Raw genomic sequence first — 288,358 nt, 5'->3', positions numbered from 1 at the left:
CTATTTGTTTTGGGTCTTTTGATATGACACTTGAATATCTCAGTTATCTCTTACCACAAAATTTACACATCTTTTTTCTACAAGATATACAGTATATAGCATTCCAAGACAGAACACATTGACTCAGTTATATTTGAAATGTGTTGCAGCAGAGAAAAAAACATCATTTTAACTGTAGTAAAATAAAATTTCCTGATGCATATATTTTAATTATATGTGCTGTCAAACTTCACATCTAAATATCAGTGGGCTTTCCTTTCCTGCAATTAGTAATGAAATTCTATTTGACTTTTGAAAGAAAGCTTCTACTATTGAAGTCTCAGCCCTAGATTTCAAAGTAGCTTGAAAATATTTATCAAGATGTCAGCAATTTTTAATTGCTATTTATAAAATTTGTTTAAAAATTGAAGAATTGGTCTAACAAGCTGTGCCCTTTTTTATGACATTTTCTTTTCCTGCATGTAAGTAAAATATAGTAAAGATTGAGAGAATTCACCTAGCAAATGCCAGACTTAGCCAGTGTGACACATTGATTTCATCAGAAATCTGTTTGTTTTTGTCTAGTTACCCTTCTAGGTCTCTGTCACTTAGACACTCAGACACTCAGTCTTAGAAAACTGAAACACTGCATTCTGAACATTAGTAGTCTCCAGGTGGTTCTCTGATCCAGAGGAAAGGATTTTGAAGAAGAGAGAACTACTTTACAGTGTTACTGACATAGCAGAGACAGATTAAGGTGTTGCCTAATTTCTGGACTACACCAGACCTGGGTGACAGCCAAGTCACAAGATTCATCAGTCCCCAAAATCTAAATCCCAGAATATGCATTCTCTTTCTATGGATGAAAATCTTGGGAATGCAATAAAAGTAAACCTGGCCAAAATTCAGATATTTTGGAATCATCTTTGTGTAATAGAAGAATATTATGAAATTAATTCTAAATAATAGTAATAGCTGACACCTACTAGTTTAAGAGTATCAAGAGCAACATATTTATTAAAATCTTAGATTTTGAACACTTTTGAACACTTGAACAAATGAATGCTTATATGTTATTTCCTTTAATACATTTTAATAGTAAAATTTTATTAAAGTTATTCTTTTTAATCAGTTAGCCTTTGACCTAATGCAGAAATTTTAAGCCTGAATTTATAACTTCAATATATTATTGTTGTCTGGCAACTATACATTTTTACCTAATGGTATAATGAAACACAAAGAATGTGAAGATAATCCAGTTAATTAGTCTGAATAAATACATCGACGTGGGAAGAGGAACACATCTTAGAATACTTGTTTTTAGTATCTATATGTTTATCCGTTGTCCTTATTATCCAGCTGTTATTGCCTAGCCCACTGGGCAGTGTCAGTGTGATAAGAATGATTCAGTGTTTAGATGAAAACAGTAGAGGGGTTTTCTTAATAAAAAGGATGTGCAAGATCAGTATGACTGTTCTCCTGAGAAATATATCTCCTAAGAAAATTATGTTGCTTAGTATAATTTCAAATCCTTCACACATTTTCCATGCATTTCAACTATTGGGATATTCTCCTTTCAGTGTAAGAAAGGATGTCCTTGTAAAGCTTTATTGATGAAAATATGCCACCTTTCTTTGTCTTTCACCACAGGAAAGAATTATACTTTATGCCAATGTCTAAGGAAGTGGAAAAGAAGTTTCCATATGTTTCTAACTATAAATTGGTCTTCAATTTCTTTTCTTGAATATGAGCCATTTAAATGAATTCTATTTAGAATATCTTATTAGTTTTTCATTCTCATTGGTCTTGTTTTGAGTTTTCTTCAAAATAATAAAAAGTAGCCTGCTCTTAATTTGCTTTTTGCTTTTACCTCACACAGGACAAAGCCTTAAACTTCCATTAAATACTGATTTGACAGGAAAATGAATAGCGTTTTTTATCTCCATCTTTGGAAATTAAGTAATAAATTTATGGTGTATTTCAAGCTCTTCTGAAATGCAACCATAGGGCACAAAGATAAAAATCTGCTTACTAAGGAAAAAATATTAACAGACCATGAGGGAACAGCATATAACAAAAGAGATTAAAAATAGAATCTGGATCTCATTTCATATCCCCACATCACAAATCAATTTTAAGCTTATTCTATAGGTTCTGGGACATAACTGAAAAAAAAAGGAAAAAAACTTTTCTAATTTTTAACTCTTAACAGTAACTAAGGCCAAACTTTTGCCTTAGTGCATACATTTATGTGTCTATGTATGTATTTATTATTTGTTTAGCAATTCAGTTCCAAATCAGACTATTGAACTGGTCTATCACAATTTTTTTTTTGTCTTATAAACGTTCAACTTAATGTAAATAAGTGGAACTTTGGACAATGCAGTGTGAATCAGATCCTCTCTTAGATCTTCCTTGTTCTTTACAGGAATGCCCGGAATAACAACCCTCCAATATTTTATGCTGTTATTTTGCAATATGAAATGTTGATTGATTAAAAAAATGGAAATTGAACAAAATAAGTTTTAATAAAAGTATTTCCTTAAAATTTGAAAATCATAAAGAATTAACATGCTATATGCATTATTTACTTACATGCTTTAAGTAATATGACATAACTCTGGCTTTTGTTCAATAAGAAAATTAAGATTTCAGCAGAAATATTAATTAAACTAATCTTTTAATTAAACTAGTCTTTCCTGCTTGAATCTTGATATGGTTTGAAGAGAATGAATTTTACTTGAGAATTAAGATTTTTAAAAATTTCAAAATGAATAAATTGCTGCCTATTTTCTGTTGCTAGGAGGTGTTAAGCAAGAGAAGAAAATGAAAACGCAAGGGCAGAAGTAGCTGGGGAAGCTAGGTTAAACAGCATAAATATTTGGATGGTAGCATCTAGCCAAAGGATATGATCAAAACTGATTTTTCAGGGTGGGGCAGTAGTGTAGCATAGCAGCCACCTGCCACCTTCTGCAGCTGCAGTGCTAAGCTGATGGTTTGGCTGAATTCTTCCAGGAGAAGTTTATATCACATATGGTGTGCATTTTTAATTAGATCATGGTGTGCCGACATTATGGGAAAGGACAGAAAGCAAAGCATTTAAATAATGACAGCAATAAAAGCAATACTATTGTTTAATGCAGTAGAATTATTATAACCAAAATAATATAATCTTTGCATAAAACAGCTTTTTTTAATAATGTGAGTGCTATAAAACTAAAGCTCTTTTGCCAATAAAATGGCAGCTCAGCTACCAACATATGATATTCATTAATAATAAGTGAAAGTGGGTTTGGGCCAATTTAGTTACCACCATACTGTTAAAAGAGTTAACATTACATACTCTCTAGCCTTACATACTCTGCCAACTCTTGTCTTGTTAAAGGCTGGCCTGATTGGTGGAGAGGGTGGTATCTGTAGCAGAAAAACAGAATGCTATAAATCACATGACCTTGCAAGACAGATCCCTTACATCTCCTTTTTCCCCACAAATGTCAGTGAACAAAACTTTCAACAGCTAATGGAGAAAAAAAAAGTCTAAAAAAAAATCATTTATGGAAATTATTGAATTCTGCAGGCCAGAATGGGGCCAGGTGTCTCATGAATATATATTGAAATAAGTAAGAAGCTTGCACTTTGTGGATTTAAACCAGCAGATGAAAGAATGTCTGCTGAAGGAAGCACAAAGATACTTAATATCTTTTCTTATCAAAAGATGGATAATAAAGGAAAATGAAGTAGAATGTCTTAGCATAAAGGATGCTGTCAAACTTCCAGCTTAGAGCCATGCCCTAAGCACATCCTTGTCACTTACAGGACATATTCCTATTTTTCTCTCTTGACTTGTGATTCACAGAAGATAACTTTATCAGTAAGTAATGAGGTCTTCCAGTGAGTATAAGCAACAAAGTGCAAGAATGACTTGGTCTGTTATCTGCAAGCTCAGGTTTCTTGGGTGGAACTGATCCTAATTCCCTTTGGAGACATACCCTGCCTGCTTGCTGTCACTGGGAAGGAACAGGTCTGTGCATTTCTGGGGTGACTTATTTGAATGCTTTAGAAGTTTATTTTAGAAGAGGAAGCACAACACCCCTACAAGTGTCTACAATGACCAAGTCAACATTGTGTATTTTAAGTCCGCAAATCAAAAGATTGCCACAGACCTCCCTACTAAAACAGGTCCCTGATATTTTAGCTGTTAAAAAATCAGTATCATAAAGTTGTAAATGAACTTTTGCTTGAAGAATAGAACAATTTATAAGAACATGAAAGAAAATTGAGAACAAGTGTTTTTGTCCTTCTAAAATTATCTATTTAAATGTTTTCCATATTTTTTTTTTTTTTTTTTTTTGCTTTTGGTCAAGCTATGAAGAAGTAAGACAGAAGAAACTCCATGTCCTTTATGGGGGAAAAGCAGAAACAACAACTCCTGCTCTCTACAAAGAAGAGAGCAGGAGTTGTTGTTTTCTGTTTTCCCCCATAAAGGCAATGGAGTTTCTTTTGTATTATTTCTTTTGCCAAAAGCAAAAAAAAAAAAAAAAAAAAAGTATGGAAATTTAGGCTTTCTAAGCGCTCTATAATCCGTGTAAAACCTGCTTCTATGAAAAATACAATTGAAAAGTAGATTACCAATACATGATATGATGTGCGCTAACACTGCTGTGTAGAAGGATGAGTGGTTTCTCTTTGCGTCATGAAAGACTGTTGAAAAGCACGAGCTATCACTCCCCCTTCTTTAGTTTGGCTAGAAGAACGCATCTTCCAGGTGGGATTAAGGCTTGCTCATGGTATGCTGTGGGCGTTTGGTCAGCCTAAGCCTTGTGGGATCCCTTCAGGTTCTGGGCACCATTGCACTGGACATAATCTTGCTTAGCCATCATCCATCAAGGATCTGTGAGAGCTGCTCCTTTTCCCATGGCATCGTTGCATCTGAGCCCTTCCTGTGCCTCTTCCACAGACAGTCAGCAGCACGTTCTTGACTGGAGAGGACATCTGCCTTCTTTTTGCCACATCTTGCTGTCATGTGCCAGGGACATGTTCTCCATGACTCACAACCTTCCATGTCAAGTGGCTGCCCAGTAACTGCTTTCACTCGCATCAGCTAAGGTCCTAGCCAAGACATTGTGGACACAGGGCAGTTGGTCTCCCTCCTTCACTGCTCCTTGGGGCAAAGCCTTGATTCTTTATCTGGGTGTCCAGAGCTCTGTCAATTTTTTTTTGGTATTGACAGGGATGAACTGGAGTATCAGGGAGCTTACAGACATGGGCATCATTATAATGGGGCCTGAACTCCAGGAAGGCACTGTTTTTTAGACAGACAATCAAATAATTTTTTAGTCCATGTCACATCAATATGTTGTGCACCCCACTAGCTCCAGAACATTTTTTTGCAGTCATGACTGCATCGAAGCAATGTGGTCCATGGTGGTTCAGGGAAAAGATTCAAGTAGACACGGTCAAAACTATTTTACCTACTGTGAAAGGGAAGGTGTCTATCCCATATTACTCGCTCAGTTTATGGTGCTGATACTAACAATACCCCCTACTGTCTGCTCCAGAGTCTGAGAGTCTCTTTGAATCCTCTCTTCTCTTGAGCAAATCCTTGGGAACCTAATCCAAGCATCACCTCATCACTTTGGAGCTCCTTAGCAGGACTTTTTAATTTAAAAAAAAAAAAAAAAAGATTTGTGGTTAACCTCTCTATAGCCTTTCATGGGACTGTAGGACATACAGCTTGTCCACCTCCAAGGAAAACCTGAAAACATTTCATGCTCACACTCTGCTTGCTCCATTTCCTTGGCACTTATGTCCCACTCACACAGAAAATACAGAAAGTGCACAAGGGTGTTTTAAAAGCAGACAAGTGTGAGGAAGCCCAGCATGACAACTCACATGATGAGCTAATTCAGTGACGTACTGGAACAACACCTGGAAATCTTCAATGCAGTATCAGTCATGGGCATGTTCATGAAGTGGTTCACATGAACGTTCTGCTCATGATCCTGCCGTGAAAAAAGTATCTGGCACATCTGTACCACACACATATTCCTCTCTTTGCTTTTTGTTGATATTCTGGCTACGCATTTTTGTTTATTCCCTTCCTGGTCTGAGACTCTACTAAGTTTCAAGACATAATTTCAAAATCCTTCTGATCCCATCCAACTCCCAGCTAACTCCCTGCTCTTAAAGGAAGAGGAAGTGTTACTAGGGATTCTGCCAAATTTAGTTCATATTTCAAATCTCTTGCCCTGTCGTATGTCCATATCAGGGGAAAAGGCAAGAAGAGAAAACCAACAGCCTGTTTATTTATCCTTTGGTTCTTCCACTGACAAACTACTAATTGAGTTTTTTTTCCCCCAAAACTGAGTAATACATGAACTGAATTTGTACAGAACTAGCAACAGTTCTAGCAAAGGAATATTGATTCCCTTCTATTTCCTTTCCTTTCCTTTCCTTTCTTTTCCTTTCCTTTCCTTTCCTTTCCTTTCCTTTCCTTTCCTTTCCTTTCCTTTCCTTTCCTTTCCTTTCCTTTCCTTTCCTTTCCTTTCCTTTCCTTTCCTTTCCTTTCCTTTCCTTTCCTTTCCTTTCCTTTCCTTTCCTTTCCTTTTCTCTTTTTTCTTCTCTTCTTTTTTCTTCTCTTCTTTTTTCTTCTCTTCTCTTCTCTTCTCTTCTCTTCTCTTCTCTTCTCTTCTCTTCTCTTCTCTTCTCTTCTCTTCTCTTCTTTCTTTTTTCTTTTTCTTCTTCTTTTCTGGAAATCCGTAATTTAACATTTGTTCATAAATCTTTTCAAAGCTTTTTTTTAAAATTTATCAATCATTGTGACATTTAGTAAACTCATAAGTGTTCTACCCAAACTCTAAGAAATCAAGAACTAATATATTTCAATCAGAAAGGGAAAAGCTGTGAAAATCACTTTCTTATTCGTTTATTTATTATTCTCTTTACTATGTAACTTTACCTCAATGGGTCCCACCTTAGTGGAGGTGAAATCAGGATCTCTCCTTAAATTAAATAAATCTACCCCATGACTAGACTTTCTCCTTCCTTTCCCTTGGAATATACTTGCACACCAGACTAGCTTTCCTACTCCAAGGATTCTTTCCTAGTCACTTCTTGCTCCACTCAATTGTTTAGGCAATTTGACTGTTAACCTTTGGAGATACCAGATGCTTATAATTCTCTCAAAAATGTATTGGCAAGTATAATGTGTTATTGCCAATGCATACACTTCCCCTGAGATGCTAAGTTTTGTACTAACCTTCTGCTCTCACCTTCTCCAGTTTTATAGTATAGTTAAAGGGAGAAAATACTTCAGCCAAATGTTTAAGACTTGTCTTTAAAGCCAGTATCTTAAACCCATAATATGGCCTTTAAATATTTAAGTATGCTGAATACACATATACAAAGCTCATAATGACTTCAATAAAATTTTGAATTCTTGGAAACATTGATGATTTATCTGCATTTCAAAACCTAATTTCAGGTAACTACAGTAAAAAAAAAAGTCTATTTTCTGTGAGCAGAGTCAGCAAGACTAAGATATCTCCCAAAAGACTACTTAACATTTCTGCACTAGGAAAAGGTACAAATCATTTTGTAAAACAAGAACCACTGAGTTTTGGCTATCCATTTTATTAAATTCTATTTTAAAGTTACTGTAAGTCAGCCATTTCCCTCCCTAATTCTTCCCCTTTCCACCCAATAAGATATTTCCTTATGACATTCTTACTTTTTTTTTATCCTCTTTCCATATCTACATCTTCCCATTTGTGATACTACCTTGTTTAATTTATTTCTGTGTTCTCCATATTGTTTAAAAAGAGGAATGCATGCAACAACAGTTAAAGCAGAACTTTTGTATGATGAGGACATAGAAAAGTTTTGCTTTAATTGTTGCTGTGTTTTTTTCAATCTTTTGATCAGTTTGATACTCATTTGTTCTCATTTGTCATAATTTTTATTATTTATTACGCTCTTCACATTATTTTAGCCTTATTTTGAAATGAAGTTTCCATTCATAAAATATTTCTTGCTTCATAAGCCATCATTCCTCTCCTTATAATTTTTTTTTTTGTAGCTGGGTCATGAGTTACTGCTTATGCTCATAATACATACATTCAAAAACTGGCATTTGATTCACTGAGACTCTCCAGGGTTTCTACTCATTTAAAGTATCAGAATGTGAATGCAAGTTTCATATGCTTTCATACTAAAGAAGTGTTTTGAGTTACATTGCCTTCACCTAATTCATTTAAAATGTAGCCTTAAAGAAAGAAATATAGTGCAAAACCCATAAAGACAGAATAGAATCTCCACCTTCAAATCCAAGTGATCAAATTCTGTTCTCTCATTTTCATACTGATTAGCTGTCTTTTTTTAGTTCAATTAACATAATTATAAACAAATTTAAACAAAATTTATATTTAATAGAAGTCTATAATACATTCAGATTCAAGTGAAGTATAGTGAGGCAAATATTTACTTTAATGCCTATCAAAAGCTGCCATAAAATAACAAAAATATCAACTACAAACAAGATATTCACTTTAATATTTCCTTACAAATAACAGCCACATTGCATGAACTGTGTCCACACTCTTTATAGTCTGTTTCTCTGGGTTTTCTCTCTTTCTAAACTCTGATATTGTCAGACATCTGTGCTAGAATTTGAAATTTCATACAATTAAGAGACAGGAACAGACATTCATCTCTGTCCCAGATGTGGAAAAAAAAAAGTGGAAATATTTTAAGCAAAGAGAGGAAAGTCTAATATGTGACATTTTTCCAACACGAGACTTCATACATTAAAACGGTATAAAGTACTTTTCAGGCTCATTGAAAATTTCCTTTAGAAACAATTCCTTAATAAAACAGTTTGATATTTATTAGTCCATTTTATCTGATAGAGGATATGCTTTCCAAAACATTTGATTGAAATATTTGATTTGATTTCTAAAATATTTGGTTCTCAGACAGAAAATTTACTGCCTGAAATTGCTAAATGTGTTTTTAGTATGTCATTCTTAGACATAATTATATTCCTCCCTCTAACTACTTTTTAAACTTCTGAAGTATATAGCATTTTTTATCTCTACCAGATTTAGTTATCTTCAATTCTTTTAATGCTTAGCTTTTATTTTTCATCACTTTGAGGTCCATTACCATCATCAATCTCTTTGAAATCACTTGGCTCAGATAAACCACTGGCTACTTCATTTTATTTTTAAAATGTATTTTATTACCCTTAACTATCTCAATTTCAGTTAGGCACCAAAGAGCATTAGAATTGCACTGAGATCATAGATGAAGGTAATTACAGGAAAAATCTCTCTTTTTTTCTTTTCTTTTCTTTTATTTTTTTTTCTCAGAACAGATTGGTATTCTCCCAAGTCTAAAATACTTTTCATTTCACTGAGCAAACTGAAATAAAATCAAAATGTGGTGGTCCACACATGCTTTGTCTTTTAGGTTTTCAGTTATGAAAAAACAGCAAATAAACACCCAATTTTATAAAATATTCCTTAAACTTAAATTCATTTTCACACTACCTGAACAATATGTTTACTATAGCAGATCCTTTCTAATATTTCGCTTATTCAAAGTACTCAGTCATTTAAGATCTTTAATCAGAAATTGCACAACCAGTCAATTTTCAGAAGATGGAAAAGTAAGAATTTACTTTTAGCTGTTGAGTTTTCAAACATCTCCAAAAAAATAGTGAGGTCAAATCTACTCAATGCTGCACTGATCCCAGAGGAAAGCTAGTACAAAAGGGAATTATTATTTTCACACTGAGTGTAAAGTCATTTTAAGCTGGTATTCATGTGATAACCACAAATGAATACTCTTGCATGTGATAGACAAGTTCACATAAGCCTGATTGATGGGTGCCAGGTGCAAGCGTATCTCAGTAATATGGTGGGACCAAAGTGAGCATGATAGATTCACTAGAAAGTAGATAAATTGTGCTCCATCAGGAATTACACACTGTTGTCAGATTTTTAACCTGCTGTGGCAAAGGTGTCACATACAACATCTCTCAGATAAATCACAATCTCCTAGGGAAAGTAATTGTCCCTCTACTGACATTCAAGTAGATATCTTAAAAACTATACATAGAGAAAAAAACAGTGAGTATGTCAGGACAGGGTTTCTCCTGACTGAGTATAGCCATCCATAAGTTAGAGATCTAGAGATGTCCTGCTAACCCTTCGTTTGAGTATGACTTGCTTCAGTCAAGCAAAGCAAATCTCTCCTTCTACTGTGGCAGTTATTCTGTTCTAAAATGCATGTCTAAAATAGTCTCTCCAACACATATGCAGATGCAAGTGTCTAAAGTGAGATGAAATGTCATATGATTGATTATGAAATAGTTTAACTGCTGTATCTCCAAACGTATATATCAAATATTTATTAAAAAGGATTTGAATGTATCAATTTGAATGATGTATCATATCAACAGATATGATAATTGTAGGTCACATCTCTAGATGGAATGGCAGAGGTAATGCATGGTTAGGTTCAGATGGATATAGCTCTGAATAGTTTACCGGATATATATAAATCATTTATGAAAAACAACACATTTTGGCACCAGGAAAAAAACAGATTTCCAAAATATTTCCTGCTGCACTGGAACAAGCATTGTCTTTTATTTTTTCCCATAAATCAGAACATGAAGTCTAACTGAAAATCTGAACAAAAACCTTCCCTTCCCTTTCTTTCTCTTTCTTTCTTTTTTCTTTCCTTCCCTTCCCTTCCCTTCCACTTTTGCTATCTGATAAAAATTATATGCAATTAACAGTTTTGTAGGTAAATAGAGTAAATATTATACTGCAATAATGCATCTTTAAAAAGTAATGGAAAATGGTGTGTAGTTATGAAGATAAGAAATGCTTTGAAAGCAATTCCATTGACTTAATGGTAATTAAAAGATAATCTGAAGGAGCAGAGATTCAATTGGCTAAATATTTGTTGTGGGTAATGGATGGTATTGCTTGTGGAAATAAAATAATCAAATCACACTGCCTATCTTCATATAATTCTTCTACATCTTAGTAGTTATGTGTATGGATACATGGGAGATTTAAGAATAACTGCAATAGGACTATTAGGAAGCAGTATAAGCCAGACCACATGGAATGGCTGATCTTTAAGAAGTTTTATTCTTGTATTGGGTTCAGCAGACCATATAAGAAAGAGGAAATAGCTAGAACTTGAGTTGGACAAACATCAGAGAAATACGAAGTTTGGTTTTGATGAATAATTCAGATTTTTTTAAAAAAATCTGATTTATTCTGATGAATCATTAGGAGAAGGAATCTTATGAAAACAACAACTGCAGACAATTTTTCAATACTCTCTAATGTTTTAATAGTTATTAAAAATGTACTACTTTTATGTTTTAAGTACCATATAATTTTCAGTCTGCACCAACTACTTTCTGTCATCTCAAATAAATTACCTTACCAATCTGACTGATGTGTCTCAGTATAATCAAAGCTTCTTAGAACCAAGTTGTAGTTTAGTCTGAGATTTCTATTTTAAATCTCCAGTGTGCTTTTTGGTAAGACCTCTGACTCCAGAGACAAAAGCACAAAGGATTATAGGTGACAGTTAATCTGATAACGATTTCAGTTTCAGTATGACTGTATATTTAATACCAGTGCATCTTTAATGCAAAGCTATATTTATATATAATTTTACTTTCTGTAGTGACTTTATACATATGTATATATACACTAAATCTTTTGTTAAATAACATCCTTTGAATACAATATTTCCTCCCTCAAGCAAATTTAATGTCCACTGTACATACTGAAAAAGTTTGTAGGAGTATATTTATTTTGTTTCAAACTTTTTGATTTAAATTAACATTTCAATTAAACGATGGATTCATTGTCATATGCATTGTTTCATTTTTATTTTCAGCTTGCTTGTTTTGATTAACTCTCAGTTTCCTAAATGAAGTAATCTTGGATTTGACCCAAAGCTAACTGAAATCAATGTGAAACGTTTCATTTGCTTTGATGAATTTGGTCTGAACATTTATTTAGTGAATTTTGGAAAGAAAAATACAGTAGCATTTTTTAAATGAAATATCTTAATCTATTTTGCATTTTTATAAAAGGAAATCACAATTATTCAATTTGTCCAATGAAATGACTCACTACACAACATTATCATAACATTCTTTCACTGTTACTTAAATGTTATGACTGTAAAGCAAGTTCCCTGATGTAGGAATACAACACAAATATACTGCTCCAGTGAAATAGCATAATTCTTCTCATCTTATTAAGCTAAATATATTCTTATATTAAACACCATATGAGTATTAAATTTTGTTTGGGGGAATTGGATAATCATATCTTCACTCAACCAAATAACACAGTACTAATTAAATGTCCTCTATTTCATCAATCAACATACTGCATACAAGTGAATTAGTTTGCTATGTTTTTATATCTCCAAGGTCAAATGAAGCCAGTTTCATCCATTTTGCTTACTATTGTTCAGTGCAGTTCTGAACTTGTTGGACTATTTCCCCTGGGCAACATCTAACTTCAATTCAGGTCTTGTCACTACATGTGTAATTCTCTTAGACAAATGTCATGCACTAGGAGAATCTAACTGAAAGTAAAAAAGCCTCATGATAATTCATGAATGGGGAAACTAAGAGACAATGACTCATGATAGTGGAGAAGTGATCTTTGAGATGAGATGAATAAAGATAGCTCCTAATGACTGCATATCCCTAAAGAATCCTTGTCACTTTTTATTTTCTTTTTTTCATGAAAAAATGATATAACATCAAAATTCTGGACGCACTCAAATTTGTATAGTTATGTCTGATTAATTTCTTTCTTTTGGAGATATTAGATTTGAGGATTTAAATATTTCTACAAACAGCTACCAATAAAACATTAGCTTCATCTCGATATTCAAATCATCAGTTTCATTATTTAATCAAATTATATGAAATGATTTTATGTCAACATCAAAAGAAATAATAAAGTCTAAACAATTTAACACTCCCCTAAATAATCTCCAAAAATGAAAATACAGAAGGAAGCTACTGTTTAGGATGAATGTAAAAGGGAATACCCCCAGCTATTCAAATCCATATTTAAAGAATTATTAGTTGAACATTTTCAATCATTAACTCTTAAGATCAAGATAAAGATTGCTTTACCTGCTCTCTGCATAGGAATGTGTTCTTTTTGTGAGATAAGTGAGGGCAGAGACTGAGGCCAACAGCACTAAGACCTCAGGCACTCAATAATTTTTTGGTAAATAAGGGGGGAATAATTTACCTATAACTTCAATACTATTTAGGTTTTGTTAATATAGCAGTAATACCATGAAACCTGTGTCAATTTGAAGACTAAAGTATTTGGTGAAAAGATCTATATATATATATTTGCTATAAATATAAATAAAACTGCATTACATCAATAGAATATGGTTCCTTGGTTTATTGTGCGGTCATGCATATCATATGTAGTTAATAAATTAAATACTAGGTCTGATTATTTAAATATTTTTAAAAATCTTGAAGAATACCTCTTCAGGGCTCTCCTTCAAGATAACATTGAAATGTTTGGTTTTTACCCTGTAGGACATTGTGGAACATTGGACATTACTAATAAGAATAGCTAGCTTTCATTTTATTGTTTTCATTCTGTGAAGGGATAATTTTGGCTGATACTTTATCTGTGGCTGGTAATAGAGAAAAAAAACTGCTCAGACATATTAAGAATTTAAATTGGAAGCATCACAATTCATTGCTCAAGGTTTAACATGCTAAACAAAATAAAAGTTACCCATAAGTTAGTATCGTAGAACCATAGAATCATAGAATGCTTAGGTTGGAAGGGACCTCTAGAGGTCATCTAGTCCAACCCCCCTGCACACACAGGGTCACCTAGAGCACATGGCACAGGACTGCATCCAAGCGGGTTTTGAAGATCTCCAGAGAAGGAGACTCCACAAACTCTCTGGGCAGCCTGTTCCAGTGCTCTGTCACCCTCACTGTTAAAAAATTTTTCCATAAGTTCCTGTGGAACTTTTGGTGCTTCAGTTTGTGGCCATTACCTCTAGTTCTGTTGGTGGCCACCCCTGAAAAGAGGTCAGCACCATCCTCGCTGCCTCCCTTGAGGTACTTATAGACACCGATTAGATCCCCTCTCAGCCTTCTCTTCTCCAGGCTGAACAGGCCCAGCTCCCTCACCCTCTCCTCATAGGGCAGATGTTCCAGGCCCCTGATCATCCTTGTGGCCCTGCGCTGGACTCTCTCCAGCAGCTCCACATCCCTCTTGTCCTGTGGAGCCCAGAACTGGACACAATACTCCAGATGCGGCCTCACCAGGGCTGAGTAGAGGGGCAGGATCACCTCTCTCGACCTGCTGGAGACACTCTTCTTAATGCACCCCAGGATCCCATTGGCCTTCTTGGCCACGAGGGCACACTGCTGCCTCATGGACAACTTGTCATCCACCATGACACCCCGGTCCCTCTCCGTAGAGCTGCTCTCCAGAAGGTCAGTCCCCAGCCTGTACTGGTGTCTGCGGTTATTCCTCCCCAGGTGCAGGACCTTGCACTTGGCCTTGTTGAATTTCATGAGGTTTTTTACCGCCCAGTTGTCCAGACTGTCCAGGTCCCTCTGGATGGCAGCGCAGCCCCCTGAGGTATCGGCTAGTCCTCCCACTTTGGTATCATCAGCAAACTTGCTGAGGGAGCATCTGTACCTTCATCCAGGTCATTGATGAATAAATTGAACAGGACTGGACCAAGGACTGACCCCTGGGGGACTCTGCTAGCTACAGGCCTCCAACTAGACTCTGCGCCGCTGATCACCACCCTAAAACCTAGTAGGTTTCTACTCTTCATCTCTGAGGACAATCTTTCAGAAGGATCCCAGTTGTTACTGATAAGAGATCTGCCAGTCATTTTCAGACAAGCTGATCATGTGAATTCCCATCTTAGACACTCATCTTGTGAGAATTCAGATTGCTGCTCTATTTTAATCAGCGCTATTTAATTTCACCATTTCTGCTAGACTGACTACGGTCACAGATTGAACTGGAGTCTTACTATTAGCAATGGAAGTGGATTTGACCTGTAAGACACAGGCATAGCAGTCAGAGTTTTCCTTATTTAGGCAGAGTTTTCCTTTTTGAAGGTTCTGAAGTGTTTCAGTAATAACTGTATGACAGTGTTCTATATTCTATGCCAAACTGTCTGAAAAGCACAGCCATGGGTCCCTTAACAAGAAATAACATTTTATATAGTTATAAGGTAAATTTGTACTCATGGGGACTTTAAAATTCTTTATACTAGTATTTTTTTACTCTTATTTCAGCCACAAATCTTTCATTAATTGATTTTAGATGATGCATGACATTATTATTCCTCATATAGCATGGAAAAATGCCTCACTTTATCAATAAATATCTTACATAGCAGTTATCAGTCTATGAACTGAAGGTGACTAAAGTACTGTCCATGTATTATTTGAATACCACAGTTGTGCTGTCTAAACCTTCTACTTTATTATAGGAAATGAAGAAGTAGACATGAGTAATAGCTTTAGCAATGAAACAATAAAGAGCGAAAATCTGAGAATTTGAGGCTAATGTACAATGAAAAATCAGCACAGGTGAAAAAGCAAAATAGTCTAAAGCTTGGCACAGTTATTACTGAATGGAACAATAAAATGATGAAGAAATAAAGAGAACCTTTGCAAGAAGGGCTATTGATGTTTCTATAACAAACCATTAGCAGCACTTGAGATCAGACATGAAATATCATCTTGAATTTATTTTCCAATCCACTGAATTTTATTAAAAATACATTTTGCTTCAGGCCTCTATAAATGTATGTACCACAGAGAATGAAAGATTTTGTCCATTTTTTTATGCAATCTGTTTATAATATGCCTCTGTATACAATTTCTCATAAAGAAGACGGGCAGGCTGGAGGAAGGAATCATGTTGATGTTTTAGGTTTATAGACTGATAGATGGCAAAGAGCTAGATACGTGGTGCATTACCTTCCCCACTCCTTTATATCTGTTATTTTGTGATAGGAAGATTGAACGATTGTGAAAATGGATGACATCTAAAACAGGGAATTGAGAGTCAAAAGAGAAGAACCATATGAATGTAAAATATTAGAAGTCTACTAATTAGGCTTGAGAATACAGCCAGAGGAAGAAGAGTACTAAAGGGAGGCAAAATAATGATGATGTGGCATCTTTGAAAGACTGATGTGATCAACAAGTATAGAAAAAGAAGTGAATACTTGAAATCCTCTTCTCTTTGGTTCATAATTACAATAAAATTAGAGTGTCAGCAAGTTAATATATTTGATTTATTTGTAAAAATCATGTGCTTTCAAAAAACATGAAATTTACTTATCAATTTTTTTCAACAGTAATGTTATTAAATTCATAGTTTCAAAAGATTGAATCGTAGAATCATAGAATCACAGAATGCTTAAGGTTGGAAGGGACCTCTAGAGGTCATCTAGTCCAACCCCCCTGCACACACAGGGTCACCTAGAGCACGTGGCACAGGACTGCATCCAAGCGGGTTTTGAAGATCTCCAGAGAAGGAGACTCCACAGCCTCTCTGGGCAGCCTGTTCCAGTGCTCTGTCACCCTCATTGCTAAGAATTTTTTCCTTAAGTTCCTGTGGAACTTTTGATGCTTGAAAGGGCCATTGTGGTAATCCTTGTCTTCTATAATGTTGTCAAAGGACTTTTGTGTTAATGCTGTGATATTTAAATCAAGATTTCATAGACTGTATTAATGAAAGAATGAAAACTATAATGTAGCATGTATAATTTATGCATATACCTCTTGATTTGCCATTTGTCATCAGAATAAAAGATTTTCTTGAATTTTGATCTTCTGTATTTTACTTTTCTATTTATAATTAATTAATTAAACCAAATATTAATAAAATGGTTTGAGCACGGGCACAATTCTGTAAGCATGCCCGTAACTATATAAACCCATTAACATAGCATAATTCAATAAATAAATAACAACTGATATATTTGCTCACCATTGCCAATACTGACTTCTTATCTTTCAGAAAAGAAAATCCCTTTCAAATGTAATGTGACCTTCCACTAAGTATTAACAACATATTTTTTTTTCTTTTTTTCCCTTTGAATGACAGATATTTTTGTATCACAGTATAATGCACGCACAGCTACAGGTATGTCAGTCTTCCTCAGGCCCTTTCTCATGTTAGATGCTTTACTCATGGAATCTCATCCCCCATCTTTGGCAAATGAGTGACTTTTCTTGCATAATAAGAGACTGTCTTCCTGAACTCACGGGTAGCTTTGAAGCAGTGATGAATGCAACTTTGTCATATATTCTAAACCAAATACCAGTGGTCATAAACCGTTTAACATGCCATGATAAAATATGTTGCAAGAAAATAATAGAACATCTCATGCCAAAACATGATTGGATGATTTTTTGGTTTGTTTTTGTTATCATCTGTGAGCACACCGGACTTTTACAGTGGAAAGGAAAGCACATTCGATTTCTTCCTAAATGACAGTGTTTTTCAAATCCTATACAACATACACAGTTTAAGCATATATCTCACATATCTGAGGTTTCTGTTGCATTCAATACCTTATTTACATTGCTGCCACTTGATTCAGAGAGCTTCATGAATTACAGCTGATGGAGGCAGTCACATACCATTATTTTGCCTATGATAAAAAAGCATTTATATTTTCCCATTTTACTCCAGAAATGAACATTTTCATACAGTAAAAAATCCAAACACTGTAAAAGGTGGTATTTGAGCTGCATGGATTAAGCTGAAATATGTGGGCTTTTCATGCATAATTATAAGGCGGCATCTTGCCCAGACATATCCAAATACTGTAGCTATTTCACACAAGATCAGACAAGGCTGTTAAGTCACAGTTTATTTTTCTGTGAATCTATATCATCCCTTGGGTTGCTAAGGCTACAGTTAGTTTATTTTCACCTTTGAAGACAAAGCCTTCTGTTTCCAGGACATATTAAAATAGTTATTTTGCTGGAAAAAAGCTATTTAATTTTTATACATTGCTCATTCGATGTGGTTATCTACAGACACTGGAACTATTTCAGTCTGCATCCTAAACACTGGATAGGAGGCCAAAATTTCTTGAATTTTACAGCTTGCTCAGATTAACCTTATTCCAACTTTGCCCACTGAGAAAGTCACTTAATATTTCCTTTCCTCACAGAGTATTATGAAACCAACTAACAAGTAATAATGCTGTTTGTGTGTTTGTTAGTTTGATTGCTTATCTCCTTGTCTTTGCAAAAAAACTGACATTCTATGAACTAATCTATGATTTTAAACTGTGCTATCAGTGAGATAAAATTCTGCGGTTATGTCTAGTTAAAAGAACTAGTAGCATATTGTTAGAACATATTGTGCTAATTTTAAAATCCATCAGCCAACAAATCAACATGACAAATCTAAGAATCTCATAGCTCACATTTGAAGGACAAACTGCTACCTTTAAAGCTTCTATCTCAAAAATTTGCAAACTCTGTTTGTTTGTTTTGTTTTATTCTTCTTTCTATATATTTGTTGCAGATAGTTAGGGAACGGCGGCCGGAAGATATCGTGCTGTACGGAAAGATAGGGCCCCTAATAGCCAATAGTGTTTAGTCTATGGTGTAAGCAGACGGATGTGACGTTGTAAACCTAGCTATATAACACCTTGTTACCCATCAATAAACGCCATTTGCCGTCCACCACATTGGTGTCAACTAGCTGATGGCCCGAGTGGTTTGGGGGTGGTCGCAGTGCCGTCCCTGAACCAGGTCGCTGCAGCCGTTTGAACTGCAACAAGTGGTGCCGAAACCCGGGAACGTCATCGCCTGGATGAGCGAGCAGCGTGAGCAGCAGCCAGAGCAAGTGGACCACCCCGGCGAAGGGGACACTACTGAATCAACAAGCAGGATGGAAGCCCTCATAAAGGTCGTATCGCAATTACATAAGTACTGGGGGATTGATTGTAAGCCAAAAGATTTTACTCTTGCAGTTACAAGGCTTTTGAAAATTAAGGCTACAGACCAGCCGGTGGATATTCTCCACCCTGAACTGTGGGACAAATGTACTAAGGCATTAGCTGAGGAGACAATGTTCTCAGGTTGTGGGAAAAACCTTAAGGTTTGGGGAAAAGTTGTACAAGCCTTACAGAAAGCTATGAAAGAGCAGGAGACTTGGGTAGCAGTAAAAGACTGTTTATTGGCCACGTCCAAAGTGGGAATCGGGACAACTGCGCAGACTTTGGACCCCCCAGATGATGGCAATTCTGCTGAGCCTAAAGGTCAGCAAGAGGGTGAAACATCCCCTCCATCCCCGAACCCCACCCCGCTTACAGAAGAGCAGAAACAGCCGAAATCTGTTTGGAGCGAGCTAGCCGAGGAAGCTAGGAACATTGAAAAGAAGTCAGAGCATGGTGACCTCTGGGCCAGGCCACCACCCTATGCCCCTCAAAATGGCGCCGAGCCGCAGGGGGTAGGGTGGGGCGAGGGTGCCCCCGGCGCGAGTGAGGCACCGAGAACCAATGGGAGTGACCGGACACCTGAGGGAGGCCCGAGGGAGGGGCCTGGAGTGAGCCCGAGTGAGGGGCGGAGAGGAGGTCCGAGCGAGGGGCCTGGAGCGAGCCCGAGGGAGGGGCGGAGAAGAGGTCCGAGGGAGGGGCGGAGAACCGATCAGAGCGGACATTTCAAAAAACGCCGAAGCCCAACGAAAAAGTACCGGAGCCCGGAAGTGACCAGTCAGTCGAGTTCCGACTCCGGATCAGACACTAGTCAGGACGAGTGGCTCACAACCGATTCAAACTTAAGGAAGGAGAAAAATAAGGTAAACATCCGAATTAAAGAAAAACCGGCGGGAGCATTCATGATTAAGCATGTTGCAAAGGAAGAGCATCTGACCCCAATTCAGGTGGCTGTTACCTTCAAAATAAAACTAATGAAAATTGTGAGTTTCTGTTCACAGGACCGGATCATCGGACACCCCCGTAACCCGTACACCCCGGTGACAAGCATCCCGCCCGAGCCTGCGAGTTCCACGCTGACCGAATCCAGAAAACAACAAAACAGCCTCCGCAAGAGGGGGCCGCGATGCCTTTGCGTTATCTTAATTTTGCAGCTTGTCACTATAGGACAGGTAGAGTCACACCAGCCCTTTAAATGGGGTACTTGAACAGATCGAACAATCTCGAGCAATTAGTACAAAAATAACTACAGGGCCACCAGTTTTCAGTGCCATGCCTTGCCAACTAGCACCCATTGAACCCTGTTCCAAACGCAGCTGGTACAAAAATTTGTTCACCGGTTCACCATGGTTAACCACCCTGATATCCACCTTGATAGGGCCGATCACAATGATCATGATGATGCTAATCTTTGGACCCTGTATATTGAATAAGCTCATGCCGTTTGTCAAGAATCGGCTAGAGAAGGTTAACATCATGTTAGTAGAACACCAACAACTGCTTTAAGAATATATCCACTCAGTATTACCCCCAAGTTATCCCAAGGTACACCCTATTCCTACACCCTGGTATTACCTGTCATCCCCTATCTTCTACGCGCCTTCTTCTTTGTGCCTTATGTTTTATGTCAAGTTTATGATATGTAATTTTAAGATTGGTATAACTATAAGAATAGAATAAGATAGTAATAAGAATAAGATAGTTGTATTTTAGCTAGTTTTGTTATGCATAGGGAGGGGGGAAGTTGTTGCAGATAGTTAGGGAACGGCGGTCGGAAGATATCGTGCTGTACGGAAAGATAGGGCCCCTAATAGCCAATAGTGTTTAGTCTATGGTGTAAGCAGATGGATGTGACGTTGTAAACCTAGCTATATAACACCTTGTTACCCATCAATAAACGCCATTTGCCGTCCACCACATTGGTGTCAACTAGCTGATGGCCCGAGTGGCTTGGGGGTGGTCGCCGTGCCGTCCCTGAACCAGGTCGCTGCAGCCGTTTGAACTGCAACATATATTCCTTCCATGTTCTGCATCTTGGCTATTTGAAGCAGGGACCATCATTGTAAACACATTACGCTACCAGGTAGAAGTATGTGCATAACCACTTTACCAAAAGGAGGACAATTTAAATACCATAACTATGAATCTAGTGTGCAAGGTGGATCATGGCACTTCCCAGTTTTCTTGTTTGTGCCCCTTCCTCACCTCATAATTTGTCCATGCCCTCATTTTTCACATCTGCAGTTTCATAACAAAAGTAGTAAAAAATGAAGGTGTCTCATTTTCTGTTGCACTGCTCTACAAACTATCAAACTGTTCTTTATTCATTGTTCGTTTTTTTTTTTCTTTTTTTCCGTGTTTAAGACTCCCAGCTGTGTCTGCAGAAATTTTGAATCAAAATAAAGACTTTTACATTCATGTGTAGGTTGGGGAGCCTGCAAATATTCTGCTATTTTTTCTTCTTGTCATGTTTCAAAACATAGCATTCATTCTTGAAATAACCCTGTTCCACAGAGTTGTTATTTTTACCTTTAATATTATATTTTATAATATTTTAAAGTATGCGTTGCTCATGTGTAAGCACAATTTTCAGAAAAGCTGATTGCATTGTAGAACTCAGCAAAACTCTACATTCATCTCTGTAGAAGATCTGAAGAATAATGAAAGGATCTGAGCACATGTTTAATACTACATGGAAATACAGTCTGCATGGCTGATGCAGGAGTAAAACAACATTGCTGAGTTCTGGACTCACTGAAACATTGTAAAAAATGTATGTTTAGGGATTGAATGTTTGGGTCATCAGAGCCAAATAATCACATGGAGTATGGTTTTTGGCTCCTTAATTAATCTCATTGTGCAAATCAGAAACTCTGGGGGAGTAAAGAAGTTCAAAGGACCACTCAGACTGTGCATAAACTTGACACTAAAGGTACATATTTCTTTGATGAGGTAATGTGATGGTATTTGCCAAGCCCTTTATGTACCCTCCACCCATTTTCTAAGAACACACTAAAAGAGTTAGATTTTTTAAGAGTTAGATTACTTAATTCCTCACTAAGATCTACTTGTTAAAAGGGAACTTTGGAAGGAGTAGTATTCCAGGTAAAAAATACTGTTCTCTCTTTGGTTAGGAGAAAATTTTCATCTACATCTCTATTGGTGTCCACACCATAGACTAAGAAAAAACGGAACAGCTGCAGATGACCTGTAGATTGTTATTATTAGCAGGGAGTTTGAAAGCAGCTTTTTGTAAACTAGCTAGATTGTGACGTGTTTTGAAACAACCAAAAGATTTTCTGCATGAGCTGAGTATGAATAATTTCTAACATAAACAATGCCCAGAAGATCAAGTCAGAAAATTTTATTGATTAGCTTCTAAAGACCATAAGTACGCTTATATGTACACATATACTTTTCTGAAAGACATTTACTGACAGTGTTTTGACTGACAATTTACTGCAAGATTCTTTCTGATTTCTTTCCGAAAATATTTGCTGCTTCAAAAATGGATATGGAGCAGGAAAACAGACAGTTTTATACATATTAATATACAACAGGCTTAAATATACAGCTGTGTAGAAATCATTTAATCCCCAACTGTTTATTTTATGAAAAAAGGACAAAAACACCTGTTATAGAGCAAATCACCAATACAACACTTAAATCACCTACTCTAAGATTCTTAGAAGTTGAAATATAAACTATGACTCTTCTCCCTCTCCCCAAATTTTAAATGACTTTTTAGGAAGAAAAATGTTATTAGGGAAAAAACAAACTAACAAACAAACAAACAAGCAAAACCCCACACAGTTCAAAACTGAACCATACAAGTTTTATCTAAATTCTTAGCATAAAAGTTCAAAATGACCGCTGTTAGATTCCGGTTCACAGTCCATCATCATGCGAACAAAACTGCAATCCATGAGTGTACAGCTTTATATGCATAAGTTGATCTCTGTGCTTGAAGTGATTTCCCTCCCAAAGCACTTGTGTGTGCACAGGTGAGCTAGCTGACATTTACTACCTAAATCCTTGTAGATGTCTAAGAACAACCCTAAGTTTTTTTTTTTTTCCAAAGTATACCTGATTCCCTGGAATGATCAAATATTCTGCAAGGTGGAAACTGCAGTCTTTTTGAGGTAGGACTATAATCACACTACAAAGGCCAAAGTCTGTAAATTCAGAACATGTTCACATAGAGTAGTTCTACACACTGAGTAACTGAGTATTGATTTCAGGACAGTAGTGACACAAGGCAAAGACAAGTCAATTATATCAAATAATCACACGGAAGATTGCAAATAAATCATTGTAACTTACAAATTTTCAATAAGGCATTTTCTAGATGACTGTGGAAAAGTTTGTGGGAGTTTTAGGATTATGCAAGAGAGCTGCAGATCAGCAGATCATGCTAAACTGGAGAAGACTGTTTGAGGGTGAGTGTGAGTACCTTGGTCCCTCTCCCCAGTCAGGACTCCACATGCTCTCCCTAGCACATAACACGACAGTCATCATCCCTTGTTTAGGTGATGGTGCATCTGGTGTATTCCTGGTAAGTGGTCTAACGAGTCGGGATGACAGGCACATTAAGTACAAATATGACAAATATAATGGCTATTGTTTCCTGGAGAACAATCTCTGGCTCAGAGATAACCTGATGAAAACTCAAGATTCACTTCACAAAGTGGAAAGATATTCTTCAATGTAAGCCAGGAACTTGACCTGTATTGAGAATTGTTTATCTGAAAAACTTGTAATCAATTCATTTGCATAGTTTGTCTTCTCACTGCCCATAAGATTACTACGTTGATGGAAGTTGATAGAAGTTGATGGCTCAGGCACCTTATCCTCCCCTTCTGTCAATAAGATTTTTGCTTGCAAACAGCTGCATGGTTCAATGGAGTATCCTAATAAGCTTCTAGATGAACAATAGAAAACATACTTAGCATTTTTTTTCAATTGCTTTTTTTCCCACATCCTTAAAAATGAATGAATCTAACTGTTGCTAAATAGAATTTTCCTAACGTATATGAAATATCATATAATACTAAGATAACAATTAACATAGATTGTATCAATAACAGCAGTGATATTAAGTTGTTCTTTCTAAAATATCTCTGTAACTAATTAAAAGTTAAAAAACATTTAATTAAAACATTCCCCTTCTGTGGTAGAATGAGTACTGCAGAAGACTGCAAGGCATTTCTAGATGAGTATTAACTGTATAACTCCTAGGAAAATATAAAGTGTCCTAATATTTAATTGCTGTTGTATTACTTAATTCTGGAAATAGAATAGAAAATGTAGTTGAGAGATCTAAAGGAATTATGAGTAGAGACAAAAGAATCTGTTAAAGATATTTTTTCTTCTCTCAGATCCCCTGCGTGGGAGGAGGAAACTGGAGAGGGACTTTCCATACTGTGGAATTTAGCTGGGGGAATTTGTTTTGACTTTATTTTCTACTTAATCTCTTTTTTTTAATAGGAAATACTTCTGAGAGCCATTGAGAAACATATATTTTAATGAGCCATATTCAATTAATGGACCTGATTATATAAAAAAAGGAAGAGCCTCAGAAACTGTGCTGTAAATGTCCAATATTTTACAGCTCAAAAAAATCAACTAGCTTTTTTTATTTTATTTTTAATTGTTAGCATAACTATAAATACTTAACTCAAAACTCATAAAGTCCTGAGAAGAATATCTTTACTTGCATGCAAATGATCAGCAAAATTACTTCTTTAGTTATAGTTAAAATAATAAATCATAATACATGTGCTGAAAAAGCAGGCAGCTAATTTTTTGATTCTGCAATCAATATGATTTTTAAGATATTAATAAAGAAATGATTAAAATTCATCTTCAAAGGATATTAACTGAAAAGACCAACTAATTTACATCTGTGCAGTGACTCACATCACAGGGAATAAATGACTACAATCACAATATTAGAAAGCTTAAGAGTAGGAATGGAGTAACAGTAAAAGAAGATTTATCTTCTTATATATCATAATAAAATGTTCAAATACAAAAGATGATGTCTCTGATCTGGACATGATCTGGTCTTCATCTTTGTGGGTGCAGTTACTGCAGTAGAAATGTTCCATTTTTGAAATTCTGATACAGTAATTTTTGACAGTATTCCTTCTCATAGCGCCATTGGCAGGAAGCCTATGGGTAAGAAAGAAATTTCATCTATTTTCTCTCTGCTACTGCCTCACAGATGTTGTTTTAATTTGAGTTATTTCTTATGTGTGTAGTATTTCTGCTCTTTTTTTTTGCCTCTGTTTGGTAGGGTTAATTTATTGTGTATTATGTTGAAATATAAACTTTACTCAGAATACAGGGAGACTTATCTGCTTACATACCAATGGCTTGAGGCAACCATTGATGTTCATGCTGTGTTCTTTGGGGTACTGGCAGGTTACTGTAAATGGAAATGAACATTCACTAGTATCAAATTCCTGTGTGCTACTGCTAGCTCCATTTAACATATTGGCTCTTTTTTGAACCGTTCCTACAAGGTTGTCTTTTTTCAACAGTTATGCATTGCATTTAACTTTATTGTCCTCCACACTACACTGTCCCGGAAAACTTTTGCCTTTCAAACAATATATTGTTGCACACAAGTCTTGAGACATTCATATTTCATGCTGCAAAAATGACACCCCGATAAGCAGCTCTACAACCCTCATATTATTTCAGAAATTGTAAATGGGAAAAGCACACAAAAAATAAAAATGCCTTAGGGACGCAGGTTACCATATGGGTCCAGAGGAAAACAAGACCTCCTCTGCTTTGGGGAAGTAGAACTAAATAGTGTGAAGTAAAAGAATCTGTGGTTGGGAGGACTAAAGATGAGACCTTGACTGTTTTTATTATTATTATTATTTATTCAATGATGTGGACATTGTTACAGATCCTTAGTCATTATCTGATAGGATACCTTAACAGCAATTTAATATTCATCATGTGTATCTGTTTCTACTCACTATTGATTCTTTTCTATAGTTTCTTCCTATTGAAGAAAGTAGGAATGGACAAAAGATTTTCTGAATTCAGAAACAAAATTCAGAAACAAAAGAGTTTCTGAACTCAATTACTTTGGCACGTTCCTAAATTTTTGTGCTGTTGTTGTTATTATTTTCCAGTTTGATCACCAGAAGACTTAACTCAAAAATTCTGAATATGAGACAGCATTCAGCAGTGTTTTAGAGATGGATTTTGACAAACAACATTTTGTATCTATCTAGGTTGCATGCAAAATCCTCATTGTAAGAGAGTCCTTTGTTCCAAAATAAAGCCAAAAATTATTTTTCCCCACCGATAACAAACTGTAGTTTTGTTTCATCCTTTCCTACCATAGTGTTCCCATTCTTCCATCATATCTCCTGACCCCCTACTTCTTCATCCATCAGGGTTCCCACCACCTTCCCATAACTCACAAGGGTTGTGTTAGCATTTGATAGAGGCACCTTGTTGAGCTCCCAGAAGTCCAGTCCTGGTTCAGAGAGGATATTCTCACGAAGTCAAGACTATGGTACATAACCTTGGCACATGCTATTCCTCTTCATGGCCAAAAGTCCAAGCAGATGGTAGTGACAAGATACACAACTCATCAAAGCCATCATTGCATGCTGGGAAACACCAGTGACCCACTGTGCAGCTGCCTGTTGATTTAAGGGAATATCCTATCTTTTGTCAGGCTATCCATTATCAGATAAAAAACTAGGAAGACTAGAGTAAAATCCTGATGTAGATAGACAAGTCAGGCTATAATTCCACTATTTTAAGCTGTGATTTATGCAATAAGCTGTATGAGGGGGCAAAATATTGTATTTCCCATTTATATTGTGATATTAAATCGAAATGTGTCTATACTATTACTCTTTGCTGCTGCAGATTACATATGCACAATCTAACAAATCCAGTTTTCATTGCTAAGAAAACCAGACCTTTCATAATCACATGTTCCAAACCTCAGTTTCATTTTCTGTCTGCCTTCACGGAATATTGTGGCTTGATGTTAAGCATGGAAAGAAAATCTTAAAAACTGAACAATAATATTAAACTTACATGCCATAAAATCAAGCTCTCCTTTATTCAAAATCAGAATATATTTGGATACTATATTGTCTTCATCTAACTTTGTCTAGTTTCCCGTACACTATAAACAGTCCATATGTTTACAACTTAAATTATTTTTAAGAAAATGGGAAACAATAAAAAAATAGTTGTGTTCTTTCTCAAAAAGTACAGATATTATCAGCTAAAATTGTGCTATTGAATAGAAAAGAGGACACAGATAAAAGGAAAGTACCACGCCAAAATCAAATAATCAACAAATTGCTTTAACCATTTTAAGATAACCCTCTGAAGTTTATATGTGCATTTTCCCTTGATTGGTTCCCTCCACACACTCATATACAATGACTATCCTTAAACAGCTATGTATGGCATCTGGCTTTGTATTTCAAATATGTTTGTGATAGTAATGGCTATTTTCTTAAGGATTTTGGTATTCATATGCTAAAGCTAAAAATTGTTAGGTTACAGATCTTCAGCTGTAAATTATCATACTTTTCATTTAAGTCAGTAGAGTTAAAACAATTTAATTCATTATAGAATTCTCAAAAGTCCATAAGGAGTCATTATAGCAAATCTGGAGACTGAATTCAATCTCAAGTGTGTAATGAGAAAATTTAATCAACTTAACATATAAACCTCAAAACAAATTATTTTTAAAGAGTTCCATATTGATAAAGAAGAATTGAGCAGTCAAAAACTGGAGGAACAAAATGAACACAGCATATGCCAATCCACAGTAGAACAGATTTATTCTCTGTTTTCTTTTCAAATGTCAAAATGACATTAACAGCTCTGGAGGGGACAGAAAATTTTTGTTTAGGTTTTCAGTCATCAGCTCCTTCACTCTAAATTTTCCCATTTTGCTTGCAAAAATAAGAAATATCCTCTATCAGTCAGAACTAGGTTCCAGACTATAGAAGTGAAGTAGTTAAATCACTGTTGAGTAGTAGTCAATCAGATATAATATTAGAAAAACCCTACATCTTTACTTTTTATATTCTCCCTCAAATATATTTTACAAGATATTCTGTCTGTTGATAAAACTATTCTATCCAAGAGAGCAATCTAAGCCATATTTCTCTGAGTGTAGTTTTGATCTTTGTAAATGGAGTTTTGTAAATAAAACTGAAGCCATGTCATTCTTCAACAAGAAAAGTAAAAGAAAACAGTGGAGTTTTGCCTCGCAGTGAAAGCAAATGTTAAACTTGCCTGAGCTTAGACAGCATCTTTCATTAACTATTAAAAGAATAAACTTCTTATTTTTAGTAGTGTCACCTGAAAAAGGCACAATTAATGTGGCATTAAGATTGGGAGTATTACTGTCTTCTTCTGAGTGAGTTTTCGGTCAGGACATTTTTTTTTATCTGTAGATAAAGCATTGCTGTCTGGATTCAACAGTGGAAGATGTGTATCTGGTTATTCTAAAACATAATTCATCTACTATATCCCTTGTCAGCAATGGCAATCATATTGAGATTCAATTGGGAAAACTTTTTCTACAATAGAGAAGGGCGGTGAAATGCTGCAAGCTGGAAAGTTCTTTTTTTAGATTATTTCAGTATTTAGTAAGTTTTTCTTTTTTTGGTAGAATTGAAATTGTTTGAACTTCTATTTATATACAGATATAAATATTTGATCCTTTAGAAATCAACATTGTGTTAGGAAGGTGAATACTTGAGCACAGAACAAAACAAGTAAAAATCAGAATACATACCTAAACTTAAGCAGAAATTTTAATGACAGCATTGAATCTGTAAAGTTAGTACTTGGATGTTTAAAATTAAACAAATGCTTAAATTTAAGAGTAAGATCCAGCATTAAGAATTTTGATCTGGACTTCTTTCTTTGCACCAGATATGTTTTTTTTATTATTATATATTTTTTATATATATAAATATTTCTACAATCAAAAAGAACACTGGTCAATCCGAGATAAAAAACAAGTATTGTTTGCAGAAAGCACTCTCTTCATGATCTTTAAACCTGTGTCCATCACCAGGATTTAAGCAGTGTTAGAAGCATTTACTGAAATCTAGGAAGCAAATATTTTCTTTTTTTTTTTTATTTCCAAGTGCCAGGAAAATAAAATTCCCTTTGTTATTTACATATTTAATCGCTTAATTTAACACATATTCTGCTTTTTATGGCAGGATTAAATCCACTGGGGACACTATGAGATAGACATTCTAAAGCTATAGATTGTTTTGTGCGGAACTCTAAGACTAGTGATCAGCAATTCCGTTGTAGACTCTGATGGTAGCTTATTCAGAAAACTGCCATTTGTTTCAAAACTTTTTCATGTTACTAGATGAAAAATAAACAATATATAGTATTCCAACTATTTCGGAAACTAGATTTTGAGCACAGTTTGTTCATCCACAAACAACTTATGTCTGATAGCATGGCCACATTTTCCGTATGTGAATGCCATCCATCCCACAGAACTCATGTAATGCATTTCCCCTCTTCTTCCATATTCCATTTAATCTAATTTCAATGCAAATCAGTTGGGAGCAATCATATAATATTTGTTTGCTTAATTTTTGGTTTATTTTGTTGTTTATTTTGTTGTTGTTGTTTTTGTTCTTGAAATATATCCAAGATTTTAGAAATCGTATTTTGACAGGAATTACACTGTTGCAAGTCATATCGTCCTTAGCTGCTTATGGTGGGTGTTCTGTTGGCAGGAAGTCTGACCTACAATAATTTAAACGGCCTGTTCCAGTCACCCTGACATGTTATCCCTTAATCATTTAAAATTCTTTAGGTAAAAAGAAAAATGTCATGACAAAGCTGAGATCACTAAACTTAGCTGCATGGTAAGCAAAGGCAAACTTAAGCCTATTTTGCTAATGTTTTAATGAGCATCTTGTAAGAGGTTTTAAGCCTCCTCCAGAGGTAGAAAAAGATTGTTTCCGTCCTTTGTGATTTCCCATTTGATCTGACCACAGATGGAATTTAAAAGCTTGATTATACACTTCTCCCTGAACAGGAAGCACTATGTACCATGTGAAGTTGTTGTATTGCCTTGCTCAATTATTTATTGCAGTCATTGAAAAGATGCATGTTAACTTTACTTATATAATCATTTCCCTCTCCACAGAATAGTGCTGATAATTTTGTTACAGTTTTGCAGAATTCAAGTAATAGTAAGTTATTTTTCTGTACTGAAGTCTATTCCTGAGTCTTGATGCACTTCAAATAACACAGTATGTGACTTGAGAAGTCTGGAGAGAAGTTGAGAAGTTTTTATTCTAAAAAGGAATGAATTCAAAGTTCCAATTGGCTAATGAAAACAGGGTCTTTTCTTTTCCCACCTTACATTGCAATGTTCCAGATGGCAAAACAAATAGACTAACTAGTCGCATTAACAAGATCTCAGAAATAAGAATCTCAGAGAAAGTAAATTATTTGGGTATTATAGGAGTTCATATACACTGACATTTTGACATCAAAAGGACATCTACCTCTTTTGAATCTTCAAGTTAAAATAATCACAAACAAGATGAACTGATGTAGTGGAGGAAAGTGACACGTAATAGACTCCTCAACATAAAACCTGAGTATGACCACATTACAAACTAAGTAACTAATCCACACCAGTCAGTTATCAGACTCCAATCCACTGTAATTGCAAGACAGTATAAAAGAGATTTATATGTCAGTAGCCTGAAGGTCTAGGTTGTACTGAGTTGCAAGAGTTCATTAAAGGCACATTTCATACTCCTGTCAATCTGTCATTTGTTTCAGGTTATTGCAATAAGAAGAAGTTAACCCAAATGAATAAAAGCTCATGTAAGAAGATTTTTCTCATTTGTAGAGTTCATCAACCTGATGAGTTCTCATTTCATGAGGCATTAAGAGGGGGATAGAGAGGGAATATAAAACCGCCTGTGTGGATTCATCTGGCAGTGAGACCTAATCTCAGCACACCTTTACAGCCACAGACAGACTGGTTTTTGAGAAAATTTCAATCAAATTTAAGGTGATGGTCTTTCTGTAGAAATTTGCTCCCTGTTGCAGAATTCTGCTTAGACTCACTACTCAGACTGTCTGAAAGAGTCAAAAATTACCTTTAGCATTAGCTTCCCAGCAGCATCTTTGATTTCTTGTGGGTCTAACATTTTTTAAAAATATATATATTTTTGTAAGGAAAAGTAAGATCTATCATTTCATGAAAACTTCAATAAAAGCCTTAGAAAGGAAATCTTTGCCCAACATTACATTTTAGTCTTCATGAAATGTTTCTTTATATAAATCAATGTTCTTTTTTCCTAGTACAGGAAGCCAAAGGCTATATCCGCCAAGTTGAGGTCCTATCATCTATCATCTCATCCATTATTTTCAAAAATGTATATTAAAAGAGAAGCAGCAATTAGAAAGAATTGAGAAACGAGTGTTTTGTGCTTTGAAAGAATGTGATGAGTTTTTCTCTGGCAATAGTACAGATACCATAGTTTTACTTGAAGTCTCTGAATTTTACAGGTTTTAAACATGCAAAGATTCGATTCGAACAGAACTTGAATTCTGTCTGGAACATTAGCTTTAACTTACATTCTGATACATCCAGTATCAGACTTACCTAAGTCCTTTTTCGATCAATGAGTTTGAATGTGCTCCTTCATTATTATTAATTACATTGCTACAACTAGTGGAGTCTTTAACATATATGTTTTTAATCAAGTTGACATCATAATTATTTAGCCACATGGAAGGGCTTTTTTCATAGATGTGTCCCTTAAGCCCTCAATCCTTCTGTTACTTTTATCAAATGACTCCTAACTTATTCATATTTTTTCCACAGTATGTTATCTACAAGTAAATTCAATGTGGTATCATCAGAGCTGGAGAGAATGGATGGTGGCTGTCTGTTCTGAGAGAGAACTGGTTGTATCATACTAATCACACGATGATAATTGTATGATGAACTCTACAAACCAGATGTCTTTTTCAAATGCATGTTTTTAAGCTATAAATCAATCCTAACTTTGATTCTTAAGATATCAAACTGAGTTGTTGAGAAACTCAGTGGGGCTGTTGTTATCTTACTGGTTATAGATGGGGAGAAAATCTTGAGGTACAGAGGAGTCACAGAAAAAGTCACTGGGACATCATTTTGCCTGGGGTTTTCCTTTAGAGCAGTAGGTTCCTCTATATCTGCTTCACAAGGATCTCACTTTTCTCTGACACGAGAACACCCAGTTATGGCTGTGCATTTTTCATTCCTGGATCTCTACACACCTGGATCAAAAAGCATAGGGCCCAAAAAAAAAAAGGATCATCCTACCTGTGATGCCTGTCTGATGCTTTCCCACTTTCAGACAGAGGCAGCAGAGAAGCTCTCCCTACTTATCACATGCCCACCCTAACTTTGGAATAAGCATGATGAGCACTACAAGTAATTGAGCTACAAGAGCACAGAGCTTGCTGGGAGATGCCAAACCTGCCCAATAAGTTGGAGATGCTCTGATGGCAGGTCTACACTGAGTCATAAGCTATCTCAGTAACTTTGGGCAACTGTGATGTGGCTGTACTCTCACCTATAAGAGCCTCAAGGCAGCTTGACACTTTATAACTCTGCTTAAAATTTCAGCTACCTTGAATTGCTAGCAGGTTGAGGGAGGGGATCCTCCCCCTCAGCTCTGGTGAGGTCACACCTGGCGTGTTGTGTGCAGTTCAGGGTTCCCCAATACAAGAAGGAGATTGAGCTTCTAGAGAGGGTCCAGTGGACAGCCACGAAGATGATTAAGAGAGTGAAGCATCTATCTTATAAGAAACGACTAAGTGAGCTGGGCCTAGTCTGGAGAAAAGAAGGCTGAGAGGAGATTTGATTAACATGTTCAAGTACCTGAGGGGTGATTGTAGGGAGGATGGGGCCACGCTCTTCTCCGTGGTGGCCAGTGACAAGACAAGGGGTAACAGGTGCAAGTTGAAACACAGGAAGTTCCACCTCCATGAGAGGAAGAACTTATTTACTGGAAGAGTGACAGAGCCCTGGAACAGACTGCCCAGAGAGGTTGTGGAGTCTCCTTCTCTGGAGATCTTCCAAACCCGCCTGGACGCCACCCTGTGCCACGTGCTCTAGCTGTCCCTGCTGGAGCAAGGGGGTTGGACTAGATGATCTCTAGAGGTCCCTTCCAACCTTAAGCATTCTGTGATTCTGTAATTCTGTGAATGTTATAAGTTGCAGCAGTTTCAGTGAACCTCTTTTTAATGTGCTACAACTGCGTGAAAATCATGGCTTTGAAGAAGAAAATTTAAGAGGCTCTGAAGAACATTCAGATGAGTAGATGTTAGAGAAGTAAGAACAGGGCCATAGAAACTGTAATCACTTTCAGGATTTTGTGTTGTGGTTGTGTACAAGCTATGCTAGCTATGCTAGTATCTCTTGTTTCTTCATGTGGTAGTTAGATGTTAAAAAGAGATAGAGAACAAAGAAGCAGAGGATATTCTAGAAACACACACAAAAAAATGGACTGTAAGTCTAAAATATCACTAGTCTGGAGTCAAACCTCAATGTTCATTTATTTTCTGTTCATCAGATTTCTCTACCTTTATAGTGTGCTTCTGAAAGCATCACTGCCTAAAGTATTTAACTCTCTTTAAAGGTCACACAGTTGGGTGACCATCATATAAATAGTATCTGCAGAATAATATCTGAGATGAGTACACTCTGGTGACTTGTACATTTGTAGTCACTCTTCACCAGCAAAGCCAAAGTAAATCAAGATTTCACAAAACTGGAATATATATATATATATATATATATATGTATATATTTGAGACAAATATTGTCATTAAAAGCAGGAATTAAAATAATAGGACAAAATAAAGTTTTTTTAAAGACTTGAAGACATCTGTAAAATCAGGAAGTGTAAGAAACAGAGCCAGTGGACTCTATAGCCTGTAACTGATTTAGTCCAACAGTAGGAACAGGGAACATTAGCAGGGACAGACCTAACAACAAAGCTGGTATACAAAGGAGGAGAAGCAGCATAGTCGAGGTGTAAGGGTTACTGAGTTATAAAGTAGGAGAATGCTAGCAAGCTAGAAATGTATGATTGGAGAACTCAAAACTTCAGGCTTCTTCAGAAGTATTATACATGCCAGTGGAGGATAAAGGTTTGTATTTGAACATATGAGCTGTTTATGTCACTTTTGTTTAATAATTTTTCTGCTTACTTCAAAAGACCAGTCTCTAAAAGGCTGGACTAAGAATAGATTTATTTCTGTTTTTAGAAATATGTCTACTTAAAAATAGCAGTAACAATAATAGTAATAAAACTTTCAAATTGTCTCTTGGAAATGCATGCATAGGAATGTCTCTTTACCTCTCCAATAAAATTAGTCTAAGAAAACTGAAGGACAAGCTGATTTTACATCATGATAATAATTAGCTTTGAGAACAAACAAATTGATATAAAGCTGACAGCAAGCTATTATATACTCTTAGGAGGATGTATAATAGAAAGGAAAACTTAGAAAAAAAGCAGGAAAAATGTGGAGTTTATTTTCCTACAGGGAAAATATTCCCTGTTTCTAAAAAACAATCATTCTTCGAGAATATCACTTCCAATATGCTTTATCTGAGCATATTTTTATTTCATGCTAAATGAATAATGCAAAATAGAAATAGGAATATTCCCATCGGTTGTTGAAGATGATTACACATTTTCACCTTCTGAAAACTTTGAAGCTGTTAGTCTGTGCAGGTCACAACTCCACTCAAAACAGGGAAGGTTTGGAGGGTGTCTCATACCGATATTGCTGAGCTTTTGGTAAGTTAAACCCTTTCTGGCAATATCAAAAACATTTTATACTTTGTACATTTCCAGTCTTGCTAAAAACCAGTAGGTGTTGACTTACAGCCAAATCAAGATTATTATTATTATTATTATTATTATTATTATTATTATTATTATTTTATAGCACTTGTGACTAACCAGACAGGAGTGATACTAGTGTGCTCTGTGCCAAACTCCTACAACGTTCAGATAGACATGTTTTTTATTTCCTTGGGTTTCTGCTAAACTGACATGCATTCCACTCACCTGACGGAGGCCTCTCCAAATGAGTATCTCTTTAAAGGAGAGGAAAAAGCAATAAAATTAAGGTAGAAACATGAATTGTAAGTTCTTTGTAATTTATTGCAAGCAGTAAGTCATTAAAAAGTTAATAACCCTTAATTATATGGTATTTTGGTGATCTCCGCTCTAACATTATAGTAAAAAATGCAATTATATAATCTGTGTTCATAGGCTAAACATTCAAGTTTCAGTATTTTTAACATATTCTGTCCCCTTCTCTTCATCAGAACCCTCAGGCCAGTGAGATATCGTGAAAGAATGCTGGAGGAAGAATTAGTGTACCATGATGGAAAGACTTATCCACTTATCACCAGTATAAATATAAGTATAAAGGGCAAGTTTAGCTGTAAACATAAGGGATTAAACTACTTGATTGCATGTATATGAACATCTGATAATAAAGATTATATCCAAAGAACTGTGTTTGCATAATAAATAAAGTAAAATAGAGCAGAGAAATATTATGATTAGCAGTAATATTGTTTTTTTTTTTATTAATGGGTAGCTGAAGAACAAGAAAATGCCATAACCCTTGGAAATCTTGGGAAAAGAGAATTTTTCCTACTTTCCTTTCTTACATTTTTTTTGGACATTAAAAGTCCAACTGTATAACCCCTTGATGGCTTTCTGTGGTCTACCTTGGTGGGATCTGTTCTCATGGATAACAAGTCCAACCCTACCTTTGGATGCCACTGGTTACCCTGCACTTTTTTTGAATGTGGTTGCCGTTTTTTAACACAAAGACGCAGTAAGTTTTTCCTTTTTCCATAGGTAAGATGCAGAAAATCTAGCCTTGTGATATCTGACTGAGGCACATCTTCTCCTCTCCCTCACTGAGCAGTAACAGCTGGATACTCCCAGCACCATACAAGGACTGTGCTGTGTGTTGGCTGCCATTTCTTTGGCAGAGATTACCTGTTTCTCACCAAAAGCTAAGTAAATATCAACCATCAAAGAGCTGTAATCTTTATTTCTGAAGCACTGTCCAAGCTGAGTAAAACACACACACAATTTATGAACCATTTTTCTCCCCTATGTTCCAGGATTTCTCTAAAGAAGCAGTAACACTCTGAAAATCAATCTTTCCATTTTATCCTGCGGTCAACCTCAGAAAATTGGTTATTCTAAATGCTTTGATTCGTAAACACTCCCAGTAACCAAAAATAACAATATCTGGCTGAGGTTGGAATCTGCACATAAATATGTATGCTCACACACATATATGTACATACCACATACACCTCACTTACAGAGGTGATAGTCACATGACAGATGTCAGAGCCAAATTCCTGACCACCCTTTCCACTTCCATGTTATATTTCCTCTAATCTTATATTGTTACTAACCTTCATTATTTAAAAAATTTTGCTTGCCACAAGCTCTTTTTCCATGCTGACATTTTATCTTAAAATCATTACACCTGATCAGAATGAGATAAGTACCTTTTTTCAGCAAAATGTTTAGCAGTTTTAGGATATGAAGGGTTTTTTAATCAGTCACAGAATTTATTACAAAAATATTTTCCACATGGTCACCAGTTTGCCATGCTGTTTCAGATTTTAAAAAAAAAAGAGAGAAAGAAGGCTTTCACAGATTTTGGATGGGGACACAGAACCTCCTAGGCACCCCATTAAAGACTACCCCTGAGCACATGGTGCTACTTGGACATTGGCAGGGTTCACTGGCAGGACTGAAGTAAGTTTATTCATGAAAGTAAGATTTTCTAGGTAATTCTGCAACTTTAAAGGATATATTTGTCACTGTCTCTTAATTTAAAACCTGTGGAGCTTTAAGGTCAGATTTATTTTTATGGAAAATTAACACACTTCTGATATGAAAAAAAGATAATACGTTTCATAAAGTTATCTTTTAAAAATTAATGCTGCTCTGTGGAGCCACTTAGAATTTAGGACATTAGTATAATCTCTTTGGAGAAGGATTAGTAAGTATTAATAAGTGACACAGAAAAAAATGTTCAGGATGTATATAGGCTGCTGATCAATTCCTTCTCCACATTATGATATGAATGTAGGGAAAAAAGGCATAAATAATGAGAAATGTCTATCTTGTAACTATGTATTAATTGAAAGTTATTACACAAAGTGGAAAACATGTAATGCTGGTAAGTTTATTTTCCTTTAGAAGCATTTCACTAAAGAGTCAAATGATTCACCCAAACATTGTGTCTACGACTATTTTCAAGCTGTATGAGTTTGCACTAGCTGAAGATCTGATTCATCTTATTTGATTTCCTGTGAATTCTGGGACTCACTTTAAATTTTCAGCAATAGCACTACAGTAAAATAGCTTATTTATAGCAATCCCGTTGCATAGACTGTACAGTTTAAATTTTATTTTCTCTAAATAGAGTAAGCCTTATTGTGTAATAAGTTCTCACCCCAGATGGCAACAAAAATCAATTAACTTCACTGGAACAAGATGTGTACAGAACGTTAAGCTTGTATATATGTTCTTTGCAGAATGGGTCTAATTTTATTTTCATTAGATTATAGGGTTTGGTGGAGGAAGGAAAGTTGGGAGAAGTTTTTAAAACACATTTGTTTGCAGTTTTTATATTAGTAAGGCAGATAAGGCAATACTAAGAAAAGATATAAGCTCTCTTTTCAAGATAATTCAAGGATCTGCCAAAAAATAGAAAAAGAATATAAAAAGAACTGATTGAATAGTATTTTTTAAAAATATGATTTAATGTGTATTTGAGATAGTGCTTTTAAAGAACTTCCAGGAATTATCTATACCAAAGAATATGTCCTGCATTACAGAAAATTCTGCCTTCTTTTGAAAAAAAATCCTTCTTAAAACCCTTTTCGAGGGTTTTATGCTGAAGCAGTAAGATATATTTCTTAATGGAATGACAGATTTAAAATGTGAAAATAACTAAAATTTAAAAATTTGCTTTTCTTTATGTTGTTTGTGGAGTTTTTAACTGCTGATTTCCGATGTACCTCTAGAAGTCAAAGCTGAAAAGCTGCAGGCATGCTCATAAACAAAGATTTTAGCTGGACAAATTCAGTGTGAAAGGATGTCTTTTGCTATTGAATATATTGGAGCTGGCTTCCTTTTTCCATTTTCTGTGCTTAGGATATTTTCTCTTCTTATATCACTTATTTTCTTTCCTTTTCTCCAAATTCCTGTGAGGATGCACATAGGCCAGTTCATTAAATAATGTTCATTAAACATATAAAAGGACTTTTTTGGAACGTGTATATACTATTCCATGTGAAACTATTCAAAATGTGGTAGCCATACGATTACCAAAAAAAGGGTCTCTGTGCAGTCGCATGCTAAGCAATCGAGGCAAGATACGAGATTTGAGGTTTTAAAATTATTGCAAGGGACAACATGTTAGAAGAAATGGCAGTTGATTATTAAAGCCTTTAAGTGCTTTAATAAAAAAACAGCTTGTGCTGCTCAGATGCTTTCAGAGTGAAATTCAGAATGAGCTAGGAGAAACAGAAAACCCTATTCACTGGTACATTGTGAGTACACTTGGGAAAGAACAACACATCCCTCAAGCTCTGCTCTCTCCTTCAGAGTGGCAGAGAAATACCTTCATTGCCTTGGCAAATGTATCCCATATGTCAGTTTTGCAAGGTAGGGCTCTGCACTAATTCAAAGAAGGCATCAGATCTCATACTATAAAAGTAAAGTGAAAGGAAGAGTTGATAGCACAGACGAAAGTCCTTCCCACCACTCACAGAAGATTGAAGAGATACACTAAATTCCTATTCCTATCCCATGTTGATCCAAACTCGTATCTCCTACCTCTCCGAATGCTGGAAGGAAGGCATGTTTTCCAAGCACGGGAAAAAAAAATGCAGGTGTGGGAGGACATAAAGGCAGAAATATGCCTATGTAGCCTAATGTGTCTAGTTGTCTACTAACAAGGCAGTTGTACTTACTACATAATTACAGCATATTTGAACCATCCTGGGAGCAAGGACTGGGACTCGGGGCTATCCTAGAAGAATTACATTAACCCCTGTGCTGCAGTGATTGTTATGTCATGCAGAACCAACGGGCTGCAGCATTGTAACATGGCCTGTGTCATCCCAGGGTTTCTATGAACAACTCAGGCAGAAGCCCTCTTGAAATAACAACGAAAATACAGAATCTATATAAATCAGATGTGAATTCTTAAACTTCCTTAAATTCTGTGATTTGCTCCATTTTTTTCTCCAAAATTTTGGATGGGAACACTTAATAACAAAGTCTTTTAATTTCTCTGTGAAACTACAAAATTGTAAGTATTTTTCTTATGCATCACTCATTAAACTCATTAACTCATTAACATTAAAACTCATGTTTTATGAGTATTTTAGCAAAAAAATCCAAACTTTCTCTCTGGTTTCAAAGATTCAGACAAAAGTTGAGAGAGCCATTTTTATTGTTCTTGTACAATGATGAAGCAAAATGTATCCCAAAATACAACTTTAAATTACAGAAATACTTTCCACACTTGCTGTAATAAAAATACATAGTAATCCTGCAAGGGAAGTGGGGAAAGATTCTTTGAGTTACTGATTTGTACATCAAGTAGAGGTATGAGTAACTTTAAATTCTGTGTAAAGTGTCTGTAAAATGTGATATATTCTGCACTTCAAATGTTTTTATCTGACGTGATATCAGATTGTTTATGAAAATGAAGTTTAAAGGTCAGGTAGTGCTAAATGATGATTGGTCTTCCTCAGCAGCCTTTGTACAGAAAGGTAGCTAGCTTTGATCTCCCATTATTTACTCTCACTGACAGGATTTCTTCAGTTCCTTGAAGACAAAGCAGATTTCAGTTAAATTCGTGACAGGGGCCAAGGCTAAGTCTTAACCCCAGCTGGAAATTGAACTCCCAACCTCCCAGTAAGGATATCTTAGACACCGAGTCACTTGCTTAAGCGCTGTGTCATGTATAAAGTTGCATGCTGTTTTTCAGCAGGACTGGGTTTATCCACTCTTCACCTTTAGCTAGGACCCTGAGTCAAGCTCATAGAAACTGCAGCATCCAGCCCACCTGGAGCTGTCTTCACTTTTACAAGACACTTTCTTCCTCGACAGGTATATTGACCAATACATTTTAAGATGTTATTTTTTTTTGCAGAAGTTGACGGTTTTATTTGACAACACCCATCATCAGCTGCTCTTCATAAAAGTATCATGTTCCATTTGGTTTTCATCATTTGAAAAATAGAATCCTGCATATGTTTCCTTATTCCCTATTTGCTATTCTTCACTGATTTCCTGAATAGTTCATCTTAAAAAATAAATTTATATAATTCCCACCTTCTTCACTTCATGAGCCTTCTTGTCCAATTTATGGTCCTATTTTACACTCCCAATGCCAGCTATTTCTGCAACTCAACTATGGAGGTATTATTCTGCTTTTGCATGCTGCTCCCTAACAGCACAACGACTGATTATTTTGCAAAGGGCTAAAAATTAAGAGATGACAGACCACAGATCTGGGCACTTCTAAGTGGTGAGACAGGAGACTTTCGTGAATTCACAGATGACATTTCCCCGTGTTTCACTTCTGCTCTCAGCATTTTTTGTCCTAGCATTTTTCTTCCTATTTGTTTTGACTTTCTTTTATCTAACTTTTTGTGTCTAGAGTAGATAAGGTGAGATAGTTTGCTCAGGATGTCCTCCTCGGAAAGAGCATAGAGCTTTCCATTTCATTATGTTGCAGCATCCTTTAATCATCATCATCATGGCTAGGCTTTGTGAACGAAGATATGGGAAGGGCTCTACCCATGTTTGCTGCAAGCACGCTGATGGCTAAAAAGACTGATGCAGGAAAGGCAAGTCTGGTTGCAAAAGGCACAGTAAAAGGTCTCCTTAGGTAGTGCTGGTGAGGCACGGTTCTTTCTGCGTTGTCTTTTCTCTTCAAGATAGATTCTGCATGTGTTCTCAAAGGAAGCAGCGGCGTTATGGATGGTGCGTCTCCCTGTCTCCCGATTCAAGGACAGAGAGGACCATTGATGGTAGTCAATATGGCCAAAGCTGAGATATTGTTTCAGGGAGTCCTTGTATCTCCTCTTTGCAGCTCCTTTCTTGCAGCAGCCAGTGACAAGTTCACCATAGAGCACAGTCTTAGGGAGGCGGTGATCTTCCATCCTGGAGACGTGCTCTGCCCAGCACAGCTGCCTTCTCAGCAGCATGGCCTCAATATTGGTGACCTCTGCCTGTTCAAGGACAGCCACATTAGTCACATAATCAGTCCAGTGGAAGTTTAGGATTGTATGGAGGCAGCGCTGATGGAAGTGTTCGAGGAGTTGCAGGTGGTGGCGGTAGATGACCCATGATTCAGACCCATATGAAAGAGTAGACAGTACAATGGCTCTATAGACGCTAATCTTTGTACTTCTCTTCAGGTGTTCATTGCACCAGACTCTTTTATGAAGTTTTCCGAAAGCTCTGTATGCCTTTGCTAACCTGTTTCATTGTCAATCTTACCGTCCGAGGAAATTATGTTTCTTAGATAATTGAACTTTTGGACTGACTTAAGCTCTGATTTGCCTATGGTGATGTGCGGATGATGGAAGACTTCCTGAGGTGCAGGTTGGTAGAGAACTTCTGTCTTCTTCAAACTGACTTCCAGCCCAAAAAGCTCAACAGCCTCTGCAAAGCAGGATTGATGATGATGACGACTGAATTTGCACATCTCACCTTCTGCATCACAACCCTGAAGTTCCTAATCTTAATAGAATTTAAGCCTAAATAAAACCTTGATTTCTGGAGCCAATACTAAAATATCCTAATTTTAAGTCAGATTCATTAGTAGAATGGCACTATTTCTTGTCTTCATCCCTAGTCCTCTTAGGCATGATGTCCTTTTCTATACTACTTCTCTACTGATAAATTTGATCCCTTTTGGTCTCCTTTGACAGTACACACACACATCATGGAAACTTCTGCATAAACTTGTTCTGTGTTATTAAGCAATGCCAGTGTGAATGAATAAAATCTTGTTTCACCCAGGGATTTGGAGGATGAGGCTTTGGTCTGCCAAAGCCTTTGGTACTTGGTCTGCCTGCCATGTGCAGAATTTAGGTGTCTAATCTCATGAAAGACATTAATGAAGCACATTTCGCTCAACCCTATTCTAAAGCATAAGGGATTTATTTTAGGAAAAAAAAGAAAAAAAAGACAAATTGGAGATTGGGCACAGTTTTAAGGTGTTTTATTTCGAGCTGATTAATAACACCAGAAAGCTTGATTTTCATGTGGATATTGAAACTGGTTATCACTTAGTCATTAAAGTTTTCCTGTAAAAAGACACCAGCTGTCAAAGAGCAAAAAAATACTGATCTGTTTTTTAAAGAGAACTATTCATCCAAGTGTTGTGATTTTACAGTGTCTGAGGGCAGCAAAGAGTAAAATTCTTCTCCGTTCAACAGTAAGTCATGAGTGATGGGAAAAACCTCCAAGGATATACAAAAGATGTTGGTCAGACTGAGTAGGATCTTTATACCAACTCTGGCTTGGTTCAACTGGTAAAACAGAACACTGGCCAAGTCCCACAGATGTCCAAGGGCTGAGAAAGAACGCTTTTGATGCAGAGTCAACTCTTATGATTTTAATTTCTATTTATTTAGGAAATGTATTACAGACAGTCAGCTATGTAGAACACTTTCACAATACTGTATTTCATTAGAGCTATGTTGTGAAGCTGATGCAATCTGGGCATGAGCTAAAAAGACCATGAAAAAAAATAATTCAATCAATCAGGAGAGCAAAAAACAGACTGTGTTTATTCAGTGGTTTCTTAAAAGCACAAATAAACTATATTTTGGTTGGAAGTAGTGTGCAAATTTCACTTCATATAAAAAGATTTTGGGGGGTCATTTTAACCTTTACATGTCTGAAAACAGTATGAAATACATTTATTATTCCATCCACATGGAAAAATACAAATTCATATTTACAGGAGGTGAATCACAGTGAATTGCAGGAAATGCACTGAACATTTTCACATACTTAGAGTAGACACTTGAGTGTTTTAATATCAAAAACAGTTTTCAAGCTATTAAAATACATCTGGCAGACACCAAAAGATGACAAGGTTTTGTTTATATATACTGTGTGAATGACATTAAGTACTCATCAACACATGTAAAACCTACTCTATGAGTTGCAGATCAGGCCCAAAATAGCAGCTGTATGTAACTCTAGCGTTAGCACCATTCTACCGGGCTCTGGGACATCCTATAGGATTTTGCCAGACTAATAAACCTATTTCAAAAAGGCAGTGATCAGCACTTCAGAGTTTCTTTTTGCTGACAAAAATAAACGGCATCTGGTGAACATTCCTCTAGAAAATTCTATCAATGTACTATTTTCCCATGATAGGATAGAGCAGATGGTACTCACCTGACCGTCTGAGTTAGTCACTTCTGGACTACTTTATAACTTCATAACTGGAGAGAAATAAACAGTTGCAGGATGTTATTCATCTAAGTCTCCACACCACACCCGAAAATATTTTTTTCTTTAAAAAAAAGAAAATAGAAGAGGTCAGATGATGGTCAGATAAAATATTTACTAAAACTTCTTCCCAATGAAAATTTCTTTAGTGAGTAATTCAGAATTAAAGTCAGGGTTAATTGAAATAAATACCATGTTGTGTGTACAGCAATGTCATGTGCAAATTCATTGACTGATCAAGAATTATGATTTCCGAATGTCAGTTCTTCCGCAGAAGTTCCTGAAAAAGATTAAATTAACTTTGACAAAATCAGAACTGATCCTGGAGATGTAAGTCTCCTAGGTCTTTAGCCGCTACGGAAAAATGACTTTTATAGAATAATTCCATCTCCCGTGCTTTTGATAGGCTAAAGCAACTTTTATTTTATTTTTATTTTTTTCCTGAGAAGCAGATCTTTATTCCATTTGTTCTCAGTTTAGGATATTTCCTGACAAAGTAAATCAATGCAAATCTCTCACTGACCCATGATATAAGCTGTACTGTAAACCGAGATCCTGTAGCTGATCCTTTAGCAGAAAAATAATTTTACTTTGTACTAGTCCCAATTAAGAAAAATAGCTGCAAAGCCATTTGTATTACACTTAAATGTTTCCTTAATTATGTCTTCCCACTGGCCACAAGCAAACAGCAGTCATGGACATGTTGGTCTTCTCTCCTAAAGTGAGCAATTTAGTTGTTTGTATTGCCCGTAAGAGCTTTTCCCCTCGTCTTAAAAACAGATAAATTAAATAATAGTTACTTTGTAATGCTGGTTATGCAAAAGCATAAGAGAGTATGCTTCCTTCTTGAGAGGCTGGAAAGATGTAGGCTGTGGTGGTTATGACTACCTCATTAAATTTCACAGGCTGGAGCATATTAAAATGCCTTGGTAGCAACAGGCCTATTTCTACAGAAGAATCTGAAGACCATAACCTTGGTTGGAGTCCAAGTTCACTTATTTTTTTTTTTGTACAAGGATATAAGTTATAGGCAGATCAGGACAGAGTTCTTTAGCTAAGTGGTTTATTGTAACAACTTGATAGCAGAGTCATGTCAGAAATATTTGGAAAATGTAATATTAACCAATGGAGTTACTGGGAGATGAACTCATGAACTGTTTTTCTGTGGGCTGTTCAAGCATCACATTATGTTCAAGCATCAACAGAAAAAAAAAATGAAAGAAAAAAAAAACCACATCGTTTGAGAAACCTACTCTAGGGCTGGCATTAAGATCACTGGAGTATATGAGGACTTCTGTTTTTCTCACATTATATTTAGTATACAATGGGACTGGTAATAAATCTCATGTGCACTCTAACCTTGATCCAAAGTTTATTGATTTTGGAGGCAGGATTGCTGGTGTTTCATGGGTCTGTGTCTATGAATTCATAGGCATCATGGTCTGTGGATCAGGGCTTGTGTTAGGGAAAAAGACCCTCTCCTCAAGAGCTGTGGACAAGTTTTAAAGCATGAAGAGGGCAGGAAGGGAGTTCGGGAGCTCTGTAGGTCACCTGCTTGCCCAAAGCAGGGACAAGTCTGAAGTCGGAAGAGGCGGCTCAAGGCTGTGTCCATTTCAATCTTGAAAACCTCCAGGTCAGAGACAGTTCAGCCTCTCAAGAAAACATTTTGCACTCTTGTGCTGAGACCAAATCAACGTAGGTGGGATGCAGATAAAATGAGAAAGACCCCGTGTGTCTAAATTCAGTCCCTGGGGATCCATATGGTACTATGTAATTGTGGAATTTATTAAAGGACTCAGAAAAAAAAAATCCTTTGAGAAAAAAAAATCTCATTTGAGAAAATTGGAAAATTCATGTAATGATTAAATTATATACTGAATTATGACTATATCAGTTCAGATAAATCTCCTCTTGTCATTTGCAGCATATTTTCAATCATGGGGGCTAGCAGGAAACAATAACAAAAACATGTCATTTGCTGTCAAAATTCAAGAGTATTCCCATGGCTGCATATATATTGACTCATGTAGCAGTCTTCTCTGCAGGGCAACACATACGCAAGCAATAACGATTTTGCAGGGGAAAGATGCTGCATTGATTTATTACCACAGGTCAAAGAGCATGCATGCTAATGGAATGAGGGTCACAGGATTTGGTACCATGTCTGACCAAGATCTCTCCAAGAGCAGGATCTCTTATCTTCTTTGAGTGACTCTGATTCTTTATTCAGTCATTTTGAAGGCAGACTGCATTGCCTGCTGACTCTTCCTGTGGAGACACATAACATTCAAAAGGAGCTGAAACACCTCTTTCATGTCCCAGCACAACCACTGAAATTTAGGGGATCTCCGCTGTCTTTGCTCTGGCCAAGGCAGTTACTGTTAGTTGAGCAGCTGGTGAACGAAAGTTCTCAGCATCATTTATGCTGGCCCCACGAAGCCCTGGCTACCAGGCCCAGTAACCTGGCTGCCAAGTGAGCCAGACCTGCCTTGCTTCCCAATTCCTTTTCCTGGAGAGTTAAACCAGTGTGCAGGAAATGTGGGAAACCAAACTCTGGGCTAACATGACTGCAGATTGCTTTTGCAGTTCAAAGAGGAAAGAGTGAAGAGGAGAATCTATACTAAATCCTTTCTGTGATCCACAGAAAATACCCTGGAGCGCATCCTGTGGTCTCCAAATTATTCTGTCAGGGCAGTTCTTTTCTCTTTCTTTCTTGCCGTCAGTCAATAGTGAGATCAGACATATTAATTTCTGATAAGCAGCTTCAGAAATTGCAGCTAGATCTAGAAATTCTATATATTAGAGATTTGAGTTCAAGAGAAATATTTTGAGCATTATCATTACAAGGCAACCTGTAAAAGCAGAGAATACCTTTTCACATCCTTCTCTTTATTCCAACACAGCTATAATAGCAATATTTTCAGAAACTGTTATTATTAGAAGTACATTAAATTCTATGTTTATAAATAGCTAGAAAATAATAAAAATTTCATTATCATATGCTTTAAATAATAGTCCATTAAGATAAGGTTATAATTAGAAAATAATAATCAGAAAGATATGTAATGGTAGCTTTTTCATACACTGTTATAATGACTTCTCACTTGATGTCTTAATTTTACAATATAGTACATAATTACTTTATGCTCCTGGAAGCTTTTGAGATAGCATTGTAATATATCATTATATATATTCAGCTTCTTTAGATCTAAGGTGTTTTTCAGATTCCCCTTCCATGAAGGCAGTTTTCCTCTCTGAAAAATAAAGAGAAGTTCAGCTTTACATTTCGAACAAATTTTGCATATAAATGGATGAATTTTCTCAGCAGAACGAAATTGTTAGGAAATAAGTGACCTTCTTTTTCTGAAAAGACAACATGAACTTTCCAGATTTGTAATAGGTTAATTTAGGTAATATCTATAATAATTACTATTGATGTTGTTGCTACTCAAACTTGATGATGGCTGTGAGGTTAGATTAGACTAGTGCACTGTCCTTAAAAAAAAAAAAAAAAGTATCTAAATTCTTCTCAGGAATTGCTTCATATAATAAAATACTTGGAACCAATGCACAAGGTAAAGCTCTCCATCAAAGTGAAGATTTCTTGATGGCATAAAACAGCCCAGAATTTCATCCAGGATTCTTCTATTTCCTCGCACCAATATGTATTTTCTAATTGCATAGTTATTGCACACTCAAATACGACATTTTCATAGGTAAAACAGCAAGGCACATGCTTTCCATTAAAACACATCGTTTTAGAATTGCATGTAATGAACAAATTATCCTGTTGGCTGTGACATATTTTTCCACATTTTTGTGCTCTTCAAAGCAGTACACTGACATGTCAGTCAATTTTAATTAAATTAAAGTTAATGTTTAATCATTTTCAAACGAACTGCTGTATGACACATGCTTTTCAGACCTTGATGTTCCTGTTGAAAACCTGTTCTGAATAAGCCTAGAGAGAACTTCTATAATATTTCACTCATCACCATGGAATGCCACACAACAATTAGTCACAGCTCAAAAGATAGCAAGTACAAAGAGTGTGAAAGTCTCAGAAAACAAAAGTTCAGAGATGAATAAACAGTTAACATAGTGTCTCCTACTTAGAAATATTGAATTTGTCTGACCACAAAATAGATGAAACTGAAATACATAAAAACATTATTCACATTTTTGAGGATGTAAAATATTTGATTAAACATTTTCTATTTTTCTTCCCAAAGAGTGTTTGCAGAAGAAAAAGAAGAAAAAAATATTATTTAGATATGCTGCATGGATAGCTCCTTAGAACTATTAAAAAAAAAAAAAAGAGAGAGAGAAAAGAAAAGAAAGTTGGAAAAGATTTTGAGACATTGTCTGACATAACACTTTTCTTCATGGTAGAATAGTTTGCATGTACACCGTTCCTCCTATGATGATCACACTGACAACTCCCTAGGAATCACTTTATTATTTTAAAATTCAGATAGTCAAAGAATTATATAAGAGCTGCCTGCACTGTCACAGACTGCTTTAAGTTTGGGTTCACTGAAGACCCCTGCCTTCGACAAGCTTCAGGAATAGGCTTCAGGATGGACTGAGAAAATGAGATATTGAGCCTAATTATTCTAGCAAATATTTTCCAAATAGCACATGGATTGAAATGCATTTGCAAGAGAACATTCTGAAAAACACATTTGTGAAAATTTAGTTCCATTCTCAGACAATTCACAAGGAGATAAATTTTACCCAGTGTTGCTTGATATATGCATTGCTCATAGTGCTGCGCAGGCCTGGCATAACTTATGCTTTCAGTATTTCTAAGAGATATACCTAATTGTCAGGTCTCATTTTCTTGAGGAGTGGTTGTTGGCAGCCGAAGCACCAAATATAGCTTTATTAAATCTATTTTTAATGCAATTATACAATACAAAAATGAGACATCCATAAACAATCTGGTGAAGTCTTTTCTCTTCATGATGTTTCAATTAAAAATGGTGAGATAGAGCAATGATATCCATATCTTTGCAATGTTTCTTAGTAATTTTTAAAGCAACACTGTAGCAAAATACAGAAATATCCCCATGTTCACATTATGGAAAACATTATCAAATATTTTAAGATATGGAGCTTCCCTATGCCACTGGCCACGAAGATCAACACAGCTTCAAACTGTGCAGTGAACCTGTCATAATATACTATGTCAAAATCCAGGGAAGAGTCATCTCTGGAAAAAATGTTAATTGAAGTGTTCACAGAAAATATATAAAAAAATGCAACCAGTGGCAACTAATGAGTGGTTGCATATCACAAATTCCATAGATATTAATTGTAAGCTTTAGGTTAAATTGTGGCATATATTCCTTTTACAAGCTTCAGGTTGTAGATGTAGTTTATTCAAATTGGCGTCATTCTAATAGGGGTTATAATGTGCCACTTCTCAATGAAAACAGTCAAGACAAGTTTGTTAACTAGTTTAAATTGAATATTGTAAACAACGGGGGTTTTTTTAGGTTGAAAAGTAGTTTACTAATGTCAAAAAAAAAATCAAATTTGAGCTAGACTTCTCGCACATTTCCTGTACTAAAGCATAACGAGATAAGTCTCTTATAAACAATACATGTAAATTTGTTCTTATTCATATCCTACTACATTTCAATAGAAACATTTTTACAGGATGATTTCTAAATAGAAATAGCATTAAATTCTATTAATACACAAGGATTCTGAAGAAATTTAGTAAATTTTGATTCAGATATACTTTTTGACAAATATGAAGACTTACAGCAAAAAGATGAAATTCATTAATACAGAAAAACATAATTTCCTTGGCAATTATGAAAACAGTCTTTTCAATGCCTTCTGCAGAGGCAGTCATACCTCATACTGTGACTTTTCAAAGAAGCCAATATCTATGTGCACAAAGGAAACCCAAAAGATATAGCCTACTTGGAGACGGAAAAGTGATTTATCTGCTCCTTACCAAAGGTATGGATGGAAACTATTCAGTTAACAGCTAAAAGGAAAGCCTATTTAAAAATGGTTGCAGTAGACGGGAGTTACCACTAGTTCTGTGAATACTTCTGCACTGGAATCCCTGCTATTTAATTCTGAGTAAATTCAAAGAGTAAATGTGGCAAAAATGTATTTCTCTGAAAAATCGTATCCATAACCATAGTAAGGAATCATTATGTAAATATGTAGCAGTAATAATGCATAACTTTTCTGTGTGGCTTGGTACACATTAATATTGGGCATTACACATCTTTTTTTTTTTTTTCTTTTTTTTTTTTTTCTGTTGATCAGATGAGCTGTTAAACTGCCATCATTATTCACAACGATTTTCTCATTTATCTTGGCTCTCAGGAAAAATAAACCACCAAGATTGCATAGCACATAGCTGAATGCATAGGGATCACCTATAAGCTTCACAGTTAGTGAGCTGCTTAGGGACTGAGAGTTGATGCTAACAAACTACCATTGTTAATGCATTGCAACTCAAACTTATTTCTCATTTATTCTTATTGATCATCGTCTTTTTTTAATTTCACTTCTTAGTGATCTTTTGACTTATTTTCATTTCTGAATATTCATTTCTGCTCCAGAAAGGGTTTTTTTTCCTCTTTCTTTGCTTTTCACTATTTCTTTGCCTGAAAACAACCTGAATCGCAGTTTAAGAAATAAAAGCTTTGCAGAAACATGTGCCAAAATTCTCTAATTGACTCCAGTGTGCATTGCATCCTCAATTTCCTGACAAAATGGAAGGCCTGGCACTGCTGTAGGTGCAGAATGAGAATAGCAGAGCTAATAAAAAGAGCAATTATATTTGTTGTAGTTGGTCACTATTAAGGTCATAGTTCCAACAGCATTAGCAGTGGACACCAGTTTATAGATTTTTCTGTAGTGTTTGTCTCTCGGTATTACTTTAGTTTTACGAGAAAATACAATAAAAATCAAGCTAAGCAAAACATACTAGTAATCCACCTGGGTCTGGAAAAGTAAGTGCCTAGCAAGATATTAATCTTACAGAAGAACAAACTAATAACACCAACAGCAACAACAGAAGGCTCCAGAAAGTTGAAGCACTTAGTTTGACATTTTGGTTTTAATAATTATTCTTTAGCAGTATTTTTGTTTGGACTTCTGCGTGCATTTATTTTTCTTGCATCAATTCAGAGTCTTAAAATAAAGCTCCAGTTGCACAACTCTGGTAGAGATACCATTTTTTCCTACAAATTCTCTCATGATTTGTAATCTAGCAACTAGATATTTCCCACTTGTATTATTTATTTGTTGAATTTCTTCTTTTTTTCAGCTTTATTATTATATCTAGAAAAAGGTGATTTTCAAGATGGAAAACTTGGGCTTATGTTTTATCAATTTAGGAATTATTTTCTTGTTTATTCATCTCCTCCATTACTTTGGGTATTTTATTGAACTTAAAGCATATAAGCTTATGATTAGCTTTTTGCTTACTTTGAAGAAAATACTATTCTCAGACCCTCAGACAAAGTCCAGTAACTTCAATAGGTATCTTTACAGTGACATGAGTCATTTTTGGATCAGGTCCTCATTCAAAATTGGAAGGATCACACATAATTTATGTTATCTGGAAGTTACAGTATCAGTCCTCTAGTAAGCAAAGACCAGCTTAGGAACAGAGTGGCATTCTCAGTTCAAGGACTTCATGCGAGGCTTCCTTTCATTAGGGATACTTCAGACAATAAGCGTTTCTTATAAACTTTTTGGGCTACTATTTCTTGCGAATTCCTTGTCTCCAAGCCTATTTTACCCTTGACTTGGGTTGCATGCCAAGTTGCATTAGCATATCCTGGAATGGGCTTGAGTTACTACTTTTGAAGGCAACAAGATCAAAGTGTTCTGCATGAATTTTATGTTCCCCAACATCCAGAGCAGACAGGATGTGTTTGCACTACTCTTTGCAATTGCAATGGCTCACCTCACACCTTCAATAGAAGCAGAGTTGTGCAGCACATCTCTAAGGAACAATCACCTGACTCCTCAGCAAAGTCATCCAGCAAGCCATAAGTATAAGAAAAACGCAATTTAAAATGAAACATACATTTAAATTTTGATCTGCAAATGAAGGGAAACTCTTATCTGTAATTAGACCCTAAAAACTATTTTCGTGTGTCATCTATCATTTTAAATATTTATGACATTCCGAGAAATTAGAAGATCAGCATACTAAGTATAAATAAGCCAAACACAATAATTGTGAGACACTTGTTATCATCTCAAATTGCCCTCCCAGGTAATGATGACAGTGAAGACCAAATATACTTAAAATAGTTGTTTTAAAGCTTCAAATTAGGGTGCAATCAACTGGAGCTCAATCTAAACCGAATAAAATCCTTTCAGAAGGACAAATCCTTCTCTTCTGAGCTCTGTTCTGCTGCAAAAGCTCCAGTTCAGAGTCAGTGAGACATACTAGCACCCACATGCCTCTTCAACCTCCATCCATTTCTTCCCCATTACATGCCTTGCAAGTCCTCTTCTTTCTACAGACCTGCTACAACAAGAACCCTGTATGCTGTTGAGATGTTGACCAAACAACCACAGCAGCCACTGAGGTGAATATCAACTTAGTGTTTTCAAAGATTGCCCAATTCATGCTCCCTAAGTGTGTAACTGAAACAGCATGTATTTTCTGTCTCATCTTTGATCCTGCAGTGACAAATGCTTATTTCCTTCTAACACGCATGGCTGGATTAGGTGGTAAAAAAATAAAATAGCACAGGAATTTTCATTTCCTTCCCAAACCACACCAAGAGAAATTTTCTCTATATCAAAGCCTGTGTGGACTTTGTGATACAGTTTTAGAGCTGACCTGTTACTTTAAAGTATTCTATTTTAGAGCTGACCTGTTACTTTAAAGTATTCTATATGCCTTTGAACTTAGAGATTAATGTGACCCAGGATTTTTGCTTGAACGTTAGATGAGTTTCATCTACAGTAATGCTTCCAGAAAATAAACCTAAAGTTTGCTCAACAGTTCCTAATAATATGGCCTATTAAACTACTGAGTGCAAACATTTACACAAAGATCTTACAGATTACAGACAGGTTATTGACCGCTGCACCCAAAAGATTTTTCAGTTCAGTGTCTCAAAAAACAAGTTAAGAATCCAAAGAAGATCTGGCTTACACTTTTCCCAGATTCAACTGCATATGAACACTGTCACCTTGTGCAAATATACCAGAGAATATTAATATTAAACTTCTTGCTTAACTCATAAATATCATGAAGTGTAAGTGAAGTATAACGTAAACAGAGATTATGCTTCTGCTAGGATCTGGCCCAGGATAGAAGTTTAAAAACTCTGAAATACTCTCTCCCATCTTCCTTGAAATTTCAGGGAGACCCTTGAGAAGTTTCTGTAAGTCATTACACAATGTATGGTAAGAATGCTTTCTATAATTTCTTTTGAGCCTCAGACCATCTCTTATGAAATACTTGTGCATTACTTCATACAAATGAGCCCTGATTTCAATTATGGTTGCAAAGCACTGCTATAATTGCTAGTAATGGCATTGGGTAGAACATATACTTTATAGAGTTTCTATAGGTTTAGTTAATGGTGTACATTAAATATTTCTATGAGCTCCTTTCCATAACCACATAGGTAACAACTTCATAAATGAGTACCATATGACTCACTAAATCTTTTCAGTAATTGCTGTAATACAATACTGCAAACACTGTCTGTGTTTCCAGGTGAATCTTTGTGAGGAAATCCACTTGTCACTGGTAGGCAATTGGTGCTTGGAATGTGTGGGGGCCTTTGATGGGAAACATGAATCCCTTCCACTGTAGCAATACATATTTAGGACGATACATTGTACAGACTTAAGAGGACCTAGGATCTTAAGGCTTAAGCCCTCCAGAGCATTTAAAGTCTTAATCGAAATTAATCAAAGGCAGTTAGGTGCTTAAGCACATTTGAGAAACTGTGACTAAGTGTTAAGTTACTCCTGAGGACAGGAATTTCAGGGACTGTCAAAAAATAAATAAAAAAATAAAATATAAAATAAAATAAAATATAAAATAAAATAAACCCATAATTGTTATTGACTCCTTCATTAAAAGCTACTTTGCAAAAGCTTTTATAATATACCAATTTGTTTTTTAGAACCTTTGCCCTAAAAGCAAAAAAAAGTGTTTAATTCCCAATTCAGCCTGAAGATACTTAAATGTCTCACAATCCAGTTCCCAGCTTTTGGGTTTGTTATGCTTGTTTTTTTTTTTCGTTTGTTTGTTTGTTTTTCTGCATTAGGCATTGAATTAATTAAAAAAAATACAAAAGAAAAAATGTCAGCAGCCAACACCAGACTCAAGCAGCCTTATATCTGAGCTGAATACTGTGATTAAAAGAAAACTAATTCTTGGTGTCCAAACTCTGGCAGGAATGTTCTAACTAGTGGGATAACGTATCATGTCACCTCTTTCTTGCTGATCTTCCAGCAGCAAGTCCCTTGTGTTAGATATATCATGACAGATATTTACTGTAATTTGGTGAAAAACATGTGGGGTTTTTTTGTTTGTTTATTTGTTTGTTTTGTTTATCTGTGAGCTTCCATTTGTGGGGTCCTTGCGGTTTATCTTTTAAGTAAGTGTTTCAAAGGTTATTTTATTGAGAACAAGGTATAATATCACTGACACTGACCATGGTTTTACAAGTGACCAGACTGAGTTTTTCATGAGGGGCAGGCACTGCTGAGGCCAGGTTTGAGACTAGATCTGGCCAGATTTAGGCAAATGATGGGAAACCAGCTGTTGAAGTCAGCCAGCTCTGGTCATGTGCATGGTGCTGAGCTGCAGGCACAGAGGGAATTGTTCCCTCAGTTAGGAGTGGGATCTCTCATTAGGGAGTTAGTGAGAAAATTTTCTCTGGATCACACTTTTGGACGCAAGAGCCTAGCGCTGTTTTGGATTTGATCATAAACCACTAAGATTTTATTACTAGAGTTATTGTATTACACTGGGAGGTGCTTTCTGAGTGAGAAAATACTATATTTTTTCCCTTTCAGAATGCATGTATGATTGCCATTGTTCAGTCTGCTGTCTCCATGCTAACACAGCATCTTTTTTCTTTTGCTATTTGCTCCCATATGGTTTCTTGATTAACTTTTCTTCAAAACTTATGAATAACACTCTGCATGTTTGCTAAGTCTTTTACTAACAGCATTCTTTCTTCTTTTGCCAAAGCATACATACCCTAACAGGTCTGAAAGAAACAATTGATAGTATTAGCATGTGGTAGAAAATGTGATATGCTTGGTACACAATGCAAAAAGCAATAAAAAATTCTAGCTTGAATGCCGCCAGTGGTTAAGTAGACTGTTATGCTAGAAATCCTCAACCTTGATAAATATCAGAGTCTGATTTTTTTTTCCGTACAACATTGCTGTAAAATATCTTTAAAGTCAGACATAACATAAATGTAGCTAAAAGATATGTTAAACACATAAAACATAGCAATACTGTGAATAAATCTTCTTTTCTGGATTATGAAGTTTGTGTCACTTCGGATGCCTAATTTGAATGGAAATATATATGCTAATTTACATGTAATTAGCTTTTCTCTTTACATGCCAGACTGATACAACTTTGCCTATCAGTCATGGACAACCCTAAGTGAGAGCATGCTGACATATGATGCACTTTTTTTTCCTAAGTACATTTTCTTTTTTTGCAATGGAACTACTACCATCAAAGAATCAAGGACAGAAACAGTCACTGTTTTCCTGCTTTCCTTTGGTTCCATGTGACCTTGTACTTCTAGCATGTGTTGCCCTCTGTCCTTGTGGTCATTTATACTTAGGTAAAATGAATACCAGAAGCCACTAAATACAAATGAAAGACTTTCACATTTATTCTGGAATAGCTAGAAGGATACGAGACAGCAGAGAATCAGACCAAGATTCAGCTTCTTTTCAGCGGGCTTTATAAATTCAAATGAAGTATATTTTTTTGAATGATGAAAGGAAAGGTCATTAAAAGAGATTCAAAAGAGGGAAAAAGTGAGGAAAAGAACACTCTAAATTAAAAGTTCTGTTATGATGATCTGTCCTTCTCACTGTGAATCACATCTTTAGCATATGCCACTCAGAATAGCTCTGCTGACAGCAATGGAGCTATAAGATTTATATCAGTTTAGGATGTAGCCCAATATTTAAGAAGGGTATCTGCTCACAATTAGCCAAGAATTATTTTAGACAAACGAAACCAAACTCACACTATTTAAGTTTCCCCCGTAAAGCTCCTTTTTTTTTTTTCCGCCTATTAGCAGATGCCACATATTTCCTCTGCCAAAACTGATGTTATATTAGCAACAGAACATAGAATCATATATTTAAACTTGCTGTAAAAACATTACTCTAAGTAACTGCTGACCATTCCCAGAGGCAGGATACTGGATGCCATGGATCTCAGGTCCAGTAGGGCAAAGTTTCTATGTAGTTTTAGTTCCTTCATGTAAGTTCACAAGTATATCAAAGACTCTTAGCAATTAAAGCAAGCCTACAAAATGGAGCACAATGCTACAACTTGTCCAGTATATCTAGAATTCAGTTAAACCTCTTTTTGCCTTGGCTTTAAAAACACACCAAATAAAACTTCCATGCAAGAGGGAAAAAAGGAAGACACACAATTCAATCCAGTAATGAGATCAAGTAACAAGCACCTGGTTGTGACAGAGAAAAGGGCTGTCTCTTGTGATTTCTTCCTTTACAACAGAAAAATTCTGGGGCCTGTCTCAGGCACACTCTGACACCAGCCAATCTGAACATTAGCATGACTGTTAAAATAAAATCACAAGCCTCTTGTGTTTCCTCCTTTTCCAGACATAAAAAGGCGAGATTTGGCTCGTGCTTATATCAAATACTACTTTTAAATATTGCAGTTTGCTTTCTCTTCAGGGAAATCACCCGCTAGGGTCACTGGGCTAATCACAGCTCACTTTAAATCATTGGAAGTGGGGGAAAGGTAGGAGTGAGAGAGGGAAAACAGGCTGATATATTGTTAGTGACATTTCCCAGCTTTGTAACTTGCTTTCCTCGGAGAACTCTGTGTGCTTCCCAGCAGCTTAGAAGATGATGCCCAGTCCCTTGGGCTCCCATTTCCAAATAACTCTGAGCCAGAAACTTTCTGCAGAAGTTTTTGTAGTTCTCTTTGACTCTTCCCCTCTTGTTCATTTGTTCTTTTTTTCTTTCCTTTTTATTTCTTTTCTTCCTGTGTGGTGTCTCTGTCTGATTCATTAAAGCCTCTCCTCCCACCCTTTGGAAGCTGAAGCACAGTAACTTAAGTGATACTCTATCAATAACCACTCTGTCTGCTGCAGAAAAGATCTAGCTCATTTCTTCCCAGTTGACAGGAAGAGGAATGTACTCCAAGAGATTGCATCTGACTTGCCCTCTGAAGGAGATACTGCAAGAAGCTAAACTAAACGACACTGAACCAGAGAAAATAAAAGCATTGTTCAATGGAGACAACTTTTCCCTTCAGGATCTGGTGTTTGCACTGATACCAGGTATTAAAGCAGCCTTGCTTCAAGCTGTTCTGAATTCCTAAACAGCCTGGAGAAAAGTTCACTCTTTAAATACACGCATGGTCTTCCCATTATAACATTTTCAATCACAATTTTAACTTCTTTTGATAGACAAATGCTAATTACTGTCTTGGTCTAGAAATATGAATCTCTCTCGAGTGCAGTCCCTTTCAGCCCCATCTAAAATTATCTACATTATTGCACATGGCAGGCCTTGTCTCAGATTCCACTCTTTCCATAGTCTTATTTGATTTCACTGTTGCTTGGAGAAATAATCAACACTTATTTACTTCTATTTATTAGATCACACTATCAAAATGTGTCCCAAGGCTATGAATCAACAAGTCTCACAGCAGAAAACAGAGCATTTCACAAGCCAAAGCAGCAGAGAATAATTTTATTTTGAATTGTGAGCTTCCCCTATAACTTCAGCTGGATCTGAATATATAACCCTAATGTGCCCTTTGATGTTAACTGTTGTTATGAATGAATTACACCATAATGCATAAGGAATATGCAATATGATATATCCATTTAATGGCATTTCCCTCCATTTCTTAGCTTTTGCCATGATAGTTTACGGTAAAATTTACATTTTTTGATTGGTCATTTCTTTTTCATTGTTATAGTTTACTCATCTCATAAACTTTGAAATGTTAGAGATGAAGTTATTCTGAGTTTGTTTGTGTTGTTAAAAAACAAACAAACAAGCCAGCAAACAAAAATCTTCGCTCTAACACTGCCCAAAAAGAAGTGTTGGCAACTACTCACTTACTGAATGCCAATTTTGCATTATCTTCCTAAACAAAAACATAAAGCTTTTGATTTACCAAGATATATTATTTTATCCCCAGAATAATATTAGAAAATAATCTTCATTGTCTGTATAAATTACTTTGAATTATTTATATAAATTAAAAATTAATAAAATCTTTTTCCTTAGTGTTATGTTTATGATTTTCTCCATTCCATGCCATTTCATATCTAGCAGTCTTCAACACATGTTAATCCTTATGCTATATTTTCCTGCCCTGCTAATCAATGCAAATCATGTCTGTAAGCATTCTGGAAAAAAAAAAAAAAAAAACTTTCCAGTCAGTGGCCTTGATTTGCTGCTGAAGTGTCATCATTGTATCTACTATCACGAAGTCATGATTCACACACGGATGTGATTTGGCCATATAAAACGATATCTCTACGTAGTATCATGACCATGTCAATCTGTAGTTGTTATAACTTGGGCTAATTAGGACCAAATAATGTGCTAGTGTTAAGCCTTCAGTAAATATATGGGATAAAAACACTGCTACAACAAAATGAGTATTTGAGGTAATATTGGCTACAGTAGTCTGAAAACACATTCCAAATATTTTTTCTGTTTTTTTTTATGATTGAATTATTTTCTTCATAAAGTTTGTTCAGTATCATTGATCCTTTACTTTAACATATTCCATAAATGTAAACTGAACTTTTGTGAATAAAGGCAGCAAAGACAACTTTGTTGAAATGAAAGATATTTCAGGTCCTCGGTATTCATTCCAACAGCTTTCCTTAATTCTAGCCAGGTTTTTAGATTTTAAGTTATCATTTTAAATCCAAGGAACCTCTCTTTCTAGATTTTTCTCAACAATTTGAGCTTCAACAGCAATGCAATACATTGGCTTGCTGATCTTTCACCAAATATTTCAGAAAGATTTTAAGAGACAGTTATGTGATCTACAAATTGAGCTTGTTACTATGCTTCAGAACTCATTAAGGAAGAATCAGAAAATCTACGTCTTTCAGAATGGCAAGAAAAGTCACAGTATAAATGAACGCTCTTACTGCTTCAGCTGGCATAAATCAGTTTCTCAGTGGAAATCATGATGGAGTGCCTGCCTTAGTACTGATAAATATATTAGCAATGCCTAAGTTTCTTTTGCTTTTAAGCCACGCTGAGAAGTGCGTAGGTAAAAAGAAAGTACATAGCCAAAAGTAACTTCAGTATAATCCAGGATACTTACATTTGTCATATCCTTGAAAGTTTAATGATTTGGGAGTATCAGCCCCTGCTTGATAGGAAACACATCTCTAAGTATAGTCCCAATTGCTGTTTCAGTAACATCAATTTGACTAGTAGGTTTTCAGGTCATTGAGCTTATAAATACTGACATCTCAGAGTATTGCTGAGACAATATGTCACTTCAGTTCCAGAGAGCACTAGGAATATAATTGTCTCCATTTGAAATTGCTCATGTACTTCCCCAGTTCTGTCATACTACCTGTCCCAACAATCACTTCCAATTGGTTGACCTCACAGAGCAAGATCATTTCAGGAAAATGTCATGCACAAGTAACTGCTCTGTTTCACCTTCACACTTTTTTTCCTCACTTCTATGGTTGTAACTCAGTATTTCCAAAGTCAGCTAGAGATACACTTGTTAAAATATCTTCATCAGCCTGCAAGTGTTAACAATCAGCTAGATCCCAAGACAGAGTAATATTTCTTCCACATTTTCTAAAATCATTTAAAAATGTCAAAGCTCAAAAGTGAGGAATGAAATGGAATGAAAGGAATTAGGAAATCTTTTATTTTGAGTACAAGTCTTGAAATCTCTGTGGGTACCAATTGGTATCCATCAGTGCAATGGAAACTAAAACTACTATAATCCAAACTCCATTTCTAAATGCAACACATATTACTCTGTAGTAGAAGAACACCAGATCTCACGTCCCAGAAGGACTGTGCATGTGTTTTAGAAAGCCAGTCCCTCATGGATAGAAGAAATGGACATTCACATCACCTACTTTTAGGAAACTGACCAATAGGTCTAAATCAGTCATGTCAACCTTACCAATTTCCATACACAGTGAAAATGAGTAGGCTCTTAAAAATCTTAAAATTGGACAATGAACCAAACATTTTACACATTACATGATAATAAATCTTCTGGGCTTGATTCTGCAGTATCTGCATTTTCTTTGCCATTTGAAAGGACACTGACAGGTGATAAAACAGTCTGGAAGTAGCAGAGGAGCCCACAAAAGGGTTAATTGGCTACAGAATAACAGTATATATGTAATAACTGTTTTTTTAAAAGATTCCCTGGCTCCCCTTTGAGGCTCTTTCATGAAATAATAAATGTTTTTTTACAGGTGTACAAGAGAACAAATAGTAGAAATTAGAATATTGGATAAAAATGCTGTATCTTATTCCAAAGTACTCCTTTGGTGAAGAAAATCAGTGGATTAGGGAGTGTGGAGAGTCAATAAGGCTACAAGGTACACAGTGACGAAGAGCGGTTGCTGACTGTAATCTCTACATCTTTAACTGAAAAAGCTTCTATACATAGACTTTTGCAGTGCCTGACCATGGAAGAGTTAGCCATATTGTACACAGACATTCCTCACAGTCAGTATTTTTCTCTTGGGCTCATATATTTCTTTTAGGCTTTATTTCTACTACAGAGAAATACCTTGAGGACTTTCTTAGCTGCTGACAGGGACTGCACTGCTGGTCAAATTCTCCCTCAGATAAACCAAAATCCCATGTACTCTAGCACATATACTCTAAGAGGTTTGTAAGAAGAGTATGCAAGTGCATCCTGGGAGTTATCAGAAAATGGGTAAAGACCTGTTGGATGAAGTGATTCCAAAATCAAAACCCCCCTCATGTGCTTTAAGAGATGTAGAAACTATACTATATTGATACAGGAAGGAAAGGCGTGTAAATTCAGAGCCGGGCAGATTTAAGGAGATCTGAATTAGTGGAATGTGGAGATTATCTTTTTCAGATGGAATGAAAATCACTTGATGTTCTCGTTCACACACATGTAAAGATTGTGGATGGTTGGCAGAGGGTTAAAAATAATACAATTTCCTATAAGTAACTCTGGATGTTATGCTGAGTTAAGCTTCTGGAACTCTAAGGGCTGACAATGTGTTGCATATTCAAAATGCTCCTGGGAAGTTTCTGCACGCTCCCTTTTATGCCCTCTGTGAAATCTAAATTGACTGCTTGCACTATGCAACCCCTCACAACTTGAATATAGTGTACATTTACAACACTACATGGCTTCTTATCTAAATTCTACAAATATCTGTATTTTTCATTGCTCATTAAAAGACAACTTTGTTCCCTGACTTTCTGTGGGCAGTGTCTATTCTGCAAGTGTCAGGCAGGCATGTCAGACCCCAATGACCTTTACTTCCAAGCACAGTCAGCTAATGTACCTCCTTATCATTCTTCCAGAGTGCTTTTGTAAATGTTAAGACTAAAGGGTGTCAACAGCTAGCTGCTGGAAGATGCAGGTTGAAATTTTCATGTGCCTGCAAGACCTTCAACTCTTCTTTATTAAAGTAACCCCAAATCTTTTGCTTTTCTTCTATGCTTCCCTTTTAAGACTTTTTTTTTTCCCAGAGGGAAAGATGCAACATTTAAACAAAAAAAAAGCTCTCCTTACACCTACACAGAGTTCTCTACAACTGTCAGTGTTGGCAGACCAATTTTGGAAACACTGCTGTTTCTGAAGTAGCAATGTAAAGTATAAAGACAGCTGAGGGGGACGTACCAGAGGTGTATGATATCACAAATGCTAGGAGGAATGTAAGAAGTGACATGATTAACTATCATTTCTTACAGTAAAAAATTTCCCCAAATGATATGACAAAAGAACGAGTTTAAGATAGAACACAATTCTGAAATCAGTGACTTCACCGTCAAAAGCTACTGTGCAGCCTACAGTGTAAGTAGGTTCAAAAAGCAAAATTCAAAGGAAAGACTCATCAGTGGCATTCAGATATAGTAGGCAGGATGTCACCACTTCAGCTGCTGATAGCTGCAAGCTAGGTCATATATGGTCTGTTAAGCAGAATCAGCAATTCAGGTTTGTGAGCCACGAGGAGTTTTAGTTTGAAGTAGCTACACATACATTATTTTCTTTCCTTTCATATTTCACAACTGGCAAGTAGCTTATTCTTCATTTTATTCAGTCACTGGCCTGGGCACCGATCTCCGACTAAACAAGACAACTTTTGCCCTGAAAACTGCCGAATTACTATATAAAATAAGAATAAGTATATAAAATAAGAAATGTGCAGTGCAAAAGTGCAACCTGTAGCAGGCACTTACTACCCATTTCTGTGTAGGACTATCAAATAATAGACTGCCTTTAGTTTCTCCTGTTGTCAATCTATTTAAAGTAATTTAGATTTTCTCTGTTGTATGAAAAAAAAAATCACCTTATTTCCTCATTTGTTACCAAATCCAACTGATTTAAGAAGATGAATCATCTTACTTAGCTGGCTATTATATCTCCAATGATTTATTGTAAGGTTTTATGCTCTGCTCTCTCCCACATTTGTAAGTAAGCATATGTTGTTCTGAGTAGGATATTGAATGCTTCTATAGTATGGTATCACTTGTCAATCACAGCTATAGTAAGAAAAATATCTTATTTTCATAATCTTCTGCAAACCAAGGGTCCCTTTCTTTGTCGGCAGTATAGCAAGACCCAAAAAAAAAAAAAATAGAAAAAGGAATATATTTCAAGTGTTTCACTGAATAAGCCATTACCTTGAATAAGGCTTTTGTAATGCCAATGCACTGTGACTCATGTAATTCAGATCTGAGTCTAATATGATGTTTGAAAATGTACCCACTGGAGATGATTCCTAAACAGGGAGGCAGAGTAGTGATTATTAGATAGGACAAGACATGAGCTGAATTACTGAAATGTGCAATAAAGAGATCTCAGCCTCTACAATTTGCTTGTCAAAAATGAAGCTTTTAATCAATTTAATCAGTGTAACAATATATTAGCTCAGCAGCCTGCCGTCTCAGCATGTAATTTTAACTATAAAGAACATTCTACAAACACTATAAAGCCCCAAAGTGATCTTTAAAGAAGTCCCTAAAACATAAACAAGGTTTTTAATAGCCTGTGTCAGCAGGACTAGAACAACTCACAAAAAAATATAATGAAGAAGCTCTTTTTCCCAAAAAGGATTTTGCAGCACTTGCTAGATAATCTGAATACACTGCCATTTTTCTGTGGAGGCAAAATTTAACCTTGATTTGTCGTCTTCTCTCCAAAATCTCTCTAGTTTTCATGCCTCATGGAACTACTTATACTAATCTTCATTAGTTCTCTCAGGGTGCTGAAATCAGCCATCCCTAATTCCAACAATGTCTTGGCATACACACTAAAACACAAAGGAATGTTATACAACAGTATTAAGTGCAGTAAAGAATCTTAATCTCAAACTGCAGTGTTAGAATAAATTTTCACAGGAAAGTATCACTGTGTATTATTGATAAGTCAAAAGAGGTTGAAATTGTTTTTATTATTTTCTTGCCTTATAACATTTCTGTGACGAAATTACTGTAATTAAGTTTCCCTTGTGTTTTCAGTGTTCAAGTGACTTGCTGTGAAAATTGCCTCCCCAGGCCTCACACATGCACACAGGCCATGACATATTTGAAAGTGAAGAAAGCCAAACCACCATGCACATATACAAGAGGTGAAAAAATGGCATGTACAAACACATTTTTCTATATGACCATGGATGCTAGCTATGGTACTTTAATGCAGTACGGCCTTCAAAATGAGCTTCAGGTTCACATTATAAATACACACTTCTCCATGTGGAGGTGACTATGTAAACTATTTTCTGCTCCTCCACCCTTCAATGCACTATGAGGGCCAGCTCTACAATTCTGGGAAAGGATAAATGTAGCTTTGACCTTCTTTGCCTTCTTTCCGCTTTCATGAGGGAGCAGTGACTAGATTTCACATAGGGATGCAAGAGGGCTTTGAGAAACGCCTTTCCATCACACTGAGCATGCTTCAGAGCCTAAAGCAAACTGGTCCCTGAAGAAAACTATATGTAAACTTATTCTGTAAAAGAAGAAAATGAATTCTTCATCCTCAAAGGAATAGACAACATGTGCAAAAGGCCAACAGCTGTACCATTACTTGCGAATCTAAAAAGTCTGTCCAAATAGAGAAACAGATGTGAATTTGGAATAGGCTTAAGGACATATCTTCCTCAAACCACCAGTAACAGGGACAAAAAGGCAGGAGATTAAATCCCATGACTGCCATTTATGCTTATGTAAAACATAAGTTTTATGCAAAACATAAGTTTACCAACTACCAAATTAAAGGAGAAGCACTTTCCTCCCTGTGAGCGGGCCTGATCAGTAACAAGCTTCAACAAAAATCAGTTATTTTTATCTTCAGTAGAAATATTCACAAAGAAAAGTAAGTTGAAGGAAGTACATAGGATCAGATATCAAATCCAATGCAGAGGCCACTTCGAAATAGCAATTTGCATAGCAATATGGAACAACTGCTTTTCCTGTAAAGGTCAGTGAGATCCTGCATGTTCACCATTTCATATCTATTCTACAAATTGATAAATTGCTTGGAGAAAATTCAATTCTCATAATCAGTTTAACAAAATGGGATTTTCTGGAGTTCAGTGAAATCCTGCAGATTGCTGCTCATATGCAATCAACTATTAAGAAACAGTTTATATTTGATTTCTTAAGTCTTTCTCATCTAGTTATGAGTACATGACTACATATGAGAGCGTCTGCCAATGCTGGTGAAAACAGCCACAGTGCTAAGGTATCTATGCCATCACTTGGTATGTATGACATTTTCTGTAACTTGTGTTGTGAATATAGACACATATGTATGCATATATATGCATATATTGTGCATATGCATTTTGACGATACTATTTATGAGAACGCTAATGAAATAATTGTATCAATAATACAATAACTGCATCAATCTTACAGCTTAAAAGGCATAAACCATTTTGACACCAATTTAACCCCCTTTTTCCTTCCAAATGCTTCAGCAGTAATACTTGCAATGAGCTATTTATTTCTCCTGAAAATTGTTCATTATTGTAAGATATTAATGTTTACTTAACCTATATTCTTGTAAAAGAGAGCCAGGCTATCATGAACACATTTACAGGGCTTGAATGTAGATATTTCAGATTTTTTAATAAGTAAAGACACACAGAATCAATCTTTCACTTCAAGGAATTTGCATTGCACTACACTTGCTTTAGAACTTTACATTATAAAGTCATAAATACACAAATAAAGTTCTGCTAATAGCCAGTATTATATAATTGAAATGAGATAGTCAAATCCCAAAAGGTATTTCCTATTTATATATTGTACCAATTTGATTGACTGTAAATGATGTGTTAGTCCAATCAAAATTAATCCCATAGCATCAAAAATACATCTGGTAGGGAATTCTAACTTTCTAGGCACTGTAGTTCTTGTAAAATAATCATTTATATCTATCAACAGTTAATTATTTTAGACAGCTAATCAATTCAATTATTATCCAAATATTTCAAGTCCTTGGTTTGTTAAGTCTTCATGCACTGTAATGAAGAGTGTAGACACACAATATATTCTCTCTAGTGCAAAAGGTAGCTAAAGAAGTTGTACTCCCCTTCTCCCTGTTCCAGGGCTCATTACCATGCTAACTCTTTATTTGCCACTCTCTCAATTGATACTATTGCCTATAATGTTGCAGTATAAACCAGTTCCCTTAGATGACCGGCATTTAAAAAAAAAAATCATAGAATCACAGAATGCTTAAGGTTCGAAGGGACCTCTAGAGGTCATCTAGTCCAACCTCCCTGCACACAGGCTTACCTAGAGCACGTGACACAGGACTGCATCCAAGTGGGCCTTGAAGATCTCCAGAGAAGGAGACTCCACAACCTCTCTGGGCAGTCTGTTCCAGTGCTCTGTCACCCTCACTGCTAAGAAATTTTTCCATAAGTTCCTGTGGAACTTTTGGTGTTTCAGTTTGTGGCCATTACCTCTAGCTCTGTCAGTGGCCACCCCTGAAAAGAGGCCAGCACCATCCTCACTGCCTCCCTTGAGGCTCCCTTGAGCTCCCTCAGCCTCTTCTCATAGGGCAGATGTTCCAGGCCCCTGATCATCCTTGTGGCCCTGCGCTGGACTCTCTCCAGCAGCTCCACATCCCTCTTATGCTGTGGAGCCCAGAACTGGACACAATACTCCAGATGCGGCCTCACCAAGGCTGAGTAGAGGGGCAGGATCCCCTCCCTCGACCTGCTGGAGGCGCCCTTCTGCACCCCAGGATCCCATTGGCCTTCTTGGCTTTGAGGACACACTGCTGCCTCATGGTCAACTTGTCATCCACCATGATGCCCAGGTCCTTCTCTGCAGAGTTGCTCTCCAGAAGGTCAGTCCCCAGCCTGTACTGGTGTCTGGGGTTATTCCTCTCCAGGTGCAGAACCTTGCACTTGGCCTTGTTGAATTTCATGAGGTTTTTCACCGCCCATTTGTCCAGTCTGTCCAGGACCCTCTGGATGGCAGCGCAGCCCTCTGGGGTATCATCTACTCCTCCCAGTTTCGTATCATCAGCAAACTTGTTGAGCGAGCACTCCGTGCCTTCATCCAGGTCATTGATGAATAAATTGAACAGGACTGGACGGAAGACTGACCCCTGGAGGACACCGCTAGCCACAGGCCTCCAACTAGACTCAACACCGCTGATCACCACCCTCTGAGCTCTGCCATCCATCCAGTTCCTAATCCACCTCACTGTCCACTCATCTATCCCACACTTCCGGAGCTTGCCCAGGAGGATGTTGTGAGGGACGGTGTCAAAAGCCTTGGTGAAGTCAAGATGGATGACATCCACCGCTCTCCCCTCATCTATCCAGCTGGTCATTCCATCATAGAAGGCTCTCAGGTTAGTCAAGCAAGATTTGCCCTTGGTGAATCCATGCTGGCTACTCTTGAGCACCTTCTTGTCCTCCATGTGCCTGGAGGCAATGGCCAGTATGAGCCGTTCCATCACTTTTCCAGGGACGTAGGTGAGACTCACTGGCCTGTAGTTGCCTGGGTCCTCCTTCTTGCCTTTTTTGAAGACTGGCGTGACATTGGCCTTCTTCCAGTCCTCCAGCACCTCCCCCATTCTCCAGGATCTTTCAAAGATGATGGAGAGCGGCTTAGCTATGACCTCTGCCAGCTCAAGCAGCACTCTGGGGTGCATCCCATCAGGGCTCATGGATTTGTGGGTATCGAGTTTCCTTAGGTGCTCTCTGACCCAATCTTCCTCTACCCAGGGCAAGTCTTCCTCTCTCCGGGCTTCTTCTCTTGTCCCGAGGGCCTGGGGCTCTAAGGGCTGCCCTTGGGAAACACCGAAGCAAAGAAGGCATTCAGCAACTCTGCTTTTTCTGTGTTATTCGTAACCAGGGTGCCCATCCCATTCACCAACAGACCCACGTTTTCCCTGATCTTTCTTTTGCTGTTAATATATTTGAAGAACTTTTTTCTTGTTATTTTTAACATCCCTTGCCAGATTGCGTTCCAACCACGCCTTAGCTTTCGTTGTTGCATCTCTGCATTCCCTGACTACGTTCCTGTATTTCTCCCAGAGGGCGTGTACTTTTTTGCACATTCTGTATACTGCCGCCTTCTTCTTGAGCATTGCCACAAGCTTCTTGCTCATCCACACAGGTCTCCTGCCCCCTCTGCCTGACTTCTTACACACAGGGATGCACTGTTGCTGGGTGTGAAGGAAGTGCCGCTTGAAAACTAACCAGTTCTCTTGGTCCCCCCTTCCTTTTAGAGCTCTAGCCCATGGGATTCTTCCGAGGAGGTCTCTAAAGAGGCTAAAGTCGGCCCTCCTGACGTCCATGGTTGCAAGGCCCTGCCTCCTCCTTGTTGGATCCTGAACTCCACCAACTCATGGTCATAATATCATATATGACATGATATCATAAATAATCAAAAACATTTCAGTACTCCTGCTACAAATTAGCATAAGAAAGTAAGAACAGAGATGATGGTAATGGAGGGCAGGAAAGCGCAGTTTGAAGTGCATTTGAACTTCAACTGGGTTTGTCAACAAATAAACCTGTTCTGCCTTAAAATTTCACAAATATTGTTCTGCCTTAAAATTTCACAAATATTCTTGTCACAAGCTGAGCAAGTATAAGGAACAGCTTATCCTTCCTTGAAAGAAAGAGCTAAACAATATATTCCATAATAAATAAAGTGATAATATTTATAACTTTACAATTATTAAACATTATAAATTAGATTATTAGGAAATATGTTTATGAAGGAAAAGAAAATAAGTAACTAATTAGGAAAAAAAAGAATGGAGAGGTGGTAGAGTTTTTTTTTTCCCAGAATTTATGATTTTAGATTTTCAAATAAACATTCCTATATAGTCAAGTTTAGACAATCTCTAATGCTGAGATGTTTAACAATTCTTAGAATATGTCAGAGTCGTTGTTGGCATTGCAATTGAAAATTTGATCCTCTTAATATGGACCTTAACAAGATGTTTTTCTCCAGTTCCCTGCCTCAGTCAATCTACAGGATGGATGATCCATCACTACAGTTCACTAAATCACTCTGGCCCCATTGCCTGTACTGTTTAGAACAAGCTGCTGAGGAATGTTTGATTGTGTGCTTTTCCACAGTTTCTGAGTGCTTGACAAGATTTACTGAATTTATTCCAATATGACTTTCACAGTATGATAATATTTCCATTTTGCAAGTGGATAGCTCAAGCAATGAGAAATGAAAATCAAAAACATTGCATCATTTTGGGATGCGTCAATAGTGACGCCTCATAAAAACCTGTACTACAGCTTGATAGAGGAGCTCTTTAGTGGAACAGAAACACATTCATTCCCTTGGAACTGAATAACACATCTTTCAGCTGTGCTCTACCTTCACTTATTCACCTGTTTTATCATCTGGTACATGACCACCATTAATATATATTGAACAAATACAAATACTTTCGTGGAAGGTGAAGACAAGGAAATAATACAGAGGCTTCAGAAGAAAACTAGTAGATCACAGAATCACAGAATGGTTAAGACACATTCCTGGCCTGCTTGTCCTAAAATGTTCATAGCAATCCACAACAGCATTCTGGTCACGCAAGCCATGTCTCTGTAATTGCAATGAGATCATGCCCTCTGACCACTCACTGATCTCTAATTCTTCTTGCTTATTCCCCATGCCACGTGCATTGGTGTAGAGGCATAACTGAATCTGCAGATGTCCTAGGAGAGGTGTGAGAGGACCCTCCATAGTCATATCCCCAAAACACTTCCCTGACTGCACGGACCCGCTGTACGCGTCCTGGCTTGAGCTGCATTTTGTCCCTACTCTGTCTCTAAACTCCCCCCTTCCCTCATTCTTTTTATCTTAAAACCTTCTTGCCAGGCTGTCCAACCTGTTGGCAAAGACACACATGCCCCACTTACTGATGTAGATGTCTCTACATCAGTTGTCTATCCTCAAACAGATCCCAAGGGAGTAGATAGCAAAACTCTGTTGCCAACATCAGCATTGAAACTTAACCTGCAGACATAACTCATAAACAGCAGCATACCTTTTGTAAGAGAGCTGCCTGTCAGACCAGGCCTCATGGAGAGGTCTCAAGCACTCTCCATAGACTGAGGCCAGTAAAAATGCATCTGCTGTCAGAGGACCTGAGTCAAAGCCTCTGATACAGCTGATGCACTGACTCCAACAGCCATCGCAGAAGATGCTCTGCAGAACGTCATGACCATGTCTGAGGAAGCGTACTCTGCTAGGATTCAAAATGAAGGTGCCTTCTTGAGCTCCTCTGTGCCAACAGCTGTGTCTGTCTGCTGCCTCTGTTAGTTGCACTCTCAGATATCTCTGAAGACATAGGTTTTTACCTAATATTTTGGCAAGAAACGTTGGGATGTTTTTCTGCTTTGGGTTTAATTTTTATACCTCTGAAGTACTCATACGCTTTAAGGTGCTGCCACCTGTAGCCCTGATACAATGGAAACTATGGTATTTGAACCTCTCTTAAAATCTTTGGTTTTTTAACATGCAATTGATCTGACCTGATTTAAACACATCAGAGTTAGGTATTTGTGTTTGAATTATTATTTTAAGCTCACATTGCCTTAAGTGAAAATGACATAATTGGCAGAGCACAATTAATCTCATTGCAACACAACATTGAACATAGATCTGAAACACCATCTCTGACGTATAACTCTTCTGTTCAAGTTAAGTAAGAGAAATGTCCACTCTAGTTTTATTTTCATTAATAAGATAAGTTTCCCCACTACTTCATAGGAACACCATAAAGTACTAGGAATAAGACCCAGAGAGGGACTATGATTTGATTTGAGGGACCAAGTTGTGATGGGATCCAGAAACTCCTTTCTCAGATTACTGTGGTTTCAAAAACTAGTCGATTTCAAAACTGGCTAACTCCACAATCTGTATGTGAGATGATAGAGTGAGCACAAAGAATCAGAGGCCCCTATAGCACAGAGATTATTTTAAAACATTTTGGTGGTAGTAGTATCTCTTATACAAGAGTTGGTCTTCAGAAAGAGATGACATCTGAGTTCTGGTTGCAATAAGTCTAAGAAGCCTCAGACACACATGGCTCCTCCTCCAGATGAAGGATTTAATTACCAGGAGCTGGGTGTCAACCTGGTTAACCATCAACCAAGAACCCAGAGTTAGTAGGCCTGGGAAAGCATGGCCTGGCAGTGATCGTATCATTCGGCTGTCCAGACTCTGCCTCCTAAACCCACAAGGAATCTTTCTTTTTAACAATCCCAGTCATAAAATAAAAACAAAAAAACCTTGACAAGAGATACCTGAAAATGCAAGTCTCCTTGTCTAACTTTAAGCCTAAGCATGAAGATAGAAAGCTTGTAGAAGGCTTGGGTTCCTCTGGAGCCTCAGGGGTGACCATATCATTGTGAAACATATAATTGGGTTTAACATTTCCTATCAACTCTTATGGCTCTGTGCTCATTGTCTGTTTTCTTAGGCATTACCTATTTGAGGCACCTAACTCTGTCTTTATTATTTGTGGTGATTAGATGTTCAACCATGTTTATCTGCATCACTTTGCTAGGACCAGATGTGTAATTTTTTCATGTTATCTATTGGAAACATTTAATACTTCTCCCCTGATCTTTCATGAAATTTTCAGTGTTCTTTGAAGGAAATGTTCTAGAAATAGAATGCTACTACTTTTAAAGAAAAAAAACATCTTTGCAGCTCCACACTGTGAATATCCATACCTGCACTAGTAACCTTGAGTTCCTTGTACAGACAAGGGAGAAAATGAAGTAGATGTATGTTTTGTTTCTACTAACCTGTTTTAGACATCATTTCCTATTCCTCTTTATTGATCACAGAGAAATTATAGACAATAAGCTCAAATGTAGAAGTCAACAGGAGATTTTTACTGGACCTATGGTAAAATGAATATCGCCCACGCCTTCATATGTTCCCTATTTTCTTATTTTGTCCCACTATTTGAAACTATCTGAAAATACTTCTGAGCAACTTCCTGACTATAAATAGCAAAGTTGATTTGATATGAACAATGCAGGGGAAGCCAACAAATCTATTTTCACTTGCCCCTTGACTAGATTCAGCATTCTGATCTCCTAAGGATTTTAAAATTCATCCTGTTTAGCCAATTTCTGTGTCATTACCATATATGAGTCTTTAGAGATATATATGTCTTTTTATAGAGAGAATGATATAGATCAGGTATAAAATATCTTTCAACCAGTTTTAGAACTGCAGTTATAGCAAATCATTCTAAAAGTTATAGAACTAATGAAATTTAGCTTCCTACAGTTTAAAGAGAGATTTTTATTTTGTTGGAGGACTCTCCTTGATCCATTTTATAAAACTTGTAGGATGTTAACATCCCTAAGACTTTTATGCTTCCACATAAGTTGATCCTTGGTGAAGAAGCACAAACAAATATCAGTGAAACAGAAACATACATGTCCACAGTAACCATATGTGACCTAATTTCTAAACTTTACAGAACATTTTTGTTTGTGCATTTGTTTCTGAGTTTAAAAGTTAGAATTCTCCCTGCAGTTAACACATCTTGTAAAGGATAATACACTAAAATCTAATTAAGTAATCTGCAGATCAGGAATAGCAGCAAGTTGAGATCAGCAACATCAGCATGTCCTATCAATACATTCAATGACAATATATTGTGAATGCCAGTTAAATCACCTGCATACAACTTGGTAATGGATTTCAGTAACTTCCAAATTAATTCAGATTTAAGATGTTCTGACTTTTTCTTCTTCAATGGGCCTTGAAACACTCCCTACACCCTGAAACACTCATTATGAAATCACTATATCAGGAAGAATTTTGTATGTGTATGTCTGTGTGTGTTTATGTTGCTATGGGCTGTATCTCTGTCTTCTCACACTGCTTGTCAAAGAAGTTGGCTGAAATAATAGATTTTTTGGACTTGCAAAGAAGTAACAAATGAACTTTTGCAATTTTTTTCCCACTTCTGCTAAATAATTCAAATTAAACAGCTGACTACTGATACCAGTGATAAAGGGATTTTATAGCCATTCAGTCACACTCTGTGTTTTACAAAAAAAAAAAAAAAAAAAAAAAAAAAAAACTTTGTTACATAATATGCTTATTTTCTTAATACATTGGAAGAGGTTTTTCTTTAAAATAGGACAGAAAATCCTGTGTATAAGAAACTGTCAAGTTTTTAAGCAACTCCAGATTGCACTACATTGTAGCAGAAAATAAATCTACATTATGTTGATTTGCTAATTTACTTTTAAAAAACGCCACAATCTAATATAGTTGCAGATTTCATTATTAGTCAGTTCAGTGATTCAGCATATGAACCTTTTGTACATTCTAAGCATCCTTCCTGCTTGTTTTTGAAAGGATATTCATGGAGAAGCTAGTATAAGAGATATTATAAATTAAATAGAAGTATGGCAATAAATGCGCAAATGTTGCATTTTTTGGACATTAATGCTCTGGAAATATCAACTGCAGGCAGATGTTATGTGACTTATACATAAAGGGTATCATCACTATAGACAAAGACAAATCAACAAATTAAGCCTAAATTAAGCCAAACAGCAATATTTTAAAAACCTAAGAGCATCAGTTTTTCCTATGTACTTATTAATCCTTTCAAAAAATAGTATGGCTTTGGTTTCAATTCCCCATATGCACAACAAAGAGATTCTTAGTATTATATACAGAACAGCAAAATTAAGAAGGAAAGAAATGTTCCTTTTGTATTAAAACATGGTAACTGGCACATCTTTTGTACTGCTGTAGTTGCATGCTGTCCCTCCAACTTCTTATTTTACAACAAGACCCATTCTGTTGCAGAGAGATTGCTGTTCATCGTAGGATATTGAAACACCTGGTTTCTAAGGTCTTGCAAAGCATTATATTGACCTTTATGTGGTTTTATGATTTGATCAGAATGGCTTCATTTTCACTCATGGACTATGAATCTTCGGTTCATTTAGTTTATAACTCCTATAACTGAGTTATCCCAGTTCAAGATTTTGCTCATGTTTAATTTTTTCTTAGCATAACCTGTCAAAGTGGATTCTTGGTTAATAGCTTTTGTGAGCATACCATCTCTGTATATTTTAATGTAACAACAAAATGGAAGACTTTATGTTATGGGAAAAGAAAATCTTACAAGAACTAAAAAGAATTCTAGACTTCAGTGTATACTTTTATTACCAAAGTGCAAATGATGCTTTCTGAATGGCATTTCTACGAATCTTAATGAATTTTGAATTTTTCTATTAATTCTCTTTAATGTAAACTGACTGGACCTTAATTATTTCATCTTTGTTTCTATTTAGATTAGCCATAAAGTATAAGTTTTGTTTGTTTATTTGTTTGTTTTTAATCAGCATACACAGAAAATTTTAGGCCTTTACCTAACAAACTGTTATTAAATGTTAGTGTACTTATAGACATAATTTGGTAAGGAATGATTCCATAAATTTAAAGTCATATATTTGAAAAGCTCAGGTAACTTTTGTTACAAATCTCCATGAAATTCTTAACTGCAAGAAAAAACATTTATTTAAGATTTCTATCAGCATAAAACCCTTGCAGGACTAATAATGCATTCTTGGCAGAACAATAATGCAAAAAGCTTGAAAGAGCAAGTTTACCAACACATTTAAATTTAGTCAAACATAACAAAGAAGTATGTGACAGAAGTATAATAAAAGTATGAGAAATAAAATTACAAATTTGTCTCAAAAATTTGTAAAAGACTGAGGAAAAGGTAATGAGGATACATAATCCTATCCCTTTTGAGCATATGTACATGTGTCTGATGCCCAGGATGCAACATAGCAAAAGAAACATAAAAATACAGGTATAAGTGTATTCAAAGATAATAGGAGTCTTCCTACCCTGCATTATTTAGACTTCATCTTATGTTTATTAAATGGTTTGTTATATTACATTTGGGAAATAATAAATACAATCTTCAGCGTGCTTTCTGCTTTGAGGTGTTTATTTCCTCTCCAGCAGGATTGCAAACTAACAATTTATTATATCAAGCTAAAGTTGAACCACATTCATCTAGAACAAATACTGAAAGTTATTCCCAAATAATTAATCATCCACGCCATCGATATCACTATGACCAAGATTTAATATGATTCATAATGTTCTAACTGAAGTCTAGTCAATGTATCATGTAATAAGAATATATTTGTTTTCCCCATTTCTCAGTCAATGTAGCCTTAGTTCTGCAGGCAGAGGAATAAATTTAAGAAATTTTTTATTCTGCTTAAAACAGTATAAATCAAAAGGACCTTGATAAAATTAAATTATAATTACAACAACATGAGGTAGCTGCAAGACTACACAAAACTAGATACACAAGAGGGGCAAAGATTTAGCTTCTGCCTACCTATTGAAAACTGAAGACCTGAAGAGAAGTACATGCAGTGAGGTAGAGCTGCAGAGGATTCACAGTACCAAGCAGAGTAGGAAACAGCTAGAATCTTAAGCAGAACATATCAGTGCAAAATAGAATGTCTTTCCATGATGCAGTTTGCTCCTCTTGGATTCGGTAGCGGCATCTCTAGCTGCAATGCATATTTTTGGACATTTTCCTGTATTTTCCAACCCCTCTGCACACACAGGGTCACCTAGAGCATGGGGCACAGGATTGTATCCAAGAGGGTTTTGAAGATCTGCAGAGAAGGAGACTCCACAACCTCTCTGGGCAGCCTGTTCCAGTGCTCTGTCACCCTCACTGTTAAAAAAAATTTTCCTTAAGTTCCTGTGGAACTTTTGGTGTTTCAGTTTGTGGCCATTACCTCTAGCTCTGTCCGTGGCCACCACTGAAAAGAGGCCAGCACCATCCTCTTCACTCCTTCCCTTGAGGTATTTATATATACTGATCAGGTCCCCTTTCAGTCTTCTCTTCTCCAGGCTGAAGAGGCCCAGCTCCCTCAGCCTCTCCTCATAGGGCAGATGTTCCAGGCCCCTGATCATCCTTGTAGCCCTGCACTGGACTCTCTCCAGTAGATCCACATTCCTCTAGTGTCAAAAGTCACCCAAAACAGATTTTGTGGAGGAAAAAAATTGAAAATAAATTCTAGCTTCCCAACTTATCAAGCCAGTTTCCACAGTGGCATGCAGTAAATTTGCCTTAAAACAGCTCTGTAATTAATCATGACTTGGTTTTCACCTTGGGAAAAGGAGAATTCATTTAACTGTAGCTTGTCATTCTTTATTATGTTCTTTTTTTCCCAAGTGAAAATATATACACATTACCTAAAAAGTTTGTTCTGATGGTTTAAAGGTCAGAGCACAGCATAGAGATGAAGTAATTGTCATAAAAAGTGTAATATTTATGTTTTAATATAAGCATCTGTCTTTTGGTAATGTAGTTCATGTTGCTTTCCATTTGATGAAATGTAACATCAGTCTAGCATGCTTTTGAGCATAGATGCTCCAAGTGACTGTGCTGTTGAATACAATCAAAACTCCTACTGTTCAAGATTTATTTCACAAATATTTTTATTTGAGTCAAGTTCATGAAGAGTTTGTAGCAAGATGAATTTTAGAAATGCATGCAAACTCCTGAGCTGTACTTCCAAATTGTACACATTTTGTTTAAACTAGATCTGATTATCGCTAAAAGATATTTTGTTCTTCAGTGGAGCATAACTTATGAAAATAATAGTAATATCAGTGTCTTGAGGTCATTTGGCATACATTGAGCTTTTTCAGCTTCTTGAAAGTTGTATGCCTCATCCACTTGTGTACCAAACTTGCATCTATTATAATGTTTCAAAAAGCTTTAAGCATTTAACATACTACATAGAGATAGAAAGTTAATAAAGGTCAAAACTTACTAAAAGGTGCAAAATAGCTAAGTATGATGTAATTAGTGTAATGACATACAGTATTGTCTTCTCTGTGCATTTCACTAAGCAAGACTCTGTACTGATCAATCTTCCGGCCAACTATTTCAGTCTGTTTCAGAGACTCTGCACCACTTTTGTTCCTTCCAATAGGCTTCACAAATGTCCTCAAGTCTTAGAGCTGAATTCTCTGAGACTGTGTAAATCATTGGACGTTAATGATCATATGTTTTGTTAGAATGGAATTTCTTTCTTCAAGCATGATGGTAATGTTTTAGTTTTGCAATCAGATTATTATTAATAAACAATTGTGGCAATAATTATTTCTGCTTCTATGGTATTGTTCCTTATTGAAACCTGGCAAATATAATTTTTATGCCAGTCAGTAATAGCTTTAAACATGATGAATTTTATAACTGAATACCCATCTCTACATGTCATATGGGTGGATAAATCAGTATCAACATATATAACCCCAAATGTCTATAGCTAGCAGTCTTTTTTAATCTTTTGAGTCTTAACACACACAAGGGATGTGACTGAAAACAAGCAATTTTCATCTAAGCTCCTTTCCTTATTGTTCTTTGTGCTCAGAGTGTGCCCATTTGACCTGTAGGTCTTATTTTCTTAAAAGCACCTTTGATCCTCAGATGTTTAGCTTTCTCAAGTGGAATCCCAAGCTGGTGGCCATTGAGAAACCTGAAACAAAATCCCATCCATCAGTATGTATATATCTATATGGTGGATTAACATGCAAACTCCACACCTCAGGCTGATGTGACTGACAGAAGAAGGAGAAACCAAACCATTGGGGCTGTTTGAAAGAGGGACTTAAAAATTTCACTGTATGGTCCATGCATTACTCATTTGTACTTTGAGCTTTCAAAGCTTCAGTTTGGTGTGAAGATCCAGACACCAGACCAAAGAAGGCTTTGTTTATATTTTTGTATGTCTAAAATGGCATCTGTCTCTAAAGAAGCATGCAAAATTTGTCCCAGATGGGGTAAGCTCGTGCAACAAACACACTTTAAAAATATTTAAGGTTTCAGAAATTCAGTAATCTCTACCATACTCCCTTCACTTAAAGCCATATATTTCTGCAAATATGTCAGGAAGATGATATATTCTATCATCTATCATATGCTTAAGATTTAGGAAGTATAGCAAGTCTATCATTATAGATCCAATGCTGTGTCTTTCCCTATATATTTTGGAACTATGAAATCATCTCAGAATATAGAAGGAAAATATATTGTAGACAAGACTGAACCAGAATAGTCATGGCACAATAATAGATGAAGGAATTATTACAGTCTTTTAGTCATCAGGCTCTGAGTTTACTATATTCTCCTATGTCCAAACTACACGTATAGTCATTGTGACAAGGCCATTTATTTGGTTCTTAATCTTATTTTCAGAGCACTGAGCTATAGAAATCTGGAATTCTCCATCAGTGTGGTTAATAATGTTGCTGTAGACTCAGACCATCTGTAGAAGGATTAAAGTAAGAGGTGATAAACCTTTAGTATTAGAATCCATTGGGTACAGCCTGAAATTTGTTTCTCAGATGTTGCCTAACCTCGTTTTTTCAGATGTTCATTTATCACCTCAGAAGTTGTGAGATGTTCAACTGCATGTTACAGAACTTGGCAAGGGGTATCTGAACATAGATTTTATAGAGATCTTATATGAGCATGATCTTACCTATAAGCCATGCTTATATTTTCACATGTTTGAAAACATTCCACATGCCTGGCAAAATGAAAATGTTATTTTCCCCTCAAAATGGAACACTTGAACAAGAACAGTGAACAAGAACTCTCTTCAGGCAGGGAGATCTGAACTTATTGTCTTAGTTACTAGTAATTTCCTAAACTACTAGTTAATATGGTTGCTCCTCTCTTTTATGCACCAATATTGTGTTGTATATAGGAAAATACAGGAAAATGTCCAAAAATATGCATTGCAGCTAGAGATGCCACTACCGAATCCAAGAGGAGCAAACTACATCATGGAAAGACATTCTATTTTGCACTGATATGTTCTGCTTAAGATTCTAGCTGTTTCCTACTCTGCTTGGTACTGTGAATCCTCTGCAGCTCTACCTCACTGCATGTACTTCTCTTCAGGTCTTCAGTTTTCAATAGGTAGGCAGAAGCTAAATCTTTGCCCCTCTTGTGTATCTAGTTTTGTGTAGTCTTGCAGCTACCTCATGTTGTTGTAATTATAATTTAATTTTATCAAGGTCCTTTTGATTTATGCTGTTTTAAGCAGAATAAAAAATTTCTTAAATTTATTCCTCTGCCTGCAGAACTAAGGCTACATTGACTGAGAAATGGGGAAAACAAATATATTCTTATTACATGATACATTGACTAGATCAAAACACACAATGTGCCACGAGAGCACATTGCTGACTCATGGCTGACTTGCTGTCCACCAGGACTCCGAAATCCCTCTCCGCAGAGCTGCTGCTCAGCAGGTCAACCCCTAATCTCTATTGGTGCCTGGGGTTATTCCTCCCCAGGTGCAGAACCCTGCACTTGTCCTTGTTGAACCTCATACCCAACTCTCCAATCTGTCCAGGTCCCTCTGAATGGTAGCACAGCCCTCAGGACTGTCAGCCACTCCACCCAGTTTTGTATCATCCACAAACTTGCTGAGGATGCACTCTGTGCTCTCATTCAAGTCACTGATGAACAAGTTGAACAGCACTGGGCCCAGTACTGACCCTTGTGGGACACCACTGGCCACAGGCCTCCAACCAGACTCGGCCCCATTTATCAACACTCTCTTGGCTCTGCCATCCAGCCAGTCCTCCATCCACCTCACTGTCCACTCATCCAGTTCACACTTCCTGAGCTTTCCTACGGGAGACTGTGTCAAAAGCCTTGCTGAAGTCAAGGTAGACAACATCCACGGCTCTCTCATCGTCCATCCAGCCAATCACCTCATCGTAGAAGGCTACCAGGTTCGTCAAACATGACTTCCCCATGGTGAATCCATGCTGACTACTCATGATCACCTTCTTTTCCTTCACATACCTAAAGATGGTCTCTAGGATGAGCAGCTCATTAACCTTTCCAGGGACAGAGGTGAGGCTGATCGCCCTGTCATTTTCCAGGTCCTCCCTCTTGCCCTTTTTGAAGACTGGAGTGGCGTTGGATTTCCTTCAGTCCTCTGACACCTCCCCGCCTCTCCACGGCCTCTTGAAGATGATGAAGAGCAGCTAAGCAATAACCCCCGCCAGTTCCCTCAGCACTCTTGGGTGCATCCTATCTGGGCCTGTAGATTTATGAGTGTCCAGTTGGTCTTAATAATCCCTAACCCAATCCCCCTCGACCAAAGTCCTCCTTTCTCATGGTTTTCTCTATTGCCTCCGGGCTCTGTAGTTCATGGAGACTAGCCTTACCAGTAAAGACAGAAGCAAAGAAGGCATTTAGTAACTCTGCCTTCTCTGCATCCTCCATTACCAAGACATCCTACCCATTCAGCAGCAAACTAACATTTTCCCTAGTCTTCCTCTTACTGCTGATGTATTTATAGATGCCCTTCCTGTTGTCCCTGACATCTCTCACGAACTCTAATTCCAAATAGGCTTTGGCCTTCCTCATTGCATCCCTGCATTCTCTGACAATGTTCCTATACTCTTCCCATGTGGCCTGGTCCTTCTCCCACATTATGTATGTGCTCTTTTTCTCATTAAGTTTACCCAGCAGCTCCTTGCCCATCCACACAGGTCTCCTGTCCCCCTCGCTCAACTTCTTTCTTGTAGGAATGCACTGATCCTGAGCTTGGAGGAAGTAGTGTTTGAGTATTAGCCAACTCTCCTGGATCCCCTTTCCTTCTAGGACCCTGGCCCAGAGAATTCCTCCAAGGAGCTCCCTGAAGAGGTCAAAATTAGCTCTCTTAAAGTCCAGGGTTGCAATCCTACTTCTTGTCCTGTTTCCTCCTTGCAGGATCATGAATTCCAACATCTTGTGGTCACTGCAGCCAAGATTCCCCCCAGCTGTCACATTTCCCACTAGACTATCTCTGTTCATTAGCATCAGATCTAGCAGTGCCTCTCGCCTTGTTGGCTCATCAACCACCTGCATCAAGAAGTTATCTGCAATGTTCTGCAGGAACCTCCTGGACTGTCTGCTCCTAGCTATGTGATTATCCCAGCAGACATCAGGGTGGTTGAAGCCCCTCATCAGGACCAGTGCCTGGGATCATGAGGCTTCTTGCAGATGCCTTTAGAAGGCCTCATCCACTTCCTCTCCCTGGTCAGGAGGCCTATAGTAAACTCCCGTGACAGTGTTGCCCCTGTTAGCCTGCTCTTTAATCCTCACCCACAGGCTCTCGATTCGCACTTCATCCTCCCCTAGATACAGCTCCATACATTCCAGTTGCTCTCATATAAAGAGCAACTCCGCCACCTCGCCTTCCTGGCCTATCCTTCCTGAAAAGGCTAAAGCCATCCAAGTGTTCCAGTCATGAGAGCTGCCCCACCATGTCTCAGTAATTGAGATAAGATCATGGGTACCCGCTGCCAAGGCTTTGACTTAACCTAGTCCATTTTCATCATTACAGAGAAAGAATATGACCATTCAGTTAAAGCTTATGTAAAATATTGTTTAGCCTGTCTGTGATTGTTTATTGTCAATTGACATTGCCTCAGTCCAGGAAAGCTATTCTTCCTTAATATGATCATTAGATTCAGCAGTACTATTGAAAAATCACACATAAGTCCTAAGCATGGTTCTAGATCAAGACTTTCAGCAATATCTATATACAGTAGAATCTATAAATACAGTAGTAATTTATTCAGTAGTAACAGTAGAAATAATAATAATAAAAAAAAACAGAACACCGGCAGAAAGGACATATGAAATATTTTTGAAAAGACAGAGGTTAGAACCAAAAGAATATACAAATTTCATTTTTATGCTAGTTACTGTAGCTTGGACAGACCATTGCACTAGATGTGGTTACACTCTACAGATATTGATCTCTCCTTGCAATCTCTTTCTTTCTTCTGGAGCATCAATTGGATCCAGTGGGTATAGCTAGGCTAAAAGGCTGTCTAGATACCTCTGTACTGTAAAATATTAAAGGGCCAGAGACTGACGTCAGCACTGGAGCAGGTCACCCTTACTGCCTAGTTGCTAACATTTGTCTGACTGCTTTTTGCACTGCTCCAGCTAGCTCTCTGCATAGCGAATTTCTTCAAGAGGTGGTTAGTCCTAAACACTGTGAATCCAACCAGTTGGCAACACAGCCTTACAACAAAATATCAATCCTTTTGCTTTTATTTAGCAATATAGGTGGAACGTCAGCTTCTATGCTTGGGAAACAACTCAGAAAAATAAGTCTCCTTTCCTCTGTGCCTTGCTAAGGATCACATGCATATCCTTCTCCCTTCCCTTCTGCTCCAATCCTTACGGACTCTTTTTATAGATGGATTTCTCAGACTGTGCTTCTCCAGCTAAAATAGGTTGTCATTTCTCTGCCTCTGGCTTGATTCTTAAGAGTTCCTGAAAACTTGGAAAGCAAAAGAGCTCCTAGGCATCTTTATATTTTTTTAAGTCGTCTTTTCTCTCTTTCAAAGGACTACATAAGGATGATTTAAAATCAGATGTATTATAGCATCATTATGTTCAGAAGTTATTTCTGTTCTTTTGGTCTTATTCTTAACTATCTCCCACAGGTTTAAATCAGACTATGAGATCAGAAAATGTTTCAATTTGTTGAATGTTGTGTGTTGCACTCTGTAGTCCTACACAAGTCTTACTAAATTAATAATGAACAACTGAAACATAAAATCAATTTTCGTATTCCTGTAGTGATCTGAAGCACTCAAAACACAGCTAAATAACAAGAAGGAACATAATTAAAAAAAAAAAAAAAGTAATTCAGTTTCTGATGGCTGTCCTAAAGATATGCAACATCATTTCCTTCAAGGTATTTTCTATAATCATGTATTAGTTACTTCGATCTGTTCGCAGTTCCCAGATAACTTTTCTCCTTGTGCCTGACACTGAAAATGAAGCTGCTTTCTGCACTGATGCATAATGACTCTGTTTCTCTGAAGCTTGTGATCAGATTCTGCTGTACAGTTTTAGGTGTTTCTATTTCTTAGTATGCATGATGGAAACCTTCCTCTTGGTCTGATTGCAGTTGAAAATATAGTTTGAGCTGGGAAACCACTGAATATTACTAGAAATAGCTGCTACATTTCTAAGCACAAAACAATAATTGTCTAAGGAAAGAAATAAATAAAGGAAGAAAATAAAGAGCTTTTTAGTTCATGTATTAAGTAGCACCTTGCTAAACAATGACTTGAACTGCAAGGTAACATTAGAAATAAATTGATAATATCTCAGTAAATAGAGAAGTCTTCATTTAATTTAATTTAACTGTTTGGTTTGTATGCAGAATAAACTGCTCCTGATGCTTTGAAGAAGTGAATGAAATAGAGCTGAGACAAATGCTTGCCATCCAAAATGAGATCTTAAAAATCATGAGAGACCATTCTTGAAAATTTATTGGAAAATGATATGTATGCTTATAGTAGATAAATGAATTAGATTTCTCTAACATGGAGAGACTACTTCTATGCCCATAGCATGTGAATAATGACACTATTTGTATAAGATGACTTATACATTTGCAGAAGTAAATCAGTAATTAAGGATACAACACTGACTCTAAATACGTGTATCAGCTCTTGTCAGAGGCATCATTATATAATCTAGCTAATAATAATGGTCTTGGTATCCAAATGTAACAGGAACAAAATACAGCTCAAGGAATCACTAGATACAATATTCTCATTGCTATGAATTTGGCATGCTAAGAAACTAGTGTATATACAGTGACATACTTTTGAAATTGTGCATAAAGAATCCTAATAAAAGTTCATATTTCAGGGTCGTCTTTTCTGCCTAACTTGATGAATATGCAGAAACACCAATTTCAATCTTTGAGTTGGCATTAATCTGGCATTAAGTTCATTTGAACCATGAACAACCTAGTGAGTTCCAGAGGATCCTAGAACATGATGTCCAGTGTTATGCTTTAGTAGCTTTAACAGAATTTTCAGTGTTTCCAAGACTAAGCCAAAAAGGCATAAACACATTATACCTAACCATCTCAATCTATGCAAAAGTCTCTTCAGCTCACCTAGTCATGTATAAACTACAGCTCTTTCAAAGAACTAACTACTGAGAAAAAATTAAGGTCAGATATTGTAAAAAGACAGAAGTTTCCACAGAAAATTAAAGAAAAACTTCCAGGGAATGTAAATAGATACAGAAAAATCAAGCTACCCAAATTCAGCATGCAAAACAGTAATTATACTACTTCAAAGCAATCGATTTTATAATGTCTAGTATTCAGTCAAGATTGAAATAGAAATTATATGCAATTATCAACTTGGAACTTTACGAAAGCAACATTTGTAATAAACACATTTAAAATGTTCTTTAGGTAAATACTTTACTACCACTCAAGATAAAATTATTCACTGCAAGACAAAAGCCACCAAGAAGACTGAAGTCAGATCAGAAGTATTGCTATTTAGCCAAATCCAAGCCAATCCTTTTTTCAAAGTAATCAAGTCAACAAAATAATTTTGGTGATAACGGCAACTGCGGCTATATGTGAGCTTAGATTCAGTGATATAACCTCACTCAGTTTTGTCTGACAATCAAAACAATGTGAATATACAAGAGTGAAGCCAATTACTTAGAGCTTCTAGATGTTACAAAAGAATTGATGTCCAGAAATCAAGAATTCAGGTTCTTGCATGAACCTTTTCAGGCTTATAAATTCTTTTACTTGTGAATGTCAATCACACCATCATTGTGTCACACCATGACACACAATCTTTTTTACTGAAGTAAGCTGAACAAATTTCTTTTATGTATTCCTTACAAATTGACTTGATTCTTGAGTTGTGAGGAGAGACCAGAGCCCCATCTTTTTCCCTCCAGCTGTCATTGGCCCTGATGACTAAATGTTCAAAGCCGCCCTACAATGAGAAGAAACAGAAGATGAGGGCATGAGAACTGGGTAGAGGAAATGCAGTTTTACTTTGTGAAGAGCGAGCTGAAAATATGAGAAAACAGAATATGATTTTATGAATTCATTCAAGCAAGGCAGATATTTCATATATTGAACTCTCTTTTACACTAAATCTAAATAATAATTTATTGCACATACATATGAATTTACAGGACTACTGAAGAAGATACTTCTTAGGCATAGGAATGGAAACACCAAAATCACCATATAGTTCATACAGCCTGGGACTCCTTTTGTCTCTAATCATGCAAACAATATTTCCTTACAACATTTCTAGAAGGCATTCTTCTTCCTTTATTAGCACATTGCACTTTTGACATCTAACCTAAAGCTTGCCAAAGAAAGATCCCATCACACCCTTTTTGAATCATGAAACAAACATGAGAAAGATTTCCTTCCTAAGATTCTGCTATGCCTCATTCATCTTGTTATTGTTTTCACCCAATAAAGCTCATTTTTTCCCAAGCCCCCAAGGCAGTACAACAGTAACAGAATAATATTTGCTGAAAGCTCTCACAGAGACCTCCTACACAGCAGATCCTAGCTGGCTGGTGCAACCATGTGTCAGTACTTTTTAAAATATGTGTCTCAGCAGGTTTTACGTACATATGCATTTATAGTATATAAGCTTGCTGGGTTTGGGGGCTTACTTACTTTTATCACGGACCACCATATTGTTGATATCAGTCATAGCTTTTTCCTTTCTCTAATGGCTGCTGCTGGGAATTTGAGCATGTTGGAAATCCTATTGTGATTTGAGGTAAAATGTTCATAATAATAACAGCTGCTTCATATTATTATGAATCTACATGTCAAATAATAATGCAGTTAATTACATTACAAGGTTATCCTGGCAAATAATACACTATTTATCATACGTTAAATAGCCTGGATAGGCCTTAATTATGATTTTGTTTATCTTTCAATTCAGGTCTTATTTTCACAGAAAAACTACCGTTTTGCAGCAGTACTTTCTATGACTCAAAGTTCCTTGAAATGCTGGATGTATACATCCTTATCACCTATATAATATCCTATACTACCCTACACCTATAAGCATCACTTTATCACCTTATATTCATTATTCCAGAGACATATGAAACACAAGATGTTCTGACTTGCATTCAGACCAAGCACATTTACACTTAATTAGAAATATTTGGACTATTAGATAGAAGATATTTGTGGATAACTGTCTTATTTGCCCTAGCTTTTTCCCTAGAAGTAAAAAAGAAAATTACAGTACAGTCTGGAGGAATAATTTCCTGGACATATTGTCTCCCCTGAAGAAGGATGAGTTAGTGCAATATCTCCTTTGAGGACCAGCACAGATCCTTTTCCTGTGAATGTTTTTAATGAATGACTCCGAGGGACTTTTCTTCAGGATACAGATGGTAACACAGGGGTGCTAACAAATGGATGTTAGTGTTTTGGGTCCTAAATTGGTTTTGACTCATTTTTCACTGTGGTGAGAAAACACTTTTGTGCTATTCTTGCTTGTAAGACAAATAGATATAAAACCTGACTAAAATAGCAGGCCTGTGATCCCTTTTTTTTTTTTTTAATGTACTTTCTTTTTCTGCCTTAAAGAATTAGGTGATTGGCTCTGGTGGCCCAGTTATCACCTTCTGTTTGAGACAATAAACAGCTGATCTCAGAAATGGAAGCTGACCCTAATTATCAGGCTGTGCTACTTAGCTGACAAAGGTTCCTGTACCTAATAGGTGCCTTTGGCATCTATTTTCTAAAGTCTTTTCACTGTTCTTTTGCGAACTGCAACTTCTCCCTTCTCTTCACTCTCAGCACCTGCCAGACGTACTGGCTGCTCTCAAATACAATCTCTGGTCATGCAAAAGTATTTCCAGGCCTTCTTTAAGACCAGTAAGGAGGGAAATGCATACTACCATTAGTCTACCGGTATGAACCGGTTTAAGGCCCTACATGGGCCTTCTCAACTCCTGAAGAATACATTCGGGAGCTGGTTATCTGGAAACTTGTCTTTATCTAATATACTTGATCTTTTGATTGAGTGTGTATTCTGCCTATGAGTAAATTGGCTATTCTATACCAATGTATAAGCAAGTTGGTATAACCTGCAAAGATATTTCCTTATAATATCATGATAGAAATTGCCCTTGTAGAGCTTTGCGAGAGGCAGTGCATCTGGGCATATTTTTGATTAGCTTTGCATGCGCATTTAGTCAACTTCAATGTGACCCAGTAAACCAAAATTTTTCTGACAGCCTGTGGTGCTACAACATGGACCTTCATGTCATAAAATGTTAGAGGAGAGAGAGAGAGAGAGAGAGAGAGGACCAAACTCTGCCAAAAAAATAAAAAGGAAAAAGTATTAGAAATTACACATAGACCATTACAGTAGCTTTAGTAGTGGTCTTGTACTTAATCTGGAGGAGTTCTGAAGCTACTGAAATCTTATATGACTCACACCCCAGACTGAGGAGAGATTACTACCTTTTCTCCAGCTATTGATAAAGGCTGCTATGCTGCTGAAGACCTTAATTAGGTGAGTTTTGATGAGGGACACATGCATTGGAACTTTGCCCCTTGTCAAGGGTACACAGACTGAGACTAGTCATATTTGCATGACTGATGGGACATGATAAGTGTAGAGCTTATGACATTGACTGAATAAGCTGATTACAACATAGATACTGACAAGCAAGGTAAGAGGGAGTAAGACATAGACCTGGAGGTAAAAAGGACTTTACATGAATGTTAGGAGAACGTGACATGTTCTGCCAGATAAAGTCCAGTGTAGAAGTGTGTATATATGGCCTCTGCCTATGTTTAAAGTTGAAATTGAAGTGACCAGATCTCTCAGACATAGGTATGTCAAGTCGTTCCAAAGGACTGTACCTCTGAATAGCCAAGAGAAAAATAGTGTGGGAACTTAATATGTAGTCCTCAAACTGAGAGGGCTGAGGGCCTGTCCTCCTCTGGTTTCACTATGGTAGACCCTTTTGTTGGCCAGCTTGCACTGTTTCTCTTTCTTACTGCTAGTGGAGTATGGTGCTCACAGTTCAGCATGTCTAGGTTCCTGTTAAATCTTTTTGCCACAGTAGACTGTGTCAAAAAATGAACAATCTCCTTCTCCAAATATCAGGTTTGGAAAGATGACTGTGATTTATTACATGTCAAGGCTTTAATCAGAAAAAAAAGTGTGCTTAAATTTTCTTCAGCACCTTGCAGGTGTTACTTTTTGCTGTCTTTTCACATTGCTTTTTACACTTCATAGTGTCAGGAAAAGAAGCAAAAAGAGCAGATATACACCTAGTGTCTTTAAGGCAAAAAGGGCTGATGATAGCTATAATAAATAACCAAAGTTTGATACAGAAACAGGAGAGAGTGATATCACAAGTGAACCTTGCAGACCTGAAACTGCCTACATATCCTAGGCAGACCTAAAACTGCCTATTTCTTGGAAAAAAAAAAAAAGAGAACTACTTATTCAAGAGGACTGACAAATATAAAGGAAATAAATGAGAGCTTGCTGGCTGACTGCCCTGAGCACCTTCAATGGCAGTATGAAGGAAATCAGATAATTTGGAGCTTCATCTCCAGACCTCCCTCTGTCTTGACCACCTAATTTACGGGAGGTAAACCCAGGCTTTAGTCTAAAATCTCATAGGCAGTTCTGGAGAAGTTCACCCAAATGTAGCTCTGCACACTTCAGAATTAATCTGAAGGATGGGATAATCTGAATATACCTTGCTGTTACTTGCAGTGCTTTGCAATATCGCTCATTACTTTTCACAGGGGACCACAAAGCAATTTAGAAAGAAGCAGCTGTTGCATCCTGAGAGTAGAGAATAGAAGCTAAGTAAGAAACTGAGAACAACAAATCACAATCCCATTCCGAGAATCATAGTCTAGGACCTGATTCACCATAGTATGTGGCAGAGTATGCTTTATTTTATAAGAAACTTACCATTTCCTTTGTTTGCTGGTTTTGCATTTATTTACCAGAAAACTATTTTTTAAGTACTTAAATCTCCACCTGCAGAAAGTGTCATTAAAAAAGCATATAGTAACACTGATTACTTTTTAGTGTTGGAGTGTATAACTGCATCTTCATTTAAAATAAGAAGAAATCACATAGTATTCGTGTAATGTACTGAAATCCCCAAATGATACTCTTATTTATGAGGAAATTATAAACAGAAATTTTCGTAACACTTCAAGTGCTATGTAGCCCAGTGCAAATTAAAACATTTGAGACATGAAGAAAAATATCCATAAAACATTCTTCTGTATAGTGTAAGTGGTGATAGATTCAAATGGAGGAACAGTATGAGTCAAACATGCTAGATAGGCAACATGGAAGGATGTTCCCTAAGACAGAATATATATGATCTACAATTAAACATAAAATGAACATAAGCAGCATAATAACAATAATAACCAGAGCTTGGCAAGCTAACTTAAGAACTTTTGCTTGAAAATGTGTCCCACATGTCTAATTTTGAAATTGTGAACTTGATTTTACTGCTTTACCCTTCAATAGAATGAATTAATGTCCCAATTTTTAATGCAACCCTCCAAGCAATGCAGATGTACACTAAGTGTGCATTTGCTGCCTCATTTTAATGACAGAACAAAACCAAGATTCATTTTTGTCTCATGCTGTTTAACCATTATGCTTATATTCAAATTTTAAACTTATAGCAATGATTCTTCACTGTGTTTACCTGCCATATGAGCTCATATGCGACAGAGGATTTGAGGGCTAGATACAGAGAAGCAGATAAGAGTGGCCACCAAAGTAATCATTCATAGTCTCTGAAATTACTCAAATCTAAAAGCATCTAGATTCAAAATCTATCAAGAATAATAACAATGCTGAATAGGTAGATTAGAATCTTTTCCATTAGAAAAGGCAATAGAACTGTTTTCTCAAATGCTAAATTACTGCATTTACTGCTGTAAATGTAAATGCAGTAAAACAAACAAAAAATAACAGATCCTTCCTTTTGAAAACTCCTTGGAAGTTTCCAGAGACATGAGAGAATGTTCATTGCTATAAATTTAGAATGGAAGTTATATAAAGAAATAGTAGTTAAGAAACACTAAAGGTTGACGCCAGCTTAGGTGGCTCTTCGCTCAGAATGCTACCAGTTCTGAATCCCATTATGCAGCTCATGGCTCTCAGGCTTTAACAGGAGCTGATATCTGGGCAGATTTTTATCCTCTGTAACAGCTTTCCAGGTAGAGTAAGCAATCCTTCTGATTCTGAATTTGTTTCATAATCTAAAATGATTATTAGAAAAATGTTAACAAATAAGAATACAGAAGTCTGGATAAAATTCAACAGTATACAGTAGGCAATGTAATGAAAGTCTATGGCATTAGTTTTTCTAATACATAATTCCATCCTATTATTTTTTGTATTTTTTTAGAAACTTTCAGCAATTATTAGTGTTAGAGCACCAACAATCGTTGCTGAAAGCTAAAGGGTTCCTTCAGCAGTACCACAAGCCACATATGTCATTAACATTAATAAACACAAAGCTATTTCTATCCTGTTCTGTGTGTCATTTATACCTTACATAACATAAACTGACAAAAACTTGGTGTTTGCTGGAGATTATTTCTAGCAAAAGCAAAGCAGACTTTTATCCTGTACCTATACTGGTCTCTTTAAGACAGAAGTTCCTCAAATAAGGGGTGGTCTATTTCATAGGGTTTCCTGCATTTAGAAGAATCTATCTTTTCTCTTTCCATTTGAGAAGTTAAAAGCCAACACACAGGTGGCCAGGAAAGACTTGACTAACCTTTTCCAATTATGAACTAGCTGGGTCATTGGGAATGCCTGCTGGCATACATTACGTTATGCAGGGCAACTGTTTGATGGCGAATGCGACACTGTCCAAAGTCAATTTTCAAATACACATAGATTTGCAAGAGACTCAAAGTGTATGACAAAAACACTGTACCACTTTGCACCAGAACTATGTACTACTGGATCATGAATCATTGGGATATCTCTGGTCTAATACTAGACATTTGGAATCTCTGCATATTCTCAACAGGAACTAGAGAATAGCATTTTATACTTCTTCCAACAGCCCCCATGTGTTTTCAATAAGAACAACAGTCTGCAGGTGCAGTTATCTTTTGCAGTACATAAATTTTAAGGAGACTGAATTCTTTTTCTCCCCTAACAAAGACCTCTGAGACGTGCCTTGCAGTTTAGACCTTGCCATCAAGGCATCACCTCTGACCTTCAGTGCAACATGCAGCAGAAGAAAGCGAACTCCTTGGTCTGTACAGAACACCTGCCTCAAACATCTGCAAGCAGCAGTTCGGAATTTAATGAACTGGCCTATTCACAGCCCTATGATTACAATAGCTCTCCAAAGATTCTTAAGGAGGCCAACACTAAAAGCACTCAGGATCCTATGATTTATAATACAAAAATGTTGACTTGGCATGATAAAACATTGTGATCTGTTAAAAACACCAGCCTAGTTGACTGTTGCATGCTAATATTTTGTTTAGTGTTTTTCATTCTCCCATTTACTTGTACGATTTGCGATACCCAGTGGAGGGAATCCATTCTTTGAAGAGCTGGAGAGAAAAATACTAATTTAAGTTGCTGAAGGAAGACTGCCAAATCATTTTTGGTATGCTTTAATTTGAATATAGTTGATTAAAACAAACAAAAAAAAAGGGCACTCTTGAGTAATTCCCGTGCTGCAAAAGACCACTGAGACACACATAATCTAGACGTAAAGTAAGGGAGAAGGGTAGATTTGATACTGGTCTCAATCACTGATTTTGTGCTAACTTGGAACACAGAGGTGTTCTGTTCTTCTGTCTGTAAGATTATAATTTACCTGGTTAAAGAGTGTTTTGAAATTCTTGGATTAAAATCTTTTCCTTTTTTTTTTCCCCTTGGATTTTGCTCTGTCCAGTAAGGTCACCACATATGGATGCTCACGGAACCTAAACCAGTTGTTGCTTGTCTCAGACTTGCCAGGGACTCCACTGTGAGCCAGAAAGTAGTGCCTCGACCCACACTCCCTTTTTTTTTTCCCTTAAAAACAGTACACATTTTCATTCCTTTTTTATTGTTTCAGGACCATAGTCTTTGGTCTTACTGGGAAAATTCCTCTGATATCCTTGTGGGTTACAGCTTTCTACTGGGCTCTATATGAGTGCAGTAATCTTGCACATATTCTGAGCAGTATACTTCTTACTGAATATTTCTTACTTGAAGACATACTGAATCAGGGAAATACACTTCCAAGCATTAAACCCTACCCAGAATCAGACTCAGAGTGTCCTTGCTAAGGACACTTTAGAAGTTATAACACTTCTTCTGTTGCAAAACTTGTAAAACAATTTTCTGCAGTGTCTTCTCCCAATTTTCCTCAGTGCCTTAGTTATCTAGCGCATTCTCACTTATCTGGTCATTTCTGAGCTTATCTTTCCTCTTTGGTCACATTTTTTTTCTTGCTTCTTTCTACTGCAAGAAGTGTGCTTGATAGACATCCCTTTCACTACAGGAAGATGATAAACCTCTAAGATGCCTGGGATTAAAAATGAGGAGAGCTTGAACTCAAGCACACAAGCCTTTGCGCTTGGAAGTGGGTTCCCATAAGTATTCATGTACTAAAAATTTCAGAGTATAACTGCAAGATGCCTATTTCTGCTGACAATATATTTTCCTAAGCCTCTTAAAAATTGGGATTTATGTTGTCATACTCTCTAGTGACATCTAGTCCCATTATGTAGGGTAATGAGCAGAGCAGGGGCCAGTAGGCTTCAGCCAAAGACATTTACTGAGCCCAGGGTTCCAGTATTTATACACCCGTGTAAACAAACTATACCTCCGAGAGCATGCCCTGTCCATGAGAACTCCACCACCCAGATACAGCCCATCCCTGCGCGCGTCACCCCAGCTACCCAGTCCTGGAAAAGGTCAGTCCAGAGCCAACCAGCTCACTCTCCTCAAGGGGTTGCATCCCCAGCTGAGCTGCCCAGTGACCCCTCTGTGACCTTATCGCTCACAAATCCCTGTATCTCCCCATTTTCTGTTTGCTTGGCCTGTTCCAGGATGAGAGTGCATAGCACCATGGTCACACGATTCAGTCATAGTCCGATGAGTCCGCCATCATCAGAGGTTGGTATGATGTCTCCGATTCCGGACGATCTTCTTCCTCCTGACACTCCGCCTTTTGCAGTTGACCAAGAAGAGAAAAGAGCAGTGCCTTCAGCCCATGGAGGACTTCCTTACATGCCTTATTTTCATTCTTTTGCATCAGCTGTTCAAAGATCAAAGCACGTGGCCCCTCACCAGACACCTGCCTTTCCACTGCTGCCCAAGGAGCTTAACACAGGGCTCTCCCTTCTCCTGCTGTACCTTAGAAAAAGGTTCAGTGGCTTCCTGCTTTCCTCCAGGGACATTTGCTGCTGCCATAGCGGTGTTATACTGTCCTTCACCCATTAACATCACTGTTCCTACACCCTGCATTGTAGGGTTGTGGGCATTATGCAAGGCCTTCAGGTTTGCAGCCTCCCTCATCCCCTGCAAGATTACTGCCTGCTGCACTGGCATGTACAGCTGTCGCACTAACATCTTATAATCCTGGGGTACCAACCAATGCTCCTCACAATAACTGCACCAACAACACTAGCGCATAAGGTGCCTTTGGCCCATTATCCGCGAACACTTTCCATAGCTTTTTGACCATGCTATAACTGAGTGGACGAGGTTACGGTCCCCCTTGAATGTCATAAACTACCGGATACACTGAACCACCCACTGCCCCAGGTGCTTCTCCCAGGTTCCGGAGCGCCTCACGGTTCACCTTGTTCCACACACCTTCCACCCCTTGGTCCACTCCCCTCGCCTCGCCTGATCAAGCGGCACTCTGCGAGGTGTCCTTCAGTGGCACAGTGACGACCACTTAGCAGAGTCAGAGGGCAGCAGTGGTGGAAACGAGCCTCCTGAGACGTGTTGGTAGCAATCCTTGGGTTACAACGGAACTGCTTTAGGGGGCTGTGGTGGACATGTGCGAGCCAGATCAGTTGCCCTCGTCCCAGTGAGTCCTGCTGTTGTGTCCTCCCTAGTCACCCAGTCCCATAAGACAACCCCAAACCTGTCCCGAAACCCCGGGATTACAGTTTTCCAAACCGAATCACAATAGTACTAAATACCCTTCTTGGAGTTCCCTATCTTTACCCTGTCCGGTGGGGTATGCCACGATCTGTTGGCCACAATGCTTTAGCTGGTTCTTTAGTCATCTTCTTCAGATTCTTCCCCTATGCTGGATGCAACGTCAATTCCTCATTTCACCCTTCCCAGCTCACATACGCTGGGAGGCATAAACTGTTTTGATGTAAAGCTTTACCTTTCCCTGAAAACTCTTGAGTAATTAAGGCTTTGGCTGGTTCTTCTTCCTGTTGCTTGTACCTGCTCTGCTGACATGGATTCCCCCCATGGTTACTGACAGCATCGCTCCTCTAGAGCTTTCTTTGCATTGCTCCCCTAGAGCTTCTTCACGTGGCTCATCATCTTACTCCCCGTTACAGCTTCTCCCCATCTGTCTGTCTCTTCAGGTCTCTGTTCGGGCACCATTGGTAGGCTAATGAGCAGAGCAGGGACCAGTGGGCTTCAGCCAATGGCGTTTATTGAGCCCAGGGTTTCAGTATTTATACACCCGTGTAAACAAACTGTACCTCCTAGAGCATGCCCTGTCCACGAGGAATCCACCACCGAGATACAGACAATCCCCGCACATGTTTGCCCAGCTACCCAACCCTGGAAAAGGTCAGTCCAGAGCAAATCAACTCACTCTCCTCAAGGGGTCACAACCCCAGCTGAGCTGCCCAGCAACCCCTCTGTGACTTTATTGCTCACAGATCCCTACACCATTATTATCCCCAACCAGGAGATCTGATGGAGCATACTGAGGTTCCCTCTCTTTTTAGCTCGTGCATCTTCTAGATAATCTTAAAACACAGGTGAAAGGAGGCAGGCAGGAGACTGAAAAGACAGGTTCATTTAACATGATATGCTATTATAATATAGTCAGAGACCACCATATCTGGAAAGTGCTTGCAGGTGTCTCGACTCATTTAACTTTTAAACTAATTCACTTTGCTTTGAGTATTGAACAACCCTTTGCCATCACAGAAGGAGAAAAATCTATTAAGGAATATCTTCTGCACTTGTGAAACCTTCTACAGGATCTGTTCTTGATATGCCAGATAATCTTTTTTTTTTTTTTTGGCTCGTAAAATTTTCTTCTTATTGTTCTATTGTGAGAACTATTCTAACTTATTTAGGGTACCACCTTATTCTATGGAAAAGATTCAAGGATGTAGGGACTGAACCATTCAAAAAAAGACAGACTTCAAAGTTTTCAGCTAATTTTCTTCCAAGAGAGCTCTTTTCTAATGCTCCTCTTTCCCACCTCTGAGTAAGGTGCAACTTAATTTATATATGACAAAAAACCTACAAAAAAACAATAGCAAGACAATTCCTTCTCAGATAAATCTCAAGTATTAGAGGCATCTATGACAGCAAAGAATTAAGACTGTTGCAGGAAGCTCTCCTCATATGACAGTTGAAGTGTTGACTCCATTTGACTTTACTTTACAAAACAAGACAGTTAGGTGTTCTTTTGTATGTTTTAGAAGTTGATCATTTATTTTTCCTCTACTTTTTTTTTTTGTCTTCTTTAAAAAATAAGCAGATTAAAACACTATATATGCAGGATGAAAGGGCTGGTTTTCATGAGGTACCAGAAAAACGAATACTGTAAAATGTTAGTTTTTTAGGACTAATTTCAAAAATTTGATCTTTGTTACCTTGCAATTTCCTCAGTTCTTTTCAAAATACTCTACAAATATCAGTAGGAAGTAACTCCTGCAAACCGCATTGACAGGATACTACTGTAAAAAGCAATCAAAATTGAAAGACTATATCGAGAAAAGTGTATGAGGGGTTTAGCACACTGAGTTGTTTTGAAAGCTGTTGGCACTGTCCGGAGATTAGTCAGGCTTTGGCATCGATATTGTTATTATTTCAGTAGTGCATTTTCAGAGAGGTAATGAAATGGTATGGCATTAGTAGTTTGTAGAAAAGTTCTGAAGTTGATTTATTCATGTTGGGGATTGGTAGTTTATGTTAATGATAAGGCTAACATTTACCTCTGGTAAAGCAATGCTAGATATGCTTTATTCTGAACTATTAGCTGAAAATATGATTTTGAAAAGCAGGTAGTTTATTTGTGATCTTGGAGAAAAGATTAATCTTCTTTCCACAAAAACAAAACAAAACAAGCAAAAATATTTACTGTTATTTTATCAACTATGCTAAAGGGAGAATGGTACGGGAGGTACTCCTGAGAAGGCAAAAATACTTTTTTGATTTTTTTTTTCCCCAAGAGCATACACTGAGAACTGAAAATGATTAAGAATTTTCTTATTTCTGGCTTTTACCTTTTTAAGTCAAGCACAAATTAAACCATGATGCTCAAAGATACAGCTCTTCAGATTCAAGTAGGGACCATTTTAATCATTATAAATAAAGACAGAGCTCAGTCAAATACAATCACATATTAGAAGTACAATGAAAAACACTTTCCTTTGGGATAAGAAACCTTTATTCATATGTCTTACAAAGAAATGATTTCTAAGATACACACTGAAAGATGAAAACAAGTTTGTTTTTTTTTTCTACATGCGATATGTTGCCCTTGGGCAACCTAGAAACCTTGCTAATTTTTTAATATCTAAATCACTTTTCTAAATCACTTTGTGAGTGATTTAAATCTTAATCACTTTATAAACTTGTAGAAAATAAAGTGATTCTGAGCAATCAGACATCTTCTGCAGGCTGATCAGGCTATCAGCTTCTTTAATTTTTTAATTATATCAAAAGAAGTAAAATTATTTGAATTTTACTTATTATGAGGCTAAAAGTAAGCCTGAGACTTTTTTTTAAAAACAGAAAAAAATCTGTGACAGAATCTTTTTATCAGTGTATATTAAATGTCTTTTTAAAAGAATTGAAATATATGTAAAGCAACACACCATACAGATTTAAAACATAAGTAAAAAATACATTCTTTATGATTTTATATGAATTTCTCATTAATATGGTTATGTCCCACTGCAAATAAATATAGTGCTAAGAATCAAAGTAAAGATTAAATAAAGTAAATTACTCTGTCACCACCTAAATATTTTATGGATACTTTCCAGGTGACTAACATGCCTGACTTAAACAAAGCAAGTATGGACCATTTGGAACTACTTGGAAATCCTTTCATCATTTGCTTAAAAGAAATGTGTCCCAAACAGTTCAGCACATCATTCTCTGGAAACCATTTAACCAATTTATAAAAACAAGCCCACTGTTGGGAGTGTGGCCTGCATCTACCAGACATAATGATACTGCCTTGTGTTTTGTTCATTCTGGAAACAATCAGTCACACACGTGCCAGGAATATTAGTAACTACATGTTCAGAAAGCACCAAACACCAGATACACATGTATCTTATTGACAAGGTGGAGAGTATAAACCCACACCAGGAATCATCATATTGTGCTATTCACAAGATATTTTACTTCAGCTGTTGACAATTTCAGATCACTCACTTCTGATATTTAATGCATAATTGTTCAAAAATAATAGGGAGATAAAGTATATGAGTGAGGTAAATACGGCTGTGGTAGAATTAGAAGTGAAAGCTGCATTGCAAACAGAAGATAAATGAAGTGATGTGTAACAAAACTCTTAAAGCAACTGGAGATATCAAGCATACTTCACTAACAAAATACGTCCCAATTCTTATGAATTCAGTGTAACTTGCAGTTGTCATTAGAAAATAAAATTCACTCAGTCCAAAAGTATTTGTTACACATTATAGCCAGGGTGTCTCAGGAGCACAACCTATTTTCCTAAGACCATTCATGGGACTGTGTTGTACAATTTCAGGGAAGTTGACAAAATCAATTGCATATATATATTTTTTCTGAATAAATATTACTCATAGGCATTTGCCTATAGTAAAAGAAGTCAAAGGCCTATAGTAAAAAAGCCAAAAATGGGCTACTAATTCTGCCTTTTCCTGCTCGGTAAGCAGAACAAAATGGTGGATAGTACCTTACCAAAGAAAAAGCATAATGAAGGCTGCATGGTTTTATTAATAGCTTGCCAATAGTTTTCTTGTTCCTGTGGACTATGCACTTTGTTTTTATAATCCGTCCAGATTACCAAGAATTCCTCCCTTGCAGGAGCTGGAAGATGCTTTGCCTTCAAGGGTGACAGAAAACCACAAAGTTTATTGATAGCAATCCCTGTTCTCTTTTATACATCACAACATACATATAGGAAATATTTTCCAGTGCTGTGATGAGCAGTAGAGTCTTCCCTTTACTACTTTGATGGGAGAATGTGCCTTTAGTTCTGTGATTTAGTTTGATGTATATTGACAATAACTATGTGCAGGCCAATAGGTTGAACCTGTTGCAAAAAAAAATCAAGTCTGAAACAGATTTAGTAGGTGCATTAACCAGTAAAACATACTTTCACAGTGAATCAACACATCTGACCTGTTACGGACAGGGCACAGAAGTTATGATTTAGGGGCTTGCTGTTTCGAGATGAAACCATGAGGAGAGCTCAGGTCTGGTCTCATGGGGGGAAAGGATTAGCCCACGTGAGAAATGTTGAAGGAAGCAAGATTATGGCGCATGTGCTGCATAAGGAACCACATCTTAAGTAAGAGCAGGGGTCACTACTGGCCACCATGACCCAGCCAATCCCTTACTCTGAAAGGAAAGTAACCTCCTAGGAAATGCATCCTTTTTGCTGAAAACACATTAGTAGCTGTTGTTGCATTATGGTTCATCCCCGAAGCATTCCGCCCTCCATATTGAGAGCTGTCTGTATTCGTTCACTTGGTGACTATGCTGGGACACACAGCCCCATACCGTCTGGAGCCAAGGGACTGTGACCGGCTCATGACCACGTTGCCTAGGGACCTACACAGCACTTCTGTTGCTGCCTTCCTATATCATTATTACTTCTGTGTTTTTTTCTTATGGTGGCCGTAGTGGGTTTTTTTGGACATATTGGGAAGCAGGGTCTCTCTAATGGTGAACCAAAGGCACCACTCCTGGGGCGTGGGGGGCGGCAGGGGGGAGGGAGCAGCCTCTGTGCAGCGGTGGCACCGACAGAGCGAGAGGAAATGGCCACAAACTGAAACACCGAAAGTTCCACAGGAACTTAAGGAAAAACGTATTAGCAGTGAGGGTGACGGAGCACGGGAACAGGCTGCCCAGAGAGGCTGTGGAGTCTCCGTCTCTGGAGATCTCCAAGGGCTGCCTGGATGCAGCCCTGTGCCGGGTGCTCCGAGTGACCCTGCGTATGCAGGGGGGTTGGACTAGATGATCCCTGGAGGTCCCTTCCAACCTTAAGGATTCTATGATTCTATGATTTAGAGTTAAACACAACTCATCCAGTTTCCGATCCCGGAGCAGCCCCACAGCACGCGGAGCGCAGCAACCCAACCAGCCAATCAGCGAGGGGATCCCGCGTGAGGCCGCCCAATGAGCTGCCTGGTCACAGGCTGGCCATGTGGCTGCAGCTCCTCCGTCTCCTGCTCAGCTCCCCATCGGCCGAGGAGACACTGCCCGGCACCGGCCCCAGGCTGACTGCAGCACAAATGCAGTCAAGGATGCTGGCTGACAGTGCTGAGGACTGCCCGAGGCTGAGGGAGCTAAATAGTGCTGTTTAACAGAAGACAGGGTCAAATCTTTTCCACGCTGCCTCTGATGAGCAGTCCCAGGAGGAGTTATCTGGATCTGGGGCCGTGTCCTAGCCCTGGTTAACAGGAGCTGCCAAGCATGTGGCAGGGAGTGAACAAATAAACACAGCAATGTAGAGACAAAAATATGTCTTTCAGCTCAGTATGTCCTGTGCAAGAATTTATTAGGCTTTACCTACTTTTGCTTTACCTATAGTGGGTTTAGGCCTAAGTGAGAAAAGGAGGCAATGACACAGCACGAGGTCAACACATACACACAAAAAACACTGAATTCAGGCTCCTAGTTTTTGACTACTCGCTTTTTCAGCTTAAGTAGACTTTAATAAGTTTTGGGGATATGATGGAATACAAATTTCCAGTTTGCATGTATTATAGCATTTTTTTATGCATATATGGATTTATGTGTATATATATCTGGAAAATATACATTATGGCATAAAATGCAATCAGTGTCATTTATTCACTTCTTAACTGAATTTGGTGTATTGGTCACCAAAAACTGTGCATAACTAATTATACGTTTACTTTAAAGAGGCCTTAGATTTACTAATCTTGCCATTTGAAGGTCTTATACATAAGCCAAATTCTCTTCTCAGCAACAGTCATGATATCATATACAACAATAAATTAACTCTAGCCTAAACTGAAAAATTAACGTGAGGATCATGATTAAGCCTCAACCTAAAATGTAATATCATCTTTACTTTGTAATTACATAATAATTAATTTGCTTGAAAAAGAAAACAAAACACATAATCCAGGAGCACAATGAGTTGCTATTTTTTGTTATTTATTTATTATGTATATATACAATACCCTTATACTTTTATATGCATTTTCACATGCATATATACATACACGCACATGCACACATACACATGCACACTGGTTTTCCATAGAAGCAGGTTTTATTGATGAGCAAAAGTTATCAGGGAGAATCTTTGACCTGGGTCAAGCTGAGTAGGCAAAATTGAAAGGTCATGGAGGTCGAGCCCGATTCCAATTAACCCCACACCATGTGAATGGCGTTAAATATTTACTCTTGTAGCTGTTCCAGGAAGGATGAATTATATATATTAACATTAAGTCATTAGCCCTCAGTGTAATTGACAGTGTACATCTAAAATTTGTTACCTGTAAGATGGTAACTACTACTACTTGAAATACTTTTAATTACATAAATTTCAGTTTGTAAGTAGTAAAACAGGCAAAATAGTATCATTAGTCAGACGAATTCCCTTCTAGGCTTCAGAATGGGAGATAAGCATGCTACCATATTATTAAAGGAAGGAGCAAAACCCAAAAAGCACTGTAGTCAGTGAATGACAGGAAGCCAGGTGATGAGAAGAATATGGGTAATATTAAATATCATTAGCAGGCAATAACCTTGAAAGAAATACATGTTTTTGTTGTATGAATTATGTTATTCAATCTCGAACTTTAGCTAGGTTTATATAGTTAACCTGTCTGCCCTTCCATCATTCATTGGCATCTCAATTTTACTCAAAAGAGTAAAATTTGAGTAAGCAGGCAATAAATTGAATTTTACTGAAATAGGGCTCAAAAGATTTGTTTCATTTCTTGCTTTGCTGGTATCCATTGTTTAAGCAAATAGCATTTGCTTCCCATGTAAAAAGGGTAAAAAACAGACCAAGATTATTTTTCAAAGTATCAATTAAATTTACTGATGCGAGTGCAAAATGAGAACGGTGAAATGAGGTGTGTTTTGAAAGATTTGTCTCTTTTCAGTGATCATTTTACACTTTGGAGGACAAATTCTAGCTTGGTCTGATCAGAAAATTGCACCTCTGCTAGTAACCACCATTTAGGCCACAAGATATTTGTGCTGTCCTGGCTTCAATATTATGTCACATAAACTCAGAGCTACAGAATCACTGCTACAAAATGCAGTGGTCTGTATGTTTAGATGCACAAATGCAGGCTACAAGCAGACCACCTTTGTACTTTGCACTGAAACCTGTGTGTGGGTTTTCTCCCTGTGTTAAGATATCACAGCCCTTGAACACCTGTATCCAGCCTCTGCAGCTCTCTTCTTGTCTGAGGACCAAGCCAAACTGGAGGACCTCTCTGCTGGAAGCAGACCAGCCGTGATGTGAGAAACCAGTTACTTCCTTCTGCCACAAGTGAAAATACATGATGACTAGCCCTGCTTCTAAGCAAAGCTGGACATATGCTTCAAAAACCATGGTAAGAAAAAAAAAAAAAAAAGTTTACAGCAGGTGAGCTTGCAAACGAGGATGATTGGATGTGTGTAGCTGGCAGAATAATTTTAGTAGCTCTGTAAAGTTTTGGAGCAGTTCTGTCTCACTAAATAGAAGGAGTACTAACAAAGTAACCTACTGCCTCTTTGAAAAAGACAATCTAATTCTTCATCAATTTATTAAGATGACTGCCATTTTATTCACAGCGTCAGCATTTTCTAATAACTATGCCCACAGATAACATGTATAGGGATGTTCATAAGCGTGAGAGGCTACGCTTGCACTAAAGCAGGCTTTGGATCTTTGCAGTACAATATATGAGACTCACTGAAAGCCTCACTTATTTAAAGCACAATAATAATAAAAAAAAAAAAGTACTTGACTTAGCTTTCATTCAATATGTCCTTTATATGGAAACATCCAGCACACAAACAGAACTAAAGAAGAATTAATAAATAGTTCCAGAAAATATCTCAAAGTTATTCTAATTTTTCTTCTACCTTCCTCAACCTCAAGAAGGCTTTCTCATTGGAAATTTTAGGGAATATTTTTCACCTAAAAAGTCATTTTTCAGCATCTTTTTTTAGCTGAAAAGATTAGCTTATCTAAACAGAAACCTTTGCATTAAAAGCTTTGAATTTCTGTGTATCTAGGATGAAAAGGTTTATCAGAACAAGAATACAATTGCCAATAAGAGGAGGGGGAATACAAAAGACTATCTCACAGAGCAGACTTGCAGCTGGGTCTCCACCACTGGAGGAGTTTTTCTAACAGTAAAATATTACCTTTTATGGACTGGATGCCAACTTCTCCAAGACTGTGTTTATTCCCATGCAGGATGAAATATAGATATTCTCTGACCAATCCTTATTTAACATTTTTAGGTGAAGGGCATGATAAAGCAAAGGCAGAAGCAGTGGTGTTGTGTTTTCTGTGTGCTCTTCAGTTTGGGTCGCACTTCACTAGCTTCGCTGAAGAATTATCTTCTTCCCACAACTTAGAGAGAGGAGGGAGCTTATAACAGCCCTAGCCAATGTTTTATTGCAAAGCAGGATATGCAGCAGGATTATTGACCTCTTTTGACCCTTTGACCTATTTAAACTACATGTTTAAAAAAATACCATTTGCTGCAAACATTTTTCTCAATGAATGGAAGCCATTTCTTAACCTCTTGTTATTCGCTAGGCATAGTTCAGTCAGAAGCAGGGAGAAAATAAAACTTTTAAAAATAGCTGCTGGCATGAAGTTTGTGGCTTTGCTGTTGCAAAAGATGCTTACAACATCTTTTCCCTTTTCTTTTACTTTGCATCACAAAATAAATCTTCTTCCTGTGAGCATGAGAAAAGAACTAGAGACTCTTACTTCTCTGTTGAAGTCCTATCCATAAACTGCAATGAGAAAATGATTATGGTGTATGAATTGACTGCCCAGATTTAGATTGCCCTTTTATTTTAAAAGTGGTGCCTGTTTCATTATCATTTCTTCATCTATAGAGATGCAATCCCTTTTATCATCTGATGTCCCACTTTCCTGTTTTCAGTGTGGGCTTTAGTGACAGAAAGCATAGACTTTATGCCTGAACTGCAGCAATGAAAGACTGGAAGCACCTTATTAATTATCACAATAAAAGATTGGTATTTTTCTTGCACATAGTGTGTATTTTTATTTTAACTGAGACAGAATCAGCATTTCTGTGTACATTTAAACAACATAGTAAGTATGGAAAGATACAGCAAATTTCATTTAAAGGTGTTTGCCTTTTCTGCTAGGTGTGGATCACAGGGAAATGTTTATCCCTGTTCATTATACAAACACTGAGTTTTTCAGTGCTCAATTATAGTTATTTTTGGGCCTTGTTGAAAGCCCAAAAATCTGTACTCTATTGCTATAGCCATACTTGTCCTCAGAAAAAAATCTCTTTTTTTTCTTTTTTTTTTTCTTTTTTGTTATATCACAAATGAATACTCCATTTTGAAGTTAATCTGAGTTCATCAATGCATTTCCATTACAGGGGAACACATCTCACAGCACATAGAAGTGACAGAATATGGGTTGTGTTAGAAGGAGCATCCCTCCATTCCTGTTCCGCTGATTTTCCAAGCCCCTGACTTGGTGAATAAGAAATGGTAGTAAGTTTTCAAGCTATTAGGTTAATCACAAAAGTCATTAAGGACTTTTGGCTTTGTTCTAAGAGTAGTGCCAGCACACACCTCCGTCGCTTGTGAATTTCAAGGATCTCAGAAAACACATATTTTTGGTTTTCCTTACAGTGCTGATAACATCAGAACAACCCAGGATCTGTGCACAGCAATACAGTCAGCAGTTAGAGCTTTCTTATCTGTAGCAAATGATGTGCATGACACTCATAAAGTTTACTGTTTTACAAACGTGCAATAAAAATCCATCGCATATTTTAGTGTGAAACACAGACATGGTCTCAGGTGTTTTCGAGTTTTTATGTCAGTTTATCCACTCCTGCATAAAAAGTAAATGCTAATTACTCCCAAATGGAATTTGGGAGCCAAACTGCTATGTAACTGGAGGAATGGGGTGAAGAAAAGGATAAGATTCCCACCTTGGACTTCTGCAAGTTTTCCAGGCCAAGGAAAAAAGGGGGAAAGAATGTGTCTCAGATGTAAAACGGGATAGAAGACACTGTTATTTCTGCACAGTAATAACTGATAGGCCAAAACTGTCTCAGAACCAAAGATTTGTGCACCTGATTAGAAGGACTCAATCTATGAAAAATGTTTAAAAAGTATTCAACACTTCTGGAGACCAAACTGTTTGTAGTATCTTCAATTAATATACATTAAATCACTTGTTATCTCCCAAAGCTTGTTTTCCTTTCCAAAAAAGAAATAAATCATAGTTTTTCATCAATTAATTATAACACAATAGGCTCTGCTAATGTTTATTAGATGTTCAGTAATATCACAGAAACAGAATCACCGGAGTTGTTAGGCATCTCTGGTCCAACTGCCCCCGCTCAAGCAGTATGATCTATGCTAGAGCAACTATGATCTAGCTGGGTATTACGGAGTAATGTATGATGATGCCTATTCAAAAGCAGTGCAGGCCCAGTCCTTGGATTAAAATGAATACATAGAGGAGGGAGGAAAGACCTGAACCCCCAAGGAAGAAAGCATGTTTTTGAGAAGCTAAACTGATCAAAACTTTTAAGTGTAACAGGAGTTTTCCATAAGAGACTAACAAACCTGAAAAAAAACCTCTGGATGCACATATATAATGCTGTTCAGCTTTGCTACTAGAAGACAGGCAGTCAAGGGAGGCAACCTCAGTACTCATGAAGCAGAGGGCAGCAATTTCTCTTTGCTGATTAACATGAATAAATTAGTGCAGAAATTGTCTGTTGCTCTTTGAATCCAAACTTCACCTTTAGTGAAGTTCTAGTGGATATCTTCACTACTAATGCCTTTCTTTTGATACAAAGATATTTTCAGGAAATTTTTAAATGTATATTCGTATCACACAGACTCTGAAACTGAGTGTAGCCTTCAGATCTCATACTAAGATATAAGTAACTTTTCTGGTTTTACTGTGAATTGATTCGCTGTGTTTTGGTGCACATTCTCTTTGCATTGCTTTATTAGATATTAGATTAGATACTTTCTCTCCCTGCAACTCGGTAATATCAATAGCACCCTTGCTCATTTATTTCTACAGCAAATGGCCCTGAAGTTAAAAGACCATTGGAGGCCTTTTCCAAGCTCTATAGGATTCTATTTTTGATGGAACTGTATTGGGCAGCGTGGTCCTTGTAGTGATAGGAGTCCTAAAGAAATGTTTAGCTGCTTCCTCAAATAGGAACTCAGATCTCCAAAAAAGCTTCTACCAAATTCTTCATCTATTGTTTGAGTTTTCGTGTTCTTCATATTTGGCCATTCCACTTGTAGTCTTACAGAATTTTTATTTACTTCAGCCAGAAACCTAGTATTTTTTTCTTAGTAACATAAGTCAAAAACAGGAAGAATCAAAATAAAGCCATATCTTTAGAATCAAAACATTTATTCCAGAACCTTACTCTTTCTCTCTTCTCTTGCTGAATATATCAGCTAATGTAGAAATATAACCTTTTTATTAGCAAACTTGTGATCCTTCAGTGCCATTCAAACGGTTAAATCCTAACCTCTGTCTGGGCCTATTTTGCCAATTTGTGAAATGGAACTAGAAAACTACATTAGCCTCTCAACTGAGTATACAAAACTTGAGTGTTAGCCAGCACTTCCAGAGCAGAGGACTCTATGAATAACCTGAGAAATATTGAGGCAGAAAATATGTTTCATCCCAAATCACTCCAAAATCTTTGCTCGGACCATAAAATTCCTGGCTTCTACCACAAGCTGATGCAATTTAGAGGTGACTTCAAGGATACAGGGGAGAGCAATGATTGATTATTCCTTTCTTGTTCTCCTTTGCTTTTTACCTCTTCTTGGAATATTCAAAGTAACAAATTTCAATAGAAATTAAACTGCTCGGGAATTTATCCAGGTCCCCAATACAATTGGTCTGAAGCATCATCACATGTTAAATTCCCAGAAATAGTCATGTAGACCGTTCATATTTCTCCTGAAGTAGTAGCAGCAATTTTCATAAATGTTTCATTATATGATTAAAATATTAATCCATTATGAAATTAATGTTACTGCTCATCCTTTAGTAGTAACCTGTATAAGAGATTATAAAGTATAGTAATAACATTTAGGCATGCCTATCTAATTATGTTAGAGGAACATACTGAAATTCTGCTGTAGTCAACACAAGTTCATTGTCCTGGAATTTTTATCATTAAAAACCTTGTTTTGTGAGTGTTGGGAGTGATAGTCTTCCAAGACAGTATCTGCAGTTTTGGGACCATCTGTATCAAGTGTCACCCTTCTGAATACCAGTTTTGTAATAACAAGACTGACTCCTATCCTCATTAGTTTCACTTAATCACTGAATATACCCTTAACACTTAGATATGTGTACCATTTGCTTAGCTTTTGCCGAATATATATTTATCAATACAACTTTAACTAGACAAGGTTGTTTCGCACTTCTGAAGCTAATTTGACTCCTGAAGGTAAGCCTCCTATTAGCTGCAGGGAACATAGCATTTATATTGTCACATGTATTTTTAAGCAAATTCAGAAGACAATCTTTTGTCCACTGAAAGCATTCAGTATGCATGCTTAGAAAGCTTCAGGAGGTGGGGGAGAGGTAGTCTTATGTGCCTGGAAGCTTACCTTAGATAGGAGTAGTTTAAAGCATTCAAAGCATTTACATCAAAGCCCTAATTTTTTTGGCATTAAGACTGTGAAGGCAAGTTTGGCAGACACTACATCTTGCATTCAAAGTCAGAAGCAAATATATATATCTCCAGGCTTGTTCTGTTCATGTTTTCATTAATTACAAAGAATGTATTGCTTTAGGCTTACTTTATACTGCAGATAACAGAATCATTTCAGGAGAAGTAAGAATTCCTTAAATCACACACAGAATTATCTCAGATACAGACAGTGAAGAATTTCTGGTCCCGATTTTGCTATGGAAAAAAAAAAAAAGCTTCAGATTTCTCTCTATCTTTTACAAGAAAAAAGAAGAAAAGTTCCCTCACCAGTAGAAGAACAGAACTCATTTATGTTATCTGCAACTCTGATGGCAAAAATTCTCCAAACTGTTCTGAGATGGGTGAAAGAGTTATGGAAAAAGGGAGTTAAAAATGGATGTGGTATCAAGTAATAATTCAAGCAATGTTTTAGCAGGCTGTAGACTACAGTGACTTTGTGGATAATTAGAAAACTTTTATTTTTGAACCTGACATACCTGCAATGACCTGTGCTGCCCACATTAACAGTAGTAGACTGTCAGTCTCTGTTGGATCCTCAGCGATGTGTGAGAAAGGACAACAGAAAGACATTTGTTTTTATGGAGTTTGTTACATGTGGGACAAAGGAGTGGTAGAAAATAGCCCTGTTGAACCCTCAAGGTGAAAAGTGCTCTTCATTTCCTGCAGGACAAAAGGAAAAAAAAAAAAAAGGAAAATCAGGGATTTAGACAGCCTTACTTTCACATACGTCTTATTTATCATCACCAGCCACAGTTAGAATACATCCTAACCATACCAAACTGCAGTTTAAGTAGGAAGGTGATGTTTAAACACATGGAGGTGAGGAAAAGGGAGCACTCAACAAGGTCATCATGAGCAGAAAGGCCTGTATTTTTTTCAAGGTCCCAGGTGATTTTGGATTCAGTTGTGAAGAGTTCTGCAGAATAAAGCTGACTTTTCAGAAAAAGACTATTAGCCCTCGTAGAGCTGGAGAAGCTTAATTAAAACCTTTTCTTGTGCTTATCTTAGGTGAACAGACTCAAGTGCAAATTGTGCAGGCCCTCCAGCTGGGATGGGGTCGATATGCAGACACTCTAAAATGTCTGGAATACTAATGTAGTAATTAATACTGTAGCTAATATTACAATTTGCAAGCAAAGTCTGAGGTACTTTGAGTCATGTGGAAAGAGTCAATCAACTTAACCACCTTAATTAATTATATTCCCACAAAAGTGTAGACACTGAGCTAAGTATTTTTCCTCCAACTGGAATGAGAAGATCAGAGAGGGGAGGCAAATTCTTTGGTTTTGCCATAAGCATTAAATTACTACCGGGGTTCCTCAGATTCCAAGGCTCTGTCTCTCCTACTGAAAATTCACACACACAGCTGAGGAACACAAGAAGGATGAAAGCTGGTGCTTAGGGCAAAAGAGGAAAAGGTTTCTCTTTTGTAAAGCATGGAAGCTCATGCCACAGTTTTTAAGTACACAGGACCCTGTACTCTTTATCATCATCAACCACAGAATGTTACAACAGAAAAGAAGAAGCAACTCACTAAAACAGCATAAACATATGCTAGGGAAGTGAAGGCTGTATATCAGGAATGAGGGAAGTACATGTTTTGGGTTTATGGTAATTTTTCTGTAAATTCTTGGGAGGTCTAACTCTACTCTGGGAGACCTCTGGTTTTTCAGGATTGCTGAGCTTCTGAATGATCCTTCACACAAAAGAAGCCAGTGGTATGCACTGTAAAGTTGTGCTGAGTAGAAGTGAAGCTCTCTATAGGGATTGCTCACCATTTTTTTCCTGCTTTCTAGTAAAGCCACTGTTGAAATGTGTAAAGGAACTGGCAGATGGTTTTTTTAGTAGGTGGATGGATAAAAAAAGAAAAAATTAGAGAACCTTTTGTAAGTGCCTGCCTGAAAGAAAGCATCAGCAACACAGGGATTACAGCTGTGAAAGTTGTGAATTTGCTTCACCCATTCCTACTAATATGTGCATACTAATGGTGTAATTTGATTATTTCCTAAAGAGAGTCTTGGCTTGTGGGTTTAATAATCCATGTTTTGAAAAGCAAAGATTTTCTACAGTAGGGATTTAATTCTCTGCCTTTCTGGGTTGGATTTCCTTTTTTCCCCTTTCTTCTTATTACTTGGTTCTTTGCTCCCTTCTGTCTCCGCATCCTATTTACTCACTACTGTTCGAATCCCACAGCTCCCCATCACTTCGGTGCTGTTCTGCTCCCATCTTTCACCATGCTTTGTTTGCTATGAATGAGATGTGATCACAGGTAACACACCTGGTGTTCTCGTTTCATGATAGCATCAGAACACTACTTTCCCAGCAATGTGAGACCAACAGACAGAGCTTTTTGTTAGATTTTTCTTTCTCTTTTTGAGCATCTTTTTGAATATTTGACCTTAAGTGAAAAGCAGTCTTTTTTTTTTTTTCCTTTTGCCTTGCTGCTGTTTTGAACAAGCAAGGTTTAATTCATTTGAAGAAAAGAGCATAAGAGATCTATTATTTGTGCCCATCTTCATTATTTTGCTGCATCATCACAATATTACCACTTTTCCTAGTGCCATTAGACCATTTTCCTCAAGGCCAGAGTAGTAAAGATGTTTAATTTATCACCAAACTTTGGTGTTTATTTTACAGTTGCAGACATCTTGTGTTATGAGAGAAGACTTTCTGGTAGAAAAAGTGTATATCTCATAACCATCTCACATCATATCAGATTCTCAGGATCTAGTATGTTCATGTTCATTCTACCTTCACCTCAGTTCTATGAGTTGCTTTAGAGTTACTTCCTCTAGTTAATTTCTAACCATTGGAAGTTAACACTTTTTCCTTTTAATTTTATTGGCTCAGCATTACTTTGACATATCACATCACCATCCCCTTCAAACTGTTTACACTGTTAACAACGCCAGCTCTCTATTTATTGCCTTTTTCAGTCCTTTTCTTTGCTACTGTTACCATGTTTGCTGTTCCCATCTGCTTCCTGCACTTTTAGATCTCACTTAAAAATCTGTCTATTTTCACGCAGTTTGCAGACGCAAAGCTCTTTTTGTTGTTTGCTCGTAAGTTAAATTCCTATTGAAGAAAAAATATACCTGAAGTGATTGCTTTTTCTTAGCCATCATTTTGTAGGGTAGGAGGTGTAAATTAGTTTTCTGTAGGACTCACAATTTACATGATTCATGTATTAACTGAGCTAGAAAAATGTATTTAAGAGCAACAGCCAGCCATAAAAGTCAGTCGCTGTTCCTTATTTTGTTTGGAATAGGCTTTCATACTATTAACTGCAGAATTCCAGTTAGAAGTTAGTGCGGTAGCTTGGAACAAACATATAATGTTGAGATAACATGGAATGCTACTGCTATCTGTATACCGCCCCCCCAATCCAATCAAATAAAGCATAAAATAAAAACACATGCCAAATAAATCTTTATCATTATGGCAGATTTTATTCATGATTATTTGCACAGAACTCTGAAATAATATCTTTAGAATCTCAAATTGATTTAAACTAATTACTCTTGAATTTAAATTAATAAAATTAAGTACAGAAATTCATTCTGTTTGAAATGAGGCTTTTATAATGCTGAAATATCTTGGTAAATATGAATTTTGTTTATAATAACTTTATTAATAGAAATGAATATTTGTATATTGTATCTGGTAAATGTAACCTTTGTGGTATCTTTCATATGAAGAATATTTTCCCTGTTATTATTGGCAACATGTGATGATACTTGTAAACACACTTTGCACATATAAAAACTCAATACAAGGCCCCTTATCAACATATACATATATCTTTAAGTTTTAGACAGTGATGTTTTGATCATTTGATCTCAAACTCTACAGATTATTATTCTTTTTTAAGCTGAACTTCTATGTGTTCCCTTCTTGGGTCCAACCCAGAGACCAACGAGTTTATACTAAGAAGCAGTAAATTGGAAATAATCCAGATTTTCAAAATAATTTACACAAGAAGTTCATTATTCTGCACCATGTGTATCTTGTTTATGAAAAAAGTAGGGAAATTCTGAATTATTGTTTTTGTTCCAAAAATCTGTCATCAACTTTTGCTCTTTTTTTCTCTTTGAACTAGTAACTTTTCCGCACAGTCTAATGAAAAAGAGCTATTCTAGGACACTGAAAAAAATGGAATGAAAGAAGAACAAGAGGTAGTCAAAGGTTATAGTTTAATGAATCTTTATTAACCTCCTACGCATTTCTTCTCATTATGTTGATTTCAGTCTTCGAACAGATTTAAAAAATATATGCAGAGAAACTGCCTGCCGTGGAAAAATATGGTCTGTGAGGAATGTGGAGGTATGCCAATTCCTTGAGCATGGAAAGAGAAAAACATAAGAAGAACTAAGACGTCTTACCAATTAAGACCTTGTAATTCAGCAAGTCAGAACCAACTGCAAAATAGCCTTGCTAAGACAGAAATACTGTATAGCTGTACAATCCTAGAAATGTGTTATGAGAGTCAGTTCTTTTAAGAACTAACAAGAAAACAATCTTGCAATAAAATTAATTTGTGGCTGGAGACATTCACCAAGGAGAGTAAGGCCTGGGAGAGAAAGAGCTGCCTTTTTTGATTTGTTTGTTTGTTTGCTTTGGTGTGACTGCGTAATATAGACCAGTAGAAACTAAATAAGCTGTTATTAGAGTCACTACTGAACAAGGACATGGAGTATTATAAAAAAATTACCTTAAGTGGTAGGGTCAAATAGTCAAAATAGCTATGTTGATTTACAGTAGCCTGTCCTTTTACCTGCCCAGATTTACAGATCTGCCCTTTTATCTTCAAAAATTCCAGCTCAAGGAGCTTTGAAGCACATTAGGACTGGAGTAATACCCTTTCCCTCCAGACAGTTTCTCAATATAGGGACACAGTTAGAAGAAGTCAATTTATTAGTTGCATTTTTGATGCTACTGACTTACTAATTTGCTCTTGACCTGGAGGAATACCTGTCATGAACGACAGTGACTCTCTTAAGTAAGTAGCCTAATATTTCTCTTGTCTTTTTTATTATTATTATTTCTAATAAAAGTACAAAATCTTTCCTGACCAGATCTTGTCAGGAAGACTGTGCCTTTTTCACCTTTTGCAGTCAGTCCAGATATTTTAGATTTGCATTCCTCTTCTGCTGTACATAAACAGCTCTGTGCAAATCTCTTGAATAAAATACAATGCAATCTTAATAATGTTATTGTACATGGAAATGATTTTTGAGCACTATTGATAGAGTGAGTTAGTGCACACTGATTTCTCAGGCACCACAGTAACTCTGAGGACTAAACCTGCCTGCATTCCAGGTCTTGGACAGCCACAGAGAGCTACAAAAGTGACAGATGTTATGTGTGACATTATGCAAAAATTAAATCAGGACTCTAAGCTAAATTTTGAGGATTGGGCAAATGCCTGCTGAAGATCTGAATAAACTGTGTGGCCCTAACTTTCACTTTCTTGTTTCAAATAGAGCTGTGCCACACAGCAGGGCTCTCCCATATCCTCACATATGCCATGTTCTCCTATATCGTTATCTACTCAGAGAAAGCAAGTAAGGATTGCATGTTCACTTCATATACCTAAAACTTTGTCCACGTGTGTACTTCTTTTCATTTTTGAAAGCAAGCAACTGGATAGCAGCAGCTGTAAAACACTAGTTGTACTGTATCTGTAATAGTAGTATTGGAGAAGGGAAGCTGGAAGGGGACACAGCAGGAAGGAGAGAGGGAAAAAACAGAAAGACCTAAGTTGCATAATTGATCTTGCAATATAGATGGCTTTTAACTGTCCTAGCAACAACAAGATACAATAACCTCATTAGATTAATTAAATGTGGGAATTTCTGGGGTTTTTTGTTTGGTTGGTGGGGTTTTTTATCCAATAGAAGTCAGAAATTCTGCAGTGCTGAGTGAGTATTTTTCTTTTGGAATCCACTGCCTTTATTTCTACCCCAAAATACATAGAATTTTGAAAATAAAAATATTTAGCTGTGCATTATAGGATGATGGGTGAAGAACAAATTGCCTACCCAGAAGAATTTATAACTTAAATTGATAACCAGAGAAACCACTGTAATGTATATTTCACAAGTACAAAAATCAGGAAAGAAGAAAATTCAGTGATTTTGTGATTTGGCAAACGTTATACAGAAAATGGTGACAAATTGAACTCAGATGGAAGATCAAGGGAACTTCAGGCTTGTCATCCTGACCTTGGTATAAGGGAAGGTTATGGAGCATATCATGTTGAGGGCGACCACGCAGCCTGTGTGCGACAACCAGGGGATCAGGCCTAGCCAACATGGTTTCATGAAAGGCAGGTCCTGCATCACCAACCTGATCTCCTTCTATGACCAGGTGACTGGCCTGGTGGCTGAGAGTAAGGCTGTGGGCATGGTCTGCTTAAACTTCACTAAGGCCTTTGACACAGCCTCCCACTGCCTTCTCCTGGAGAAGCTGGCAGCTCACAGCTTGCTTAGACAGGTGTACTCGTTGCTGCATGGAGAACTGGCTGGATGGGCGCACCCAGAGAGTGGTTGTGAATGGAGTTAAATCCAGCTGATGACCAGTCATGAGTGGTATTCCCCAGGGGTCAGTGCTGGGGCCAGTCCTCTTTGATATCTTTATTGATGATCTGGATGAGGGGATTGAGCGCACCCTCATCAAATTTGCAGATGACACCAAGATGGGAGGAATTGTTGATCGACCTGAGGGTTGGAAATTTCTACAGAAGGATCTGGATAGGCTGGATCGATGGCCTGAGACCAACTGTATGAAGTTCAACAGGGCCAAGTGCTGCGTCCTGCACTTCGGTCACAACAACCCCATGCAGCGCTGCAGGCTTGGGGCAGAGTGGCTGGAGAGCTGCATGACAGAAAAGGATCTAGGCGTGTTGGTTGACAGCCAGCAGAACATGACCCAGCAGTGCGCCCAGATGGCCAAGAAGGTCAATGACCTCGTGGCTTGTATCAGGAACAGTGTAGCCAGCAGGACTAGGGAAGTGATCATTCCCCTGTACTCAGTACTGGTGAGGCCTCACCTCGAACACTGTGTTCAGTTTTGGGTCCATCACTACAAGAAAGACATTCAGGAGCTGGAGCATGTCCAAAGAAGGGCAGTGAAGCTGGTGAAGGGCCTGGAGCACAGACCTTATGAGGAGTGGCTGAGGGAGCTGGGATGATTTAGTCTGAAGGAGACTCAGGAGAGACCTTATTGCTCTCTACAACTACCTGAAAGGAGCTTGTATTGAGGTGGGGGTCAATCTTGCCTCCAGAATAACTACCCATAGCCAAGAAGAAATGGCCTCGTGTTGCACTAGTGTAAGTTAGACATTAGAAAGAATTTTTTACAAGGAAAGAATGGTGAAGCATTGGAACAAGCAGCCCGGGAAAGTGGGGGAGAAACTGTCCCTGGCAGTGTTCAGGAAACGTGTAGATGAGGGACATGGTTTATCAGGCAGGGTGTTGCAGGGTTTATGGTTATGGGTTTATGGTTGGACTCAATTATTGTAAAGATCTTTTCCAACTGTAATGATTCTATGATTCTATGGTACTATGATACTTTTATCTCCTAGTCTTTAGAAAGATATGAGCCTATCCTTATGACAGGAGAAGAGTCTACCAGCATTTCTATTTTCACATCTTCAGTACTGGACATAGGCTCAAGCTTCTCTGATTATAGGCACTTACGTCAGTACATCCTAAATGATAAGGCAGTCACTTGACTATTTTCTTTTCCATATATACTAAAAGATGTTAGGGCAAATATCATACACGGTGCTCACAGAAGTGATTTATGCAAAAATGGTCAGGCATGGAGAGGTATTTAATAATAGCAGAATCTTCTAGCCAACACTGGCCTTTACTCAAATGACAGTATTTCTAGATGATGAATAATTGCAGAAATATGCACAGAGCATATAAACTTTTGGGAATCTTTGACTTTTGTATTTTTGTCTATTTAGCCAATATTTATTCTCCCGCTACCATTTTTTATCTATTAAAATATATCAAACTGAAAGAAGTATTTCTTTTCAAAGCTTTCTTTTATTAGGCCAATTTCTGAGACTTTTTTGATCTAAAGCAAATGTTAATGTAAGACATTCTGCAGTGGCAGTTTTAGATCAGGATGGGATAAACATTTTAAGATATACCTGGTATCTTTCATCTGTCACTCATAAGTTTGCTTCAAAAGCAACAGTGAGACAGTGAGTATGTCCATCTTTGATGATATTCCTGGAAGAGTAAAGTACGACTCAGAGTTGGGTAAGAGCAACAGAACAGATTCTGAATGATTTGGTAATTACATAAAAATTTACTGTTTTTTTTTTTTGCCATAATTCCAAGGGAATCGCATGGCACAATAACATCATATGCATGCATTGAATGCTACTATTCATATCTCATGAATTAAAAACCTTCTTAAGCTACTGTTGAACTAATGGAGCACTATTCTGTATCAAGATAATTCCTGTTAAACTAACAGGAAAACATCCACGTTTATTGTCCATGTTAACAATCATTTTAATGGAGCATTTTCCTTAGAAATAACCAGTTAGATTACTTGCTTATGGCTATTTCTAAGAGGAAAATGTATCCAAAAGCATTCTAAAGTGGCAAATAATAGAAAAACGTTAATTGTTTTCTTCCTATGTGAATATACCAGAAAGTTTTGCCTGCCTGGAAAACTCAGCAGTTCAGGTGCTGCAGCTGTAGGAAGGAAGATATCCTGTAGGGTTTTCTTGATCCTGCTCTTCCAAGACTGTGAATATTTTCACAGAGTTTAGCAGTTCCTCTCTGATCCACATATCCAGCTGTCTTCCATAACTAATTTGAGGAAGTGGAGGTAGCGGAAAGACCAGGTGACATCTTCAGATTCTGGACCTCAGCAGCAGTCAAAAATCCACCAATTTAGACACAATTGATAAGACTGAATAAGTTAAGTTGTTGGATTTGTGGGCTGTATATCTTATTCTTCACATTTAACAAGAACTAATTAGTTGCTTTTCAATGAGATCCTTATCACAATTAAGATATCTCACTGGTCTGACGGTTTCCGTCCTTTGTTCAGTGGTCATTGAGCTCTACTAATTTTACTGATACATAGTGATTTTTTAAATGGGATTTGCAATTTTTTAATAGAATTACATCTGTCCATTCTTACATCTGTAGAGATGTAAGAATTATCCTAGACATAAGTTTTACATGTGTAAAAATGATCTTTAGAACTTATGCCAAATTGTCAAACAAGGCTTTAGTCCCTTACTGTTGCACATGTAGAACACTGATGCATTAATAATGCAGACAAAACCTAGTTTTAAAAAGCTGCCATACATATGGCAGATTCTTAAGATCTCGTTTCAGACTAGGAACACTTTTTACAGAGTACTTTATATTCACTGAATTCAAAGGAACTGCTCTTGCAAGTAATGTGATACCATTAGCTCATTTTAATTTAAACAGCAGCTCTCTTTTAGAAAAAGACTCTTTCTAAAAACAATTAGAAGCATTCCTCTTCTAGAAGTACAGTATTGTTTGAATTGTATACTACTACAAGTGTTTTCTGAAGCAGTATTATAGTGTATTCAGGGTTAGAACTTGAAGTTCTATATGAAACGAAAGCATAGATGATGGCTACTTTGTTTTAATTCTGATCCTAATAACAAGTAATATATAATTTTGGAAAGTTAAAGAGAATAATTGATTTTACTCCTTAAAGGAGGGAAGCTTTTATAGTTATCCTTCTCCAGTTTCTAAATATATTTGAATTATATATTTTCCAGTGCCAGTTCCAAAGTACATGGTACCATCATAAGGATGGCGTTTTGCAGAAAATACATTACATTATGGTCCAGTCCTGCCTGTGTTAAATTCAATGTACAGTTATCACCATTTTCAATGAAATTATTGTTATTCTTCTAAATTAAACGTATTCCTCTTTCCATCCTGCCATTTCCCTAGCAAGTCATTTGGGAACCAATGGGTATAACTTTCTTGTTCCTTGAAATACATGCTGCTATGGTGAAACCTGCTACACAAGCATTAATGAAAAGAACTGGGAAATCTCCTTCCAGGCTGTGTATTACACTGTGTTCACTTTCTCTTCTAAGGGAAGCTGACACAATGATTTGCTTGAGTACTGAACCAAGGAATGGCACTCTACTGCCGCAGAACATTAATTGCTTGTGTCCCTGGATGAATCTTCTGCTCTGTGACACCTTGGGCTATGTCAGATTCTTCTAAACTGTTTTGGGAGAGTTTTCTCAGGCTTGGCTATGAATATAACAAATTTACCCGCCTGATTTTTAAAGGTACTGTTGTAATTTAAATATATAATTCTCAGCGTAAGCTTCTTTGAACTCTAATATCCTGAAATAATTTAATAGATAAGAGTAGCACACAAACTTCAACTGTGAATCAGAACAGTTCAAATAACACTCTTCAAAGACACTAAGGCTTAACAGATATTAATACAGATACCTTTTCTTAAACTTTTAGATATGCAGTAGAATAATATAAATGTACTGTGGATAGGTCATAGAAAATGCATGTAATGACAGAAAATGTTTGCAATTTGTGCTGCTTTAAAATGGAAAACAAAAGTAAATAAAAGATGAAAGTATATAAAGTAAAAAATAGACATTATTAAATATATTAATAAAGCAAAAAAACTTTCTGTAATTTTCATAGCTCCAGGAATGCCAACGTACACGGACTCCATTGTGTCACTGGAGGAACAGTGACAGACTCTCAAACTAAATGAGGTAAAATTATCCCTATCCACTTCTCTACTTTCAAGCTAGTTCGCCTAGCTTTCTGCCCAAACCAAGACTTGTCTCATTTCTTTATTCTTCCTCTAATGTTTCGTTAAAAATAAGTGTTTACAGACATCTATTTCCATACTAACAAACAAAGCTGGCATGACATGTCTGTATGACTATTCATACTAGCTAAACTACCATTCACATTCTTCTCTTACAATCTTTGTAATAGGTATCTTAGTGCATTATAATATATACTATATATATATACTATAGTCAGGCCTAATAAGTTAAAATCAATTGATAAGCCTACTGTAGTAGTTTGTTACTGAAATTGCCTTCATCTCACAAAATGTTGTATTTGCTAATAACTCTGTAATTACTGTATACATCATGAATATATTAATGAAATGTGTATTGGGAAGGAATGACTACTGTATTAGAAGAATCCATCATATTTTAGGCTATATAGGCTGTAATAAAAGTAGAAATATGTGAGACTTAAATCTCTGTTTGCTGAGTTGCCTGATAATGTTTGTTTTATTCTTATTTCAGTTTTTGTTTTGCTACCTCTTTTTAAGGCTTGTAAAACATTTTACAGAGTGTTTGTAGGACGCTTCTTTTTCAAATGCAAGTAAAACAGGATATCTCCATAAATTTTAAACAATTAAAAGGAAATTAAAGTAACTTCTAAACCGTCAAAAGCTGTTCCAGATAACTAAGAGCCTTCAACTCTAATAAACATCTGATGCAATCTATGAATGATTTTTTTAAAACCTTATGCATCATGGCATTACAGGGCACTGTGGGAGATCGTCCACATCCCTTTTCTTTTGCATGACTTCTGTCACCCACACTTCAGCAACTAGCTAGGAGGAGAGATGGCTTTCTCTGGGGTATCATTCTTGCATCCCTGTAACTGGCAGCAATGTATGGCCTTGTGCCAAGACTTCCTGATGGCACGGCTTGGGGGTTTTCTGACCATCCACTCAGCTGTACTGCATCAACCCAGATATTCATCTCTCCCAACAACAGGGCTTTGTCCTTTAGGAATGAAGTAGGAACACGGTGTTCAGAGATTTAAGAGCTGGCTGGGACCTTCAAAACCATGCACAAACCCCAAAGCAAAATGAACTGTGCTTAAGACAGAAGTTTATTTAAATAGCTCTTAAACCCCATGAAATCTCTTCAGGCAAAATTTTCCAGTACCCTCAATAATATAAAATACTTTCCAAATACTTAAGTTTCAGTACATTAGTTATTCATCATCCTGTTTCTCTCTGCAGAACATGCCTAAATAGTTGGAAGTAAATATCACTTCTCTCATTTTTCTTTTCTCTAAATAACCATATTCCCCCAGTTCTGCATTATTTTATCATAGGCCATGTTGTCTAAACTCTGATCATTCTCTCAGTTTTTTTGATTTTTGCACAATATCTCCTTAATGTGAGGTTACTTCTCAGACCAGAACTCCAGCAGAAGCCTTACTAGTGTCAAGTAGAAGGAAAATACATTTCATTGTTGTATAATGGTCACATTCCTGCCTAAATAGCTCAGTATTATTTGCTTTTTTTTTTTTTTCCTTTTGTAACAATAAAAGGTTGTTGGCTCACAGACAGTTTCTCACCATCCAGTGCATTCTCATCTATTAGATGATGACATTGCTAAATGTTCCCTAACCTATATTGTCCAATAGATTATTATTGTTCTAGCAAAGTACATCTTGCTCATCCCTATTGCATACAATATTATTTTAATAAGTCATGCCCTTAAATTAAATTTACTATGAATTCTAATCTTTCCATAAAATGTACTTCCTTCATCTTGTCTGCAAATTTAATAAGAGTACTCCCTATTCCATCCTCCAAAATGGTGATGAAAACAGTACATAATTCTGGACAGAGCAGGAGTCCTTGAAGAAGATCAGTGGATTCATTCTTCAGTACTGATATTTCCCATTGGCAATTTTATCTTAAACATGCTTTTGCAATGAAGTTTGCATATACTGTAATAATTTAATCCAAACATCATTTTCCTAAGAGAAAGGATCCTAAGAGAAGGAGATGATATCAAAAGCCATGCTAAGACGAAAATATACAAAAATCTGCTGCTGTATTCTAAGGGACTGTTATGATGCCAGAGAAAGAAATTACAGAACTTCTGTGCAATTTGGCCTTGATAAATCCATGTTGGCCACTCCCCAACTCCCCATATTATCTATATTACCTTTTAAGTTCTTACAGGTGGATTGTTTTGCTTTTCTGGGTCTTCGTTTCATTTATCTTCTTAATTCTAATCAAGTCCTATTTGAATAAGGCCCTTTTTAATTATTTTTTACTAAATGTACTCTCTTCATACTTCTGCTCATCCACTTTTATCCCCAGCTTCATCCTTACTAAACTATCCACAGACACGATGCTTGCTTGTATATGGTGTCATTTAAGAATTTTCAAGTTATCCAAGTTGTAATTGCCCTTGGTATTGTTTCTTCAGAGTACTCCAGCATTTGGTTCCTTTAGCCTGTCCCTCTAGCAAATTTTGTCTCGTGAATCCACACGGGTGGTAACATCAGCATGTTCCAAAAATCTGGACTGTCTGGATGGGGTCTGCATCATCCTACCTTACCTTTTGTATAGATATCAGAATCCAAGTTTGTCCTTCAGAGATCTCTTTTTGTCAATAGAAATCAACAGACCTTTAAAAGGAATGGTTTCTCAGACCTCAGCACCTTGTCAATTAGTGCCTCTATTGACTAAAACAGCAGCCAGATCAGGGTTATTATGGTTCTCATCTCCAGGACTCTCACCAAGACAGTATCCATGTTCTTTTCACTTTTAATTCCTAGCAGTATCAAAAGGACTATGAAAACTTACAGGAAATTTATTCTTCTTTGTTATCTGGGTCTCACAGCACACGTAAGTATCACTGATGTTTAAGAATATTTTTCCTGCATCTTGGTCTCTTTCTTGCCTCTTCTGACCAAGACATAACCTTCAAAATTAACGCTGTATTCCACCCCACAAGCTTTTATGAAGTAAATGTCAGTTGAAGCAGAATGTTGTCCATATAGTAAAACATCCAGTTCTTGCCATAATTATCCAAGATGTGTGGTGGAGCAACCCACCATTCTTTTTTCTGTCGCTTTTCTGACCATATGGTAAATATCTCTATTTCTGCTGAAGTATAGTCTTTTGTCAAGAGCAGAATAGTTCATGCCTGGGTAATGGGTTTTGTGAACCTGTGTCAATAAATCAGTAAGTTTGTGTGAGACAGAGATGCAGTCCCTCCTAGTGCCATGGGGTTTAGGGAACATTATCGCATGGTCAAGGCAGCTGAAGGTCTGCTGGAAGCACCATCTGCTCACTCACGGATTTATCTCCATGTCACATCTGTCCCTGAGCCTTGACCTTTGATCAGTAGAATGGACAAAAATACCACCTGAGCTACTTACCCTTTCGCCTTCCCTCCATTTCCAGAGCCTTATGGTAGCTTCTAATTTGCATAAGCGCATTCCCAGCAGTATTATTAACATCTTCATTGAACATTAGCATGGGGTAGTTTTCAAGGGGTTGGATGAGCCTTAGCAACATTTCAATAACACCAGGATCCAGACCCCTGGGAGGAAGCATGTCTTCCAAAATGTCAAGTCATCAACAGATAGGTTCCACTGTCACTATTACCACTGTCATTAACAGACCTTATAGTCTTGTCAAAAAAACTGATGTTACTTGATGTTTCTCCTGCAACTTCATCCTTTAAATTTGCTAACTTCACGAGAATTTCATGTTCTTTTCCAACCCTTCTCCCTGCACACATCCTTACTGCCATTCTTGTAAAATTATAACTTTTCTATTTACAGAGAAAAGCTCAAAAACAGAAGTTGTGACTGGAAAGAAACCAGAATGTAAATTAAAATGAAACAAAACAAAACAAAGCACATTTCTTTTTAGACAAGCCTATGATTTTTCAAGCATATTCAAGTTTGGTAATTCCAGGGATCATTTTGCTAACCACAATTAAAAGCACAGTAGAATAAAAGAATACAAACTCATCCATCCTTAGGGCAAGTGGTTAAAGAGAAGATAAATGTCTTTAGCAATAAGCTTTTGCCTTAACTAAACCTTTGAGTGCATTCTTGAAATATTTCCTGAAACTATACTTTAGTAAACAGTGCATTTTTACAATGGAATTAATCAACTTTGTACACAGAGTGCAAAGAACTATCCAACAGACAGTCATACTTACGATACATTTTAAGGGATAACTAATATAACATCAAATTAACCTTTTGACATATAGATTAACTCCAATGAGGATTTATATTTCTCTTTATTTAAGTCTATAACAAGAATGGAGTCAGTGATAAGAATATTCTAGGGAAACACTTAGAAATTAATTTGAAAGTAAAAACATTTTATGGTGTAAATAGTATTGTCCGATATATAAACAAATTCTGTTCATGTTTATCAAAATTTACTGATATTTTGTCATTTTCAGATCCTTGATGGCAGAAAGTGACTCATTTGGAAGGAAAGTAAATAAGACGAGAGACGATCAATCAGCTGGAACTCAGCTTTTTAAAAGATATGTCACAGTTTTCTCCTTGCGATGGCAAGGAAGAAACAACAAGATCACCAAAATTTAGAGAAAGGAAACTTTCTGAAAAACTGAGAAGGACAAATCATTTGACATTAAATACAATGAGAAATGAGATAATATTCCTGGATCACCTATATAAAAATGAATGGTTATGTTACTCTTTTAAAAAAAAACAGAAGATTGATTCCAATTTAAAAGGTATATTCAGTCTAAACAGTCAAGTCTTTATCACAAAATACTCAGTACTCAAGAAAAGAAAAAAGGCTTTGAAAAGTTAGCATTGAAACAAGCGAAGCAGCTTTGAGACAGAAGACCATCTAACAGATGATCGTTTAGTAACCAGACTTAAAAAAAAAAAAAAAAAAGTACATTACAGCTAATAATTGAATTTCTTCTTAAATGAGTAATATGGGAGAGTGACTGTCCAGGTCAGGAAAAAAAAATCAAGATTTCCAATAAAGAAGAAGGATAATATTGGTTCACGAACAAGCAAAGGGAAAATCCCGTGAGAAACAAGAAAACCCATAAAAAGGCTTTTAGCGGGATGGATTTCCTTTGAAAGAAATGTGGTGGTTAGGGACAAAGCAGAACACAGGATGCAGGAGAATTGCTAAAAAAAAAAAAAAAAAAAAAAAAACCAAAAAACCCCAGAAATGTATATGCAATGTGTAAGTGAAAAGTCAGAAGTCTTGTTTGACAAAGAGAAGAAATAAGAGAGATCACCCAATCAACAGTAAGTGCTTCATATACCCTATCATCTATTTTGAAAGTCAAAAAGGAAAAACAAGCTGGATTAATCTCAAATCTTGCAGTACTACTAAATTTAAATTTAAAATGGATGTAAAGGTGACTGATTTGTAAAGAGATTTTACAACAGATGATTCTTGGTACCAGATGGAGCAGTTGTGAATAGTACTAAATGGCCCTGGGGACAGATAAGTTGCCTTGTCTAGTTCAAAATCTACCTTATCAACAAAAAGGAAGGGGCATGCACTTGACACATAGCGCATTAATAAGATTCCAATAAAATGCCTAGCTAAATCTAAGCAGGGAGCTTAAAAACAAGTGAAATGGATTTTTTTTTAAAAAAAGCAGGAGCAGCTGGACCTAAGTTTGGCTGTAATGGCCTCAAATCCACTTAGAATTTATTGAAAGAAGAGACCTTATTTTATGCATTTTGTTTAGGTGCTTTTGCAAGTGTTGCTCTTACGAAAGAAGGATCTACAGAACATAGCAAGTAAGAAAGTAGCATGCAGTATTAAACTGACAATGCAGTGTGTCCTAACAGTGCATATGCTAGTCATCACCTAGCTAAGCCACAAATACATTTAATAACATGTGTTAAGGATGTTAAGAACCAAATGCAGTATTCCAAGATGCACAGTCCCATCAGAATGCTACAATAAAAGACTCCCCAAAATTGCACAGGGTTTTTTGATTTCCATGACACATTGGAAATATTTCATTAATTGATGGGATAGACTTTGCAAAAATTTTCTCTCTTCAGTTAGTTCCTGACTGATATACCTGCTTCATTTTTGTGTTTTTCTAGTAGTTCTAAAAATGACCTTGTGATATACAAAAGAAAAATGAGGATTTTTGTCTCAGTTAATTAACACTTTTCCACTATTGAGCTCACTAAAATGCTTCCTGTATCCCTATATGTATTTCTTTTTAATAGCTTTTTCCCAACAGTGACTTATCGAATTATTCTTTTTCAACTTCATGGATCTGTTCATTTAAGGAGGAGCTAAGAATTCCGCTACCATGGGAAAGTTTTCTGAGAGAACGATACGGCGCTGGCTGCCAGAATCCAGAAGAAGCTTTCCTTGTTGATCTTTACAGCCTGCTGGCTCCAAGGCAGTAGCACAGCTACTAAACTGTTGGCAGGCTAACTATACCTGGGCCCACAGAGCAGCCAAGATGCACAGCAGAGAGATGTGCAGGGAGACCAGCATCCACATCTGGCCTCCTTTCATTTCTGGCGGACTATACTTGCCAATCTTTATTTATCCTTTATATAAGTCTTAAAGAAATTACTAAGATTTCTTCTCTTCTCTGTGGCTATGGGTTCACTTAAAGGGGGACACCTTGTTTATCTCTGAGTCATCAAGAATTAACTAATTAAGAATAGCTGTATTTACTCGATCTGTATTTCAATTACTTCCACATTTAAGATGATTGCATTTGTAACATGCTTAAGATGAAGCATTGTTACACGTGCTTCACAGTATCTGGAAATGGCTTTCTTTCAACTGGAATGCAGCAAGTCATACATTTAGACTTCTCTTTTGAATACAAAAACGACCTATTATTTCAGAAGTCTAAGCTTCAGAATATTTCAAAGTCACTGTTGCTAGAGCCTCACTTTAAGTTGCTAAAGGCCAGAGCAGCGCCTCCTTCAGCTGAAGCTAATTCGGCTCTGTAGGCAAAACTGGAAGCAGACAACTATGCAGAAAGGCTTTGGCCGCTCCCCAACTTCCCAGTGCTAGGGCTGTTGATAAATTGGCATAAAGCCTCTAGCTTACCTTCTCTTGTACACATATTGTCTCTTACTTTTAAAGTTTGGCTTTCACTATTCTCCTGTGTACAGCAGGATTCCGCAGAAAGAGAAAAACTTATGGTTGGGACCCTAAGCCTTGCCAGAAGGGGCAAATAAGACACTAAACTGTGATGTGTGAATGGTCTTGATTTACTCAGTGTACTTTTTCTATGATCTAACACATTCACCCTCCTTTCAGCAACACCATTAGAGAGAGTGATGAAACCCACACAGCTCTCCTCACTGTGCTAGATGATGTCTGTGGAGGTCCGTGTGAGATAGGGTAGTCTCCAAGCCATTTAATGTGAGAACCACAAAGCTCTGAGACCTGCAGAGCAGGGCATGTCAAGGGCATCTCAGTGTAAAACTACTTGAGTAGGTAACTCACTAGAACAAAAGGCAGAGCAGGGACAGCAGCAAACATGTTCACACAAGTGACAAAACGATGACAGCCGTTTTTATTATTTGACCTCAGGACTGTAGTCCCACACAGGTCCAAAGAGCATGTCTCAAAGCTTTGCTCAGACATACTTCATCTTGGAAGAACTGAGGAGCTCCATGCGCAATTGGTACCAACACTAGACACAAAACTGTTTCAGAACAGTGGCCAGTGTTAGACCAAGCTGGTGTCTCAGCTGAGTTTACACTGAGGTCCCAGAATTTTCTGCTTCTGCAGGTATCTAGGTTAATGGAACAAATCAAGGTATTTCTATGAGTAAGCCTTCCACAAGCCAAAACACGTCCATGTGGATTCAGAAGTTCTTAAAACCACAGAATCACAAAACAGCTGAGCTTAAAAGAGACTTTAAAAGACTATCTAGTCTACCCCTCTGCTCAGGTAAGGTCATCTAGAGGATGAAGTTTTGTGTGCCAGTCTTGTTTGCAGCAGATCTGCCCTTTCCCACTCTTTCCTAGTCTCCTCGCAACTATGCTAAATTCCCTTTCAAGTCCTAATTCATGTCCCATTTACAAGCTTGTAAACAACCAGTATGAATTCATCTAAAAATCTGGTTGAACAACTTCCCCATTTTTCAAGACTTGTAATGTATAGTGCAAGTTTCATTTTCTGTTAGCTTTGGATTTCCCAATATAAGAGCTTCATCCCAAATCTAGTAACTGAGAATTACAGAATCCATAAGCTTCTTGCTTTTCATTTTTTTTTGGTAAACTGACAGGCCGATCATGCAATCAAAATTATTCATCAAAATTGTGGCATTCATCCACATCTCATGTTTTGCAGATCAACTAAGATCATTTTGCTCTCCAGCTAGGTGCTGTAGTCTACTAATCTGAACATAAGTAGTTATTTTAGCAGCACTCACTAACACACAAATATGGCTGACACTCATGAGTTCAATGTGCTTCTACACGCTTTTTACTATTTGCTGTGGCTAGCAAGCCTATTCTTTAAATTGACAGTAAGCTTCCTATCCCCCAAAACTACAGGATATCCATAACAAACACAGTGAAATTCAGCAGCAGATATATCTTACAGCAAGAATAAAGTGACTTTACTGACAAGGGACACTTCATTAAAATTGGTTCTGAATACATGAATGTGTATTATTTTAATGGCTTTATTTTCTGTTATTGGAAAGGTAACACAAACCTAAATCTTCATAGCAATTGTCAGGATAGAAAAAAAATAAATATAATCTGAATAGTTTTGAAAGAACATGCATGAACATGCATAAAAGAACATGAAAGAACATGCAATAAAAAGAATGAACAGAGTGATTTTTCATAAAAGAAAATAACGTGAAGAAATTCAAACAAAACAATTGTGAGAAATTAATATAAATATACGGATCATTCACTAGGGATCATTATAGCTTTGAAGCTACCTGTATTACTGTGGTAACTGCAACTTGTGAAGTGGTTTAGCCAAATAAATAAAATCTCTCCATTTAGATCTTAGTTGTCTTTAGTATGATTCAATAAGCACTAGACAAAAAAAATAATGGCTATCCAAGGGGCTCTGCGAGAACTACCAGCACCCACCAACAGTTCTGTGCGATTTCTGTGTGTTTATGTGTGTGCATGCGTGTATTCCTCTGTCCTCTGAACTACAATCTAACTGATTTTGGCTTGTAGATATGGTCAATGAAAATCCAATATACTAATATTTTAAGCAAGGGTTGCAGTAAATCTCATGAAAGATTTAAAAGATGATTTTGAATATTTGTACGTAGCTTTTAAGGATGGAAACTAAATTCTTGCAAAGAAATAAATAAATAAGTCTCTGTGCCACCTATTACTCTTCTGTCCCCAGTCTTCCTTCTTCTGTCATTTAGGTAGAAAGTGAAGCCTAACACTCTGCATCTAGTAACTATGCAGTTACTAGATCAGGCAACGTTTCTAAATAAAATGTTTAAAGTATGAAGTGTGTTGGCTAATGCTTAATACCCAGTTTGACTCTTCAACCCAGAGTAAAACATTGACAATTTTTAACAGAATCCAAACATATTACTGAGCAACTTGTAAAAAGGACAAGTTAGCCCTGTTGAGTATGCAGATGTATTAGAATATATTTATATAAAAGAATATCTGTTGCTAACATATTCCCTAATTCTTCTGAAGAATGACGGCCTGATATTTCTAAAGTTGATCTGCTTTTGAGCAGAAAGAGCCCTTCTATATGAAGCTTACTATTACTACAAGAATAAATCACCATCATGGGGGAGGAATTGGGTACAGCAAGTACTCATAAATTCTTTAGATTCTGAACCACATGGCACTCTATAAATGCTTGTAACAGAGCTTATATTAAACATCACTTGTAATCTATGTTCCTACCAGCACCTTCACTAGAAGCAGAAAGGCTATCAAACATGATCTAGACGGGGATAGAGCAATTCGCTTATGTTAGACCACATCCCCTTCAGGTCAGCAGAGCTCTCTCCTTCAAAATTTACGTTCCCAGCGCTCTCCTGGCACTTTCTTTTCCCCTTACAGGTGCTGCACTGTCATTGGTGGGCAAACAGCCAGTGTTTGGGCTCAAGGCCTTCCTCCAGGAGGCTGGCATTTATCCAGGAGATGACAATACAGCACCTGTAAGAAGGCAACAGAAATATAGAGGGTTTTTGTACTGTAAAGAGCTTTCATTGCACGAAATGATTTTTTTCACTAACTGGAATCTTAGGATTCTTGAGTGCATTCCAATTTTAGATGCACATATACAAACTACAAAAAAAAGTCAAAATGATCAGTACTGTTCAATATTTAGCAATTTTGCTTTATTTCATATGATCCACATTATCCAGTCATTGCTTTCAATCCAATGTTGAATAGAACATTGATTTGAAGTTATGGAAGGAAAAAAATGAATGGATATTTTTAATTACATTGTATAGAACAATTAGTTTATTTACTATAACAAATTACCTATCAATGGTGTCATATCAGGCAAATTAAGGGTTCGCCCTACAATAATGGGACATTGCAAAAGCATTGTGAAGGAGGAAAAACAATTCCTCTATCCCCAAAATAAAAGTAGTGATATGAGAAAGTGAAAAGGGGAAATTTTGAAGTTTATGTAGTCATTCACATAAAAAAAACCTAAATGTTTATTAGGCAAGTTGAGGGTAAAAGACACACCCTTTCTGAAATATTTTTAAGAGATTTACTAAAAATCTTACTTCTCAGAATGACTGCACATCTACGACAACAAGAAAAAGTTGAATGCTTGCAATAAGGTAGGTATTTGTATTTATTAAAAATATGTGATATAAATCTTGGGATACTGGAGCATAAAATAGAAAGTCCTCCAAACCTGGTGTCTATATGGATTGTATATGGTGTGTCTACACGGGTGGCCAGCATGACTCCCAACTATGACAATCATCACTTGCAAGATCAGGCCACTGCCATAAACGTAGTAGCATTTTAATTATTAATAATTAATAGTTATTAATTATTAATAAGGATGAACAAGACTTACTATGAACTACTCTATTACACAGAGAAGGGAAGGCAACTGTTTGGGTCTCATTTTTCACTTGATTTTCAGCACAAAAAATAAAATTATATCTAAATTTAATTTAACATAAATGGTCTAATTTATATACAATGAGATGTAGATGTAGCCAAGGTTCTTGGCATGACACTGATTTGGCTTAGATGATGCTAAGTCTCCAAAGTATGAAAAATAAAAGTATAAATTCTGTATGCAGGAGATAATGTAGCAGGACTTCAATGTAGGATAGTTTATTATCTAAGCAGTATGTACAAATTCTAAACATGAAAATAATGAGTAACAGAAATCAGACTCTTTACATTTACATTTTTTTTACAAAATGTTTTTACAAGTGTATTTTTTTCTCTAAATAACAGACACATACAAGATCAATCTTTTTGTATTACATACATAAATAAATATTGACTTTAAATGATTGTTACAGGAACATACTTTCTACAGCCAAATTGGATAACAGATGAGCATTTCTGTTACCTCTACTACAATATAATTAAGTAAAAAGGAAAAATTTTACATACAGACCTCTTTAATTACTTTGTAAATTGTACCTCACTAATATATTCAGTAGAGGTAAAAGAGCCGTTACATTTCATGCCCACAACTGAACAATGAGTTTTGGCATGCAAAACCATACATAATCATCAACATCTGCAGGTATTCATTTACATTTTTTAAATAAAGGGTTCTTTAATTATTTAAAACTACATGCAACAGATTATTAGCATCATATTCCTGGTTACAATGCACAGAGTTGCATAACATTATGTTTAGTAACTGATGTTCACAGGTACCAATCAAAAGGGTAGGAATATACTTGGCACATAGTATATGAAAATGAATTAATAAATAAGTCAATAGCACAACTACATTTACATATACACAAGACGAAAATAAAAATTTCTATGCTGCTGTACACAGAATTTAGAATAGCCTGGGTCCCATACTTTGTTCTGTAAGGCCCTGAATTTAGGACAGCATTCAAGCAAATTCTGCAATACGTGCTTTATTAAAGACATCACTACAGCTCAGTATTAACTGTTTAAGGTGTATGTCCATCCCACTGACTTTTGTACACATACAAGCTTTTTTCTGCCTACCTTCCTGAATTAGGGCTTACTCATCTGAAACTCTGCCAAATCCATCTGGGAACATGGAGATGAAAGTATTATGGATTAAGTTACTCACCATTTAGGTCTGCACCCACTCTTGCTAATATCAATGGTAAAGTCCCATTCACGTTAGCAAAGAGCATTTCCTTGACTTTGTGTATGACCCTGCCGAACTTTAATCCACATCAACATTGCCACAGCACGTCTTCAAATCCTTCTAAAGGCATTTAAGTTGAGGATGCTCAGCAGCGCAGAAGTCAGACCTCTTATGTGTATTAGTTCATTGCCCACGTGCCATATTTTTGATAAATAAGCGAGATGATACACATAGTAGTATGGCAAAGGTTCTATCTTATTTAATTCCCCCTGCTGTATGAACAACTCGAAAACCGTCAAAACGGAAGTAGCAGGAAGAAAACATTCCCTTCTTAACAAATGTTCACTGTAGAAGAAAACAAAAATTTCAGTTGCATAAAGTAGATAGTAAAAATGGCATAATTCTGTAACTCTCCTTTAGGAAATAAAAATAAACAAAATGCATTTCATCCAGAAGTCACCTGACAAATCAATACACTAGTGTAAAGGTGCAGAGCATCTAAAAATATCCTAATATCTGTATTAAATCTGTATTAGACAACATCATTTGAGAAAATAAATCTTTTAACTATCAATCAAGTAGTGAATTACAACTCTATCGCTGAATTAAATGCTTAGTGGGATTTAGACTAGAAAATTAGGACAATAACCTGTGCAATTCAGTAAACAAGGCTTAATGAATTAGGCACTAAAAGCTTAAATATGCACTGCTAAATTCAAAGAATGATCCAAAATCACTCACATTTAGAAAATGAATATCCATGCATAGGCTTATAGGCATGGTTCTATTTTTGCCTTTGTATTTATTTATTTATGCTTTGGAGGGTCACTGAAATCTATACGTTGAAAGATGAGTTAATAAGCTGATTCAAAGAAGAAAAAAAAATAAATTTACATCTTAATCACCTTCTCAATATAATTCCACTCTATTAGCTTTTTTAAAAAATTATTTATTTTGATGGCCAGAATCTACTTTAATAAGTAAAAACCTCTATCTTGTTCAAAAATATATTACTACTTTTTAAAATTGAATGTTTCAAGAGACGAGCATTAGCAAACAGAGCAATTATTTTGACCCATTTCAGAAGAACATGACTTCCACTGAGCAATCAAAACTGGTACGATCACTCAGGGATGCTAACTTTCCATTTTTCGCCAACCGGGTTTGGCATCATTGTAATAAGGACCAGCATTCACATGCTATGCTTAGCACTGTCGCTCTGAATACAGCGTAATTTCATTAACATTAATCATGTCACTGTAGATTTTCTCCAGTATAACTCAAATAGACTCTGATTGAAAGGTTTAGACAAAAGTTTTCAAAGAAGCCTGAGGAAATTTCCTGTCCTGATCCCAGTGAATCATACTCTCAGTGAGCAAAAAGGAGATTTCTTTTATCCTTATTTATGCCCAGTGCAATCTAAATGTTTAAGAAGCATTGCACACCAGTCTGATTCAAATTACTATTTTTCCTTTGTAAAGACCTGCTGTGTACAAGAAACATTCACATCCAGGAAAAAAAAAAAAAATCTGAAACCTTTCCTTTCTGACAAAATTGAAAATAATCCTTTTGTGAAGAAGAGATCATCTGTGTATTTGTTAATTTATTTTGGAAAAGGAGGGATAACAGAGTAGTAGAAGAAGGAATTAAAAGCTCCATCACCCCTAATGTTTTTGAAATAACAGTTAAAGGGCCAAGCCATGCAGTCATACAAATTGTCTGGAAAAGTTCCTCGTCATTGGGTGCATATCGAAAAAGGACAGTAAGCAAAGTGGAAAGAGAATGGGAATTAAAAAAAAAAAGAAAAAAGAGTAACGCAGAAGATAGAACTGTAAAAAATAACTGGAATGAGCAAGTGCTCAGAAATTAGTTTAGTCCTCTGCAACCTCTGTGGTAGCAGTCCATATGCAGCAAAACCTATAAACTTCTTCAATATGGGCAAACCACATTTTAATATTTTCCATGTACTCTACAATGATAATCATAACTATGATCCTCAGTTTCAGGCACATATTTCTTGTCTCCTTACTTGCTTTTCTTCAAGTCAAATTTGCCATTGTAAGTCAGAAAATATAATTGAATTAAAATCCAATTCCTTCTCACTGAATATCTCAGGCAGATATGTGGCACCTGATGGTAGAAGGTACAAACGTGGCTACTTTGTCTTCTTTGTCTTCTTTGACTACTGATCACTTGAGATATATTAGTAGCATGATTATTTGGGGAGCAATGGAATCCGTGCCAAAGAATGCAGAAGCATTTTGAACATTTTAAACACTAGAAGTTGATTATGAGTACTTTTATGGACAATGTTTATTATCAGATATTTTCCACCTTCTTGAAAATAAATTCAAGAAGTTTCTGTTTACTGTCAAAGGATATCTCCCTGTGTGGCTAATTATACTAGACAGTTTATATTGCACAATAAGGCAATCTGCATTCCCTTATGGTTAAAAAGGGCACCCTTCTGCCTAAATTTGAAAAATGCATTAAAATAAACTATAAGCCAATGATTTCCAGATGCCAGAGTATTGTCACATAATTCTTTCTGTAAGCAGATTAGCATGGAGCCAATACATCTATCCTTCTGTTAAAAAGATCCATGGGGAAAAGAAGTATGTGATACACAGCCAAAGAAGCCAAAAAGTAGCTCTATAGCTACTTGAATAATACATGGGCCTCCGAATTTCTATTTCTTAAATGTTAACTTTAAGTATTTAGGTTTTCGGGGTTTTCTTCAAGATAATAATTAAAAATTTAGAAATAGGATTTCAAAAGTCATCCTTCCATTATCTATCAGTTAATTGATGTTAATTACCATTTGTTTCTTTACAATGGTACAACTATCATGTACACACTTCAACTATTAACTTTTTAAATGCAAGATCTCCAAGGTTCAGAAGAGACCACTGACAATGCATATGTATCCTTTGCGGTGATTCTGCAATTATTAAGTACTGACTAATTTATGGGTTTTATTACTGACACTCATTTTACTTATGTATTTCAGGCATACGTAGATTTTCTCTAATGGTAAAAAGCTACATAAATAAACTAAGGTTTAAACTTGGGAAATGAAAAGCTTTAAGTAAAAGTTATCAGTTTAAACACACTGATGTTCTGGTCTTCAGTGTTCACAAGTACGTATACATCACAGAACAACCTCTCAAATATTAACATTAAAGTCAGGAAGATAAGCTGTATACACTGCACCCTTTCAATCTACTTTAAACTCAGGAATACAAAAAAAGCATTACAATAAACACACTTGATTTTCTCACAAGTGTTGAGTTGGATGCAATCTTCAGCTTGTTGTATAGTGGTGGCATTGAAATGATACTTGCTGTATGTTTCATCCTGGTGTTGGTACCAATGCAATTTTTCATGGCTAAACTACATAGAAGTAGATAAAGATCCTACAGGATAGTAACTTCCACTGGAAAATTGGATTCATTGCTCCTACAGATGTTCGTTTTTCTAACTTTCATGTGGGAGCTCAGTTTTTTTCTCAGTCATTTGTGTAATCACTTGAAACAGTCTAATATTTCTCTGGGGGTGGCTTGTAATGATGTGGATGATGTTGCTTCAGACGAGGTCCTAAACAAAAAACAACAACAGAAAAAGGAAAATATACGTGCAAATTCCTTGAATGTGTGATGCCACTACACTTCAGATCTTACTAAAAAGATATCATAAGGCCTCCTATAGGCCTTCAGCTTGTAAGGGATCTACCTGTGCTGACAAATATGTGCATGTTTATTCCAGATACCTTTAGCACGATGGTTAAAGGACAAAGATTGTAGTAGATATGACTTTTGGACTAATTTGTTTTATTTTTGCTGGACTTCACAACAGTAAGCTATTCAGAACAGTAAGCTTTTCAGAAACTTTTATAATGCTAGAAATAGCCATTAAGAAGTTTGCTCTGATTAAATATTACCAGGCCTATAGTCATGCTGAACTGAATGCATCCAAGAAAGTCTAATCTTGGAAACTAAGCAATCCCAAGCCTAGATAGTACTGGCGACAGACTAGCTTTGAATCTCAAGGCATACAGGCATCAACCAAATTAATGTGATTGAAGAAATGATGTCAGACCACAAAAAAATTCCATGAGCCTCAAGTGTTGTTCATTGACAGATATGGAAAAGAATAGGTTGCCATATGTTAAGTGCATGGAATGCTACTAGAAACAGTGAAGATTCTAAGGGCATAGCAAACTATTTACACGGCAGAACTGAAGATTTATAATATCCCAGCCTGTGCCAAAATGGGTAGTACTTACTGTGGGGCAAAAATGGAGGAAGATCAGGTGTTCGAAATGATTTTATTGTAGCTGGTCCTTCACCACCAGTTGTCAGCACTTGAACTTCTAATCGGTATAGCATTGATGGCCGCAGATTGGGCACAGTCAGTACATAATGATCCTGAAAATAAATAAATGAATCAGATTAATTCTCATAACATAATTCTCTAAAAGTAAAACCTGGTCGCTCTAGCCAATTAACAGGTTAAACAGGTACTGCCACTCTCAGCACTCAGAAAGTATTTGATTTAAATTCTGTTTAAAAGATTTGGCATATGTGTTATTTGGTTGGGCAGGTTTATCTTCAGTTCGTTGGCTTTGAATATATGGATAAAAGGCTGGAGTCCAAGAACTGAAATACAGCTAGTTCTGAGTGCTCACCTATGTATTAAGTAGTTTTCCTAGATTATACTTTCTATCATTATGTTAAGATTTCATGCTTAAGAGATCCAAGTTCTTCCGTAGTGTTCTTAAAAATTGGTATGTTCATCATTGAAATAAATATTATTTTTAATTTCCTATTCATTCTTTTTAACACAAAAGTTCATTGAATAAACTTGTTTGCATTTTAGATCTGTTTGTATGTTCTACTGGTTGGTAAATTAATTCATGGCAATTCAGAGGCCTCCCTTGCTCCAGCTAATGAAAATAAATGTGGCTCCACTGGTTTCAGCAGATTTGTTCCAAGTTACACCATGAGGTTCTGCCCTTGTGTTCTGTTGTGGCACGATGCTGGGTTGCAGTCTAGGTCTTACTTTTCACTGCTTTATAGCCTGTGAGGTCACTTATACCTGCACAGAATAACTTCAGAGTAAGGTTTTAAATGCTCCCAAATGTGAGTATGTACAACTAAAGACTGAAGGGCATTGAGGAATCAAAGTCTTGATTCAGCTTATTCCAAGCTGAAAAGGACTTGACAAGCACCCAGCAGACTAGTCCCAGAAATCAACTGCTGGGTCAGTGACACTGAACAGTGCTGAACACCCAGCGTGTTCCTCCCACCAGGCAGACTGAGCCGGCCAGGAATTTGCATGGCAAATTCTTCTGGCAGGCACGACATAGCACACAGCAGGGGGACATAAGTAGAGTTGTGAGAATAACTGAAAATTTGGATTGACTGTCGGAGCAAAAGGTAAAGCAAGGGGGAGGGAAGGAGAGAAAAAGCAGGGGAAAAGTGTATTTTTACTGTCAAATAATTGCATATTCTAGGATGGAGGTGCTAATAATACACTTTGCTGAAGCTGTTTCACTTCATATAAAATACTTAGCGGGTAGGAGAGAGTAAGGAACGTGTGCATCACACTCATACACTCATAACTACTCTTACGCTCCTGGAGTTGGAATCTTTGTGTTTCAGCCCCTGCTTGTGTAAATATTAGATCCTTACCAATCAGAGACTACCAACAAGAACGTGTGAGTGATCCTCGCCATAAAATATCCTACATTCTGGTAGCAGTAACATTCCTCGGAGACGTAGGAGATGTTTCAAACCAAACCACAGTTTTATGCAAGTTAACCACTTGCCTTAAATAAACAGGTAGATAGACATATATTTGTGTAAATGAAATTTCCAGGCTTTTCAGTAGTAAAAACATAAAAAAGATATAAAAACTTGAAACAAAACACAATGCAAGGGAGTGTTCTGAATTAAATGCAATGTATATTTCAGACTAATTGGACCAAAAGCGTAAAAAAAGAAACAGAAATGCTGAATAAAACACATTCCTGCACCTAAAAGATGAAAACTGCAGTGAAAAGTAGTATCTAATTGTCTGTAACTTTATTATTTTGCTAAAGTGGCTGTTAACACACAGAGGTCTGTGAGTAACTAAATTAAGGTAATCCTGTCATGTGGATTGCTGAAGGGACCAAGGCTGTATCCACTATGGTCCTACCTGAGAACCTAACTAGTGGGGACTACCTTGGGTCTACACTACCTAGCACCACTATGCTCTGGACCAAACTAAATACCACGCTGCACAAAACACAAAGTACTGCACAGTAGTTGGCTTCATAGTTTTAAGAGTCCACAGCCTTGCTTCTCCCCTCCACAAGAGGTCTTGACACACAGAGGCCCCAGCTTCAGAGCAGTCTGCTTTCATGAATCAAGACAGAACTGAGAACCTTGTCTTGCATTCACAGAAGTCTTTTTGAACATAAGAAAACATCTTGTGCGTTCTTTGATGAACCAAATGTGAAAAGATTTGCAGCCAATTCTGCTCGAGACATAACTGCCTCGATACACTTCCCAGGAGTTAACCTGGGAAACTTCCAAACTTCCAAACTTCCAAAGTCCTTAGCAGACTTTGGGATCAGCTGCTTAAGCCCTTTGTTTGACTCTGGTGGATCTGGTTAACAGAGTGAATGAAGCACTTCTCACCTGCTTCTGCCAGAGGAAGAATTGAAATAGCAAAAGCCATCTTAAAGAAAATAGAAGAATTAAAATTATTCATTCTTACACTTTCGATTAACACTGAAATCTAGTCCTCTTTCAAATTATTTACCAGTGGGACAATGATGCACATTAGCAGAAGGAGGAGAAGGGAGTTTTATTCTTTTTAAAGCAAGGAATGATACAGAGGAAAGGAAAATTCCCTTAAAAGCAACCACGCTCTCAATGTGGACTCCAAACAATTATTAAAACTATAATAACCAGCAAGTGGAACAGGCTGATCACCAAAAGAATCTGCTTTTATACAGAACTGTAGTTAGCAAAAAATATCTGATGATCTTTTCATCCCTTCAGGCACTTCTCAGATATTGTTACTAATTTGACAATTGTGCACATTAAAATGTTTGATGTGTCATCCAGAAGAGTAGCTGTGCTTGAGATATATCTCAGATAAGGAGGAAAAATTAAAGCACTTCCTGCTTTAACTTGCCTGCAGATCCAGAGAGCACTGTATATGACATCTGAATCACCACTAAAAATTAAGAACAAGGTACATATGCACATGCTTTTAAAGCCCCTAGCAAGGTAAATTAACAGACAACTTACTGCTGGCAGTATCTGCGACTGCGAAATGATGCTGTTGGGTAAGCTGTTCTGTCGGCTTTCTGTGGTTACTTCTGCCCATGTAACTTGAAACCCTGTCATGGGCTGATGAAGGACTGCCTTGGATATCTTCCAGGAAAAATGACCAGTGATGTTACCTTCCTGAACAATGAAAGACGCAGATAGATTCTCGGGTTTGGCCAACACTTTGGGTAGAACTGGCACTATAAATTTGGAAAGCAAAAAGATAAGCTAAACTTTGAGAGAGAATGTTTTAAAATATTAGTGTAACTTCACATACCAAGGTCAGACAGAGTTCCTTTTCTTGTGCTTACCCACGATCCTGCCAGCTTTCTGCCATCTCATTTCTCAATGTTAACCAAATCCTATCTTATACCATTGGCATTTTGGGCCAAATTCAAATTTTATATCAACTTCTGTCAGCTAGAGGTGACAGAAAGGAAAGCCCAAGGCATCAGAATTGCCATGTAAAAGTATAAATACCTCATTTACAGACAACCATCCTGCTCTTTCTCTGCATTTCAGAATATGGGACCTTAAAAAAACCTTTAGTTTTGAACCATGAGAAAACTCACAGGATAGTGCAGAACTTCTTGATGTGGGTAAAAAGCAAAACTGATGTTATAAAAACACTAAGTGAAAGGGGCACATTAATTAGGATAAACGTATGCCCGAGTTTTCCTGAGTATTGCCAGAAGATGACTGTAATGCTGGAGAATGTCAGGAGTGGGGAGAGCAGCCAGTGGCAGTAGTTGGTAGAAGGACTTTTAAGATGACTCCCCAGAGAAGGGAAGTGTTGTGGCTGCTTGCGAGGGGCTCACAGTGAAGGGCCACCCTTGAGCTAAAGGGTGAGGTTTCCAGACTTGGCTAGGCAAAGCCAAGCTGACCTGACCTGGTGCTGGCAACAGCCCTGTTTGAGCGGGTGGGTGGACTGGATGACTCCAGAAGTTCTTTCCAGCCAATCTCCCTTTGATTCTGGGACTTGCTATAGCCTTTCATACTATACTTAACACTATGGCACTCCTGCCAAAGGTCAAAAAGCTGCTTTGTTTGCTTTTTTGAAAATAAAAGTAATCTAAACTAAATTAAACTTAGAAAGCTACTTGCCTCAACAGCAAAATGTTCACAAGATGGTCTAGGCCATCATAATTACGGTTACAATTATCATCCGTTAGTATAATGCATATAAGTGGGAAACTCTTCAAAAAATAAATTCCATGCAATAAATATGATGCTATGTTTACAAACAGTCCACTAGAATTATCACTTGACTAAACAACTGACTAAAAAGTAAGCAATATGCTAATCAAAATCCGTACTGCTCTGTATTTTAGTTGATTTTTCACCTAAATATTAGTTATCTTTTTATTTGTTCTGAATCTTTCATATTCCATTTTAGAGTTGCTTTTAGAGAGGTTTTCTAGTGAGCATAAATGCACTTGAACCTATCTGGCAAGTACTTCATATCATGCCTTACCTCCTTCAGCAGGACAATTAATGTGCTTATGGTTTTTCTCTTTAAATGTAGAGCAAGGTGGGGTAACAAAGAAAGCACTCTCAGCCTTAAAACGACCTTTAGATTTTGCAGGCAAAACAGTTACTTTGTATTTGCAAGAAAATGACAGGTCCTTCAGAATGATGTAGTTTTCCTAGAACAAGAAAAAGAGCACATGCTGTAAACAGATCTCTCTATTCCTCAACAAAACAAAACAAAACAAAAACCAACAATCAAACAAACAAAAAAGAAACAGAAAAATAATGCTGGCAGAAGATGAAAAGTTTTCTCAAAAAAAATCATTTTCTTGATATGTTTAACACATGCCAGCATAGCTTTTATTCAGAGAATGAAGCAAACACTGCTTATGTTATGATTATTTACAGCAGTCAAATATTAGGATGGTAGTTGAAATGTCCTTCAATTCTACACAGTTCCTTAGCCATGCTGCATCAAAGCAACTAACTTCTAACATTTTAACAGTCTCTCTGGCATGATGGCAGTGGGGGTAGCAATGTGAGGATGTAAATGCTAATCGAATTAAATAAATGTAAGAAAGCTGACTTAAGCTGCTGTAAATGACAGGCTTTGTCTATGTTCAACTTTAAAAGTGCATATGAAGTCCAGTATGGCATTATGAATCACTGTTTATTTTTCCTTCAGTACTTTAAGTACTTTGACCTTCTTACATGGCATGTTAGGGGAGAAAAACTCTACAGCTAAACTACAAAACATAATTCTCCAACTAAACTGAAGACAAAAAAAAAAGCCTAATTTTGAAAATCACTGCTTGAAAGCTTTAGCATAAATCAAATTCAAGGGAAAAATATAAGGTATTTTCTGGGAAAATGTCCTATAACACCTTACTTGTTATAGTTCCAAGTCTTTCACAGACTTTTAGACCTTTCTTTCTCACTAGAAGCAGTAATTTCCAGCTTTCCTCTGCATAAACCTCTTTTCTTTTTTGGAGGCCTATCCCAAATCAGCTTAATTTAAACTTCATCTGTGAGGATATTTTCAATGCGACATAAAGATTGGGTTGAGAATAGAACTGACTCCCTGTCTTCCACATGCTGGGTAAACACTGTAACAGGACAGACTTCCATTTAAAAGAATGACAAGACTATTTTCACTTTCTTTATAAGGAAAAAACAAACACACAAACAAACAAAAAACAGACCTACTCCATTCCTGTACAAATGATTGTATTTTAGTATTTGAATATGGTACCTGTATTGGACTAATCATTGCAAAATTGTTGAAAGGAAAGAAATGAACCATCCCCACAATGTATTTGGCCAGATGTATAATGAGTATTTCTTGACCCTTAGTGGAAATAAACTTATTGAATATTAACTTTTTTCTATCTTCAATGTGCATAAATTGAAGCATTGTTACTGATAATAATATTGTGTCACAATCATTTTTAATTCATCTCTGACATTTCCTTAGTTGACCCCCAAAGAGGTAAATCTAACAGCCTGCTGCAGAAGAAATATTTTGCTGTGATTTAATCAACTTTTAATACCATTAGCTCCACTGATTTGATCTGGTGTTACAGGTCAGGGTAAGAAAGAAAGGTGAATTATATTTTCTTTAGTTCTTTATACTTCACTAAATTGAATGTGATGTACCAGATGTATGTTGTTTGAAAATGTGTTACAGAACAGGATGGCACTGGCAACAAACTAAGTATGAAAAACTGCCATCGTAAAACATTTTGGGGCTAATTTAGGTATTTACATAGAACTTCGCTGCTTATACTGATGCTGTAATTACTGTTCTGTTTTCTGTCCTGCTTCCACACTTAATGTCTAATATTCTTCACTATTTTTGTCCTACTCTATTATTCTCCTTGAGATATGAAACTGACCTGGATGTCTAAAAGAAAATGTAGTTTATTGATTTCTATTATGGCTCAATATTTGTACTGTGCTACAATCTTAATTATGAATTAAACTTCATGTTCTACATATTATATAAATACATAGATACTTGGCTTTAAGTTGTTTGCTTACTCTTGTCTTCTGAACAACATCCAACGAGCAAAGATTTTAGCTTATTATGGGTCTTCTTTAAATAAAGATGCTAAATATCTCGTTTTTTAGCTTTTGCACAAAAGGAAAATGAAACACTCTTGCTTTTTCATGAAATATGGTATAAAACATACTCTACAATGTTACAGAAGCATCCTTTCTCTTGTTGCTCAGAAGCTATTCAGCAAAGGGCTCAGTGGAGACTTACGTAAGTCAGCTCAGTTACTTTCCCGAGTCCTTTGGTGTCATTGCGTGCACAGGACTCCAGTAACCAATGGACTTGATATTGATTCATGCTGGTATCTAAATGATATTTAAAAAAAAAAAAAAAAAGGAAAAGATATGTCATAATTATCGTTTATGCATTTGCCACTTTTCTGTTTTTCTTTTTAATATATAAATGAATATAAATAGAAGCAGTGTAAAGTATTCTAGAGTTGTCAGCTCCTCACTTGTTCCTCAGCATCTATTAATAAAAAGTAGAAAATATCATACATACAATAATTTAACACATCAACACAATGGAGATAACGTTAAAAATAAGAACAGTCATTTTCAGAAGTAAGTATCTAGTAACAAGCGTATTTTAAAAAATACCTCAGTGTTGCTGCTACTAAACATCCTGCAAATGATGGGAATGCCAATTGCCTGTGACTGTTCATATTTCCAGTGCATCACAATTATGCTGCTTGGCACTGCTTGGGAAACTGATGCCTGGAGATGTGTGAAAATGCTGACAAATCCCTGAGTTTTGTCCTTTCCGAATATATAATGAGACCTGTTCACTAGCTGTCCAAATAAAATCTAATCTTCCCTCTTCAGTGTAATACTAAAGGCTTGAGTTTGCTCCTGTTAAAATCAGAGGAAAAACTTATAATAGCATCAATGATATAAATTTTAAAGCAATTTCCAGCTCTTCATTTTTTGAGAGCTCTACATATGATTGCAGGGACAGGCATAATAATATGTAGCTGCTTTTCTTAATAATGATTGCATAAGGAAGCAAAGCAAAGGGCAATTAAGAATTATACTAAAGAAAAACTCATCAGGTAGTGCAAATATCTCCTGTCATTTTTTCTGGAGTTAGTTCTCCTCTATCTATAGGGTATGCAAAATTACATATCTGTTATTACTAATTAACTTGGTATGACATAGGTGCTTATGCCAAGTACATGATTGTGGGTTTCAGAAGAGAAAACAAATATCTTTGAAGCCTGAAGATTGATCTGCCTTTAAACTGCTATGAGCAATTTGGAGGCACAAGGCAGGGATTATAAATTAAAGAGAAAATAAGTAGTGTCTGAAATTCACTCAAATGGTATTCTGGTAAAAGGACTGATTAAATGGCTGCTTGAAAAGGATTTGTGTAGCAGCTGTCTTCATAACATTCACGCTAATTATTTGCATGACTTCTTTAGAAGCTCAGCATTTTTTCAGAAACAAATTTATAAAGAAATAACAAGCTGCCTCGTGATCATTCCCTCCCATTTAAAGATAAATACATGAATGTGCTTTCACTTGTACTTGCCACTTGATTGTTGGGCTTTCCCACCTGATGTGCCAGGAGCGGATGCACATTCACAGTGCCTTTCCAAATAGGTTTCATCTGATTTCAGCTGTTCCAGTTCACTCAGTTATTGCCTATCACCTGCTTGTGCCCCTCTCCTGGGACAAACACACAGGACATACAATCCATCACCTGGTTTCCTGGGACCTGGGAACTTTGTGCTGCTCTATTAATCATGCTATATTAGCCATGCACTGCCTGTACAAAATGACCACATGGCGAATCGCCTATTGATTGCATGTTATCTGGTGGTCAGCTACTTATATTTTTAAATCATATGTAAGATAGACTGCTGCTCCTTGTAAGGCTACTAATCGTGTATTTTCACTTCTCAGTCTGTAAACTAATCACTGCACCTTTGATTCACATTCAAGATTTACCACTATCCATACATCAAGAACTAGAGAAGACCTACATCTTGGGTATGTCGCTGAGCCACTATAACCTGAGCAACTAGTGAAAGATAAATACCAAGCATCCAAAATTTACAACAGTTCAGTATCCAGATATACAAATACAGAGTTTTATTAAGCCTCTCTACAGAAATATATTTGAATAGGTTGTCTCCTCTCTTTTTTTTTTTTTTTTTTTTTCTGTATGTCCTTCTCCTGGCAAAACAGAAGACTGTTTGGATATGGCTGCAGCTCCTTCTTTCTCTCTTATATGAGCTTTTCACCAGTATATCCAGATGCTGTTCTCATGTAGTTCCTTCCTTTCTATTTCTCTGCCATTAACAAACCTTCACTCATACTCATTCACAAACATCTTTCATTTCTAATAAGCTTTTCTATTTGAGTTAGAAAATCAAGAAAAGATCAAAAACAATTTTCCTCCTACTTTCCTCCTCCAACTCCTGTCAGTTAGAACTGAAATGGGATATGTTATAACTACAACATTGTATTTTTTTATTTAAACAAAATGAAAAAATAAATCTTTTATTTGATGGTCCTTGCATATGGTATTCCGATAATAACTAATACTGAAAAAAGGGGTTTTCTTTTTTATTTTGCCAGTGAATATGTAACTAAAGTTATTTCATCAGGTTTTTGCGTATATATATGCAAACATACATTAGCAATCAACTGAAATGTACTGTGACAGCAACAGTTAAATTTACTCAAGCTTTTCATTAGAATAGTTCTTATTTTAACTTCCCTAAACTTGAACTTTCAAGACTAAAAGTCTTGAACTTTCAAGAACTGACTTCGTCAGTTCTCAATTTCTCCTTTGTGATTACTGTTATCTAAAAGGTTTGAAGAGAAGCATACTAAATGCATTTTGTTAAAAAGAAGAAAAGAAAAAGATTTGAAAATAACAAAACCATTTTCCTTCTTAAAAATAATTATCAGGGTTCAAAGACTGAGTAATTTGGGTGGTAAAACTGAAATATGATTGGGAAGTAGCTCCTATTTGAAATAGAAATCTTTTCAATAATAGAATAAGGAAAAACATTTTTGATTTATTAGAGGCCTTGAAAACTTCAAGTGTATACGAATGCATGAAGTATGCATATTGAATAACAAGACTGGTTTAGAAATGTTCTTTTCTTCTCTTTTTCAAGCTATATGGAATAATCCAAATAGGCTTAAAAAAAGGAAGAAAAAATCATGAAGTTGCTTACTCTATAGAAAGCTCATGATTCTAGAGTTTTGTTTTTATGCAACAGTATACATCTGATTCTAGCCCAAGCAAAAAAGCTTATTCCAGACGTCCCTTCTCCAATATACACGGTTTCCTAGTGAGATGATGACTATAATTTTATTTTTTTCAACTCTCGATAACAAATTCATCAACAGGTACTAGACAACTGAATCAGGCTGCAGTCTAGTTAAACGACAGTGTTTATCACCAAAGAAAATGGTTCAGAATTAAGACCAGGTGATTTTAATACGCTGTAATCTACAGCAGTGCCAGTAAGCCACATCTTAAAAGTCAGCTGATTAGTTAATATTAACAGGAAGAGGCAATACCTAATGAGACTGATTTCTGCCAATTTTACCAGAAAGTTGTGCCCCTCTATAAAAAGCACATAACACTGAGAAGTAATCACCAGAGTCCTTTATTCCAGTTCCCTGATGTTTCAGGTATCATATTATAAAACACTTTTTGCAAGTGATCAAGCTCCAGCTTAACAGTTGGAAGTTCTTTTGATTTTTTGCTTATTAGAAAACTATTTTATAGCTTTTTTTCATTTTTTTTATTGTAGTTAGAAACCACACCAATTGACCCCGAAAAGACTGATATACCACGCACAAGCAGCAAACTTACTCTGATTCCCAGAACTGAAAATATAATTTCCATAGAAGTACTGAATTTGAAGGACATACTAAGTGCTAGCACTCATTACAGCAGCTCTAGGTCAACATTAGTCAACAGACTAGCCACTTAAGTAAGAACTCCTTAAAGGATTTTTACAGCAGCTAACTTATTCATTTTCTTCTACTTTCAGGTTTCTTTACCCTCCAAAATAGATAATAACAACAAAAAATAAACAAAACAGACAAGCGACTTTAAAATTTTCTTAAACTTTGTGATATAATCTTCAGCTGCCCAACCTAAAGAGTTTTAGATGTTTCAGACGGTTGCACAGAACTATTTCTTCCGAAGAAATTAATAGCCGATATTAAGTAATTTTGGCTATGATTCTCTGCATATTTTCTAAAGTATAAAAATGAGTTCCTAGGCTTATGAAAACATTCCTATGAAGACGTCACATAAGCATGGCCAAAAATCGCCACATAGACTTACCTTTTTTTTTTTTTGCTGAACAAGGGTATGCATTTAGCTTTGCTGGAAAGAAATCTCGATTCTCAACCTAGAAATGTATTGACCTGGGAGTGATGTACAGCCTGTTAAAAAGATGCTTCTGACTCTTATGTTTCACCAAGAAAAGCATTTAATCCTAAATAAAATATCTCCACAAAACTATTTTGCAATCAATTATGTTTATGAAGACATTCTTTGCCAGATTTGTTTCCCTTCTTCTCTCTTCCAACCTAAAAACTTTAGCTTCATTTCAATAAAGAATTAAAAGATAAATTCTTGAGGAAAAAAAAATTCTCTCTCTTAAAAAAAAAAAAAAAAAAGCTGCAAAAGCCGCCCAGAATCCAAATCCTATTAATGAAAATGACAGATAGATGCATTTATGTACTTTGAAAAGTTCAAGTTCATATGCACAAGTTAAGCATCTTAGTTTAGAATGTTTTGCTTAAAGTACTGCAAAATATGTGAAGTCGTGGTTATGCAACAGTTAATAGGACTACCCTAGGCACACATTTTACATCTGCTAAAACCCATAATCTCCACAAAGAATTTGAAACTCTTAGTCCAATTTAGAAAAGTCCCCCAGAACTATATCAGTTAACACTGCTACCTTTTCTAACTGGAATCTCTGCTTTAAATGACTCTATAGTTTACTGAAAATAAGCTAACTGAAGTAATCTCTCTTCCTTCTCTTTGCCAACATCTTCCACATATCCCGCATATCTGTTTTGCTATAGTTTCCCTCCTTGCCAGCCATGTGAATAATTCATCTAATGTGAGGAGTTTTTTCTGCCATGTTACTACAGAAAGCTCCTTTCTTGCTTCAAACACTTTATTCTGCTTTATAGTACACATATTGCTGCAGAAGGGTGCCAAACTGACAATCACGAGGAACTTAAGTTGGCTTTGTAGTTAGAAAATTGGCATAGCAGGGCAGAAACTATAGTAAACTTTGTTCATGTAACCAAACATCACCAAAATAGCAACAACATCATATCACTCAAAGATACGATGTAAACGGATTTATTTAAGAGAGTATTTATCAGCTTATCTTCCTTCAACTTGCAGCATGGACATTGCAGTATCCTGTTCTGTGGGTACTGTGGTTAGTTCTGCAACCAGTTTGCAGGATGTCTTTAGGCAAAGCACTTTGTAGCTCCTTACCTCTGTTCCACACCATCAAGAGGATATAATGATAATGCTCCCTTCTGTAAAAGCAGTACAGCTCTACATTTGTATGTTACTCTGGTTGAGGGGTGGTTGTTGGATGATGGCTTTCTGCAAGTTGGTAGAAAAGTGCTGCTTAATGCCAGCTGTGACAGCACTATTAGGTGGGGAACTGAATCATGGAAACTTACTAGAAAGAGAAACCAAATGGAGCTTGATGGAAAACAACCATTTCAAAGCACACTTGTTCAACAGCAGCAGCTCAAATTAAGGTTTAATTGAAAAAGAAAAAAAAAATCCTAGCAAAAGCCTGGCATCAGTAAACACAGTAACATCAAGCTGATCTTTGTATAGCGACAGGATTTGAAGTAACTAACTGCTAACTGTGGAAAGGGGTCATTATCAAAATATAGAAGATAATTTGCTATATGGAAACCTACTGTCTTCATTCGGACCTAACCTTTCTTCAGAATTAAAATCCGCCATAAGCAGATTTTAATTCCTGTGAACTTATTCAGTAAGAAAATTTGTTCTGCATGTAGTTAACTTTTGATTTTTTTTTTATAAACTGTTAGCTGTGATATTTCATACAACCACCAGGAATAATTATTTGTGACTGGCCACATGGTGTTTGTTTCTGTTCTCTTACTGGGGGTTGACCTTACAAGCTTCTGAGCACTCTGGCCCTGATTCAACAAAGCACTTAAGCATGTGACTAATCGTGTTGATTTAAATAGTTAAGTGTAGCTAATGCATCGGGGCCAGAATGTTTAGTATCCAACAGGATCAAGACATTGATGACCATACACGGTAGAGTTAAAAGGTGCTCCTGAACTTGTGTCTAGATCTTTGATTGTCTTAAGATTAATAGGAAGTAAGAAATTTGAAGAACTGTGTATAAACGCTGTATCACATAACCTACCATCCAGGACAAAAATTCTTATCTTGCATTAAATGGTGAAGTTGTGTTATCCCTGGCATAAAGATTTTTTTTGTACCATTGCTGAAGTGCCCAAAGATGTGCACAAGTCGAAGACTTCCTGAAGAAATAGTAATAATCTGTCCCTCAATTCCTTTTCATACTATGCAAACTTTGATACACCTTTGCAGGTGTGGGTATAACAAAACACAGCACTACTTCCAACCCACTCTTCTTACACATGGAAGAACTGCCGTGTTCCGCGTGCAATTCAGTCTGCCTGTACATCCACATGAAAAGACCCTATGACAATATCTGAGATGAAATATATCGTCTTCTGCCTGTTTAGATTTTCATTCAGCTGCTTACCACGCCACCATTATCATCCATGTAAGCATGGTTCAGTAACATGCAGGTTACCATGAACACTTTTTCCAATAAAACTCATTTGTTGAAAAGGTTGGAAAGAAATATGTTGAAAATGCTTAAATATGAATAAAAGCCAAATGAATAAATCAAGCAGTGTTAGTTACTGTTACATGGCATTTATTACACGTGAGAGTGTCACATTGCAGAAACAGCAGTGCTGAAAAGAAGCCTCAGTTATCTGAGTATTGAGCCCTGTTATTTCGGCTAGTACTTGATCATAACACTTATTTGTTTATTCATGCATTGGTTTACCATACAGGCCACTCTGCCTCTGGGAATCACCAAGTGTCTTGCTAACATCTAAAACTTGAAACCATCAACAGGACAAGAAATGATAATGACAATACGAAGTATCTTATTTTAGATAAGGTAGTTTAGCAAATGCAAAGTGAGTTCTCAATCTTAGTACAGACAGGTAAAGTCAATTTTGTTTTAATTAATTATGCTGCATTAATGACCTACTGCACTGGGATCCTCTCTGCACTCCTTTCCCCGATTAACTATGTTGTTCATGTGTTCTGTCTCGGTCATTTTAGATAAGCTCTATTAAAAGACTGGAATAAAAACAGCCCTGGTTCTTTAGCTGTCTGTGAACTGATTCATCCAATGGAATAATTAAAAAAAAAAACCCAAAATGTTAAATGTTTGGTTATGAAACTCATGGTACTCATGACACCTCTGGGGAAAAAAAAAAAAAAAAAAAACTTTTTAATAATCATCTATTCAGGCAATATGATTAAAATAAACACCAAAACCCTCAGCTGACATTTAAACTTCGTTCAATAAACAGTTCTCAGCAAGCCAAACTACACTATTTCCTGCTCTTATATGGAATATAAGCAGCCATGTTTAAATTGCAAATATTTTGTTGCTCACATTTTGCCATTTAAAGCAAACTTTCTTTCTATAGAATGCATGCTGTGTGTAATACAACAATAACCCTTTCCAAAAATGATATTAAAAGGCAGTGTGTAATTTAAAAATGGGCTTCAGCCACAGTATTTATTTCCCTATCTGGACCTAGGAAGCCTCAAGGTTTAAGGATGTTTGTTTTGAGTTATTTAAGTTTCGAACCTTCACTAAATTGGATTACCTCTGCTCTCATTCCCTTGCCCACCCACACCACCCTATATAAAGTGAATTCAACAGTATCTCATTCTCATTTGCTGTTTAACAGAAGTTTGCTTCATGGGAAGCTCCAAGTCTCAGAATTACCTGCCTACAGCCTGAATAGAGACTTCCTACATTATTCTCTCAAGGCCAGATTTTCACAGAAGCATCTAAAGCATCTAAAACAAAGCATCTAAGCATTTAAAAATAGAAGGAAAAAAAAAAAAAGGAAGAAAAGGAAGAGTAAGTCCCAAGGCTCAATATGGCTATACATCTATTGAAAATGTCACTAGGTAGTCTACTTTAGCCTTCTGTGTAACACTGACAATTTCTGATCTTAATCTAGGTAGGTAGGCTATACTGAGGGAATCATAGAATCACAGAATGCTTAAGGTTGGAAGGGCCCTCTAGAGATCATCTAGTCCAACCCCCCTGCACACGCAGGGTCACCTAGAACACGTGGCACAGGGTGGCGTCCAAGCGGGTTTTGAAGATCTCCAGAGAAGGAGACTCCACAACCTCTATGGGCAGCCTGTTCCAGGGCTCTGTCACCCTCACTGTTAAGAAATTTTTCCTTAAGTTCCTGTGGAACTTTTGGTGCTTCAGTTTGTGGCCATTACCTCTAGTTCTGTCGGTGGCCACCACTGAAAAGAGGCCAGCACCATCCTCCTCACTCCCTCCCTCGAGGTACTTATAGACACTGATCAGGTCTCCTCTCAGCCTTCTCTTCTCCAGGCTGAACAGGCCCAGCTCCCTCAGCCTCTCCTCATAGGGCAGATATTCCAGGCCTCTGATCATCCTTGTAGCCCTGCGCTGGACTCTTTCCAGCAGCACTGGACTCTTTCCACATCCCTCTTGTACTGCGAAGCCCAGAAAGGAATCTGTGAGTTCTTCCCCATTCCAGAGGCTAAGTACAAACACAGTAACTACACCCTGGGAGGAGATGTGGAGATTCACTTGCTACGCCCTTCTTTCTCATACTGTATGTGAAGGAGAGCTGTGTGGATGGGTTTGCATGAATGTAGAAAGTTCCAACGAGCTCTTAAGCTGGATATTCAGAGAATGCACAAGTTGCTTTCCTGAACTGTTATTCATAGAGTTAATAACATTAATATGTAGGTCCTCAATAAGCATTTTAAAACTATTGGTTAAACTGAGGAGAAAATTAACTGAGAGAAAACAGGAGAAATGTATGTAAAATTATAAGCATACAGACAAAGTGAATAGAGCTTGATGGTTTATTCCAATTCCAATATAAAAACTGGTATTCAAAAGAAGCTAGAAAGCAGCTCCAAAACAAATAAAAGATGAGGTTCTTCATGCAATAAGTACTTAAAACTCTGGAACTTCTTAACTCAGGATGTTGTAGATGTCCCTAATGGGATACTGGTCACAGTTATGGAAAAGAAATCCACTGAGATTAACTAAATGCACTGAGACCACACTGGGCTTAGGAAACTACAAGTTGTCTGAGACTGGAAGAATAATCTGCAGAAGTTTTATTATTTACTTGCCTTGTTCTTATATCCTTTGGGATTTGCTTCCAGCCACTGTCAAGAACAGAATACCTGGTGGGATGGATGTTTGGTCTGGACCACTGCAGATATTTTGTTTAATTCATTGTCATAGAAGCCAAAGTAATTGGTGTTTCAAATTCATTATTCACCATCAGTGTACCTGTGACATATTCACACCCTTTCTGATGTCATTCTTCCCACTCTAATTACTCCTTCAAATGCTCCCGTTTCCTTCTTTGTCTATGAGGTTTATGCAACTTGTTTTATGGCCAGTTAATCAACTAGGCTAATTAAACAATATGGGTTTAAAAGAAAGAGTTGGCATGTGGAGGAAAGTCTATTCAAATTATAAAATGGTATTTGTTAGTTTAAACCCCCTTCATCATAAGCATGATGACATATTGCTGATAGCTTAACCTTCTCTGGATTGAAAACTAAGTATAGTTTTCAATAGTTTCAATAGTTTACATCAGAACTGAGGTAGCTCATGGTTAGTCATCACACCACAACTCATGAAATGTGGCTGCAGCACCGCAGCATCTTTTTGCTCACAGTACTAATGGCAGGCTATAATAACATAAAGATATGAAAGGATTTTTTCACAGGACGTGGTATAATTGTGTGGAAAGGGGAGAAGAACTGCAGAGTAGAAAGCTTGCCATTTTATTTGTAAGTTGTCAGAGAGTCTAACAAAGGACGTTACTACAGACAACCCTAGTCAGTCTGTTTTATTTCCAAGATTCTGCAATTGATGTTACAGTAACTCAGAGATTGTGGTAAAAGGTCAGGAGATAATAAGAAAAACAGAAAATGAGGTAGTGGAAATACAGATGTTATTACTGAAGCCACATTTTAAAATAAAGCTGTATATGAATCAACCATGCAAAGTGCAAGAACCAAAGTACCGGATCAAACCATTCTAGTATAGCCAGAGTCTGCCTTCGGCAGACATGGATGGGCATCTACTAATCAAAATCAGTCTCAATGCTGCTTTAGTTCTGAACTAGCCCAGAACTTTTCACATTTGGTCTTTCACATTTGATACCCTGGCAAAAACTTGTTCCAAATAAATTCCTGGGACTAATAATTGGAGGGACTTGCCCCCAAGTCTCTCATACCAAGGGCCTGCCCCAACCACCTACCCAGAAGTCTGGAAGGTAAAAGGCAAGAGTTGGTGGTTTTCTATTGTGCCTGTGGAAACATGAAGAAATGCAGTAAACTTTGACCTTGAAGAAACTCTCCTATATTCTCTCACTGGCAGCAGAGAAGGATTGCATTCTGCTCGCTAGGTTGACCTTCTGGAAAATTTTAGATCTTTATTATTTGTCCCACTGATAAACTGCATACTATTTGAGAAGTTGGACATTATCTGTTCTACTAAATACATTATTTGTTGATATTTTTCACGTTTCCTGGCAACAACATTTTAAGTATTGTTAGCACTTCGCACCTGGACATAGACCAAACACAAAGCCTGATAGTCAGTTTATAAAGTATAACAAAGGTAACTGCAGCTGCTCAGATATTCCCCTTTGCATTCCCTTTAGGGAGTGAAAAAAGGCAAAGAAATTTTTAAAAGTCAGCAGTAGGACACAAACCATGTTATTTCTGGAACTACACTAGGCCTATGTAAGACAAAGAGAGAAGTAGGAATCTCGCACAAGATTCTTTTGGCAGGATATTCTTTTTACTCTGCAGTATTTTCCAATTGCAACTAAAGCTGACAGCATTAACTTCTCGCCAGGCAGGATGCTGGGGAAGTCCATAGCATCCAGGCATCTGAGTCAACTTTAGCACATATGGAAATGCAAATTAAACTATGTCTACTGGTGAATTTCTTGACAGCTGACATAGTCAAAGATTTCTGTACCTGGGGCCAGCTTCACTAATGAAATGCCTAAACACAAATGAACATTATGCATGCCTACACAATCAAACCCAGCTGAGCCAATGTCCCCATATTCACATGGCAATATGAAGGAAATATATCGCTGCAAATTTACTATAATTAACACTGAGCTTTTCCCATTGAAAGGCCATCTGGACCACAGTGATACCTTCAACTACAAATATTTTACAGCTTAAAGATCTATAATTAGAAAATGGCCAGCTGCTCAAACACTGCTCTGTCTAGCACAACAATTAGTACCAAATTAAACAATTCCGTGGTGTTAAGCAACTACTTCTGAATTCTTTACAAGAGCAAATGGTACAGCTAGAAACTCTTACTGTCACTGAATAGTTTCACTAACTTCAGTGGCACTAGTTGCTTGAGAAGGGACCATAGGATAACATTGAGAAAGCTTCCAATTTAAAAACCTGTGATATGAAATCCCGTATTGCAAATAAAGAATTAGCGCATACAGTCACCTCATTTATCTCCCTGAACTAAGTGCAAGTTAATTTTGTTTTCCTAAGAGGTGGTTTTAAAAGCATTTGTGGCAGTTTTCTGTTTGCTTTGCCTTGCCTTGCATTTCATACTTCCCTGTAATTTAATTCTTGATTCTTGTTTGGTTGATTTATCAGATAATGGAGGATTCTTTGCCTCACCCTGTTTTAAGTGTTCTTTTCTTTGCATTTATGGTAAATGCGAAAGCAAAAAAAAAAAAAAAAAAAAGGAAACCCAAAGCCTAGTCCTAATGCATTTTAAATATTTGTCTTTCTAAGCATATTCGAGCAGTAGATATATTGATTTTAAATATCCAGAAGTACTTAAGTGTTTAACATGAGGTAAATGTCCACAGTTTTAATTCAAGTAAAAGTGAGGGAAACTAGAATTTCACCTGAGCAAGGACAGTTATATTATACTCAGCAACATGTACTGAGAAAATGCTAGTGAAGACAGAATAAGGAGTTAGAAAGTATTGCAAGATTTTGCTTTTAAATGGAATCATCACAAATTACATCCTAAAAATTTCATGTATGAAAACACTGCACTAAGTACTGCGGTGACTTCAAAGTTGCTTTCCCCCCCCCTTCTGTTTATGAGAAATATCTTATTTTCAGACTCTGAAGACACATGACTTTGAAGCAAATTGACGATTTCTAACTGATGTCCAAAATCTCTAGTTGACAAACCACTATGGACAAAGGAAACCTAAGATTTTATTATTATTATTTTCACAGTGTCTGTCCTGACTGCACAAGATATTTGGGATCTCAATTGTCATAAGTATCTAATCCTTTTAAGGAGGAGGTAACGGATGGCAGTCTAACACACTAACACCAAGGAGTTAAAAGCGATTTGTTTAAGTTGGTTCCACTACTTGAAATGAATAGCACATCATTTCTAATTTCACACAGTCAGGATGGCCAAGGAATTTGTCTTCATTGACAAAAGTGGAATTCATGCTGTTTAAGGAATGTACTGTGCTTCTCTAATCCCAGGCCTAAATCAGAGGCAGCAAGTGAAAGATATTTTCTTCTTTCAGACAAGAAGCCATTGTATTCATGTAATTACAATATGCTTTAGTGATAACTCCGTCTAGCAAAATTTTGTGCATTTTCTAAGCACCTAGTACTGCCTGAAGAGTTGAGTTATTGTTGCTAACATACATCTTGAAGTGAAGAAATTATTGCCATCATATGAAGGCATTCAGACTGAAAGATTGTCTCAGAAAGAGATTTATTTTAATGTAAAATCCAGGTCCTACATTCCATTCATGCCTCATGCTTACTGAAGCTAATGGGATATAAGAAACAACACTTGGAAAACAGGCCTAAATAAGTTTTTCCTGATGGCAAATTGTAGCATAATAAGGCCCATATATATGGAAACATGTTAATCATCCATACACTTACTCAGTTTTTAACTCAAGCACTACATTCAGTTTAACTACTCATAAGCAATCATTCCTGTAGTGTATAATATAGCTGAGCACCAGAAATGGTGCTCAGTAATCGTGCAATATTCCCTCTATTTCACTTGCTGCACAGGATGAAGTCTGAGGAATTCTATTCAGAAGGATACAAAAACAACAGTTTAACCTCAATGTCGTAATTGTTTCCTTTCACTGGCTTCCTTAGAGGCATATCTGCAAATGACACTGAGGAGTACAACTTGTCTGTAGTAATGAAAAAGGTACCTTTGAATGTCAAGAAACATCATCATGCCCTTGAAAATAATACAGGTCATTGCAGTAAACTGTTTGTTGGCCTTTGCAGCCTGATATTTGTAAGGCTAAGGAAAAATTTCTAGTCATTCATAAAACAATAACAATGTCTATTATACAGCCTTCAAGATAGGGTCTTTGATTTAAAGTTATTTCAAATTTGAGCAGATCACTGGACAGATGAACTTCAGAGGTCCCTTGCAACCTTGATTATTCTATGATTCTTTTCTGTTTTTCTCTTTCTAGGCAAAGTAAAATTATTCAAATTCAAAAGTAAAATGGTTTTTAAGCTGACAAACAAAACAATGAAAATAAAGATATAATTTAAAACAATCTTAAAAACACGCTTGTCTCTTAAATACCTGACATCCAGACAGGTTTTTCCTCCTATTTGTTTCTGTAATTAGTGATGTGCTTTGTTTCTACAGTATTAAGGGGCAATGCAAAACTTTACTATGGAACCGTCTTGCTTTTAGACAGAACTTCAGAAAAACTTCCCAGATTTAAGTAGAATGATTACTGAAGTTAGGCATCCAACAAAAAATTAAGAGCACCTATAACTATAGAAAATTAATATTAATATAGAAAATTAATATTAATTAATATTAATATAGAAAATTAATATATTCATATAAAGTATATTCGTATAACAGCCTCTGTCTCAGAAGTTGTTGAAATATTCATTACAGATAAAAGACATTCTATATCAACATCTCATACTGGATTTAAAGTTCTCATTTTGAAATACCCTCAGAATCTTTAGAAAATAATTATTTTATCAACACTAACACACAACTATCTCTATTTAGGCCTAAGGATACTATTTGCAGAAAGTAAAATTCCAAAGCAAAATCTGAGAAATCAGAGATTATTGCAACCAGTTGAAGCTGTATTTAATTTACAAATGTCCAACACTTTCAAGCTTCAGACTAGCACTTTTCATATTCACGGGAATTCTTAACATCATCAATATACTTACTCCACACAGTTTCAAGATAATTTTGCAATTGTCATTTGTTTTGAAGTCACATATCCTATTTGGGACTATAGAATGGCTACATTGCTGCATTGAAAAAACTCAGTGTTGTTTTAATTGTAAACTACAAAACGACGAGAATGTTAGAACAATCAACAGGGACTCTTGTTTTCATCTACTACACAGAAGGTAGAGAGGTCAGTTCCTCATGAAGAAACATTTGAACTTTGATTGCTTAGTTGCAGTGAAAATAAGCTAGACATTAGGCCACAGAATAGACTGAGGTAAATTTTCTCTCAGTATTTCCCATTATAGTTGCTGCTCTCTCATACCGCCTCCAAATCCCTAAACACTATTTGATCCAGGAGAAAAAAGTGTGGCTACAGTTCCAAACTCAGTCAATGCCAATAATTACTGCCTTTCATAAAGAGAAGACACGGCCAATCTGTTTCTCCTCCTGCGTTCCTACAAGCACTTTGAAAAACTTGCTCTGTAGTAAATTGTTACTGGTAAATCTACAGTCAATACCCTGCCCATGCACTGCATAACCTGCAAGCTCTTCTAAGAGCCTACAGAAGCTGCTAGCTTCTTAGATTAGGTAATTGGCTGTATTTCATCTCCACACGAGGCTATGGCTCCTGCTGTGTTACTGCAGATACTGTCATTCAGAACAGATATATTTCCAAAAAGAGAACATGTAGGGGGAGGACACAGGAGAGACAGGAAGGTGCCATATGCTTTCCTTCCTCACATACCTATGCTATCTTATTCTTTATGTAACAAAAATGAAGACAGTTTCCATTCTATGATTTATCAGTTTGTATATCCTAACTCACATGACTGACCTTGCTCCTACCACATAACCAAAAAGGATTTCTACATATTCTCTTTCTGCAACTGGATAAACAAAGATTCATACAAGATTGTAGTAAGTTGTGAACTCAGGAACTCAACTAGTTTATCTCTTGCTCAGGGCAATAGTAATTAAATCCATGCAATTTCTAACAGATACATGCCACACCTGTCTTTGAAAACCAGAGCAGTAATTTCACCACTTCCTAGCAATTCCTACACTACATAGTTTTCTGTTATGCAAAACAGGCTGGGATTCAACTCGAAATTTAGACATCAGGACTTAGGTATCTACAATGCAATGTCTGCTTTTAAGATTAGCATATAAGTTCTTTTTAAAACCACCAGCCAGACAGTTAAAGATATCTCCTTTGAAGCAAAATGAATACTTCTCTAGATTGTGCTGATCATAATGACCGCATGTCCACTGACTGTAACAGTGACTTGGACAACTACTCTATAAGTAAGGTGAATTTCACTAAGGCTGCTGGCATTTTGATTGCATTTGCATGATCTTTCTTTGGGAAACATGTTGGAATGAAAAGGGCTAAGGCTGCACTGACTGTTCCACTGGGCTGACTTCTACCTCCAAACCATGAGTTGTACAACCTTGCCTTACACCTTTGGAATACATCATATTCTCCTCACTTGTAAACCTTCCCTCTAAAATTTTGGAGTTGAAACTGTTCAGAACTGAGCTTCAGCTCACAGAGAGATGGTAGATGTCTCTAAACCTTCTACAAATGAGTTGTCTAATCTGAGCTCATCATCAAGGTTCATGATTCATCTACTCTGTCAGATGAACTGCTTCTGAAACCACCTGTCTTTTTTTTTTTTTATTATTATAAGAGAAGTTTGGACGGCTAGTTTAGACTAAATACCTCATGTAGTGAGTTCAATGAGATCAATCTCAAGCTCAGAATACGTATATCTCACAACAGATACCTGAGAGCATATTATTAGGAAAACTTATTATTACATACTACTTACTATTATGATCACAAATGCCCCAGCTTTCACTTAAATTTTGAACTTCCGTGAAGTTAAGCAAAAATGAAGGGTAATGGGGAAGGCTAGAAAAAGAAAACTGGCATAGCCAAGATGGTGGATAAATATTCAGAATGTGTGTGTGGTAGGGCTGAACAAAAGCTTGCAGATATTTTGGAGGAATAAGAATTTGAGTCAAAACAGATTTTTTTATGGCAACGCTAACAGTGTTACCATCCTTTCAAACAATAGCATATGAAGCTGCATTGGAAAGTTGAAAAACGTGTAACAACCTATTTGCTTCTAGAGGTCAAGAAAGAAAAATCCCTTTTTGACTTCTAAGCCTTGCTAGGCATTTAAAATTTATAGTATTTTCCTTTGGAAATACTTCCTGGAAAATTAAAATATACAATCATTGTTGCCACAAGACTTTCTGCAAAACAGAAGTCTAGCACAGAACTAGCTTAAAGATTTTTCTAATGACTGTAACAAAACTATTCATTCAGATCTGTCATCAGGTTGTCTCATAATGTTTTACAGTTTGATATAAATCCCATGTTGGCCATAACACTAGTTAGTATAACTCTAAACATTGGTGTACAGGCTACAGTTTAGATTTGTGACACCATTCCATAATTTCAGGAGGAATCAGGAGGAACATTACACATGGCTTGAGACCTTCTGATCCATGCATGTGAAACAACATTCATATCCACAAAAGCTCTACAGAACATAAGGCCAAGCTTTTGTTTCCTATTCAAAACTTTACAAAAGCAGTATCTACTGAATTAAATCATCTCAACTCTAGAAAGATTCAGTGTCTGAAGATGGATGACTATAGCTTTGGGACAACTGATTCATGTTACCTACTTCTGTCATATATTCATACACACATAATACACAAAACAAGGCAATGCTTCACCCAGACAGGAAGGTGAATGGCTGGAAAGATAGAAGATAGATGCAAGATTTGACTTTGGTAGGAATGACAGGATGAGTTGATTATATCCTAGCAATGTCTTCCAACTCTGATTCAGCCTGCGATAGTTCATCTTTAGGAAAAAAAAAAAAAAAAAAAAAAAAGGTAGTGAAAAAATGGCACAGACCTGTTTTCTTCCAGTACACTTTGACCTGAAGTTGATTGTCCTGATAGAAGGGAGCTCCAACTTTAAGAAAACGAGTGGGTTTTCTTCTTTGAAAGATTGGGATAGGATCTGCCAGTCCTTTCTGGGGTTTCACAGCAGAAGAGGTCTGTTCTTCTGCAAGACACAAAACAATAGGATGTTTGCGCTAGTGTTGTTGGCAGCCAGAAAATATGCCTTCGATTAAAATAACTTTATTTCAACTTCTTACCTGAAAGAAATCGTCACAAAGAACAAACAGATATAACAGGTGAATCACTTGTTTGAAATTTGGTCAAATAAAGATATTTTGGACAGAGAAAAAAAGACAAATGGATTTTCATATGGAAAATGTGTTGTAAAGACAGCATATTTACAACCTCTGAGATTATACATATTTATAACCAAGAAGTATTAGCACTTTTTTTTTTTTTAAGTATGGCATCTAGCAGTAGTTATGTATAATCATTCACGCTCTTGTTGTTCACAGTGTTTGAATATACACTATAATACAAAAACCAACAGACAGAATTGAGTGTAACGCACAGAGTGCAACATGTGGTTATTATATCAGATTAAATACATATACCTTTGCTATGTTATATAAGAACATCATGGTCAGATTAAAGATCTTCCTAGACTACTTCCTGCTTTCCAGCAGTGAACACTGAATATATAGGAAAACATTACCCTTGACATTTAACCTGATACACTTTTGCCTCTTTTAAATGAAAGAAAAACTACTAATTGTATACAAATTCTTTCTCAGGGTAACCATTATGTTGGTTATTCAAAAGGAATCATGGAGGAAATCATCAAAAGCAATACAAACTTGAATCTAGTAGATATATCTCATTGGAAAGTTTTTCAATTTTTGCCAGTATATGATATGTTTTTCTCTGCCTGTTTCACTCCTGGAACAACTAGACACTGATTTGGAACATTTCTATATACTAATCTAGAGAGTTTTGGTGAAGTCAAGCAGACCAGCAATGTGCATATGATGAGGCAACTTATTTCTGAGGGTGGGAAAGAATAATTCATGAAGGCCAGAACAAAAGCTCACACAAGTCTCCAGGGCTAAATTACTTCAATGGGGTGTGGACTGATCTCCATTCTGACAATTTCAATATCTATCTTTAAAAAAGCTTCATTTCCCAGAGAGCTGAGAAATTGGTTGAAGTGGGACTTCAGTCAAATTGGCATGGTGCTTCCTGAACTACTTCTCAAAGGCAGCCTGACCAGCAAAGTTCCCAAATAGAACAGGAATATATTCCACCATATAGAAAGTCTTTAATATCGTATTAAAATACTATAATAACCTGATCTAATGTCAAAATTCAAAGCCTGACAAACATCATTAACTACTCCTGCTCCCAAAAGGGGGAGGTTGATAAGGCAATACTCATGTTGCTATAAGAGAAAGACATTCAACAACTTGCCCAAAGTCATTTTGATTAGGCCTATCTACATACTGGCACTTGGGGTTCCATCCCAGACACGGACTCAGGTGAAATCCAGACCCCAATTTTCTCCTGTGAAATGGTTTCTATGTAAAATAAACTCAGCCACATACTTTGTCTAAGAGTTGTGATTTAGTCTGGAGAAATGCCAGGTTAGATGGCTGGACTGAACACTAGACATTTTAGCACTGAAATCAAGACATCTGATTCTGATCATAAGAGGCAAGAAAATCAGGAGATTACATTTAGCCTATTCGTCTAGCAAAATGTCTAGCAAAAGGTTTGACAAAAAAAAATTAGGAAAACACTTTGTAAAATTAGGACATCTCTTAAAAATACCAATTATAAACTTCTAGCTGAACTTAGCGACTGAGTGTATTAGAATTAATCACATAGTTCCAAATGAAGTTTAGCTTTGTTTTTATTATAACCCCTATATAACTTTAATAGAAGAAAGGAAAATTAAATATGTTAACTCAGAGAAACTTTTAATATCATACACAGTCTTAAAAACAAGATCACTTTTCTGGGGCATGATGGATGAAAAATACAGGCACAGTCTAAATGAGTCAATATGAAAAGAGCATAACTCTTACGCTCACTTTCATTGTGTTTTCCTGTGGATTAACCCCAAATTTTGCCTTATGTCCACATAATGGATATTCAAGCTCATATTCCGGCAGGCACTTCTGGCAAAGACAATGTAATGAAGAGATGAAAGCTTTGCCCTTTGCTGTCTTTTAAGACGGCCCAAAAATGTAGTAAAAATGTGCTTGACATTGAAAAGAGAAGGATCTTTAGGTCTGTTTATCTTCTTGATATACTGAAATAGTAAGTGACTGTAGATATGAAGATCTGTCACAGCTAACAACTGATTTAAAATAATTTATGTATATCCAAACTGACTATGTGTTCAGAAGGGCCCTGCAAAAAGATACTGCTTGCTTTGGCAGGACAGGTATACCTGGCATGACAGTTATGTCATGCAAATGGTTCCAGCAAAATTTAAAACCGGATTGGACTATAGAAAGGAAAAGTGAATGAGAAAGGGGAAAATGAAAGAAAGGTAGGAAAGAATATTTAAAATGACATGGTTTAATAACTCATCTGAAATTATCTGCACTGGCTAATCAGAGAAACACCAGCAGTTGCATAGTAACTCAGCACTGCAATTTGCCTACTACAATACTTATACAAATAGCATTTAACTAAGAACTATGGTTCACATTCGGATTCAGATACACTTTAAAATATACTACTTGACATGACAGGTTTTAAAGATCTTACAAAGAATTATCTTGACATTTAAAGATTTCAAGTTTTTCACTCAAAATTGGGTCCATGCAAAAATATGTTTAAAATTCATTCATTCATTCAAGAAAATTCATTTCTTGTAAGGCATAGAACATTATATATTGTTTAACAGCAGAGTCAATGTGTCATGTTAGCTCCTAGGAGGTATGCGTCTGTGTGGTCTGGGATCTAAATTAGTGGGCTACTCAGAATAGTCAGGATTCTAAAAAGCATTAAAGCTAAAACTGCCTAGTTAAGACATAGAAGAATGGATTTATTCCAGCCCCTGAGGTATGTAATGGGTATTTAGACCTGTATTATATTTTTAAAACACTCCAGTCTTACAAATGCTCCTGCTCTCAGGAGAGAGAGGAAAATACAACTTATCTAAAATAAATAAATTGCATTTATTTGCAATTATAATGCAATTTATTTACTTTAGTTAAGTAGCTAAGACAAAGAACTAGGCAAAAACAATCACTTATTTTTAGATGAAGAAATTTAACACGAAATAGTTACTGAACTTGACTAAGAAAAGATCACTATGTTAGCAAATAGTCAACTCTAAGACTTTTTTAAATCTAAAAAAAATCATTATATAAAACGTTCAAATTGTTGATAAAGAAAATATAAAGCACTTGTATGTTTGAATGCAGTTACTCACTATTATTCCTGGTGTCCTGAGTTGTGCTAAAATGGAGAGAAACTTTAGCACTTTTTAGGCGTATCTGACCCCAACGTGTTACTGCCTGCAGTTCCACATTGTAGTTGCTGTTGGGCTGGAGTCCCTCCAGGACCACATAATTTTGGGGCTATAATAGAGAGGAATATATATAAAAACCAGTTATAATATTACCAAAACACAAGCTCTTATTAAAGCAGGCCTATTATCTTAGACGCATAACTCTTCTGAAATTAAAAAAAAAAAAAGCATAAATTTCAACAGAGTACAATTGATGTTTTAAAATACTCTATTTTTCTGAACTCTACTTTTCTTTTTCATTTTTTCAAAGTACTATCCTTACTGACATTTACAGAACTTTGGCAGTTTCTTGGTGAATACAGATATCTACAGTTTAGGCCAAGACTAAATTTATTTTTAAATAGAATAAGTTCTTTTTTTTTTTCTTATGCCATTTTTTTTAGCCAAAGAAAATTAAATTCTTTATCCCCATACTGAACAGATTGTATTACCAAAGTAACTGGAAACTTTGTTTAAAGGCAGATCATCTGAAGACAGCTAGAATATAGCAATCAGCACATTGGTCACAGCACATTGTTAGTTTCAACTGTTGAAAACCAAAATGAAAGAACAAGCAACTAAGCAAACAAAAATCTCTCTATAGAATAATTATAATAATAATAAAGGTTTCCATTGTCATTGAATGGAATAGCACGAGTAGGATTATCATTCTCCAGCTCGTAATCCATAAGGCAAGTCTCAAGTATTGCAAAGAAAAGACAAGACCTTTCAGTATTCTTACATTTCTTGTTTTTATTAAGTATCCATAAAAATACAACTCTAGTCTATACTTCAGACAGAAGTTTTTACTCTGTGTTTTTATAATAATTCTCACTTAGCTGAAATTTGACAGTTGATCCAGAGTAAAAAAGAAAACTATGTACTGCCATATTTAACAGTTCAAGGACTGTCAAAAGCTTTTCATATCAACTACCTTTACTTGCTTTATTTAAAATTGATTACAAGTCTTGATAACAAGCATTTGTTTCTAAATATTGTAGCCAAAATATTAGCATGTCTATCTGTGTTGATTTCATATGGAAATCATTATAGAATGATTTAGACCAGATTCCTTCTACAGGTAAAAACTCGATTAAAAAAAAATTCAATGATCATTCCATCTTTTTCCATCTTTGTACTTACTAAAGTTTTCAGTTTTTAGATCAAAGAGTTACTATATTATTCAAACTATCAGAAGTAGCACTGGGAGCATACTATGGGAGTAGCCTGACTCATTGGTGGTGCTGTACATTTTCATGAAATGGTGCAGAAGAAAAAGTACAGTGTGATAGAAGAGATATTTTAAGTGCCTGCCTTTTCTCTAAAATATGTACTTGAATCTTCTGGATTTCCCATATTTAAGGCCAGACTTCATACCAAAGGCTTAGCTATTGCATAATTTGTTTTAACACATTTGTATGTGGTATACACCCTGCACACAGTACCAGTACAACACTAAGAACGCATCTCAGTTTTACAGTTCTCTATATTTTGTGATTTAAGAGTCAGCCTATGGAAAGAAAACTTCTCTGTATTTTCAGACTTTAGCCTCCACTATGATGATACCCAGCCAACAGTAGCTTTCCTGGAAAACACAAACTTTTCTACCTAACACAATGCAATTCTACTCCTATCTTACCAAAGTAATTTAAAATAATACAAACAGAATTAACTTTCTTTTCTATATATATTTCCACATACATTTACCAACTATATTTTAAATATTTAAATATATTAATTATTAAATAGTATTAAACATATTTCAGTAAGTATTTAGCTAAAGTAAAAGTAACTGACAAGGACTTGCTGCTAGGGAAATGTTTCAGATCTTTCTAGACTAGATTTTTTAAGTGTTTTAACTTCTTGGACCTATGTAAACTGTGATTCTTTAATTATTACTCTATACTATTTAGTAGTGCTTAAGATAAGTCCGTAGTATTAGGCACATTGCAAGAATAATGTGATCGATGACATGTGACTTTCTAAATAAAATAAGAACTGTATCTTTTAGAAGCATTAGTAAAATAACCTTCAGTTTAGAGAACAAACAACATTTCACTTTCTTTCCTCTCTCCTGCAATGTTTTTGAGACTTGTCTGCATTTTAAGGGAGAGATCTTTTTCTCTCTCCAAGTTCAATCAAATACGAGATTGTGTATTTCTGATATTGATACATTTTGATGCAGTTTTGATACTGATACTTTTTTTATGCTTGAAAAAGAAATTAAGAATTCCAGAATCAATACATTGTCATATTTCTGTATCATTTGCTACTTTCTTTCTTACCCCATCAGTAATCTTCCTTCTCTTTTTTTTAGCTGGAATCACATATTTGCTATACGTCCAGCTCCAGAAGACTTTGTAATGGTGCACTGGGATATCAGGCTCTTCTGGAAGATCCCAGCTAATCATTACATTCACACTTCCATCACTGTTTGCAGTGATATTGGCAATTCTGATGTTAGATGGGGCTGGTGGAGCAGATGGATCTAGAATTTAAAACGAACCAACAAAAAGATGTTAATGTAAAGACCGCTTTCAGTAAAGTGAAGATCATCTTCATCTTATGTATTTACCAGTCATACACCAGTTGGATTAAACAAACTCAGCACACTTCAGAAAATTTATTCAAAAAAAAACCCATAAGTAACATGGCTTTTTGTATATTCTAGAAATCCAAGCTCTTCTAAAATAAAAATTATGTGTTTATGAGTGTGATTATTCTGCAAATATTGTTGGTAACTGCGTACGTATTACAAAGTTTTACCAGAATGTACCAGACTATTGGTTCTACTTGGGGCGTTCACGACTTTGCATGAACGACTATGTGAGTAAAAAGCTCAAGCTCCATATGTGGGCCTGTATCTCTGTCCTGTATCAAACATTGAAAACTTCTAATTTTTTGTTCAGTGTTGCCAGAGATTCTCAGACAACAAAATTGTCTCCAGTTGTCTTGGTTCATACAGGAAAGCTCTTAGTTGCTCCAAATCTGAAGTCTACACTCCAAAGCTTTGCCATTTTAAGAGTCTTAAGAATACATTCAAATGTCTCTCTGTCTTTCCTCTGGTAAAAGCCTTTCAGGTTTAGTAATCTCTGAACAAAAAACGACTAATATCTTCTCCTCTTTATTTTTTCAGAAGCTATTCCAGATGACTCCACACACACTGTTTGCTGTATAGAGTCTTACACATGGTAAGGAATACTTAGGACATGGTTTTAGCCTAAGCACTCCATTGAGTAGAATGACATCTGATGTTTCCAATACTAAGTTTTTGTCTTCCTTGTGGACCTAGCGTGTATGCTCTGAGTCATGTGAATCCTCAAGAATTTTGCCACTGAGCTTTTGAAGACTGAACTTGCATCTAAGTAGCTCCTACTTGTCATCAGGATTGTTCATCTAATCATAATAAGAGATGTTACTATCAAGAGTGAATATGGCTATATATTTATTTCACAATTATTGAAAAAAGTAGACATCAAAAAGCTTATGCTTTTTAAAAGCAAAAAGCTTTTTAAATGTCTGGGATAGCCAAACATTTGTGGTAAAAATAAAATAAAACTTCAGAAGAAAAAAGTAAACAGTACAACTCAAAAAATGTTTAAAAGTTTATCAGGTAAATTAAATTCATACTAATGAAAGTAAGCTATGAGATTGTGGCTAATAAATAACAATATGATTGAAAATAATTATTTTCAGACAGTTTTTTAGCTAAATGAGCCACCACTTATTGCCAGAAATAAAACTGGAGGTGCCCTAATGGGGCACAAGGTATCCATTTACTGCATGGTTCACCCGAATCTTTTTATAATTGTAAACGAGTTGTTAAATGAACTTTCCAGGCATACAAAGTTCATCAGATAATCCATATGACAAATGGTCTCATTGAAAAATTCCATCACTTAGGCCCTACAGACTGACACATTCACAATTAATAAAGACAGCATTTCCTTTTAGAGAACAGCAGATGTGAAATAATGGCTTATTTCTGTTACTTAACAGGAGTTTTAGTAAAATAACAATGGATGCTCCTGTTTCCTCACATATTCCAATTTAGTTAAATAGTAATAGACGCTCTCATTTCCTCACATGTCATTTAACCAAATTTTTGGCCATAAAAGTTACAAAGCATACTTGAGTTCATGAATTCTGGAAAGTCAACTTACTTTTTGTAGTAATGGGAATTCCTTACTTCTTTTTATTTACTCCTATTTTTTAATCATCTTCGTCTTGCAGTACAGCTTCTTTTTCTGTTTTTTTTCTTTTTTTCTGATGTTTGCTTGTTTGTTTGTTTGGGGAAAACACTATTCTTTATTTCCTTACTTGTAAAATACCTCAAAACTCCATCTTACACATATTAAAAGGTAAATACATTTACCTTTAATTGGAGAGGATAAATATGAGACATTTTTCTGTAATCCATTTTGTACTAATGACTTGGATATTTGTCTAATACAATGTATTATGTATTTCCATTACTTACTAAAATAACTGTAGACATTAAATGACATTCAAATGCAATAAATGCAATCATAATCATGATTCATAAATCAAAATCCTTATTAAGCATTAATCTTCACTGATTTAAAATGTTAGTTATCTTTTTATGTTACAGGACTACATCTTACAACTATAAAACATTCATACCCCAAGGAGAAACATGATCATATTACCTGTAGGTGAATTATTTAGATTATCTCCCAGATAGACTATACATCATGTATTATTTATACATAACATTTGGGTTAGAATTAAAATGTTTTGGAGAATCTGTCTATAGAAATGGCCAGATATACAAGCGATATGCAAAAATAATTCTAATGGTAAAATACATTTGTCTTCTTTCTGTACCTATAAAAAAATGTGAAGGTCTTTAAAAATTCTAAAAGGTAAATGAAACAGCTCTTCCAGGCAAAATCCTTTAAATGTCCTAAAATATTTTAAAATCCTGTTCACTAGCTTCTCATAAGTCTGAAAGCAAATGACCAAATACTGTTTTTCCCCAAAATCCCTTTTCAAGTGAGATATACCTTCTCTTTCTGCCCCGCATAAGTGCAGAATAATGTGCAGTTTTCCCTGCATTTGACCAAAATTGACCATTTATATAACTTATCAGCATCATGGGAATTTCTTTTGGCCCATTTTTTTTCCCCAGTGACATAGCAGAAATAAAAACAAGAACTATATGCAAGCTGAAGCCAATGGATAATTTTTTCTCTATAGCTCCAAGATTTACCCTGCACTTTTTGTAATTGTACAGGTTACAGAAAGTTTCACTGTATTAGCAGCATTTCTTCTATGTTCACTAAAAGCAGACAGTCCAGGTAGCATACAGTGTGCTGAGCTACATTTAAAAGAAAAATGACCCATCTCTCTCCTTTTTCTCAGGAGAATGTAAAATTCACTGGGTAACTGTTAGTTAAGGAACGAAAGAATATCCACTTAAAAAAAATATACATGTGAAATAATACAGAAGCGGCAAAAATAGAACCATTTTTTCTAATTGTCCCTTTTCTTCTAAGTCTCTCTTTTGCAAGCTTGATAAATGTCATCCACAGAAGTACCTTTGAACAGGAGGAAGACTGGTGGGAGTAGTAGAAGGCAGAAAGACAGGAATTCTGCAGCTGACAGACATAAAAAGGGGAGACATTTGAAAGCAGCATATTTTCTAGAAGGGCTTAAAAAAGCTAGTAGGCTAAAACTGGAGAAGATAATGATCTAGAAGGAAGTAAGATGGCCAATTGTGAACAAAAATGATCTAGAAGGAAGATGGCCAAATGTGAACAAAAATTAATTTAACAATTTTGTGTATAATCATAAAATCAAATGATTGTGGGGAAACAGCAGTAAAATACTGCCTGAAATTTGGATGTATTATGTGAATAGGAGGCCACTTAACATTTTGCAACAGCTGAAGATCTAACTCCATACTATTTGAAATTGAAGTATTGCAATATTGATAATTAATTTATTTACTTTTATCTACATATTTCCATGACGTCCACTGCCACTACAACTGACAAAACTATCACTTTTGTGACCCAAGGAAACAGGAATATTCTTGCTTTCTTTAATTTGAAAGGATTTAATTTCACCAGCAAAAGAAATGGATGAGAAGAAAGAGTAGTGAGGCAAACATACTATGATCTCTGAAAAGAGGTAGACAGATAGATATACATAAAAAGATATGACACCAAACTCATCCTTAAATACAAACACAGAATTTATGTAACTGTCAATAGCCTTCATAATATTTTCCTCTGTAGTGTGTTCCTGCCAGCTGGCAGATAATAGATGTTGTTTTATCTGATTTTTTTCAAGCCTTCATTATCACATAAATCGAATGAAAAAGTCAGGCTTCTACAAGGTGCTCTCTTATGATTATGCCTATGCAAACAGTAAAAGCGAAATAGAACTTATTTGCTGAAATACTTCAAGGCCTAAACTATCTGGTTATGAGCTTCTACATATATAAAATGTTTCATAACTCAGCTATAAAGCTAAATTGCCATTCTGCTGACTACGAAGCTAATGGCCATTCTGCTGTTACTCTTATCTCTGCGATACCTTTGACTGCCCACATGTGTAATTCAGATATATGAACATCTGCCAGTTTTTCAAATTTAAAGTTTGAAATTTTATACACATAAGTATATCTGAATGTTAAATCAAATTCTTTGGTTTAAAGAAGTTGAAGGTAGTTGAAGCTTTTCTTTTGCAATTTAGCAGAAAAGTTCAAGCAAAATAAAAGTCAGTATATATACTAGGAAATTGGCACAGATTTTCCTCAAATCTAACAAATAATCTAGTCTCAGCAGCCTCACAAGTAAAACACTGCTCACTGTTAGGAATGATAGCCTCATTAGGTCAAGACTGAGGCTGCAGTTCCAGCACAAGGAGTAAGTATTACATTTGTCTGCATTGTATCTGGCTTGAGTATACTCAAAAGACTTAAATTCTTGTCTTGCTGGCTACCCAGCCATCATAAGCAAAACTCTGCCTCCATTCCACAAAAGGAGGATTCCTTATCACTAATAAAAGACAAATTAAAAAAAAAAATCACCACTATTTCAAAATGCACATTTTCCCATGCTCATATATTTAAAACAGATAGACATATTTTGCAAAATTCTTTCACTTACTAAGACCTGAAAATGCTTTGCAACTTTAACAAAACAGCATGGGCAAGCTACACACGAGAATCACATCATATACTTCTCAAATGCATCCGCATGGGCTTTAAATGCAGCAACTCTAATGAATAAAATAAATGATTTGAAATATATGTCATAGAAGGAAATAAGGACATTGTAATTCTCATCCTAAGCTGTAAAAGTGACAGCAAAACTCTAGCTTAAACCCCTTTAAAAAGCTTGTTTTTTTAAAAAATTTATTTAAAATGGATCACCCATTGCTATCTGTTAAACATTATACAACTCTCAAAATCTGCTGAAGCTGCACTACGGAGAAGTAGTTTCCAACTACTAAGCAGTTACAAGGCATAAGCAGAAGGACTGTCTTTGCCCGATGGAAAAGGCACACATAAACCAGCTGTGCAATGGTATAAAAAATTCATTGGTCCCAAAGGAGCAACAGAAAGAATTTTATTGTTGGGAGTGGGTGTCTGTTCTGGTTTTACTAACACTCAGTAATGTATGCATGCAATCACGACCAGCATGGTACTTATGTGCTGTGAAAACAATGTTGTCTGCTTCCTTTAGCTTGACAATTTATACTCTGTAGGCTAGCGACTGTCTCCAAGTTGAATACTGAAACCTTTAGCCAAGGAGAAAGGAGATGGTAGTTTGGCTCCTTGTATCAATCTTACAGCCTCTCTTTGCCTGGGTAAATGGCACAATATCTAATAATAGCCATGCAAAATAATATATTACATGGAGATGCTTAATGTTGATCCCTCTAGTTAGCTGCATACTGTGTTACTGAGAGTTTACTCTCATCCAATACTATACAAAGCTAGAGAAAGTAGTCTAAAACCCCTTATTCAAACGCAGTTAACTACAAGTTATATTAGTGCTGAGCAGCTTCTGAGCAGCTGAGGGAAACTAGCCAGACACCACTTAATGTAAGAAAGGCACAGGTAGATTTTCTTTGAAGGGACTCTGTGTACTGTTCCTACATCTTGAAGGAACAGTTCTCCTCTCCTTCTATGGCAAAATAAAGCAGTTTGGAGAAAAATAATCGACATATGAAGAGACAAAATATGCATACCTTTTGGGAACAGAAACTGGCATCTGCTAGGCATTTTGTTATCTTTATTGCAAATTGTTGCTGTTTACCCAATGGAAGAAAAAAAAAAAAAGAAAAGCAAGTATATTCAAAAATTGAGGGTGAAATGGAAATAGCGGTTAAAATATCAAAAAATTCTAGTTCAATTTTAGCTGTCTGTATCAATTTTAAAATGCATAGGTATAGTTCTACATTTACGAAATGACCCATTCTTCCAGGCATAGTTTTACTCCATCTTCCAGCTACACTGCTCCAAAAAAGACAGAGTCAAACCTTGTCATTTTGGGATGGTATTTTGCAAAACTGAGATCACTTCATCCCCTGTGAAAGACCATGCCAGACAGGCACTTTCAAATCCTTCATTTATCTTTTAGAAAGAAATAAACTGCATAAACATATGGTTTATCCTTGCTAAACCTCTGAATATTTCATAAGTTATCTCAGCTGTGTCACTTTGATTATTTATTATTTACATATTAATGCAATAAATGAACACAAGGCAGTGTAAATTAGCTAATAAACCTTAACTTCATATGTTTACAGTATAGAAATATTAACAGCTGCAATAGATAAAAACTCAAAACAAGGAGATGAAGAATAGTGTAGCGTCATTACAGCTGCAATGTTCTTTTGTTTTAGTTTAATCTCACAGTCATATAAAAAAAGGGAAATTTGGATAACAAGAGTTTAGTACTTGAAGAGTTAATGTAAATTATATACTTCAGAATATGTGATTTTATTTTGAATAAAACAGTCTTTTTTTTGTCTTTACTGATGAATCATATTTTTGCATTTGAAAAAGAAACAAAATATTATAAGCAGTACACGGGTAACAGACAAAAAGCATCTCTCTGAATAATTATGGCACCAATGTTTTTGAATGCTCTTATTAACAGCTTAAAATGTTTAGTGACAGAGACTCTGTGGTGCCATACGGCTCCCTAGATTCAGATCACATATCACAGTTGTCCTGCAAAAAAACAGGAATACAACTCTTTCACCGATTGCTCTTAAGTTATAACGAATAGAAAGTTCATATTGTGCGAGAAACTCTCTTGGAGATTGCTGTCATGTTCCCAGATCAAAAGATATTTTTTTTGAAGAAAATTTCTGTTAAGTCTGACTAATATAGTAATCTTCTCTTGGTCTTGGCTCAGCAAGAGGAATAGAAACAGTACAAGAACTGATGTGAATTTTTGTCCACACTTCACACAAATGTACCACAGACGGCCAGCAACCTTCCAAAAATGGTGTGCCAAAGTCTGTTTTCCTTTCCAAACTGGAGGCTAAATATGCCTGTAGGAGCTCAGCAGGAGCCAGTAGACGCTGGCATTCAAAGAACTGCACATAGCTGATCAGCCGAGCAGCAGCTTCTTGCCTCTCTGCCAGCCAAGGGCCTCCACTTCTCACTAGACTCTAAAGGAGTAATAAAATATCTGCATGACACTGTAACTATCACCACTACGTATGCCTACTCAGGGAGTAAGAGATACTTCCCGAAGCATCTCGGCATCACTGCTGACAGTCACCACCTGGCAGCCTCCTTATCGGAGCTAGGTAACAATCCCTCACACTTCTAGCCACTGACAACCACAAAGCCTCTCAAATACTCAAACGACTCTCCAAACTATGATGATTCCAGCTAGGAAGCTGACAGCTAATTGAGCTCCTTGCTGTTTGCTTGGCAACTCACAGTTCTTTGTCAGGACTTTAACTTAGATCGGAAAATTCTCACTGTGAGGGTCATCGTAACCTTCTGAGCAGTGCTGGTTATTTATTTTCTGCTGTTATCAAGATCCTTGTTATTTTGGTTTATTCCCTAAGGAGGCACAGAGGTACTACTGGCTCCTGCTGTCCTTATCACAGAGTCCTAAAAGCACCTTCCACCTACCAGGCAGCTGGGAGCAGCATTCCACAGGATCAAGTGCTTTCAGAAGTAGCTGCAGGGGCCACAGAAAACCCGGGTACCTACCACGTAATCACTTCAAACCCACAAGCTCCTGAAGCACACATCACTGCCAGTTGGGAGACTACTTTAAAGAAATGTACCTATATGCTAGCCCCACTATTACACTGTTTCCTAGCACAAGACACCCACTTTTGACTATGGTCAGACACTTGGCTATATAGTCCTTCTGTTTGACACAGCATGACTATTCTTATATTCATCAGTAATGTAGGTCCACTGAAGTATATATTCCTGTCGCTAGTCTCAAATTCCTGCCTGAAAATGTCAAGCTCAAGCCAAAACCTCAGTGTTATCATGATATACTTTTATGTAATTGCTATTTTACTAACTCCAAACAGAATAGCTGGAAACACTTTAAAAACTCAAAAAAAACAACTTAAGTATATTCTGAAGTTAGGGGAAAGTTGATGCTACTTTCAGCAACGCAGTGCTATCTGCTACTGTGCAATTCATGTAAAAAGCAGAGAGAAAGTTACTGCTGCTGCTGAGTGCTTTTAGTAAGCTCAACACAGCCTGAAGGTACTGTATTTTCAACGTGACTGAAACAGTATGTTGCCTAAGTATAATAAATTCTGAAAACACTTCTTTGATACCTTAAAAGTTTTGTGGTAACAGATGTGGCTGTAGCACCAAAAGCTGTCCATCTGAACACATATTTACCAGTAAGCAATTAAAGCATACCAGCAGAAGCACCTGCACACCCGCGCAACTGCATCTATGGTAAGATTTTTTCCAGAATTGAATACGACCAAACAAGAAGCTACAAACTAGCATGACAATTCGTCATGACAACTGCCTACACAGCAAGATAGCTCTGTCAACAAAGAGAGTGTGCATTATAAAAACGTAAAGATTCTGTCGCTGCCAGAACAAAGAAATCTATCTATTAGAAACTCTGCCTGCACTAATAAACAGTGGTCACATTCTTTGGCATTAAAGTCAACTAGCCAGCATGGTTTGGCTATGTTCCTATTAATAACTTTCTTTAATACAGGGTGACCACATACAGACTGTCTGTTGGAGATGATTCTTGGCCTCCACTAGCTCCTACACTATGCCTGAGAGTCAACTGGGAAAACTGTAGCTAGCTTGCATAAAAGGTATATCAGGAACAAGTCCATCCACTTCACAGATGCAGTGATCCACTTGCTGTTCCCATTCCCCTCATCGCTCCCAGTATTACTTACTGGTATAGACACCATTTGCAAAATTATTTTAGCACCAGAATACATCTCTTGTGAAACTAAACACAGCCACAAGAATTCCTATGTCACAGGATTCTCTGACTTGCCTTCCTAATAAACAGAAACATGCTACTTAAAATTTACACCCCCTTTTTTATCATTAAGCCCTTATGATCAGTGCTAGTAAGAAGAAAGAATGGTAGAATCATAGATTGGAAAAGACTTTTAAGATCATTGAGTCCAAACACAAGCCCTTCAACAACCTGCCTGCTAAACCACGTCCCTAAGCACCTTCTCTACACATTTCTTGAACACTGCCAGGGATGGTGACTCCACTGTTTCCCTGAGCAGCCTGTTACAATGCTTGACTACTCTGTCCATGTCTTCCTAATGTTTAACCCGAACCTCCCCTGGCACAACTTGAGGCCATTTCCTCTTATCTATGAGTAGTTATCTTAGAGATCAACCCCCACCTCACTACTGCCTCCTTTCAGGTAGCTGCAGAGAGCAATAAAATCTCCCCTGAGCCTCCTCTTCTCCAGACTAAATAAGCTCAGCTCCCTCAGCCACTCCTCACAAGGGGCTCCAGTCCCTTCACCAGCTTTGTTGCCCCTCTTTGGGCATGCTCCAGCACCTGAATGTCTTTCTTGTAGTGAGGGGCTCAAAACTGAACACAGTATTTGAGGTGAAGTAGAGAGAGGTATTCAAGGTAGTAAAGAGAGTCCACAGTTCCATTAAAACAGTGCTGCTGCAATTATTTAAATATAGGCAACAATATGTTCCAATAATGTCTGCTAAACATATAACAAGAACACACTCCTCACAACAACAAAAAAAAGAAAAATAAGAGAAACCTCTTGAATAACATATGTTGAAAGCCCAGTTCTCACGTGTTTGCTGACCGTGTCATGTTGTCAGAACTTCAATTCTGAGACCAACAGGGCTAAAAAAGTTTAAGAAGCTTAAAAAGAAAAGTTGAAAAAGTTTAAAAGGACATCCATTCACAGAGACCCTTCTTTTTAATAACAGTATCTTCAAAAGAATAATGGTATCCTTAACCTTTAATTTGCATGCTGACTGCAAACTAATTCCACATCATTTCTAGCCCTGACAGCAGAACTATCCCCCACAAACCCAACCGTTGAAGGCCTTCTGCCCCTGAATAAGCAGATCAGGTTGCATTCCACACATGAGTGACCTAAAGGTGGGAACAAGCACTAACCTTTCGAGGAGCGGAAGTGCTTGCTGGGCGCCGTAAAGCCTCTCGTCCCATGCACGTTCACAGCTGCCACCCGGAACTGGTACCACCTGCTCGCCCTGATGTCCGACAGCTGGAGCCGCTCGTCTGTAGTCTGGTGGGGAAAATGTCATGCTTATTCTCTGGATCTGACCTGGTTACTTGTGTCATCTCCCATTAATGCTGTTCAGTCATACTGAGAGGCAGAGGTCCCTTTTCTTTACATACGCAGATGTCTATTAAGCATAGGCAAGGTGCATGCAACTACACCCTACTCTGAGTGTCAATCTGAACTGCAATGCCTTTACGGTTGTGAAGAAAAACATGTAACCAACAAACGTTATAGTGCATCACAGGTCTCTCTCAGACTTACAATTTAAGTTGGAAAAGCAACCTTTAGAAAACTACTGAGGTGTTAAATTCACAAATTACTTTTTCAAATGGCACAATCTTTACCACTCCACAGGGCCTAGCTGATCAAGTGCTGCCTCAAGTAAGATAACTCATTTCTCTACATTGTGAAAAAGGAAAGCTGGGGCTCCGAAGAGGCTTAACAAAATGCAGGACTGCAAGAAGCTGCCTTTTCTGGTTCATAGGAAATAATAACCCTCAGGTAGTGAATGTGAGTCCTCTTTAGATCCTTAGTACCTATGTCAAAATTACACTCACAGCTTTAACTCTTCTCTACAGCAGCCTTTTCTCAAATCTCAGGAGACATCTTCTACTCCAGCAACACTATCTCAGACTGCTAGTGCCTTGAGTTCAGTTTTCAGCTTTCTTGGTAGTACTTTAAGCACAGAAATATGGAATTAGGATAGATGCACTCTGAACCCTTTCAATAGGAGGTACTTTATGCTCTCTCATTCTGAGTCATGCTTTCCTCTATCATTTTTCCCCTTAATCTTCTATACGTAGCTCTCTTTTGCTCTGTTTCTAATTTTTTTTATAAGGTACAAAAACCATGACTGAACACAGCCTTCTGCAAGCAGGCAAATCACTGCCAAATACAGAAGGAGCAGTATCAAGAACCGGTTTTAGTGCAACTCATCAGAAAATCATCTATTTGTTGTTGATTCTATATTTACAATTATCCAGTATTCAGATTATTTTAGCTATCATATTGACTGTTTTAATTTAATTCTTTAATCAAAATAACACATGAATCTGAATTCAAACGCTTTCCGTATATCTAAATATATTTTACAACCAACACTGATCATCATTACTGACCAAACTCAATCTCTTTAAAAAATATGGTTACAAGCTCTGCTTTCCCTAATCTCAATCACTTTCCCTGTATTGGATTCAATATTCCTTGCAGGGATGCCAAGTACTTGCCAAAGAAGGCACAGCACAATTTCTGCTCACTGCTCTGTTTTCAATTTCTCTACGAAAGTAGCAGCTGCTGAGCAAGCTAAGACACGAAAAACTTCAGGGCAGTGTTTTAGCTACCCTGCAGTGATATTTTTATAGCACTGACCACTAAAATTTGTAGATATTATCCTGTACTTAAGCTCTTCACATGATGACATGAAAAATATAGGGAAACTAAACTGTTTGATGTATGTGCATATGTAAAACTGCGTTTCAAGCATGCACCAGACTGTTCTCCTGCTGATATGTTGTGCAGAGTTTGAGACCCCACATGTTACTGCTTGTCACACTCCTTCCCCGTTCAGATTGCCACATTTCTCTTTTTAGCCAAAGCCAGGGTTGCACTCCCTACACCTTAACACTATGCCTCCTCTTTCTATATATTCTTAAACATAATTTAAAGGTTTTTTTTTTTGTTTGTTTTATCATTTCAGTTAGTTCTCACTATTTAAATATAGTTGGAGCCAAGGTAATACTCGGAGTCTTTCGGATATCTTTCTTGTACTAAAAATAACTCATTAAATGACAATACTGAAAAATTATAGGTTGAACATCGTAACACATTTGAACTCTGAATATTGCAAAAATCATTCAACAACAATTTTATCCGTATCTTATAATTCTATTATAATAATAACATAAAAATGTCAATAAATATAAAACAAAAGATGAAACAAAGAAAGGATAAAATATATTTAAAAATAATACAACTAAAAAGAATTTTAAAGAAATCACTCAGTATTACTTCACTGGCAGATCAGAATAGCTATTTATTTTAGCTACACATTATCTATTTACTTAAAATAATGGGTTTGAAGCTAGCCTCCAATCCTGTAGGATTAAAATACTATGACAAGGAAGTCCTCAGGCAAAATCACTGGACAACGTGCCCATCTTTAGCATCATCCAAAATACAGTGAGATAAGGCCCCATGAATTTTCACTGGGGTACATCTTTATATAATCACTGAGCCAAAAGCAGCATGGAATCATTATGTGAGATGTTAATATGTGAGATGTTAATATGTGAGAACATATTAACAAATTCACTCATGGTAAGACCCCATGCAATGGAAAATAGCAAGTTTTTTTTTGAAAATTAAATCCTTTAAAATATAGTTCTTCAAAACTATAGCCTCATTTCTTCTTGAATAATGAATAAAAAAGAAATTTTTGGATGAGGAACCCTGAAAAAATATGAATTCTTTCATAAGAAGATAAAAGCAACAACCTTGCATAATTGCACTGACTATAGATATAGGCTTACAGAAATTCATATCCTTGCCTGTAGCCGTCTTGATCACTATCTGCTCTGTACATGCGCTCTAGCTTAACTTACAAGCACAGTAATGAAAGAGCCAGCAGCATCTCTCCTGTTTCACGATAATGCAGGAGTTCTCAGCTTTTTGCAGTTCTCATACACCTGTGTCCTGGAAGCATATGCGTAAAAATCTCTACTATATAGAATAAGGAAAGCCTATAGGCTGTGCACAAAGCTACTCTGGTCAAATTAGTCAATCCATCCTTGTTGCTGATACTGCAAAATAAACTCTAATACACCCAGCCATGCACAGTAAATTTGACTACCTGGCTGAACATCTATAGCTACCATAGGGCCACACTCCTCTACAGAGACAGAAATTCTTATCTACCATCACTCCTCAAGGGTGTCCAAGCCTGAATGTCCCTTAGGGTGTACAAAGTTCACAAGGGCTGTCAGGCATCCTGAAGCTTGTTCTGAACTGACATCCCCAGTGGGGTCCATCACACAATCAAACATGCATCTCTTGTGATGCAGAAGGGACAGGGAAGTTCTCAGAAAGATGTCAGATGGAATAGGCTTCTCCTGCCATAGTAATTAAAGCAGCCTCTTCTGCCTGCATGTGACAGACCCTCAGGAAGGGCAGCTGTCAGGATTCTCGTCATTCTTGTATGGGAACACATTTCTAGAAACCTCTCTCCCGCAGACTCGCTGCAAGAAGGTAGAGATCTGTGTATGCTCTCTATATAGCGTAGTGTCGTACATGCTTCCTGAAACGTGCCTGAGTTCTGTTTGTGGGATGAGAGCAGAGCAGCGGTGTGCTCCCTCTGCAGCCTGCAGCATCCAACCAGAACTGTTGTGCATCTGCAGTCTAGCACATGGATACGGCACAAACATGGCAAGGAAAACACAGATTTGGCTTATTTTTTTCTACCTTTTACTGTAGCGACTGTGGCAGGAGTTTGTTTGATGAATATGGATAACACATAGATTGAAAACCAGTACCTCAGCTGACAGTGACTTTAAGAAATAAGTCACTACAACTTGTTTAGTTTTGAATGGGTGCACTCTTCTCTAGGCTTGCACAAGTTTGCTTTCATGCCTGGAGCTGCTACTCATGACTTGTTCTGGGCAAGATTCTAACATGGTGACAGTCCCCTGTAGTGCCAAATTACAGCTTTAAGTGCTCTGTTTCACAAGCCAAACATTATTTTAAGATAGTGTCTTTCTACAGAATATGAATTGAGAATGAACATAGGTTGTCACAGAATCTGAACTATTTTCTGTGTTTTGTGGATGGTTCTACTTATCCTACCCTACTTTTTTTTTTTCTTAGCTGCAATGATATTTTGCAGATCTTTTCAAAATCAACATTTTGCTTTTCTTGTCAGCAGGGATGAGGATGAAACAGTTAAGATAAATGACTGGAACTCTGCCATCCAGGTGGACTGTCAGCATGTTAAAAAACAGATTGAAACTGGGAAGAAACTAAGTGAAAATTTATGCTCTGTTCGCTGCTTCTCATTAAGAAGCATTTGCTCATGAATCTTACATTTTCAGCCTGGATTGCACTGAGTGATAAGAGCATGACATCACAGGCTTTTCTAAATTAGGAGGGCAACATCTGAAAAAGCTACTTTACAAACAATAAAGGTCTTAGTCTTTTTTTTCCTCTTTTTTTTTTTTTAATTCTTAAAATTAAATGGCCCTTTCATCAATTATATTTTTTATCTTTTCGATAAGACCCAATCCATGCCTTGGAGGCTATGTATGAGTCCCATTGACTTCAAAAGGTTTGTGTCACTCAAGTGCTTCCTTTAGTACAGTTCGGTATCTAATTCTACATTTTTCAAGAGCTTCATGGCTTTTAGAAAACCTTTCTTTGGAATTCCCATCTTAATATGTCTCATATGTATGTGCTTATGAGAAAGTACCACTCACTAGACATATACATCAAGTATCCACTAGAGAGTCCTACAGAGAGACCTCCGTAACACTTAGCTCATTTTGAAAAAATAAACTTCTGAATATTCTTATTTCAGGGAGAAGAAAGAAATATTTACTTCTTTACTGATATATTCATACTAATTCTTTTTTTCTAATACTGTTGTTTTCTATAATATCGTATTTGCATAGCTAAAAAAAACTGAAATGAAAATACTGAAGTTCATTTCTACTAAATAAGTCTTGAAAAAAACTCATGGAACACTGGAGTAAGACGTGTGAGATCTGGATTCTAGTTGTGGCTCTGTCATTGCTTATAGAGAGGACTTAGAAAGGGGCACCTCATCTTTCATATGTTCTAACTATCCTCTGAAGGGGATCTTCAGATCACTGGAAGCTAAGGACCCTTATCATTTTACAAAAAACTAACCTGTGCCACAGTTTGCCAGTTAGTAGCATCGTCCTCACTAGGATGGATCCCTTGATTCCATCTCCTCTGAACAACATAGATCACAGGCTCAATGGAAATATTGAATTTTGAAGACCACTTCACCTCCAGGTCTCCAGACTGAAGTTCTATGAATTTTAATTCTTTCCGGGGTTTCAGTGGAACACCTGCAATAGGAACACATGGAATCAAAATCTGAATAATTTACCAAACAAAATGAAGCCATGTGTAGACAAAACTGTAGAGAAAGAAAAAGAAGAAAAGGAAAAGGAAAAGGAAAAAAAGAAAAAGGTTGGTCAGACAGAAGAAAAGAAGGGATAAATGGGTGGGATGATGAGAATGGAAATGTTCACAACTGACCTATCTCTGTCAATAAAAAAACTTGTTGTAAAAATAACATATTCAAAATGATTTCTTTATCTCACTTAAAAATTCAAGGAACATATAAGGATCTGAAATTTCTAAACTCATCTAAAACTCATCTAATCAAAAATAGTTTCCAAACATGCTTTGATTATGTGGACTCTATCTGACCCCAAGACACATCTCTCTCTCTGTGATTCAGATATTCATCTAATTTATGCTTAACGTATCCAGTGATGGGAATACAGATTCACTTAACTTGTTGCACTGCTTCTCTCTCCTTACCATTAGAAAGCTATCCCTAATGCTTGGCTCAATCTATTTTGCTGCATCTGGAAGCCAATACCTATCCACTATGGTCAAGGATCATGTAAAACTATTTCCTTCACCTCTGAAGCAGCCTTTTCTATAATTGAAGACTGTTACCATATCTCTCAGTTTGTTCTTCTACAGCTTAATAAATTCAGCACACGCCATTTGCCTTTTAAATCAGGGTCTCTGATTTAAAATTGATCTTTAAATTCTCCACTGCCCTTCTCCAGGAGGCATGCCTAAAACTGGACATACACTTAAGCTGAACTCTTTTGTGTTGACTACAACAGAAGGATTATTTCACAAATGTTACAGGATTCTGATATAATGTTAAGTATGTTGTTTGCCTTCTCCACAACCACATGAATGTATTGACTCACATGCATCTATATTGTATGAGCTGCCAATCTCCATTCTTCCCTAAAGATATAGAAAAGGTAATACCAAATCATATTCCATCATATCAAACATGCATTTCAGGGACAAAGATGTCTTTCTAAAAGTTCACAGTAATCCCTCAGGGCTGCATTGAAGGACAGTTATTTCTGTTGCTTCTACTTGTAACAACATCTTCTTTTCAAAAACATTTATACCTTGAAGATCAATTCTTTAAATATGGCCTCTTCTGATCAAATCAGCAAATCAAGTGTTGCATATATTTCTAAAGGTAGGCATTAGAAAATTAAATATTTAATTTTGCAGCATTTAATTGTGACTTTAGCATATGCCATATATAAAATTGTTATGTTGACATATGTATCTTTTTATCAGGTTATCTATCATACATGTTTTTAATCTTTTGTCACTTCAGTGCAGCTCTACATAAGTTAAACTGCATGCATTGGCACCATAAATTATAATTCAAATGCTTCTACATAGCCTATCACAGCTGAGAAACTGCTTTCACATTCTACAAGGTTTTCTCCTAAATCTGGTTATATAATTAGCTACAAGTAACTAAAAATCAATACTGTAGCTGTTGAACAAATCTAAAATCAACCCAAGGAAAATCCAATGCTTAAATCTTGTTATCACACCATTTTAAATTCTGGATATCATTCAATGCCCAGCATTCTTAGTCTAATATAATGAAACAGATCATGTCAGTTCAAAATTTCTACAATTGAAAATCCTTCTTTAATTATGATATACAATAATCCTACATTCTGTATCTTAAGAAAACTTCCATCTGCTTCGCATTAGAGGCAGTTGGATTCACTTGATTGCCAGTAACTCAGCCTCTCTGGTGTTATGTAATTGTGTGCAGATGGATCTCGGCAGCAAGTAGGGCATAGCGCAAGTGCATTTTAGAATACTTCTGTAGAACAAGCATCATCAATTTCATATCCAGATGTGTGGATCCAGTCACTCTTCAATGTGCTTTTCATTACGTAAATGGTCAGTCCTTTCATCATAGTTGAACAAATTAGTCCTCTGAAGTTAGCAGTGTTTAAGTGAAGAATTCAAATCACTGAATGTTCTATGTGGGCAATACCAGAGCCCAGGGAAAATGTTTCAAAATGTGTCTTTCAAATGATGCATGCCCCTCTGCAAAAACAAATGCATGCAGGCTCATCATAAGAACATGTAGATAGCAAACACAGAAACTCAAGGAGTGTTTGTGGAAGGGATTCAGGGTACTGGTCAAACAGTTCAGACAGCAAATGGCATCCATGTGATTATAAAAACAGCTTGTTCAAAGACTGTTCAAATACTCAAAGATGCACAACTTTAAAACCGCATTTTTAACACAAAAAAATAGTATAAAATGATTTTTTAAAAAATTAATCTGTGGGTGACCATTTCGGCTCTAGGTACCCTATTATGACATTACCACACCATCATACCCTTTAAGTGCCATAATCTTATCTTCACCGTATTTTACTTCTTGACCAGATCTGCTTTATAGATGGCTCCCCAGCCCATTTCAGACAAAATGGCTAGGTTGTATGAAGCCTAAAGCTTTGTTAAAAACAGGGTTCTGGAAACTTCACTCAGGTAGGAGTATAAACATATTAGAGATTCCACTAACTTTTGAGCAAGACTTTCTTTTCCTCCTTTTTTGTTCTGTTTTTTTTTTTTTTTTCTGATTCTTTTTTGTTCTAATTCTAAGCAGGGATATTGCCTCCATTTCCATCCATAAGGTACCAGATTTACTTTAGGCAGTTACTGTTACTTCTAACATCATTATGTCAGATAATTTCCCTCTGAGGGAAAAAAAAAACAGTGAGGTAGGCCATGTGAAAAGGACAGTCATTTGTCAGAATAAAGTCCTTTACAAGTTGAGACAATGTAAAGCAGATGGATGAGGAAGATGACAAGTGTAAGAGAGAACATCTCATACTTCCAGCAAAGGGAAAAATCTGAAGACTATGTAACTGATTAGTAATACTCCTTGATGAATGGAAGATATATGAACAAAATAGAAAGACATGAAGAGTTTGAAGATTATGCAAGTGCACAAGTCAAGAAGCAATTAAGATAAGAAGTACAGTTTACCCAGTATTTTCTATATATAACTGTGGTACAAGTATACTCACATTAATATGCTTTCAGGACTGGGCTTTAACAGCCACTTCTAGAGGGCATACGCAGTTAAATCAGATGGGCATTTTGTATCTGCTGATGTAACTTTAACCTCCAGAGCTATATCAACAACGAAACTATAACAACTTGCACAGACACTCAGATTCAATCTGAGTTCATTTTCTAGCTGTGAGTGCGGTCAAAATGATAACAGTAAGTACTAAAGTTAATCACTAGATCTTACTCAAGCCTGCCGAGTTTGCTCTTCCTTGGTTTCGGGAAGGTCATTTACCCCTGGAGGAAACGAAAAGTAAGTCTGCTCAGCTTCCACTTGTCCTTTCTTACAGAAGAACAGGTTGAAGAGGCTAATTAGCTCAATTCACCAGCTATGAAGACAGCATTCATTCTGCCCTTCCTCTGCAACACATACATGCTTTTACAAGCAAGCACCTCCTGAAGATCGGTGATAAGATGTCAGAACAGAAGACTAGTTATATCACTATATAATTAGTCTGAACAAATAATAGATTTGTCTGTACGCAGTTATACAGTGTGCCCTATCCTGTACACATTTGCCCCTCTTCTCTGTAGCTCTTCTTAGGTCTTTCTTTTAAAAACTTTTTAAAGTTTTTTTTTTAAAAAAAACTTTTCCAGATGTTATATTTGCAGGAATGCACAATCTTGTTTCATAACTGTGGTATGGACCCTGACCATGTAAATAATTACCCATGCAATAAGAATGGTGAATTTATCTCTCTCAACATTTTTGCTCAAGAAGAACAGAAATAACTTTATAATCCATTATAATAGCCTTCATTTTTATAGGTGGTGTGGATGATAGAGTATAAATACCTTAACATTTTAAAGGGACTAAGTCTGAAGTCCCCTGGAACCAAGGGAATTTCTTTTCTATGTTGGGAATATGGACCACAATACTGCCTGCTCTTCTTTCAAATAAGAAAGTTCTTTGTTTCAAAAATATTTATTGTTATCAAGGGTACACTTAAAGAAAATCATGATAGCCTGCTTTGTTTCAGCTGCTATTATCAGCTTTATACCCTCAGTTAAGGGCAGAACTTCTGACCTCATGCAAACATATTCATCCCCAGTGGTTCTAAGGCTGCGAACGACAGGAGCATCACAGATTGTAGTAAGTCTAGATTCAGACCTAAGACCAAGGCTGAGTTTACAGTTCTTCTGATTAGGCTCTCAACAGAGAGACCATGCTCTCCGAAGTATAACTGACTAGTATTTATTTTTCATTACTAAGAAAGTTAAAATGATTTCTAACAAAATATTCCAACTCCCTTGAAAATGCCTTTTACATATGGTCATTGTTCAGTGTTAAAAGCACATTTTTCAGAATATTCCCATGTATCAATTTGTTTTAAATGATAACAAATTAAAATCTGGAATTTTTCTAAGCACAAATCATTCCTTAAGCAACAAGGCATGGCTGATAGATGGCAATGAAAGTCTTTTTTTTTTTACAGAATTTCAGCAAATTAAAGCAAACAAAAATTTGCAGTAAGTACTGATGCCTTAGAATTTAAACAGTAAAGTAATATATGTGTGAATATACGTGGATATAAAACCATTTTTCCCTATTTTGATCTTAGGTCATTAAGACATTAAGAACACTAATTCCAAATATACTGCATTCTTTGGATCTTTAAGGGGATTATCTCCAACATCCTGTTTGATAGTCCTACCTACTTGGCTCATAATCATAAAGTTTATTTGTGATTAATATAACATGTATCATTTATCTTTAAATACTTTCCTGGGATTTCACCTAAACTGACAAGCTTGTTCTTCTTAAGAAGATTCACAGCAGCCACATGTTTATGTTCCACAGATTTCTACACAGGGGCTTCATAAGTGAATAAAAGAAACAGCCTTCAGAAACTCAGGCTACATTTTTCCTCGTCTTTCTATGTTCAGATATATCCCCAAAGCCTTCTCTTTCTTCACCTCCCCATATATAAAAAAATTCTAGGAAATGAAAAGCCTGATTTTCCAGGAGACTTTTTTATGGTCTGAAGATGTTAGCCCAGTATGAGTACCTATTAATAATCTCTACCTTTGTAAAGATTTTTTGGAACTTGGCACGTATGTCCACATCCATTGGAACAGCATTTCTTCACTCCAGAACATTCACTATCAGCTTCACAGCTTTCAACACAGGCAGCTGCAAAACCACTGGCCTTCTCAGGTGCTGGGCAGTCCCCTTGCTTCACAGACAGGATGTACTTAAGGAATTCACAGCTAGTTAGGCATTCATAATTCTTCTTGGGGAAAAGAGGCTAAAGGGGAAACAAAAGAATTGTAGAAAGTTTTCAGCAGGGAAAGAAGAAAAAACGTTGCACATTTTCCAAGACCTCCGAAAGGAAAAATCAGATTTTCAGCTTTTGCAAGACTATCCCCAAAGATTTATGTATTCAGGTCACTTCTAAAAGAGCATTACAAGCTCAGAATGATGAATTCCCTCAAGTAAGACCACCATCTTTTATGGAAAAATGCTGTTTATATTTGTCAGCTTTCTCTTGTTTTCCTCACATTGCCTGGCTACGGAGTTTCTCAACAACAGATTAAAAACACTCCCAACACAAAGGGGAAACAATGGTCAGACAGTTCCTTTTTTAGGACTATCCCACATTCCTCCTTTTTTCCTCATGACACTTTACCCACAATATCTGATGTTATGCCATTCTAGATAAATGAGCTAAGTCTTGCTTCATTATCCTTTTTGAACTGAATAGACAGGATTTAGTAGCATCCAAATTCTTGCCAATGTTCAGTTCTTTATGGAACTGGAACATAATTTCTGATAAATTGATTGGTAAGCAATTGGTAGGCAATTAATTAGCAAATTAAAACAGGGATTAAATATATTGATTCAAGGCCAAAATAAATGCTATTTCTTTGAGAAATCAGGTCCTAGAGAGACTACTTTAAAGCACAGCTATTTTAAAGCACATGTGTAGCACTCAAAGTTTTACAATATTCATTTAAAGCTATATGAAAAAATAAGAGCATCTAAGACACTAAGGAGAACACTGTGTGTGATAGAAATTTCATCTCCTCTTTTAGCCGATATTTTGTTTATGTCACTGCAAAAGAAAGCAAAAGTGAATCTCTCAAAATAATTGGTGGAACTTTTATAACCCATGCAAACTGGGTTCCTATAACTTTTCATTGTATTTAAGTAAAATCAAAAACCTTCCTCTCTGAAGAATCTATACAAGGTTTACAGATATCTAAGCCTACAGGAATTCTAACCTACCTCCATCTAAGTACTCCTATAGCTTCTATGAGTTCACAGTTCTCTTCCATATTCAAATGTTTTACTTTCTCATTTATAGCATTCTCATATTTTGGCAAAATGAGAGACATTGTTGACCTCTTTCACCAGTCATGAGTACATCTACACTGAGCCAGTTTATACTGCAATGTTAAGACCGCCCAGTAGTGCCGAGTTTACTTCTTTCCCCTTTTCCTTCAACAGCTCAAAATTTCTGAATCAGACTCCAAAGGATGCAGCTGGGTGGCCCAACTTAAAAGCTACTTCTGCCAATATGGGCAGTCCTGCCTCCTCTCCTACTGACCCCATCATCCTTAGATGTGCACATCAGCTGTTCCCCCACAGGACCTTACCCCATCCCACAGTTAGCCAGATAAGCAGTTAAACTGCAAGAAAACATCCTTAAAGGAAGAACAGTGTCAGCCAGACTTCAGTAACCTCAAATAATAGAGATAAGCAACAGTGCAGGTCTAAGGGAGAGGTTGGGAATGAGCCACAGAAGCTGGGCACTTTAAGCAGTAGGCGGATCTGAGCAAGGTTGAGTAACAAAACCAAATTAACCTACCATGTATAGTTCTCCTGCATTAACTAAATGAAAATCTGTGCCTCTTTCATTTAGTGGCAGAATAGGAACCACCATTTCCTTCTACATGTTGTTCAGATATAATCTTTTTTTTTTCTTTACATGTAATGTTCCTTTACCTTTAGCATACTGATTCAGTAGATAAGAAACTACTTCCAAAGCAGAAACAATGGAAAATCTGAAGCTAAATGGTTGTTTCCAAAATGAAAAAAAAAAAAGGGGAGGGGGAGAATTATCAAAAGTAAAGAATCTATTTCAATTCAAACAATATCCACAGGGCATAGATGAGATTAAGAAGAATGGCCCCTTGCGTACTTGTGTGTGTGTGTACATGCATGTGTGTGTGAAGCTAATTTCAAATCCTAAAACATCACAAATTTGCAGCTACTTAATTAAAACCTTTACAGCTCCCTGAGGCATAATACATCCTCAAGGCTTCTCTCCCTCACCCTATTTCACAGCTCATTTTTTCAGTTAGCTGCTAAATGTGATGCTCTTTGAAGTTCTAAATTTAGCTTCAACCACAAAACACTAATCAAAGAGGGATGCTCACTGTTTTTAACTACAATAGAACACTGTTCTACAAATGTTTTTCTTTTAAACTAAATTTATACATATTTACATCCATCTCTGGAAACACACAGTCAGAGTGAGAAGTGATATATGAGGGTAACATAAATTAGACACTTAAAATATTTTATTACACTACCCTAGAGTTTTGTATGTGAGGAAGCAGTAGTTGATTTCTGTTAAAAGAAATCTTACAAGAATCATTTTTATATGAAACATAACACTAACAAAATTAAATAGGTAGTTAGGTAGTAATCCCTATTTACACAGTTATTTGGATATAGGAAACGTTTTTTAGTTGAAATTATACCTCTAAACATGTTTATGATGTTTATATATAAACAAACCCTTTGTTCTTAAACAAAAATGCCTTCAATGATGAGGGAAAAGATAAATCAATATATTAGTTAAGATAATTTTTATATTTTTATAGACAATGTTGAAAATCTTTATAAATCTTTATTCAAATAATTGATATGCTTAAAGGTGCACGTTTGTACTGATTTCACTGTAACAAAGCAACCTTCTTTTGAGATGTTTTCACTACTTACTAAAACCTTAAACAAGTGACTTCCGCCAATTCAGTAGAAGCCATATTTTAAGCCCAGCAAAACTATCTCCTTTTTTATAATAATTTAATTGATGGAAGTTTCGTTTATATACAAAGCTATTCTGAAACACTCTGCAGTTCTATTTGTTCCTGACTAATTATACATTTTGATACTAATTCAATTAAATAAGTGTCTGTAATACAGTTATTCCTAAACAGCTATTCTTTTAAAAAGCACAAACTGACTTTCACATATAGGAAAGCTCTTTCCATCATCCTTGCAAAAGGATTTTCACACATGTGACATTTTATCGGTTTTAAAAGACACTCTTTCTTACATATAGCCAGAAGGCAAAGAAGGGCATGCGACAGAAATAGCAACTTAGAGAAGAGAATTAATGGCACCTTCTCAGAGAAGGTATGTAAGTATGGCTGGATCACAGCTTAAAGCATCAGGCATAGATAAATCAGAAAAAAAAAAAAAGAGGAAAAAAATCACAGCCTTACTATGGCTTCCTCTTTTTGTGTGTATCCATCCAAATAAAATGCAATGCTGTATGAGGCCTGTTAGTTAGCTGTCTCCTTAAAGCTCACACCTCTAGTAATATAAACGAATGAGACAGCCAGAAACAAGTGAGAAAGATGCCTTTGGGCTTACGTACCTCACAGAAACTTTGGCAGTGGTTTTTCTTCAGGTCCCAAGATTCTTTGCAGGGCTCCAGGCACTAGGAAGAATCAGGAGGGATAAAGTGTCAGGAAGAGAAAGAAATAAACATCCACAAATAACCCTAATTCTTCTCTAGCTGTTTGTTCAGCCCATAGGAAGTCAATAATAGGCTTTAAAAATCCACTTCTCTTGAGGATAAGATTGTGTCATTGTGTCACGGTGACAGAGCAAGGTCATTCCAAGCCATGGTTAGATTACTAGAAATATTTTCTTTATTTCCTACTGTACCATGCAGTCTCCTCACTTATGTATATGACATCCTATTTTCTGCCTTAGTGAATCTGGATGCTCACAACATTTAAGGCCATGTTCCTGGATCACAGATAAAATGGCAAAGAACCACTTCACACTATGGTTAGGTTACATCTTCTCCTTACTGACCAGTCTAAAGATAAGAGAAACACATTAACTTCTAGGAGAAAAGCTGTTTCATCAAGCTGTGGTGTAGACTCAGAGGAGCTTTAGCCACTATTGCTGTATAAAGAGGAAATGTTCACCATTCCATTAGCAAAACCACTTTATTTCAAATATCCAATGATCATTTCTTCACCTTCAACCTCTACTGCAATGCTTATATACAGATTTTGGATTCTAACTCTGCAAACCAGAATCAAACTTCACAATATGGTATACAGAAAAATCTGAAGCATCATCTGCAGCTGAAACATAAATTTAGACTCATATTCAGAATCCTCTTTGCCTCCTTTGTTAGACAGATAGTCTTAGAAAATACTGTCAGTATTGGGGGTTAATAACACTTATTCTTTCTGGTCACACTGGAAAGACCCTGCAGCAAAGGGAAGAGTCTTTGCTAGGAACCTGGTGTTCATAAAGCTTCTTTCCCTAATGCACAGTAGCACACTGGAGCCATGTACATACATGCTGTTCAGAAACAAGCATGAATACATATAGGCTGTATATCAGATCACCTACAATATTAACATACTGAAAAAAAAACAACGTATAACATTTTTCTTAGCAGTGACAAAGCCTGAAAATCCAATAAAAGCACTACTCAAAGATTACATATCCCAGGACTCAAACATTATATATATATATATATATATACATATATATATATATATATATAAGCCCCAGCTTCTAGCACTTGAAAATTCACAGTGTTTAGTATACAGAGAGATTAGAAGGCCACATTAAAAAATGTCACTTAAGTCAGTAAATTTAATTAACTCCAGAGTGTTTTCTTCCTATGGTACAGTTGTTGTACTTTTGAGCTCACGTTCCTGTCAATTTTACCACTCTCTCTACTGTCTGATGGGCTTAGCCCCTCTTTACTGAAGTAAATGGTGTCAAGACACTGTGGGCAACATTTTGAGAAGACTAGGATTTTGTCAGCAACTTTTAAGGCTCTCAGGATTTCCTTACTCTTGCTTTTTCCTAATTCTTTCCTAATTCTAGTTTCACTGCTGCAGAGCCACAAAGGCTGTGCCTAAACCATAGGGTAGTCACATTCCTGAGTAGGAACCAGGACCAAGTTCACTGTTGACTGTTTCGCTGGACTTGCAGGCTTTAGAGCAAAACAGCCGTTCTGCTCTAGATGCCAGCTATTCCAGAAAGTTTAAGGTGTTTGCACAAGAGTGTATTCACCTGCCACGTAATCTGGCTCTACCACTTAGTGCCTTGTCTAGCTGCTGTCAGGCTCAGCACACAGGTTCTGATTCTTTACCCTTACCTACACATAAAACAGAATCATAGAATCATTACAGTTGGAAAAGACCTTCAAGATCATGGAGCCCAACTGCAAAACCTGCAGCCTGCCTACTAATCCTTGTCCCTAAGTGCCTCATCTGCATGTTTCTTCAACACTGCCAGGGATGGTGACTCCACCACTTCCCTGGGCAGCCTGTTCCAACCTTTAACTACTCATTCATGCTCCTGCTGTGTGAGGAGTCCTTGGGGTCACTGGGCTTGGCCCAGTGAAAAGCCAGGTGCTGCTGCAGAATTCCTGACTGCCTAGCTTTAATGGGGCTGAGGGTTGGAGAGGAACTACTAGAAACAGACAGAAATGTTCCCAACAACCTTGCCCTGAAGGGCATAGTCCTTCTAGACTATGGGACAGTCCTTCCAGACTAGTCTTTGGGATAGTCCTTCTAGAAAGGTAGTTACTAAATTTGCAATAACATAGATAAAAGTATCTCACAAGCACAGAGGTGGTGCATTCATTCTCTTGGCTGCAAAGAGGTCTAGCTATATCTTAAGTGGGAACCTGAAGATGTGCAGGGAAAATCTGGAAGCTCTTATTTTTGAATCCATGACTTGAACAGTAAGACCCTCCTTGGGATCTCACCCACTGCCGGTTAACCTTACCCCCTAACTGGCAATCTCAGAGAAAGAGATACTCTTTCTCCCATGAAGTCTCTCCTGGCATGTTTATATGGAAAGAAAACATGTTCCAGTACAATCAGATATGTCATACCTTCTAGGTCATCAGAAGAGTTTCAAAAATATACCTAAAACATTCATGAAGAAAGTATTCTCATACAGCAAATAAACACAACCTGGTTTGCTGGATGACTGTAAACATGCACTGGTTAAAAGGATACCAAAAATCCTCTATCCAGGATGAGGAAAATTTATGCCAAGCAGCAGCTAGTAGCTGATTCTGGCTATATTTTATGCACTAAGCAATGCCTCGCAGACACCACCACCCACCTCAGAAGCTGGGCTTTGCTATTTAGATGGCAGACCACCAGCACACACGAAGGCAGTGTGGGAAGCGCTCTGGTGATCCATGCAGCAGATGGCACTGTTCCCTTGGAGTCCCTCCTGAACCCCTTCCCCAGCACCACGGCAAAGGGAATCATATAGCTGGAGGGGAATACGGTCGAATGAGGTGTGAAACACAGGTCTTAACCAGCTGTAGTCATTACGGGCTGATGGCACTTTTCATAAGATGAAGGGTATTTACCACGCTGGCCTTGCTAAATTGAATCTTCAAAAAGTAACCCTTTTAAGGCCTCCTGTGGCTTAATTTGGAAGTTGTAGATTTTCTTTCCTCATCTGGACTACTGTGGAATTCATTACTAACAATTACATCAAAAAAATCATCCCAGTATTTGTCCCCCTTCAAAATCTGTGCATTTGTATGGACATGTGCACACATGTATGTATGTAAACATACATATATGAGGCACTGCGATAGAGATCTTGTTATAAATTTAGGAACAATGATAAAATACCATGTCATTTCAAGGAAGAGTTATTACTGTTGTTTTAACTTTTTTTTCATTGTATTTTTTAAGGTACTGTATGTAAATGACCCTCTTAGAGAAGCCTTTATTCCTCTGACTTTCAAATTAAATAAATAAAAGCAACAAATATGAGTTTAGCATCTGATCTTTGCTATTTACATTATGAGGAAGAGAGAATTCCAAAACTCTTTCAAATATTTAAATTTATTACAATTTTTTAAATTTATTTGAATATTATGTAAAATGGATAATCAAATATGACATATCTGTAACTGTTTAAATGATAAATTATAGTTTATTTCAGAAAAGATTAATCTATATATTAGACATTTTTATCTAATAAGGCTTCTTCTTACTACCCTAGACTGGAAAACAAGTAATACGAAAACTTCAATAAAAAAGAGTGGAATCAAAATGTTATAGCTCAAAATATCTCTTCATTATCATTCCCCATTCCAATTGTTTATGGCAGGAGGGTCAGAATCTTATATTTTATGTCTAAAAATATATATGCAAATGAAAACATGTACTGTGGTCTTAAGGTATTTAATTAGCTGGAACTGGAGAAGTATCACTCTCTACGTTGTTGTTTGAACCAAAAACCAAACTAGGTCCTCTAGCTTAGGCACTGTTGTAACTGACACATCAATCTGACATCACACTTCTGCAGCTAGGAAGTTATGATATAATTCTAAAAGCTATACACAGAAGACAAAAAAATAAAAAAGTTGAATAGGAAAACATAATTATTCATAAAAATAGGTAATGAACACAAGTCCAACAATTTTCAATGAAACACATGAAGGCATCCTTGGATGAGATCAGCGAATCATCAGGAACATTCCAGCTCAGGCAGCACATCCTTACAGAGAAATATAACAAACAATCCTGCAGAATCCTGCCATAGAATTAAGGATTCTCTGAAACGGAGTTTGCCTACACACCTCAGGAATGTACATTTTTATCTAATCACTTTTTACAAGTCTATTTATACATTCGGTCTTCCAGCCTCCTGCGGCTTCCAGTTTCATCATAAACTTTAAGATGGACATTTTCTTTACGTAAGTCTATCAGCATCATTCAGGTACTTAAATTCTGCATATGAAAAAAATGACTAGGAAAAATGAAATTAGAAACACTTTTTTAAAGACTCATAATCCCGTAATCCTGAAAGCAGCTCTGCAGAGAAGGCCCTGGGGGCCATGAGGGCCCTGGGCTGCATAAGGACAAGTCTTGCCAGCTGGTGCTCCTCCCTCAGCTCAGCCCCGGCGAGGCCGCACCTGGAGCACTGGGTCCAGGCCTGGGCTCCCCAGCATCAGGGAGTTAACAAGTTACCCAAGCTATTCCAGCCAAGGGCCACCACGTTGACTGAGGGACTAGAGCATCTCTCACACGAGGGCAGGCCGAGAGAGATGGGAGTTTAGCTGGAGAGGAAAAGGCTCCAAGATCTTATTAATGTGTGTAGATATAGGAAAAAGGGCTGTAAAGACTACTGAGACAGACTCTTCTCAATGGTGTACAGTGACAGGGCGAGGGGCAATAGACACAAACTGAAATACAGGAAATTATGTCTGAATCTATGGAAAAAAAACTTTTTTCTTTTTTTTTTTCTCCTCCAGGCACTGTGAGAATGACTGAGCACTGAAACAGGCTGCCCAGAGAGGTGGTGGAGTCTCCTTCTTTGGAGATATTCAAAAGCCATCTGGAAATGTTCCTGGGCTCACTGCTCTAGGCAGGGCGTTTAGCAGGGCATTTGTACTAGATTATTTCTAATGGCCCCTTTTAATCTTAACCATTCTGTGATTTTGTGATTCCATTTTTTTATATATCCATTTATCTTTAAATAGTGCTAAAGTGGGTTGTCTCTATCCACCAATCATACAGAAGTAAAACACTATTTCATAACATGTATAACAAAATGAAAAACTCAGGCAAATAGAACTATATATAGTAAGAATTTCAGGCACTTTTATCAAGTATTTAAACTGAGGTATGAATATAGGCGAGTCCAGCATTTTAATACTCCTTTGCTTGCTCCCATAGCTCATGGCAGATGCTCTCCAAATGCAAAGCTTGAGAGATTGACTGATTCTGATACTCCTTATTCTCCATATGAGTAGTTAAGGATATCAGGGCATTGCACTTAGGTTTATGGCACCTCTCCCAGTGATTAGGAGCCTAAAACGAGGCACTAACAGTAACAGGCTTAGGAATGCCCATACGCCTTTCTAGGTGATGCATTCACTGTACATAGCTATCTTGTTTTAAACAAAACATTTAGAGATAGTAATAAAACTATTTTCAAGCCAAAAAAATCCGTAAACTCAATGAGAAATGTTCAGTTGCAGAACCTGTAAAAGTCATGTTGCTACCTCTCAAGAAGCCTCTGAGCATTCTGCAAGATCCCTTTCAATCCCTAGTTGTGAAGGAGCAGGCTACTAATGTGGAATCTGCTATCACTTGCAAGTATGGATTTATGCTAATTAGTAGGAAAATATATACATGAGGAAGGAAGAAAAATCCTTCACATGTAATCAATATTCAGAAAGCACATCCTTAGGTTTTATGACAGATGTTATGACAATCTGTGATGACCATTTCCTATTTTTCAGAAGTTAATTGTCCAGAAAAAAAAAATAACAACAAAACAGCTGGGGATGACACTGAAATTACTAGAAAAGTCTCTGTATTGAATGAGATCTAACCACAGTTACTCTAACTCTTCTAAGCTATCCCTCACTAGAAAGTAAAACACCACCGTGCAACCCTGCAGGACCAGACAGGAATAAGGAGGGAACTGACCTACAGCACATTGAAGAAGAGTGTAAAGTCAGAGGCTGCAATGAACGGATGTGAAGCGAACACCCTCATAGGCTTCTCTGGTAAATTCAGGTGACTCTTGCACAGCAATTTGGCATTGGGGTACTAAAGGTTAAGTTTTGTGAACATATGGTTGTAATCAACAGGAACAAGATGCAAACCTCCTGACAGCTTTTGCCAGGAAAAAAGAAAAAAAAAAAAGTGGGAAAAGCTGTATGGTAGAGAGTCAAAGTATACTATTTCATATGCAATTGAGATTTACTTTTTTAATTCTTAAGTTGGATCATGTATCAAATTCAGTATTTTACCTGCAGATTGATGGTATCACTTGCTTTAGCTGTTTTTCCAAGAGTGTATTTAAAAAAAAAAAAAAACACTAAGTATTAGCCTATCAAACAAGACTTTCTCTACCTGGCACCTTCACCTTAAACTTGAAAGATATGATTCAATACCTCAAGAAAGTGTTAATACTGATTTTCTTTAATTTCCTTTCCAAATAGGAACTAAACTTTTTTTGATGGTTTTACTCCAAGCTCTTAACAAATGCGTAGTGTTTTCCGCAGCTGGGCCTGGCAATGTCTCAGAACGAACCACCAAAACCTCCTGTTCCCCAAATATCATGAAGAACACAGCTATAAAATATTGCACTCCATTTGCAAGTTCTGAAGGACATGGAAAAACTAAATATATATGTATATGATGCAAAATACTATTCAAACAAGGGAAGGAGAGTGTAATGACATGTTTATTTGAAGTTTTACCTCACTACTTGAGCAAAGAGGGAGACAAATCCTTGAAATACTCAGCTTTTTAGAAAGTTTAGATATGGAGTGACTGAAACAAACTACAGCAGTTTTAGGTGCAATTACCTTTTGTCTTTTACCAGAACTATGAAAAGTCATTTTTGAAAGGTTCATAGCAGAATGGCACATAGGAACATTTCTCAGAAACTTTGCTGGCTGCGAAGTCCAGCCGCACAACTTAAACTGCTACAGCAGATATAGTTATCTGGTACGTATTTATTTTACTTGGGTGTGCAAGAACTAAAAGCACACACAGGGACAGTATCATTGCTCTCCCAGTTATGCAAACTTGCTAAAAACATCTCCATAGGTATGGTAAAGGCAGTTTTCAGAGGAGGAACTGTTGGATAACTAACAAAAACCTGAGACTGAAAAAAACATTTGTTTCCTTAATTGCCCAGTTCAATGCCAATGCTGCAATTTTAAATCAGAACTGCAAGAAAACAAGGGAGGCATTATGATTTTAGGACTTACGTCAATATTCCATAGAACAGAGATAAGGAAAGAGATTGCCACAGTATAACACTTAGGTTTGTCTCGGCCATTGTGTATACAGGGCAGCACTACAGGTTTTATTCCTAAAAATGAGACTTTGTTTGAAACATCTGGCAGGAGAAAAATGTTGTTCTGATTGCACGGGATCTCTGAAAATCCACTATTTCAAGTCTCCAGCTGCCATATGCATCTCCCACTAAAACACTAAAAAGACCAAGATACTTGTGGAGAACTTCAACTCAAATTTTCTGGAAGTCCATATAGCCTTTGCTATGAATACCCAGAATCAAACAGAAAGTGAAAGCTACCAGACATGTTCCTCATGTGTCAAAGATGAGAATCACTGCATGTGTTGGAAGTGAAAGAAGTGTTTTCACATGAAATATTTGGAAAGTATATTATTATTCAGAATAAAATGAGAGAAGAAATGACATCACTACACTATAGAAGACATGCAACAGTTTTAACTCGAATCCTTTTTGAGTGAAAATTGCTTTTTAACACTGACAGCTTGATATCATCTCTACAGCTTAGCTGTCCAGGACGCCAAAGTTTGCCATTATAACTATTTGTTTGAAAGGACAGAAGAACCAGCTGATGCTTTTCATGTTTCTTTGTTACCAGATGAAAATCATGGTCATCTATATCAACAGAAAATTGGCTCTGAAATATTAGCTCACTCCTGACCAGTTCTTTTCAAAGTGTTGTTTATATATTTTTTTGTACCAGTAGATGAAACTGGGACACATACACATTCTTCCTTTTCCTTGCCTCATAGCCGGTAATTTATGGTGATGAAAACCATTTTGAGGTCTTATTTTGCCTGTTTACGAAACAAATCTAGACTTTCTACATTTAAAATGATTCCCCTAAATATAGACTATTTTGATGGAACTTTCTCAGGTTCTTATGAAGCTGTAAGCTCTAACGAGCAATGAGTTCTTACTTAAAGGAAAGCCTTAAATGTGCATTTTTCACACTGACAAGGCATGCCTGAAGCCTTTTCTGATTGTGAATTTCTTTTGAAAAGTATGTATGTATAAATAACTCAGTTATATCTCAGTGTGGCAGTGTGATACACCTCCATAATTTCTTATGCAAATTATTTTTTTCAGGTTTTTCTTCTTTAAAACCTTTGATTCCTCTACCTGTTTATTCTGATTTAAAGCATTCTTGTTTCCCTTATTCCTATTGAAACCGTTGCCTCAAGGACTATTTTCCTTTTTTTTTTTTTTTTCTCCACACTATATCAAAATCAATTAGCTCACTTTTTCTTTTCAAAACTCTTCTTACCATACATTCTAAATCTATGTATCCTAATGTTGCACTGATCCAGATATAACAGTTAGCATTGGCAAAAATCCTATGAAAAAGCAAGTGAAGCCCAAAGCACTAGCGTGCACACAACACTTGCCTGCTATGGCAAAGTACATATGTTATTTTAAATCAAAAGAAGACAAATACAGTCTAAAAAGCCTAAGAACTTCTTTAACAGACTTCTTGCTTATAGTGATAACTTCAATTGCTTAGTGCCTGTTTTTTCTTATTTCTTACATATAAAATGCTTTCCATGTGTTTGAGAGTTGTTGGCATTACTCATCTTGACTGATCTCCTTTAAAGCCTCCTTTCTACTCTGTCTATATATTTTTCTCCCCCCCCCTTTTTTTTTGACAATAGCTAAATACTTGATACACTAAGCCTGTAGTTTGTGCAGTAAAGCAATAGTGTTTCACGGTTACATCATCCCTATTATCTGGATGTTGCACGTCCTTGCTGTTCCTGTAATGTGCCTATTCCAGGGACCATGTTTTTATTACATATTTATTGTTACCTTATTGGACCCCTTAGGAGCTACTACAGTACAAAAAATCATTAAGTGAACTACTTGAATTAAATGAAAATTGACACAACGACAGCACTTTTGCTTCTCTGGCCATTTTTTTTTTTTTCCTTTGGGCTTAAGCCTTGCAATGTAGTTTACCCATAACCTGATATGTGGTATTTGCATCTCTTCCCCAGTCATGTATCAGACATGTAAACTACTACTCTTTACTTTTAAAACTTTTCCTAGACTGCATTGTGATCAGGACCATCAGTAACACAGCACAGACTTTTCACAGGTATATTTCTAGATTGCTGTTGGCTGTCCTGTTCCTTTGCTGATAGAGTCCAAAGAATGTGATCTAGTAAAAATAATATTGATATTTACTGCTAACAATAAGGATCTGCAAAACATGGTTATGGTCTTTCTCTTGAAGAGATTAGAATTGTGAATAGGCATTCAAAATTTGTTTCTGGCAGTGGCTAGAGTAATTAGCTGGTGAATAACTTTAGAAGCCCATCTTACATTCCTAATGCACTTTTCACATACTGTATCTTTATTTCCTAATGGTTGTCTATTTACTTTTGTGATTACATAATATTTTAAAAATAAAACTGATTATAAATATTTTGACATTTTATATATGCACATAATTTTCACAGAGAAAACACAACTCTCAGTTTCAAACAGACAAGGATAAACCTCTTCAAGCTGGCACTTTCCCCTTCCAATCTGTTTCAGGCCGCTTCAGATAACCACACACAGTCCTGTTATAAACACCATCTTGCTACGCAACTTAAAGTGTCTGTCAGAGCAGCATTGCTCTCTTCAAGCAAAGTCAAGGTTTTTTGTTGCTGTTTTATAAATGACTGAGGCTCATGAACTCTTCTGATAACAGATGACTTTCCTTATACATCTCTGTGCAAATTCACACATACATTTCCCAATGAAAGAACCACAACAAAATGTTCTTTTTTCCTTGTACCCACCATGGTATTATTGTTTTATAGACCTCATAACAATCAGAGATGGAGAAAAAAAAGAGGAGGGGGTGTCTTTGTCTAAACTGTTACTTTGTTTCTCTTCTCTGGCTTTCCATTTCCCTCCCAGCACTTCTATTGCTATCAGAAAGACATATTCCGCATTACTAAATAGCAGGAGCCATAGGGCTTTTCACTTCTAATTTCACGCCATAATAAAATGCAGTGGTTGTTTCACTGGGGGACCTGAAAAGCCTTTCTTTGTGAGGCTTGTTTGATGGTCAGGTTAAGTATCACATTCTGGCAGCAGGCATCTGTGTCTGTCTCTTTATGGCAAAAAGACTCTAAGTTATGGCAAGGAGTAGGGGGGGAACGAACAGAAAAATGAAAATGAGGTTGCCTTGGAAAAAAAAAAGTCATCCCCTATTCTGAAGCAAGCAATTCACATTCTATTGCTTGGCCTACGTATTTTTAAGTACTGCTGCCCATCTATCCATCTCAGATTAGATGAATCAATCTAATATTATTAACTCAAGAAAGTTTTCAGTGTATTAGGATTTTTTTTCTTCAGTTTATGTGTAGTTATTGTTTTAAAGGGAAAAATCATCCATTGACCTAAAAAAGATTTATGATATTAATTTGTATAGGTAAGAGGAAGAAAAACACTCTGATCTAAGGAAAATAAGTTCTCGCTTTTACTTATTTCAGTGTAAAGAAATTCACAGAAACAGTGCAAGTAATCAGTAATGCAGTAATACGGTGTGTCTAAAATGTAGCATGATCATATTTAACCATATTTAACAGAACTATTGCTTCTTTCTATAAAATAGAAATTCTAATTCAATTAATCCTAAATATAATAGCTCCAAAAAACAAAGTATAGCAGAAAACTACGTAATATGTTCTATACTTAGCTCTTTTCAGATACTGTTTCACTACACAAAGAATGTTTTTCTGACCCATGTTCAGAATCCCCATTTTATCTATTGAATCCTTTCTAAAAAGGATTTTATCTTTGATGATATGATTACACGATACACATAAGCCAATTTAAACATATGTTTCCACTACAGAGTCCAACCCTCCTGTACTAGGACTAGCACATATTTCACTGTAAATGAACAGAAACATAGAACTGGCCTAGGTGAAAAAGCGATTTTTTTTTTTTGACCAAACCAATTTCCCTGTTCAGCTCCCTATGTAGCCTCATAAAAACTAGCTGTCTGGGGCACAGAGGTGTACAAAAGGCAAGGAGAGACAAGTATATTAACACCTCCGCAATTGATAGTCTACACTTAAAACAGCTTAAGCCAGTCATAAAACCACAGCTTAAAAACTATCTCATTTTCTCTTAAGACTGAGTAACAAGGTTTAGCATTATGCTGTTGAGAGATAAGCGAGATAAACTGACAGCTGAACCTAATAAATAGTTCTGATTACACTGTCACAGCATGTAATGACCAGTAAATCTCTCCTCAGCATCATTTTGGAAGAACTCGGTACATTTTTCTTTGCAGATCTGGCACAGACCACTGGCCATGTCTAGTTCCAAGGACCAAAAGAAACAAGATTCTGCTGTCCAGACTGGCAGGAATTTGCCCCAACCAAAGGAACAGGCTCCACTGTCAGTACTGGTGATTGTGGTAGTTTAGCTCTGCAAATAGATAGCATTCTATCACATTATTTTAGAGTACACATTTTAATTTGGCATTCAAAGCTTTTCTTAAATAATAAATTCAGCTGACAAATACTATTTCTAAAAGAATTCTAGGATTGTGGGCAAACATGCAGATTTGGTTTTTTTTGGTTGGTTGCTTGCTTGCTTTTTTGATGCTTGGAAGTTGAATATTTCAACTCATTATCCACTGAGTGGACATTACAAAACACTGACAGTGATCCCTCAAATCATGGAAATACAACACGTAAAGAGAAAAATTGATAGAAATATATTTTCAGTCATCATCAAATAACCTATCACAGTATGCAGATATTGAGATGATGAAATGAAATGTGTGTGATAAAGGTCATGCTGTAGCGCAGCAAAAAAATGGGGAGTCTGAGGTATGTAATGCTTCGTGTAGTTTTCTGCCACTTATCTTCCTGGAACTCCTTAAGCAAGCTCTCAGAGGGGATCGAACAGAGAAAGGCTATGGAAACAAGTTGGTATTAAGGCCCACAGAGAACGGATACCGGAAAAGTGGCTCTTTGCATAGCCCTCTGTAGACTCTGTACTGTGTAGATGACATGGATAGCTTGCCTGTAAATGCATGCAAGAAAACGCACACAAGTAGCAAAGTATAGCTTAAGGGCCTCAACGAGAAGTCATCACTCTAGGTTAAATCATCAGAGGTTGCAGGTGTCCAGCACATCTCAGGAACCGATTCCCTGTGCTTGCTCAGAGGCACACTAAATCTCAGAGTAACATATGTTTAGATAAGGGTATTACAAGCCTTGATTTTGTACAGACAACATGTACCTGTAAGCTTACGTATAATTACTATTTCTGAAAACTGGCAAACTTTACAATTCTGAAAATATTCGCCAAGGACTCTGAAGTTGTAATAGTCATCATGGAGATCTAACAGGATACCAGTTTTTACCACTGATCTCAATACAAACAGGAGAAGATTGGAAGTGGTGATAAGATAGCAGGTTAGAAGACTGCATGCAAACCAAAAAAGGAAAACAAAGGCACCACCTGAAGTCAGGAATGAGAAAATGTCCTGCAAAGGTTTCTACATAAACCCACTTGTAAGGACCCTATTCACAGCACAACCTTGAGGGCATATCAAATGTGCAATCAATTATCACAGCCTTTACTTCAATCAGGATCGCTCCAGGCTTTCTCTTTCCTATGTACCTACCTCTTAATAAAAGATTTCAAGGATTTTCTTTAAATTTTAAAATCCAGAAAATTCTCCTTTTGAAACCAACCCTCAGGAAAGAAAGACTACCTTGACAATACACCAAGCTGCTAAAAACTGAAGCCTTCCAAAGATGACTCTGTATCCCCAACACCTGCATCATTTTTTTGAGGCCATCCTCCGCTCATCTGGCTACTTACTGCTGTACAAGCGCGTGCGCGCACAAACACACACAGTAATCACTGACTAAAGATGTAAGTGAAAAACAACCACTTGCTATTTATCAGAAAGGGAAAAGCTAGGCAGCAGTGTGTTTTCATCCTTGTAGAGAGGAACTCATGGACTCCAGATATGAAGGGCAGAGCTCATATTCTCCAATAGTTATACTCTCTAAAGAGAGAGCACTGAAAGCACCCTACCATAGAATTATGGGGCCCTTAGAGATCATTTAGTGCAATCCCCCTGCACACACAGGGTCACCTAGAGCACGTGGTACATGACTGCATCCAAGCAGGCCTTGAAGATCACCAGAGAGGGAGACCCCCCAGTCTCTCTTCTTGGCAGCCTGTTCCAGTGCTCTGTCTCCCTCACTGTCAAGAAATTTTTCCTTAAGTTCCTGTGGAACTTTTGGTGCTTCAGTTTGTGGCTATTTCCTTCTTCAGGTGGTCAGTGGCCACCACTGAAAAGAGACCAGCACCATCCTCCTCACTGCCTCCCTTGAGGTACTTATGGACACTGATCAGGTCCCCTCTCAGCCTTCTCTTCTCAGGCTTAACAGGCCCAGCTCCCTCAGCCTCTCCTCATAGGGCAGATGTTCTAGGCCCCTGATCATCCTTGTGGCCCTGCGCTGGACTCTCTCCAGCAGCTCCACATCCCTCTTGTACTGTGGAGCCCAGAACTGGACACAATACTCCAGATGCAGCCTCACCAGGGCTGAGTAGAGGGGCAGGATCACCTCCTTCGACCTGCTGGAGATGCTCTTCTTAATATACCCCAGGATCCAATTGGCCTTCTTGGCCACAGGGGTACACTACTGCCTCATGGTCAAGATGTCGCCCAGGTCCCTCTCCGTAGAGCTGCTCTCCAGAAGGCTGCTCCGCAGCCTCTACTGGTGTCTGGGGTTATTTCCCCTTAAGTGCAGGACCTTGGACTTGTCTTTGTTGAATTTGGTAAGACTTCTCACTGCCCGGTTATCCAGTCTGTCCAGGTCCCTTTGGATGGCAGCGCAGCCCTCTGGGCTACTGGATACTCAGAATGATCAGGGGCCTGGAACATCTGCCCTATGAGGAGAGGCTGAGGGAGCTGGGCCTGTTCAGCCAGGAGAAGAGAAGGCTGAGAGGGGACCTGATCAGTGTATGTAAGTACCTCAAGAGGTAGGGAGTGAGGAGGATGGTGCTGGTCTCTTTTCACTGGTGGCCACCAACAGAACTAGAGGAAATGGCCACAAACTGAAGCACCAAAAGTTCCACAGGAACTTAAGGAATTTTTTTATTTTTATTTTATTTATTTTTTTTTTAAACAGTGAGGGTGACAGAGCACTGAAACAGGTTGCCAAGAGAGGCTGTGGAGATCTTCAAAACCCGCTTGGATGCAGTCCTGTGCCATGTGCTTTAGGTGACCCTGCGTGTGCAGGGTGTTGGACTAGATGACCTCCAGAGGTCTCTTCCAACGTTAAGCATTCTATGAATAGCTGCAAAATTAAGATAAGATAGGTCTGTTTTCTTTTTGGTTCAGTCAAATTTCTCTTTCTATGAGTTACTACTGATTAACAGTGGGGATTCGATTTGCAGTCTTGAAGGGAACAGAATCTTCCTGAGGTCTACTTAACCGTCACTACAGTAAGAGGTAACCTAAGCCATTAAGCTAGGAAGCTGCCCAAGCACTATGCTCAAAATGAGACGCCTATTTCAGGAGACTCTGTCTGGCCACAAAATGCACTAGAAGCCATGCTTCAAATGCTCCAGAGCAAAGTTACTTCTCCAGCAAGAAACATTTCTATTTCTTAAATATGACAACATCCCATTATGACATTATGAGTAAAATACTCATGAACAAGACGCAAAATATGGTTCATTCCACTGCCAATTGTGTTTGTTACATGATTTTACTGACCTGCTTCAACCACTCAATTTGAATTTACATAATTTTAAATTGTTGTTATGCTTCAAATATGTATAGCTATATGTATAAAAACACAAAGCCACTGTTTTTACTTATTTAAGCAAAGTATCTCAATCATTTTATATTTTCTACACTATTTCGTTGGATAAGAGGCTAGACATGAATATGTAAGCACCCTGGGCTAACTATCCTGTATTTGTCTGAACAAACACATCAACTGATGCAGTATAATAAAAAAAATATTTCTCCCTTTTCTAAAACCACAGACAGATAATTTTTTTCTATCACAATGTTACTTTCATTGTCCAGCGGTAAAACTATTAATATACCAAAATTGTTTACAGAATTGCTTGTAACATAAAATAGACATACAGCATTTACTGCAAATGCCAGCAGTTACAAATGAAATCTTGAAAAATATTCTTTTTGGGGAAATATATTTTAATAGCATTGACTTTCGTACACAACAGAACAAGGAGAATTTCAAGATTATGGCAATTAAAAAAAAATCCTAGTAACATCTCATCATGAAGAAATACACTACCTCTCCCTGTTCACATTTTATACTTTCTTAATGAAATGGCTTTAAAAGTTTGCAGGCATCTGACAAATGCATTCTTCAAGTATATTAAAAGTTACTCACATTTTCATAGGTCATAGAGAAATAACCTGTGTTTTACTTTTTTTTTTTTAAAAAAAAAAAAAAAAAAAAAAAAAAAAAAAAAAGACTTGTGTCATAGGGCAAATTTGGGCTTCAACATATGCATTGTTCATTAAAATCAGTGGAAGCCACTCGGGCAACCAAGGGGACAGAACTGGGCCCAAAGGGTCTTAACAATAATTCAAGCATTTGGCACAAGTTATGGAACAATGGTTAGGCAAAATGACTCACATAAACAGCCTTTCTATTCATATCCTTTAAAAGGCAACAGCAGCAGCCATCACAGCTCATAGCCCAATTACATCTTTTTTTTTTTCCTTCCTTTTTTCTAAGCAGTTAGACTAATCTGTACATGCATTTTTAAGAAACATATTTCAAAGGATGCCTTTTTCAGTTCTCTTCCGTTGGTAAAATTATTCTTCAGACCTTAAAATAAAAAAAATAAAAAAACACTTGAAAAGGGCGCTCCCCTAAATTTTTGCCATTACAATTGGTTTACTTCCTTCCTTAGTCCTTTTATACAGCTTTCTCTGCTCAGGTTAACTAATCCTTTTCAGTCCTAAAAGGAACCAAGAAGAATAGCTATGCCAACACACTTTTGATAGTCGGTCCCTTACAGGAAAAGGAGAGCACTGCAGGCAAAGATAGACTCTGAGCACATTAAAAATATCTACACTTCTTCAGCATAGTTCAGGATTTACTTTGGCAATAAAGTAAATATACTCCTGCTGTCAAGACCATTAATTTATTATTATTATTTTTTTTTTTAAGAGAAGAAGAATTCTAGCCAAAAATTGTTACAACTCTGTTATCGGGTTATCGGAAAATGTCACCATGCCATATCTTTCCAGGTAAAATCCAATCCAAGAAGATGAACAGGAAAAAAAAAAAAAAAAACACATTGCCGCTATCCATAGGACTTTTACAAATTCTTTATTGACACTAACTGTTCTCCCAGTATGTGAATTGCCCTGCAATTATTATAAGCTATTATTATATATTATAAGCTACAGGACTCATTTAAGAGCTTCATTTTTATTTGCTTCATAGGTCCTTTGAGCACATTTTGCCATTTTCCATTGGAAAAGTAAGACTACATTTCACATTTGCTGTTCCTTCATGGAGTATACTTCAAGAAGAGTATACTCTGAAATTTATTTGGCACATTAATAGCCCAAACCATCCAATTCTCCCCCCAATAACAGTCAATCACGACATGTTAGATGAGTGTCAAAAAGATATTTTCTCCATGAAACCATTTAATTGATTTTTTTTCTAAATAGCACTACATCTTACATTCAAATATCCATTAAAACAAAAAACACATGTGTAGCTTTAAAAATACTGCTTTGGCTAACAACACAATATAGAATATAAAAGATATGGACATTTGATATTTGAAAAAAATGACTGCACAATGTACAGAAAATAAACTGCAGACTTAACAGTGACATCTACTTCCTAAGTTTACACAAGGAATATTTCATGAGCACAAAATGTTCACCATTCTCTCCCTACAAATCAATATGCCTGAGCATGTTGTATAAACTTGCAAATTTTCTTCCCCCCCCCTCCCCCCAGTTATGTCAATTCCTTACAAAAACATTATTCGAATAACCGGTGGTTATGCATAATACAAGACCTATAGTGGACTTTATTCTTCAATGAATTGCTCCTTGTCATATATATGAACAAAAAATAGCAACTAAAATGAAATCAGAAAGACAGTGTTTTCCAGCTCACTTGGATGCCATTTCCTTAGTGGAAATAAACATCTCAACATTCAAAGAATTTGAAAATTAGAAATGGTGCCTAGAAAGCAATCACTGAAGATCATACAACACAATAAGTGCAGAGATGTATTTGAGGAACAGCATCCTTCCCCTTATCTATTAAGCGAAGCAGCGTAAGTGAGAAGCCCCTAAAAGCCCATTGCATATAACATCAGAGAGCATGAGCCCGGTGGAGATAAGCAGGTGAGATTCCACGACCAGCATAAATGAGACCAAGTAAGGTCCTCCTGCTGGTGCCCTGGTCCCCCTCTGGCTAGACTGACAGTTCTCACTGCTTTTTTGCACTTCAACAGAGGAAGTGATCGGTGAGCTGATAATGCTGAAAAATTCCCCTCTGCTCTTCTACTTCCCCCAGGGGACATTTTGAACAGACAGATGAGACAATCTTCCTAACTGCAAAGTCAACACAAAGATGGATGAAACATGGGTGCAGAATGGAATGGAGCAAGCAGGTGCGGAATACTCCTCAAAGGAGGAGTATTCTATACTGTATTCTACAACTGTAGAATAAAGACCCCTTTGCCTTATTTCTCTTCAAGGTCTCATACAGAAGCATAAATCTAAGCAACATTAAACAGATTGACAAAGTTGTATCACCATGCTGCTCTGGTCTAGCGACCACACTGCTATACTGAAAATAAGTCCAGTCAATTCATTTTTTTTATAGAAAAATTTGGCTACTAGTTCACAAGAACACTTGTATTCTTTTAGGCTAGAAGATACTACTTGTAATCACAAGCGTCAACCTTCTCTGTCAAACGCATAAACTAAGGAACAGAGTAAAAGATCGTTCTCTAGTTTTGTATTCCTCTTCTTACAACACCAAGCTATAGAGACTTGAAGAATTTACTGGACTGTGAGTCTGGGTTCCCAGCTGTCTGAAATAAGTTTTCCCAGAACTCCACAGTGCTGCATAATGTCCTTACCTTTTCCCACTCTGAGATGTCTCATCTTATATCCCAACTATGCATTCCTTGCTCTGGATGTCTACAACTATCTTGGATAATGCTGCATGCAATTTTTTGCAGTGCCTATTTTTCAGGAATTCTCCACAGAAAAGCTAAGGGGCTCTCAAGTCTTTCTTAGCAGCTTGTAGAATCCAGGCCTGGAGAAGAAAAAGAAATATCACTTACCTTTCCTGAAACCGGTATTTTGGTAGAGAGAAAAAAAAAATGTAAATGAACAGATAACTACCAATCCCTAAAACGTTAAAATAGAACAGAAGATATAATACTGACTAAATTAATAGCAATGAGAACTAATTTCAGAAAGGGCAAGGAATTGCATTCTGAAATTTCTAAGAAATAAGGTTTTTAAACCTATATGCTATAACCAAAGGTAACCAATAAGGTTTCAAAACAGTCAGCTGAAATCAATGATGCCTTTGCATTTACTTGAACAGGCTTTCAGTGAAATTGTAATTGCTTTAATTGAGTATTGAAAGATAAACCATGATCATATCATGTTGTTATAATAATAGATACTTGAAAACTGAGAATGTTAATCACTAAAGGCCTCTTTTCTCCCCTTGTTTATAATCTCTGTAATTTGAATTTGAAATTTTTTTGCAACTATTTATTCAACAATTCCTCTTTTTTTCCCACCATGTCAAAAGTAACAATTTTATACTGCTCAAATATCCCTTTTTGTTTCTGCTTATTTAACATATGAAGTAGCTTGCCATTAAGTCACAAATCTGTCATTTGTTTATGAAAAATTAGCAGAATATCAATGTGTATCAAAATATGAGATGCTTTCAGCAATTTTATAGACACAGACTTTGCATGGACATGTTTACATTTATTTTATTACACAAGTGGTGAAACTACTAATATGTCCTAGTAGCTTCTGTCTGTTGCTTTGAAAGAGCAGCCAAAATACTACACAGGGTTATTACAACAAAACTTAACTCCTGAATTTCTTCTACAAAACAGAAGGCATTAAATTCCATAGTCTTGCAATTGTAGCAATTTTCAAGAGCTTCTTATAAGTTTTAAAAATATTGTGACTAATTACCTGCCTATAAACTTCAGAGTAAGTGAAGCAGCATAGCCCATAGATGCTGTATTCATGTATATGTGTATAACAAAGACATGTTCAAAGAAAATGTGTCCAGCTCAAACAGAAGTTCTTAATTGCTTGAACAGATCCAAATTAGCATTCACAGCCTGCATTTCCCAAACAACAGGCTTTCAAGCTGAAAATAATTTGTAATTCAAAATGAATTTTGGTCAACAGATTATGAGAATGCAAAATGTTTGGCACTTAAAATCCAAGTTCTGTTGAAAACATGAGTTTACAGTTTCTTGCTTCCTGTTGTTTTTCAGCAAAACCTTGTAAAATGGGTGCATGATTTGATAAAAATTGGAATTATTCCCAGACAGTCAATTTAGAATGGGTTTATTGCTAATATCTGATGAAATCTTAATCTATACTTACAATAGCTCTTTACTTTGACTCCAAATGATGTAATATCCTTGTGTTTTAATAAACAGGAAAAGTTGTTGAGAAAATAATCTCTTACGTACACTTAAAACATACCATGTTTCTCTTCAAAATCTCTGTCTGTACATATGCAGAGATTGTATGGCTCCTGTCTTTTTTTTTTTTTTTACTGTAGTAATAGATGCAAATGAAAAAAATAAAATAAAATCAGGCTGATTCATTGAGCATATATTGAAGTTGTGTGTAATATGCAGTATTGAATGTGCATAAACTACACACAATTAGATTTCTATGAGGTTGCAGTCCACAACAAATCATGATATTAAAAATAAAGATTAGTATTTAGAAGATGCAATCATTATTTTTCCTTGAGTGCCTTCATAAGTGTGCAGTATGCAGATATATGACAGAAGTAACACATGCTGTTGGTACTTCAGCACTTTTCTAACGGAGGTCTGAAGGAAGCTCTGAATTACTTTTCACAGAATTTCAAATGCCATTTCCCCTGTAGCCATTCTGGTTCTGGCAACACGTCTTCCCTTTATTTCCCTTACAGAAGAAAGGATAAGGGCAGAATAAAATAATAGAACTTTCAAGTCTCCTATGACAGTAAATGCTCATGTTTCTGGCCTTCATCTTAAGTCCTCCTTCCCTCCTCCTCTCTCCACAAGCCTACCCTTCTAGTCTGATGCTCTCATTTGGCACATCCATGGTGCAGCGTTGGCACCTATCACTATTTGTGACCACATCTGACAAGGTGGAAGAGCATGCTAACAAGATTTGTGGGTGCAGAAAATCTAGCATTTTAAGGCAACAGAACCACAGAGCAGCCTGGAGGAAAAATGTACGTCTAGAAAGTATGTCTACAAGCAGACATCATACATTTCCCAGATAAAATACTTTTTCCTGAAAAGAAGCAATGTTTCAAATACATTCCAGATCAAGTAGAAACAGACTCAAGCATCATCTCAGCCACTAGAACTAGTGGCTAATTCACCCTAATTCACTGAAGATTTAGGACAAAACAAGAACTCCCTGAAACCTTAAAGCTGTAATTCTAGTTCTCTGTACCTATAGCTCTTTATGAATCAGTAGGCATATAGGTTTTATTTGCATTTTATACATGTTTGTGTATATATGTGGATGTAGCATTTTTTTTTTCCTGCATTTGTTTCTCATAGTGTTATGTAGGCCACAGGTGGTGTGAGAACACATGTTTTATGAGAAACCAGGGGAAATCATGTAAAGTGATTTTTAAAGTCAATTTTAGTAAAGTCAGATGTATTCTCTAGTGGCTGGAGACTGAATGAGCTGTATTTAAATTAACTGTACTTCTTATATTCTGAGCCAGGCAATACATTTTGCATATTGTCATGATTTTAGGAGACATGCCATCTACGAAAAAGGAAAGATTCATAGATCAAACACTTGGCAGACAACTTTGTGGATTATTTCACTGTTTAACCACCCTTGCATTTTAACCCCAAAAGCACAAGAGCTGCTACAGCTGTCTTTCAATGGCAATTCTTTCCTCATTGTAGCTGTCATATGTTAGAAAAGATTGACAGACGAAATATGCCCAGACAGACCTGCATTTGTGTGGCCACAGAGATCATGTAACAGCAACCCAAAGGCTTCCTCTATCTCCCCACCCTAAATACACACAAATATTTGTTATTGTAATTGTTCTCCTTACACAGTTGACCTACTTGGTACTTTGGTATGAAATTATCCCATCAAAACAAAAAACTACATTTTTCTCAGGCTCACTCAGAACACTTTTGTCGCTTGCATATGATTTAAATAAGAAAATGAGAGCCAGGTTGTTGCTGAAGCTGACAAAACAAAACAGAAGAGCAAAATAAGACAGGAAAACATTTTTAGTTTCACAGAATACAAGCTATTTTTTCTTCTGTGTATTTCTGGTCACAAATTAGGAAATAAATATTATATTTTCATAAGATTTCACATCTCAGTCATCAACCTTTACCTATTCTAGCTAAAAAAGGAAAAAAAAAAATAAAGAATTTGATTTACATAGCAGCATATGATCAGCTTAGCTGAAGAAACAGACAGAATAAGTAGGTGAGTTAAAGAGGGAACAAGAAATGATGTAAATTTTGACTCTGCATGTAAGCACTCAAAAATACTGATAGTGATTAATGGACTAGCTTGGTATTTCTGAGGCTTTTTTACAGGTTATTTTAGAGTCATACAGGGGTGGTGTTGATTTTGCATGAGCAAACAGAGCTGATATGGGTTTTCATTTCTCTGCCTCCCTCATGCTGGCTATCGCTAACTCAGCAGAGGTTCCAGAAAAGAACACATGTTCTGATCTATCTAGAGTAGCTGATCTACTACAGCTGATAAATATTCGTATTAATATTCACCACTATTAATTTCAGTTTACATTAAACTGTCAATTTTGTTGATTCAGAAGAGGAAACCATAACATATCCCTTTCTAATTTTCTTGGGACAAGCATTTAGATGTTGCAATCTAACTCACCTGGGCTATGTTAGCATTACCTCTGAAGGCTGATCAGCAGGAACTCAATTACATTAATGTATTGGTTCCATACAAATTTAGAGTTTAATCTAACAAAACAGGGATGGCTGATTAAAGATTGCCAATAGATTTATTATTTAATAGTTTCATTTTAAAAGTCTCACATAGCATTGTGAATACTGTTTACCGTGTCTTATATTAGCTCTGCAATATATTCTGTATACAACACTTCTTTACCAAGAAACTCCAAATTACTCTGACTCCAAAAGTTACTACAAACAATTAGCATGTATGCATATTAGCTCTAGCAAATCTTTTTGGAAAGACCAAACTTTGACAGGCAAAATAGGAGAGTTAAGCTGAGGTGCAAGAAGTATAAAGAGCATGATCACTTCTATACTCAGCATTTTCCTGTTCCATATAGTACAAACATTTCATAAAGCATTATTATGCTTTTTTAAAGCATTAACCTCAAACAATCTATTAGGGCAATTTTTGATGTATAAATAGATTAAAAAGCTTGACTCTTCTTCTCTGTGGTGCTGCAGATAGAGCCAAAGTAGGGTCAACTTCATGATGAGTTTATAGGTATAAATTGTGTCAGTTATTTTCAAAAGAAGAAAAAAAGGGGGAGAAGGGAAGAAAGAAGTAATGTAAAATGTAATTTTAGCCAAAGGGAACACATTACACTGATTATTCCATGAAGATCCAATCTGTACAGACTACTGGTAGTCTGTACTACCAGACTACCCCCTTTTACTAGCATGAAGAAATGAAATCAACATAGTTATAACTAGCAGAATATGTTAAAAGCATTCATGATTCCCTTGGTACACAATATAATGGGTCCTCTTCATTATATTTGTTGCACTGCTATCAGATGTCATGAAAAAGAATTACAGATTTATAGATAGTAGTATTACTTAAGGAAAAAAATTCCAAAAACCCTATCAGTGACTAGGTACCCTAGATTTCTGCAAGTGCGTCTAATAAGGTACCTCAACTCATTAATCATGTCTCTTGGCCTACACCACTTATCTTTTCCTTTAATATCATGTCCATTAAAAAAGTTAAATTTTGATTCCCACCCCATGTGTATCATAAAATACTGTTAAAAAATTTCTTTGGCAGATCAATCTATTATCATGCCTGCTTTATTAGATTTTAATGAGAATATTCTGTATTCTGAAAATAGTTTACCACTTGTGTTCTGCAATGAAAAGGCAAGATGAAACATGGACTGAAACTTCATAGGTAAGCACATTTCTGCTTCACAAGAGCTGCCCTTGGTTGCTGCTCTGATAATTTGTCAAGTTCTAATATATCTTTCTTTTTAGCTCTTATTTTTGATTTACGTAAGATCGTTAGACTTAGACTTGAATTGGTGGATACCTAGCAAACACACTGGACAATAAGTATTTCTTATTTTGGAATATTTCATGCTACAAAGACAGCTGTAGGAGACAAATCATACACTACCTCACTTCAAACACTGCAACAGCTTTCCTTCCAAGAAACATTTCTTGACCCCCATATGTAGTGTCAGCTATGGAACAAAATTATTTTGTAATTCAACAGCAGAACCAGTGGTATCTATTCACTTTATTGATCCTAAAAAACTACTTCCAGCAAGGTACACATGAGATAAATACCATTCCCATTTTACAGATAGAGAAGAGGGAAGACATAGAATTTGCCAAGCCTACTACTTCTGTGATTACAGCTTCTATTGCTAAGCTCCAGCTAAATCAAAAGAAACTTCCTCCTACCTGAGCTATGTTCACCCCTGAACAAATTTAATCCATTTCTATCCCTGGGTTATATCCTGCTATGACAGCCCCCATATGCTTTTCCCATTTGCTGTTGTATTCCCACTACACCAGAGAACACCCTCAGATTTCCTCAAACAAGACTTGTTTCAGTCTGCTAAGCAAAACTGGTGAAATTTTCCAATTTAACTTGTTCTGACTGAAGCAGGTTCGGAAGTGCTCACTGCAGCAGCTTCAACAGCAGACTGGAGAAGCTGTAATCACAGGGATGCTGCAGACAAGGAAGAAGCAACAAAAACCTAGGGGCAACCATCTCTTCAGTGGTACGATAAGAACCAGAAAGTGTGCAGCACACAGACAAGAATCTATAACCCAGGGTGAAGGCAATGTATGTACCGTGCTGACTACTCATGCTGCTAAAAGGATGACTTCATCCACGGTAGATGTATTTTTTTCTCATTTCCACTATGAAAGCACTCTTCATAACGACAAAGGAGAAATACAGCTTTTAAAACACAGCAGGTTTTCCTGCAATTGCATTTTATACTCTTGTTAACAGGATCGGGAAGACTGGTAGACTGTAGAACGCACACCAGTATAAGTGAGCCAGTGCCACTCTGAGTGGGCACCGCACACCACTGTGACCTTCAGTTCTGCTGTCATCTAGGTATTACTCAGAGCAGCTCCCAGGCTCCATGTAATCCATAAGAACGCAATCCAGCACATATGGCAAATCTATGACGCACCAGAAAACATTAAGCCCAGTACAAAGGTTTCATGGCATGGAGCTTCCATTCAAATAGCACCCACTTTTCAAAAGAAGTGGACAGAACATTTATCTAATTAGTAGCACAAATCTAAACTCTGATCAGCAAGTAAATTAATGATTACAATGATAAAGTCGAGCAGCTTAACTGAATCTGAGAAGCAACAAGCTCAGAGAAGATGAAGGTAAATCGCATGGTCCAAAACAGAACAGGAAAGGGGCTTTTAATTGTCATTCAATAATTTGAAACAGCCTAGTCTCTTACTTTGCCTACAATAGTAATACAGGTAAATCAAGAAAATAAGGAAACTATTTGAGACCTCTTTGCAAGCAACCCAAATTAAACACTGCCATAACTCCATTTGAAGTTATATACAATTTTGCATAACAGACTATTTTGTCTGTATTCCTCTAAAAACAGGGAATTATACAGTAAGTATAAGCACAGTCCTCCTGGTGAATAGTCAGCTGCAGTTATAAAGCAACATAATAACCATCAATCTTACCTGCAATGTTCCTCAGTAACAAAGACGGCTATGAACAAAGACACTTCTTTGAAACTCAAGAGACAGCCTATGCAGGGCAAAAACTACCATGAACCCGTCCTCCAAGGCATTTTATCCCCCCCCCCGCCCAAAAAAAAAAAAATTTAGATCTACAAGTTGATGATTTTTTTCAGTGCTGCTTCTCTTCTTTCCTCCCTCTTAAATCTGCATTTCAAAGCAAAAAGACCATTTTATGTTAGATAATAAAGCAGTATCTGCCAGCCCTTCCTTTGTGTTTCATATCTCCCCTTTTAACTATTGCATTTTAAAACACTTGGTTTGGTTGGCAATAACCCAAGGATGCACATACTGAAAACAATCAGAAGGTCTAATTTTTTCTTCATTGGTTTATTCATAATAATATCTGTATCCATCTATATCATAAACTGGTTGAGGTTGGAAAGGAACTCTGGAGATCAGCTAGTCCTATCACCCCTGCTCAAAAAAGGGCCAAGTACAGCTGGTTGATCAGGATCTTTATCAATATAAAAAGCGTGTAGTTACTATAAATTAATTTATACTACAGTAGCAGGCTCACAAATTATATCAGTAGCATCCAATTATATCAAGACACTATTTTGCTGTGTACATGAATTATATGCAAGAGAAATAACTCCAGAGAATTCTGGAGTATTGTGTCCAGTTCTGGGCCCCACAGTATAAGAGGGATGTGGAGCTGCTGGAGAGAGTCCAGTGCAGGGCCACAAGGATGATCAGGGGCCTGGAACATCTGCCCTATGAGGAGAGGCTGAGGGAGCTGGGCCTGTTCAGCCTGGAGAAGAGAAGGCTGAGAGAGGGGATCTAATCAGTGTCTATAAGTACCTCAAGGGAGGCAGTGAGGAGGATGGTGCTGGCCTCTTTTCAGTAGCGGCCACAGACAGAACTAGAGGAAATGGCCGGAAACTGAAGCACCAAAAGTTCCACAGGAACTTAAGGAAAAATTTTTTTAACAGTGAGGGTGACAGAGCCCTGGAACAGGCTGCCCAGAGAGGTTGTGGAGTCTCCTTCTCTGGAGATCTTCAAAACCCGCTTGGATGCCACCCTGTGCCACGTGCTCTAGGTGACCCTGCGTGTGCAGGGGGCTTGGACTAGATGACCTCTAGAGGTCCCTTCCAACCTTAAGCATTCTATGATTCTATGAAACAGTGGTTGAAGGAACCTCTCATTTCCTATAGAAAAAAATGATTGTAACACCATATAAAGAATAAGAGTAGAAACACTCAGCCTTCATAAAAGATATATTTCACCATAACCTTCTGACTAAAAAAACAGATATTAAATGATACTATCATAGGATGCTACTTAACACTTTTTAAGGGTTGGCCATAGGTATAATTGCTTGACTATTCTGCCTTTTCATGGCAACTCCCTCTAATCACAAAAGATGCAGCCTTGTCAGTGCTTGCAAAAGTCATTACAAAAGTTTGGTCCAATTGATGTATTTTAAGAATCAAAAAAAAAAAAGGCATTTTATTGCTTTGCTTTCCATAAATCAAGTATACCCAAGTAGGTCCAATACACTTGCCATGCTACTACCTTCACATTATGAAGGTAGAATAAAACCGGAGCATTAAATAAGAAACACATCACACAGCTACTTTTTTGGACAGATGCGACTACATGTTAGTGTTCTGTATTAAGGAATGATCCTGTTAAGATTCTTATCCTTTAAAGAAAGGATAAAGAAAATAGAGAAAAAAAAAGTAAACAATGACAGAACATTCTCCCTTTAAGTGTTTTTCCTTAAATTAGTGTTAGGGAGTACTGGAGGAGAGTTTCTCACCACCTCTCCTTCCCTATTCTTTCCCTTTCTTCTGTAGGAAAACATTATTCTGCAATAAGAATGTCTTTTCAATAATTTGTCATTTGCTTTGAAATCATGCCTTTCAATATAACCTTTTGTTAAAATCAGGCAGAACACATTTCTTTCTGCACAGAGGTATAGATTAAATTCATTTCTTAAAAAGGACTAGTTCTACTTACAAATTACATTACATTAACATTAATGCTTTAAACTTAGAAGATTACGTTATTTGACAAACTTACATGTTATAGTTTCTGCTGCAAGCATTTGAACTACTGTATATTACTACTTTTACATCCTGAAGTTTCATTTTAGTATCTTAAGATCTTCTCAAAATAGGCAACATCTGACAAGTGTTAAATTTCTCATCTTTACAAAATCATGCATTCTTGCTTTTTTGGTTTTTTTTTGTGCACACATCATACAAAAAAAGGAAAGAATGTGCTTTTAAAGTACATGTTTTAGGGCCTAATAACTTCTCCCATTTGTACCTACCTCAACATTACCCAGGAAATACCAATCTTCTTGTAATCCATATTAAGCAACTTCTGTTCATATTATTGGGAGTCCTGCACAAGCACAGACCACGAGGTTGGACACTTATGACAGTTCTGCACATTTCAGTAAGTCTGAAGAGAGTTTACAAACCCACTTTTATATAGAAAAAAAAGTGTCCTGCTTTTAGTGATCAGATTTAAACTACCTCATGTCCAAAAGCACAGAGAACCACGCTGCTAATGCCTATATTTGTGCATATAAAACTCTAATCTGTCAATCCACTTCCCCATGAATAGTCTATTTAGTTTGGGTTTAAAGCAGTGGGAAGTCGACCTACACGGGAGGGTTCTCTTGTAAAATGACCGGAGGTCAGTGTTATTATCTCTGTAGGCTACCAATGGTGCATTTGTTCCACCCTATGCATGACTCATTCATTTATAATAAGCTCCACTGCACTTTGAAAGTACTGGGAGGGATGGGTATAGAAGCTTATCTCTTGTCAATTGGCTGAGACATAAGACAACTGAAAAAAGATGTCCTCAGTATTTAGCTGTTAGACTAGAAGGTGATTAATTTTGTTATAGAGACCTTACATCCAAAACCCAGCAAAACTGTGCCATAATCACACTTTCTACACACTACATCTGTGCCCTCTTTTTATATACTTCTTTTCACACTTCTCATTGCCTATAAGTACCTACTGAAGAGGCATAGTGTTGATAGTAGTTTTGGGTTAATTAAAAAAAATTGTAAAAATCCAGTTTAAATGATTAGATCAAAATATACCCATGTCATCAAGATGTGATTTCACAACTCGGTATTTATCTTTCATAGATAAAACTCTAAAATGAATCAAATTTAAATAATCCAATTAAAAATCAGCTGAATAATCAAAGTAAATTATATTCAGATTTAGGTTCAGATTTTCCAGGGTGCCTAAGGGAGTTAGATGCAAAACTCCTACAAACTTTGAAGACTGTGCAACATTTCTTTTTCAGAAGCTTCTAGAGACCTTAAAAGAGAAAGGTGCAGGCAAAACAATAAAACAAAAGTGTTTCTGGGTATCCGCTTTACTTGTTAATGGCCGTTGATGCAAAACTAGCCTATTAACTACTTCTATTAACTAGGAAATTAATGTTCCTACAATATATTTACTCACTGGCTCTGTTCACAGTAATTAATAAATTCTAACACAGAAATGTAATTTAAATGTTTCATATCTTTTTTTGATACAATCTTCTCAGTTTTGGAATCCTTTATACAATCTAGCTGCTATTATATTTTCCTAACTTACTGCATCTCCCTGAGGCCTTCTCTTGAAGTCTTTCCACCTGTTATCCCTTTATAAGATGTGGCATTTTTAGATGGTAAACCATAAAACTAAAGAAGAGTTGGTTAACGCTTTCTTAATACAAGAGACAAAGGTGTCAAGACAGATAAATTTATGTGATATTGTCTTGAAAAGATACAGAGCAATGCAACTTGGCAGCTTGACAATCCTTCTAGGCTTTGTTTACTGTTCTTGCAATATTCACAGTAAATGAGATCCCCAATAAGACAAGGTCAGAATATCATGCTAGCCAAATAGTGGAAAAAAATAACAGAAAGTATACACAGTGAATGTCATACATCATTACAGCAGATCTCAAATTACTGTAGGCATACAATGCTGTGCATCAGTAGTACTAGGTTTAATGAAACATTTACCACTTTGGCAGTCCAATCCAAATTGACTACATAAAGTAATTTGTTTAAATAAGAAAAGATTTTGACTCCCTTTAATATTTTAGTCACTAACAGTGCAGTCAGGTTTTTGAGATGCAATTACAAGTATTGCAAAATAATGTTTCCCCCTCCCCTTATATGATGAACGATAATATTAATAGGTTTAAGAAATGTTTAAGTTAATGGGGCTTAAAGTCAGCACCAAATGTGAGGTTATTTGCAGAGCTGGAACAGTAGGGGACAGAAAAGGGGAAGAAAGGTCAAAATAGGTCTGACATCTTTACAGGGCTGTTTTCTCAATGACAGATTTCCCAAAACAGTGTTTCTTTTTAAGCTTGTGTCACAAGTTTCTTTATTGTCTTCTCCTAAGGTGTTAAATAGCTTTGTACTGTTTGATAACCTCTCTTCACCCAACAAGTGTTAGTAATACAGAAGAATTTCCCTAGCTATGACAGCACTTTAAAACATACTGAAGTGCCTTTAAATTCATTATTTGATAAAACTACAAAGAAAGCGCAAATGTATTTCAGCTTTTCCTGGAAAAAAATGCAAAACCATAATTGTAACCTACTTAAAACATCACTCTGAACAATCAAGTGAGTTTCTATGTAAAAAGTGAACACATTTGCCACACAGATATGTCTTTAAATTGCTTTCATCTATTCAGAAAAATGCAGGGACAACTCAGTAAAAATAGTAATAATAAAAAAAAAGAAACCAGGCAACTGAGAAATAAGATTTTCATTCCATTTTTTAATTCTGTGGTAAACCAAGTTTTTTGAATAAACATTAAGTTTTAGGAGTTAAGCTAGAGCTCATTTTCTATTATGGGTCAGATTTTGTAGGCAGAGGACAGAAGTCTTGACCGTCCTGCATTAGAACCATGGATATGTATCTGCTACCATATTTCAGAAAAGGAGGCCTGTGATCTGCCTCCAGCTACCTGGTGATCACTGTGCCTTCACCACCAGGGTGTTCTCCTAACACTAATTTTCCACAGTATCACCAGTCTTTACCATCTGGGTGTGACTTGTCGAAAGTGTATCTAAGTATACCTATACATAGATAATAAAGCGTATTACTCTTTACAAACACTCCTCAATCAGCATCACAAGAAACAACCTTTTTAGTAAGCCTGAGAGTAGTTATATCAAGTTAACTTGATATATTCCTATTATTTTGAGTCTTTTACACATAGTCTTTTCTTTACTTGGATACCCAGTCTATTTAAAACTCTAGCACATACAAGTCTGTGCTATTCAGCTCTACAGAAAGATCAGTCAAGAGATCTAGATAGTCTATATGTAATTATTTTGTTCCCTTCATTCTGATGATGGCAAAACTAGTTACATTATTCTTACGTGAGGAGGTCAAGTTAACTACAAAGAAGAATCACTGGGAAGCTACAGCTGCATCTCAGACTACTTTCATGACTTCTACTCTGGATTTTTCCTAGACTACAGAAGCAGCCACAAAGCAGAATAAACTCTTTCCACCACTGCACTGAAGCAGTAAAAAGGGAGGAATATGCAAGGCTGAATTTCTGGCCAATTTAATCTTCTTAACTCAGTGATGAAAATAAAGCATGTGTTCATAGTGTTTGCAAGTCTATGTTACTGCCAATGCTTTCTGCAACAAAAACTTTTGAAAGGACATCTTTTAAAAGCTGCTTCCTTATAATAACTACTTTCAAGTGAATTCTAAAACAAGTACGCATAATGCTGGATGCAGGAATAATGAGGACAAAAAATGCTGTTCGCTGAAGATGACCTACTTATTTGCCATTTAAGGGATTAAATTCTTTTTTTCTGCAATACTTTCGCATCATTATTAAGACAAGGAAACATGAAAAATCCAGATGACTTCCCCTAAAGCTAGATATTACTTTGAATAAAGAGCTGTAATTTTATACAGTATTATTGGCCATTACCAAAAAAAAAAAAAAATCATACAGTAAAACTGAAAGTTATTTTCATTCTTCTGGTGTCACCTTATGCAATGGTAGAGAAATTAAAAGGAAGGGAAAAAGGTAAACAAATAAGATTCCTTTTAAACATGTTTAATGTGATATTCAAATCTATTATATAGCTATAATTTTAAAATATTCAGTTATGAAAAATTTAGCTTGTTTCTTGAAATAAGAAATGCAGCAATTAAAAGTGCTTATTTTCTGTATCAGGACCCTCATACACACAAAAGAACAGAAAAAAATTGTAATTATCACAGGAATTGTTTATGGTGATATGAAGCATAAGATAACTTCAGACGAGAAAATCGTACAGCAGGAACAGGTGAACTCTAAATAAATATTTTTGTCATGCCGATACCTTTGATCATAAATAATGTTTGGAAAAAAGAACCCTTAATGATAAATGGGGTAAAAAAAGATGTCCATTAGAAGGACATTGGAGGCTTTCTCCAAAACACCAGTTGTTGTTTAAGAAATATTTTTTGAGTCTGTCATGTTCCAAGGAGGCTGAGAGGGGCTGGGTATTGTTTCCATTAATTTAAATAGTTCCTTGTCAGCTCTCATTGTCTCAGTGGTTCTTTACAGCTGCAACTTCTAACCTTCCCAAAAATCTCACCCAGAAAAACTCCTGATCCCCTGCCCTCCTCAAAGCCCTTCAGCAGTTTTGTAACTGCCACCCAGTGAGTGAATAATGTGACCCTCAGATATCACTCAGCAATATGGTCCAGATCCAAGCAAAAATTAACAACTGTGGCCAGACTGCTCGCTGCCTGCTGGGCCTGCCCATACCTCCCATGCACTCTTGCCACCCAGAAGGAGGCATGGACAGTTCTCCCTGTAACAACCACTACGTGAACCAGGCCAGCGATACATTCACCTATCTATATTGCATTTTCAGGCTAGAGTGAAAGAATTCTGAACAATACAAAGAACACTATGTCAGAATCCACTTGAAGGTAAAGCCTGGTATGTTGAAAACAATAATAAAATGGCAACTATTATTTAATCAGTGCATGTTTACAGGGTGTTTGTATTTATGTACAACAAAAACATCTAGCTCCAAAATTCTAGTCCAAAATTCAGATGGTGAGAATAAAGCTACATGTTTTACATAGATGATATTCGTAATATGAAATTGCCTTTAAAATTAACTCTGTCCTCCTAACTTGGGAATTCCTATTATATTCCAAGAGCGCAATTAGAATCCCAGGTGCAGTGACCAAGTCTTCTGTTCCTGCTTATGTTGTGACTTATTGAGAACATTAATGTAAGTTTATGTATTCGGTATATAGTATGACAATAACATCACCACAGTGACAAAAAATAGACACTTTTCTTTATCCAAAGTGAGAGGTTGCAAACTGACACCCAGCAGAATCGAAATCTATCCAATATCTTAAAGTAAATCAAACATTAGATATTCTGGAGTAATGTTTCTTACTTATTATTTCATAATTCCTAATTTGCAATCTAGAAGAGAAATCCCTGTCCAAAATTGATTGTGGTAATCCTTACATTCTTAAATACATAACCCCAAAACACCTTCCTAAAGGTACGGCTCTCTTTTTAACCTACACATAACAGCACCAAGAGCATACCAGCACTGTTAAATAGTATCCTTTCACTTCAGTATAGTGAAGTCTGACAATATTCCTGAACAAAAAACTCAGGATGTTGAAAATGAACCCAAAATAGCTCTTTGTTTTCCACGTAAACAGTAAATACAACAATATTCAAAAAACACAATATGATTCTGATTATCAACTTATACCCAGTATAGTTGTTTGCCTGGCATAAAATGAAAATATAAACTTATTTTAAACTAGAATGCCAGAAGCAGCTTTTATATCTGGTTGCAGATAAAGTGACTTTTTTTTTTTTTTTAAAAAAGGTTCAGATGGTGGCAAGTAGGCTCTTCTGTACCTGCTTTCACTCGGTATCTTATTCTTTCAGATTCATGCCTGTACAGTTGTAAGCTGCAGAAAGATTAATCTTTTTCCTGTGTCTGTGCGTTCAAAGCGAAAGAACTAAAAAAATTAATTTGAATAGAAGGAAAATGCATGTTTGTGATAAGATGTGATTATTATTGAAGAACTGTCAAAGAATGTTGCCTTTCTGACCAACAATTCTGAGACTATACCCTAAACCCATCTTAGGTAGAACTCCCTAATGAAACTCATTGGCCAGATCTGCTTAAAATCCACAGCACAAAAACAGCTCTTGTGACACCACACCAACTCAGAAACATCTCTGGTTTCTGTGTAGATATATGCTGGCAGTACTGAAAAGCAATTACCTCTTTAATATCTTAAGTATTACACTAGATTTTAGGAATCAAAACCTGTGAATTCTATGTGGCACAGATCTGGCTTCTGCCTGCACGTGCACCCCAATATGCAGACACTCAAAAGATGAAAGTAGTCAAAGCTCCTAATTTCAGCTCAATACCCTCTTAATACCTCAATGAGTGTACTGGGGAAAAAAGTGCTCAAATCCCTGTCTGTGCACCCCAAAGACAATTTGCTTCCTCTAGGCACAACATCCTCATCTAGCTAATCACATTTTTTGTATCTCCTTCAGTATTATCATAACCAAGAAATTCCACAGTTAGTCACCTGAAAAAGCACAATCCTGCTTTATGGATAACATTCATTTAAAGTCAGAATTCCCTACTTCAGTGGATTTTGAATAAGGTCCTGTGCCTATTAGAGCAAAATTCCTCTTAAAGTCACAGCTTGGGTAAAGGCATGAACAGTTTTCAGGCTCTTTTTACAGTGGTTTGAATAAGTTTTATTACTATATTAAAAGCCAAAGCAACTATATTTTCTCATTGTCACTTAACTAGAGCTACATTCAATCTACCTCCGCAGTTGTCTCCCACAAGAGGAAGAAAGGATATTTAAACCAAATATTACAGCCTGCTTTGCATCAAGAATGAGATTAATAAAATATAATTTAATAAACATTAAGATTTGATCTCAACTTCAAAATTATGAAGTTAGCACTGATTTTTCTAGATTAGTTAAACTATTTAAATTCCACTGTAGCATTCATGCAGCTGCGCTCAGGGAGCATTTAAGAAATCAAAAATGCATTTAAGAAATCAAAAATCTCAAATATACTTTTATGTATCTGCCTCTAAATACTGAGTGCAAAAATATTGAAAGAAAAAAATAGGTAAAAGACTTTAGCAAACTGATTGGTGAAAGACCTGGGAAAACTCGTGATTTAAATGGCTGTATCTCTTGCTTGCTTTCAAGCAGATTTACTGGTAAAACCTGCTTCAATTTCAGTAGTACTGTTTTAGTGCTTAACCAACTTTGCTCTAGTGATGACCGGCCTTCTGCTAGATGTTACTTAATCAACTGCTGTCTGGATGTCAAAGATTTACAGCTGATTAGACTGCATAGTTCAGTTGCTATTTCAAAAGTTTCTAGGAAGGGATTATTTTTGTGCTCAAATACCTCTGAATAAAGGGGTCTGCAGTGTGAATATCCCTGGATTCTGAACAGTGCTCACTGAAGCAGATAAAGCTAAGTTAAAGAAGCATTTAGTGCTCCAGAATGCCAACTTCAATAAGTCTCTAGGGAAGGTGGGGGAAGGAGTGTGTGTGTGCGCGCGTGTTTGAGAACATTTCTCTCTTTAGCTGTCGTATTTGTATATGGTGTACGGTATGCAGACTGGAGATCTAAATCCACAACTTGCATGTTTGAAGCTGTGACTATTATGCCATTACCCTCAAAGCCAGTGTTGGCACAAGTCAGCAGCTAATGACAATTCCTTTCTCTCTGAAGGAAGGCTGCTTAATCTTTGGCTGGTTATGCTCAGTACTGGCTCTTTATGCACAGCACTGAGTAGTGCAGATTACTAACAGGAAGCAGGTTTGCTTATCTTCATTAAGAAGTGGAACAGATACAACTGGCAAGAAAAGCAAGTTCCAAGAGCTAAGCTTTTCAATAAACTCAGAATGGGGGATCAGTGAGAAACTGCAAAATTCCCAATCAATGTACTGCAATAGAAGGATAAGCAACTAGCACAATCCTTTCTTACCTACATATCCTAAGGCTATTATCAGACTAGCTTTTATCAGGCTCTTTTGCTAGGAAAGGAGAACTAGATTCTAACCCTTTGCCAAATAACAGAAGGAAGTTTTTAGTAGGCCTATTCAGAGTGAGGACCAAGCATAATATGTCTGGTGGGTCAAAGTCTATTCTCCAAAGTAAAACTACCTTAACTTCTAAATCAGTAAGCAGTAAGAGCTGAGAAAACAAAATGAGTGTCTGTGATAATATACCCTTTTGGTTTCACAGCACAACCCAAAATTAACTAACAGGGTTTAAGGAAGATTTTCTAATAGCAAGCTATTCTGGATCTGCAGATTTACCTACCTGTAGGTAAGTGGGTAAGATTCACCTGTGGGGAATCTAATCGATAACAAAATATTAGACCAAAAACATGACTGATCTGATCCAAATGTGGCAATTATGAATTTTCTTAGTTTGCATTTATTTCAATACCTCATGTTCTAATAAAACTTTTTTTTGTGGTTAATCAGAGGATTACTAACAACTGTTAATATCATATGGATTTTAACACAGTTCATTTGTCAGCTCTCAAGGCCCTTAGAGAACAAAGAGATTCCTGTCATCACAGCATACTTATACACTAATGTTTTGGTATAAACATAACATTGAATCACAAACTTTTCTCCAATTTCCCCAAAACAAAAACATACAGAAACTTCAGTCAACTTTATCTAGATAATGTACCAAAATCATCAAATGATTTCTGCTGTTAGTCCTACCTACCTTCTTGTAGACAAATATAAATATAGGCTATATATAACTATTAAAATATATTTTTAAAAAGCTTACATAAGAATGCAAGCAGAAAATATCCACTTTTTCATGTGTTCAGAATTTTGTCTATATAGGACACTTGAATAATTCTTCTGAATTCCAATTCCACAAAATCATTGTACCTTGTCTTTTACCAGATGTTATTAGGTGGAAAAAAAAATCCTGTCTAGCAGATCAAAGGGAAATTTTTCTTTTCTTTTTTTTTTTTTTTTTTTTAACAAAATAAAAACACACACACAAAAACCACACACACGACCACACACCTGTCATCTTACCCTCTCAAAGGTGGTACTTAATTCATGGGAGATTAACAATATCAAGAACCACTACTTAGATTTTACATAGTATACCCTGCTCTGCTGCAGCTTTCTTGTGTAAATAATGGCGGCTCAACATACTTTCCAGCAGAGATGTGAGTTTCCAGGCTAAGAAACCTGGAATGTTCCAGCTACTTCAGGCTAATGACCTCTCAAATGCACACTAATACGTTTGATAAAAGTCTCTCAGCGTGAGTGCACAGAATGCTTACCATAAGAATGACAGTACTGTGGGCAGGGCAAATCACTGACACCATTTCAGGCTGAGTTAGATGCTGGAGGCACAAATTAAAACTGTGAGCTTTCATTTCAGCAGGCTTTGACAGATGGAAGAGTGCATCAATTCTCTAATTGTTTAAACCATTAACTCATCTTTCCACCTGCATTATCTTTGGAAAGAGCTCACTTGGAAGCCTTAAACAATTGCTCACAGACCGAATTCAGGACCTTGTGTTATTCTAAACAGAAATCAAAGTTGTCTTTTCTGAAGCAAAATGTTTATTTGACTGCAGCTTTTGTAAACTTATCTTTATTTTCACACTTTTCTCAGTTTTGAGAACTTAAAAATAGCCTTTCAGCCTTCCTGCAGATCAATCCATCAGTGACCACTGTCTTGGCTACCAGGAACAAGAATGTTGTATTGCAATTCATACTGCATTATGACAAACCTCATTTATCTCCAGTCCTTGTAAATGCCACTGCGCACACAGTTCTAAAATATGCCTCCCGGTCTTTGGACTTTCAGCTGTTTAACAAAAAGGAAGCTTGTGTGAAGAGATTAAAAAAAAAAAAAAAAAAAAAAAAAAAAAAAAAAAAAAGAAGAAGAAGAAGAAAGAAATCTCTCTATTTCAAAATCTTAAAACACCTTTCCCAGTAATTCTGATCCTCCTTACAGCCAAAATTCATTTTCTGTTAAATCAGCATAAACGTAGAGCAGCTCATCATGTCATGTAACTCTTGCTTAGCATTCCTCTCTTATTGTTTTTAGCAAAGCACCTGTTATGTGCTTAACACTCTCAGAGTGCTTGAGAATACTGTCCTCTGCACTATGGAGCTCCCAGAGCAAAAACAGAGAAGTAGGAACAGGAGCAGAAAATCCTCCACGTTTATATACAGTTTAGCTGGACTCACAACAGAAGATAACAAAATTTAAGGACAAGACTGGGGCTTCATGAATGACAGTTGACAGGGATCATCTTGAGCATAGCAAGCATAAGGCGAATGGAAGAAAACACAGATGGGTTAGAAACCGAGAAATATGCATACAAGATAGTGACACTAGTTGAAGAAAAAGGACAAAAGATTCTTGGAGGAAAAGATAAGGAGAAACAAAGTCTTAATTTGGCACAAGGATCTAGGCTAGAATGTAGTCCTGTGTCAGGAAGAAAAGAGTTTTACCTGTCTGGCTCTCTCCCCAGGCAAGCTTTTGATCCACATAATGTGCAGTAATGGGTACAGATAACTAAGATCCAGGTGCTGATCTGACAAGGGCATGTGAAGAAATACTGAGTTCAACCTAACCCAGTCCAAACCCAGCTCATTTTGCCTTTTCTCCATCTCTCCGCTTTTCTCTACATTTGCTTATGAAATCACTCTTACAATACTCAGCAACTCAAAGTAGATTGGTAGTCTGCTAGACAAAGCAAAAGAAATGTGTTTTGTTGCTGTTGTTTTGAGGTTTTTGTTTGCTTTTAAAACATTTACTATCTAAACCAAATCTGAAAAGAATCTCAGGACAAAAAAGAAAGCACTCTATTTGAAAAGTAACATACCATGCCACAGTAATCCTAAAGCTCTCATTGCCAAAGAAAAAGTCAACAAGTTTTTAGACCAAATTTAATGAATATGATCAATATTAAGAGGCTAAAAGACCCTATTTCAGAGCCAAACAGTTCACCAATTAATATTTGCTGTTTTTAATCAACATATAAATAAAATCCATTATTACTTATAAGAAGTCATCTGTATGTATAATAACCCTCAAGATTTGTTTTTAAACCTAACCAACCATACTAAATATTTTTCTCTCGACTAAAAACTGTAGGAAGACTTCAATGTCAATGCGGCCTTTTTAGGGACTATAACAAGTGTAAATACCCTAGATACCTACCCCAATTAAAGGACTAAAACATAAGGATTTGTTTCCACTATTCAATATCACTTCCTAAAAGTCTTAGAGGCATAAGACCACATGAGGCTTAAAATAAGCGAGATAAATTAACAGAGTAGAAAAGACAAAACAAAAAAGACAGATCTACAATACACTGTAAGGACATACTCTACCAAAAAAAAAAAAAAGGAGGAAAAATTGATTCTGAATCTATTTCCAAAGAAATTTATAAAAAAAAAAAAAAAACCCTGATTTCAGTGCAAGGTCAAGTCTACACTCTCCAAGATTATTTCACTCATATTTGCAGAAGAAGTCAATGGGAGAATTGCTACAATCCCAGGGAAGCCCTTTGTCTTCCACTGAACTTCGTAGAAGCATAGATATAGAGCTCCTAACAGCAGTAAATATAACTGCTGCAAAGAAAAATAGCATTTTATTTAACAATCAAACCTGTAATTGTCCTAATGATAATGGTATTTTTAACATATTGAAATTACCAATCTGATGTCCAAACAAGGCAAACATTCAAGAACTCACTTGAGTTTTATCTTCTGAAATAGGCCACTGGAGAGATCATATTAAATTAAATCATACATATAAAAGCACTGGTGCATATCTTGCTGCTTATAGTCATGCTTTTGTGACTTGTCCCATTAAAATAACAAAAATAAATAGCCATTTGGGATGTAGGTAGCAATGCATAACTGTTCCTGAGAGAGCTATAACCATTTTAGTTCATTATATTTATCTCCGAGAACTTAGCGGTTCTCAAAAGTATTCATTATCAAACTAACAGAATTGCTGTCTGCACTTGTATTAGAGGGCACTGATAGAATAATTTGAATTTAGCTTTAGCAAAATTAGCATTTTGCTTCACTAACAAAATGAACTTGTACAATATTATAAATAACAGTCATCTTAACCTACAGAAGTGTTCTTAGAGGCCTCAGAATTCCATGAAAAAATAAAAATAATAAAAAAGTTTTTCATAGCATGATGGTATACTGATGCTTCATTTCATTTTCAATTTTAAAATAATCTTTATTTGAAGCACTCAGTGATTTCAAAAGAATAATACAATCTAAAGGTAACCCTTAAATTTATACTGCTTTAGATTAATCTTTTGTTGATTCTCGTAGTTGTTCCAAGTTCATAGATGTTTGTACAACCTTTGCCTCAGTAGTAGTCAGTGACAAGACAAGGGGTAATGGGCACAAGTTGAAACATACGAAGTCTAATCTCCATATGAGGAAGAACTTCTTTCCTTTGAGGGTGACAGAGCCCTTGGAACAGGCTGCCCAGAGAGGCTGTGGAGTCTCCTGCTCTGGAGATCTTCAAAACCTGCCTGGATGCCACCCTGTGCCATGTGTTCTAGGTGTCCCTGCTGGAGCAGGACAGTTGGACTAGATGATCTCTAGAGGTCCCTTCCAACCTCAACCACTCTGTAATTCTAGTCTGAGAAGTTAGACAAGTTCTCTCATATCATTCCTTCCTTGTCAGACAGCAACAGACCAGTGGGAAGTCTTTCAGATTAGAAACCATGGCAACCTTAATAATAGAACCAAAAAAAAAAAAAAAAAAAATACAATTACACCTGCATCACTGCAGTGATGAACAGAATCCCCATATTTTCCTCAAAAGGGAAATTCTGTTATAATGAACCCCACCCTCTGCATTTCCCCCCACCCACTTCAAGAATAGCGAGATTTCATTGCAACCTTTAGGAGCTTGGCAAAGCTGATAGTAATTGTCCCGCTCTGTTCATACACTCACATGGTCATTACCCTATCTTTAATATGGCAAAAGTGATAGATTTTGAATTCACTATTGATTATTCCTTTGTGGCAAAATAGAACAAGAATCACAGAATGGTTGAGGTTGGAAAGGACCTCTGGAGATCATCTGGTCCAACCCCTCTGCTCAAGCACATTGCCCATTACCCCGTCCAGACAGCTTTGAATATCTGCAGAGAAGTAGACTCCACAAACTTGCTGAGGGTGCATTCTGCCCCTTGATCCAGGTGACCAATGCTTAAGTTGAAAAAGACTGAACCCAGTACAGACCCCCCAGGGCACAACACTAGCTACAGGCCTCCAAATAGACTTTGCACCACTGATCACAACCATCTGAGTCCAGCAATTTCAGCGAGTTTCCAAGCCACTTCACTGCCTACTCATCTCATCCATACTTCCTGAGTTTGCCTCTGGGAGACATCAAAAGCCTTGCTGTAGTCAAGGCAGACAACATCCACTGCCCTCCCCTTACCTACTCAGTTAATCCATCATAGAAGGCTCTCAGGTAGGTTAAGGCATGATTTGCCCTTGGTTAATCCATGCTGACTACTCCTGATCACCTTGTCCTTCATATGCTTAGATATAGCATCAAGGATGAGCTGTTACATCATTTTTCCAGGCACCGAGATGAGGCTTACTGGCTTCCTCCTTGCCCCTTTTTCAAAACTGGAGTAACACTGGCTTTCTTCCAGCCCCTAGGCACCTCTCCTGATCTCAGAAAGATGGGTGAGACTGGACTAGCAGCAGTATCTGCCAATTCCCTCAGCACTTGTGCGTGTCAAGTTCACCTAAGTGATCCCAAACACAACCCTCCTCTATCAAGAGGAAGTTCTCCTTTCTCCAGACTTTCTCCCTGCTTTCCACGTTTTTTTTTTTTTTTTTTTTTTTTTTTTTTTTTTTTTTTTTTTTTTTTTAGGACTGATCTTAGCAGTTATTGATGTATTGATGTATTTTAAAAATGCCCTTCTTCCTGTTCTTTACAACCCTTGTCAGATTCAACTCAACATTCCTATAATGCTCCCAAGTGGCCTGCCCCCGTTTCCATTTTTTTCAATTCCCTTCTCAGAGTTTTGCCAGGAGCTCGTTGTTCATCAGGGCAAGACTCCCGTTCCCTTTGCTCAAATCCCTGCTCATTCGGATGCACTGATCTTGAGCTTGAAGGAAGTAATCCTTGAAAATTAACCAGCCTTCTTAGATTCCTCCTTCTAGGGCCCTATCCATAGAAATCTTTCAAGATCATCTCTGAGGAGACCAAAGTTCTCTCTCCTGACGTCCAGCACAATGCTCTTGCTTTTTGCCCTGCTCCTTCTCATGATCCTGAATTTCAGATCTCAACCTAGGCTGCTCTCAACCTTCACACCTCCAACCAGCCCTTCCTTGATCATTAGCACAAGGTTGAGCAGCACACTTCTCATTGGCTCTTTCAGCCAATGAGGCTGAAATGTATGAGGAAACTATCATTAGCTCTCAAAGCTAGTAAGAACCTCCTTGGATTGCTTGCGCCTTGTTATGCTGTTCCTCCAGAAGATATCCTGCTGATTAAAATCCTAAGAAAGCCAGGGTCTGAAACCAGGAAGCTGTTTCCAACTGTCTGAAGATCTCCTTCCTCTTCCTGGATCAAGCATAGCAAGCACCCACAAGTGTTACCAATGTTAGCATGCCCTTTAATCTTTACCCATAAACTCTTTATGATTCTTCATCCCCCCTTAGGCAGAGCTCCATAGATTCCAGTTGCTCTCTTGCATAAAGGGTAAGTCTCCCATCTGGCCTTCCTGGCCTGTCCTCCCTAAAGGGCATGTTTCAATCCATGGTTACCCCGCCATCTCTCTAATTGCAATGAGATGATAGCCCTGCAATCACACACAGATGTCTAGCTCTTTATTTCCCGTGTTGCACGCATTCATGTACAGGCACTTCAGAGAAGCGTTCAGGCATGCTGATTTCCTAGGAGCACAAGGCAGCCCACTCGCATCTTGTCTTGTAGATACTAAGATTAGCTGCATGCAATTACTAGGAGTAATTTCACTTGAGCCCCGTTTTGACAACTGCATGGTCTCTTCCATCACCAAATAAAAAGTAACATTTATGTTAAGATGCCTAAATCATCGCGAATATAATGTAAAGTGTAGGAATACATTTCTATATTTTTGTCTAATCTCCCTGAAAAAAAACTCAGAAGAATTTTATTTTCCTTACTATGCATTCTTAACAACTGTCAAGTAAAATTCTAAGGCAAGAAATGAATGCATTTTCCATTATTTTTAGGAAGGAAAGTGACGAGAGAGTGCAGTTCCATTTTGATTTGTCTAAGCTGCGGAAGCAGCTGTTGCTTCTCTGCAGGCACCCCAAAGAGATTCTTGTGCACCAGAATCAGTTGACTGATTCTCACTTACCCACTAAGCTTTCAGGGCTAAAAAGCAAGTATCAGAGCATCAGAGCCATGGGGAACTGCATCAAAAATTGTGTCAAAGAAACAAATGCGTCATTCTAGAAATTAAATATCCAGATTGAATGAAATGTTCAGTGTTGGCATATCTCAGTGCTGTTGAGGGGATAGTATGATTGACAGCATAGACAGTAGCAAGTAGATAGATAAGCAACATAGATAGAAAGCAACTATATAGAAACATAGCAACATAGATAGAAATCAACTAGACATCTTTATAAAGAGTGGGGGTAGGAAGAACATACCTTTGAACACTGTTTATGATTCTGGCACCAAGCAAGTGACCCATTGTTCTGAAAAAAAATGAAAAGATAAATGAGTAACTAGACTTTTAAGAACAGATTTGATCATGCAAACAGTTTTAAACAGAATTCACCTTCCACACACTTTTAGAGAACAATGTTGTATCCAGATATTAGTACTAATTCTGACTCAAATTCTGATTTTTAATTAAACATAGAAATTATCATAGAAAAACTAGGAAAAGATTTCATCAAAGCCAGTGGAAAGACAAGTAAAGGCTCCCTTTAGTTCACCTTTGTCATCATTTACTATGTAGACTTTGTCAGGGAGAAACTGTAAATCCTTTATTCAAGAATTTGATAGGGAAGGGTAGTGATTCACAAATAGAAAGCTCATGCACCTTAAAAATATATAAGATTTAGAATAAATTAATGGGGAAAAACAATGAAAAACTTGGAAGTAACTGAAAAATGGATCAAATGTGGCATGAGTTTACCAGAAGTAGGCTATGACTTTGTTTTTCATCTTCAATAAAACAATTAAATTTCCAGATTAGAAGATACTGTAGCTCTCATTTGATTTGATTTGATTGCAACAAAGCAATACAGTACCACATGCAAAATGACAGCTTAAGCCAAAGGACAAGTTAGTATGATGAGAAGAGAGAAATATAAAACCAGTACAAGGACACAAAGCAACCTGTTTTTCTACTAAAGGAGCTTCTGGAGTTTCAGAAACAATGTTTACCACTAAAACATCATCTCAGGAAAGAGGGGTATATGTTCACGAAGTTAAAAGATTACACAAAGTATTGATGCAGCTTCTGTACGGAGAAAGCTTAAAAGAGTAACAAGGAAGACATGGGTAACTCCTTGGATGAGAAGCACAAACGGGCTACAGTTATAGCACCACCAAGTTTCTGTATTTAAGAACTTACACGCTTCTTCCATAATTTGAGAGCTCATCAGTTGCAAAAAAGACCCCAGAAAAATGATCCAGGTAAATTCACTATTCAGAATCTGATTACGATCCATCAATAATGGTGAGCCCACACAGGAGTAAAAAGACATCCTCTGAAATTCATCAGGCAAAGTATTTCCATTGGGATGAACTAATGCAACTGCACTAGGCCTTCACCTTTGGCACTGAGTGTAAAACTGGGAAAGCAAATTCAGGTCAGCCAGGGCACAGAGAGACTTACCAGGACTACATTCCCTCCCTCCAAGAGAATTAAACAACATAGGTAGAAATAAAATAACATATACACACGCAATTTTGTATACATACACACAATTTCTATAAATAAAAATCACAAAAATAAACCAAAGGTTATTCTCTGGATGTGCAACAACTATAACAGAAGTAGATGCATTACCATGCACTGTACCTTAGCCAGTGAGACCAGTTTCTTAGCACAGCAGCACTCTGTGCTCTCAGCAAAGCTTATAAACTTAAATACAGAACCACACTATCAGAGCTATGAAGTTTGTAGCTGGCTCCCGCTCAGGGAATAATTGCAGAGATCATGCTTATGCCTGTCTACATGTATGTAGTCATGACTTCGCACACGCTCCCGAGATTGTTAAAGCTATTCCAAAAACATCTTTCCAGTTGTCACAGCAGCTTGGTGCTAACAAAAAATGGTAAAAAGGAATCCTTTTTACTTCAGACGCTATACTCCAAAAGGACCAGAAGGCAAAGAAGAAAAAGGAAAGCAAATAGCATGGATTTTGACTCACATAGTCCCATAAAATAGTCTGCCGAAAATAAATGTTCTTCTAGCACAGAACATAAATCTTTTTTTTTTTTTTTTTTTTTTTTTATAACGCAGCTTTAACAGTATCAAGAGGACTGCTTGTGCTTTCAGCTAAGCTCTTCCATGCACTGCTGGACTAAGTGAATTACAAAGAGACCTACTCTGAGATCAGTAGAAGAAACAGACACTTTCAGCTGTATTAGCCACCTAATCAAGGCACTTCGCTCTAGTACTTAAAGACAAGAGCACAACTCACCAACAATGGCTCCCTAAAAACTCAACAGCAAGTCACTTCCAAGGGCAAAACACAGACACCTTCCAAATTTTTCTCTCAGCAGGAAAAACAAAACTGAGGAACACAGAGTAGCTGGGCAAGAAATTGAAGTGTTTTGGCCTGCCAAAATAAATCAGTGTCTTCTGCACTTTGAACACTAAGCACATTTTGACTCAGATAAAAAGCAAAGTCAGTGAGAATTATTTTTTGCTAATACCAGCACAAATCAGGATCAAACCTATCAAAGTTCAAGAACTTAATCCTTTGAATTTGCATGTTATTCTGACATATCAATGCCAAAGTAATACAGATTGTGATTATGCTTCCACTTCATTTTTTTAATTCAAATTTCAGGATCTTTTACGTACTCAACTTTTTACATATAAGCTGTGATGCTAAAAAATTTATACTGCTGTGGTATCTAAGCAGCTCTGGGAACTTGAAATATAAAGACACATCCACTGCTATCCACTTCTAGCTTATTCAGAAGCTATTTCAAACATTTTTGGTCCATACAATTTAATTTCAATATTTTACAAATATTTACTTATCTTTCCAGTAGCCTATTATGCAAGCCTACATTTTGTAATATACTTATCTCTAATTAATGTAGCATTTCACTATGAGATTTGTAGGTATAAGAATAGCTAGGTATACTGTAGCAGCAACTTATAAGGTCCAACCTCTTCAAAAAGAAGGGGACAAACAGAAGAAATAAAAATTTAGAATAGCTGTAAATAACACATGCTAGTGGGAATACTTAGTATTATCATCAATGCCATATGAGGATTTATTATTTCCATTTACAGACCTAGCCAGCAGTAATGTTGCGACAATATTTTATGTGCTACTTTCAATTTTTACCACCCTTTCTTCTTCATATAAAATGTGACAGAGGTAGTTGATTGCAATAACAGATTAGTAGCAGCTTGCCATTTTATTTCAGCTGTGCTGCTGCCTTCCATTGACCTGGAAAAAGCTCTTTTGCTTTTGAATTATGTTACTTGAAACAATAACGCAGTAAATGTCCAGATGTGTGGCCCTCCATAATATTTAATGTCTACAAACGTTTTCATTTTTCTATGGAAAATTCATGACTTGAATTAAAATGTGAGTTTAGGAAAACTTGGAAGTATTGTTCAGCAAGACAAATTTCATATAAGCGGACATTGCTATGAATGATCTTTCATTTTAATTCCACAGTTCTTCTTTGAACAATGTGGTGTCAGATGAAGCAGGCAAGCTAAATGATCACTCCTCTGTTTTGCAAATTGATAATCTAAATTACACAAATGTTCAGCTGTGACTTTTTAATCCATTATACCTGACTGAAACCATGATTTCAAAGAATCAGAAACCCTGTAGTTTAACTGGAGCATTTTGCATGTCTGTAGATTATATCCTCCATTCCCTCACATCTGTTCTTCAAATCCACTCTTGATCTGAATTATGTCAATGAGTATTTCAACTTTGCCTTCAGAGGTGGATTGGCTCTGCTGTGTAGAAACAGCTTTGGGGAGGAGTTAAATAAGCACTTTTTTTATTCTCATCTATAAGCCTCCCACTGATGTACTTTTCAGGGCGAGCCTTGAGGTATCCTGATTTGTATGCTAAAGAAAAGAAGCCAGGTTCAATAGGGTAAACTCCAACTATTCTATCTTCTCTACACTGAGACCACACAAAAGAGATCAGGTAGACAAGGTAGACAAGACTAAAAACATCCCCAACATCACATTGTCAATGTGTCAAACCCAGGCCACGGCCTGAGCCCCACACGCCTCTCTAACCCCCTTAAATGTAAATGCAGGCAAAGAAGACCAGGTCTTGAAACTTGAAAGACCAAGGTTATTTGGGTTTGCCCCTCCACCCCTCTTAAAAAAAAAAAAAAAAAAAAAAAAAAAAAAAAAAAAAAAAAAAAAAAAAAAGCCAATAAACATAGACACACACAACCTCTCAAAAATCCCCAGGGATCTGAACCAGCTATGTAAAAAGCAATTGAATACAAAAGTAAATATAGGAAAAAAAAAAAAAAAAAAAAAAAAAAAACCACACACAAATACTACAAGATTTAGCTTCCCCCTCCCCGCCACGATAATACGATAATTCAAATCACAAATGTCTGCAACAAAACTAACAAGGTGTCTCTAATCAAGGCTTAATTTGAGCACGTATACATGCATACTTGTTTTACCCTGGTAAACCACCCATGTCTTTCGGTCTGAGAAGTTAAGAGAAACATCTGTGCTCTGTGCCCCCTTGTGCCTTACAAAAAAGTTGTGCAGGGGTCTTATGTAGAGAAGCAAGAATCAAATTTCATCTATCTACAGTCTTCCCCAGGAGGATGGGAAAAAAAACCCACACACACAACTTTGCCCATAAATATCTGTTAGGATAAACTTCTTTGAAGTACAAGAGATCAAATGTGCAAAACGAACTAATCATTTAGTCTGCTATAAAGATACGTGTGTTGCTATTAGCAGTTCTGAAGGTCTTCATTCCCTCGTTCAATCTTCTGTTCTGAAGAAAAACTCTATGCTTCAGAAGTGATCTGTGCCAACAAAGACCTCCCTGCTTGTTTCGAGATGACAAGAAAAGCCTAGAAATACATCCTCCAAATGCCAGCCTTACACTGACATGAATCAGAGCAAAATAGCAGATAAATTCTTCCCTCCAGCAGCTATTGGTTTAAATAGACATTTTCTCAAGATGGTTCCCCTATAAAAAGGCTGAGGTAGTTTCCTTGTTGCATAAATGAATTTTTTTGTTTGTTTGTTTGTTTTTGTTTTTTGTTTGTTTGTTTGTTTTTTAATTGGATAAATGAGAAGAGAGTGTTGTTTTATATAATAGCTAGGACATGTACCCTGGAAGCGTCTTCTTCCCAGTCCAGAGGGAATTCAAGTCCTTATGCCTTTTGGAAATACTCTAAGCATCAGGCTAGAGTTAACACACAACAAGTGAAATCAAACTAGTGCACAAGAGAAGTGCAGTGAAATGGGAAAGAAAAGGGTCATAAGGCCTCAAGAGAAGGTCCACCTCTGGAAAACAAGGCTGCCACTTTTTGCAAACATTTCTCAGCATCTTCATTTCTACTAGTTTATTCATCATGAAGCAAGTCTGAAGACCACCCACCACAAGAGAAGACTTGGAGAGGAAATGTTTAATATTACATAAACTACTATAAAATCCAACAAAATTCCACAAACATTCTGTTGCCTTGAATTCTACACAGAGCAGGTAGAATGGACGCACAAGTAAGGAAAATTTCAACATTTTCATCTGTTTATAAAATTTCTTATTTCACTGCAAATTTTAAGTAAAATTGAATTACTCAGTGCATACTACCACCATGCACTTGGATAACATCACGATGAATGGGTTATAAAAATAAACTTATATAGAAATATATTCACATAAAGATAATTCTATATTTTTGCTGCTATCCTTCAAGTACATAGAATTAACTCCCTCCCCCGCCATAAACTGATCAACAGTATTATGAAAAAGAAACGGAGTGGAAGAACACATCTCCGGAGCTTATCTGCTACTGGAGCTACTCGCTGTGATCCTCTGTAGTGAAATGAAACACACATCTTTCTTAAAATCCATTTCTATCTCTCAGATATTTAGACTGCATAAAGGCAAGTGTTGGTTACCAGTTAACCTAAAGTAATTAAAGAGGTGACTAAGTGTAAGAAATAATTATAAAACAGATCTGGTGACTTCAGTACAGTTTGTAAATATAAACCAAACTTTTCATTGGTAACAACTTGATTAACAGCACAATCTGTCTACAAATACCTGGATGTAACAGAGAAAAAAAAAGGCATATCAAATAATTTAATCAAAGGCAAGGTATCAGTATAACTCAGTTTTATAATGTCAAGTCTTTTTACATTTATACTAATGCTGCCATCACCTGTAACGTACTAACTCCAATCATAAGGATATGGTGGAGTCCTCCTATAGATGGCTGGGAAGGAAAAGAACTGGCCTGACTTAAACCTTCTCTCATTATTTCCCAAGTATGTAGGTCACCTTCCTTTCTATTCCAGACTGTTTTCATTAGCGTTAATATTGAAATACATAAGGCCAGAACTTTGCATGTATCCAAATGAAAACACAGAAAGATAAACCATTACGTTAAAAAAAAAAAAAGAGAGAATATTAGTATCCATCATCTGAAATGAAACATACCAGTGTTTCTCATCTGACTGCCATCATTAGTAGGTTCCTCAAAAGACATCAAAAATCAGAATGTCATTACCAAAGAAATAACAAGCTACTGATTTCTTTGAAAATACAGACCGTACATTGTTTTGATTGAATTTGAATCTCTAATATGGAACACCTCCTTTTTTCCTACAGAAAAACTACAAGATAAATGCAAGCTGTAAAAACAAGTGAGCCTCATGTCTCTAGCACACTTTTGAGTTATGACCGCCTTCTTGTGGTTTCACAGACTCCACTGTTATCATTTCTAAGACTGATCTCAGTCAAAGTCTTACTCCACGTAGCAAAAGTTTCTATCACTCTATATAAGGGACTTCAGATTGAAATAAACTTCACTGTACAATAGAAGGAGTTAAAAATTCAGATGATAATTTTAAGATATTAAAAGGAAACACAGATCCTCACACTCAGGGATATACACTGGGGCAAATCCTGCTCAAATGTCTTAATATCAAGTAATCTTATTGATGTCAATCTATTGCATTAATGCGGTAAGCAAAACATGGTTTATTGAGTATTTAGTTTTAGGCTCTCTTTCAAATCCCCTATCCTTCCACTGTGCCTTTACTGTTACGTCAGAGTAGATTTTCCTACTTATAAATGAAATATTGCGACCATAAAAATATATGTTGCTTCAAGAATGTAACAAAAAAAAATAAAAAAGCAGCCCACATGAAACTAGCACTGAAAAGATGAAAATACATTTTAAGAATGTAAACATGATATTAATGGAGACCTATATGACCTATTTTTACTGTACTTGATAAAACACGAACGCTTTGCCAAAAAGCAGTAATATTCCAGAAATATGTGCATGCTGTTTTTAACCACTGATTTGACTTTATAACTGAATACGACAGCCTATATTACTCTTCTTCTGTATAAGACTAATGCCTAGCTGGGTGATTCCCAACAGTACATGATGTGGTATATTTATCACTGGATGCAATCGCATGCACCCCCTACCAATTAATAATTCCAGAATTAGCTACAAACATCTTGGGAAACAACAGGGAGTAGTATGAATTATGCAAACATATAGGTTTGGATGGACCAGACATCCATGCTACATGTAGACCAATTTGCCCATTCCCTAAACTACCACAGGTCCCCCTGGATCACCTCCTTCCAGTTAGGTATGTCCAGAAGGAAACCACCTCATGAACTCTCAGATTGCTCCACAGCTTGAAGCAATAGATGGTCTGGAGACTCACTTCAAAAACCACACTGTGGTCCACACTAAAACACTAATATGGATACCTCTCTGCCACTACTAACATCTTCCACAAATATTCAAGAATAACTATTCAGTCTTCCGTACCAGGTGTGCAGTTTTCCTCACAGGAAACCACACTGGCTCAGGGTAGAGCTCCTTTCAGAACTTGCAAGTTCATAGTTCTGAGGTGCCACGTCCTTAAGGAATTAAACATGCAAGAAAGGGTAGCAAATACAGTTTTTCGGATTATCTGAAATCTGCCTTACAAAGTTAAATTATAAATCATACAAACATGTGATACTGCATGCAGGTTGGGCTACCATGGCATCATTCCCAAGCACAAAAACTTGATGCCACTGGGAAAGCCTGATTGTGTCATACTTCACTATATTCAGCATACTAACTGATGAAATTTATGTTTAAAACTCAAGTATATATTGCACATATGATAATGTACTGTATTTTCCTATATTCTTGTTGGTGTACACAGAAGGGACATTATTCAACACTACACTGCTTACATGTGTGTCAAAACATACATTTAAAATTTAAAAACACTTTAGTACCCATGTTATTACGACTCAAAGATCAGGCACCACAAAATTTTACATTAAATTGTAGTTAAAGCTCTAATTATTCCCAAAATAATAGCATAAAATTAGTATAATACAACTCAGGAATTTATTTTCTTCCCCTTTGAGATGTTATTAGTTTCCAAAATACTAAATATTTCAAAGAAAAGTAGCAGCCACATCCACCACATGCTGATGAGTACATATACTTTCATTTCCCTTTAAAATAAAAATAAATTCTTTAATGTCTCTTTTTCAATAGAAAATTGTGATATATATTCCCTATTCTATTTCAATACTCTTGATACGCTGCTATAAAATTTCTCCTCTTGGGTCTGTGAGAGGCAATAGACTCAAATATCATTACCAACACACATATGTGGCTTCAATATCCCAAGCTCCTTCAATAGTGAAGGCGCATGTAGGAAAGCATCATCTCCAAACAGCACAAATAATGATCCTACAAACAAGTAGTCTAAAAATTGGCTATACATCCTGGTAGCTCCACAGGTCCATTGACATTTGTAAGTACAGTTTTCTATATAAAAAATGCTATTTTAGAAGATTATTATTGAAGTACATAACTAAAAAGTAGCAAATGTAAAAGTTAACACACACTATAAAACTCAAAGTGGCTTTTAGCATAGAAGGGGTAGCTCAGTAAGTTATGTAGACTTCAGCTGACCTGGCATTTCCTAGAAAATCTTGCAAAAAAAGTGTTCTGTGGTCATTCAGAAATGAAAGAACTGCTTCCAAATCAAGATGAACCATGTACTCAAACTACATAGCCTACCTTCAGTCTGGGGAAAAAAAAAAAAAAAAAAAAAAAAAGCTATATTGTAACATGAATATGCAAAGCACTAATTCAAAGACACTAGTTCAGCAAAACAGCTTTCCCCACAATATTTCACCTGTATTTCAGCAAAAAATAAATAAAACTATTTCCTGACATATTTTAATTGCTACAGTCTTCCAATATATCATTGTAGACATTGCCCAAAGAGAGACAAGATGTTAGAGTTTTATTAGCTCATGACTATTACCTATGCTAGAAAGTACCACCACCTCACACACACACACACACACAAAAAAAAAAAAAAAAAAAAAAGGTCCAAGTTGGCACTCATCTCTCCATTGCTCCTACTAGTTGGCCCTCCCTGCCCCTCCCAAGAGCTGTCTTGCAGAAAACAGGCCCTCCCCTTCCCCTATTAAGCCAATAACAGAGACTAGCAGTGACAATCACATAAAAGACCAATCCCACATTAGACACATCAGGTAATGAACCTGACGGGATATGATGGGACCTGGGAAACCTCCTCATTCATACCATGTATCCAAGAGGAAGTTGGAACTTCCTTTTCCTGGCTCCAGTCCCATTTTGCTGTCTCTCCCCTACTCGCAGATCTGCCCATGCTGTCCACATTTGTCTGTAGGTCAGTTACCCCCACCCTATTTTAAGGAACCACAGCAGATCCCAGAACTGCAAAGGCTACAACAAGGTACTTTGTTGACAATGGATAGAAAACAGGAATCACACAAAGTGACAAGCAGAAAGGTAGGCAGCCTGAGTCTGTCCCTTCTGATTTAGGATGCAACGTGCCTGCTAACCCGATCCTAGCTGGGATCTTTTTGCCCTGCAACACTGGCAACATGGGAGAAGAGACAGTCTTTTCATACAAGAAAGAGCAGACGCAATCCATTTCTTGCAGGTCCCTTGGGAGCCTTTTCTGGGTTATTAAGAGATGAACATCTACTGCAGTCCAGCCTTCTGATCCACCCTTCATTATCCATCCAGCTTAAGGAGTCTGAGCTGCAGAGGAATTTACTGGATCCTTCCATAGTAACAACTTCCAATGAGAGATCTAAATTTCCTCCTCATATTATGATAAAACTTCCCAGAAACACAAGAGTCTTTCATGTGCCAGTTTTCTAGAATGCAGCCTGACAACTAGCTAATGAAGATGTACCATATATAGAAAATAAATCTCTCCAAGGAAGGACTGAAGCATTTGTTATTGACAAATGTCTGGTCACCAGAGGTATTGCTGCTATACAGAGCAATCATTTCCTGACAGGTCCATCATGTTTCAGGCATTTTTGGCAGCAGGTAAACGAGTTAAAAATTAAGACAGAGTAATTTGCCTTGAAGTAGGAAAAGCTTGTAACAGGAGAGGCTGTCAAAGCTGAGTCTAAGTCATGCTCAAGCCATAGCACTTTAAAACCTCTGGTCAATGTAAGCAACTGCATATGGAATTCTGTGAATTAGCTTTAAAAAGTAAAAACTATCCAGACTTTGTCTTTGACCTAAGTTAAAGATCACTAAAGAAAAAAAATATAAAGTATAGGCTCATGCCATGTGGACAATTGAGGGTAAGCCTAGTTGTCAACATCTTGCATTATTAGTACTGCTTATATTAAAAAGTGCTTCTCTAAGTTACCTATTCTTGCAAAGCTGACAAATATCTTAGTGGTTCCATCTTTAGGAAGCCCCAGATACTGGCAGTGTGGTCAAAACATTCTCTCAACATTTTATTGTCTCCTTCCACTTTACCAGGCTTTTTACCTGTATAGAGCAATTAAGAAATTGAAGTGGGTTGTAGTACTAGAAATATGCTGATAATATTAAAGTTTGTTTTTCATTGGACTCAGAAGCTGTTCTCAGTTTGCCTTCTCAGTGGGATGGTCACGGATGAGAACAACTTGACTGAGGCTCGATACAGACCAGATGGATCTACTAGGTATGGGTAAGCAGCTTAGGGGCATGAAAATTTGACATCTGCTTCTACTATTAAGGTGATAAGCCATGTCTGTTGATGAAGCTTAAAGGAGCAACAGTCAGAACCTGGGTAACACTTTTCGTAAAAATAAATAAATAAAATAATTAAAATTACTGTCTTTAATGGTAAAAATTGATTCTGTTTTTTGCTTATCATCTAAAGGAATCTCTCCTAGGAGGATATTCCTTCATATGAATATATCAATACAAAGTTAAGGTACTTTGCATCTGGCAAATAACTAGTCAATTCAGCCTGTCTTATCCTAAAGGCATGATGTAAGTTATTACCATTCTGATTTGCAAAGGATGATGTTAAGATGTAATAAGATGGCACTTAAATTCAGGTTAGCTTTCCTTGAACAGCATACTGAGATTTTTGCAGTTTTAGTCTTTAAATTCTGAATTAACATTTCTAATAAGGTTTTGTCAGTGTCAAATACATTTCCACTGAAAGCACTGGAGACATTACCATCAGCTCTAGTGACATCAGAGTCAGGCCGACACTGAAAACTCCAGAAAAAAATCTATATTAAACTATTCATTGTATAATTAGAAAAAATGAGAAGCATCATTCAGCAGGCTGAGAGACTACCAGCTAAAGAAAATAAACTTATACTACATTAATGAGTAAACATTTTTAGTTTTTAAAACTACCTGTAAAACATGCCTCCTACCCCAGACAAAAGCAGACAGCATCCTTCAGAAAACTCCACATGTTCATCCCTTTCTGCAATTTACCAAATGGCTGAAGTTTGCTTTAACTTTCAAGACTAGACCACATTCCTCTTCTTTTTCTTCCTATTTGGGGAAAATAAGATTCTGAACATTGGAAGGAAGCTTGAAATAGTTATTATTTGCTGTTAAGCCTCTAATCACCATTAAATTTACAGTTTCTGTGCTCTCCAGTGAGAACTCGTATGTGTGTCTGATTAAACACAACCTTTCACAAGATCAGCTAACGCGCTCCATGTGCAACATCTAATGAACTCCTACTCCACTTGATCAATAAGGATACACTGAATAAAGAAAAAAGCATCAAAATTATTGAAAGCCTACTTCTTTCACATTGTTTGGTCAGTTTAAGTCAAAAAAAAAAAAACAGCTTAAGCTAGCTGAAGGAAAAAAAAATACAGCTGAATCAGATACCTGAAAAATCTACACCCCTTTCCTTATTTAGTCTGACAAACATCTCACAGCTGCACATAAGCACTGTATGAAGAGAAAGACATATACCTCATGAATTGGATGATTTTTGCTTCTTCCTGTGAACTTGTCTAGGTTCAAATGTTCATACTACTACATATCTAGACTGACCAAAACTTGGTGAATTTATGATCTGAGTCAGTAGCTGAGGGAGGAGGCGGTGGCAGGGGGAAAGGACAGGCACTTCTAGCTCCCTTTCCAAAACTGCTACATATGAATCAAACATCCACACATTACATATTCTGTGACAAAGAAAAATGGAGGCAGATAATGGTGTGATTCATTACTATGCAGACAGAGCTAAACAATGGGATCTCATTGTTTTCAAAGGAGCTATAACTATCAGCTAACCTAAAAAAAAAGTTGAATTAGCTACTACATGGAAATATAATTCTGAAAGAAAAAACAAAAAAAACACACAAACATGAATAATTGTCTGTTAGTAGAAAGCTGAGGAGGAGATAATAGTATATCCTATTTCCTGCCTCACATATTTGTTCATACACCTGCAAAAATCCAATGAAATCCAAAGTCTCAGAAAAAGCAGGGTTAACAAAAAGAACGAGAGGCCTGATTGCAAAGTTCCAGCAGTACCAACAAAATAATATCAGTTAACTACAAATAACATATAGCCCTGTATTTAAGAGCTAAATCACAATAGGAGATGAGAAATCATACTCATGTCAGTCGAGTGCTTACGTTCTTTTTTAAAATATACGTTATTATGAACAAAGAGAAACCCTCCCTGCAAAGAGAAACCTAGAAACCCAAAGGGTAACCTAGAAACAAGAAAGACAGAACTATTACGAATTCCAAGAACAGGAATCAATGTTGAAACCAAGATAAACATGTTAATTTCATTCAATCATCAACTTCAAGATTCAATTCTCTTGACATAAGATATTTATTCTGAAAGAACCTTACTGTCTTCCTCACAAATATTCCTTTAAATATTATAGGATCCATGGCAGCTGGATTACATCCAGATTGCAATCCATGCTAGCAGCAAAAACCTGAAGTCTTTGCTACTTAATCTGAGATGTGGCCACATCTGAAATTAAAATGGCAATAGTTTGTCAGACTCATGCCTTGAAAGAGAAGATCTTTGTGATAGACTGGTGTCCAGCATTATGACTGCAGTTCTCATTACATGACCAAAGTCATTACCTGTATGTGTGTGTGTACATGCGCATGCAGTAATCCACCAATTCCTCATGGAAGAAGAAATACATAAAATGCAAAATCCTTACTGAAGAATAAGGATTACTATTTAATTTTGAATGCACACAAGTAAATTGCAGTATAGCCTGAAGAGAGCAGGCTGCCATTGCCAGAATGTATTTCCGGTTGAACACTCCTAGGAGAGCAATTTAGTAATGTCTGGAGAGCAGAAATTCTTCATGATGCCAAACCAGCCTAATCCCTGTCCCTTTTCTTTCACGTGCCCCATTCATCCATGACGCTGATAAAGAGGAGAACTTGAGGTCCTCAGAAAGACAGAAATGTGAAGCAATTTGTCACCACTAGGGCACACAAAGCCCACAGCCTAATCCCACACTCCCAACTTACTTCTAGGAAAAAAATGAACGGAAGCCATGTGAAGAGCGGCAGCTACCTGGGCTAGTGGTAGGCTGAAAGACTTCTGCTATAGAACAAATTTACATTTGCCTGCATTGGCATACAGGAAGGGATCACAAACTAGCTATATCTTTCTGTCAATTTGTTTGGAGGCTTCCCTGTAACCAGACTCTGCAAGAAAGAGGGAAGGCTTTTCAAAATATTTTTTACATGGATAAAGAAACTCAAAGCAACTGCTGAAGACAGAGTAGAATTAGTAGCCTTTTAAAGATGCCTCTTCTCATGCTCACTGTGCCTGTGCAAGGCTTTTCCTAGTCCCAGGAGATTTCTCTTCCCAGCACTCTTCACTACGTGCCTGCTTGAGAAAAGAAAAACTTGGTGCCAGTAAAAGTGTGATAAATCACAATATGGGCTTTCTCCATAGGTAAACACGTTTATGGAACTTCGATATCATACCTGTTTGAGCATCTAGAGAAATACAGGTAAAAAGGGAGTTCAAAGTAGTAAGTGGAAATTTTGTATTGTCTTTGGGCTATGATTGCTTGCTGCATCAGGGAATCTCTTGACTGTTTTGATGGGTGAAAACGAATGTGCAGTTCTTTTAACTGGAGATGAAAAGAGCAGTTCTCCACTTTCAAGGCTTAAAGGGTGCACTTACCTTTCAACACCCTCAGTTCCCCCTATTCCTGTCCTGTGATCTCTTGGATACTTAGAAAGATACTACTAGAGTTGGGCCAGCAAATTCACAGCGCTCTTTGTTGATGAAGGTTGCACAGCCCCAGTGTTCATACAGGGATCTGATCTAGCCGAAATTAACAGAAGGCTTTTCACGGACTTCAAAGGTTTTTGAAATATAAGGCCTTATAAAGCTCGGCTGTGGGAAAGGTCAAAGAATGAAGATTCTTGGAGTAAACTCCTAGGCAAGCACTCTTTTGGTGCAAGGTTTACATATGAGAGGCACTGTCTACTTAACATCACTCTGAATGCTGCTTTCTTCCATTAAGTCATATTCCTGATACTTAATCATTAAAACTTTTAAAAATACGAATACTAAATAACATTACTTTCTTTTTCTGTTTATAGAAATTGGACATGTACTCAACTCCAGATAGAAAAAAAAAATCACATAGGCTATCCAGAGAAGTAGACCAGCTTGTAAGTGATAACCTCCCTTTGAAGCCACACATAAATTAAGCACTTGCTCCTAAGAAATTTGTCTTTGCAAAGTGAGAAACGCTCAGCATCTGGGATACCAGTTTGTTTTCAAGTTCTCTTAGATACAGATTGGTTTTGCCCTTATAACACACTTACTAAACCAAATACATTGAAACACAGTTCCAAGCACTAGTTAATCACAGAGGCAATCCATATGCAGACAATGAATAATGTTTGAACAATAATTTTAACATGAGCATTATCTAGCTTATAACCTTTCCTTATACTCAGTAATAAGTGGATACATATTGGAATGGAAAGGGAATTTAGTACTTCAGCATTCCTATTTCTGAAGTTTTCTAATGCTTTTTAAAAAACAATGCCCCCCAAACATGCACACCTGTGATCTATAAAATATTGGTAAAGCATGGTTATAATACATAGAATATCTGTTTCAAAGCATACCAACAGCAGTGGTAACACTCTTGTTGGCTTTATTTCACTTGGGATCAGGCACAATGTATTTTTCCAGCATTTTAAATAATGCAGGTGCTTTCATAAGGTAATCATCATCATCATCCAAAAATAACTTTTATACTGCAAAGATGTTATAAAAGTTCACATTAAAATCTATGCATTTGTTGTATTCGTAATGGTGGATCTGAAACAGCACATTAAATGTCAAAACAATTATGCAGATCATAAATCATATGGACAAGAAGAGTTATTTGGATTTAAAGACAGAAAATTGTAAGTAAATACAAATGATCAAATTAATTTTGAAAAATAATTTAATGACAGTGTGCTTGCAAGGAAGTGTATGAAAGTCAAAATTTTTTTAAACACAAGAACTATTTCCAAAAAGGACTGGAGTACTAAAATGGCAAAACAAGTAGATGGTACACGTTTCCTAAACAGTAACGTGTAGAAAAGATCATTAACATGTCCTGAAAGATCTAAGCAAACTAGGTGCCTGGGCAGCATATCAATCAAAACCTGAAATATTCCAGATATAAAACACTACATATTTATTATAAAAAGTACTACAAAAGTGATATTTTTTCAAAAGATTTAATGAGAAGTAATGTATGGTTCGGGAATTACTTAAGGGAGCCAAAAAGGAATGGTTTCTTCAGGAACTCCCTTTTCTCCACAGCTGAGCACAGAGAATCACACACACCCTAGACTCTGAGCCTGGCCTAGAGCTTCCCCATCTGGGATCTATTCCAGATTTCTGCAGGTGTAGTCACTTTGGAGTTGCAAGCAATTTGAAGGCAGATGTGCTGGCATTTAGACAACTGACTAGGTAGGTAAAGTCTGGTATTGGGTATCCAGAGGTAATCACTTGCACACTATCTATTTGAAGACATAAAATTTGAGAATGTTTTATTATTTAAAAGATTGTTTCTACTACCTTAAAAGGACTGTAGTCTGTCCGTGCAGTTTTAGTTTTTGAAGGAAAATAGAACCATCTCCTACTGCCATACAGTTACTGCTTATTGAACAGAAATATTTAAGGCCTTGTGGTTCCTTCTTATAGTTACTAAACACTAAGTGAGATATAGAACTATTAGATTAAAAGAACATCTTTTGCATCCTTACAAAAACATTCTTGAGTTAGCATCAGTTGACCCATTGTCTGTAAGACACATTACTATTAGATTTATATTAAATCACAGTTATAAGGGGAAACTTCCACAAGCCTCTACATTTACCTTCCTATATCACACTATTGGTTTAGCATTTCAGGGAAGTCTACACTGTATCAAAAGGTTCAACTGGAACCCATCCAACATTCAAATAATTTAGCTTGCATAGGAATACTGAACCTCTGTAAGACCAAGCTCATCCACACTATTGCTGGTATATTTTTAATCAGTACCAGTGCTAATGAGTTCAAAGCAAGAACTCAGGAGCCTATTCAAACAGTAATCACACTACATCATGTTTACATACCAACAAACATAGATTTCACACTTAATAATGAAGAAACAGCTTGCTAAGATTCAATTTACCATTAAGACTATATAAACATAAAAAAGATATACACAAAGGTCTGAAAATAAGAAAACAACAAATACATAATTGGATTTAGCATTAACATTGTTTTTAATGCACTGAGGAGTCACCATCCCTGACAGCGTTTGAGAAACATGCAGATGAGCTGCTTAGTGACATAGTTTAACAGGCATGGCATTGAGGTGCTTACAGTTGGACTCGATCTCAAAGGTCTCTTCCAACCATAATGATTCTATGATTCCATCAACCAAGAATGGTGTAGCAGACAAATATATGAAGTAGTTTAAGCAACTTATAATATCAAGGCCAAATTTAAGATAAAGTACTGATGTTTAGCACTGATGGTACCTCTGTAACATAATCCTTCCTTTTCTCCTTGAATGATAAATGTATTATGACTATGTTGTTATGACAACAACATATTTCTTTGTGATAAAACCTGCAAGTTCAATCTGCCTATTCCTTTTAGGTTTTTTGTTGTTGTTGTTTGGTTGGGTTTTTGTTTGTTTAGCAGAAGTAACATAACAGTTAAACTGCACTTTCTCCATCTCTCCACTGGTGAGATGGAAACAGAGTTAGTAGTACCTTACGCACAGCATGGCAGAGGTTGGAGGAGGAAAATAAAAATAAACAAATAAAAGAGGCAAGAAAAAGGTTCTGTGCCTCCAAAGAGCAAATGCAGCCAGATGGTCAGTTTGTTAACTGGTAGCACAACCTCTTGCTGCTGCCATTCTCCAGGCTCCACCACCCTCCTATCTGGTGACCCAGTAGGCAAAGTGCTGGTGCAGGTAGTGGAGCAGTATTTGTGGAGATTCATACATGAAGCAGGATGACTAAGAGGTCATCCACATGCAAACACATGGAACATGCAGCATGGAAGATCTCGGAGTCCACAAGTCCACACAGGCACTATGTGCTTTTTGTACTGTTGTTTTAACCTATATGCTTATACTGAAACTTGCCCCAAACTCTTACCAATCTTTAATCACACACTGTTCTGAAGATGGCTCAAGTGGCTAACAGAAAGGCTAAAATCCAAACTATGCTTCCATTCAGCTTGAAAGAAGAACACTAAAGACTGCTCTCCCATGCCTCCTCCCCCAGGTGGGATGAGCTCATCCACAGCTCATTTCACTGTCGGGAAACGTCATTAGAGTACAAAGAGTCAAACCTCCATCTTCCCAGACAATAATGCAAGGATTTTAGTCTCACCCCACTAAAACAGACATCTTAAACTAATCTGTGCCTCCTCTCCAGTCACCCCAAAAGCTATTATAGGTTTATTGGTTTTGCATACATGAAAAGTCTATAAGTATACACATGTGCAGTGCCAGTGATATTATGATATTAATCTTCAGGTTAAAAAAAACTCATAGTGTTAATTACTATAAAACTAGATTCACACAGAAACTTTGGATACATCAAAGCAGAATTCAGACCCGAACTTCTTCTTGTATATCAGCCAGAAAGGTGAGAAGGGAATTGCCTCAATTACTGTCTTGGAGAAACTTAAGGAATGGATGCATTCAGTGATTTCACCATCCTTTACCACCTCAGCTCCTAAAACAGCATGACTTCTTCCACACCAGATCCATACCCTTGAGGCTTCTCATGGGGTCAGGCACCTTATCCCTTCCCTTTTTCTAGAGATACAGGCAGAATCTCCCCTCCTTAGGAGCACAGGTTTAGGCTTCCTCACTAACAGGCAGGCATGTTCTTTTACGCAACAGCCCAAGGAGTGGAATACTTACAATACAGGACAGTCAGGCTCAAATCTGTCTCTCTTCCATCACAAACATGCCACCTGACTGCCATGCTCTTAGCTGATCCAAGAACACTTCAAAAAAAAAAGAGAGCACCCTAGATATTAACATTTTTCCTACTCTTTCTCCTCGCAGGGCAATGAATTGTCCATTGTCTGCTGTCTGCCCAAACTCCACAGATGGGATAAAAGTGTTCTCATTCTCAGGAAGTCAAAAATAACCTAAAGCCCAATGCAGTGCAAGAGATGTTGGAGTCCCTTCATTCAGAGACGAAACATCTTTCTCTAGTGTGGATGAGTACTACAATTAACAAGCTCTCATACAAAAGAAGAAACAACTATGACCCATTACACTTATAGCCCAATAAAAATACATATTTAAGCCTGTAAGGACCACAAGGTGCGATATTTCTCACATGGATCCCAAATGTCCTTTGCCGTGACCTCTACCTAGAATTGCCCAATCTTAAAACTGAAAAACTCCTGGTCATGGGAACTGCATGGCAAATAACAGGTATCTATGTGTGCTCAGAAGGTATTCTGAAGACCACAGGCTTTTGATTTAGGTGACTAATTCTTCTTCTAGCCCTCTTCAGTACCCTACAGTATTAAAAACAACAACAGCAATAATAATAATAGAGTAAAATCTGTTTTGTGCATTGGTTAAATTACTTCAGAGCAAGAACGTTCCTTGAAAACTAGGTTTAGAACTACTTCCACGAAGCAATATAAAAATAAAGAAAAAAACACCTCTTGGCCCTGCCAGAAATCCAGATAGTTAACAAAAAATGGGTGGAAATTATTTTTGTAAGAAAAAGAAAGAAAATCTCTTGTATGCATTGGGGGAATGTGCCAGGGGCGGCAGGGGGAAGCTGGCATTCAAATCAGAGAGCCAGTAGTAATGGAACTAGACCCGAGTTTCCATTGATTATACTTGATATCCCCCTCCCTGTAAAGTACGTCTTTTGGATACTGACATCTCGCTGACACGCTGCAGAGTCTGCCTACCACACAACCTCCAGCTGCTAATGCTCTCACCCTCAGTGCTAAGCAGAGTTTGAGAAAGGAGTGGGTCACTCTTCTCTCCATCTCTCTTCTACCCGGGAGACACTGGAGTCCCCTCCAGCTCCTGTTGGGACGCGCTAGTGTTTGCCTCACTTAAAAGGCAGAATCAGATTACAGGATAATCGGACATCTCTGCCGTGAAGAGAACTCCAGAAACTCTAATTGTTACCAGTTGAGACCAAAACGGGGCGGGAGAGAATAAGAGGAGGAAGAAGAAGAGGGGAGGCAGGGAGCATCCTTTGCCATCAGGAACACTACAGCACACTGTGCATCAGCAGCCTCCCAGAGCATCCACTGCTCACGGCGCTCCAGCAGCTCCTCCCTGCCCTCATTAAGAGACAATGGAAAGCTTAACTTTTATAAACCAGACTACTTTATCTTCCAAACATTGCACTCGTTTCATGTCTACCGGGACTTTAATCCCTGGTAATTTAGATAAATTACCTTGTGCTTTAGCAGGTTGGGGTGAAAACTCCCAAGATTTGCAAGTGATTACAGGAGGGGAAAAAAAATAAAAACACTTAACTCCTGAGTAATTTGCAGCTTATTTCACTCCGGCTAATTAAAATGTAATCACTATTGTTTGCCAGCGCTTTCTGTCAGCAGTTTTGCGTTGGAAAAGAAACCATGCCAAGACGACACATACACACACACAAAAAAAAGGCCTTTCACTGGAAATTGGTTTGATCTAAACTGCCTCTTTAGCCACAAAAACCGTAAAACGAGTCAGTTACAATCGCCTGGCAAGGTAGCAAAAAAAAAAACAAACGCTAATCCCTCTGCGAGATAACGAGCCGCTTCGAGGAGCCCCCGCTTCGGGGCAGCCCGAGAAGGGGAGGCTCCGCGCGGAACCTCCGCCGCCCGCCCCGACGTGCGCGGCTCCCTGCGGAACGGGCGCCGACCCAGCGGCTGCAGCCGCGCACGCTCCTTCTCCTTCCCATGGCCTTTTTTTCCTCGGGTTATCCTTACACACCTCCCCTGCAACCCGCACAGGGCCCCTCCGCGCGAACAAGGGCGCGCGCGGCGCGGCTCCCCAGCGCCCACGGGCCCCGCCGCCCCGCGCTGCCGCTCCCCGCTCACGGCGCACGCAGCGCGGGAGGCTCCGCGGCGCTTCCCGGCCCGCCCGGACGGCGGCGGCGCAGGTGGGCAGCAGCGCTGCCTGCCCACAGCTGAGCCGCGAGCGGCGGCCGCGCCGCCCTTTCGGCAGCTTCCAGGGCTCCCCCGCGGCCCCTCTTATCTTATTGCCGTCCCCCTGTCCCCTCGCCGCCAGGCTCGAGCGCGTCCCTCCGCCCCCGGGGCCAGGGCGGGCGCAGCCGCCCTCACCTTCGCAGAAGACGGCAGCCGAGCGGTGCCCGTCCCTGAGCACCGCTCGCCGAAATAAACAGATAAACGGACAAAGCTCAAACTTTCCGAGCAGATCCCGCAGGCGCGACGGGACGAGGGGAGCGCCGAGCACCTGTGGGCAGCGCCGCGAGGCCACCGGGCGCCGTGCCCCTACCTGGAAGTGCTTGAAGAAGGCGGAGATGCGCGTGATCTGCAGGCTGAGGCACCTGGAGGCGCATCTGGCCGCCGAGAACGCCTCGTCCTGCCGGCGGGCGGCGGGGGACGCCGACCCGGCGGGGCTGCTGCCGGCGGCCGCTACGCAGAGGAGGAGCAGAGCGAGCGAGGCGGCGGGCGCCGCGCGCACCATGGCGCTGCAGGAGGCGGCGGACGGGAGGCTACTGCTCACCGGGCTGCAAACTCGCCGGGAAAGTTCAATGCCCAACTCCGCGCCCGCCCCCGCTCCCGCCCGCGGCGCGGGGCGGGCCGCGCCTCACAGGCGCCCGCGCCATTGGCTGCGCCGCGCCTGAGTGACGGGCCGGGCCGAGCCGGGCCGGGCCGGGCGGGCGCCCACCTGGGCGCGGGGACGGGCGGCCCCGCGGCACCGGCCGTTGGTGGCGGGCGCCGGTGCGGCACGTCACGGGTCTGATCTGTGTCACGGGTCCTCCTAGTAAATATTTTATTTACTTAAAATTGGTGCGTGGTGAGATTTTTAAGACTCGGCTCTCTGAGTGCCGTGGTGAGCCCTCGTGCCCAGGTGAAGCCCGTGAAACCTCCCCAATGACTTACTGAGGAATGAGCATCTCCAAGTCGTTAGTCACCTTTGGGTAGTAGCTGCAAAACGATAACCACATCTTGAGCTTTAAAATGGCCACCCTAAAGCACACAGCAAGTGCGCTTTTTCTCTGCTTTCTTAATTCCTACGTTAGAAGTGTGTGCCACAGTATATAGCACAGAGGTTACACGCTGCATTCCTCCTGTGAAGTGTAATATATGAACCGCTCCCGCTGCAATTGCGTGCCACTAGAAAGAGGGAGTGAATCTCTCCCGCCTGCAGAGTGATCCTCCTGAACTAGGAAATGGCAAGGTCGTAGCAGCTGGAATGAGTAGTCTTTAGGCCACTTCAGAAGCTATAAATAGGAGTTTAATGTTATAGAGCACTATATTAAACAGACTGTAGGAATCTTCTTTTTGAAACAGGCTTTTGCATAACTTAAGTGCACATTCAGAAAATCTGCTAAAAATATCAAAATTCAGCAAGGTCTGGCTTATACTAATTTTACACCTCAGTATAATCCTTCTCTTTATGCATGTTCTGAGGTATACAAGCACAAAATAAAACCTATTCCCCAAGGTCCTCTTTCTATCAACATTATGTGCATGTACTTTCCATACACCTACAGATAGATTTAACAGAAAATTGGAGCATGTAGAGGCTTGTTTGTTAAATCCAAACTAAGGAATTGGTATTTAAATGGTATGATTCTAGCCATAATTCTACTAACACCACAGTGTTAGGCGTAGTGTACAGTAGGCACAGAGTAAAATAAGAAGAGACTTCTTGTCGCAAGTGTTTGCAACGTATAAAAGCAAGTGAGACAAATATTCGTAAAATGTTGGCTAAGCCCAGTTCTCCTGTCAGTTGACTAGAAATCTTCATTTGAAAGAAGTCAGTAGGCCAGATTCACTCCTGCAAGTGTTAACAAATTGAAATGACAATTTGTGTCCTTGGATGCTTGAGGGAGAAGGAGAGGACGAGGTCAGCTGCTGCTTGCATAGAGATTGCCCCAATGCTTGCACTCCGTAAGCATTTTCCACAAGCTATTTTGGAAATGCTCAGGTTAGGCGAGGAAGACTGTCTCAACTCTACCTCCAGAAATCTTGCTCATCCTTGGAGCTTCAGTGACTACGTACCACTAATGAGGAGGGGTCATAAGTATCTCAAAACCAGTTCCCAATTCTGATACTGGTGAACCAGATAGGGTTCTGCTGACAGCAGCTAATGTATTTATTCTAATCCAGCACCATTGTATTTAAAAAACAAAATATGTCCACTTCATAGAGCAGCATAAAAGTAAAACTGTGACCCTAGCAATATTATGACGAATAGCGGTGAGCCCATTCAGACCTAAATATTAAGTTCAGGACTTCCCACTTGCCATCTGACTAACTTTCAGGGAGACTTTATTGAACATTGACTAAAATTTGGCAGCCTCTTTCCCTTAGTCAGGAAAAGAAAATTGCTTAACTGATTCATAGTGTTTAGAGGTACACCAAGTGTTTTCAACTGCCTTATTTTAGAAGAAAATAAGAAATACCTGGGAAAATATGTAACTATCTATAAATCAAGCTACAAATCCAGAGAGGGCAGATGGTCCTATAGATATATCCCCAGTGTTAGTGCAAACACAATTTATGTTACATGTTAGAAACCTAAGTTTTAACTGACAGGGTATGATTTTTTTTTATAAAGTCTAGTAGCAAAGGGCACCGAGCCTTTAATAATTAAAAAGTTCATGAATACACAGTTTACTCAGTTGCTTGTGTTTGAAAGGTCATGGTTACAGAGATCATCAGCACAGTCTGTGAGCTCCTTTTAAGTGAAGGCTGAGTTGGTTAGTGCACAAAAGACTGGCTGTTCAATTCTAGTAAAAGTGAATTCACAGAGGAGCTGTGCCCTTACATGGAGATTAAGAAGGAGGCTCAGTTGCTCAAGAATTCTGCAGGCAATCAAAAACCACTAAATAACTAATAAGCTAGCAGGCTAAATAACTGAATGGTGAGATATAAAGGTTTTTAAATATTCTTATAATAAAGAAGTGTGTTAAGGAGGTTGAGATTTTGGAAACAAATGAGAAACCTACAAATCTTTAAAGATAACTAAAAAATCTTTAAAGATAACTAAACAAATCTTCAAAGATAACTAAAAAATCATTTTAGTTGTTCAGAGGCACACTTGGATCTTTCAGAAGTTCTTGTAACATTATGGTAATTTTTTAAGGCAGACAAGATTTCTTTTAGTTAACTTTTCAGATTGCTTCTCACAACTGATTTCTTTTTCAGAATCACAAGATTATTTGCCAGTTGACATCTATGGAACTTGCTTTTTTTGTGTGATCAAAATAGTATCAATAAATACACAAAAAATGTAATCGGCATAATATTTTTTCTCGCTGACTTTTTGTCAGTAAATGAAATTAAATGATTGTTTAGAAGTAGTAGCAATAAGTTATTGCACATACAGAGCATTAATCTTATTTTAAAATACAGAGATTCGAATCCTTCGTGTCCTTCAAGCCAGTGTGAAATACAGAGCTGACAATGTAAACACAAGATGTTTTGAAGACTAGCCCTACAAAGGGGCCGTGAGGTTTTTTTACAGGAGACAGCGCCACATACTGGTTTTGTGAAGTGAGAACTACTGTGCCTTTAACTGAATTATTACTGCTTAATGGGTTGCTTTTAATCGATTTTAAATTAAGCTGACTACACCTTAAGTAATTGTTGCTTATTCTAAGGAAATCACCAACACTAGGTTCTGATTTCATGTGAATGAATAAAGGGAATAATGACTAATGATAATGAAGCATTTGTTGTTTTAATATAAACCAGCACATTTCAATTCATGAGTGTATTTTATTATATTAAATGGCCCTAGTGTGCCAGTCTTTACTCAGTTATTGTTGACTTTACTGTTATATAAACAAATAATTATAATTCCAGTTACAACACTCGAGCAATGCAATTATTTAAAGAAGCACAATAAGTGCATTTTCAAGTGCTTTTCCCCAATTTAAAAAAAAAAAAAAAGCTAAATAGAAAATAGTTACCTTGAAAACAAGTTGCTTGCCACAATCTCTGTTTAAGTCTTAAGGGCGTTTTATTAGACATGTTTGCAGTAATTCAACTTGTGCATGAATTTTCTTAAGATCAGTAGTCTATTTGTTTTCTTAATAAATTCATGGCTGCAGGTTGAAAAGACTATAGCATGTCCCACCCACCCTGTGTGTTTGTTTTGCTGCTATTCAGGACATACATGAGAAAGGTCATATACAAGATATATACAATTATTTAGAGGTAAAAACATTTTTGAATCTATCTTACTGTTATTTATAGACTTGTAAAGTTATAGGAGATGCAGTTTTATCCTTCACCTTGACTGTGATTTCCTACTAGCAGCAGTGCAGCAAAGAAACTGCAGCAACAAGAAATCTACTAGATATTGGCCTTTATTTTGTTCTCTGAGCTTTGGAGCCAGCTTATGTCCTCTGAGGTTCATCACTCCTCAAGGGAAGGTCGAAAAATTTACTGTGGAAAATAAAGTCATTCTGAAAAATACCTCCATGAAATGGTTTCTTTCCTCAAGGAAAACATTAGAAGTTAGAACATAAATGGAAAGCAGAAAGAGTTTATTCCAGAAATTATGCTTTGTGTGGACAAACCCTTATGATTGTGACTAGGGGGATGACAGGTTTTGAACATTTCTTCAGGTACCAAATGCTAACACAGTTGCTGTACTATGGGCAGTATCATAACTCTTCTTTTACTTCAGCTCCTAAGTGTAGCCAGTAGGATTCCTGCCACATGGGATCCCTGAAGATATGGATGCTAAAACTCTTTGTGAGGAGTAGGATTTTGCACAGTCTTGTCTCAGGCCTGTAAGTAAACTCCAGAAATTTGTCTGTATATTTCATAAAGTTGATTTTTTTTATTCATAGATATGGAACTGCAGTCCACATGCTGTCCTTCAAACTAATCCCTACCAGGAGCCAGGGATGCAATAGTTAGCAAGAATATTAATGCTGCCATTAGCATTCACAGTGGAAGACAAGACAAAATGCAGTTTCACTGTTCCAAAAATATCATCACTTGAGTCTAAGGAAAGAGACAAAGAATAACTATGCAAAGATTGCTGGGGAAATGCAGGAAAACAATTAGACAATTTAAAACTATGTAGTGGGCCTCATCACAGAAAGCATGAGCAGTGAGTTCGTGAAGAGTCATGAGGAGTGAGTTTGAGGCAAAATGATGGGATAGCTTTAAACACATATGTTGTGCAATCCTGCCAAAAATAGCAGAAAGCATGCAGGTGCCTATATAAAAAGAGATTGACAATATATGGTGATATCATTGGTTGAGTGTAAGAAGAATTATTTTTTTCAATATTGAGCAATAGCAATGGTGTCTTAATGCAGTGCAGGAAAAAAAAAAAGAAGAAATACCATGAGAGAGGCAATGACTAACTCCGAAGACTTACAGTATTTAGCATGGAAAAATGTTAAGAGTCGAGCTATGTGAATGGATAGATATGTCAAAGAAGGCAATGTGGACAAAGTTTGATTTTCAAGATGTGGAAACTGAAGCTTCAAAATCAAAGGTGATACTAGAATGATAGGATAGTCGTGAATAAGGTTTAGTCCATAATGCTAAAGGAAGGAGGCAATATAGAGACAAATTATGAACATGTTGAACCTGCAACACCAATAAAGAAAAGTAAGAAGCAAACAATGCTTTTAACTGTATGAACATACTTATATCCTCCCAGGAACTTTCATCTTCTTCAGGGTCAAATATAATAGGGGAAAGCCAAGGCCTCACTCTCTCCAAATCTGTGTCTTCGACTTGTTTGTAAAAATAAGTTTTCCAGTGAAAATATATCTTCCTGACATGAACTTGTCAGTCTAGTCATTTAGTTTGATTTCCTGTATCAAACAGACCATAATTCTTTGCTTGTAGTTTGTCCACCCAGTATTTATCTTCTGGTTGAAGTAAAGCTTGTCTTCAGACACACTTCCATTTTTCACATCAGGACAGAAAATAATGTAGAAATCAACATATCTTTTGGGAAATTTCTTAGTGGTTGTCTTACTTTGAAATATACATCTTATTTTTTTTTTAGCCTAAATGCAATTTTTATTAATGTTTAGAAATCTGAACTTTTTTCCCTCTTTTTAGATAGATGAAGAATGTCTTTCATGTTGAGGTGTATCTGAAGGTAGATTGAGATCTATCTGAAAATAAATTGGAGATAAAATGGAAGGTTATTTGTAGACTACAATTAACTCTGTTATAAATTAACTAGATTGAGTTTTCTTTAAGATTTTTGTTGTATTGCAAGTTTTGTAAACCTAAGACAATTTCTGAACTTTCTATTTGTGTGTGTATGTGTGTTTGAGTTTTTGTTTGTTAGTTTGTTTTGGGGGTTTTTTTTCAACTTTTCCAACATTGAGGTGTATTCCTTAGAATTGGATATGGTATGCTAGTAATGGTGTCAATAATATCATATATAGAGATAATATCATCTCTAAACTCTTTAGCTGTCTTCACCTTATACAGTTAGAGCTACATTAGTGTTACCCAGTGTATTACACTGTGAGCTCATATTCAGTCGGTTACCCACCAGACCCCAGAGGCTTTCACAGAGATGAGCTTTCCAAGAAACATTTTTGTGTCCTGTCAGTGTGACCTACTTTCTCTGTTTCTAGATACACAGCCTTGCATATGGCAGCATTAAAATGCATGATGTTTAAAAATGAATTCAGGTTACTGAGTGATTTAGAATGTTCTATATATTATTTACCACTTGAGCCAATAATTGGCATATGCAAGCTTCATCGGAAATGATTTTATTATTTATTTACAGATTACAAACACATAAACTGAGTAGAACATAGTTAAAGAAAGACAGCACTAATACTAATTTGTGTGCTGATTTCCCATTCACGTATACTTTTGGAGATATCAAAGCTATCATGATTTTTTAGATAATACAAATATGTTTTACATTAGTTGTTGCTAAATGTGAAATTTTAGTTAGAAAGTCACATACTAATGAGCCAAGTGCCACTTTGTTGACAGTGGTATTTGCCAAGCAGATTTGTAATCCAACTCAAAAAAAAAAAATCAACTTGCTTTGTGTGTGTAGATGAAAACTATTTTCATGTATTTATATCCATTAATTTAATTTGCTGCCCTTCTTAAATTGCTTTCTGAATGTCCCTGTGCCAGATTTCCCAGATGTTTATCTGGCTTTCAGAACAGGCTGTAATTGCAATAGTTTTTGCCATTGTTCCATTTGCCAAGGAGAGATGAACCAATCACTTGGGCTAGGCTGTGTTAAGAGTCTACTGATGTGTGCAGTGTCTGAAAAGCACCTGTGACGCACTCAGAATAATTCTATTGAATTAACCTCAATCTTAAATCACTATCTCAGCTGTTAACACAATGTAGATTATTTCTTCTCAAACTACATCATCTGGCATCCTTTTAACATTTATCTACAACATAGCTAAAAAAAATTCAGAACATTTAGGATGACCTATAACATTATGAAATGATCATTTATAAACATACCTGGGTAATAAGTATGTAGTCTTAGTATTCCTTCCAATGTCTACAACAACACTTCAGTACAAAAAGTAGCTAAAGGTAAGGAATTGTGTAGAGAAACATTCTCTGTTCCCTCGAATTAAGCTAAAACACTTTGATGTGCTCTTGTGAGGCTGTTGTTTGTGCAGCATGTCCTTCAACCTAAAATAACACCGAAAGTGATAGGATGAAAAATGACAACAATTAAGAAGAAGCTGAACCTGCAAATTTGTTTTCATGGATTTTCCTGCTCTATGTTATAAAATGTTAATATTTAATTTACCAAACAATTCAGGCTTCCTTTGTTCACAGTTCTCTCTTCAAAGAATTAATTTTGGGATGAATAGAATGAAAATGCATAGCACTATATTTGCTTTTATTTATTCTTTACTAAGTAAGTCTTTTATTAATTCTACTAAAAATAGATAAGTATAAAACTGTACATTTGCACTCGCTGACACGCGTATATATGGAAACATGAGAATAGTGAATGACCTTAGGTAAGGTACTTTGTTTATTTCTATTCATTTGGCAATAAATTTCTGTGATGCTGTTTCCTTGTGTCACTCAGAAGACTGGAGAGGCTGGTGACAGTTGCAGCACAACATGCAATACCAAACTTTAGGTGCATATGACCAATAGGACAACACAAATGTGTGAATCAGTGTTAATATTGGCCTTCCTGTGTCAGCAAATATGGTGTCTTTGTAATCAGATGCTTTATGTGGTAAAGCCATGCCAGTCTATCAGTCCTCAGCCTACACTGCTGCCTGAGGTTCTGCTTTCTCAGGTGAAGAACTTGGCATTTGTCCTTGCTGAACTTCATGAGGTTCCTGTTAGCCAGCCTGTTTGGCTCCCTCTGGATGACAATGTTACCTTCCAGCATATTGACTGTTTTTTCCAATTTGATGTTATCTGCAGCATGATGAGAGCGCATCACCTCCTCTAGGGCACGGATAAAAATATTAACCAGGATATTTCCCAGTGCATACCGGGACCGTATCCACTTGTCACAGGCATCCATGTAGAGAACAAACCTCTGAGCTTGTCCCTCCAACCATTTTTTTACCATTCAGATCATCATGACCAAATTTGGATGAAAGAGTTAATCACAGATTAGCTAGGCAAGCAAAATGAATCACTCCAAAGCACTCAAATGCTGCAGTTCATGTGTTGCTTGGTAAAGCAGGATGCAAAATGCAAAATGAAAAAAAAAATCTAAATTTTAAAATTAAGCAAAATTGATATATTTTCTATTTATTAGAGATGTTGAGTCTCTATTTCATTTCAGTTCCCCTAAGCCAAGGATCCCTGACAAAAGAACAGCTGATTTCAACCTGCTTTTTAAAATAATAGTAAACCCCTTAATTAACTTAGTTTTTGAGACCTCCTTAGTCCATTGTTTAATCATGGAGTCTTTCCTCCTTTTTTGTTGTCATCATCACAAGGGCAAGATTATTCACACTCATATAATACAATTTCATGACTTTGAGAAAGCAAGGTCATTTCCTAGGGACAAATGGCTCTACAGTAAAGTACTGCATAACAGTTTGGAAGACATGTACTAGCCTACTGAAGATTCTTTTCTCAGAATTCTTACTCGAAATAACTTTTTCAATTAGTTATTTCAGTATAAAGCTAGTAAGTGTGAAAACAAGGGATAGGATTAGATTACAGAAGGGACTGTTTCTTCCTTCAGATGAATGAGATTGGAGTAATATATTCCTTACATATGTAACCATACCACTGTATGTCCTCTAAACCCTCTATGGCCAAAATCCTCTCTGAAAACTTCTTGAACATGAACAGATGAAAAAATGAAAAAAATATAAAAAATGAAAAAAAAACATGATAACTAAAAATGATTTTGTATGCTTTATTAATATACATTTATGGATATGATAAATTGATAAAAATAATAAATAATAATAAGCTAATTAAATACTTCCAGTGTGGTGTCGCTGCTTTGCCACATCACTTTGCCTTATGGCTTCTAGATGAACCGATGAGGATTCGATATGGATTCTGGCCTGATGTGACAAGATATACATTATTACGCCTTCATCTGAAAAGTGAGATCGAAGTCTCTTGGAATACAGTATTTCTGCTGCTCATGCTGTATTTGTTTTCAAAGATTTGAGTGAAGGATTCATCTTTTTTGAAACTGGAATAAATATATTTGCAAGAGAAGAAGACAACTGTCTTCATCTTTCTGTGCACAGTCTAAGGCAGAAGTCCTCTGGAGAAAACAAATGGCATGTGATCTCATAACTGTGTACTTTAACATGGTGCACACAAAATACAGGTACAATTAACTGCTAGGAACTGTCATTCCTGTTGAGTACTTGAACTTGTGATTTTAATGCCATTATTTTTAGGTAGGGCTTTAGGACATATTATATGCTAATATTCAAAATTACTGTTCTCAGTAGTTGTCCTGTACCTTCAATAACTCCTTTATAATAGATATTAGAAAGCGTAGCTGTAACATTAAGTATGTGATTCCCGTGAGTCATGTTATAAGAGCCTTCTGTAGAAAATAATCCTGAATCTAATGATCCCAAACTAATCCATTTTAAATGAAACAGTGGGATAAACAAAAGTATGTCTGTAAGTAAAGATTTTGTTTTTGAAAGGGCAAGCTTTGAGAAATTATGAGGACCAATTACAGGTAATCACTGGGCCGAGAGTTTAAGGACTCAATTTTAAGGCCATGCAAATTAATTCGAAAGAGCAATCTTTATCTGGAATTTGCAGACTTATCAAGCAATAACCTAAGCTTCTCAAGATAAAAACGTCTTGAAAATTATGGTAGGTCTAAAAAGAGAAAAGAGAAAATATAGGTGTTTTAACCAGAATAAAAAAAAAAAAAAAAAAAGTGAAGGTAGGAATGAAATGCAAGTTGCAGTCAGTGTAGTTCTAAATTAGCATGCAGAATGTGCTGCCATTTTAACTACACCTGAGGATGCCAAACACTGACCTTTGAGTCCCAGCCTTTCTGCAGGTGAGCCAGATAGCCTGTGTGGAGTTACATGTTGCAAGGTCTCCTCTTGGTGTACATCAGGTACCAAACCAAAATGAAAGGCACCTTCCACATGTGGCAGAGGCTTGTGACACTCACAGGGCAAAAACACTTGAAGTCAATTGGATCATATTTGACCAAATAAGAAGAAAAAGTCCCTGAGAAAGAAACTACACATCGCATATTTTGGAGGGCTATGTCTCTCTCTCTCAGACTAGTCAGCTTTATGTTTAACATGGAGGTAGCATGGGATGGGATTAAGAGTTTAGAAATGAAGTTACACATAATAAAGAACAGACTAAAAATTATGCTTATACATTGAATGCATTCTGGAATCCTGACAGAGTTTGAAAAGGTAATCATGAGCAAGTAGCAAATTTTTTAAAAATATGCTCTTGAAAATGGTGTTACATAAGGAGAACAGAGCAACTGGGTAATTTATTGATCCATTGATTTTACTCCAGTAGTATGCAAAATTTCTAACAATCTTTAAAGGAAATGAGTAAATAAAGCTTGAAGGAAAAGGATGAATGGAATGAAATGTAATGAGTGTATGAAAAATGAACTGGGCTGCCCTAATCATTTTCATTTTATTTTGTTTATGTGGGAATACAGTAGAACTCATCAGTCTTCAGCAAAATCCTTTTGTGGTATTATATACGAAGAAATAATTAATACAGTGGACATGGAGGCTACTAGACACATTGTAGAATTAAACCACATAAAAATGAAATGACAAGAGGCTGCAGAGAGCTTATCACTGTGACATTATTATGATAATTAATGATCTGACAACTTAAAATGTGGACACATTTTCAACAGAGACAGCCAACAGAAGTGTCTTTAAGGAGGACTGGAATATTGACAGAGTTGAAATTATGTAACGAAATTCAATAGTTCAAAAACAATGACTATTAAGGAATTCTGTTTTAGGCTGAGCAGGTTAGCTAAAATACTGTGTGGAAAAGAGTTCTGATATATTGTCACTGCTAAGACACCAGTTCAATGCACCTGTGAATAAGTGTAAAAAGATCGAGTAAGATTATTTTCTCTAAAGACATAAGTATTCAGTATTTCAAATGGGGGCTAACCATTAACTCATATATAGTATTGTTAATATTCCTCCTGAATATAAAAGTATTTCTTTGAGTACTTCTTGATCATTCAGGAGAGATAAGCATGAGAAAAATGACAAGGATATTCCTAGAAATTGAGCGTTAATTTCACAAGAAGATATGGAAAAAAAAAAAAAAAAAAAACTGGTCTTGAAAAATGAAAGCTGAAATGTACATATCACTGCTCTTTAAATGGTATTAGGAGGCTGAAGAGCAGGAGAGCGGCAGAGCTATTTAGACAAACTGAAAGTTACACATACACAGAGATATAGTGTGTATAGAGACTATATATTGTTCGTTAGTAAATTTAGCTCAAAAATAGAAGTTTTTAAGCATCAAAGGAAAGGAGATCTCTCTTTCAAAAGGAAATATAGGACTGATTAATCTATCTAGGTTGTGAACCAGATTTTAGGAGGTGTTTGCCACCAACAGGACACAAGACTTGATAACTTTCTTTGAGCCTAAATTCCACACAGCTCTTTAGTGTTCATTATAAACAGAATGGCCACTGGACTTTCTGGTTCTAAGTTACCAGAACATTATTATAACATTAATGAAATAAAACTTTTAGAAAAGGAAAATACTGATATACAACCTTGCCAAAAATTGTCCTATAAGCCACCAATAATAAAGATGAACTAATATGAAATGGTAAAAAGTTCCAAAGGGGAGACTATTCTACTCTTTGACTATATTATCAGTTCTGGGAGCATTCAAAATTTCTGGGTCCATGCACACCATGCAGACATATTCCAGCTCTGTACCAGGAGATACATGATCACAAACCAGGCTCCTTTTTCCTTTTGCTGTCTAGTCTCCTCAGCAATAGAGCTCTGTCATAAAACACATATAAGAACTTTTTCATGATGAAAAATAAGGTCCCCAGAATATACTTACTCCAGCAAGTAAATCTAGATAAACCTAGCTAGAGGCAGCAACTTTCATTTTATTTATAAAGATTTTGGGGGTTTAATTCTTATCTTCTATTTCTTTCTTCCTTTCACTTCCCATCTCTCCATTTCAAGCACTTCATATATATTTCAGACATTAGTATCTACATCTCCTATCTCCATCTGAATCAGAAAGGAAATCTTTCTCTCCCTGACAGCAATAGTATTTTGTTTGTTTGTTTGGGGATTTCTTTGTTTGTTTGTTAATTAACTTAAATGACACTAAGAGTTTACTATGGATTAACTTTGAACATGCAGTCCTGCTGAATTGAGTGACGAGCTAAAAGCCAAAATACTCTCTTAGGCATTCTTAAAACAATTGCCTATTCTTGGATCAAACCAGTGGAAACTCAAATATACTTAAATGTAACGTGTAAGTATGCATACACATGTTTCAGCCATAGGAGAAAATTTACTCATTTCCAAATCAGATTTTTTTTTCCCACGAAGCTTTGAATCTTCACAGATCTGCTATCCTTAACCAGATCATTTCCATTTCCATCCCATTGTGTTCTGCAACATCCTAATTAAAAAATCTCTCTCCTGTCCTCATACACTTCTTTTCATCTTTTTCATTTAATAATCTGTCTAAGGATATTAATGTTTATTTGGTGGGATAAAGTCCAGGTCCTGTAATGATTGCCTTAGAAAGACATGTTTTGTTAAATTCTCATATAGATGGCTATGAAGAAAAAGAAAAATCCAATGGAACACTGTCAGACAATTCACAAACTTGGATTCAAGGTATTCTTTCGGTATAACCTTGGTCAAGTCTCAAAACTGTCCTGCAATTCATTTCCATATCTTCAAAAAAAGGCCAACTCCACAGCCTTCCTACTCCACAGAGGTGGTATGCAAAAAGTATGCAAAAGACTAGGTAGAGTGTGATAGAGTGATTAGATAAAGTGTGAAAATATATCCTAGAGAGAGAGTGATGTTCATTTAAGAACCTACAAAGGTCCACTTTTTAACTAGTAACTTTGTACTTTCATTGTAGTTACTGGAATAAATAAGCATGTCTCGGTCACAGTTCTCCCATCCTAAAGGAGACATCTAAAATAAGTCAGCTGAATGCTCATTGCATTCCACTGCCTCTAAAGGAATTTTCAGTGTACAGATACGCTGATGGTTATAATTGTGTGTATTTGATCAGACTAACCACACCTAAAGAATGCTGAGTTTCTTGCCACAACCACACATATGAAGTCTGGGACAGTTGTAAAAGTTGTAAAAGTCTGGGACATATGTAAAAAGATTTTCTCCATGTTTGGGAGGAGAGACATTGTTTAAGAGGGCAAAGGGAAGAACAAGATTCTTGAAGGGTGAGGCTTATTGCCCTTTCTTTATTTGTTTTATAAAATGGTCATTAATATTCATTATATGAATTTTGGTCATTCTATTCATTCTATGAATGAATCACCCGGATTTTTTTTTTTTTTTTTTAATATGGCAGGTGCTCTAGGTGTGTCTCCCTGATAACTGGTGAATGGTGAATGGGTTTCTGCTACTTCTGTTTAAAAACCTAGTAAGTTCTTAGGTATCCATGGTCAATTCTGATGATGGGATTCCACTGTCTTAGAGTGGAGCTGTTTGGAGCTGTGTGCATGTGCTTGAGATGGTACACTTTTCATTCTCAGAGACACACTAACTGAGCAAATTAAAAAATCATATCATGTGCGGCATTTGGGAGGTAGACATTTGAGTATCTTAATTACTTATAATGCTGGGGGAGTAATGTGGCTTTCCATCCAAACATTCCTGAAAATTCAAATCCAATTGTCATACTTAGCTGCAAGAAAATTTGTTAATTTGACTTTTTGATCTGAAAAAAATGGGTATGATAGTCAGTAGCTCTACTTTTATGCATGCCTATTTACTTTCAGACAACTGTTGACATCTTTGCTACTTTTTTTTTTTGAAGAATACTTCCTCCTACAAGTGCTCTTATTGAAACCTTGAGAGTATTTACAAAATAAACTGCTACATCTCACAGAATCAGAGACAAACAGGACTAGAAGAGAAGTCATCTCTTTTATCCTTCTGCCCACAGGCAGAATCAGTCTTACCTGTCAGGTGCAATAGATGTTTAACTAAACTGTTCTTGAAGATTTCCAGTGACTGAAACTCCAGAAGTGCTTCAGGCAATCTATTCTGGTGTTTCATGACCCATGTTGTTAGAAAATTTTACTTAATATCTATTTTAAATCTTTCTGTCTGTAATTCAAGCCCATTAATTGTTCTTCCATCTTCTCTAGTCACAGAGAACTGTTTATTTCCTTCTTCATTCCAGAAGCCTTTTACCTACTTTCAGACTGTAATGATGCCATCTTCATTTCTGAGACATTCCCACTAAAACTATTTTTAGACAACTCTAGTTTGTTCAATCCTTTCTCAAAGGCCTTTTAAAATAATAAAATAAAATAAAATAAAATAATAAAAAAGGTTATTTTCATTATTTTCTTCTGATCTCTCGTGATAAAACATGGTAACATGGTAAAACATATAGTTTCATACTTTCCTAAGCTTTAGAGATGGCTTACATACAAGTATGATTTTATTGGATAAACCTAATTTATATAAGAATGAAAAATGAAAAAAAAATCAATAAATAATAAAAAGTGTTAAAGAGCAAGGAATGAGTGACCAGAACTTTGTAAGTAAGTGATGTCCATTACTTGGCAAGAAGCCTAGAGACTAGATGATAAACACAGAAATCTGATATTATTTTTCTTACCCTTCTGAATCATACACCTATTCTAGAGGGAGAGCACTTAGGCAAATGTTCAGAAAAAAAAAAAGTTTTTATTTATTTATTTATTTATTTAGTAACATTAGGAAGATATGCTCTAATGAAAGTTCTAAAATAGCCAAAAGATAATGTTATCTTGTAATGGAACTGGACAAATGTTGCGCACTTCTAAGGAATTTCTTTACTGTTCTACATGCCCTCTGGCCAAGACCAGAGCCACAAAAGGATTACTCAACTTTAAACATCTACGACTAGAATATTTTGATCATTTGAAACTCACTAATCATTATCAAATATTACTAGTGCTTTGTCACCAACTTTCCTGCTCACAGATTTGCATGAAGTACCCTTTCTTTTGAGGTTACCAAAGTTTGGGTGCCTTAATTATAGGAAGATACTTAAAGCAATAGTTCCCTAATTTATGGTATGTCTGAGAGCTGCTCAAGACATCATAGTTGCTTGTTAAGTGTAGTGTTGGATATTCAAGACACTCTGACTATCTTCTGTTGATTTTCTTTTTCTATAGAAGAAATAAATCTTCATTTGGTCAGAGAAACAGTTGTTTCTTTTGGTACCGTAGTTCAGTGATGATGATTTTCCTCAGATTTAAGAGAAACAGATGAAAATTTGCTGCAATTAATTCTTCATTATTTATACAAAGTATTCCAGATTCAGGAAGAGGCAAAGTGAATGGACAGTGGATTAATAACTGGAGTGATCTTTCAAGATTTAACAATCTGGATTCAAGTCCTTGCTTCAAACATGGCTGAAGGGGAATTACAAAATATGTTTCTTCTTCTTACCTTCAAGCACCCTTGTGAGGCTGAGTGTAACAAACAGCTGAATTTTAGGCACCTGGCATGTCAAGAAGACTCCAGAGGTCTGAGTTCAGCACTCATATCCAGGTAGAGATATCTACCACAAAACGAAATTCAGAGCTGCTAAATTATTGCAGGTAGATATGTAACCTCAATGGTTAGCCATGCTGAACTAATAAAATGTTTTATACCTCTGTCAGGGTAGTTGACACCTAACATCAAAACTCACTTACATTACTTACAAGAAATAAGGAGGTATCATATGTCTCTAGGATGGACTGAAGTTTCTCTCTCTGGTCAAGGCTGGGCTCTCTCAGGCAAAAGAATCCATGATTTGGGAAGTGAAGAAAGACTGAGACCATCAGGTTTCCAATTTGGGCATTCAAGAGAGAAGAGACTTAGATTCAGATTCATATATGTGTTTCATAAGCAGAGGAAGAAAGCAGGTGAGAACACAAGACTGCTCTTTTCCAGGATAAATGCACAGTAGCTAGTTTTGCTTCATCTTTCTACTGAATGAATGACTGCAACCTTCTTTGTAAAACCATGCACTTCCAGCAGGATAGGTAGTGCCGGTCCCAGGAAACAGTGTCTGCCTCACTATGTCCTCTCCCCACCAAGAGAGGAAGAAACGTGTTTCAAATGCCTTCAGTTGAACCAATGCTTTTATGCTATGCTCGTGGAACAACAGAATTAAAAAAAAAAAAGACTCAATGTCTTCATCCACACAAACCTAAATTCCACTTGCACTGCTTCCTGATCTACATAAACCTAAATTCCATCCATTTCCTACAACAGAATAGCAAATACTCTTTGCAAGATAACACTTTACCATGAAGCATCTATTGAACAATGAGAGATGAGACCCACACTAAATGGCAGAATCAATCTTGCTGGGCTGTATGTCTTAAACAGGAGATGTAAAGGTATCCTTATAATTGTAGCACCTATTTCCCATTACAGGATTTTTACTTTTTTTTTTTTTTTTGCATTTTTAATAGACTTTACATATTTGCCATAAAGAATTAAAATCAGGAAGTTGATTAACACATCCCATATTTCCCATATTTCTTTTTGTCTGGACCTCTAAGATTAAAAAATAACAAAATGATATTAAACAACTAGATGACAGAAATAAGATGGATGAGGGGAAAGCAGTGGATATTGTGTACCTTGACTTCAGCAAGGCTTGCAACATCGTCTCCCATTATGTCCTCATAAAGAAGCTCAGGAATTGTGGATTGGATGAGTGGGCAGTGAGGTGGATTGAGAACTGGCTGAATGGCAGAGCTGAGAGGATCGTGATACGTGGGGTGGAGTCTGTGACCAGTGATGTCCCCCAGGGGTCAGTACTGGGCCCGATGCGGTTCAATTTGTTCATCAATGACTTGGATGAGGGCACAGAGTGTACCCTCAGCAAGTTTGCAGACAACACAAAACAGAGCAGAGTGGCTGACACTCCTGAGGGCTGTGCTGCCATTCAGAGGGGCCTAGACAGGTTGGAGAGTTGGGCAGAGAGGAACCTCATGAAGTTCAACAAGGACAAGTGCACCTGTGGAGGAATATCCCCGAATACAAGTACAGATTAGGGGTCGACCTCCTGAAAGCAGCTCTGCAGAGAGGGATTTGGGAGTCCTGGTTGACAAGTCAGCCATGAGTCAGCAATGTGCCCTTGAGGCCAAGAAGGCCAATGGGATCCTGGCCTGCATCAGGAGGAGTGTTGCCAGCAGGTCGAGGGAGGGGATCCTGCCTGTCTACTCAGCTCTAGTGAGGCCGCACCTGGAGTATTGTGTGCAGTTCTGGGCTCCCCAGTGCAAGAAGGACATTGAGCTTCTAGAGGGGGTCCATCGTAGAGCGACAAAGATGATTAAGGGGCTTCAGCATCTATCTCATGAGGAAAGGCTAAGCAAACTGGGCCTGTTTAGCCTGGAGAAGACTGAGAGGATATATGGTCAACATGTACAAATACCTGAGGGAAGAATGTAAAGAGGATGGGGCTAAACTTTTCTCTGTGGTAGCCAGTGACAGAACAAGGGATAATGGGTACAAGTTGAAACACAGGAAGTTCCACCTCCATATGAGGAAGAACTTATTTGCTGTGAGGGTGACCGAGCCCTGGAACAGGCTGCCCAGAGAGGTTGTGGAGTCTCCTTCTCTGCAGATCTTCAAAACCTGCTTGGATGCCACCCTATGCTATGTACTCTAGATGTCCCTGTTTGAGCAGGGGGAATTGGACTAGATGATCTCTAGAGGTCCCTTCCAGCAGCAACCATTCTGTCATTCTTTCATTCTGCGATCTAAAACTCTAGATCTTCAATGATTTCACCTGCAAGAAGTTAAACAACAATGCTACTTATTTTCCTTTACAAAAATGTGTCCTGACTGAGAACTGTATTAAAAATCTAGCCTACACTCCTTATGGTTCAATTTCTGAAGAATTATGTTAATGCAAAAATGCCAATTACCAAAATGTTGTTCCATGCCAGTAACAAGCTGCAAATGTTCAAAACAGTTGGAGTTTTATATTTTTAGATTACTGCTTTAATTATTTAGCAAGAACTTAAAGAATTTTAAAGCCAGAAAGACATTTGCTTATAATGAAAATAAGGTAATTTAAGCAAAAGTAGTCAGCCTTCATCCACATCTTTCAATATGACTACAAAGCCTAAAATGATGGTTTAAATATTAAGTTTATTCTAAGCATTTTCTTTTAGTAGTGTATTAAGATTGCATATAACAAATAAGGGGTAAGGCTGCACCTTTTGCCTGACTTCACTTAATAATTAGTCTGGTTGAGTTTTTTGAATTAACATGTTTATATCTGGGTTCCTGACTATACTTGCTTCAGTAAGATAATATGGAGAATGATGACAGATTTTCAGTGTGAAAAAAATGGAACAGGGATTTTTCATGTAAGTTATGTATGGCAATCTGATTAATATGAAGAGTTCATAACTGCAGTTTAGAAATAGTGTTGATCAAAGTGTAGCAGAGGGTGCAGTAGAATAGGCCATTTTCTCAAGAAAGATGAAAAAGATCTAGATGAAACACTCAGTAACGTAATTTCTCTCTAGATCCCAGCTTAGTCAGTTGAAATTACGTGTTTCAAAACACCCAAGCAGGGAACTGGCTTGTTTACCAGCTTTCTATTGGCGACAGAGTCATCACTTGATGAAAGCGTATTTTGTATCATTTTGACTGCAGCTAATATGGCGTGCTTCTTTCCTTTATCGTGAAAGCGCAGTCTTGTAGGGTAGGGATACAGAAATGGATGTTTATACTTGATCTGAGTGTGTATTAAGATTTGGGTTTTTTTTTTTTTTTTTTTTTTTTTTTTGCTTTTGTTTGCTGCAATACTACATAGCTTTTGGATGGTTATCACAGGGGAAGAGCACAGAATTTCTTTTATTGAAGTACTCTGAAGATTAGATTGCATAATGAGTGGTAATAAAATTCTCTGTCAGTATTTTTCTTTTCATCCTAGAAGAAAATCTATGCTTTTTGGAATTATTCCAAACAATCAAAATATTCTCTGAGCATTCACTCTGCAACAAATTATCTCCTCATCCTGTACTATTGGAGAAAGCTGTTTTATCTCAGGCATACATGCCATTATTCTACACTGTGTTGAAATTGAACAGCACTTACACAGACTCCACTGAGACTGCACTGACTTCACTATATTTCAAGTCCATAAAGAAGATTTAGACCAGCTCCTGTAAAATCAAGTGTTGTGTAAATATAACGGTTGTCTGATGGCTACTACTCTGATTCTGTCAGTACAGTCTAACTTAGTAATATGATCCTGGCCAATGTTTATGTTTTATATGGAGTTAGAGTCCCCATCTGGGAGTTAGTAACCCTACATTCTGTTCCCATCTATGCTGTACATTTGCTGTGCAACTGCCCTCAGATGCATTGTTTCCTCCATGCTTCAGATTTCTCTTTGCAAAAGGACAATAATATTCCTTTTTTCTGTAAAAACCCTTCTCAAATCTATGCAAAAGGAGAAGAAAAAGCTGTGAATCTATTGTTAATCTATTATTCTATTATTCTTATTTAATTACCTGGAGCAACAAAGGAAAGATTGCTAAAGCAGCCATCACATATGTTAAGACACAAGGACTTTGAAACGTTACCACCTTCTGCAGTAATTAGCTGTGCCCATGAATTTGACTTTCAGAAGGGCCCGATGTCTCCTAATGGAAACAATATTATGTTATGGCTATTATAGCTGCATCATGATATTCAAGCCACTGCAAATCATTTGAAGTAAGATTGTTTTCATGCTCTAAGTTTGCTAGTGTAATTATTTATATCCATCAGTCCTTTACTGCTTTTCAAGTGAAAATTTCTGGCAAAGCAGAAGGTTTGATGTTGCACAGTCTTTTTTTTTATTTATAGCCAACAGATCTAGCTTTCTAATATATACTTCAACATAAAATAATGATATAGGAATCACCTAATACAGTTCTCTCTTGTTCTGTAAAGTTTTTCTCGCTTGTGGTGGTAATTAATCTCTTCATGTTTCTTTCAGAGCACTCCATGACACAATAAATATTTCCAGCTTTGTCATATCATACTTTATATTCCTTTCCAGCCAGGGTAATAGATCTACTTATATGGAGTTTATTTTGTGTGTTCTAAAGCACACACTGGATAGCAGCAAATCCTGCCTTTCTCCCCATTACTGAACTTTGGGAAGATCCCCAAACTGCAATCTGAAGTGGGGCAGATTTTCAGACCCTTTGTACATATGGCACATGTTGAGTTCCAGTGAAAACAACCAGTGACTCTCTCCACATCTTGATTGAAGTTATGGATACAGATGACCTCAGAGGCTTCTGAAGCCTGGAGAAGGCCTGGAAAACTTCTTACAATCTTTTTAACTGGACAGTTGGAACTACTGTGTTTGTGCACAATGATCTTTAATAAGGCAGAAACAACATGTGGGAGATCACTAAGGTGATGTCCTCTAAAAAGATTATTTTCTCTTTGATAGCCTTATATTTAAATACTTCTAGCTGTGACATTTAGTGTTCATTTGGTAATTCAGTTAGAGTCAGAAGACAAAAAATAACAAAGATTGAGAGACATCTTTAAATAACTTTGTAATAAGTAAGATGTTAGGTAAAAGACGTTCATGACGTTCAAAGGATAAGTGGAGCAAGTTCTATAATGCCACAAGCAAAACAGACTATCAAAGATGAGTGCTGTTCCTACATTGCTGCACGCACTTCTTTCTAGTTGAAGTGAAGACAGTAAGGGAATGTGATTAGAGCTGAAAATCTAACATTTAACAGATCAGTGGCTATCTGGACAAGGAAAATTATTTCCTCTCTGAAACTAGATTCCTAATAAAGGAACAAATCTGTCATACTTGAGGAAAATTTGCTCATCCTACTCATTTGCTTTGAGGGATGAAAATTGAATATACTCATGATCAGTAAAGTACTGATCATGTTTTATCCAAAAGTCAGACTGAATTATTAGAACAAATGCTAAATCTATGTGGTAGCCCTTTGCTCATGATGGTTCACCTCGAGAGGCATGAATTTACAGAACTGAGCTGCAGTCATAAAGAAACACACATTTGCTGAATGGCTGTGCAGTACCACATGTCTCTAGTTCCTTGAGTGTTGTGCATAGGATTGAGAAAATAGGAAGAAACCTAGTGCTGTCTTGCTGCTGCATTAACAAGGGGCAGGAAACAAGGAAGGAGAGCAACACTTTTTTTTTTTCTCTTTCCTCCTCTAAACAATTATTGGCAATTAGATATTCTCATGGCAGAGCCAATTTTACTTTTCATAGATATGATATGAATTTGTATATGAGTACTTTCACATAAACTCATGAAAAGTGGCATTATGTGGAAGTGGTTGACCTATCGTGTTTTCTTTTATAATACTATTTATCTATTTTTTGTTTCCTGTAACAAATGCTTGCTTTTTATTCCGATCGCATCACAATGGATCCCAGGTCCCATCACAATGGGCCGCATCACAATGGGCCGCATCACAGTGGGCCGCATCACAATGCATCCCGTGCCGCATCACAATAAGACGCATCACAATGGGACGCATCACAGTGGGGTGCATCACAATGGATCTCGTGCCACATCACAATGGATCCCATGCCACATCACAATAAGCTGCAAGACCATGGGTCACATCACAATGGATCCTGTGCCGCATATCAATGGGACACACCAAAATAGGACGCATCACAACGGATCCCGTGCTGCATCACAATGGATCCTGTGCCACATCATAATGGGCCGCATCATGAGGGATCCAGTGCCGCATCACAATAGGCTGCATCACAATGGGCCGCATCACAATGGATCCGGGCCTGCATCACAATGGAACTCAGCAAAATATGACTCATCACAATGGATCCCGTGAAGCAACACAATGGGCCGCATCACAATAGGCCACATCACAATGGGCCGCATCACAATGGATCCCATGCCATATCACAATGGATCCATGCCCCATCACAATCGTCTGCATCACAATGGGCCGCATCACAATGGATCCCGTGCTGCATGTGAATGGGACACATCAAAATGGGTTGTATCACAATGGATCCCGTACCGCATCACAGTGGGCCGCATCACAGTGGGCCGCATCACAATGGATCCCATGCCGCATCACAATGGGTCGCATCACAATGGATCACGTGCTGCATCACAATGGGCTGCATCACAATGGATCCCGGGCTGCATCACAATAGGCCGCATGATAGTGGTTTGCATCGCAATGGGCTGTATCACAATGACTCCCGGACCGCATCGCAATGGGCCGCATCACTATCGATCCCATGCCACATCACAATGGGCCGCATCGCATTGGGATGCCTCACAATGGATCCTGTACCGCATCACTAGGCATCCCGTGCTGCATGACAATGGACCGCATCACAATGGATCTGCTGCCACATCACAATGTATCCTGGGCCACATCGCAAGGGGCCGCATCACTATGGGCTGCATCACAATGGATCCCGTGCTGCATCACAAAGGGCCACATCACTATGGGCCGCATCACAATGGATCCCAGACTGCAACACAATAGGCCGCACGACAGTGGTTCGCATCACAATTAGCTGCAGCACAATGGATCCCGTGCCGCATAACAATGGATCCCGGACCGCATCGCACTGGGCTGCGTCACAATCGATCCCATGCCACATCACAACGGGCCGCATCGAGTTGGGACACCTCACAATGGATCCCGTGCCACATCACTATGGGACGCCTCACAATGGATTCTGGGCCGCATCACAATGGGCTACATCAGAATGGATCCCGTGCCTCATCACAATGGGCCTCATCACAATGGGCCACATCACCATGGTACCCATTCCGCATCACAGTTGATTCCGTGCCTCATCACAATGGGATGCATCACAATGGGGCGCATCTCAATGAATCCCGAATCTCAATGGGGCACATCTCAATGAATCCCATGCACCATCACTATGGCCCGCATCACAATGGATCCCATGCCGCATCACAATGTGTCCCCTGCCGCTCAACAATGGGACGCATCACAATGGATCATATGCCGCATCACAATGGGCAACATCAAAATAGGACGCATCACAATGGATCCCGTGCCGCATCACAGTGGGCTGCATCACAACGGATCCCGTGCCACATCACAATGGATCCTGTGCCACATCACAATGGGCAACATCACAATGGATCCAGGGTCGCATCACAATGGATCCCAGGTCACATCACAATGGATCCCGGGCTGCACAACAATGGGCCGCATCACAATGGATCGCATCACAATGGATCCTGGGGCGCATGGCAATGGGGCACATCAAAATGGGACGCATCACAGGGGATCCAGTGCCGCCTCACATCGCAATGGATCCTGTTCCCCATCACAATGGGCCGCATCACAATGGGCTGCATCACAATGGATCCCTTGCAAGGAAGCAGGCTAACCCTTTTTTTTTTTTTTCTCTCTCTCCTCCCCTGGACCATTTTTGTAAACTAGATTTTCTCATGGCAGAGCCTCTTTTACTTTTCATATCTATGTTATGAATTTGTATATGAATACTTTCACATAAACTCATGAAAGTTATGTTGATTTGGCTGACCTTTAGTGTTTTCTTTTATAATACTGTTTATCTCTTTTTTGTTTTCTGTAACAAATGCTTGCTTTTCCTTCCGAGTATCATTTTGTCAAACATCTTCAGTCATTACCTTTATGAGTTAGAGGAATTATGGAAAAACAGAAATACGTATCCAATTAGAGTGACTTTAAAATATATATACTTAAAAATGTATGAAATATTCTAAATATACTTAGAATTAACCTGTTTTATGCCTTCTGTCATAACACATACATTAGCACAGATCATATCAGAACATACATGGCCTAGTAATTTTTGCTTCTATAGTATCCATCTGTTGTATGAAGCACATTCTTCAAAATTTTGTTTCTTAAAGACACACATCTCAAACTCAAAGAACTGGCCTTATTTTTATGCACTTAAGAAGCAGGTAATTCTGAGATGAGCATTGTGAGAGCCAACACAAGCTGCACCTAAATTAACATGAGTATCAAAATAATTTTACTGCTAAGTACAAGCAAAAAGAGAACCTTGCAGGTTTTCAAAACAGATCCGTTAGGTCTTTCAGGTGAAGAAAAGAATGCATTTCCCTTCATAGAGCTCTGATTTGTAAAGCAGTGAAGCCTAACCAAAATTGTGTTCTTTACTGTCATACTTTTGCACCTGACACATGATTTTGCTACTAAGTGTGGATATAAAATGCTGGGCATTTCGCGTGAGCAGCTGAAGTCTAAAGTGTTAGGGGATAGAATAAAATTTAGCACTGTAAATTTATTGCCAAGAATGTAAATTACTTTTGATGATATTTAATCCAAGAGAAAAATAATTATATTAAACATTGTAAATGTTTATCCTTCTAAGGCCTTAAATAAAACAGATTGCATTGAAAATAGACAGTGAGTGAGGAGAAAGTGAATGAGAAAACAGGTAAGCAAGTAATTTAATATGTAGACAATCTTTGATCACCTGTTCTGGAAGGTGTGTGCTCAAGTCAACAGTTTTGCTTTTCAGAGTTTTTACCAAGTATTTTCTGGTTTCAATAAACAAAAATTGCTTTTCATACGCTTATTTCTTGTTTGGATAGTTTACGAATATTTGGCAGTACTAACGTCAAGTTAGTAAGTGGTGGCGAGACTGCTAAGTGTATTTTGGGGAAAAACAAATTACTTTCCTATTTGTTTGTTCTCTGTCAGTTATATGAAAGTCTAGTATCAGCTAGTATTCACAAAATTTAAATTCAGCTTAATGATTATCTCTTCTCTGATTTAGAACAGTTCCATAAACCCACTCAAGTGCCTGGATTAATCTAATCAGAGCAAAACACAAATCCTGGAAACTTTTGCATAGAGCTTTTGGAACAAAAAAAGAGACAAATGAATAGAAAAAGTAATTTTATAAAAATGCTTGATTTTTCCTTATTATTTTTCTTTATTCGTTTAAATCATTACTATTTCCTTACTTCCTCAAAGCTCAAAAATAGACCTGTTTCTAGATTTTTTTTATAATCACTAATAAAGCATTTTCAATTGGTATTCATTTCCTTTTTTTTTTCTTTTTTGAAAAAAGGTAGATTTTTTTTAAGAATAGATGAAAAGATTTTGTGCTTTCTGAAACATGCAGGCTGTATGATAATCCAGATCATAAGCATAAGTCAAGTCTTGATCTGCACCATTAAAAACTTGGATGTCCTTGCTGTCTTCAGGTACCTGCTATAAACATGGTCATATGAGTCCATAATTTCACTTACTGGAGCAATTTTAGGTCATATTATACTTTGTAGGTAGGGCATTTCCTTGAACTGATTTCTTCTTCAAATTGTTTATTAATATTACCTGCAAGACTTCAACAGAATCCAAGCAGAAACCGTGGAAGCTAAAACGAAAAAGCTGTTCTTATAGTGTCACATATAACACTTTAAAAGTGTCTCTGGTGATAGAAGCAGTTATTACCAAAAATAATAAAGTGAACTGAGTGTTGAAATATCTTCATATCTTTCCTTCCTTTACTTGAATTAACTGATCATCGTTTTAGTGAAAAGCAAGCTCTTCTCCTCTGCCAGCCATAACTGCAGTGACATTCTCAGCACTCTTCCTTCTCCCAGATGAAGAAAAGGTCTTCTCCATTAATTAAATGTGAAATCCAGACCTATTTTTTAATTATTTTGTCCTTTAATTATTTCTACATTCTCAAAATGCCTAAAGCTATTAAATCAATTTTCCCTGTGAACTGCATTAATATTCCTTAGAGAAAATGAGGAAGAACTAGTATTAGCAGCGCTCCTGATAGCTCTCTAAAGATAAAAGAAATTAAAGCAGTGGTTACAAGGGAAAAAGTTGCTCTAGGTGAAATAACCTGTCAGAGCAAAATCCATGATAGCAGAAGAATAATGTTGTACAAAAGCATTAAAACCTGGTTTAGCAATACTAACAAGAAGGACAGATTTCACAGAATCACACAGAATCACAGACTGGTTGAGGTTGGAAGGGACCTCCAGAGATCACCTAGTCCAACCCCCCTGCTCCAGCAGGGTCACCTAGAGCACGTGGCACAGGGTGGCGTCCAGGCGGGTTTGGAAGATCTCCAGAGAAGGAGGCTCCACAACCTCTCTGGGCAGCTTGTTCCAGGGCTCTCACAGGAAAGAAGTTCTTCCTCATATGGAGATTAAAATTCCGATAGTTCAACTAGGATGTACCTATGGCGGGCTAGGACAGCTGCTTTGGGTTCTCCCACTGCTTTGTTGCAGAAGTTGAGATCCGGCTTTGCTTGCCCATCTCAAGCAGCTGCGGTTCTGTAGCTTTTCATGGGATCAGGAAATGTATCTCGCCCCTTGAAGAGTGTTGGCTTGCAGCAACTCTTCCTCAGAAGCTGTCGTAGGCAATGACACCTAATCAATACAGTCTTTAAACTGTAAGCCTTTAAATCGGAGCCTCAAATTTAGTAATTCTATTGCTTCTTATCTATGGCTTGCAGAATTTAAGCACTTGCTATTTAAATTTGAAGAGTTCTTATCTAACATATCTATGGTTTTCTAAGTTATTCTGCGTTATATTTAATATCAAACATATCCACCTTATGATTCTGTGATGCCTTACTTTAAAATATTTTCAAGTGAAACAATTAAGAGATCTGCAGAATATAAGCATTAGAATAGTTAGTGCTTTCTTTGAACTAATTTATCATAAGTCATGCAGGTCCTAACCTTCACTAGAGTAGGTGGGTCATATTTGAACTGGGTCCATGTTGTATAGAATTGTTATATGTTTTAATGCAGTTTTTAGCAGTTTGTTTTCTCTGTGGTTAAGCCAATGAAGGGGAATAATACTCAATGCATAATAATGACTTTTACTACCTGCGTCATCTTTAGTATTAGCCTCTCCTCACAGCTGTACTGTTTCTGTTTACTTGCTTTTTTGTCTAAATATCTTTACTGTTCATTAAATGTTCTGAACACAGGGTTCTGGTGCTTTGCACCATGCCACAGACAAGCTGCAGAATGGGAACTGTCAGCTGACAGTGTGATTCTATTGCCATATCAGAATTTCTCCACTTAATTTTGTTTGGAAACCATACTTCATCTCCATTGTCTGTTCTGTCTTCTGTTTCTTAAATGTATTGCCTACAAAAGAAAAAGTGTAAAATAAAACACAAAAACACTGGAAAAAGAAAACTCTGGAGTCATAATGTACCCTTACAGATGATTTAAAACTAACCAGCTTGCAGAATTTTCTGCTAATCGAAACCTGCCAGGACATCAAGACTAGGAGAATGCAGCTGCTATACAATTCAGATGAAGTAAGAGGGGGATATCAGTAGGAGAAAATACTGAAATGGTTTGCATTATACAGTGTTATTTTCCTTCTGCCTTTTTTTCTGTCACAGGACAGATTAGGGAAGGAAACTTTCCTCAGAAGTAGCTTATTATGACATGATGAATGAATGAATAAATGAATAAGTGAACAGGAAATAGACATCTTAATAAAGGATAATCCCAAAGGTGAAGTCTGCTTTGTTTATCAAGTTTTTCTGACTGAGAATTTAATCTCTAAGACATCTTGTCTCTAAACCTCTAAAGTCTCAATTCACATAGATTTTCTTGGAGAATATGTAGATAATTCATATGGGAAACAATTTTAAATAAATATTTCCCTCTGTTTTATTAAGACCAGAAGTTGTGGAAACACTTAAAGTCAACTTCTGCAGTAAACTGTGAAATATTGTCAGGTATTTTCTATACTGCTAATAAATTTGTGACAGAGGAATTCTTTTTAGGCCAAAATTTCTCTTTTGTTTCTATGACTCATTATTTCCAAGCTCACCAATTTGCTCCTCTCTCCATTCTAAAAAAAAAAAAAAAAGGTAGAACTTCCACATTTTTTATCTCATTTCCTGATTGAATTCATTTCCTCTTGAGAGTTGATCACTATCACATAAGCTATTTTAATAAAAAAAAATCTTGTACATCAAGAGAATGTTAAAATCCTGATATCACATACTTTTTATTTTACAATATTTTTACATATTTAAAATGTAAGTAAGACTGAGCCAAAGTAGGAATTTAGAAATTCAACACAAATAATGCAGATAATGATTGCATGTTTTCCTTACAGTTTGCCCATAAAGAATTTCTTCATGATGAGGATGGTCTTAACCATCAAATATATTGTGATTCTACTGTGATTCTAAAATAGCCAGAGCGATACATGGCACAGTGCTTGCTGATGGCCTGGAAGTTAATGGGTAAAATGAGTAAATGGCATAAATAAAAGTGGAATGGTAAAAGAGAATGAGTATGATCAAACCATGCTTACTGGATAGCTTAGTAAAATTTCTCGGGAGATAAAATGTAATTTAATACTAAAAATGCAAAGCTATGCTTGTAGGAAAAGGGATTTAGAGTTCTACACGTAGAATGAATAATGAGAGTGACGAATGAGATTTAGATGTCATAATGGACAGGATATGAGCTCCAAGAGCAAAGCTGAGGGTGAAAAAAAAAAGTTAATAAACTCCTCAGATGGCTTAGCAACAAAGCAGCGCCTAGGAACAGGGTGGGTAAAAACCTACCTGCTTATACTTGCCACTGGGTCCTAGACAAGAATATTACATAGAATACACATAAGATGTGGATATGTATACATATAAAATAATGCAGTTCTGATGTCCACAGCTTAAACGGATATCTAAAAATTGGATGTAGGTGCAGAAAGGAGTCAGAAAATTAACTGAAGATGAAACAAAGTGCAAAAAAAATGATTGCAATCTTAAATAATGAGAAAAAAGAGATTAGGCTTTGGTAGAAGTACAAAGGAAAGGCCTGGATGCCACCCTGCCATGTGCTCTAGGTGTCCCTGCTTGAGCACGGGGGTTTGGAGTAGATGATCTCTAGAGATCCCTTCCAACCTCAACCATTCTGTGGTTCTGTGTATGAATTCTCCATTGCTTATTGAAGTCTAAGAGGAGCAGATGCATTTCTGGAAGGTATATTCTGGAAAACAGAATCGGAACCATTTGTTCTATATTGTCATCTTGACTTTGCCCTTTAATTCCATGAGTGGAGGGATGGCATTTTTTTCGTAACCATAGTCTGATATTACTTAATCCTTTATGTGTAACAGGCTAATGATCTTAGGCTGTTTTTATAGCAGATGTTTATCTTGAAAACCTCCACTAAAATTTTTCTGCAATTACCGATATTCACAAAGTATATCTGGTAGAAACTCTATCAGAATTAAAATTGAGTGTGCAGGATGTCAAGGATTAACTTACTAGTTTTTTAGAGTATTTGATTTTCTGCATTTTCCTTATTTGATTCTATTCATTTGTATTCCAGTTGTATTCTACTTACATTTTTTTCAGAATTAAAAGTTTTAATGAATTATTTAGGTCATAAGAATGTTAACTTTTTTGTAGATATAGTAGTTGGGGATTACTTTTTTCCTTCAATATAGATGGATTATGTCAACTTCATACATAACATGTGGAATGACTCAAATATATTGGTGAAATAAATTGGTGAAAAGAAACAAAGTATTATAGCTATACAAAAATTTTGATAGTTATAAACTAAAGCCAGAAAGAGACAAGGAAAAAAAGGGGGGTGGGGAAAGGGAGAGGAAGGTGTTCCTGGTGGTATAAATCTAAGGGAAAGAAACAAAGGTATTCTGTTTTTTTACATGATGATGAATTGCATTTGCACTCTTACAGTTTCAAACTACCTGCTAAACATAAGGTTGTTGTACCATAAAAAGAAATGCCAAAGAAAATCGTTCCGTGAAGTAATCAGCAGAACTACAAAGCAGCTACATTAGAGCATTTAATGCTCCCCTGTGAGCAATGAATTGCAGAGCCTTCAAATGGAGAAAATACCTTTCTTTTCCAGGCACAGGGCACTGTCCTTTATCAACATACACTTGATCACTGACACTACAGCTGACTTGATTGTGACCTTGGGCAAGTCCCTTAGTTTACGTATTTTTTTTTCCTTTGACTGAAGTTTTAGCTCATTTCCTTGACCAGTCTCTGCTTACTAGAAAGCCTGTATGCATTGTCATTGTTACTTAGGAACTAAATTAATTATGATTTCTGTATTACTGGATAAAAGCACAATATTATTAAATCTCATCTACTTTTTACTCCCTCACAGGTTTATGGAAATATTTTTTTTTAAGTTTGGATCATGTAGTCACTTGCTGTCTTGGAAACTGGCTTTGTTAAGTAGGAAAATTGACATTGCTGTAGTTCTTAGCCTTTGGAGAAAGATGACCTTGCCCAAACATATAAATGTCAAATTCTGGCAAGAATAAAGACATCCTTGTGGTACAGGTTAGGTCAACTCTGTGTTATTTTAGAGATTCAGACTAACCTTGCCATACAAAACAGTACATTTAAAAATAAAAGTCTTCTCTATTCATCATTTTACTGAGTAAATGCATTAGAGTGCTATTTTTCAATGCTAGTTTGAGGTACCAGAGTCAAGCTAGGGAAAGTCTGGAGAGGCTAAAGCCTCCTAACTTCTTGCTTTCAAGCTGCACAGCTGAACAGAAATTGTGAATGTGTGCTTCCTACAGATGTGATGTAAGAAATTACTAGTTTACTGAAACAAGAGCAGAATATCTAAATCTACTTTTTCTTCCTCTCTTTTGATGATCAGCTTTTGTCTCTTCTGTCATGACAATTTAAAAATGAGCAGAGGTAGAGGAGAGAGAGAATCTCCTGTTTGGATAGGGAAAGGATATGGAAAAAATGTGTATGGAAAAATAGCACATTTCAGTCCTCTAGAACTTAAAACCAGCTGTTCAATACTTTTCTATTAATTTCTGAGATATTTCTTCTTCTGTCCAAAATTATACTTCAGATATTTAGTGTAATTAACATCATCTCTGTCTTGCTTTAATCTATGTTAATCAGATCAAGCTACTGTAATTACTGATTGAAAATGTATTTGATTAAAACAAATGTTCATACTAGTGCATATATACATAATATATAATATCTATAATATGTATATTATATATATATGTTTTTATATATAACAGATAATGTTAACTTGACATTTTATGCAGTTGGACTACAAAGAATCTGAAAATACAATATAGCTTTGAAGCTCATTATTGACAACTATGATGGTGATATTTTAAAGTTAATTCTGAAATTGCTAAGAATATAACTTATCACTTCAGACCATTGCCAGTGAGAAAAGTTTCAACATATTTTGTTTTCTAAGTATAAAGATGTTATTAAATACCCTATAAAGCTACTACTGGAAATTATAAATGACTTCAAGTACGATATAAGCTGTGCCATTATTTCTCATCTTAACTGTTAATTGAATGAAGTGAAAAGGTTATATGTATTTACTGATAACTTTAAAAGACTGCTTAAAAGTGCAGCTCGCAGAAATGAGGACACCGTGCACATTATCAGCAGGTTTTCCCACGCTGTTTCCCGACCTGCAGAATCCCTGCTGCTCTAGTGCTTGGCTATTTCTTAAGCACGGACCAGCAGTTGTGTTGAATTATTCTACTGTATGTACCTGAGGAATTATGTCAGTTCTAGTGATGGAAATATATCACTTTCTGTCAGCAGAAGATGTCTGACTACCTAAAGCTTCCATTTGTTACATGGAAGCTGTACTGTGAAAAGCAAAGCTTCAGAAATCCAACTTCCACCAACATGTTTAATAGTGCATGCTGTACTTGATTATAAAATATTTAGAATATGCCTTCTACTGTGTTTGCTGACGGCATAAAGTCACAATATAGTACACCTTAGAATAATTATATTTATTAATCATTTCAGAGATAGAAGATTTTGTATAGCTTGTTTTTAATCTCTGTATTTTGACATCATCAAAATATGGAAACAGTATTATAACTTGTACACTGCTTACAAGCATATTTTTAAAAGTTTAGGAATGACCTGCTCTGATATTGGACTTGCATCAAATGTAAAACACGAACATGATTCTTCTGATTACTTTTTTTATCCAATGAATATATGATAAATATATTTAAAAAACATGTTTATATCTTGAAGTTTGGAGACAGCAGCATTACAATAAAGTCCCCATTTCTCATTGTAGAAAAAGATAATTAGGATAAAGAAAATTATTAAATTGTCTATGAGGTTATTTAGAATCTTTCCAGAATAACTGCTTCTCATTTTCTAGTTCAGCCTATGTTTGCTTATAATAACTTGTCTGGGTTTGTACAGCTGTTCTTTATTTATAGTCTAATGGGAAAATTCACTTGTCAGGGATGCTATGACAAGTAAATGTCCCATATGTGCATTTTATTCTTAGGCGTGTCTTTTTATCAGCCAGCAAAATGTCAGAAAATACAGTTTGCATCCATTTAACTGCACACAGGGAAAGGCTGTGTTTTTTCTGTGGCACGTCCCAACCAATTGAGAAATGAACTGCAGTTCTCTTAAAGTGCAAGAACGACTAACCTTTCAAGGGTTTCTTTGGGGACTTTTTTCTTACAACCATTCCCATTTCAGGACCTCTTGGAGGGGGCCAGATGTAAATTGTTCACTTCAATCTTGGCGGGAGGGGGAGAGGGGTTCTGTAATATTTCTTCTCCATGCCACCAAGATTTTATATGCAGCTTCTTCAAGACAGTGTGTATTTCTGTTTTCTCCTTGTTTTTTCCCAAAGATAAAATGTACACTGAGCACAAAGACCTTGTGAACAAAGTTGAAAATAACATTTCCAAATTTTCCCTCAAACTGAGTGTCTCCAACCCTATTTTTGGAAGGGAACCTGCACAACATGTGCCTCTGGAAAACTTGGTTGACATGACCTATGCTGTTTTATACTCTCAGTTTGCTCCATAGGATGAATGAGGCTGTAGAAAGAGAGAATGAAATATAGAATGAAATAGAGAATTAAGTCTGGATAACATTCTTGCTATTGGTAGACAGATTGGATGAGCCAGCACATTGCAGAAGATATATTCTGCTGATAATGATTCCTAGAGTAAATGGGATTTGGAAAAAATTATTAATGGCTCCTCACATTTTTCACAGACAACTCTGCCTATCTTGTCCATAATAATTAGTTCCTATTACATTGTCAAAAGGAAGTCATAATGAAAATGGCAGCTTCATGTTAACTTCCTCTAAAGCTACTAGACAGGTACTAATTACTGAGACATATATTGCTTTCCTTTACGTATGAGAGATTGTAATGGGCTAAATGAATTAGACATGATTTGTGTAAGTCTTAATAGAATTGGCTCTGAATTGGCATATTTCATGTGAGTTACGAAGGATAAAAAGCCTGGTAATATCCAGAAGAAAGAGCAAACTTTTTTTCCTAATTTACCACTGGTAAAAGATGTGGTGTAGGTCACTTGTGATCAATGGAGAGAGAAGTACAATGCATGAGAAAGATAAATTCAAGAGGATCAGAAATGCCAAGGCAAACAATATCCCAAATAGTTCTATTTACTTAAGTAAAACCTCTCTATTATCAAACATCTGATTTTTCTGTCAGCATTCCCTGTGATTAATTGCTTCTGGAGATGTTTATCTTCCAATAAGGAAACCTAGCTAAGCATACCAAATGGCCCAAATAAGGTGAGATATTTGCTTTTCCAGAATCTGAAGCATTCTCTGCCACAATTTCTCCTGTGACTAATAAGTATTCCACTTTTGTATCTGGTCTATGGCATTCTAACACGTTCCCTACTGCTATGATATAATTCAAATGAACTTCATTTCACAGACTGGAAAGTAAATATCTGTATTTACAATAAAGGATGATAGTTCTGCTATCTGTTAATACAGTAGATGCAACTGTGTGCTGTTGAAGCAGGTACCATACAGCTAAACAAATGGTAGTGCTTAGTACTGAGAAGTGCATTTGCATAAATAATTGCTTTTGATTCCTTTAAGATAGTTTAGTTTTAGTATTCCACGCCATGTCATGCGATAGTAGTAAATGGAGAAGTCAAATGACAGTACATATTTTCAAATAAGATTGGCAAAATGAGGTCTACTTCTTTGAATTCTACTGTAAACTATCTGGTTCTCTTGAACTGACTCCTGCCATAAATGTGATAATTCTCTCAAGCGGTTTACTGGTAGCCACTTCTGTTATGTTTGTAGGCTCCCCAAAATTTGCCAGTAGCTGCTGTGATTAGAAAACCCACAAGTTCCCAATTCCTTAACTAATTACTGCATAAAATAATCATATGAAGTATTTCCACTCAGAATCAGTCTTCCATGAACAAGCAAGATCCTCTGGCTTTTCAATGGTACGCCATTTCCACAACACTGCAGCTGAAAGTCATGCTTCATGGATCTGCCTGCACAGGCAGTGAGGCCACACCAAAGCCCATGCTCAGACCCATCACACAGATGTCCTAAGAGCTGTGCTGCTGACCCCGAAGTTTGTCTTCAGTGCAAGACTGCACAAATCCTTACAAATGTCAGTGCCCAAGGTCCTAACCCTACTCATTCCCAAGTAGGGTTCCCAACAGTGGGTCCCTCAAACAACATATTCAATGGCCCAGAGGGTCCCTGTCCTTAATCCTCATTGTTGTTCTCTTTCACCTGTTCAGTAGCTTGATTTCTGACACCCTTGCTAGATATCATACATTTTCACGGCGTGAACAAGTGAGTTTCTTGAAGGGTCTGTTTAGCAAGCAAACTCCGTAATACAGTCAGCCTTTGACAAGGGTTTTTGGGGAGTTTGACCGTAAAGGTGATTGCAATGATATTCTACCCATACATTGGGCTTGTTTTTTATAAATGCAAGTCATCACACATAACCCACCTTCCCTAGCAATACACTTTTGCAAATGTGGTGCAGTAGAGTGGCAAATGCATTTATCTTCTCTTATCCGCTTACCTGACTTTCTAAAGGTTTTTAATAATGGCTAAAGTAATGGGAGCTGAATAATTCATGTACAAATTAGATATGCATTAATGGTCCCTGTGCAGTTAACTGGAAAACTAGGATTTGGCTTAGTGCACGCTTATAGCAAT

The 288,358-nt window shown here is 36.9% G+C and overlaps 1 protein-coding gene across 1 annotated transcript; it reads right to left on the bottom strand.

Moving 5' to 3' along the window:
• Positions 1–133,325: 133,325 nt before the first annotated feature.
• ANOS1 (anosmin 1) lies at positions 133,326–253,122 on the bottom strand. The gene is made up of 14 exons (XM_088520249.1): positions 252,931–253,122; positions 231,829–231,876; positions 188,393–188,455; positions 184,807–185,029; positions 179,505–179,689; positions 174,482–174,611; positions 164,148–164,350; positions 161,785–161,932; positions 158,350–158,502; positions 141,053–141,147; positions 138,791–138,962; positions 137,296–137,516; positions 134,277–134,418; positions 133,326–133,588 (listed from the first exon to the last, which is right to left on the bottom strand). Exons 1-14 carry the CDS (start codon positions 253,120–253,122, stop codon positions 133,530–133,532), a joined length of 2,034 nt encoding a protein of 677 aa, XP_088376375.1. The 3' UTR covers positions 133,326–133,529.
• Positions 253,123–288,358: the final 35,236 nt, after the last annotated feature.

This window comes from Tinamus guttatus, unplaced genomic scaffold (assembly GCF_059628265.1).
Source record: "Tinamus guttatus ecotype Peru unplaced genomic scaffold, ASM5962826v1 Tinamus_guttatus_pri_ptg000083l, whole genome shotgun sequence".
Lineage (NCBI taxonomy): Eukaryota > Metazoa > Chordata > Aves > Tinamiformes > Tinamidae > Tinamus > Tinamus guttatus.
Note: the sequence above shows the minus strand (reverse complement) of the source record. Positions and strands in the feature narration are given on the sequence as shown.

Excerpts from the sequence above, each read along its gene's own strand:
- ANOS1 (XM_088520249.1), bottom strand. The coding sequence starts at position 253,122 with ATGGTGCGCGCGGCGCCCGCCGCCTCGCTCGCTCTGCTCCTCCTCTGC. Across the intron at positions 161,933-164,147 it reads GAAGGAAGATTACTGATGGG|CCCCAAAATTATGTGGTCCT; the intron begins GTAAGAAAGAAA and ends TCTCTATTATAG. Across the intron at positions 158,503-161,784 it reads TCAGGACACCAGGAATAATA|AAGAACAGACCTCTTCTGCT; the intron begins GTGAGTAACTGC and ends TGTGTCTTGCAG.